This window comes from Danio rerio, chromosome 2, assembly GCF_052040795.2.
Source record: "Danio rerio strain M-AB ecotype USA chromosome 2, GRCz13ab, whole genome shotgun sequence".
Taxonomy (NCBI): domain Eukaryota; kingdom Metazoa; phylum Chordata; class Actinopteri; order Cypriniformes; family Danionidae; genus Danio; species Danio rerio.
The window spans coordinates 23,726,597-24,014,954 of NC_141022.1; the positions used below are offsets into that span (position 1 = coordinate 23,726,597).

Genomic DNA, 288,358 nt, shown 5'->3' on the forward strand with positions numbered 1-288,358 from the left:
AGAATTAATTGGGCATAGTGGACGTGAGTGGCTGGGATTAGGATAAGAGTTAGGTCAGATACTAGGGTTGTGGGGCTGATGAATATTAGGATTAGGAATACAGAGTAGATTTGGGATGATTTAAGATTGAAAGTTGGGGTTAGATTTAGAATTAGTTAACTGGGACAAAAAACTTCAGAATTAAGGTAAAAGTTCAGTTTAAATGGAGGAGGGGTCAAGAACAAAGGTCCACATGGAATGGTGGTTGGGATTGTATTTGAATTGAGTTTTGTTTAACCTATTATGCATTATTCACTTTTAAGAAATGTGTCCACAGTCCATAAATAACCAGTCCATAATGGTATAAAAGTATTGTAAAATTCGACTGAATTTGCCATAAGCATCAGACATTTAGTCAGACGTTCATGGGTGGCCCCAGGTGTGACATCTGAGGCTGAGACTTTATTTTTCCTAAATTTGTGAATTCACATTTATCTGCAATTCAAAAACACACATTTATTATGCACTGTATAGTCCGTGTCAGTCTTTTCGCTTTAACCAAAACATTTGAGAGAAGTAGCATGCTAGTTAGCCTAAATTAAATGTGCTCCACAACAATAACATAAAGTACATTCATCGAACTGACCTTTTGAAAAAGTATTATGTGAAGTTTATTTATAAACAAATTTCGAGAGGATCATGTGCATATGATTGTTCACAGCTGTTCCAACTTTAGCTAATGACTGATTATCCTATCAGACGATCCTTAACTCACTATAAATAACCAGACTTTTCTCATCTCAATATCTTTGTCTTGAAGAAACCCCCCCACCCAACCCTACTTTCGATCCTTTCAAACGGGCGTCACGGTGGCCAGCGATTAGGCCAGTGATTAGCGCTGTTGCCTCACAGCAAGAATGCCCCTGGTTTAATTACTTTCCAAACCAGACGGCATTTCTGTGCGGAGTTTGGTTGTTCTTCACGTGGTCGCTTGGGTTTTCCCCGGGTCCTCCGGTTTCCTCCCACAGTTCAAAAACAAGCACTCTAAACAATTAATCCAAATACTTTAGCTAAACTCTGAGTACACCTTTCAGCATCCATATCTGAAACTTAGCTTCAACAAGCAAGGGGGGGAGTCATCGAGATCTACCTGAGCTCAAACTCCCCTCTCGCCTTGCAACGGGAGGTAGCCCAGGGCTCGAGGATCTTATAAGCTCAGGGCTCTCTCCTGGGACAGCACGCCAAACTAGCTTTATTATCAATCATCAGCTAAGTGTGAACTCTTGAAACAGTCTAAAATGTGTAACCTCTTCCTGGGTCTGTAATGTTTTAATCTTTTAAAATAAGGCATAATACATCCTCTTTATAAACCAACTCTATGAATGCCATCTAAGCAGACAGGATGTTATGTAACGTCCACCTACCTTAATATATTGTCTCAAGGAATGGTATTTTTCCATAACAACATATGTACCTTCATCAACACATCATCCACCATCAGGTCTGTCCATCACACAGGACACAACACTGTTCTATTTAAGCACAACCAGCCAATGAATCTGCGAAGGCAAAAAACTGCAAGTTTGCCATCTCCGACAGGTTGCCATGGCAACTCAGCAGCAGACTCTGGATAGAGCGTGAGTGTTTCCAATCAAAGCTTTTTTTCCTCTCTAAGATGAGTGTGCACACATTGTGCAGCCAATGGCCTTGGCGGTGCCGCTTCTGAATCTGACAAACAACATGTATTTTAGATGCTATTCAGACCCTCTTGCTGGATAAGCAAGGTGCAAAAAAAAGCTCGTCAGACATCTTGAGGTTACCAGAAGGACAGCACGCCTACGCTGATTCTCAAATAAATGTTATGTTACACATTGCGACTCAAGCCACTGAACATTAGCATGTCTCTTCTGACAAGACCACATTGTGGTGCAAAGCAAATAAAACTGAAGTCTTAATGAAAGCTGGCCCATTTTGGTGAGCCTGGGGTTTAACTGCAAAATGAAAACTCTCTCACAGGCTAAATGAGGGAAATTGTGTTTCTGTTTCCTGCAGTTTTTCCTTAATTTAATGGCATCGCCCGGGGAGCCACGAAGAGCTGCTTGGGAATAGTGATGCGTAAATAAGTAGTAAAACTGTATTCATGCACAACCTGGCATGTAAATGAAGACATTCGGCTTTTATGATGCCATTCATAGCAAGGAGAGACTGTGCATGATGCTGTAGTGGTATTATCAGTCTGGATGATTCCATTGGGAGGCTACACTAATTTATTGCCACTATTTATTTTAATCTTTACGGATCCTCACAGCATGAGCAGAAGAAACAGTATGTTATTTTATAATGATGACAGTATGCTTTGTTTGCAGAATATGGCTTGAGCTGCTGGGCTCTTGCTTTTGAAAGAAGCCAGTTTCTTCCCCAGAATGGACTAAAATACATTATGTATCACAGTTACAACACGTTTTTCAACATTATTGCATTTTGTATCCTGTGTAATGACCTTAAATCTAAGATTTGCAAATATATTTCTCACATCTTCAATTATATTGTATTTATTTTCCTTAGGGTTTCAACATTGTGCCCCGGTTTCCCCCACATTCAAAAGACATGCAGTATAGGTGAATTGGGTTAACAAAATTGGCCATAGTGTGTGAATGTTTCCCAGTACTGGGTTCCGGCTGGAACAGCATGTGCTGCATAAAACATTCTGCTGTCGAAACCCCTGATAAATAAGGGTCTAAGCTGAAGGAAAATTTATGAATATTCCAAAATTGCACAAAAATACTTATCATTGAATAATATATTTTTTAAATTTTGACTTCACAATCTTTCATTAAATCTTTAAGGAGCACTCCTTGAAAAAAAAATGCTTTGGCCCATGTTTGCATTAACTAATTATCACGGTCACACGATGAAGACAAATTTGGTTCTCTTTTCATTAATTTATTCAAAACACAGTGGATTGTCCAACAGGACAAGCAGGTCAGTGATAATCTTAGATGGAGAGCAGAGGAGTATGTTGTTCACAACGTAAACAAGGATCTTCATTCAACCATCAGTATATAATGTCACTTCCCTAAATCACAGTGTGTGCATCTACAAGATAGGAGAAGGGGTTACATTGGCATTCAAATGAGAAGGAGAACATCCACAGAAGATGGCGAGCCAGGGAGAAGTTGAGGTGAACCATCTGACTTCGATTCCAGCTGTTGTACGACACGGGGAGACTTTATAGGTGGACTGTGATTACTGGTGCAGGTGAGTGAAATCAGTATTCAGGGGAGTGTGCACGGGTATGATGAGAGGTGACTGATGAAGGAGAGAAATGATTGGAGCTGCAGGAACAAGATGGTGAGAGAGACTTGTGATAGGAGCAGCAGGAACGAATCGGGGATGTTACAATAAAGCTGCGGTCACACTGGGCTTTTCCTCCCATAGACTTCCATTCATACGCACGCGAATCCGTCAGACCGGAAACGCGGGGTCATGCGTCAAGTTACGCAGGTTGCTGCAGTGCAGAGTTCAAGCTTAGTGAACTCTAACCAGCGAAATCGGATCACTTGACTGCGTGAGACCAATCGAGGATCAAAGCATGACATCTCTGGACAGAAATTTAAAACATGGAACAATCACTCGCTTAAATGTCTAATAAGCTTGTTTAATCCCGCCCCTTTTCGCAGAGCCGCACGACAGAATTTGCATGCTCAAACTCTAATGTGACCGCAGCTTAATATACTGACACAGCTCTGATAAATAGTAATAAGCAATTAAATAATAATGATATGCATAAAAGGTCGACCAGATAGTTACGATGTTTGTTAAAGGGTTAAAGCTTTTAACTTAATTTCAATTTAAATAAATATAGTTTAACTTCTCATAATCTTGACTTTGTCACAATGTGACTTTAAATAATTCAATACCTTTATTTCATGAAGACGCAAAGCTGTTGCTTGTGCCAAAAGTATTTAATTAAATAATTACATTTGACAAAAGCAACAGCTTTAAGTCTTTATAAAATAATATTACTGTAAGTTTTACTTTGCATGATTGCAGCTTCATATCTCAAAACTCAGATCAATTAGTTAAACAATTCATGATTGATTTAGGCGACGCAGTGGAGCAGTGGGTAGTGCTGTTGCCTCACAGCAAGAAGGTCGCTGGTTCGAGCCTCAGCTGGGTCAGTTGGCATTTCTGTGTGGAGTTTGCATGTTCTCCCGTGTTCGCGTGGGTTTACTCTGGGTGCTCTGGTTTCCCTCACAAGTCCAAAGACATGCGGTATAGGTTTTCTTTGGTGATTGTGTGTAAATGAGAGTGTATGAGTGTTTCCCGGAGATAGGCTGCAGCTGGAAGGGCATCTGCTGCGTAAAATGTGCTGGATAAGTTGACTGTACATTCCGCTGTGGTCACTCCATAAAGGGACTAAGCCGAAAAGAAAATGAATGAATGAATTAATGATTTTAAATATTAAAAAATGAAATTAAATGAAATTAATTTATGCTACGGCGGCATTTCCTGTTATAAAAGGAAATAAGTTGAAAGAAAGCGAGTAGATTTATTAAAAAAATCTACTAAAAAATATAACACTATTGCCACAATCAGCAGCAATCTAGGAGTTGCAGATTGCTAGAGAACTACAAATTCAATTCAATTCATCTTTATTTCTATAGCGCTTTTACAATGTAGATTGTGCCAAAGCAGCGTAACATTATAGTAAATTGAAAAAGTCAGTTCAGTTTTCAGTGTTGAAGTTCAGTTTAGTTCAGTTCAGTGTGGTTTAATATTCACTGCTGAGAGTTCAAACACTAAAGAGCAAATCCATCGATGCGCAGCTCCACAAGTCCTGATCCAAGCAAGCCAGTGGCGATAGCGGCAAGGAAAAAACTTTACCAATTGGCAAAAGTGAAGGATAAAAACCTTGAGAAAAACCAGGCTCAGTTGAGCACAACCAGAAAGATCTACCGCCTGCAATTGATTTTGATATTCTGGGAATAATCAATTGTCCAGAATTAATTGAGTGCAGAGAACATGATGGGCTATAATACACCAGGAGCTCTCTCAAATACTGGGGAGCTAAGCCGTTCAGGGCTTTGTAGGTAGTCAATAAAATTTAAAAATTGAGACTATATTTAATAGGGAGTCAATGCAATGATGAAAAAACTAAAGCAATATGATCATATTTCTTTGTTGTAGAAAGCCCTCTAGCAGCTGCATTTTGAACTGGCTGAAGTTTTTAATTAGGCCAACAGGACAACCGCCTAGTAATGCATTACAATAGTCTAACCAAGAGGTTAGACTATTGCAATCCCAAATCCAAATCCCATCATGCACCTCACACAGACACCAGTTCCAGTTCTCTCCCTGATTGCACACACACAGCTCGAAGCTCACCTTAGGCTGATTACCAAGACCATAAATACACCTTATATTCACACACACAGTGCGGAGCCTTGTTCCCCTGTAACATTTCTCAATGCTTTCCTTGCCTTTTCGTTCTGTGGTTTTTAATTTTTGATTTGTTCATTGTTTTGCCGCCTTTACTGACCATTCGCCTGCTTTGTTGCCTACGCTTTTGGATAACCCTCATGTTACTGTTTGCTCCTGTTTTATATATATATATATATATATATATATATATATATATATATATATATATATATATATATATATATAATTGAGTCTGTTGTGGAGTACCTGAAAAGTTAAATGTGTGAAAACAGAAGACACCCATCTACAATACAGCAGGAGGCCATCCAAACACCTCCCTCGACTCCAGCCTGCCTGCCGTCTGCCCATGATTTTCCTGAGCCCATGCAAAGCAAATGTGCTGGTAATGAAGTAGTAGACATCATCATTTAGCCTCATTCATTCTGTTGCAGGGATGTTTTCCTGCCTTTCCAGGTCAGTCCTGCAGCTTTATCTGCGTTTCACCTTAATGTTCTCAACACAGTCAAGAGATTCATATCACTGAGCATGTTTACATTAACATCAGTAATCAAATATTTCTAGGTTCAAAAGTGTGCCCTTAACATTTTCTTTAAATGATCAAAATGTTTTTTCAAGACGACTATTCAAAATGTTTTCAAAATGTTTGTCTCATGTTATATTATATTACAAAAAGTTCAAAAACATTGTATCTACATTATACTCTCCCTGTCTTGTCACCTATCCTAGTTATAGGAACAAATATGTTCAATAATGTTCATGTCTGGTGACTGGGCTGGCCAATTCTGGAACACCTTGATCTTTTTTGCTTTTAGGAGCGTTGATGTGGAGGCTAAAGTATGAAAAGGATTACTGTCTTGCTGAAGATGCAATTTAACAGATAATTCATCAGAAAAATCTACCTTCTGCCACTTTTCCAAATAATCAACTATAAGTCATAGTTATTATTTCGTGCTCTTACAGCTGCATCAACAAAAAGACTTTTGTCAAGTAGTGTATGTTCTAAGAATGTTTCCCAAACATCCTCAGTAAAGTTATAAAAACATTACTGTGGAAAGTTCTTACAATGTTCAAAAAAATCCAGAGACATTTAGGTATTAATGCTCTTTTTGGTTCTTACCTTATTCAAAACATTTTAGTTTCATGTTGTATTAAAGTTCTCAGACTGTTCTTTGCAACACTAATAAAACATTCAGTAACACTTTATTTTGATGGTCTGTTTGAGTATTAGTAGACTGTCTGCTTAATATCTGCTGATACTGCTCCTTCAACAGACATTTAACTGACTATAAGAAACTTTGCAAGTACATGTAAACTAGATCCACTGCAACTTAATTCAACAAATAGACCATCAAAATAAAGTGTGACAGATAGGTGTGAGTAACTATAAGTATATATCAGTGCAATAAACTTGACTTTAAAGGTTCAAATATCAGATTTACATTAGAAAACAACCTACAATTTTCAAAATTTGGTTAACAAATTGTTAGAGACAAGGGATGTCTTGTGAGAGAATAGTGATGGCCTATCATTGCAGATGTGTCGAAGTTTTTCAAAGCAAAAGGCCTGTTCATTTCAAACTCTTACTGACATCTGTAACAGTCAGACATTTGAGCAACGTTATGTAATTTTTTTTCTTTTTTTGTCAACAATGATTGATGATCTCTAATTTTTATCATGTGTTTTCCACAAAATAAAAGATTTTTGTTAAATTGCTTTGGTTAAGCCTATACAACCTGTCAAAAGTCGTGTCACCTATCCAAGTTTTAGAAACACCTAATAATAACTTGATTTCTAGTTGATCATTTGGTGTCAGAAGTGGCTTAGACCTCTAGATTATGCTTATTTAACCAAAATAAAATATGATCACACCTTGATTTTTTTATTATTTAATTAGGACATTAAGCTCTGACCACAGATATAATGTATAGAATATAAAGGCCCAAACCCAATTCTATTTTTGTACCCCTACCCTTTCCCTTGGCCCTTAAAACTAAGTGTTAAGGGAAAAAGCTTCAAAATTTACCCTGAAACTGGAACAGCACTACAGCACCTGCACACGTCGTCATATGTCATTGCGATCTCTTACTTTATATGAGATTAGACGATCGCGACTGCTCTAGTTATTCCAGTTGCTTTATTGTTTAGTATTTATCTTTGGGAAATCACTGAAGGCATGTATCATGTTATCATAACAATATAATGTGACAATATGATCGTAACTGTACTCCGCGTTTAACACAGTGGCCATATTCATCTATGTACATTACATAAACTACATTAACATCATAGCAGACACTGTAAAAAGCCCATTCCCAGCCACTAGACTTTTCTGACAGGGTATTCGAGAGTCATCGAGTGTCTGAATGTTGTGGGACTGCTGTACAGGAGTTCTGATTATGGATTCGTGAAATTTAGCAGTTTTTATTTTAGCTTTTTTTTTTTACCATGATGGTAAAACACAAGCATGGCAATGAATACATTAAAACCTACTTGTTTGTTGTAAAAATCTGTAATAATGACAAAAATACTAATTTGTGGATCTCCTTACTTTCTGAACTATCCTGCCGTTGTGACTGGGAAATTCTGGGAAATTTTCTTACCCCTTGATTTCGAGTGTGGTCCAAAAAATCTTCATCAAAGGGTTATTCACCCCTTCTCCTTATCACTACGCCTTCATCTAAAAAGAATTGGGACACCCCTACACCTTCACAGGAACATGCAAAACGAGGGGTAGGGGTAAGGGGAAGGGCTAAGGGGTAGATATGGGATTGGGCCAAAGTCATAATGCAGTGGAAAAATAATTAATATTGTGTATGACTTCCATGAGCTTGGACCACTGCATCCATACATCTCTGCAATGACTCAACTAACTTACTAATAAAGTCATCTCCAATGACAAAGAAAGCGTTCTAGCAGGACTGAGAGTTCTTTAAGAATCTTTAGTTTAATCTTCAATGCACAATTATCATGTTTGGTGACTGGGCTGTCCAATCTTGGACTTATCCTCTCCCGCGCCCCCCTTGTGAACTCTGGCGCCCCCCTTAGGGGCGCGGACCCCAGGTTGGGAACCACTGCCCTAGATGGCTAACTCTGGGCACTGAAGTGAACTCACGACAGGAGGCCACTAAGTTAACTGCTTTTGGGCCCTCCGTAGAGGGGGTGAGTCCACTAGCGCCACCACTTTTAAAACGCTGGTGGCCAACACCGGGGGTCTCCGCGCCCTGAGGCACCAACGGTGGGAGTGTTGGCGGATGGACCCCCTGTGGGGCACGAGGAGGAGGCTTTTGCTCCTCGCAGGTGCTGCCCGAAGAATTTCCTAATACTAGAACTTCTTCGGAGACTATAGTCGTTTCACGACAATGGTTCTTGGCCACAGTACATGACGGACTTTGTCTCCTGAAGGCACTGCCTCACTAGCGTCACCACTTTTGGGATAAAACACTGGTGGACAACACCAGCGGTCTCCGCACCCTGAGGCACCAGCGGTGGGAGGGTTGGCGGATGGACCCCTGTGGGGCATGATAAGGCAGCCCTTGCTCCTCGCAGGAGCAGGAGCATACATCTCTGCAATGACTCAACTAACTTACTAATAAAGTCATCTCCAATGACAAAGAAAGCGTTCTAGCAGGACTGAGAGTTCTTTAAGAATCTTTAGTTTCATCTTCAATGCACAATTATCATGTTTGGTGACTGGGCTGTCCAATCCTGGACTTATCCTCTCCCGCGCCCCCCTTGTGAACTCTGGCGCCCCCCTTAGGGGCGCGGACCCCAGGTTGGGAACCACTGCCCTAGATAGCTAACTCTGGGCACTGAAGTGAACTCACGACAGGAGGCCACTAAGTTAACTGCTTTTGGGCCCTCCGTAGAGGGGGTGAGTCCACTAGCGCCACCACTTTTAAAACGCTGGTGGCCAACACCGGGGGTCTCCGCGCCCTGAGGCACCAACGGTGGGAGTGTTGGCGGATGGACCCCCTGTGGGGCACGAGGAGGAGGCTTTTGCTCCTCGCAGGTGCTGCCCGAAGAATTTCCTAATACTAGAACTTCTTCGGAGACTATAGTCGTTTCACGACAATGGTTCTTGGCCACAGTACATGACGGACTTTGTCTCCTGAGGGCACTGCCTCACTAGCGTCACCACTTTTGGGATAAAACACTGGTGGACAACACCAGCGGTCTCCGCACCCTGAGGCACCAGCGGTGGGAGGGTTGGCGGATGGACCCCTGTGGGGCATGATAAGGCAGCCCTTGCTCCTCGCAGGAGCAGGAGCATACATCTCTGCAATGACTCAACTAACTTACTAATAAAGTCATCTACAATGACAAAGAAAGCGTTCTAGCAGGACTGAGAGTTCTTTAAGAATCTTTAGTTTCATCTTCAATGCACAATTATCATATCTGGTGACTGGGCTGTCCAATCCTGGAGCACCTTGACCTACTTTGCTTTCAGGAACTTTGATATGGAAGTTGAAGTATGAGAAGGAGCACTATCAAGCTGAAGAGTTTGCCCTCTCCTGTGGTTCGTAATGTAATGGGCAGCACAAATGTCTTGATACCTCAGGATGTTGATAGGTCCATCCACTCTACGGATCTCTCACACGACCTCATACTGAATGTATCCCCAAACCATGATTTTTTTTCTTCAAACTTGACTGATTTCTCTGAGAATATTGGGTCCATGCAGGTTCCAATACGTCTGCAGTATTTGTGATGATTGGTATGCAGCTCAACAGATGATTCATCTGAAAAATCTACCTTCTAACACTTTTCCAAATGATCAACTGGAAGTCAAGTTATTAATTGTTGCTCTTACAACTGAGATTGACGACAAAACTTTTGTCAGGTGGTGTGTTTTGTAAAACCCTAGCATGTTTTATAACCACAACAATAATTCATTCAAATGTGTTACTTTAAAGAATACAATATTTCTGGAATGATCTGAATTTTCTAATTTTGACTGTACATTTCATGGCTGACTGCATGCGCACCTGTTTTTAATCAATACTATGGCCACTGAGTGAGACATAAAGCAAATAACATTGTTATGTATGTCTTATCATCAAATGTTCCTTTAGAGATCACACATACTTCTGAATTTAATCAACCACACACTGATTTATCATGTCACCTATTTTCCATCTTAAAGATACAGATGTAATTATAGTACATGAGAAACATCTATACAATTACAGTAGGATATATGATCATATGATAGCTAAATAAATCAATAATGTTTCCTTCGCAATTACATCACTCTAACTCTGTTTGATTATAAACGATGGACATATAATCTGAGAAAAGAATACATCTTTACCAATTGAGATTTACAACCAAAGAGAACCAAAGGGCCGGGATCATGTTTACGTAGAAAGGCATAAAAGACCTTCCATTCTTTCTTTCTTCTTTTTTTTTCAAACCATTTTCATAGTTTGCTGCTTGACATACTGTGGAGGGCACTAGAGAAACATGCAATCCACTGTTGCCCATGTGAAAATTCACCATAGCAACCATGCCACTGAACCAACCGGCGCGTCATTCACTGCAATAGACGACTCAGCTTGACACAGCACAGCCCAAACACTGTCACATCCCTGCATTTTGCAGATTAATCTTTTAATATGTACAGTATTCGCCTATACATTATTAATGAAGCAATCAATTATGCATTCAAGTCATGTAGACAAATTTGAATGTACACTTGATATATTGCTTGTGTTTCTATAACGTGCCAATGTCAGCCATGTTATTAGCAGTGTGTAATTGTGTCACATGTGTCTACAGGCAAGCGTTATTATCACAACCCCATATCAAGACCACTGAAGTGTTATCTGGCACTGCCCCAAAACCTTTGTTAGACCAAATCTGAAGTGTGTGATTAAGGCTACATCAGGAGTGTTAGCATATTAAAATCGTTCTGGTGTGTGGAGCAAATCCATTGTTATTTTTAAGCTCAAATGAGTCTAGACAGAATGAATGACGAGGTGAGGACCTGTTTTTTTAAGGTGCCATAATGTAAAAATAGAGCAAAGCACATGATTGCATCATTGCCTGCTTTTCTCTGCACAGTATGGAAGTGTTTTAAAGACTAGCTCTTGATGCATCATTTGGAGTAAAGCTGCCATTCAAAACTACAAGCTCTCATTTCGCAAGATCAACACTCTCTGTTTCATGTGGTATGTTATTTGTTTCTGCACTGCTGTAGAAGATCTGAGTTATAATTGTGTTTTCAAGAGAAATACTGTTTGTCCTACTGATTTTTCTTCATCTTTGAAGAGATTTAGTTGATTTGTGCATCTGATGCCGAGCAGTGCCATCTACTGGAGCATTCAATAAAGCACAATTCAGAAATCTCCTGTAGCATCTGGATGCAGACTTGGATTTACAAGCTGAGACTGCATTTCTCAGGGATGCAATGTCAGACACAATGCACTCAGTGGAGCTAGTGATGCCAACAAGGGGTAGGGTTAGGGTTGGGGTGAGGTCTGGGCATTAAAAAGCTTTGCATGTAGCTCAAATTAAAACTGCACGAGGCCTGCGTGCATTTTATCATTGCTGAGATATGCACATTTTGTAACACCTTAGTAGAAGTAACAATTCAGACCATGCACTACTGGCTGATTACCTGCCTATTATTGAGATATCAACTGTTTATTAGCACTTATAAAGTGATCTTATTTTACATCCCTAAACTTTATTACAACCTTACTAAAAATTAAAAAGGAGCTAATTTATAGTTTACTATGCTAAAATCTTAGTTAAGGGTGTGCTATAATAGTTTGTTAATAGTGTGTAATAGTGTGTACATTTAAATAAAGTAAAGGATATGGATAAGGTTGGGTGGTATGGGTAGGTTGAAGAATGGGTCAGTAGTGTAATTATACATGTAATTGCAGAAGCTAATTACAAGTCGAATTACAATAATTATAAAATAATTATAAAATGTTGCTTCTTACCTATAAAGCCTTAAATAATCTAGCTCCTGTTTATCTAATCAACCTCTCGCTACAATCCAGCGCGTTCTTTAAGTGAAGTTTTTAAACTAATTTCGAGAGGAGCACGTGATGTAATTGACTGCAGCTGGCCACCTATCTACACTCATTAGTTAGCCAATCAGATCTATCCTAACTCACTATAAGTAGCCTAGCTAGATATTCCCTGATCTTCGTTTTCCGAAGAAACCCCCCATCCACCCCCTTTCTCCTCTTTTTCTCCTTTACAAAAAAGGGGAGCTCTCGAGAACCACCTGATCTCGTACTCCCCTCACATGCTCTATGGACCTGGTGGGAGCCCTGGGCTCAACTATCTCCGAGCTCAGGGTTCTCTCCCGGGACAACATGCCAAACCTGCTTACAGTTGTCAATCAATATCTAAGTGTAAACTCTTGAAGATCTCAGAATGCAGGGCTTCTGGTAGTACCTAAAAAAGTCTACTAAAAGTCTACTCATTTATGGCTCCTAAATGCTGGAATAGCCTTTTTTTTGACAATGTCTAAGGCTCAGACACACTTTCTCAGTTCAAAACTAGATTAAAGCATACACACAATGCACCACATAATACGCCCGCGGTGTTCTTGCGTAAAAAGCTGCTGGAGGCCGCTGTCGAGCAACCGCCTGTCCTACTGACTGACTGACTAAATGACTGAACGATTGACTGGGCAGCCGGCCGATTAGCCAACCCAGCCACCCTCCTCCTGCTCCTTATTTCCTAAACCCAAGCGACGATTTACAAAAGCAGTCCAGAAAAAGTAAAGCCCTCATCCAATTTTGACAGTGCTTTCACATTTCACTGCATTCTCGCCCCTTTACGAACTCGTTCACTTTTATTTTTTGAATTCAGTTGTTTGTCTTACCTGATTTCTGGAACTGTTTTTCCCCAGACTCAAACCTGGTCATCACCGTGGCTGGCTGCCTCCGCTCTGCCGACGAAACAAGACAAGCTAACCGGACAAACTGGTTGCGGCGGGAAAGCCCTCCACACGGAGGTAAGCCGTCATCCGGCGAATGCAAAGAAGAGCGGCATCACATTAGCCCGTAGCGTTCGCTTGAAAAAACAAAATGCAGCCATAAGCACCTCCAGCCACGTAAATCGCAGTCTCCAGAAACGTCCGCGGGGCTACGTTTTCAGAATGAGCTTGGGTTGGTTTTGGGGCCATGGAGAAGTTTTGACATGCACTGACATTTGTGTTGTTTTCAGTATCTTTAAAACGTGTTAATGGCTAAAGTGTGATAACACTGTAAACAGCACAAGCTGGGGTACAATAATACCTAAGCAGCATGTTTGTATGTGTTTGTGTTTTTGAGAAAGAAACATTTATGCGTGGTTAGTGAAAAACTAAATTTTGAGATCACTGAAACAAGGCAGTGAAACACACAGAGAACATTTGTTCACAATACTTTTGAGAACTGGATCTTGTAGCCTAGTGTTTTTGCTTCAAAATAATGTGAGAATCATCTGTTTTACTTGCTCACAAAACATAATATATTGAATTAAATGCTCTAAGTCACTTTTTGAGTGAAAATGGTCTATGCGAGGAGGCTTGAACTATCATTAACAATGCAGTGATTCACACCTAAGAAGACAAAGACCTGCATAATGAGCTGCATAATGAGCCATCAGACAAGTATGTGACTAAGAGGGAAGATTTTATATATTTATTTTGTTTGCAGTTTTTTTTAAATATATTTAACTGTCACACAAAATAACTCGAGATACACTTGTAAGAGTCAGTACAGAGTATCTCTGTAAAGGTACATATAGCAAATCTGCTAATAAAGTTCTTTATAAATACACTTTACATATAACTTAAGGCATGCACTTGAATTTACACATGAACCAGTGTGTACAGAAGACATATTCAGGGCAAAATCAACAATGTAAATATGAAGAGCGTAAGATAATAAGCGGTGTAAGGTTTGTAAACCCAGAGCGAGCATCACATGGTCTTTGCTGTGGTACAGGTTCATGAAGGAATCTCAGAGCCTGTGGAGCCATGTCAGCATCAGTCTCTCTTTACCACTGTTGGTATCACATCTGGAGAAAAATAAGCAAGCTGATTACATAAACTACATTATTAACATTTATGTGATGTTCACTGATAATAGTACTAATTTACCTTATAAACTCACATAGGAATTAAAAACTGAACAGCACCTGTTTTGTAAACATTATTTATCACTATAGCTTAGGATGTGCATACTTAATGAGAGGACAGATGGCAAATAACAAAGAAACAATTTTTTGAACACTATCAACCACAACTAAGTTTACCATACTTATAGTGAATAATTTAGTTGTTTTGAACCATACTGTAGTAAAGTACCTGACATAATTTGTTTTATTAATTCAATAGTTGCTGTGGTAATATAACCACTAGCATATGGTATTATACAAATAATAATACACATATAATTGTTTATTTCATATAACATTACATTTTATTATATAGGCCTATGTTTATCAGTATACGCTATACGTTATAGGATACACTTTGTATAGCAATGAAACTATAAGTGGTCTGTAAGGAAATATTTCAAATAAATCATAAAGGTAAGAATAAAAAACTTTCTCGACAGGAATTCTATCCTCCACTGGGTCTAGAAGTTCTTCAAAATGTATGCGCTCATCATCGGAGTTGTGCTCTTTCACTAAGGAGAAAGTAAATTCTTTATTGCTGTCCAGTAACGTTACCATCTGAAGTAGAATGCGTATCTATGATAAAGCTTGTCGTTTGATGCCATGTCTCGGGGAGCGTGTACATTATCACCTGGCTTACCTCAGTTAATTTCCATATGAACAGTGTGCTCACTGAGGGCGGGATTACGTTAGCTGTAATGAGGCCATCAAGGAGAATCCGTCCTTACTTTTATCTGGATTACATGAAAAGAGATTATTTGTTTTTGACTTGAATTGGTAAATGCAAATTAAGACATATCAAGCTTTCGATAGATATATCTCTCATGCCTGTTTGTTGAATATTTGCTGAGAATGTTTCATTTTAAAGACGTGTTTTTTCTGACACAATCTACATGTTGTGTGCGTGTCATGCAGGCGATTGTAATATCAAAGCCTCGTTGGCGTGGTTGCATTCACTCTGATGAGCTCAGACTGAGATACTAGACATAGCATTGGTTTCATATTGATTACTTTATCAAACAGTGTGTGTTTTCAACATCCACTGGCTGCATTTAAAAATAGACACTTCAAGCTTTCTAAAGATATATGTCTCGTATCTGTGTTTTGTTTTTGCGGAGTTTCAGTGCATTTTACTGACACATTTCTAAAAACAGTTCACGGAGAGTGAAAAGACAGAATGCCTACACTTGATATTATTTTTATTTTGCAAAAGCATACACATTTGTTGTCATTGTGAGTGCACACAATAAAAAACTAGACACTTAACAGATTCGATTGATGTATTGATCTTACCTGTACGATCAAAACTGAAAGTGTAATTCAAGTTCTTTTCAGAGGTTTGAGTAGAAAACGCTTCAAAGATATGTGTCCAGAATTTTCCAGCCTCCAGCACCTAAACTATGGCTCTGCACAAGAAGTTCAGCCAGAGGAGAAATGGTCGTGCCCAAATGAACCTGGTTTCTCTCTAGGTTTTTTTTTCTCTTCACTTTTGTCAATTAGTGAAGTTTGTACCTGGATTTGCTCTTTAGTGTTTGGACTTTCAGCAGTGAAAATTAAACCACACTGAATCAAACTGAACTTCAACTCTGGAAACTGGATTGACACAGCTTCAATTTATTAGAACTTCTATGTTAAGCTGCTTTGACACAATCTACATTGTAAAAGCGCTAGAGAAATAAAGATGAATTGAATTGAAATTATAAGAAGTTATTTTTAACAAGCATGTATACGATAAGTGCATTGTATTAACTTTATTATTTGAATACAAAGGCCTTTTAATAAAAAAGTGCTGTCTGAAAACTGCATGTCTTTGAAACTGTATGATTTTGACTAAAATGAAATTAACATTTTCATTCAAATTGTCTAACTGACTTTATTCAAAACAATGTATTTACTAGTTTCACAATAGTTAGGGAAACATTACATTGTTTTTTCACTAGCAAATAGCAAGCAGTAGCCCTATTAGAGAAAATTATAGTGATAACACTCTAAAACTGTTTTGTTTCTGCAAACATATAATAATCAGGACACATTTCTTAAAGGTCACACAGTCTTATGTAGAGATGTTTATAATTAAAACTGAACCCAATCTCCAAGGCTTTATTTATGTATTTTGCATGTTATTTCTGCTAAAGGTAAAGTCAAAGCTTATTCACTAAACTCAGTCTGTCAATGACCAGTCACTGAGCAACTAATGACAGGCTGTTAGAATGTTGAATTTGGTGTCCATGGCAATGAAAACAACACTGAACAACAGCATTCAACTTTGCCTCATTCATTGCTTTGAATGCAGAGTGTGCCTATTCAGAATAATCTGAATATTTTTCTTTATTAATACACATACACCATGTGTAAGATTCTCCCATAGGAACCCTCTAGAAACTATCCAGAACACGCTAGCAACTGTCTAGCAACAAGTCAAAATAGCAAACATCCTGCACATAGTAGAAGCTTCGTAGCAACTAACCAGTAAATACTATAGCAACTGTCTAGAAACCTGTCAAAACACCCTAGCAACTAGATTTAAGGCTCAAACATAAAGTAGGTTCTCCAAAATGTTGTTGTCTGTGGTTTTAAATTGGGGAAGAATAGATATACTGGATGTCAGTTTTAGCACTGACCAATGTTCTGAAAGTGATTTCAGTGTATTGTTTCTCTCAAGTCAGGGTCTTTGGAGATTTATGCCCAGGGCTACATTTTTGGGAACCGTAAAATACCCCACATAACAAAATTTCTCTGGCCCAGCTTTGGCCCACACAATCAGGTTTTGCTTGGCCCACATGCCGCAGGGAATTACAATACATTACTGGACCAAGTCTGGCCTCCAGACAAAGGCTAAACATGGATCATATCTGGGTCATGTCACAGCCAAGTTAATAACTCATAACTGGGCCTGAACTGGGCCAGATAGGTTGGTGTGTCATGATTGCAATGAAATTATTAATGCTTTTGGCACACTATGAGCATTCTCTTTCTCAAAGCGATTTGATTGGTGGAAATTCTTTCTTTATTAAAAAAAATATTTTAATGTATTTTAAATGTGGCCCACATTTCCGTTTTTAACATCTGGGCCAAATACTACATTTTACATCTGGCCCAAATCTTGTGTGCCGCCTTAAAGCTTGTGCCACCTTTGCCAAACCCGGGCCATGTTTGGTCTACATGCTGTATGTCAGTGCCAGATGAATGCCTGCTGTACCAGCTTTATACCAAATCTGGGCCAGAATTCTTTGCCACTTGGGATCTTCCTGGGTCTAAATCTGCTCACAGTTTTTGTTTTCACAAATCCACTAGAGGCCACTATGTACATTGTTCATAATCTCTAATACATTACCGAGGCACATTTTCTCATACGTGCCATTTGCATGTCCTTCAAGTAAATACACGAGAGGCGGCTGAGTACATTTCTGTGAATCTCAACAACCTCCTCGCATGCGTCCATGAGAGGCCAGTCAGCTGCTAATGATGCGTATGTCAGCTTGCTATTGACTGACCCACACACCCACTTCGCTAAACCAAACCAATGGTGTTTTCAAAAGCAAACTAGAAGGGAAAAGCCACTACAATTTACCACAATCTCACACTACTGTTTCTGATGCCTTACAAGGTGAGCTACCAAGCAAACTGATCATGCTGGAATAATCATCCACAGAGATGTAAGGATTAGAAATTGTGTGCAGCGTCATACGACCCCATAGTGTTTATTTTGCACACAAACTCCAAATGTAGCTCAGGGCACATATTTTGCAGTTTCCAGAAATGTAGTCCTGGGCACATATGCCTAATAAGTCAATGTTGGTTTTTCAACATCTTGAGCATTTTTTTCAGAAAGCTATCTTTATCAATATTTTTATTTTATCATGCTTGATGTGAACAGAGGCCTGTAAAGTCCACAAAAGTTATGGCAGATTTTTTAACAAGTATTTCTAAAAACAATCAAATTTAATAGGGCAGGGTTATTTTTTCCAATTCCCCTGTCATCTGGCACTGACAGTTGAAGGAGCATTGCTAAATATATTGGCATAATAGTGGCTAATAGTGAATCTGACATCATCAGAGAAGGACTGCCATTTCAGAGTGGAAGTAAATGGTTTGATTTTGACTGAAGATTACCAAAACTAAAAATTATCTTTTATCTAACAACTGTTCATTTAAAGAGTAACACTGCGCTCTAGCACATTAAATGTTGTAAATTTGGGTTTTGTGCTGACTTCTAAAAATACTTTGCCAACCTCTTAAAAATACTTTAATACTTTTTCAAAACTTTAAACCTTTCAAAACTTTTTATTCTTTAGTCCTTTTAGCTGTAGGTTAAATCTGTTCAGAATTCAGTTTATGACTCATCGCAAAAAGATGTTCAGGCACAGATAATCCACAAGCTTCCAAAAAAAGTACCTTCATACCTCTCTTACAATACATTTATATCACTGTTCTGTTCTGTTCTGTTCTTTGAACATTGCAGCACTGATTGTTCTTAAGAAGGAAGGTCTTGCTGAAGTTATTTTGCACGCCAACAGAGCTCGAAAATCAGATGTTCATTTTTATGGGGATCACCAGACCTCAGTTGTCTCACAAGAAGCCCACACAATTCTATCTGATGTGTAACATGTAACACTCACAGATTTATGAGTTTACGATGACAGGTTGGGGGAAAATATGACAATTATTATCAATACATGCAGTTGATCCACATACTGTATATTGATCGCTCAAGTAAAAACAAAATGTAAATGGCTGGTTCACTTTAATTTTATGTTTTCAGATATGGTTTAACACATACACACACTTAGATTTAGGGCACTTCACATAGACATAATGATTTTTATACTGTACAAACTGTATAATCTTACCCCAAACCTACCCCTAAACCTAAGCATCACAGGAAACAATCTGCATTTTTACCTAATTAATACTTAATTCTGTGTGATTTATGGGCCATTTTCAGCATGGGGACCAAAAATGCCCATATGAGGTTAAAATGTGGTATTGCTATAGTTTTGGTCCACACAAAGTTAGAAATACATACACATACATGACAAAATGGTTCCTAAAGGCCTAAATTTGGATTGTGTATAAGGACTGCATGACTTTAGGACATACACTAACACACTGCACCTCTTTAATCAATACTCTGTGGCAAGAGTGACAGCCTTATTGGATTAGGCCACAAAAGTGGGTTAAGCATCTTCTTGGATGCCAGAATTATACAAATGTAAAGGTGCATGCTGTCAGATACAGTGTACAGTTTAAAGTGTTTTTTAAGTAATTATACAGATTTCTAGTGTAAAAAAGGGCATTACAGCAATACTAAATAAGTGGGCTTTTATAAATGTTAGAAATAGATTTACTGACAATAAATTTATTTGATGTGGTATAATAAGATAAAAAATAATGATTTATCAAACTAAATTACTGTACACTCTGAACATTGTACATATATATTTTATTAAAGTTTTTTTATTATTTGTTGCACATTTTTTTTATTTAATAATCATGCTATATTTATATAAAACATTAAATAAAAATATATAAATAAAAGGGGCTACTATGTAATACAGTGGGGGAAATAAGTATTAAAAATGTGACCATTTCATCAGAAAACATTTCTAAAGGTGCTGTTGACTTGAAATTACACATGAACAAAATTTTGAACACATGAAGAAAATGGGTGTAGAAAGGTATAGTGAAAGCCCAGACAGCAGCTGAAATCTCTTATCATTTATTTAGCAACCCTCTACCCTTCGCCATGCGGCATGTGCCATTGTAAATTAATATTAGGTGCTTTAGTTTAACATTAACATTACCAGTTGGATGACCATAAAGCAAGATAATGATCTAATTATACAATGAACTCTCAAATGCTTTCAGAAAAAGAATAGAATGACCCAGACAATCACCTTGAATCCAATATAAAATACAAATTAAAAATCAGATTTTATATATATGTATATATAAAATATATATATTTTACATATATATACACACACACACACACACACACACACACACTGACTGGATGGTTGTGGTTTGCCCTTCAGACCTGTAAACACATCATAATATAGAATAAATGTTGTTTCAAGATGGTAAAATGGTAATAATTATAATTATGAATAAATATATTTGTGCACAGACAAATTATATATAATATAATATATAAATAATAAATAAATGCTGCAAGATTACATAAACAAAAATATATTAAATTATTTTATTTAAAGGTAAATTTAAGTGCAGAAGGAAAAAATCTCTTAACCTGCTCAGTAAAAATAATGCCACAGATGTTATCAATGTGCTATTTGAAGCAGGCTTGCTGTCTGATGACCACTTTTTATTTTCCGGATGTCTCTTTAAAAGCTCTGGGTGACCTCAGCTGTCAGAGGGCAGGAGTCTGTGCTGCCCCACCTCACACATACCCTAGATATCTACCAGTACCAGTCATTTGATCAGGAAGCAGGAAATATGACAGATGCTACTGCAGCTTTCTACTGCAGTTTGTTTTTACAATTGTAGTGTCTGCCTCTTTCATTCATGAATCTTATCTTTGAATAATGTATTTTTATTATGACTTTTTCAGCAAATTTAAAGAAGCTTGTTTCAGCTGTGGAAACATTTAAAGAGCGTATTGTAACTTTTTATCTCACAAGTTCGACTTTCTCATGTGTGAGTTTATATTTTGCAACTACAAGTTATAAACTTCGTAATTGTAAGAGTTAACATTTTGTAGGTCTGGAAATCTTATATATATTTTATATTTTATGTTTATATTTCACAATTCTGAAGGAAAAAGTCAAAATTGTGAAGGGTAAACACAGAATGGGCTATAGGGACAGCTAATGTTTTTCAGCCAATGATGATCTTTCAGTAAAAGCTTTATGTGACTATTTTCAATTTCATAAGGTTCCTTTTCTAGCATCGATGTTGTAACATAATTCAAATATAATTAGTTAAATAGACTTAATACATTTCATACATTTGGTTAAAGTGTAAAAAGAGACAAAAATCTGTCTTACATAGTGCCGTCAATAGCAGCAGGCTAACGCAGAAATTCTATTGAATACTGGGGTAAAATTAATTTCCATATTTTAAAGAATTGCCGAAAAAAATATTTAATGCAGAGCTTCTTGTTTAGTTTGATACCCACTTTATATTGTATCTTTGCCAGGCTGTGAAGATCACTGTGTTTTTAAAAAAAAAAATCTGATCTTAAATGCTGTGATTTTGTATGGGATGACAATTAACTGAAAGCCTGAGGCTGGCTGACTGAAAGTCTGTGTGCATATACCTTTATGGGAATACAGTTGAAGTCAGAATTAAAAGCCCTACTTACTGTAGATCTTTTTTTCTTTTTTAAATATTTCCTAAATTATGTTTAACAGAGCAAGGAAATTTTCATAGTATGTCTGATAATATTTTATCTTTTGGAGAAAGTCTTATTTGTTTTATTTCGGCTAGAATAAAAGCAGTTTTAAATTTTTTAAAAACATTTTAGGAACAAAATTAGTAGCCCTTTAGCTAATAATTAGCACATTTTTTTTCGATAGTCTACAGAACAAACCATCATTATACAATAACTTGCCTAATTACCCTAACCTGCCTAGTTAACCTAATTAATCTAGTTAGGCCATTAAATGGCACCTTAAGCTGTATAGAAGTGTCTTTAAAAAGATCTTGTAAAATATTATTTACTGTCATCATGGCAAAGATAAAAATAAATCAGTTATTAGAGATGAGTTATTAAAACTATTATGTTTAGAAATGTGTTGAGAAAATCTTCTCTCCGTTAAACAGAAATTCGGGAAAAAATGAAACAGTTCATTCAGAAAACGCAGTCTCATTGACGTTTCTGAAGACCGGAAATAATGACCCCGGGAGGTACGTATTTTTGCAGTTTATGTTTTTACGAATCAGCGAAAGGCCACTGTGTGTGCTTTTTTTTGCATCTCAATTGCCTCTCACGAGTGCCGTTCGCACACGAGCTGTTCTCGCGTGAACCCACCAGAGGCCACTGTCGACTGATGGAATGACTAAATTGACTGGACGACCGGCCAATCAATGGATCCACCCTCATCCTTCCCTAAACCCAACCAATTTTACCGATTGACCCGTCCGCTCGCTTATTTCCTTAAACCCAGACGACGGTTTACAATAGGCAGTCCAGAAAAAAAAATACATAGTCTGATTTTTACCACGTTTTCAGATTTTACCACATTCTCACCCTGTTGTTGACTCATTCATTTTATGTTTTGGATTCTGTTTTTGTCTCACCTGATTTCTGGAGCCACTCTTCCCTGGGCTCGAACCCAGTCATTGTTGTCATCGTGGTCGACTCCTCTCTGCATCTCAAGTCCGCCAAGGTACACGACAAGCTAACTGGACAAACTGGTTGCAGTGGGAAAGCCCTCCACACGGAGGTAAGCGGTCAGCCGGTAAGTGCCAAAAGGAACAGCGTAAAAATTAAATGCAGCTACAGGTACCTGCGGCTACATAATTCACGGTCTCCAGAAATGTCCGCGGGACTTCATTTTCAGAATGAGCCTGTGTTGAAAAAAGTTGTAGTACTCAAAAAAAAAAATATTTTTCTTTTCAATTATACTAGCTTCAAGAAATTAAAGTTTAAAATTAAAGTTTATCAACTTCAAGAAAACTCAAATCTGAATTTGTAAGAACAATTTAGAAGTGTGAGATGTAAACTCAACTGCAAAATGTAAAACTATAACAGTGAGATTTAAACTCATACGATGGCCAAAATTATTAAAGTACCCTGTAAAAAATAATCATAAAAAATAATCAAATATTTATAGCAGCTGGGGTCATTTTCCTGCCGTTAAATTATAGAAATTTACCTGAAGATATCAGCTGTTTTTGTTTTGTCTGCATGTTGTGGTATTAACAAAATGAATGAAATACAGGCGATGTGGAGGCGCAGTGGGTACCGATGTCGCCTGACAGAAAGAAGCTCGCTGGTTCAAGCCTCATTTGGGTCGGTTGGATATTTCTGTGTAGAGATTGCATGTACTCCCCATGTTTGCATGGGTTTGCTCCGGGTGCTCCAGTTTCCCCCAGTCCAAAGACATGCGGTACAGGTGAATTGCGTAAGCTAAATTTCCACAGTGTATGTGTGTGAATGAGTGTGTGTGAATGTTTCAGGGGGATGGGTTGCAGCTGGAAGGGCATCTGCTGCGTAAAACATATGCTGGATAAGTTGGCGGTTCATTCCGCTGTTGCAACCCCAGATTAATAAAGGGACTAAGCCGAAAAGTAAATGAATAAATGAATGATGAATAAAATATCTATAAATAAATAAAAATAAATAATCATACTAACCCATTTAGAAAGGATTTTTTATTGTTCTTGCAAAATGGTAACTCTATTTTACTGTCAATGTTGCAAAATCATGTTCCTTCACATGATTCAAAGGAAAGCCTTTGACAGTTGTAGAAGACATGGGATAGTTTTCAGTTTTCAGTAAATATATTGAGGCTATTCCAGAGAAATGTGCTGCTGAAGTTGCTGCAAAAGGTGGTCATATACCAAATATCAAACAATACTGTATAGAAACTATACAGTATGACTTGATTCATCTGATACTTGCCATGCTAAGAACTTTCTACCTGTCCTATGAACATCATAAAGGTAAATCATGTTTTGAAAACGAAAGATCAACATTTTTAGACCTGTAATAAACAACTAATAAAATCAGAATAACACTAAATGAACTGCCAATCCATTTACCATAGACCTTTCTGCCACGACCCAGCACTGAGAGTACAACTCATGAACCAACAGTGCTGGGAAACACACATACACTCTCCCATTATGGTCAGTGAATTTAGTATACCTAAACTGGAAAAAAAACACACAATTCCTTCATGCGGTCCCAACACAAATTGATTCAGATTAAGTTTTTTTTTTAAATCTACTGTAAGTGGACTAAACCTAAAACAGTTAAGTTGTCCCCCAAAAACTCAAGATATGTGTTGATTCAGCTCATTTTAAAGGGCACCTATGGTGAAAAATCTACTTTTCAAGCTGTTTGGACAGACATATGTGTAGATATAGTGTATAGACCATCATATTGGGGTGAAACAAACACACCCAGTCCTTTTTTTTTCATTTTAACAACATAAAAACGGTGGACCAATTGGTGTGGTTTTCAGACCGACCGCAACTTGATGTAGGAGTGGGGTCCCCCCGCACACCGAATAGATTGACAGTTTTGCATAGTAACATGTCCCAGCAGTCACTTATATAATCATACCAACAAGACCAGACGTGCGCAAAGCAACTGGGAATTAAAGGTCTGTTCAGTTTGCTAGGATCATCAATCATCATCAAATGTGATCAAGAGTAATTTTCACATGTTTAAAATGTTTTAAAACAGTGCACGTGTGTAATGAATTACAGCGATTTACTTCAGCTATACTTCATCAGCACAGTCGCGTGTCAGAACAATTATAAAGGAAGACTCTTCAATTCCGTATTTGTGGGCGTTAAATCAGGTTTATTTTGTACATTAACATAACAGATATCCATACAGCAGTGGAGTAGCTGTATCCTGTCACATTTGCGTACAAAAAAATGTCAAGCTAAATGAGCTCTGTCTGTCTGTTTGTGTGTGTGTGTGTGTGTTTGTGTGTGTGTGTGTGTGTGTGTGTGTGTGTGTGTGTGTGTGTGTGTGTGTGTGTGTGTGTGTGTGTGTGTGTGTGTGTGTGTTGGTCTGTATCTGTGTGTGTGTGTGTGTGTGTGTGTGTGTGTGTGTGTGTGTGTGTCTGTGTGTTTGTGCGCACGTGAACTTTGTACATTGACATTGTGTGTCGATGCATCTTCACAATAAATACTCATTGGTAAAGTTCTTACTGTAGTATTTCTCACAAACGCTATGTGAGATTTTGTCTGACGCAGCCGAGGGAGGAGATTAAAGCACGCAGAAAGGTACGTAGAGTAGGAGGGGAGTACTAGCCTTAAATGCGCAGTACGACAAAACAGCCCTCTGGTGGAAAAATGTATAAAGTGGAATCTTGTAAAAGGTATAATGAAAAATCTGATAAATGTTTTGAGCTTAAACTTTAAATACACATTCTGGAGACGCAAAACACTTATATTAAATCTGAGAAAGGGGTAACCTAGGTGCCCTTTAAAGAAGTAGTTTAAACATTCATTCATTCATTTTCTTTTCAGCTTAGTCCCTTTATTATTCCGGGGGTCGTCACAGCGGAATGAACCGACAGCTTGTCCAACATATGTTTGAAGCAGCAGATGCCCTATATGCAACCCATCATTTGGAAACATCCACACACACTCATTTACACACAAACACTACGGACAATTAAGCCTACTCCATTCACCTGTACTGCATGTCTTTGGATTTGTGGGGGAAACCGGAGCACCCAGAGAAAACCCAGGCCAACACGGGAAGAACATGCAAACTCCAAACAGAAACGCCAACTAAGCCAGCCAGGGCTAAAACCAGTGAACTTCTTGCTGTGAGGCAATTGTGCTGTCCACTGCGCCACTGTGCAGCCCCGTAGTTTGAACAAGCAGCAAAGAATTGTATTTTGTGTGAGTATTGCATGGACTGATATCGGGAAAACTGGAACACCCAGAGAAAACACAAACATGGGGAGAACAGGCAAACTCGACACAGCCAGGACCTTCTTGCTGTGAGGCGACAGTGCTAACCACTGAGCTCAGCACTCTTTATTCTCTTCATTAGCTGCAGCAGTAGGAATGTCCCGTCCAGCCGTGGGTCTCATTTTCTAAAGCTAGTGTGAATAAACAGCAGGGTCATGTAGGAATGTCTGACACTTGACTGCAGCTTGTGAGTCGCCCCACGTCAGAATGATTTGTGGCACTGTTTTTCTTGCTAGAATGCAGCATTGAAGAGCACTGAATAGACTCCTAGTAGAGTTACATTGGTATAAACCCTAAATGCTAGTAATTAAATTAAACACATTAAAATAACACATTGCATTTTTTGCCCAACAAAGACAAGCAATATAATAACTACAGCAACAACAACAATATAATAATAATAATAATAATAATAATTATTATTGTTATTATTATTATTATTATATTTTACTGATTATTATTATAAATTATTAATTAATTCATTGATATGAATATATGTATTAATAATATTGTTATTATTATTATTGTTATTCTTAAAATATATGTTATAAAAAAGATGTCTGTTAAGTATACATTAAATAGTGTTAAGTACTGTGCTAATTAAGTGGACGTATTTTTGTTAAGTTGGCATTTTAATTTCTCAAACATTCACTGATGATATGGTCAGAACAACTGAACAAACTCACTGACATTTCATTGGCTGAAGGAAGGGCTGTCAATCATGGCCACAGCACCTGCGCGCGCCCTGGCCGTTAAATGAGCGCTGCGTGACGACTGCGCGTGAACTCAGGAAACCCTGCTGGATTTACGTCCGACTTCATCGGCCCGGTAAGTGTGTGCGTGTGTGTTTAGGTGTCTTATTGGGGATACGCTGGTAGTAATGCGTGAAGGTCAAAAATCTGATAGCAGAATATGTCGAATTTGTCAAAAGTTTTGTTCATCTGTAAGTGATTGGAGCTTCTCAGTTCATCTTCAAATGTCATTTGAGCTGCAGAAATGAACATGCCGACTTTTTCCACGCATCCTGCGGATCGGGTGACATTTACTTTGGGAAAAGTGAGGATTTCAACTTTCACCTATTTCTTAAATTAGTCATAAAAATCCTCACGGTAACATTTTGAAACTAATTTAACTGCACCACGATTCTGATTTTCTCTATTTATTCCATGAAGGTGTTTGCGTGGTCACCAAAGCGAAAGTTGTGTATTTTTCATTTATTTGTTAATTGTGGGTTAATTTTTGTAGGTTATCTGCATTCTGATGTAGTGATAACTGGACAATTAGTAAATGTTTGTTGAGTCAGGATGTTGTTATGGGAGCAGATGTAACAAGAGATTTACATCTTAACTGACTGGTGATCAGATTAGAGGAGATTAGGAAATCTTCCTCTTGGCTAAAACTGACGGGGAAACTGACCATGTGCAGAAGTGACCTGTAAAGAAAAATAAAATCATATCTAAAAGCCAATCAGCTGCTCCATTTTGCTATATATCTGTGATGAAACCTGTCGCTGATGCTCAAACGTTTTGTAGCCTATTTATTTTTATTATAAATCTAAATTCAGTTTTCACATCCTGTTTGGGCCAAATGTGGCATGCGTGTGTGCAATTCTGTGAGGTTTCTTAGACCTCACTTTAAATAGGCTATAAGTTAAAGCACAAATGTATATTAATAGTCATAAGGGTATTTAATATCCACATCACCTTTATTTAGCAGTTTATCTGTTTGGTTCATTTCCGAAAGGTTGATATTTGAGGAAGATATGCGAGACTGTCAGAGAACAGGGACCACCATCTCGAACTCTTTAGGCAATGTACCTCTGGGTGGCCTTTGCTAATTTTAGGCTGTGCCTGAGTCTAGTGGAATTCTGGAGCATAAGGGTTTACCTAACTCACTTATAGGTCTGGAGATAGATCAGCTACAGATAGACACCATAACTCTTTCTGTAATGACACAGTAACAGTTTTATGATGGAAGCTTTGTCAGGTTTATGGTTCAAACAAAACCTGAGGTGAGTGGATACAACTTTAGTGTGATATCTGTTGAATTTATTCATCAAATTCTGTCTGACAACATTTTAGTATCATGAGCTAAAAGTTTCTATAGTTCTATATGCATAAAATTTTTAAAATGTCTTAAAATATTTTTTTATGAATAACATCTTACAATAATAAGCAGAATTAAAAGAAGGGGATAAAAATAACAGAGATAACCCCAATGACCCAAAATCTTTTTTTTTTTAAATAATTTTTTTGTGTGTGTATTGATATTAGTTGTGGGCTGCTCGGTGGCACAGTGGTAGCACGTTGGCCTCACAGCAAAAAGGTCGCTGGTTCGAGTCTCTGCTTGGTCAGTTGGCATTTCTTTGTGGAGTTTGAATGTTCTTTCAATGTTTGTGTTTGTTTCCCCTGAGTGTTCTGTGGGTGCTCCTGTTTCTCCCACAGTCCAAACACATGTGCTCTAGCTGAATTGAATAAACTAAATTGTGTGTATGTGTTTGAATGCGAGGGTGTTTCCCTGTACTGGGTTGCAGCTAGAAGGGCATCCGCTGTGTAAAAATAGGGACTCAGCCTTTCTTGGTTGCCTTTAAATAAAACAGTTTACTCCTTGACCTGTGAATGGCAGCTTTCAGAATATGCTAATGAGCTGAACTTTGCTGTGAGTTGAGGACAGTGATTGAGTATAGCTCTATGTGTAAAGCAGATGAGCAGGCTTGTGTTGAGTCAGCACTGGATACTGTCTATATGAAACATAGACAGAGACTGGAAGTCTGGAGTCCTTCTCACATTTCCTGGGAAAAGAAAGAGCAGCCTAGAAATCCAGACACAGACCATGCTGTCTCTACAATGTGACAGTTTCATATTTCAAAGTACCTGTGTTGGTCAGAAACCTGCATTTTTAAGCCAGAAAGGATAAACTTGCATGACAACATTGTACAAAAATAGAAAAGCTTTTCATTTTGTGATTTTGAAATGTTTTGCATGGAGACAGAAATGTTGTTCAGTTGATCCCTTTTACACAGATCTGCAAATCTGTCAAAAAAAAAAAAAAAAAAAAGAGTATTTTGCACACCAGACCAGTAAGTAGCGATCTCAGTTTGTAAACATACATACACAACTGCTCACATACAGTATACAGTCTCGTATGCAGTTTGTCAGTTTTGCTTTGGGACATGTATCCATACTGCAGTGCACATACTGTACCTCACTTTCAAAAAAAGTCTGGCTGACAAAACCCTAATGTCATATATAAAAACTGAATACAATTGGAAGAATTCTGATGCAAAAACCTCTTAATGCCATCTGAAATTACCTTCAAAAACCAACATTTTTCTCTACCTTCTTTGTTTATTTTAAATTTCACTTTACAGATGATGAAAATAACCTATTCGTTGACATAAAAGTGAATTTGCTGAACCTATCCACAAGAGCCTGAGAAAAATGCTCATTTTAGAAGAAAATATTAGATGACATTATAGAGGTTTTTGCATCTGAACTTTTCATTTGTTGTTAATATCTCAAATTCAGTAAAGTTATATTTGAAAATTCAGATCAATCAATATTGATGATAAAGGTGCTGTAAATTCTTTTTTGTTTGGATGGCGCATTGGTTCAGTGGTTAGCACTGTTGCCTCACTGCAAAAAAGTTACTGGTTTGAGTCTCAGCTGGGACAGTTGGCATTTCTGTGTGGAGTTTGCATGTTCTCCCCGTGTTGGCGTGGGTTTCCTCTGGGTGCTCCGGTTTCCCCACAGTCCAAAGTCCTGCAGGATAGGTGAATTGAATAAGCTAAATTGGCCGTAGTGTATGTGTGTGTGCAAGAGTGTAAAGAATTAGTATTTCCCAGTACTGGGTTGCGGCGCTCTGTAAAACATATGCTATTTAAGTTGCCATTTCTAAGGGACTAAGCTGAAGGAAATTAATGAATGAATACTTTTTCATTTTTTATGGTCTGTTTGTTTTTCATATTTCATATTTTATTTTTTTAAAGGAATAATTGTTTTCCTCAGTGAATGTTGTAAAAAGTAGATTAATTAGAATATTTTTATCACTAGAGCTTGACCAACATTGACCAACATTTTATAAGCGTATGTTTTATGTCTTAGAAATGCACATTTAACAGTAGGTTAAGATGAGATACAGATGTATATATAATACCAACAACCAAATTTTAAATTTAAAATTTTAGGTTAGAATTATAAGTTGCATTTAGATTATTCTGCGTGTGTATGTGTGTGTGTGTGTGTGTGTGTGTGTGTGTGTGTATATATATATATACACATGTTTTTGTTGTGAACCACAGAACACTCTAAAAATATATAAATTAAAAGTTTTCTGTATTTTGTGATTCATGTTTTTGTTTTTCCCAGTTTATTTATGCTTCTGAATTGCATTTGGATTTATGCTTGTATTTATGATTAATTTATGTAGCGCCGCTGTCCTGCGAAGCACAACATTTTGTTTCTCTGCATGTCTACACATGCAGCGGAATGACAATAAAGCTTGACTTGACCTGACTTGAATATTTATCTTTTCTTATACATTTATATTATTACAAACTGTTAAAATGTCAATAAAAGTCCCTTTGTTACACTGGAGAGATGAATTTTTAACATCAAAAGTCGACAGAGCAGAGATCAGCATCTCATAATGCAACTAACAACCAAACATAAACAGAAAACACTAGTGAATCACACAATACAGAAAATGTTAACAGATATTTTTACAGTGTAGCCTAACAGCAGTATTTTTGTACAGTATAACAGAAATTAGATAATGCATTTGCACAGAACACTATAACTTAACAAAAGTAATGTAAATAGATCGAATGAAGTGCATTTTATCTAAACAATTTTTATTGTAAAAACCATTGTTTTAACCATTTTATTTGCCAGACAAAGTATTTTGTGTATGACCCTGGACAAAACTATACAATAAAACCTTGACATTTACAAAAAAATCTATCAAAATATTTATAGCCTTTGCAATATTGTTTCATAATCCTAAATTAAACTGATGTGGCAATAACAGTAGGACACATCTGGCTTATTTCAAAAGATATTTAACCATAAACTGCATGGTTGAATAAAGCATGAAGATACTTTTAGGGATAAGCTAGCCTTAGGTCTTCGATGGCTATGAAACCCCGTTGTATCCACAAGGGTTCACACACTTGGACACGGGCAACCAAATGCTGTCAGGCAGATTATTTATGGTCCATCAAAGAGACGGTTTTACCACCACAGCTATTCATGGAAGCAGTGATCTTTAGAAAGCAGAAAGCAAGTGATGATGAATGGACTCCTGTCGCGAAATATCGCTGTCACCATATGGAGTTTGGCCTATATCTCCAAATACACTCTCAGATTTAAGACAGTGTGGACCATGATTTTATAGTGTCACATAAAGGTAACTGTTTGTATATTTTTTATTTTATTCTTTAGAGGCAGGATGGAGGAAGCTGAGCTCTTAAAGGAACGTCTTCAAGCGATTACGGTAACCTGCTTATTTCAAGACTCTCTGAAAACATTGATTCTGATTGTTTTTGTATAATGATATTTTAGGATATTTTTACATGACTACAATGTATTATAATGACAATTAAAAAAAATTATATCAAAAAAAGTCACACACAAGCTACAGTATTGTCTTTGTTCACACTGATCAGTGAACTCTACAAAAACATGCTGTATTATGGATACCAAGTCAGTAAAAAATACACAAGATGTGTAACAAATTCATCAGAGACTAAAATTTGATCATTTTCAAAAACGTATTCAAACCACTCTAACATTTTTGTTAGGGTACATAAATAATGAATATAAACTAACCGGCCACTTTATCAGGTACAGCTGTGCAACTTCTTGTTAATGCAAATTTCTAATCAGCCAATCACATGGCAGCAACTCAATGCATTTAGGGATGTACACATGGTCAAGACAATCTGCTGCAGTTCAAATGGAGCATCAGTATGGGAAGAAAAGGGGATTTAAGTGAACATGGCATGGTTGTTGCTGCCAGACAGTCTGGTCTGAGTATTTCAGAAACTGCTGATCAACTGGGATTTTAATGCACGGCCATCTCTAGGGTTTAAAGAGAATGGTCTGAAAAAGAGAAGATATTCGGTGAGCTGCAGTTCTGTGGGCACAAATGCCTTGTTGATAACAGAGGTCAGAGGAGATTGGCCAGACTGGGCTGAGCTGATAGACAGGCAACAGTAACTCAAATAATCACTTGTTACAACCAAAGTATGCAGAAGAGCATCTCTGAACCCACAATATGTTGAACCTTGAGGCAAATGGGCTACAGCAGCAGAAGACCACACTGGGTGCCACTCTTGTTAGCTAAGGACCGGAAACTGAGGCTACAATTCCCACAGGATCTCCAAAATTGGACAATACAAGATTTTGAAAACGTTGCCTGGTCTGATGAGTCAAAATTTCTGCTGCGACATTTAAATGGTAGGGTCAGTATTTGGCATCAACAACATGAAAGCATTGATCCTTCCTGCCTTGAATCAAAGGTTAAGGCTGGTGGTGGTGTAATGGTGTGGGGGGTATGTTCTTGGCACACCACAGGCATTATGGATGTGCAGCCGACAAATGTGCAGCAACTGCGTGATGCTATCATGTCAATATGTCCCAAATCTCTGAAGAATATTTCCAGTACCTTGTTGAATCTATGCCACAAAGGATTAAGGTAGTTCTTAAGCAAAATGGGGGTCCAACCCGGTACTAGTACGGTGTACATAATAAAGTGGCCCATTGAGTGTATACACTATGTATATTGTTAGTAGTTAATATTGACAGCATTCATTTGTATATTTGATCATTATAACAAATTTCTCTTTCATGTCTATTTGGGCTTGTGTTTATTCGCTTAAAGAATAAGAAGAAAATACAAGAAGAAATTGCCCTTAAGCGGCTTGAGATTGACAGAGAGAAACTGAAGCTTCAACATGTCAAGGTACCTTTTACATGATAAATGTGTAGTTTCCAATTCGTTAGCATTTTTTCAGAATGTTATAGTTTGTCTTGTATTTAATGCTTGTCTGTGTGTCTTTCATAGAAAAGGTCCATGCGAGATCTGTGGCTCATGGATGGGATGAACAGCAGTACTGCTCAGGAAACTCAAAAAGCTCTTGAAGATGCACAACAAGCTAAAAACCTTAAGAGCAACATACACCGGTAAGACGTCGCAACACAGGTGCACTGTGAAAACGTACCCCTGTATATTTCTGGAGTTTGTGAACCATTTAGCCAGAGCTACATATGGTGCATTTAATATATAAAACGAATGCTACCGCAGTCTGTTTGACCCACTAGGGGGTCCTCACAACCCACTAGTTGTCCGAGCCGTTTCCTTGCTGAAATATTTTTTTTTTTGCATTTTACAAATTATCTTCATTGACAGTGCTTTGGTATTTAAATATTTATAAATTATCACTGTCAAAAAAAACGTCATAACTTTATTAAAGTTGAAATTGTTTTTGTGTGAAGGTCATGTGATCAACAGGAACTCGCACCATCTCATTTCTCATATGTGTTCTGTTCTCACGGTTTGAGTTTGTTCTTCAAACAAGACCGAAAGACCTGCAAGACCAACCAGTCACCACAAGAATGTGAATCCATACACAGATGCAGACATTGCCTTTGCTTTATTGCCTGCCCATTATATTCCTGATTCATTCTGGAAATTGGACCGCAAAATGAAACAAATCTTACGTTATTCTTCAGGCTTAGAAAAACTGAGGAGAAAAATGATGACGAGAAGAGACAAGTACAAAATAATTTTTAGCATTGCTTTTAATGCTAATTAGGCTGCTTTAATCTAATAATACAGATATTGAAAATAGTCAATTACAGAGTAATAAACGTCATATACTTGTATGTAATATTTATTTTCTTTGAAATTATATTTAATAAGCAATAAAAGCATTGTGGGCCAGTTTACAATAGCAATATTCCACTATTTAGAGCAAGGGAGGGCTCGAAAGTTATACTGCTTAGGGCCCCCAAATGTACAGGACCAGCCTTGGGTTAGAGTCTATCAAAGAACAGTTCCAGAAAGCAGGTAAACCTAAACCAAAAGACAAAAAATAAAATAAACAAGTAAATAACAGGGTGAGAATGTGGTAACATCTAGAAACGTGGTGAAAATCAGGCAAGGGTTTTTCTTTTTCTGGATTGCTTTTGAAAACACTATCGGTTTGGTACAGGCAAAGGTTGAGCGGGTCAATTGGTGCTTTTGAAAAACAAGAAAAATCGGTTGGATTTAGGGAAAGGGGCAGGTGGGGTTATCAGTTGGTCTGTCAGTTAGTCAGTAAGTTAATTGACAACTGCCTTTGGTGAATTTACGCCAGAACAGCAGGCGCGCATGGCACTCACAAGAGAAATAATATTTGAATAATGAAAAATCGTACACAGCGACCTCTGGTGGATTTGCCAAAAACTGCAATATATAACTTACAGCCTGGCATGTAATTCAGGAACTCCAGAAATGTTTACAGGTGTACATATCAATAATGAGCCTGGGTTGGACATAGGATGTTAAAGTACTACTATTTAAACCATATAGTATCATTTATATGATCTATGGCTGTCTTAAAAACACAAATGAGTTTTTTTGGATAAATGTCAGTTAGATTAGAGTTATCATGGAAAATCATGTTTTCTGGCATCTTCTGAATACTATGAATACATATTCTGTCTGAGTTGCTGTTGAGAGTTCAGACTTTTAAAGGTCTTTTTTACTGAACTCAGTGAACTTCAGGGTTGGCTTGATGTTTCTCAGCAAGTGCCCTGTGGTGCCCTAATGAAATCTATTAGAGTGAAGCATGAGGCAATAGCTGTGCAATGCTTCGTAACCACATTTGCATTGTAGTAGCAGTGAAGTCAGAGGAAAATGCTAAAAAAAGCTGTTCCCATGTCCTTGAAAAGCTGCTACATGCAGGTCACACCCTGGCACAAATTCTGCTGCCGGGTTCATTCTTGGCCAGTGTGTTTAATGATTTAGGCTGAGCATCAGGAGTACATTTAAACTTCTACTCTTAATCCTTTCAGACTTTCAGGATTCTCTGTTCTTAAGGCTTTCATTTCAAAACAATATGCCAACATGAAATGAAAAATAAAATAATGCAAATTGTTGATCTTTAATTTACATTTCTTCTAAAGAATACAAACGTTCAGGTTTTTGTTTTATAGAGTGTGAATTATTAGAACCCACTTTACATTATAACAGAGATATTTAAATGATACAATAGTTCTCCTGAAAATTAAAGTTCTGACATAATTTTTTTTCTTACCTTTTACTTGTTTCAAACCTTTATGAGTTTCTTTCTTCTAATAAACACAAAATGGGCTATCTTAAAGAAAGCTGAAATTGACTTCCATAGTATGTTTGTTTTTCCTACTAAGGAAGTCAATGTTTACAGGTTTACAGCTTTCTTCAAAGTATCTTGCAATTTTTAGTATATATATATATATATATATATATATATATATATATATATATATATATATATATATATATTTTTTTTTTTTTTTTTTTCAATTTTAATTAATAAATGCTATCCTTCTTTTTTCTATATAATCTATGAAGTATTGGCAAATATGTCAAAAAATCTAAATAAAATAATTGAAAATGTTGTGCTGCCATGCTTAATTCAGAATATTTCACAAATTACAACACGTACAGCTTTATAGTCCTTTGATTGGATGACAAATGTTTAATATCAGGGACAGAAGGCTTTAAATTTGATGAAATGGCCCAGAAGCATGTTAAAAAACATGTCCAATAGTATCTGGATGCAGCCTTGGTTATGCAAGCTGAAACTGCAAGTTTTGAAGTTGCAATGTCAGACACAATGCGCTTAATAGCAATAGAGCTAGTGACTTCACTTTGAGGGGTAGGGCTAGGGGTGGGGTTAGGTGCGTGTATTAAAAAGCAATGCATGCCGATCAGATTGCAACTGCACCAGGTCTGCATCCAGACCCTCTGATGTCCACTAAGTGGCTACAGGGTCTAAAAGGGTTGTTTACATTTGCTTTGATAATGCCATAACAGCTTACTACAGTACACCTGTAGAATTTTGAGAAAATAAATGAATTTAATCCATTTTGGAATAAGCCTGTAAATTTAACAAAATGTGGGAAAAATGAAGCGCTATGGATACTTTCCGGATGCATTGTATGCTTTGTATTAAGTGTAAACAGTGAAAATGTAAAACTGTAGAATGTAGAATGGTTGGGTTTAGGGGTAGGATTGGGTAAAGAGGACAGAATATACAGTCTGTACAGTATAAAAATCATTACTTCTGGGAAGTCCCCATAAAGCATGAACATGAAATGTGTGGATGTGTGCTTGTTTGTGTGTGTTAGCCAGGTAAACTCTAGAGATCGTCAGATTTAGAAAGTGTTGTTTTAAATAATTGTGTCAAATTCTCTGTAGGATAGAGAAGGAGATTGAAGCATTGGAGAGGGAGGAAATGAACATCTCAACAAATGAAGGGCTGATTCTGAAGAGGCTTAAAGTTGTTGAAAAGTCTCCAGAGGACATCATTAAGGTATGGTGGTTTTGATGTGGCTAAATTTACATGCTCCATGTGAAAGTGAATATTTACTGGTACATTCTTTGTGTATCTTTACAGGCAGTAAATGCAGACTTTGCATCAGGTAAAAACTGTAAACCTGCATGACAGTCATAATGCTGACTATTAAAAATATAACAGCATTTATTTTCTGTGTTGAATTATGGTTTCTGATTATTTTTGCTTTTTTTTTGCAGAGCCAATCTATATCCATTCAACAATTCCAAATATGCTAAAGCCTAGCACACCTCTATTAAGTCAAAGGAAGAGACAAGACTTGGAAACTGAAGCAAAAAATGACAAAGGCAAACCCGGTAACCTGAAAGAACACTTCAGATTGTTTTCAATGTATATTTATACAGTATTATACCATAGGACTGCAAAAAATAAGTGTTTCCTAAACTGTGGTTCACATATTCCTGGAGTTGGTTAGTTGATTAATAAAACAAACTGAACAAATTTATCAAAAGATACAAACGTAAACACACATTAAAAAAATAATGTAAGAATGAAATGCTTGTTTAAAAATCAAAGAAAAGGATTGCGAGCTCTAAGTTGATCAGTTTAATTTTCTCTTGTATTGTTAATTGTTTCAATTTCTTTGCAGCAATGAATTTATAGCCAATTACACACGTATTTGCTGAGTGTATGAATACAAATCAGTCGGCTATCGGAAACATTTAGATTAGTCATCACTGAAAAAGCTATTGTTGGGTTCATGCTCACTGGCTGAATTCTGTATCTTAACTGAAATTATATACAGTGAGAGATTCATTCCACTGCTTCAGTTAATACAATGGGAGTTGCCTTCAGTTGATCATAGTGGCAAAAAATGCTAGTGCAAATTGGTTGAAAAAACGTCCTGATTAGAGCATCCCTATAACAAAAACAGACAACTAAGAAACAACTAAGAAATATGTGATGCTAAAGTATGTTAACACTTTTTATTATTATTATTAAAAGTTAAAGTGTATTACATTTGTGCCACCAAACTGAAAATAAAAAAATAACCAAACAGCATTCTTATATCAGTCTGGCTGAAATTGGGTGGTCAAACAGATTGCCCCTCCAAACTCACTCTATTGGTTGAAATTAATCTAGAAAGCAGAAATGAGCTGTAGGCCATATTAAATAGACATGTTATCTGTGTACATTAAAGGGATAGTTCACCCCAAAATGAAAAATTATCATGTTTGTCGCTGTCCAGGTAGATGACATTTTCTGAGCTCAAAAAAACACTCAAATTAAACAATTCTCCATATTAATAGGAGTTTTTTGTTCTAACCAACACCTGGAATATATATTTTAGAAACGGCTTCCATTTCTCACAGGTGAACAACAGGATAAATGATAATGATCACCTCAGGTAAACCTCATGTGCTTTATTTTGTGTTAAATGCTAATAATATGAGTTTGAATGCCATTTTACATGACATTTAATGCCAATCTACTGAAAGCAGCAGAAGATAGTTTAACTCAGATCTTGAAAAAAAATTAAATTTAGAACTGTGACTCATGCCAACACATATCAGGGATTCAACATGTACATTTAATAATGTTAAAAAGAGGTTTAATATATATTAATTAGATTATAAACCTACACATGTTGTTGGAGTGCAGTGAGTGCAAATGGCTGTTTAAATTCCTGTCATGTTTAATTTGGTGCAAACAGAGAAATTAATAAAAAACCTAATATTTACGTTCGTAATATTCATATTATTTGCTATAATAACAACCTCATGTGGAACTCTGAATCTGCGTCTCATTTTGGAGGCTGCTATTGTCAACCAGCTGTCGCATTTTGGTCTTGGACACATACTTTAAGAGCCTTCCTGACTGAATGAATGAAATGACAGTTTTCCACAAAGGTACCCAGGGGTGCTGAAATATAATTGGCTAAACTGGCATTGGGCAGGTTAAAGAGACCAAAACAAAGACAGGCATTCTGGCACGCAACACACATTTTCAAAGCAGAATATCTGACTTAAGCATTATTTTTCGAATAAACAAGAATGTTCACTTGACATGTTTCTTAAATATCTGCAAAAATATTATGGTATTTTTATGCTTTAGAAGAGTCAAAAACTTACATACAGAACCTTTAAGTAAACTAATTTAAAAGTGTGGAGATAGGGCAGTAGAGGGATGATGAAGATTGAGAGGGATAAAGGGGTGGGACATACTTAATTATTTATAAGGGTTTGTATTAATGCTGATTGGACATTTATATGTCAATGATCTGTGTATGCTCCTCCTGAAATTAGCTTATAAAACTTCACTAAATTTGTATTGTTGGGTGAACTATCCTTTTGAATGTGCTTATAGTACAATATTCAAAATAATATATTTGATATAAATTCCATTTATCTCTTACAGCTTTGTTTGCCATGGAAATTAATGTTCAGAAAGACTTGCGCACTGGTGAAAGCCAAGTTATTTCCTCCTCCACCATTTCTCCTCAAGAACTCCAGCAAAGGGGCATCAAAGTCTACGATGACGGCCGAAAGTCTGTCTACGCCTTGCGAACAGACGGCCACCAGCCTGGAGCCAACGGAGTGGATGAACTCAGTCCTGTGGAGGTCGAAGAGCTGCTCAGACAGGCCTCAGGAAAGAAGAAATTGGGCAATCAAGTAAACCCTTCATACCCCTACAGCATGCCCCATGAACTACAATCACCTCCTGACAACCGCAAATCCAATGGAGGTCAAGATCCTTACAGCGTGGACCTATCAGCATGGCCTGAGCTTGTGTATAATGATGGCGTTGGGTATCCAGAGGATGCAGGTCATAGACTTCCTCTTTTGCCAATGCCGAATTACAATGACAGACCAGACGAGTACTTTCACAACACCAACTACAGCCATGAGTTACACAGAGGAGAAAGACGTAAGCATGGACCATATCACAACCGGGGAACGAGGCATTTGGATCATGACATCAGAAACAACAGCTCCTGTTCTGCCTACTCTGAGGACTCCAAAATCAGTGTCCTGAACGCTATGCCATCGGACGAACCCGTCACTATGATCTTCATGGGCTACCAGAATGCAGATGATGACAGTCAGAGCTTCGAGGGATCTGTTCGGGCTGAGCTGGTGATCATTGGGGATGGAGAAGATGATTCCAGTAGGATCTGTCAAACCAATCTGAAGTCAAATTCAAACCGAGGCGACGTAGAGGACGGGGCAGTTACAGGTACCGAAAAGAGCAGAAAGGTCAAAAGAATGCACAAGCACTGCTGTGTGTTGATGTAGGTCCACTAACACTAACACTTTCAGATCTTCTATGATGCAGCTCACCAGAATGGCTTCCTTCCGCTTTGCATGCTGGGTTTCGGTTTTCAGTGTCTTAACAAGTTTGATTGTTCTTCTTGTTGGCTGATGATGATCAAAAAATATTGTTGTATATGTGTAGCTTTAAAGCATGGGTCTTCAACTGGGACGTATTATGTGATGTTTATTTATAAACAAATTTTGAGAGGATCACGTGCTTATGATTGTTCACAGCTGTTCCAGATTTAGCTAATGACTAATTATCCTATCAGACGATCCTTAACTCACTATAAATAACCAAAGTGTGAACTTGTGAATATTACTTTAAAGAAGGGGTCTTAAACTGGTGGCCCGCAGATCAATTTCACCCCCCACCCCCCCCCCCCCCTCCTCCATCCGGCCCGCAACTGACGTCAAAAATATTTATGAGATTGGCCCCCCGAAACATATATTTTTGAATCACTAGATTTTTGTTGTGCAGTCGCTAGTACACTTGTGGTTTTGACCCCCACCCACTGGACATTTAAAGTTCTGTACTATATATTAGGGTTACTTTCGATTTCTTTCAGTGTGCGGTCGAATGTAAAGCACATGAAGATTATTTCTGGGACTAATTTAAATGAAATATATGTCCGTAAGTGCTCTGTTTTTACTAAAGCTATATTTTTAGTAAATATTCAAGGATCATTTGATTATAATCTGTTTTATTCCAGCTGTATTGTGTTGTACAAACACTTCTTCATGGCTTACACATTATGCTGGTGGTTTAAATATAATAGTTTTGCTAATATTCAATTCAAATTGTCTCATTAATAGATGTTCCTAATATGCATATTAAGAATTGTATAAAAATAAAAACATACTTTCCCCCTCTATGTTGTAGTTTTACAAAAAAAAAAAAAATGATATTGAAAAGAACAACTGCCAGTAAAGTCAATAAAGTTACCCAAACTGCATTCTGCTGTCTTACGTTATCTGTTAAACTTTTGGTTATGCAACAATTGATTGGGACAGAATAATAATTATTATTATTATTATGCCTATTAATAATTTTTTAGTACTTTTATATAGTCTTAAACTACATGTTCAATATGTACAACAAGAAATAAAAATTAGCTTTGATACTCCGGGAGAGAATGTCTGAGTGCATCAATTACATCAAGTTTCCACTTTTTCTGTGTGCTTGAATGTTAAAACGGCCCTCCAATGAGTTGTCAGTCACTGATATGACCCCCTGTCAATTTGAGTTCGGGACCCCTGACTTAAAGGGATAGTTCATCCAATATTAAAAATGTATTTACCCTTAATTTCAAAGCTTTATTTGCACACAGAAGAAGATATTTTGATGAAAGCTGAAAACCTGTAACCATTGACTTCCAGTGTTAGGGAAGACAACTCTTATGAAAGTCAATGGTTACAGGTTTTCCACATTTTACAAAAGAACTTATTTTGTTTTATTAACTGAAACGAGACACTGAAACAAGTTTGTGACAAGTGAAGGCTGAATAAATGACAAAATTTTCCGTTTTGGGTGAACTATGCCTTTAATTTCAAGTGATTTTGGAGAAAGATCAGTAATATTAAACCTTAAAAGCTAAAGTTCTAAATAGAGTTATAGTGCTATCCATTTTTTACTTACCAAGTCTTCATTCATCTAATCATAAATAAATGTAAAAAAGTAAAACAGTAAAAAAAAAAATAGTAGTACTATTTTAAAAAGTGATAGTAAAATTTAATTACTTTTTAAAATATATTTTTATGTTAATGCAATATTATTTTAATATTATTATTATTTTAAAACCTATTTTAATCCTGTAATTGCACATTTTAATTCAGTATTCGAAATCATTCTAACATGATGATTTGCCACTCAAGAACATTTCTTCTTAATCATTATTGTCTTTGTAAGACTTACACATTTTGTATTTCATCTTCATCCTTTTCTTTTGATCAATTAATAAACAAATGTATTCATTTCTTTCTAAATTAAATCTTTCTGATCCCAGTCTATTGAACATTACAGTCCCTCCCAGTACACAAGAATTGTTGTTATTTCAGTGGATCTGCAATGCAAGCTTCTTAATTATGTAAACATTAATAACTCCCTGGCAGGTGTGTTAAAGCAAGTTGAAGCTAAACTCAGCAGGACACTGGCCCTCCCAAATCGAGTCTGAACACCCCTGCACTAAAGGGGCCATGAGAAAGCTTGAAGACCCTGATTTAGAGCTTTACCTCCCTCTAGTGGACATTCACGTTTCAAAATACATACAATATGAAATCATCGCTTTTCATTTTCACCTGCATGCCAAACTTGCTATACTGTCCTTCTTTTTCACACTTTGCATGTTGATGTCTTCTCTTCGGCTTTGACATTTACAGTAATTTGCATGTCATCTGCTGTGATATATGAATTCTGCATTTCTATCACTCATCCTCTTTTTTTTTGCTTTGATTTTGTGCATGTATTCTGTGATGAGAGATTAACCTTTTGTAATAAAACTGACAGAATGAGTCTTGTGCTTTGCCTGTTTAATTTTCATAATAATCAATTATGTCTGTACTCTCAGAATTATATTATAATTCTGTTATGTGTTGTTTTTGTGTTATTGATTTGGCAGTTTTAGCATTTCAGAATTATGTTATGTTTAGTTACCAAAGGCACATTCCTATTATTTTGTGAACTGTCTATGATTTTCATCTAATTATTCAATTATTTTATGCTAATTTATTAATTTGAATTTTACAATAACACTGGTCATGCAAACACTGTAGCTAAGTGTTTGTCAGTTCAGTTTTATTGTTAAATCCTGTTTCGTACACAAACACAGTCATTATACACACTGTCAAGTTTAAGGGATGACAACCAATCTGGCTATGAATTCCCTAAATTATCATTGTATGTGTGTACAAAACATAAAACACTCTCAGTGTGCATTCTGGAAGTTTCCCCATTACCCATATTCCCATAATAAAATTAATATTTATTTATTTACTTATGTATTACTTATATTACAATGTATACAGCAGACCACTATACATGTATACAGTATATATATATATATATATATATATATATATATATATATATATATATATATATATATATATATATATATATATATATATATATTTATATATGTGTATGTGTGTGTGTGTGTGTGTGTGTGTGTGTAAATATATATATATATATATATATATATATATATATATATATATATATATATATATATATATATATATATATATATTATTATTATTATTATTATTATTATTAATATTATTATTAAAGGCATAGTTCAAACTGAAAATTGTCATCATTTACTCATCCTCCACTTGTTCCAAACCTGTTTGAGATTCTTTTTATTTCTGTTAAAGATGGGAGAGGATGTTTTCAAGAATGTCCAGTAATTAGTAGCCATGTTTCCATTCACCTACTATAATGCACATTTTGGAATGTGGCATTTAAAAATACTTAAAGAAAATGCCAACAAGCAAATGATTTTGGAAAAATATATATACATAAAAAAAGTGCACAACGGAATAAGATAAACTTTATATCCAACTAAAATGTGCATAGACTATGATAGAAACACATTTTTCAAATGAATTCCAGCATGCACATCAAAAAAGGCATGTGACTTTGTTTTAACAGATCATATGATAAACTGTAAAACCCAACAGTCAACTTTATCAAATGAAATGAGTGTACTTAACTCAAAATTGACTGAAAGTTGATACCTCTCATTTGAAAAAAGTTTTGAACTCAGTGTTGAAGGTAATGAGTTAATTAAATACCTCATTACTTCAACTTAAAAAAGTTCACAGTTAGTGTTTTAACTCAAAGGGTTTGTAGCAATCGGTTTCCTCAAACGGTTTGAGTTCTCTTCATTTATTGGGTTTTACAGTACTCAGATTGAATACTCAATTGGATTATGTTCACAGTACTCATTAGGATTAGTTTTTGAACTTAAACAATTTGTTGTAATCTGTTTCCTCAAATGGTTGGAGTTACCTAAACTTTTTGGGTTTTACGGTGTAACAAAAGGAGCACAAGGGGATGGCATTAATGGACAAATCAGAGGAAGATCTGACATTAAACAACATCTGAAATATTGTTTTGGTCATTCTAAAAATCCTTCAGCTAAAGCCCATCATTAAAGTTGTTCAGTATTAATACCTCCAGAACTATCATGAGCATCAGTGCTCCCAAAGTGCAGTCTAATGTATCAAAAATCCATCACGCGTTCATTGTGTTTAATCTTTCAAGGTGCAAGTCATTTATTATATAAGCAAGTCCACAGTGGCTTCGTACCACAACAAATTTTACTCCAGTTGATCAATAAGCGACATGTTTTATTTCTTTGACTCATTGAATTGAAACTTTACTCAAAAATTATTTATTCGATCTTGCTGATTTATACATAAGTTTAACTATGTTGATGGAAACATATCTATTGACTTCCATAGTATTTGATTTATATGGCTACTAGTGCTCGGCATTCTTTAACAGAAGAAAGACATTCATAAAGGTTTGAAGCCACTTAAGAGTGAGTAAATGCACTATTCACTTAATTAGGGTTGTTCAATTCAAGTTTTGTGTATAGCGCTTTTCACAATAATTATTGTTTTAAAACAGCTTTACAAAAGGTGCATATTACAATTAAAATCTGGAAAGTTAAAGAGTATAGGGAGGACATTGCATATAAACATAGTTAACCTGCAGATATGTATGTAGTCCTTTCAAAAAAAAAAGCTGACGTATATGTGTACATGTTCAATGACATGTATTTGTGTTGTCCTTGAAGACCTTAGTGACTTGTTGTCACTCATAAACTTCAGTACGTGAGTTGTTAGGTGTTTTCCTCCACTGAATATAGATTGACAGTCATTGTCGCTACTAGCTAACTTTTCAAAGTGAAGTGAAAAATTTTCCTTTTAAACGTCACTAAAAATGTAATAGCAGAGTTGCGATAAGCAAATGACAGAATTTCAAAAATTGACTGATTACAATGTCGGCACCCACACACTGAAAAGATAAGTGACTCACAACTTCTGATGCCACACTAACGTAAAGCCATTATGACGATATGTTGCTGCTATAGTATCGATATGAATGATGTTGTGGTTTATGTGAAGAATAATGGGCCAAACTCCTACACGTGACCCCATTTCTGTCATCTGTTCATTGAAGAATGTGCAATCCAGCCCTGTCAATTTCCTTCAGAAACGCGCACACACGTTCACTCCAGTGGTGGGCAGATAATTTGCAACGCATGAGGCATTTAAAAGGCTTTTAAGGAGGCAGTGCTTGAAACACTCTTATATAATCAATCTTGGGGATTATATAAATGGAGATGCTTGTTTCTCAGGACGAATGTCTTTATGGCTTGAGTTATTAAGATGAATCTTTTCTTTAAACTGATCGTGCTCAAAGAGATTTGTTAGTGAGATGAGAGGTACAGGTACTATAACAGTGAAAGCTAAGTCCATGCTGCTAAATAACTTGTCATTGTTTTGGTAGAATTGAACATCTACAGTGAATCAATGTGTTTTTTCTCATGCTCTCTACAGAATTACAGATGCAAATGGAGAAACTGGGACAAACCGCGTAGTGGCCAACATCCATTTGGTGGATCTCTTGCTCTAAAGGTGGTTAAGAAATGCGAATCAACAATATTTGTGAAAATACATTTGAAATATGAACACTTGGGCGACCCGGTGGCTCAGTGGTTAGCACTGTCGCCTCACAGCAAGAAGGTGGCAGGTTTGAGCCCCGGCTAGGTGAGTTGGCATTTTTGTGTGGAGTTTGCATGTTCTCCCCATCATCTCGTGGGTTTCCTCCGGGTGCTCCGGTTTCCCCCACAATCCTAAAGACATGTGGTATTGGTGAACTGAATGAGCTAAAATGTCCGTATGTGTGTGAATGCAAGAGTGTGTGGATTTTTCCCAGTGCTGGGTTGTGAATGGAAGGGCATCCGCTGAGTAAAACATAGATAAGTTGGTGGTTCATTCTGCTGTGGCGACTCCTGATTAATGAAGGGACTAACCGAAGGAAATTAAATTAAATTAAATATTAACACTTTTCAAGAAAAAAAAAATACTTTGAGGTAAGGCTATGCGATTAATTGAAATCGAACTGCAATTGTGATATTAAATGAGCTCAATTTTATTCTGCCCAATCAGAATTGCGCAACCGAACTATGCGAACACCCACAATAAAACAAACAAACAGGAAAGCGAGGACAAGTGGGATGATGACATCTGCCACTTCAAAGCATTAATAGATGAATAAATAAATAAATATATATTAATAAACGGCACATTGGTGATATAGCAATATTTTAGTTTCAAAGTTACAGACACAAAACAGGTCATTTGTAAGAGCTGTCACAGAATTGTTGCCACAGCACAAGAAAATATAACAACCAGCACCTTAAAAAGCATGGTAACAGCAAAGTACACTTTCAGAGTTGTTTGCAGAGTTGTATGGTTACACCATATGAAAAAATATCACGAAGCCACCAGGAGACAACTAACGTCATAACTTACTACTGTTTGCTCTAGAGAAAAATTTAAGTTTAATTTCTGAATATTTATAAACAAATTTAAATAAAAGTTGGAATTAGTTCATATCTTTTCAGTTCCTTTTTTAACTAACACTCACTGCTTTTTAGCAGTAAAATGCTAAAATACACAATATTAAGCTGAAACTTGACAACAATCACAATTCAAATCGAAATTAAAAAATATCTGTTAAAAAAGCAGCCCTACTTTGACTTATGGGCATTTTTTTTTCTTTCATGGGATAAAAAAAAAGACTTTTTCTCTTGACTTTTCTTTTCAAATATGTTACTATAAATTTAGCCATATTGAATAGACTTAAAATTGCAGGTTAACAATTTGTAATCTTGGAATTAAGTAATGCAAATTTAATAAACATTGATTTGTGAGTTCAAATTTTAAACATAGAAATGTTAGAATTTTTTGTTCACATCTTGCAATGTTGATTTAATTTTTTCGCAGAACGGCAAAAGAAAAAGAGAATTGTGTGGAAAAACTTAAGATAATCGAAACTAATCAAAACATGAAATTCTGAAATAAAAAAAACTAAAACAAAGAAATGCTAGAAAAAAGAACATTTTATGTTGCTTTGTACATAATTACAAATAAAAATAAAAATAAATAAGAAAAAAATCTCTTGTCTTGGAGTTTGTGGCTTTTCTCAGAATTTGAAATTTGTCTTTCTCTTTTTTGTCACAATTATTAAAAGACTCAAAACTGTGAAGGAAAAGGCCTGATTTTTAAAGTAATTCTTGCAGTATGTTTTCACCCCAAGAATTGCATAAAAGTCAGGCTTATATGACATAAATTCAGAATTCTGCTGTTAGCATTACAAGATAAGCTTTTTAATACAATAACCAGGTGTAGTTCTGAATTACAGATTAATAAATTAAAACTAATTACAAAATAAGTCTATTTCTCTCCATGACATTTTCATCATTCATTTATTTTCCTTCAGCTTAGTCCCTTTATTCATCAGGGGTTGCCACAGTGGAATTACACCACCAACTTATACAGCATATGTTTTTCACAGTGGATCCCCTTCCAGCTGCAACCCATAACTGGGAAACATCCATCCACACTCATTTACATACACTAAGGCCAATTTAGCTTATTCAATTCACCTATAGCAAATGTCTTTTGACTGAGGGGAAAACTGAAGCACCTGGAGGAAACCCATACAAACATGCAAACTCAACACAGAAATCCCAACTGACCCAGTTGGGACTCGAACCAGCGACCTTCTTGCTGTAAGACGACTCTGCTAACCACTGAGCCACCATGTCAGTCAGTCATTTTCCTTTCGGATTAGTCCCTTTATTAAGCTGGGGTCGTCACAGCGGAATGAACCGCCAACTTATCCAGCATATGTTTTTATGCAGTGGATGCCCTTCCAGCTGCAACCCATTTATGGGAAACATCCATACACACTTATTCACACTTATACACTACGGACAATTTAGCTTATCTAATTCACCTATACCACGTCTTTGAACTGAGTGGGGAAATCGGAGCACCCAGAGAACATGACGTTTTGTTAACTAAAAAAAATTTTGATACCTGTGTTCTTTCTTTAGTTAACAATAGTAAACAGAATTTTGAATTTTAATGACAGTAAGACTTGAAAGAAATACAACATCAACAAATGTTAGAAATGATGGATAAAAACTCTTTTAAAAGAATTTTGAAAGCTATGATTAGACAGCTAAGCATAAATAATAAACCTTCAAAAAACGGAAGATGCTGCTGTGATTTTTCAGAATATTGAGTTTTCTTTTGATATCTTTGTGAAACAGACTGACAATAAAACCTCATGATGTTTCTGTGTTTTACTGACAGCTTCTTGATATGCCTATTATCTGGACTAATGAATGAATTTGTCTGTATTGTGTATTTTTATGTCTATATTAATTAGATGTTCTTGTCGGGATCATCACTGTTAGTCCTTATTTGCTGTCCAAATAAACTTTGTCTCTATTAAACACAAAATTAAAAACAAAGTTCCTACAAAAATAAAAAGTCAGCCTCATTTTGTTCAAGTCTTTGTTTAAATGACTTATTTGTCCTTTAAAATGTAACATTTTAAATGTTTTAGTTTAACATTTTAGTTGATGTTTTTCATTTTGTTTACACCAAGGAAGATAACAATTAGGATAATAAATATATTTTGTAAGAAAATTGTTTTAAATATAAAATAATATAAATAGTCAACACCACCAAAACTATAACAAAAACAGCTGAAAAGAACAACATACTGTATTGGGAACACAGAGTATTGCTTTACAGCTGATGAATGACAACAATATGAACAACCAAATGGAATACAAAACTCCAACAGATGCTAATAATGATAAATTAAATAAAAAACTATATTGCATTATACTGAGAATTGCTAAAAATTTAGATATAGATAGATAGATTTAGTTTAATTTTAATGTTCAGGTTTTGGAGTGTTTCTGTATTTTGTCATTTTATTAGCTTTTTAAATAAAAACATTTTCGTAGTTTATATTTTATGTACCTATTTTGGTTTTAAGTTTGCTAAAATAAAATAAGAAATATTCAGCTAAAGTCACAATTATGAGTAATAAGTTATTTATAAGTTCAAAGTCCAAAGATTGCTGTCATACCATGGCTGCAGCAGGCGCAATACATTACACACCAGCACCAAGCTGTTTCTTTAGTCTAAACATCAACATCTTGAGTTATCAAGACAATGTGCTGCCCATTACATTATAAACCACAGTAGAGGGCAAATTCTTCAGCAAGATAACACTCATCATACTTCAATCTCCACATCAAAGTTCCTGAAAGCAAAGAAGATCAAGGTGGTCCAGGATTGGCCAGCCCAGTCACCAGATGTGAACATTATTGGGCAAGTCTGGGTTAAAATGAAGGAGGAGGCATTGAAGATGAATCTAAAGATTCTTGAGGAACTCTTGCAAGAACTCTTTCTTTGCCATTCCAGATGACTTTATTTATAAGTTATTTAAGTCATTGCAGAGATTTATGGATGCAGTCCTCAGAGCTCATGAGAGTCATACACAATATTCATTCTTTTTCCACTGCACTATAACTTTATATTCTATACTGTACATTATTTCTGTTAAGTGACAAGACTTTGTCTAAACAAAGTCAGACCTTACTGCCTTAATTAAACAAGTAAAAATCAAGGCATGATCATTGGTAAAATAAGTGTAATCTAGAGGTCTTTCATATAAGCCACTTCTGATACTAAATGATCAACTAGAAGTCAAGTTTTTATTAATATTATTGTTTGTTGTTCTTAAAACCAGGATAGGCAACAAGACTTTTGTCAGGTAGTGTATGCTTAAAAATAGCTACCCACATAGTAAAATCTCTCTGGTCCAGATCTGGCCCACACAATCAGCTTTTGCTTGGCCTGTTTGCCGCATTGAATTATGGTGCACGATTGGACCAAGTCTGGCTTCCCTACAAGGGCCAAACATGGACCATATCTGGGCCAAGTCTCAGCCAAGGTAGCAACCCATAACTGGGTCTGAACTAAGTCAGATATGTTGGTGTGTCCAATAGTATCTGGATGCAGCCTTTATCAGCGACGCAATGTCAGACACAATGCACTCAATGAAGTGAGTGACGTCACTGTGACGGGTAGGGTTAGGGGTGGGGTTAGGTAAGCGGATTAAAAAGCATTAGATGCAGCTCTGATTGCACTGCACCAAGTCTGCATCCAGACCCCTCTCGGTGTGTCACGACTGCAATGAATTTGCTATGGGTGTGCTTTTTCTCTAAGAGACCCGAATGGCAGAATTTTTGCTTTATTAAAAAATAATTTAAAAGTGGGTCATGATAGGCCAAACTTACATGACCCACTTATAAAATTTTAATATCTGGTCCAAATTCTACATTTGATATCTGGCCCAAGTGTGCCGCCCTAAAGATGGTGCCACCTTTGCCAAACCCAGGCCATGTTTGGCCCACATGCAGTATGCCAGTGCCGGACGAGCACCTGCTTTGCCAGCTTTTTGCCAAATCTGGGCCAGAATTAGTTGCTACCTTGGTATTTTAGCCCTGTTAAGAGAAATTCAAACCGGACAAAGCAATGACCTTAAAATTTAGGATATTATAGGTTGTTCTCTTATTTTATTTTAAATCTCCATGGTGTAAAAGTGCAGTTTTGGACAATCTGCAAAAAAATTTGTATTTAGAAAAATCATTCTGAATTTCTTTCAACATGAGGGTGAGTATATACGATTTTTAATTAATTAATTTTATTATTTGGCTGTACTATGAGAAACTAACAGAAACTGGACAAAAAATTATGTTGTTTTCTTTTCCTTTATTATTTCATCACTGTAGTCTTGTGAAAGCGATAGTAGAGTTATGTAAAAAATCAGATTAAAGCTGATCCCTTAATACACTTAAGCCTCTGTATTTGATTCAGTGCACCGACGACTTACAGCAAACTGTCTGATAGCGGGCGTCTAGTGCAAGCTATAGCGAGCAGTTTTTTTTTTTTTTGTCAGAACCATGAGAATTCTGTGCAAATATATTTTTAGACATGTTCTCCTATATGCGCCTGTGTGTATGAGAGAGCTTGTCATGTCTGTCAGTGGAGTTACTGTGCTGCCATTGGTCGAATCCCACGCATTCAATCAGAGCTTCTGTCACACACACATTCACACACTAACACACACACACATACACACATACATGCACAGGAAGAAACGAGACCTCCAGTGTTAAAGCAGCTCCAGCACTCACGGTGAGTATTCACATTCTCAACTTTTCTATTGATGTCTATTGAATAACATACTGTACTGTCTGACGTCTGTCAGTTTGGAGATGGAGAGATGAATCATTGTGAACCGGCGTCTTTTGAGTTTGAAAAGGGGTCAGATTGACACTCTTTGCCACTTTTTTAGTGTATGGTAGTGGGATGTTCATGAAAGCAGATGATAATTATGAGAACGGGATAGATTATGCAATTTTTTGTGTTGCATTTTCAGTTTGTTGTAGTGTAGGATACTCGTGCTGCTTTTCCGTCAAGTGTGTGGGATGGAAGTGACAAACACAGAGGATGGGGGAAAAAGAGAGAGAGAGAAACACACACAGGCAGTAAACAGATAGAATATCCTTCACCAAACTTGCAGTTGGTGTTGTTTTTTAACCATGCTAGTCTGCAAGCAGATTTAAACTGGAAAGAGGGCGGTAAAAGAGCTTATGAACATCCAAAGATGTTTACCTTTGTCAGTTTTGCAATCAGATCATCCCAGATGGGATAAGTTTGCATTTTATGGATGGTAGTCAACAGAATGTTGAGTCACTGCCAGCTTTCACCCTTGCATATTTCATGATGAAGGCATGTGCGCTGTAAGTTTAGTTGTATGGGGAAATTATTCAATGATTAAAGGTTGAATCTGACATCATTGCGGCAGAACAGATGTGGCAGGTGAGTAATACTGAATTCTGGGTTATTCCTGGAAAAAGAAAACATGATGATGATGTGCAGTTGAAGTCAGAATTATTAGCCCCCCTTTGATATTTATTTATTTTTTCTTTTTTTTAAATATTTCCCAAATGTTGTTTAACAGAGAAAGGAAATTTTCACAGTATGTCTGATAATATTTTTTCTCCTGAAGAAAGTCTCATTTGTTTTATTTCAGCTAGAATGAAAGCAGTTTTAAATTTTTTAAACAACATTTTAAGGACAAAATTAATAGCCCCTTTAAGCTATACTTTTTCAATAGTCTACAGAGCAAACCATCGTTTAACAATAACTTGCCTAATTACACTAGTTAAGCCTTTAAATGTCACTTTAAGCTGTAAAGAAATGTCTTGAAAAATATCTAGTAAAATATTATTTACTGTCATAATGACAAAGATAAAATAAACCACTTATAGGAAATGAGTTATTAATACTATTATGTTTAGAAATGTGCTAAAGAAAAATTGAGCAAAATATAAACAGGGGGCTAATAATTCAGGGGGCTAATAATACTGACTCCAACTGTTCATGAAGACTGATCAGGCTTAGAGTCTAAGAAAAAAGTGACCACTACTCATTACTCATTACTAACTTTTCTGTTTAAAATCAGAGGTGGTTTTTCAATGCCAGCACAGATGATTCAGAGCAAGTAAACCCTCAGGATCTTTTCCCTTGAAAACACATACACGACACCAGCAATGAGATTCTTTATGGAAGCCTTACATTCAGTGAAACACTAAAATATTTAGACTCGAAATAATATTTTTCATTCGATTATATGGGATCAGTCACAAAATGCAAATCCAGCCAGTTGTTTTTGTTAAATAAACCATTAAATGTGATTAAAACCGATTTAATACATTGGAGTCCTAAACATCCGGTTATTATGCGATATCTGTTCAGATATGCATTATGCCTTAAATGTATATGACTAAGGTAATACTTTATTTTGATGGTCCATTTGAGTATTAGTGGACTGTCTGTTTAATACCTGTTGATACTGCTCCTTCGACATTTGTGTGATTATAAGAAACATTGCAAGTACATGTCAACTTACACTAACCCTAACCCCAACCTAACAGTCTACTTATAATCTAATGAGAATTAGCTGGCATGTAGATGCAATATAACTTAAATTTAACAAATGGACCATCAAAATAAAACGTGGCCATGACTAATTCTAGAATTGTGGATACATGTCAAGCATTTTACATATTTTTATTTTTTAAGTGAAAAGACATACAGGAAATGTGTACTTTAAAGTGAACTGAATCTATTACTATTGTAATTTATTGTATTTTTGTTAAAACCTTGACAGAATTGACATATTCAGTCATGTTATACTTCAGCTAACCTCAAACCAGCTAACCTTAAACCAGATACCCCATGGCATGTATAAAACTAAGTTGTTGTTTTAAAATTTAATTGGAAATTCACTGTAATTTCACAGTAACAGAGTTGACAAATATAATTAATCTGATCCCTATTTGGGGCAACGCATTGACGCAGTAGGTAGTGCTGTCACCTCACAGCAAGAAGGTCGCTGGTTCGAGCCTCAGCTGGGTCAGTTGGCAGTTCTGTGTGGAGTTTGCATGTTCTCCCTGCATTTGCGGGTTTCCTCTGGGTGCTCCGGTTTCCCCCACAGTCCAAAGACAAGCAGTACAGGTAAAATGGGTGGGCTAAATTGTCCGTAGTGAATGAGTGTGAATGAGTGTATGGATGTTTCTCAGAGATGAGTTGCAGCTGGAAGGGCATCCGCTGCGTAAAACATGTGCTGGATACGCTGGATAAGTTCATTTCAAGGTAGTGACCTTGGATTATTAAAGGGACTAATAAAAAGAAAAGCAAATGAATGAATCTTAAGTATTTTGTACCAATTAATGAGAAAAGAATAATGAGATGCATCAATGCCTTCCAGAGGAAATGAAACCACTTGGAGTAATCTATAAGTCCTATGTTTTAAGATTGGCATGCCATTTATTTACCAGTGTAACAGGATTTAATGTAATGTTTCTTTTGCATTGTTTGATAATGTATTTCTGTAACTGAAATATGTTTCTTGCAAATGTTTATAGAATTTAGTTTAGTAGACACACTAACACACAATATTGTGTGTAAATTACGTTAACAAAATAAAACAATTAATAAGTGAAAACAACTTTAAAGTGGTGCATTTTTTTTCCAGAGCTGTAATTATAAGATTAATGTCGCAAAATGACCTTGGTCAAAATATGGACTGCATGTTCAAAATTGCGTGGGCAAAATCAAGCGCTCGATATTTGGTAGAGAAGAGTGGGCGCCCAGAGGGACAGAGCTGCGCTGGAGCTCAGTGAAACCAATGCTGACAGGGCTCAGGCATTCAGTTGCATTGGTTTCTGTCAATATCTGTTCTATCCGCTCTATTTCACCTTTGACAATTGCTGGCGGATCGATAGGTCTGTTCAGGAATCTGTCTTGATTTACCCTCGTCGAGTTCAACCATATGAATTACTCGCGACGCGTCGCCATTTGGTTACTCTCGTTATTTGTGCATCTAATTCAGGCATGTGCGTATTGCGGTAGATTGGAGATGATATCCGTTTGGCTCCTCTTTTTAAAGCTGCTGGTATGTATCAAAAATAATTATGCATCTGTTGCATCCGCATCTGCTTTGGCGAGAATCTGCATGCGCAAGGCACGAATAAAGAGGGAATGATGAAGGAATTCGGTGTGCTGCGTTTGTGCTGTCGTGTTTTGCAGAGTGTCCGGTGTCTTTAAAAAGAGTTATGAAGCTGCATTGTCTTACTTCATAACTGATTGGTATGCATTCTTTATCTGCAGATATACAACATATACTAATTATCATAACTAATAATAATAATGATAGTAATAATAATAATGATAACAATAATAATAATAATAAAAATCATTTTACTTATCAAATTTACTAAATTTGCCATTTATTATATTTGAGAGAATTTGATTTAAAAGGACCACCTCACAAAGCAAATCCATGTTAGATTCTATTGAAAGATATTTGTCATTCAGTTATTATTCACTTTTGATGAATGGAAACATTGAAGTGAAAGGTGACTTAGGTTGTTAGTCCTTCAAACATCTTCATGTTTGGATGAACTATCACTTTAACGCAGCACTATTGGATAACTTCTGATGACATCATTTTTGGTATCTGCAGAATTCCACCTCTGGCAAAGTGGGCATGATGATGTTTAGACATCAGAAATGTATTTTCCAAAACGGGCAGGGTGGCTCCGGGGTTAATGGCGGTCACAGCACCAGCAGGCATGCATAAAAGAACATCCTATTCGCTCAATATTTGCAATAGATTTGTTTCTCTCTGTATGTTTCAGAATAAACTCAGGCTGATAGCCCCAATAAACCTGCATGGTGCTTAGATGAGGCTGTCTCTGACTGTGGAGCTGTGTTGGCTCATACTGTATAATAAACAGCACAGCCTCCTCGAATAGAACATGTTGCCAGGCAACGACTACTTTTCAGTGAAAAAAAAACAGCAAAACAGACCTTCTGAAATCAGATCTTGCCAATAAATCATGACTACCCCAGTATCATACGAAATGACAATATGATCAGAGAAGGGGAAGGACACATTTAGTGATAGGAAACAGGAATGTGACATTATCATTTTTGCTGTAGTTACACTGATAGTACTTTAAATAAAAAAAATATATGCAGTGGGTGACACTTTAAAAGAAGCATTACCACCGCGACTTGTACTAAAAGAGTAATAACGTGTTTTTTTTTGGGTTTTTTTTGGTTTGACTGCAGTTTTTGACTATGCTGCCAGGGGACTGGATGCAAGTAGACAGATATAGCCCACAGCTTTAAATACTCTGCTACATGTAAATGAAGATGAAACAGTGGAACAAAGCATCATAATTCCTTCATTAATCATTAAAACTTGTTAACAAGCTTTATTATCATTGTAAACTTGCAAAGTGAAATGAGGATTCATTTTGAAAATTAAGATTAAAGAAATAAAAGACAACTGAAATGAAAGTACAGACATACATACAAATAAGTAGGCATACATAAAGAGGTGATTTAGCCTAAATATATAGAGATGTACAGTGTTATTTTAAAGTGATAGGACTGAGACAGTCAATAAATAAGCTTTTTCATTTACAGTTTTTATTTACAGTTTTCATTTACATTTTCGTTGTTGATTATATTTTACTATCTCATTTTGCGTCTCAATTATTCAATTATTTGCATTACAACATTTTAGGGGCATGAAAATGCAAACCTTACAAAATGTCATTTTTAATCCAGTCTGCATTACAAAAACCTTATTTTGTTTTATTTAAAGAATACTATCACATGCTTGCATATTTAGTTTTAGTGTTCAGCCTGTAGGTATTTGTACTGTAAGTAAAACAATAATGTTGGACTGTAGATTTGTGATTGTGCAAGCATGTGGTGCAAGCATGTGGTGTTTCTTTTTCAAAAGTGACACTGACATCTGCTGACCCTGGAAGCATAATGAAGTGTTTTTGGTCACTTTTCAGATGAAAAGAGATCATTTTGGCTGCATTTACACATAATGGTTCAAGTGGCCCAATTCCATTTTTTTTTTTCTCCCATGTGGCACAGATCGAATATGGCCCACAAAAAAATCACATGGAATCCGATTTACTCAAACCAGATTCAGGCCTTGTTCATACAGTATGTGGAAATTTATCCAATATGAATCCGATCTGTGTCCTTGTGTTTGCAGTGTAAGATAGATTGCATATTCATCTGTCAGAGGAAGTCGCGTGTCGTTAAAAAACCCCAGTGAATGACATCAACCCTGACGCTTACATTTTGGAACAGACATCAGCAGTCCCAAATGCTAGGACAAAAAAGATTTTATATTGTCATGTAGCACACGTATTTAAGCATGTTAGCGAGAGAGAGAGAGAGAGAGAGAAGGAGAGAGAGTGCACAATGTCCGCCACGTAAAGTATATAGGCTAAATTAACACTGCTGCATATCTCACATGCGTAAATCATACCATAAAAAAGACATTACGATGACTACTGGTTTAAAAAAAGCGAAGATTTAAAGAAGATGACCAGATGAGAAGATGAGACCTTTTCTGTCATAACGTCATATTGATGTTGTACCTTAATCTACCCCAATGTCGTGGAGACGTTGGATTTTGTTTGGAAATTCAAATCAGGGAGTTGTGTGGATGTAACCACTATGACATCTATAAGACGTTGGATTTTGGTCACTTTCCATCACAACCTAAAATCAACCAAATATCAATGTAATTTGACAGCATTTTTGGACATCAAAATAACGTTGTCCTTAGACGCTGGCTAGACATTGAAATTTGGTCACCTGATGTCATGATCTAAATCTAACCTAATATTACCGTGTTATGATGTTGTGTGCCTTCTGGGTAGTAAAAAAAAAAAGAATTTTAAAAATTAAACACTGCGAACAGATTAAATACAGGAATGGAGAAAAAAGCATCCTTTCATTATCAGCTGTTAGTCAGCGCCCACTCTTTTTATTTTGAGTCATTGCGTCTTTGCCATGTGCAGTGTAAAAGCAGACAATTGTATACAAGTTATGTTTAAAAGATAACGTAAGCAGGTCAACAAAATAAGGGATACAATCACAAAATCAGAATTGACCATCAAGATCTGCAGTGTAAAAGCAGCCTTTGAAATTGTTGTTATTGATTTTTGTGGTGAAAACTTACTCGCATAATAGATAAGAGACCTTCAAACTCTTCCATTTCCTCAGCATGGGATGTTGATGTGTCTCTCTTATTTATCCAGCTTTTTTACCTCATCCCGTGATTATAACTGTCTTTGATTTGAGGTAGCCGAGAGGTAAATTTATAACAGAATTTGGAAATCCCAGATTTTGCAACTCAGGTTTTCTTTGAGGCAACTCTAAAACCTATTCAGCCCATTTTGAAATGACATAGAAACCACTTCCCATAGTTATTTCAGAAATCCACTCACTTATACCTTACAGCTTAAATCCCAGAACAACTTGATAAACTAAAATGACATTGCGCATTTCTGCTAAAAACAAAAAACAAAAAAACAAGGCTGGATCTTCTAGTGAAATGTCTATCCTAATGGCAACATACTTTTCAAAGAGGAAAAACAGTTGGCATTTGTCATTCGTATTTATAAGCTTAGTGCTTCTTTAATTCTAAACAAACTTTTCCCCCCATTGTGACTTCCTTAGAGAGCCACAGCTGGTGTGGGAAGGTCATATGGAATTGAATTAAATGAAGGCAAAGAGACTTCTGTAAATCAGCAACAGAAAGAGCAGGAATACCTCTCTGAAGCAGTCACCATGGAGACCAACCAGCTTTCAGAAATGGCTGATCTAACAGACTGTAAAATGGATCCTGGGTGTACAGAGGACCAGACATGTCAATTCACAGAGGACGCGAATGACTGTTTTGTTGCATATTTCTCAGAGTGCCTGGATACCAGACAGAGCAACCCCCACGAAGACTTGGATGGGCAAGAAAATGAAGATCTGCATAAGGAAAACAAAGCCATAAGCAATGAATGTGACAGCTCAGGTGAATCTGATGGGAGCAAAGACTCTCAAGAAGGCCTTATGCTTAAGGTCAACGAACCAGAAGCAAATGACACAGAATCATTGACCTTAGAGTCTCATGAAGACCCCCAGATGAATGACCAACCAGAAGAAGAAATGGAAATAAACAACACTTATGTACCAGAGGAGGAAGAACAGGAAGTACCAGAGGAGAAGGTGGAGCCGCAAGAAGAACCTGAGCTAGAGCAGCAAATGAATGGGCTGGTGATTTCTGAAGTCCCGAATGAATCTTGTCCAGATATGGATCAAGACAACTTAAGTGACTGTCTGGTTGTGGAGATGGCCATCATTTCATCAGATAGTGATGCTGAGGAGCCGTGGAGGTCTGTAGTTCCACCAGCAGTCGACAAGGAAGAGGCTGAAAATAATGAAGATCTCTTGGGCATGGATGAAGCAGAGATAAACCTGGAAGGGCAAGCAACACAAGAAGACGATGAAGTGAGTAACAGCAATGCTGAAGATGAAGCTTTGGCTTTGAGTATTAATGAAACCGAGATTCTAGAACAACCAGATTGTCCAACCGAATGTGAGCTGCAAGATATTTCTCTGGAGTCTACTGTTCATTACTGCAGCTTAACCAAAATTGCGGAAGATGAAGAAGAGCTTGCTAAAACTACCAAGCACAGCCTGCAGCGTTTGTCCTGCTCAACTTCAGAACTCGACAAGAAGTTGCCACAAGACTTCTGCGTGATTCAGGAAATGAAGAGTGAGAATGTCAGCACAGAGCATTTGGATTTCAGGGTGACTCGCAAGCAATGGCAGGAGATGGAAGAGCAAACCAGGGGACTGGTGCACCGGCCAATGGTGAAGCCGGGATCTTGCCAGGGTGGACACAGCTTCATGTACACTCCTGTCCGCAACATTGATCGTCCCAGAAGAGACCCTGACATAGAAAGCCTTAGCCTTGGGGATTACCAATACACTCAGTTCAGCCCCTGTTCAGAGGACTCCGGTCTAGATGACACAAGCTACAGGTCCCCTTATGATGAGCCGGAGACTCCAGTGGAGCGGGAGATCCGTGAAGCTCTTGAACGAGAGGAGAATTTCAGACGGGAGAGAGCAATGGCAAAGATGTCTTCTGGTGACTCTATGCAAAGTAAACCTCGGCCTGCCGTTCTTCAACACAGCAGATCAGAGCCTGGAGAGAGAGGACGGATGTTTGACACACCAGAGGACAGGTGCAGGTCTCAGAGGTCTCCTGGTGCAAGAACTCCAAGTTTGTCAATTACCGCATCCTCTGGAAAAAGTCCCACATACCATGAAATGACTGCCAACAATGTCATTATACTAGAACCGGATTCGTACCCCACCAGCCAACAGAAAAAAGGGAAGGGTGGGCTGCTCTCTCCAAAAACAAGTAGCTTCCAAGAATGGCCATCAGACATGAACAACGTCATCATCCTAGAGACGTCCAATCTCATCATTCGAAGTGCCTCTGAATTCTGCCTGAGCACTGCATGCCAGGAGACTCAAGAGAGCACGTTTCAAAACAATCCCTTCTTCAAACTGCGCTCCCACAGCACCCAGTCTCTGGTGGATCAGGAGATCAAGTTGGTCAAGCAAAGAGAAGAGGAGCTTAGGAGGCAGAGAGCACAGCTATATGTAAAGGAGAGATACGACACAGTGCTTGTGTCCCCCAGCCAACTGCAGAATTTCACTTACGAGCGATCAGGTAACATGGAAACAAGTAAAGCAAGGGTCTCCGACCCTGCTCCTGAGTTCCAATTATGTAGACTTCAGTTCCAGATCTGCTCAAACATACCTATTTATCAAGTTACTTCAACTGTAAACCAAATAGTTTACTTAAAGAGTTAGTTCACTCAAAAATGAAAGTTTACTCACCCTAAAGTGGTTCCAAACTTTGAGTGTGGGATAAGTAAATGATGATAGAACTTTTGCGTGTTAATTCAGTCATTGTTTACTTCCCCTTAACTTGAATTATATGTTAATTTAGCCCTAGTAGAATTAACATATAGCTTAAAGTTTTGTGTAGTTCTATTTTAATTTAACTAAGGCTCCTTAGTTTTAAGTTGTGTAAAATGTTAGTGCTATTTTCTAGTTAACACAGCTATTTTGGGTTGCGAGTGTATAAATTGTTTTAGGTGTGTTAGATTGTGGTTGGAGCAGAAATCTTCAGGATGGTATCTACTCAGGAGCAGGCCTGGAGACTTCTGCAGTACAATATTTACTGATGTTTGGTAATTCATAAGTGTCCTTTCTTTTGTTTGGACATTTTACAGGGGATGTAGCAGCAAAATCTAAGTCATCCCCCTCCTCTCCATCGAAGACACGCAAAATGGATCGATCTGCTATGTCCTGTGACCACAAGGTACATTATTTTGAAGTTTGCTGTGCCTCAAATATACAGATTTTTTTTTTTTTTTGTAAAAATTTACATACTTTTCATTTTGTCGTCTCATGTACCATCTTTAACTGTTCCATTGCAATGCACTTTAATATGGAGCTAATAATATGCCAAAACAATTTGAATTGTCAATATAAATTTTTGACAATTGCAATTTAATAAAGCTAAATATTATATGCTATTCAAAATGTTTTGAATTTGAATTCCTTATCTTTTTACTAAGATTTTTATAGACATATTTTCAAACTTCCATTCTCAATTCAAAGATTGCAGATATTGGGTTTGTAAAAATAGTTTCAAGTTTTCAAAATGTATGAAATTCTGAACATCAAATTCAATATTCTAAAATTCAAAACCAGATACTATACTATATGCTATGCTGTAGTATAAAATATTGTAACAAATAGCATCTTACATAATTTGATGAAGAAGTGTGTCCATGCAAATATGTAATTTACCACAGTTGTTAATTTCTGGAACAGTTTAAAAGTGCACCTGGAAAGAGCTGGAAAAGTCCTTAAATTTGACTTTGGAAAAGCCCTGTGTCTGTTGAAATAACCCCTCAGAGGTTACAATCAATGACTGTAAAAAATATGGACGACGCGACAGCCCCTTTTCCCATTGAACGCTTTGAGGGCAAAACGCCTGCTTGACGGGCACAAACTGTCGCAAAAGACCGCTGAAATTGGAGCCTTGACATGCGCAGAAGGACTGTCTGAAGGAGCCAGAGGAGGAGCCGCGAAAATGAGCGGAGTCGAGCTTCCAACCAAACGCTTTATGTAAAATCAACCACGCCCCCCGAACTTCTCAGCATGCGTTTGCTGTCTTATCAACACAAATGGATGTAATAACGGTAACAAATATGAGGGTTTATATATTCAATCGCGCCAGCTCCGGTCCGCAGCGCATAACCTACTCGCGGCGTCGCGGGCTGATTCCGGCTCGCATGCGGCAGCGCCAGCTCGCTCGGCCGCCGCATCTGGCTCGATTGACTCGGGCTGGATTCGGGCAGTGAGTCCAGGCATCCGGAGTAGGTCCAGCAGAGGTAGTCAGTCTGAGCTCTGAGGGGTAAGTCTTCGGCTGGAATCTAGCTGGAACTGGCCCCAGTGTATTTTGCTATCTGGGTGGCTAGGCGTACGTGTATCAGCAAACTAATAAAGCCCGAAAAAAGCCCTGACCTTAGCGAATAAACAGTGTTCCACCAGGATCATGTATGTCAGAAACTGTAGTTTACTGCTGAACTCATTTTGTCATGGTAAAATAACACAGAAATCGAATAATAACACTTCAGTCTCCTGCCGATGCTCAGACGCGCTGCTTTGAGAAACTGTCAATCACAGCTGTCAATCACGATGACACGCCCAGCATTAAATTACTGCTAAAAACAAACTGTTTACAAAAATGAACATCTGCACCTATTTCAGCACAATAACCAATGCCTTAATCGACCAGAACCATCTTTCGGGACAGTTTATTGCAAGTGTAATTAATTTTTTTATTTGGGCTCAAGTCTCCTTCATTAACACAGAGGAGGCGGGCTTTATGACTTGTACTGCAGCCAGCCCCCAGGAGGCGATCTTACGGCCGAGACCTTCACTCAAACGCAGGCTTGCGGCACACTTGGTTACAATATAGGTCAGAATCCGCTCTTTATCCCTCAAAACACAAAAAGCTTAAGTACGTTTGAATAACCAATGAGATGTAATTGAATTAAACATATTTGTTTAAATCACTGAAGCATGCATGTTTATTACACAAACAATTGAAAATAGCTGACCCCTGAATGGTCTCCTGATGAGCCAAACAAACGCCTGCAAACTCATGCAGCTCTTTGATTGACCTTTTGGTGATCATCTACTCTTCCCTGTTGATCATCCCTGACCAACTTTCTGCTGAATCTTAAATTCACCATCTGAATTTCTGGATTGGAATTTTAGAATATTGAATTTGATGTTTTGAATTTTTTTATCTTGAAAAATTGAAACTGTATTTTTATAAACCCAATATCTGCAATATGAATTCAGAGCAGAAGTTTGAAAATACGTCTATAAAAAATCTGACTTAAAATTCAGTTGGCTTAAATTTCAGATGTTTCATATTAAGTTAAGAAATTCAAATTCAAAACATTTTTAATGGCACATAATATTCAGTTTTATTTAATTGCATTTTTTATAATTCAAATTAACAAAATTCAAATTCAGATTGTTTTGCCATACTATCAGCTCCATACTTTTCTGTTTTTTATTCACGTCTTTGACATCTCATCAATCTGTACCCATTTCACCTTGAAACTGGAAACTGCATGCAGTTTTACAGGTGAAGCTTTTTCCTTTAGTTCCCTGAAGCACCCTACCATCGAGTCAGACGGAAAAGTGCCCTGGCCCAGAGGTGGGAGGCTGGAATCTTTGCCAATCATCAGGAACAAGACTGAGCAACTTGCCTAAATGAAGCATCAAAGCACAAATCCAATTTCCATTATATCCAGTATAAGCATGTACAAATAGTTTTAAGGTAAAAAGTTAATACAGATCTGGAACTATATAATAGGTGAGTACAAAAATATTCCCACATAAAGTAATACCTTTTTTTTAAATATTTGGGCTGCAAATAATATACTAATTTTGAATCCTGGGTACATTTTTATATTACTGCAGATGAAAAATGTATACAATAATATATTGCTAAATTGCACTGTGTACAAAAAAATCTTGGCAAACCTTGAGAAATGTATTTATTATTTTAATTTCGCACTGCATACATCATTAACAACAATATTTTGAGTTTTAGATTAACAAATCAGTTCCTTCTTTAAAAGATATTTTGTCACTTCAAAAATTACATTTAAATTTGTTTTAACTTGATCAAAAGTGCAATTCAAAGGGATATTTCACCCAAAAAAAAAAAAAAAAAAAAAATATATATATATATATATATATATATATATATATATATATATATATATATATAGTTGAAGTCAGAATTGTTAGCCCCCCTTTTGAATTTTTTTTCCGAATGATGTTTAACAGAACAACGAAATTTTCACAGTATGTCTGATAATATTTTTTCTTCTGGAGAAAGTCTTATTTGTTTTATTTTGGCGAGAATAAAAGCAGTTTTTAATTTTTAAACCATTGTAAGGTTAAAAGTTTTAGCCTTTTTAAGCTATATATCTTTTTGATAGTCTACAGAACAAACCATAGTTATACAATAACCTGCCTAGTTAACCTAATTAACCTAGCTAAGCCTTTAAATGTCACTTTAAGCTGTAGAAGTGTCTTAAAAAATATCTAGTAAAATATTATTTACTGTCATCATGGCAAAGACAAAATAAACCGGTTATTAGAAATGAGTTATTAAAACTATTATGTTTAGAAATGTGTAAAACAAAATAATAATAAAATCTTCTCTCTGTTAAACAGAAATTGGGGGGGGGGGGGGGATAAACGGGCTAATAATTCATAGGAGCTAATAATTCTGACTTTAACTGTATATAATTCTGACATCATTTACCCACACTTCACTTGTTCAAAACCTATTTGACTTTCTTTCTTCTGTTGAGCTCAAAATAAGATATTTTGAAACATGTTGGTAGCTGGCGCCTATTGGATTGGTGCCACAAACCAGCATTCTTCAAAATATCTTCTTTCATGTTCAACAGAAGAAAGAAACATAAAGGTTTAAAACCACATGAGGGAGAATAAATGATGAGGCTATTGTCATTTCTGGGTGAACTAACCCTTTAAGACCAGAGAAAGCCATTGCTATGAGTGTGTAAAAGAGTATGTTATGTAGCTTCCAGAGGTTTTACAAGTAGCTGTCTTCTGTACCATTATTACATCGTGAGCCTTTCAAATATGTTATGTTTTGATTGCCTACATACATTGTGAACATTTATTCTTGTGTGACAGTAATAATTTAAAATAGATGTGAATTTGCATATTGCATCTTAATAGAAATGTTTCTTCCTTGCAGGATGCTTTCAATGCAAAAAAAATTTTCAAACCTTAAAATTCAATAAAATGAAAAGATATTGACATTGAATCGTATGACTGTATGACTAAATCAAAGCTGATGTCCAGAAAAGCTGCCATATGATTCATTCCTTGGCTATATGTTCCCGATGGCAGCGAGCAGTGAGATACAGAATGCTGAGTTTCCAAGCACAAAAATGGCAAGGACAGACAATCTAAACTTAGTATCCTGTGGAAGCAGAAAGAATGGCATTTGGTTAGAAAAAACAGTAAGTTCTTTTAGAGTTTTATAATTGTGCTGGTGAGTGTTTTGTGTTGATATCTGATTAAACTAATTTGTTTTGCTGTTAATATTAAAGGGTTAGTTCACCCAAAAATGAAAATTGTGCTATTAATTACTCACTACTAACCCCCTGAAACCTTCTTTCATCTTTGAAACACAAAATTAAAAGTACATCTAGGCAACTGATATAAGACTGAAGGGTTTAATTCTTTAAAACAACTGCCTTGATGAAATTTATCCCACTTTTTACATGGCTACTTGCCACAGCATGTATTAAATTAGACACAAAACTTTGTTCTGAGCCTTAATAGTTCACTCACTCTCCTTCAGCTTAGTCTCTGCTTTATCAGGGGTCACTGCAGCAGAATGCACAGTCAATTCCTCTGGCCTGTGTTTTACTGGCAGATGTCCTTACTGCAGCAAACCCACACACGTTCTTATTACAGTTTTTTACAATCGTTTGCCACAAATTTTAGAACTCTGGAGTCAATTTTCAAAACTCTAGACACAAAATTCACAACCTTTGCCAAAATTGCACATTTTTGCAAAACTCTTAACTCTTTTTTTAAATGCTTGGATACAATATACATAAGTCAAAGATACTGTGTTCACTGAACTAAGATCACCTTTTCAATATAACACAAACATCAAGTTGATCCTGTTTCAAATTGCAACTCAAACATTACATTTTAAATAAATGCGTATTCATTTACTGAACATGATGTTATTATTAACTGATACAAGCACTCTGATAAATAACTGTTGCATTACTCTTGATGCATGGAAACTGATGTACAATATTACATGTTTAGATTATAAAAGTTTCAGGATAGATCAAATGACATCAGTTACCACAAAAGATGACTCAACTGGACTACATTATCTATCTGATTGCATCTTTATTCATCCTTATTCTATATTTATGGTTTCTTTGTTTCATGTACCACTTTTACAGACAATGTTTTCATATTTGGCATCACTGTACTGTATGAAATGTATGTAAGAAAGCCCAATTACAGCAGACCAATGTCAGGCCTGGATTCACATTGACAGAAGGTTCTTTCCAAGATTTTTAAGTAGTGAAAACACCACTGTGATGTAGAGGAAAACCTGTGACCAAATCCACAAGACCAGACTGATGGAAACACAGATCCCAAAATAGAAATCTGATATATAGAAATATATGCAAATGACATATGTGACATAATAGTTCATATGAATTTTACATATATAAAAGATGTTATACATGTCAAAATATTGCCATTTTTTCAACTATTAGAATTACAAATATGTACATATATGTTTCGTAAATATATTATCTATTATGTTACATATATTTACCTCTACAAATATATCACCTATATTTGTATAGGTGTCCATAAGGCTGTATACAGACACACACACACACACACACACACACACACACACACACACGTATGATATGGTTGAAAAAATATCATTTTATATACATTTTATATTTTATTTACAGTATGTTGAATCCAATTGTAATTTGCATTTGTTGTCATATATCATGCCATATATCAGCTTTCTATATGGGGACGTGAATTGAGAAAAACATTACAGTAAACCTACATTATGATGAAATGAATAAAACTAGTTCAGTGTATCCACTGTCTGCTCCGTCCCCTCTACATTTAAGTATAAACCATAATGAAAGCTGCATCATTTATTTTAAACAGCAATATTTAATGATTGTTAAAGATTGTTTATTGAAACGATGTGCATCTTGTGTGCTGGTGATCTAAAGTTGTGTTCTTGTAGTATTTGTATGATAACACGATTATGTGAACCAATGATCCTGCAAATGCAAGACTTCTTTAAAGAAATGAATGCAGCATGCAGAGTTCTGAACACTTGAGAGTCGGTGTTAAAACTAGTGAGTGTTTAGAGTTTTGTGTCTAGAGTTTTGAAAATTGACATCTGAAATCTGGTTCTGAAATCTGTGGCAAAACAATTGAAAAAAACTGTAATACACTATAGCTAATTCATTTAGCCCAATTCACCTATACCACGTGTCTTTGCAGGGGCGGACTGGCCATCTGGCAATTCTGGCAAATGCCAGAAGGGCCGGACCATTTTTTAAATGTGGGCCGGTCACCTATTTTATTTATTTATTTTTTCATATGTATTGTTTTTTAAATGTTGGCAGCTTTTATCTTGTGCGAGATGTGAATATTATGATGATGATGGTGATAATGGTAGGAATAATAGTAAATGTTAAGCATTGGCCCAACTGGCAACAACCGGCTGGTTTCGAGATGGGCCGACCCAATCTGAGGCTACTCAGATGTAATCAAAATCTGGCAAGAATGTCAAACAAACAGTAAGTGCAAAAAAAAGAAAAAAAGAATATGGTCTCGAAAGGGGTCAGTGTAATGGTAGGTAGTGCTGTCGCCTCAGAGCAAGTAAGTCACTGGTTTGAGCCTTATCTGGGTCAGTTGGTGTTTCTGTGTGGAGTTTGCATGTTTGCGTGGATTTCCTTCTGGTTTCCTTCACAAGCCCAAACACATGCTATGGGTGAATTTGGTAGGCCAATTGTGAATTGGGTAACCCAGTATAATGGGTTGCAGCTTTGAGGGCATCCGCTGTGTAAAACATATGCTGGATAAGTTGCTGATTCCCAGATTAATAAAGGGACTAAGCCGAAAAGAAAATGAATGACATGATTGCATATATAAATGGGTTGCTTTTGTTCCAGTCACATACATTAAATGTTTAAATATCTCTTAAATAGGTACTGCTTATATAATTTTACCATCTGTACACCAATATAAGTAGTAAATGTGCGTGTCCTTGGGTGGGGCTGTGTCAATGTGGTAATGTGGGCTGGTGTGGCTACAGTGCCAGGGCTGATTTTTAGTCCCAGTCCGCCCCTGTGTCTTTGGATTTAATTAATTTGTGTTCTGAAGATGAATCCAGGCCTCGGGGTTTGAAACAACTTGATAGTGGGTAATTATTAACATACTGTAATTTGGGGGTGAACTAACCCTTTAATATTGATGTTTGTTATAATCTCCGCCTTTATGTTGGAGTACAGTGTGACTTACCCAGTTTACATTTTTTGCAAAGTCAGAGAGAACTGGAAATCTATCTTCATCGCCACTACCTGCTAGAACAGGAACTATTACTAAACATGTACCGTTACATTATTTTCATAAATATATTTAGGCTCTTCTTTTGCTATTATTTTTCAACTACAGGCAAAGGGAAAGTTAATCAAGTTTCAAATTAATCAGATGTAAATGAATGAATAACTCTTAAGTGTTAAACAAATGACATTAATTTAAAAGACACAGACACATGCTTTTAAATGTATTAAACATTAGTTATACAAACCTTTTCTAATAACACCATGCTTATGAAGTTGCAAAACCAGCTTTAACACAATTGTCCAAACCACAAAAGCAGAGAGAATCCCTGTGGTCCACGGATATGGCAGTAAAAGAGACTGTTGCTTTATTCCCAAGAATATGGAACCCACTGAAATCACAATTTAATGAAGTGACATTTTAAAAAGATTTATTTTTTAAATGTTTTGACTGCTGTATTACTAATATAAATGGTTATAAGCTTTTTAAGTGAACTTCACCAGCAATAATTTCAGCAGCATTTCCAACACCCCAGTGCAGCCAGTTGAATATCCACCTCCTGAAAGAATGAAATGCTTATCCTGAGAGTTATTGTAAGATATGCGAGCAGAAGTTGTACATTTAAATTCATCACCTTGGGGAGTCTGGAGCTGGTCTGAATGCAGCCATTAAAGGCTGACAGAAAGCCAGGATCATAACAGTGCAGCCCAGGTACGGATGAGCACCCGCTCTCTAAACAGAACGAGTGAGCTTATTGTTATTTTTAATGACAAAAACCTGTCTTTAACTGAATGGAAGTTGAAATTATGTAAAATATAAATATTAGGTTTTAAAGAATGCAATGAAATGATCATAGGCACTTAAAGCATTTAAAGCAACACAACATAAGCAAAAAGAAAATTAATATAAACACTGAAATACAAAAATATATATATAATATATTAAAATGAAAATATTAGCTATTATATAAAAGTGAAAAATATAATTAGAAGTCAATTCCCAGAACCAGAACATAAGCACAAATTAGACTACACCACACTAACACACATTGGCTGCGTTTTACCCCACTGTTAGCATGCATCCTAACCACTTTTCCTTGAGGGAATCCCCGCCACCACTTTAAAGTGTGTTTTACTTTGTCAACTGTACAAAAGAAGTTTACATGGACACCCTCAACGCTTGGATTTTTGACCAACAGCTAAATGTCCCAGAATGCAATGCGATTGTGATGTTGCAACATTGTAATTTGCCAGTGCTCAAGGGTTTAGGGGATTCCACTAAAATCCATTCAGATGTTGTGCCAGTAGTGTACACTTGTGTAACGTAATCAATGATGTACATCTGAGTCAACCAGAAACAGGGAAGCTAGCGAGTGAAGGGCATAAAAATTGGACTGGTGTGCAGCCATTATCTCTGATCAGCCAATTGGTCTGGAAAAAAAGATCTGTGGCCCTTTACTGGCAATGCGTGAAATTGCCATGTAAAGAATTTATTTTTAGTTTTATAAAATTTATAAAAATAGTTTTATAAATTTTATAATTTAGTTTTAGGGAAGCATTATATTTAATTGCAAATTAAAATAAAGGTTTTACTCACTGTGCTCCATTTTCCTCTGTAGATAAAGGGGACAATGAAGCCCACAGATGTGAGTAAAACTGTAAGGGACATCAACATTCTGTGGACCTGTAAACAGAGAAATTATTTGTATTAATTTTAAATATACAGCTATGGAAAGTGGAATGTGCACATTAATGAAAAGTATATTATTATTATTATTATTATTATTATTATACTACTACTAATAATAATAATATATTATTATTATTATTATTATTATTATTATTATTACTATTATTGAAGCATTATCATATTGTATTTAAAAACATGCTGAAATTAAACGTACCTGAAACCATATTTTTTGTCCAAACAGTGTTTGTTCAGGCCAGTCAGGTTTAAAATAGCCCGCCATTAAAGTCCCAGTGCTTCCTGCTAGCATCCAGGCAATCAGCATCAAAGCTCCTGCATTTAAATTTGAAAATTAAAGGATTTGAAGTTCTTCTTTTATTCTAATTTGTAAGTTACTTTGAATACTAGTTAATATAATGTAAATGCATGTATAAATGTAAGTTGAAGTGGGCCTTGTCAAGTATGGGTTTTACTCAAACTTGAAAATTGGTCTTCTGCGTTTAACCCATCCACGCACACATAGACATTTTGAGTGAAAGCAGCTACTTATTAGATCGCCTTGAGAACAATTAAAGCTCAAATGCCTTGCTCAAGCGCATTGAAAAAAAAGATTTTTGCTAAATTGTTGCAAACTATTTATACCGGTTAAATTTAAACATACATAGACAAGGCAAGGCAAGGCAAGTTTATTTATATAACACATTTCATACACAGTGGCAATTCAAAGTGCTTTACATAAACAAGAATAAAAAAAACAAGTAAAATAAAAATAAAAACAAATAATAAAAATGAGTAAAAACAAAAAACATATTACAACTTAATTTGCTTGTTTAAATTCAACCCAAATAAACAGTTTATATATTTTTTTAAATAGTCATCTTTGAATAATTTTTTTCTAGTGCGACTGGGTATTGACAATGGAATTGAACCTGCAATTCACCTGTCCAACTCACTGGCACCACAACTGCCCCTCTTGATGATGGTCTCAAACATTTTGCACAAATTTCTTGTGCCCCAAGATAATTTGATTAAAGCGACAAATTTAGGTGGATTGAACATGAAACAATTATGTTGTCTCTAAAAAACTCAAGAATTGTGTTGTTTTAGCTCATTTTAAACTAAATATCTTGAACAAGCGGCAAACGTATTTTTGAGTGTGTGTTGTGGTTTATCTAAATGCCAATTTTAAGTAGCTGTTTCTGAATGTGTGTCTGAATGTAGCGCTCAGAAAAAAAAGAAAAAAAGAAATATTATATAATATAATATATATATATATATACACTCAAAGCACTTTACACATTGGGAGGAATCTCCTCATCCACCACCAGTGTGCAGCATCCATTTGGATGACACGACGGGAGCCATATTGCTCCAGACAGCACACCACAGACCAGCATTTTGGTGGAGAGGAGACAGAGTAATGAAGCTAATTATGATCTGGGGGTGGTTAGGAGGCCATGATGGACAGAGGCATCTTGCATTTGCATTGGGCAAATTTGGCCAGGATGCCAAGGTTAAACCTCTACTCTTTTTTGAAGGACATCTTTTTAATGACCACAGAGAGTCAGTTCCTCAGTTTAACATCTCGTCCAAAAGATGGCACTCACTGAGCAGTATAAAGTCCCCTTCACCATACTGGGGCGTTAGGACTGTTGTAAACTTCTAAGAGCCCCAAAAAAAAAAAAAAAAAAACAGGCAGAACTTTCGGTTGTCTTCAAAGCACAATCCTTTTAATAAGAAGAACTCAGCGTGGCTGTGGCATCATCGAAAGATGCACAGCAAACACTATACATTTATACATTTTACAGACAGTGATTCATTTAGGTGGGGTCAGATGCAAATGAAGTGTTGTGGTCGGCAGGGTGAACTGCTTTTTCAGGCCTGGTCTCATCATGTTCTGGAGACCGAAACCGACTAACTAGCTGACCGAAAAGAGAAAACTAGTTACACAGCCATGCTGTGAAACTGACACTTTGCATTACTTTGGGATATTATATATATTACCACAGGACCCACACAGACCGCAGATGAGCACCCCCTGCTGGCCCCACTAACACCACTTCCAGCAGCAACCTAGCTTTCCCATGTGGTCTCCCATCTAGGTACTGACTGGCCAAAGCCCTTAGCTTAGCTTCAGTGGATGAACATATGAAAGTTGCAGAGAGCTAGCTGCTGGCATTTTAATTGGCAATTTAAATTGATAGACTAGTCATCAATTAGACTGAATGAATGGTTACATATCTGAAGTCTTTCTAATATGTCTATTTGACTAATAAAATTAGTCTGCAGCTACACAGCAAATTATGGGGACCCAAAACAACTCTATGGGTGTTAATTTCAACATTTTGAAAGTGTCTCATGGGGTCCACTCAAAACAAAGTTAAATCAACACTTTCAAAAGGGTTGGCACATTGACACCGAAGTAAGGGTTAATTTTAACTCTGGGCAGAGTTAAAAAAATGTAACTATATTTAACACCGCCTGGTGTAATATATTGTTATTTTATTCAACTCTCTTGAGTGTAAATATGGTAAAAAGGTCAAATAGACTGTAAATTACAAAAGAAAAAACATTTTATTTGAAAACATTCACCACTTCAACAATTCATTCAGTTTTTAAAATGCAACAATGTCAAATATGCTTTAAATGTTTTATTAGTACAGACAGTATCAACAAAATATGTATGACCAGTGCTCAAAAAGGCTGTTTCAGTCCTTTGGTCCAAACTTGATGTTTCATCAGAGCAATTTGAAAGTTCAATATATCGTCACTCATAGTTTACTTCTGAACTCATAGTTTTCTTCTGAAATTACATTTTAAACAACTTGGCGTGCAAATCTTTCACTTCTGGTGTTTTCTTGGTCCTCCATATCAAACAGAGCAGTTTAAATGAAGGTATAAATGCTGTAAACTTGTGTGAAAACAAACTGGAGCTAGGAAATCTCATCAAGCATGTCCTGTGAATGAAGTGCTTCCCAGCCACAGGATGACCTTTTTATCCATGGCGATGTAGTACCTGCTGATCGCTCGTCTGCTGGTTCCTGATGCACGCATATAGGGTGATGCTCATCTAAGAACTCTTCAAGACTCCAGCATGACTAAGAAAAATGTTTGAAAACAAATTGCAATCAAATTCTATGAAATATTTAAAAGAACATTTAAAGTAAATAAAACATTCAAGAAATCTAAACTCACCTTTTGAAAATCTTCATGATGATCCACAACTTGACTCTCCCAGCTGGTTAAGGTGACAGGATATGGAAAAGTAGAAAAAACACATATCACTGTTGGATCTCCAAAAACAATTAGGTTAACCACTATGACTACAACTGTAAAAACAGGCAGCTGTCTGTCCAGAATCCTGAATTTAACACAACACTTGGAGCAAAATTTAGAGGAGCTTAAAATCTTTTATATCATTTAGTGATGCTGACTTCCCCAAAATATTGGCCACAGTGTAAAAAATATTCATAAACTTCATAAACAACAGTTTTCTGTAAGCGTGTGCGTGCGTGCGTGTGTGTGTGTGTGTGTGTGTGCGTGTGTGTGCGTGTGTGTGCGTGTTTCTTTACCAGATTCAACTTGTTAGGCCCTTTCAGGTCCAGTATTGACGCCACCTTTCCTGGAGTCCAGCAGATGTTTCAGGTCCAAATATAATCTAAAATATTAGGATAAGCAGAAGAGGAAAAGTGCAAAGTAAAGAGCAAAACATTATTTAAGTAACAGTTCACCCACAATACAAAACTTATCACCTTCATGTCATTTGTTATTCTCTAATGCTCTAATACCCTCTCAGCTTATTGTGAAACAAATACAGAACTTTATCAAACATACCTTCATTATTATCACCACATATGACCAAGAAGGTGTGCTTGGTCATTTCACCAACTCTGGAAATACACCATCCGTCTCTAATCAGCCACCGTCACAGGGTCTTGTGTTATTGTATAGAGAACTGTGGCTGTTAAAAAAACAACAAGAAATTAGTATCTAACACATATGCATAACCTTCAGATAAAAAAAGAAATGAACATCACAAAGTATGCCTCACACTTTTTCAGATATCTTTTGATTCAGATGTTGATTATTGATAATAAATCTACAAATCAAACCTGTATCATCATTAGGCTGCTCAAATATGAATCAGTTGATTAATTTTACAGACAGGTGGCTGTTTAAAACGCACTAAATTGTCTTTAATAAAAAGGAAATGTTGTGTACAGTGCATGCTAAGTTTAGCCTATAGTTTTAAGCACAATATCATGCGGGAGAAAAAGCTTGACTAAGATGTTCCTGAAAACAGAAATAGCCTAACTAACTAACGTCAGACATCCCGAGTTGGGAAAAGTCATTTTCGGGGGATACAGAGTTGATTTGCGGGAGGTAGCGGGAGAGATGAGAACCTGAAGAGCAATGGGATGAGTTGCGCGCGACGTACCTAAAGAGCGGTGGGGGTGACTTGCGCGCGATGTACCTGAAGAGCTGGGAGGGATGCGGTGGAGAGGGGTGTGCAAAGTGTTTAATGACCGGGCGGGAGACGCGCGATTTCCGGGAGATTATCATTCATTTCCGGGCATCTACTTGGGCATCTGGAAGTCTCTGTGCATTTTTGGGATAACGTTAATGTTAGTCCCACAACTTCCGGGAGACTTCTGTAACCTTAAAAGTCTGAGAAAGTACAAACGCGGTCATTTAAAGACATTAATGTTAACATTCCGACTTTAATGGTTGTCAACGCTTAATATAATTCAAGTGTACGTTATCACGCGAGTCTATCAACTAAACGGTATACGTTAAGTTATGGACGGCCACGAATGAACCAGTTTAAAAGGGCCGCGGTGTTTAAAACAACCAAATTAACGTACACGAATAACAAACAATCATATGTTTTAGTCAGGAAGCCTTTTACAAGTAAGCATATGTTCATTTACTCACCAGATATGTTTTAGAAACTCTCCAGAGCTTATGGAAACCGTCCTGTGTTGCCGTTAGCATCTGGGCAGAGTAGGCTAAGGTTAGGCTGCTCCCCAGATAGCAGGCAGTAATCGGCCCGAGCTCGGCTGCCCTCCGGCGCCTCCGGCTCCGACTCGGCATCGGCGAGTGTTATCCGGGCCGAGTGCGGCCCGCAGCTCGCTCGCGCACATGCGGCTGTGATGCGGCTGTAAAGCACTGGCCCGATTCCGGTTAACCATATCCGGTCCGAGTCTGTCTGTAGAGTCCTGGCCGCTTAAGTTCTTATTTTATCTAGTAATCTGTTAGCTCCACGTTTAATGATAATTTGAGAAAATATTCATGGTACGATAGCAAAAAAAAAAAAAAGAATATTTAGTGTGGATGGTCGCAATGTTTAGACGCAAACAAAACAATATTATTTATAAATAGATTATACATGTCATCTAGAGAAAAACTATGTAAAATTCGCTCATTTTTGAGATAGCACGCTCCTGTGCTAACTGTTTTTTTTTTTTAAAGCAGAAGTTGGTTTCATAATAAACACATGCGTGACTAAACTCATGATCCAAACTCCAATCCAGACGGTGGCGGTAATGCTCCAACAAGCTGGTTGTCAACCACCATGGCACGAAGATCACAAGAAGAAAAGTTTGATTTTTCAAAGATTCCATGTGGATTCCGGTCAGAAAGGTAAGCTTTTTACTGCTTGTGTACTGTATAATTAGCGAATTTAGAGCTTAAAACATTTCCACGGTGTTTGGTTGCAACAGCGTTTAGTAATTTAAAACAGTTTGATACGAAATGTAACTTGCTTTAAGAAACACGACTGGAGCTAATGTATGCTAACGCTAACAGTTACAAACACGTCTGAAAGTTCCTGTTCCTTTTACACAATGTTAGATTGTAACGTGTGTAGTAACTGAAAACTATTTTAATTATTTTAAAGAAACATGAAACGAATTTGTGTGTATGCTAACTTTGCGTTAAAGAAAGTTTCTGTAGACGAATCCATTAACGCTAACATGGCAAAACGTGTTTTTTTCCTGATTTAACATTATAAAGTACCGTGGATGTTGAAAAAATCATTGTACAGGCGTATACTTATCCAACAGTATTAATTCTGTGATTATGTGTAAATAAAAACTAATCGTTTTGGATTAATAAAATATTATTGTTTATCTTGTTTATGCAGTTAGTCACGAAAAATGATCGAAACTCGACTGTTTACTATTCTCTTTAAATTATCCAAGAGAAATATATTACCATGCACTTTAATTCATATGTGTTAGCCTATGTGAATCAATTATATCTTTTGTTCAAGCTGTAATGGTCAGTTAATGTAAAACTGAACGTCTTAAAGCAGATTTTGATGTTTTTTTATGTTATTGACAGTGATAAATTCTGATTTAAATGAATGGGTAACAATATTTGTTGGTTAAGTCTTATTGTTCTTGTTTATCAAAGGTTAGTGAGATCATTATGCAGCACATCACGACCATAGAAGTCAATGGCACACTCTTTTGAACGTGAATAGGCATGTTATAGTTGTGTGCTAAAAGTCCATTATAAGCTGTAAACTGCTGATATATTTTCAACATAGATTGAGCTTTTCAGACGTTACATTACTAATTGCTTCACAAACAGCTGAAATGGTTTATTGTTATTGCCTATCATCATCAAACATTTTTCACAATGGTAGGTTAATCTTCATGGGTACAGAATAATGCATGTGCTTGACCATCTTACAAATCTATGTCTCAGATTCATAAGGCTGTCACTCTGCATGAATCTCCGAATAAATCTTGTGCAACCTTCTGTGTACTGATTATTTACACTATAGGTATTATATGCATTAATTAACTTTGATAGTATTTTAGGATTTGAACTTTCCTTTACGGGAGGTTAACAACAATGTGATGTTTCATTATAGATGCATATGAGGAAGCTCGACTCAAACATCCAACATCCAACCCAACTGTGATTTCTGACTGGTAGACAGATGAGGATGATGATCGCCTGTCATACATCTAAAGACAGAACAGGTTTGTTTGCAATTATTTTAAACACATACTGTCAACATTATGTCATTGATCTATTACAACCTGCGAGTTTTGCCCTGGCACTATACTAAAGTGATGTTTTGTTTTGTAAATGTATCTGATTAAGGGACAGTATAGACACATCTATACCGTGATGAAGAAAAATTACTTGGAACAAAGAGGCTGGATAAATGGCAGGTATGAAGATTTCAGAAATCAATGCAGCACCACAAGTACCATCACCATCAATGACTATGGCAGAAATCTTAAGACCACCATCAAGATGCACAGATACTGTACATTCCAGTACACTAGGCGTGTCCAAACTATGGCCCGGCTTTTTATAAATATCAATAGAATCTGGCCCGCTATACAAAAATGAACGTAATTCAATAAATACCCACCGGGTGTCACTATTACATGCATTCAATTAAGCAGCAGTTCTTGTTATGATCTATATATCTATCTATCTCTCTGTCTGTCTGTCTATCTATCTACACACAGTTGAAGTTTGAATTATTAGCCCCTCATTGATTTATTTTTCTTTTTTAAATATTTCCCAAATAATGTTTAACAGAGCAAGAACATTTTTACAGTATGTCTGATAATATTTTTTCTTTTGGAGAAAGACTTATGTTTTATTTCGGCTAGAATAAAAAGCGGTTTAAATTTTTTTATGAACCATTTTAAGGTCAAAATTATTAGCCCCTTAAGTCTTCAGAACAAACCATTGTTATAAAATAACTTGCCTAATTACCTTAACTTGACTAGTTAACTTGATTAACCTAGTTAAGCCTTTAAATGTCACTTTAAGCTGTATAGAAGTGTCTTAAAAATATCTAGTCAAATATTATTTACTGTCATCATGGCAAAGATAAAATAAATCAGTTATTAGAAATGAGTTACTAAAACTAATATGTTTAGAAATTTGTGGAAAAAAATGTTTAACTCTCCGTTAAACAGAAATTGGGGAAAAAATAAATGGTGGCTAATAATTTAGGGGGGCTAACAATTCTGACTTCAACTGTATATATATATATATATACACACACGTGTCTGTGTGATGTATGTAAAATTTGGCCCGCGACAACGTTTGTTTTTTTGCATCTGGCCCTCGACCCAAAAAGTTTGGACACTCCTGCAGTACACCTATGAACATTTACAGTCTTTGTTCTAGTGCAGTTTGAGATCAAGACAGAACTTATTGCATCTCGTGATGTCTTTGTAAGAATTGAAGACATCACTAAATTTGTTAAGGTTTAATGCAGCTAGAAAGTAAAGATCAACTAGAGAATATCAGCAGTGTCTAACCCACTGTTGTATTTACAGAAGTTGTATGAGAATAAGCTACAGGTTGATTTATACTTATCTGTTATTTTTCTTTTTTAGCACGACTGACTGAAGTTTTAAAATCATGTGACGTCATAAAGCAGCAGCTGGGCCTGATTCTCACAAAACCAAAACAGACGTGATAAAATTCCAGATGTAAACACATTTGACCTTCCTTTGGCCAATTTGATTTGGAAAAGCTTGAAAATCAACTAAAGGAGCAGCCTGAACAAATGAAGAAACTGGTAAGTTCAAGCTCTTGCTAATTTCAAAGTGTTTAAGGTTAATTTGTTTTTTTTTAATTGTTTTTTTTTTTTGCTTCGTAGGTAGCCTACTTTTTTCCTAATTTTTTCTTTTTTTTTACATTAGTACTTGTTCACTACTAATTATCTGTTTATCTTTTAATCACAGATGGAGTGAGGACAAATGTCCATACCACGCCACTGATAAAGAAGTGGAAAAATGCATTACAAGGTAGCTACAACTTGCCCCTGACAGGGATGGAGGAAGAAAGAAGAGAAAGCTAATGTGTCAAATGTCTACATCACTATTTTGTTTTATTTTTTAAACAACATTTTAAGTGTATTAGGATGTTCCCTGATACTTGAACAATTTGTTTCTTTCATTTGCATTTATATATATATATATATATATATATATATATATATATATATATATATATATATATATATATATATATATATATATATGTATATGTATGTATGTATATATATATATGTGTGTGTGTGTGTATATATGTATGTATGTGTGTGCGCCAAATTCTGAAGAAACATCTTGATACATTTTTAATAAACGTAATACAAATACAATTGTAAATATAAAATTGCACAAGACGTGTTGAAAGAAAATTGCTGTTTGTGCAATTGATTTTGTTCAAGTTTATTTAAAAATAAGTTTGACTTTATACTTCTGCAATTATATATATATATATATATTTGTTTGTTTATTATTATTTTAATGTTTTATTAAAAAATGTTTCAAGATTTTTCTTCAGAATTCTGCAGTACTTTTTACAAGTTTGACTTGTATATTTTACAGATTGTCATTGGTATTTTTAAGATGTTTCTTGCTATATCTTAAATTGGTTTCTATATTTAGGTTTATATAAAATTTAGCTGTTTTTTACAAATTTTTAATTCAAGTCTATTGGGAAAACAGGGTTGTTTTAAAAACATCTGTGTTTGTGTGTAATTTTTAGATTTTTTGTTTAAATCTTTCTGTGTGTCTTTATTGTGTTGTTTTATTGTTGTTTTTATATTGATATTCTTGTGCACTACAAAATTATGTATAAAATTTTAGTACTATTTTTTTCTTGCAATCAATAAACGTTTAACATTTATTTATTTTGTCATTTGTCTGATTATTTTCGTTACAGAATATGTATGCAGTTTGCACTTTATTCAAAGGTTAAACGCAGTGCTTACACTTTGTGTTTACATTATAGTCTGTGTTTGCTGTTATATAAATTCAAATGGTTGTAATACCAAAAGGTTTTATAAGGTGTATAAATACGGAGTCGCGCCAGCTCCGGGCCACAGCGCACATTACCCTCGCGCCGATTTCGGCGCGGATGCGCAGCGTCGGCTCGCTTACGGCCGCCGCATCTGGCCCGCTTGATTCGGGCCGGAATCGGGCAGTGAGTCCACAGGCATCCGGCCCGAGTCCGGCAGCCGAAGTTGGGCCGAGGGGTAAGTCTTCGGCAGGCGACAATCTAGCCGGAACTGGCCCGAGTGTATTTTGCTATCTGGGTCCGGGGATTCCCTCGCTAGTTTGCTTCGAATTAAAGGAGAAGTGTCGATTTTATTTTACAGATGGGTAACAACGCACAAAATGGCATTAAGCGTGACAGAAATGTGTTGAACATGTACATTTGATGTTTTTATGCACTATGTATGCGTGAGCATATATAAAAACATTCTTGAAAAGAAGTGAATAGTAATGCAGTTAAGCTAGATACACAAACGACCATGAATGAACCGCAGAAGATTAAAATTGTCACTCCATTCTAAAGTTATTAACTTAACAACATGTTTACAACTGTATTTCCTTAGAGAAAGTCAGTAAAATACCAACATTTAGGTAGTTTGACTCACCAGTTGCTGTTCTAAACCTCAGAGGGAAAATGGCGTCTGGAAAATTCTTCAGTGACTGGGGCTGCATGAATTCCCGGATGTTGGAAATAACACCACCAAGTGTAGAAACGATAACTCCTTGATTTCGCACTGAATAAAATCAATTCTAACTCTTATTATATTCATTTATCAAAATCTAACTCTTTAACGTCAACACTTTACTCTGAAATGCTTCAACACCGAGAATTTAACTCAGATGAATTTGCTGTGTATGGGACTACATCGAGATTTCTTGTCACTGAATTGAAATTCAAATTTGTTGATATGCATTTGTTCAATCAATCAACAATTAATCATTGGCTTTGCTATTTCAGACATTTTAGACAAAAACTGATGCTGCAATGCACAGTTGAAATCAGAATTTTTTTTCCTTTTTAAAAATTTTCCAAATGATGTTTAACAGAGCAAGGACATTTTCACAGTATGTCTGATAGTATTTTTTCTTCTGCAGAAAGTCTTATTTCTTTTATTTCGGGTAGAGTAAAAGCAGTTTTTATATTTTTTTAAACCATTTTTAGGTAAAAATTATTAGCCGCTTTTAGCTTTATTTGTTTTCAATAGTCTACAGAACAAACTATCATTATACAATAACTTGCCTAATTACCCTAACCTGCCTAATTAACCAAGATACATCTTTAAATGTCACTTTAAGCTGTATAGAAGTGTCTTGAAAAATATCTAGTCAAATATTATTTACTGTCATCATGACAAAGATAAAATACATCAGTTATTATAAATGAGTTATTAAAACTATTATGTTTAGAAATGTGTTGAAAAAATGTTCTCTTTGTCTTTATCTTCTCTTTCGTTAAACAGAAATTGTGGAAAAATAAACAGGGGCTAATAATTCAGGGGGTTTAATAATCCTGACTTCAATTGTATATAATCCTAAAATTAAAGTGTTTTGACATTTAAATTAATATAAACCTACAGGAGGAGACCTCTGAAACCAAAATCTGCAATTTTTTTTAATAGTAGAATAGTGGCAGATTAACTGATTTAACAGACTTTTATCAACAACAACTTCAGTACACGGTTCAAGTACACTATAGGGTGATAATTCATGAATTATCTATTGCAGAGTTTGAGCAGGCAACTTTTGATTCTTATAGTAAACTAAACTAGAACAAAAAAAATTACCATGGTATTTCATGAGAAGAGGAGAACGAGAGCCTGTCAGTATCACAGGAGGGCCGATAATGACCTGATGATGGGACGATATCAGTGGCTGCCGCGTGTGTCTGTGGATCATACCTGCAGCACAACAAAACACCACAATAAAACTGATGACTGATTGCACGTCAGGTCTATCATACCATAAAGGTGGGACATAAACCAAATCCTCCAACTGCTCCAATTGTTGGTCAATGTGTTTTTTTAAAAGTACTTGTTTCCTTGTAAAGGTTTAATTAAGACTTTATCTCTATCCCTCATGCACCCAGTGATCCTGTCATAAAATAAATGACAGGAAACAAGAGACTTGGGACGTAGCAGACACATGCTAATCAGTAAGGTCTGAAATCCGGATCTATTGAGTAACAGGCAGCGTGGAGGCCATAAACAATGTTGCATGCATGCTGGATCTGAAGAGACACGTTAACCAATTCCAAGAAAGTACAGCCCGTTTGGAAATTGCAGAAGGTTGTGATGACCAGAAACACAATCAGAAATTATTCATGTTGTAAATGTACTGTAGCTTTGGAAATAAGGCAAATCAGGGCATTCACTCTACATCTACTCTGCTACACAATGGTGTTCTTTCTATCTATCTATCTATCTATCTATCTATCTATCTATCTATCTATCTATCTATCTATCTATCTATCTATCTATCTATCTATCTATCTATCTATCTATCTATCTATCTATCTATCTATCTATCCATTCATCCATCCATCCATCCATCGTTTGTCTGTCTGTATCTGTCTATCAAGATGTATATATATATATATATATATATATATATATATATATATATATATATATATATATATATATATATATATATATATATATATAAGATGTAAAGAAATATTATTGTTTTCAAAAAAACTAATACAAATTACACAAATAAAATTAAAATGTTTTACATATTAATATTTTAATGTAATTAATGTGCAGTCACCATATTCTGCACTGCCGTGTGCTATGAAGAGGTAGTAGCTGTTGTTCAGACTGAAGCGCTCCGGGTCCTGTGGGGTGTAGATGGATCGGGAGAACTTGCACTGAATGACCCCATCTGAAACTCTCCAGCCTACATCCATCAGCACTGACTGCAGAGGAAGTGAACATCATAATCATTACATTTACAACTGACACTGCATAACAGTAGGACACGCTGTCATCCTGTTGGACTATAATGATTTTATGGGTTTAAAATTATGTTATGACAACATATTGCAATACTGAAAGGTGAAAAAGAATCATCATCACAAATATTTGAAGTGCTATCTTACCTGGGATGACACCTTTGGATATGTTCTGCCTGTAGTGTAAGCTGCTTCCACACTCACACGACCCCCGTCATATACACACAAATATACATCATCATCACCCTGGTGAAAAATAAAAAAAAATCATAAGGGTCACATTATAGTTTTTCTCAGTGGCTTTGGTGCATTTTTCACAACACTATTTACATTTGCACAACAGTTAATGCATTTCTCTAAACAATTAGTACAAACTGCAAAACCTAGTTGATAATCTGTAAAAGTGCGTCACTTGCTTAAAATGGATAGCTCATTCCCCAAAAGCAAGTATTCATGTCAATGAAAGTGTCAGTATGATCAAGATGAAAAGTCCTGACCCTATTGTTTATGAACAAGATAGTCAAATGGCTTTGTCATGTTTTCATTACGACAGTTTACATTTTTTGCAATGCAATAAAGTCAGATTTTGGTGACACGTCCTGAAAATGCTCATGACAGCACTATATACTATTTGCACAGCCATTTGAAAACTACAGTAAAGTTAGACATCACAGCATTAAGTGAGGTATCTGAGTACAATACACTGAATATGTATGGTTCACATTTTTACTGCAGTTGATCTTTGCAATTCTAATTTATTCACAGCATTGTGCAAAAGAATAAATACAGCCTTATGTACAACAAACATAGACTTCCTTTGGGTAGAGCTGTGAAAAACTGGAAACAATATTACAGTACATATTGCAACTGAACCAACACACATAGGTCTGTAAATCATTCATAAAATTAACGTTTTCAGGAAAGAAAAAAAATGTAAACATTTTTATAAAATTTACATTTACAGTCGCTTTGTGCATTTTTCACAACACTAATTACATTTGCACAACAGTTAATGCATTTCTCAAAACATTTAGTCATTCCACACATCATAGTAGCAGTTTCTCATTCCTTCCAACAAATTGCAAATGCTTTTGGACATGCATCAATTGCTTTCACTCAATTTTCTGTTATACTGTATGACTCTCTCTGTGTATAGCATTATCATTTGCTTATGTCATGTCAGTCAAAATCAACTAAACTTGTGAATGCTGAATAGTCATCACATACAAAACTAATAGTCCTCATTTCATTACTTGAGTCACGGTAATGTAACACAAATATGCCTAAAGGTCTAGAAATATCTAAAATGTCACACAGCAGTTTTCTACATTATAGTTGATTTAGTTTAATTTAAGCAAAATTTCATTCAACAAAGGTCTATAAAAGACTGTAAAATAGTTGTCCTTTTAAATATTTCAACTTTGCTATATTTGAAACCAGTATGTACACCCAATTTTTAAAATAATTTTAAATCATTTAAATTTAAGTATGATCACATACTCTTGTATATATTGAAATAAGCACAGAATATAATACATGTTTTCTAATGGTTCAGTCAAAATGCAAGTTTTGAAGTTAAAAAACAGCTGATTATTTTAATAAAGAAGACCTATTGTATAAATTATTAACAGCACAACAATACAGAATATAGAACTTTTTAAGGGGGTGATTAATGTCTAATGACAGAAGTACTCTCACTGTCTCAGTAGTCATTTTCTGACATTTTCTTCCTGTATTAACATCATGTGTGTGTGTGTGTGTGTGTAACATTATAATCACATTTAATTTCACTCAAAACCTCACATTTGTGTTATTAATTATTTTAAATTGAATTATTTCAATTATATATATACATATATATTATATTATATATTTAAAATGAATTTTTCTTGATGTCATGTTTCTACAGTAAAGAAGCAATCTGAGAACAGTAAAACCCAATAAATAAAGAAAAATCAAACCAACTGAGTACTGTAAAACCCAATAAATTAAGGCAACTCAAACCATTTAAGTAAATTAGTTGCTGCAAACCAGTTTTTATGTATTTAATGAACCCATTATCATGAGTTCAAAACTCTTCACAAATGATTAGAATTAACTTTCAGTAAATTTTGAGTTCACTTCACTCATTTCATTTGATAAAGTTAACTTTTACAGTGCAGTTAAACTTTATTGTTGCATGTGGGGTTTATTCATGGCACCAACGATTCCTCAGATGTGTTTTATATACGTGTTATGTTGTTATTTTGGATTTGTCAAATCTATTACATTGCAAAAAAATAAAATAAATAATAATTAAAAAATAATAATAATAATATTGTTGGCGTAATCATATGCGATTTATTTAAAAATAGTAATTTGAAGCATGTGTGGCAGAAGAGAGTGCAATCAATGCTGAGATTGTTGAAGAAGGTCATGTTTACTCTTTTCTTAATTAGTTTTTTATTCATTCGAGTAATGAAGAGTAATACAGTATATCTCTTTTCCATCTATTACACTGCACAAAATGTTTTTACTTTGATTTTATGTCTTCTTTCTAGTCCGAAAATCAAAGAAAAAAAATATCTTAAACGAAGAAACATTTTCTAGACAAGCAAAAAATATTAATAAATATATTTATAAAAAATTAAATTTTCTTAAAACAAGCAAAATAATCTGCCAATGTGGTTAGCAAAGTAATATTACGTCAAAACAAAAAGCATGATTACTTTGCACACCTTATTGGCAGATTATTTTATATAATATATATCATGTACAAAACAGTAAATACAGTTGTAGATATTGTCATGACATTCAACTTTTTGTTATGCTTACCATCCATTTATCACTAGACAGAGCGAAGGAGACATATCCCTGTGCAGGTCCACTGAGCTCAAATGAAACCGTCTGCCCCGAAGTAGAATAAGCGAGGTAAAAGCAGTTTGTGTCTACAGAAGGGTTACAGCCGACAGGGTCAAGGAGACAAGTCTTCTGCCTGCCACATCCATCTGAGCTGAACTGTAAGAGAAGCACTTATAAATAAATGGCAGCTTGTGAAAGATAGGTAGTTTGTATTTTGGCACATACTGGCTGAGGTATTATAGAGGTGATGGAAGAGTGTGTAGACATGACAGTGGTGGACTGAGGTGGAGCAGGAGTCGCATCACCATGAGTTATCACAGGACCACGAAGTTTGAGCCAGAAAACTTTGTAGTGAGCAAGAACTGTGGCGCTTAAAGGGAAAATACAAACAGAAAGGCATATTATTAGTTTGAAAAAAGCCTATGTGCATCCAGTAAAACATTTTGATGGTTTCAGTATTGAAAGACTCACAGAAACTGAACAGCAAGAGGAGAATTGGATGGAGCTTTCCAGATCACCTCAATTTCTCTCTTTTTGACATCACTTGTGTGACTAACAGCAGAACCCTATGAAGATCAAGTTAATAGCACATGAAACATTTTTTATTATTTATATTTTATATATAAAAGCCAATTTCCTCTTTAGTATTTGCACTCAGTATCAGGTCCTTTCCATATACTATTATCAGATACATCTTTTGATTTGATGCAGTATGAGTAAATGTTGAAATTCATTTGAATTATTAAATCCTTTATAAATATTGCCCATTGTCAATTCATGCACTGTAAAATATAGTTGCTGCCCTAAATTTTCAGCTACTTTAAATTTAACTTTAATGGTCATTTCAACACACACTACATTACATTTATTTTAAACAAAAAGTTAAACTTCTTTAAACAAAAATGAAATCATGTTTTGCATTGCAAAAAACATTTTAATTAAGTTAAGTTCAATTAAAACAAAAACAAATGTTGTCACGACATATTAATCCCATAATTTGCACAGTGTTTTAGCTATTATGCTTTAATAGAACTGGAATGGAAAGTGTTACCAATATTTTTTTTGTGAAACATTTTTATATCTGATGTTTATTTTGATATTTTTCAAATTTGTACATATATAGTGCTTGGCATATATGAGTACATCTCTCACAAATGTCTCATTGAGATTTTATAGGAAGCTTTACAATATTATGTTGTGCATGATATGCAGTAGATTAGTCAGTACTAAAGCCAAACGTGGAGCAAAAATCCAAAAACTAGTAGCTCAAGTTTATATGTTTGGGAAAATATTAAATAAAAATATTAAAAACACCAAAAATCAAGAGTAATAAAAATATATTAAAAAATGTTTAGATTTTGTAGTTTGTAATTTTCATTGCAATATTTGACATTTGTCATCTTATTTGGTTACTAAATATTATTTAAATAAATATATCAATTAATAAGTCTGTTTTGTTCAAACGCACCAAAATACCACTGAGAAATGTATTTATGAAAATTAATTTTCAAAATGGGGTGCATTCATTTATGCTTAGCACTGTATATACAGTTGAAGTCAGAATTATTACCCCAAGTTATTGTATAACGATAGTTTGTTCTGTAGACTATCAAAAAATATATATAGCTTAAAGGAGATAATAATATTGAACTTAAAATGATTTTTTTTTTAATAAAACTGCTTTTATTCAAGCCAAAATTAAACAAATAAGACTTTCTTAAGAAGAAAGTAATAGTATCCGACATACTGTGAAAATTTCCTTAAACATCAAGTTAGAAATATTTAAATAGGAAAAAAATGTAAAGGGTGGCTAATAGTTCTGACTTTAACTGTATTTATTTATACAGTATAACAATTAATGCATATGAGTGTTTACAGCACCTCTATACCGTTGCATGTCAATCGCTGAGAAATCTTCAGATCGACCAATGTGAAAGATCCGATAGCTAATCCATCAAGGTTAGTGGCATCTCTGGCCTGAATTAGAAAGCCCTCAAAAGGCTCACTTCCAGAGAGAGTGACTATAGAAAATGATGTATCAATAAATAAAGACAATTGGCAAAGGGTAGCAAAACCATATTTCAGTAACAAATGACAAAATTACCTCTGATGTTGTCCCCTGGGCTGAATTTACTGGCATTCACAGTCAGTGTGTATGGACTGGCTGTTGTGTTGGGCTGGCTGTGATGTTCTGGCATCATGCTTTCACAAGCTTTCTGCACCTTTCCATTTTTGTACCCATTTATAACAGTAAAACATAAAGCCGCAAGAATCACCAGAGCTGTTTGTAGGGTACACATTTCCAGCAAAAGTAAGGCAATGTGGAGAGATCCTGAAAATGACATTGATTTGAGTCCTTGATCATCACTAAAAAATGTAATTGCATTTAGTAATACTTTTTACATTTAGCAACTGATTTATTTTAATATTTCTTTTAAATGCACCACCGTTGAACTATAGGTACTGGTATTGATTTTTCCATTAAGAGAAGTTAAAATTCATGAAAACATTTCCATTCTACAAAATTGAAAAAAGGGGATCTATACATTATTATAATATTTTCACTCTATGAATAAATAATGTTCTTTTAACAATTGTTCACTGAAAGAATATTTGATGATGCACAAAAATATATATTTTATGGCATTCTTTTTTTTCTTTTTTTTTTTGGAGGAGGAAAGATGGGGTTGGCTTATGTTTGTACATTTTTAATAGGCTAGACATATTTCTAACCAATTTACTATAGTCTACATTGCACCAGTGTTTCTTAACCATGTTCTTGTAGGACCAACGACACTACATGTTTTGGATGTCTCCTTTGTCTGTCACACCTATTACAGGTCTTTCAGTCTTTGTTAATGAGCTGATGAACAGAATCAGGTGTGTTTGGCTAAGGAAGGAGACATGGAAAATATGCAGAGCTGGTGGTCCTCCATGAACGTGGTTGAGAAACACTGTATTACATCATCTATTGTTTAACAAACAAAACAATGTGTAAGAGCAACTCCATGCAAATTTCAACCTTGACATGAAAAAAAAAATATGTTTTCGTCAAAATATCCATTTCTGCATTTGTTTGTCTAAGCAAGTATTTAACGGTGCTTTAAAAATACTCAAAAATGTCTCTATTAATGTTTTCAAACTATTATATTTGATTTACCAAAATCAAGCAAGTGCCAGTTTCACAAATGTAACATCCATATAAGAGATGTTGCATGCATAACGAAACTTTTTCCAGAAAATGTAAAATAAAATTACATCTATTGTTTTTGTTCTATATTGTGCCAACTCTTATCCTTTTGATTAGCATGGTGTTTTGGGGTTGTGCAGTTTAATTCATACAATTTCTACAAAATATATGGCTTATTTTTTTCGTTGGATCCATAAAGCATTTTATTTTCATTCATCTTCTTCTTCTTCGGCTTAGTCCCTTTATTAATCTGGGGTCGCCACAGCGGAATGAACCGCCAACTTATCCAGCACTTGTTTTACGCACCAGATACCCTACCAGCTGCAACACATCTCTGGGAAACATCCATACACACTCATACCCATTTCACCTGTACAGCATGTCTTTGGACTGTGGGGGAAACCGGAGCACCCGGAGGAAACCCACGAAAATGCCAACTGACCCAGCCGAGGCTCAAACCAGCCACCTTCTTGCTGTGAGGCAACAACACTACCTACTACGCCACTGCATCGCCCCGCATTTTATTTTCCTCATTTATTTTTATATAAAAAAATGTTTATAGATTGATATTTTTTCTGATCTCTGTGGTCAGTTGTTTTGGAAAATATAAACAGATGTCCCAGTACAATGTAATACCTTCTCTGTGAATTTATGTTTTGAGATTTTACTGCAAATGTCACATCCATAATGCTGGAATTGCTTGTATCGTCTCTTTTAATGTACATATTATAATAGCAAAGTCAATGAAGGTTTAAGAAATTCAAAATAAAGCCCTGCTCTTACCTTGTCAGCAACCTGTCTGCTCAGGTAATGCTGCAAGATAATAATTTATAGTGTATGTGAATGGGCGGATCATGACACGTTTGAAGACTGAAAGCCTTCCACCACACGATGGAGACAAATTCTGAAACAGTCTAGGAAGTTTGTTTTGTTTTCATACACACAGTGGGTTGTTCAAATAACATAGCACGAGAAGTGAAAATTTCAACGTTTAATCACCTAATTTTCATAATCATACACTGACTACCTAAAAATATTTCATGAAAATTGGTGCCTCGTATTAGTGTATTTACGGTAGGGGGAAGCGAATTACAGACGTGCACAAACACACACGCCTCCTTCATACTGGTCAGCGACAGGAACGTCCTTACAAAGCCGAAAACAGGAGAAATATACCGGTGTGTTTTAACCCTCGTACTTTTCAACACTGTAGTGTCGTGCAAAAATGATCGAATTGTTTATATCCGCTGAGATTCCGGACTGTCGTGCACCAGAAGAGGTCATTATGCATGCACTAATGTGTGTCGGCTTGCTGACCTATTCATTTAAAATAGCCTAGCTTGGCCTTTATGGGCTAGATTCTTAACCTCGAGTAGTCTGAGCTAGAGGATACTTTTTTGGCCGCGACTTTAAATACCAGTCATGTTTACTAGTGATGATGAGATGTCCGACTCATTTTCGACAGGCGGTTCTTTTGAACTGTTTGTTTTATAGGAATCGATTCAATTATTCATTTTAGCTCTTGGTGTAAGTACTGCATAAGTGCTGTAGTGTAGACAACTGTTACTATGGATGTTTAAATTAAGTGTGTCAGTGAAGTGATTCAGTTTGTTGCAGATATGATTTGCCTAAACAGTCTGTTTCAGCGAATACTCAAATTTACAAAATAAACTGCTTATCTTGCAACTGAATGTAGTTTATTTATGAATTTCGACTCTGAAAATAGCCTAACATAGGCGAATTGTTTATTAAGTGTCAGTGTTCTCTGCGCATAACGACTCATTTCACAAGGAACTGGTTGAAGCAAATGAAGTGATTCGACTCGTATGAACGATTTGTTCATGAATCGGACAGCGCAAAAACTAGCAGTGGTCATGGTGCATTGACCGTAGAAAGCATACATACGTACGGATACTAACCTTGATAATTTTGAGGTATATTTATTTAAATCTATCTGGTAGTTTGGCGTTGTTTTGCTCACTTGTTGTGCTATGGTTTGTGGCTGTTGCATTCACTGTATCATGTTGCAATCATTTATTTTTGTACAGGAAGCTGTTGCAACTCAAGATTCAGAAGCTGTAAGGCTTCTGTTCATTTAAATTAAATGCCATCTTTTGTAAAAGGTGTATTTTTTCACTTTGCTTAATTTTCAGTGGAGGGGGTCCTGATGATTTTTTGCTCTCCGTTGTATTAAGGACGTGCTAAAATAAGGAGGGCATCATGACAGCTAAACAAACAAGAGTGATGGTCCTCAATGACATGGAGAAACTCGACAGGACTCTCTTCCGTCTGGACCAAGGCAAGTATTTCATCATATTTTGACCCAGTACGTTGTCCTGACAGTGTGTTGTTGTGTGATATTTTATGACCAGTCGTTTACGTGCGGAACGTTTGTGGTTATTTATAGATGCTATGGGGCTCACAGGAGCCAACTTTGTTGAATATCTTTATATCCATTCATGCACTAATAAATAGCAGAAGAGATTGGCACTGAATAATGTGATGACATTGCCCCTGCTTGCTGATAATGAATGGAATTCATGGAATAAGCAAATTAATTTTGTTTGTATTTTGTTTTGTAGAAGTCTTTGTCTCATATTATAAAGTATTCATATCCTCAGATGCTTTTAATCAACCAAAAGAGGTGAATAAACTTTGTCTAATTACTCATTTGAAGAGAAAAAAGTTTAGTCTAGTGGAAAATGCTTTGCTTCTGTAATCTAGTCAATGTTATATATATATATATATATATATATATATATATATATATATATATATATATATATATATATATATATATATATATATATATATATATATATATATATATAATCATTATCATTTTTGGGTAGCATTTCCCCCCTTCTTTAAAATAATACTCTTCTAAAGTAAAAAGAACATTAATTTGAAGTAGCATGTCAATGCCATGGTGTAATTATTTCTAATTAATCATTACTGTGAAAGGACACAGAATACACTATTACAGTGTTGTTATCTGTTACCACCACTGTAATATGGCTGCACTGCCAATAGCAGAGCTTTAATTGGGATACATTTATTTTATTTTTTATTCCATTTCATGAGATTTGTGGAACTTTCTAATAAGAGATTAACTGATATGACATATAGTTTTATAATATCTAACATATTCATGAGACTTCTCTAGACTTTTTACATTCATCCTATACACTAGCCAACAGTTTTTATCATAAACATGGTAAAACCTTAATAACATCTAAAACTATTTTTTTTCCTTTTAAAACTAACTTCATGTTATAGGATAGGATTATGTCCAATATTAATCCTCTATAACAGGAATATTCAAACTGCAGGGAAATCCAAAGTTATTTGAGGAAATGTTAAAATAAATATAAAATATTGAATGGATCATTTAATAAATCAAATTAAAATAATCCAATGTTTTATTAAACGGTCATACATTTGTAATAACTGAAACAAATATATAAATCAGTCAATCAGATAATTACAAAATAAACAAAAAATGCAATGGGCTCTATGCACAGCTTGAGTTTTAAAGCCAACGATATGCTTCCGGTGAAAGCTTAATGTGACTTTTCAATTACACAAGGCTGTTTTTACAGCATCAATGTTGTAAAGTAATTACAATACATTCAGTTAAATAGACTTAAGCATTCATTTAGTTGTTAAAGCGTAAAACGAGATAAAAGACCGTCATAACCACTAGCCTCAGTAGCAAAAGGCTAGCGCAGAAATTCCATTGAAAATACTGGGGTAAAATAAACTGTCTTTTAATATAGACATGGCGGAGGGAAATAGAATTTAATTCAGTGCTTGATGTTTGGCCTGATACCCACTTTATATCGTATATCTAACAGGCTGTGAAGATGGCTGATTTTTAAAGAAATCAGATCTTAAACATGACAATTTTGTAATGGAAAAAGGCAGTTCATCGGAAGCCCAGGGCTGCCTGGCTGAAAATTAAAAGTTTGTGTGCATATAGCCCATTAAGTACGTTTTATTTTAAATAATAAATATCTAAATTAAATACTCTAAATTTTATATTATGAAAATAAAAATAAGTAGAAAACATTTTATGAACATTTTAGACCCATATTCTGTGTATAAATCGAGTCTTTCTGCAAGAAACTAAATGCTTTTTAAGGTAGGTATACCCAGTGGCAGATTTAACCAATAAGCAAAATAAGTGGCCACTTGGGGCCCCAGGAAATCTGAGGGCCCCCAAATAAATACCTACAAGTATAAATTATACCTATAAATTATACATAACATCATTTTCTATCATATTTTGTTTGATGAGTGAATCATAAAGTCCAGCAGTCAAATTAGGTAAAGATTTCATATTAAAAGCGAAATAGTATATATATATATATATATATATATATATATATATATATATATATATATATATATATATATATATATATATATATTTTTTTTTTTTTTTTTTTATGAATTCATGTTAAGAAAACAAATCATTTAAAAGGTTTTACAAGATGCTTTACATGTTGTTATTAATATTTTGCATTAAGACAAATTGTCGAAAAGGAGTGATTGAGTGATATAAGAAAAAAAAAACTAAAAAAAAAGTATAAAAGGTGCATTTTTGAATTTTTGGGCCCCATGGCTGGAATTGCTTAGGGTTCCCGAATCACTAAATCTGCCCCTGGGTGTACCTCATAGGAGAGTGATCATATTTGTTGGCTCTTTGTGTCCAAAAGAATAAAGAAAATTTTAGTTTGTTTTTGATTTAAGGGCATGCCATTAGACATTATTAAATGTCATTCACTTTTTGTGAAGAAAAAACCTATAAAAGCATTCAATGCATTATGAAACCTATTAAAATGCTGTCATAACGATTTTAGCTTGGAATATTATTTTGCACAAGTTGTTGAAACGCATATTTGTATGAATAAATATTTTTTAAGTGTTTGATTTGAAAAAATACTTTTGCCAGTGTCATGTTTGGGGTACAATTTCCATCATCACTTTTATAAATGAATAAATTATTTTAACCCCAAATGAACAAAGTCTTGTTTTGTGAAGTGTACCTTTTGTTGTGTTTGTCCTCAGGGTTTGAGCTCCAATTTCGTCTGGGTCCCACTCTTCAGGGGAAACATGTGCGTGTTTACACCAACTACCCCACAGAAGGCGAGCGCTTTGATCGCCAAAAATTTCATGCATTAGACTGGATTAACCCTACTGCAAGAGAAGATGATTCAGACAAGTTCTGCACACTTGACCTCAAGATTTCAGGCTCATACCAGTATTATTTTGGCCACGGGTGAGTCACCTTGATAAAATAAATAACATATATTCAAAATTTTTATTGGGTTAAAACTACATATGTGCTTGCTCATTTAATATTTTTTTTGCTATTCTATTTTTAAATTAAACATTTAAGATGTACAATATTAGAATATATGTATAAAAAAATTCTTCAATACTAATAAAGCGAAATTTCCACCATGATCTTAACTACATCTGAATTATTTAAATGGTTTTAAATAATTCAAATGAATTAAAACAACAAACAATATAAGTACTTAGCAACACAAATTAAAAACTTTATTATGAGGAAAAAATATTTCAGTGATTAAATTATCACAGATAATTGCTTAATTACTTTAATAAAATAACATAAATTCTGCTTTTTTGTTGTTAAAACTGCACAACATGTGCTTGCTCATTTATTATTATAACTTTTTGAACAATTTCTTTTTAAATTATATATCCTGGAATACTCTTAAGTCTGAACTTAAAATATCTGAGATCATCCCAATCAAATCTTTTTGCTCTATCTTTTTTTCACAAGCAACAACAGTATTGTAATGTGGTATAGATGAACAACTAAACTGTATTTTTTATATTATCTTAAATTTCTATTTATTATTATTTATTTATTTATTTTAATATTTTTTTATAAGTCATGTGTTGCGGGCCTCTTGGCTAGGTCACCCTTGTAAATGAGATTTCGATCTCAATGGGTTTTTATCTGTTTAAATAAAGAAACATATATACATTTAAAATATATTAGAATATTTTAAAAAAAATTCTTCAAAGCTAATAAAGCAAAAATTCCACCATGATCATATTTCTAAATTACTTAAATGTTTTTTTTTTGTTTGTTTTTTTTTTCAATTAAAAAGCAATATAAGTATTTAGCAACACAAATCAAAAAAAATTCAGTGAGGGAAAAAAGTAGGTGTGGAACTATCACAGGTGATTGGTTAATAAAAAAAACATATTCTACGTTATTTATTTGTTTGTTAAAGCTTCACAACATGTGCTTGCTCATTTATTCTGAATATTTTGTTATTCTTCAGTGGTGATGAGAAGTCTGGTGGTGGATATATTGTGGTGGACCCAGTGCTCAGGGTAGGAGCAGATAACCATGTCTTGCCCCTGGACTGCATCACTATTCAGACATACCTTTCCAAATGCCTCGGGCCCCTGGATGAGTGGTCAGACAGGCTAAGGGTCGCCAAAGAGGCAGGTAAGAGACGGTCTGCGCTAATGTATTAGTTAAACAGTACTGCTTCTCAATTATTTAATGTTCAACTTGAACTGTTTAGCTAGATTTGAACTTCTCTTATCTCTTTCTCTGCAGTTTATTTGTTTTCATGCACAAATCAATAACCATGCTGAAACTCAACAAATAATGTAAATAGGTTAAGTCAGTACAAGTTAGTCAAGCACTTAACTGAATGATTTCACTGTGTAATTTCAGAATTATGACAGCATATAATTATGCATTACTTGAAAATTTGGTCCCACTTTATATTAAGTGGCCTTAACTAATATGTACTTACACAGGAATTAATAGTTTGTTACAATGTACTTATTGTGTAAATACATGTATTTACTCTGTACTTATGCTTGATTAAATACATGGATGTAATTACATCTGTTATTAACTTTTGTAATTACATTTGTAAATACACTGTTGACCACCCCTTACACCTTAACCCACCCTTAAACCTCCCCATGCCACCAAACCTGTCCATAACCCAACCTTTATCACAACTTAAAAGCACTACAAGTGCTCTCAAATACATTATAAACACAGTAAATACATTGTATTTATTTTTTGATGTAAGTACTTAGTAGTTAAAGACACTTAATATACAGTGGGACCGAAAATTTTAACAGTAAAGCTTATCAATGTAGAGATACATTTTTAATAGCATTTCCAGCAATCAGCAATATGCCTTTTTAGATGAAGATTAAAATGAAAAATCACTAATATTAAATTACAAATCCCAAGAAACAGGATTATAATCTCATGTGAGAAATATCTTTTTCTACTTAATTAGATTTAGGGCACTTTCACATAAGCACAAATCAAGAGAACAAGCTGTATGACATCTAGTTTCCTGATCTGGTTAGTTTATTAGGTTTTCATACCTTTTTCTAGAACAATTCCAAAACAAATCATTTAATTTTTGGTACTGACTGATATGATTACTGATATCTTGAAGTATTGTCATTTCTTTTGTCATTTTTTTACACTCATACTTACACTCATACACACTTTCCATTCAAAGACACAAATCAAATTTATGAGCAAAACTGGATTATCGCATAAAAGACGTGCAAATTGAGCACTGCTTCCATCCAATGAATCAAAGCGAACAAAGTCGTCACTTCCTGATTAACTGGCGCCAAGTATCTTAAGTAAAAACAGAATTTATTGAGGTAGGAGAATCTGCCTGAATTTTTTTCCTTATCTAATAAATGATTTAAGAACAGACAAATGCCGTCATGCAATAAGTGTGTGATGGAGTTTGAAGGTATCATACGCGGAGCACAGACGCTCTTAACAGTTCTGGATGTAATAAATAATATAATAACATTAATACTGAAATGGTTAATGCTTAACAGAGCGGGGTCACGTGACTCCACACATAGTAGGAAAAGTAATTGAAAAAATAAAGGACCAGGAAAAATTTGACCGATTATAAATTCTGAATGTCGATTTTGATTACTTTTTGATTATATGCCCAGCCCAAGAATTGCATAAAAAAAAATTAACATCAATTGGATATATAACTGAAATACTTGATTATTTATTATTCAATGTAACTGATTTAATATTTTTTTAGGGTACAACATGATTCACTTTACACCACTGCAGACGCTGGGTGAGTCTCGCTCCTGTTACTCTCTGGCAGATCAGCTGGAGCTCAACCCAGACTTCTCTCCTTCGGGACAAACGTACACCTGGACAGATGCTGGCAACCTGGTGGAGAAGCTAAAGAATGAGTGGAATATGCTTTGCATCACGGATGTGGTTTATAATCATACAGGTGTGTGTTTATTTTTTTTTTTATATACAATCTTTTCTATTCATCTTTTTCAAAACATGAATACTGTGTGTTAAATGATGTGCTGTACTTCCTGTTTGGCAAAGTTCCATTCAAAAGAACTGAAACTAATCATTTTAAATAATAAGGTTGTGCTGCGTATAATCCATATACAGTTTAAGGCAGTTTAAGTGATTAGAAATAAAAAAAATTTCAAATATTTCCCAAGTGAACAGAGATTTTTTTTATTTTTATTTTAAAACATAATAGTTTAAATAACTACTTTATGATAACTATATTTTTTTGTCTTTGTTATGATGACAGTACATAAATTAACAAGTTATTTTACAAGAGATTAGTATTCAGCTAAAAGTGCTATTTAAAGGCTTAACTAAGTAAATTAGGTTAACTAAACAAGTCATTGGACAACAATGGTTTGTTTTGTTGCTAATTAAAAAAAAAATTCAGAGGACTAAAAATACTGAACTTAAAATATAATGGTAAATATATAAATTATAAGACATTGATATAATTATAAGTGCAGTAGGACTAATACATTTGCCTTCAACTGTTCATTGTGAAAACTAAATGAGAGTTTATGCGTTTGGCTTTGTGCTTTACACCTGCGGCTAAAGCGTTTCTGAGTGTGTTTTGTTCCTCCAGTCTATTTTCTCTTTGTATTCCCTACAGCAGTGTTTCTCAACCACGTTCCTGGAGGATCACTAGCTCTGCAGATTTTCCATGGCTGCGTTTGAAACCGCATACTTCCATAATATATAGTGTGCTAAAATCAGTATGCTAGCTGAGTAGTATTGCCGAATTCATAGAATTCAAAAATCAGTATGGGAAAAGTACCCACATGACCTACTACGCCCAGCGAGATTCTGAAGTGCGCATCTTATGCATTCTGCGCTATCCCATGATACCCCAAGAGAGAATTCATGAATGGGGGTGAAGTGACACAACTCACCAGGGTAGGTCACGTGATCATGACAAAATGGCGGATGTATTACATTTGAATTATATTTATTCTACTCTCATTCATACTGTATAGAACGTATTTTTAGAATGGCCGAGTAGTACGTTTCAATTCAAATGCAGTACCTACTGAGTAGTAGGCGGTTTCAGACGCAGCCCATGTCTTTTTAACCAAACACACCTGATTCAGCTCATTAGCAGAATCTGAAAGACCTGAAATGGATGTGACAAACAAAGGAGACACCCAACACATGCTGTGTTTGCGGTCATCCAGGAGCGTGGTTAAAAAACACTGCCCTACAGTACAGTATTATAATGTATAATACAGTATAGTAATATTTAGCACATCTGTAATATTGCTTCAGAAAGGATTGTTTGAGTTTTGGGGGTTATTGCCGAAAGTAATTTGTGAAATCAAATAAGATAAATAAATTGTGAGGAGAATAATGACACCTCACTGTACCCAGTTGTTAAAACATTTCACTTGTTTACAGTTTAATGTAAATGAGCTATATGCACAGCGCGTGTTTTTCAGTCACTGATAAACTTTTACTTAAAGGTTGAAGTGAAGTTTTAATTTCATAAGGCTCCTTTTACAGCTTTAATAATGTAATTTAATTATATTATAATCAGTTAAATAGACGTACGCATTTATTTAGCTGTTCATTAAGTAAATGAAGAGATGAAAATATGTGGTAAAATAAATTTCTGTATTTTAAAGACATGACGCTGAAAAATGGAATTTAATTCAGTGGTTCTTGTCTTGTCTGAGACACACTTTATATCATATCTCAGTCAGGCAGTCAAGATCATACATTTTTTTTAATGTCATTTTTTTTTAGTGTTTATTTCACCTATTTTTGGGACAGGACTGTGGATGTTACAGACAGGAAAGCATTGGGAGGAGAGATAGGGGAAGTATCAGCAAAGGACCTTGAGCCGGGAATTGAACTCAGGTCGCTGTGAGCACCACGGTGCTATATGTTGACCTATTACTTTTCTGGATTGCTCCAGGATTCATTTCATATATTTGTTTATGATAAGCATCTTTAACTTTTTTTCATTTTTAGCATTATAAACTCTAAATGATGTATAATAAAGCCCAAAGTGTCTTCTTTCCAAAGATACATGAACTGTAGTTGTAAACCAAATTATTCAGGAATGTTAGTGTTTTAGTTTGAGAAGGTCATTTTTGAGAAAGTGCCTCTGACGGTGAGGGACAGAAGGACACTGAAATAACCTCAGAAACCTTTTTTGCAGAAATCTCAATGTGCATGCTTTCTTCATCAAATTTGAAATATAATGAGACACTTGGCTTTCAAGGCAAAACAAATATTGAGTAAAACATTTTAGCACAATATATATTTTTCTCATTACTTTATGATGTATAACTTTTTATATTTTTTAAAATTCAAAGTGTCCTCTTCCAATCATACACATTTTTGTTTGTAGTTCACTGGGTTCAAGAACTGTTACTATTTAAAGTTAGGTAGGTAAGTCCCCAAAAGTGATTGCTGGCTAATAGGTTAACCACTAGGTTATTGGTGCCAACCAAGATCATGGATTTTTAAAGAAACCAGATCTTGAAAGCTGCAATTTTATAATGGCATTCCATAATTCACGAAGTGAAGTTTGTTTATAAACTAATTTCAAGAGGATCACGTGCTTATGATTTATCACGGCCGGTCTCGTATTAGCTAATCATTATCTTCCAATCATATGAGCCTTAAGCTACTATAAAGAACTGCAGTTTTCAGTCCACATTATCTTCGTTTGGAAGAAACCCCCCTTCCTCCCCTATTCTCCTCCTTGACATTTGATTGGGCGGCACGGTGGCCCAGTGGTTAGCACTGAGAGCCTCACAGCAAGAACACCACTGGCCTAGTTTCGCCTAGCCGGTGGGAGTTTCTGTGAGGAGTTCGTATGTTCTCCCCGTGTTCGCGTGGGTTTTCCCCGGGCTCTCCGGTTTCCTCCCACCATCTAAAGACATACATCACGCTCAAGAACCATGCACTCTCTAGCCCCTTCTCAGATGTTCCCTTAGCTATCGCAGTCGGGGAGTTCTGAGATCCACCAAGCTCAGGCTCCCCTCCAGCTCTGCGAACGGGGGGGAGCCCCGGGCTCGAGGATCCCTTGAGCTCGGGGCTCTCTCCCGGGACAGCATGCCAAACAAGCTTTGATAGATCATTGGCTAAGTGTGAACTCTTGAAAAGAATCATGGGGCGTAGGGAAAAGGTGGATTAGGTTTTGAGATATTTTATACTTTTTTTAAACTTTTTAAATTTATTTATGTATTAGCATCATGTTTATTTAAAGAAGAATTGGCGAATTTAATAAACAATTTAGTACCACACTCACAGTACTCGCCCAAAAAGTATTGCATGTCAGTTATGCGTTTGTAGTATCCAGTTGTAGTGGGTTCTTCTCTTCTCCTTTGGAAAAGGCCACAACTCCAAAGTGACTGGCTGTAATCTTCTGTAAGCCCCCAACTGAAAGCCTTTGCATTGACTTCTGTTCTAAAAATAGTTTATTTACAGAGCTATCGGTGCAACATTTGGCCTGTCTTGTGTACTGTAGCACTGTGCTGTGGTTCAGCTGTTGTTTGGTGCTGCTAGCAAGACTCTATATGTGAGCAGAATACTAAAGAGAAACTTTTAACATGTTCATTCAGACGCAGTGTCTATGGCTTGAGGTTTAGAGAAGACTATTGTTTACTGACTTCTGAGTGCAGGAGAATTAGACCTTTTCTTTGTTTTAGTTTTCTCACTGTGCACAGAGTAGGCAGGCTTCATAGAAAGCAAAGTTCATAGTTCAGTGTTTCTACCGGAGCTCAGCGCAGCTAAAGGTCAGGGAGTGTGTGTGTAATGCCTTATCTGGAGCTGTGTGTAGTCCAGTGTGGTATAAATGTATACACCACATTAAAAAGATTTGTTTTTATTTAATTTATTTATTTTAATCAGTTAATATATTGCTATATTTCTGCAAAACAGATCTCCAAAAGCCCATATCCAAAGTTTATATCCACATTAGGAATCTGATAATCAAAATTAAACCAAAATGCTAAACCAATATTAACAAAAATACTCAACAAAGCTCAATTTGTTTAATTTTATATACAGCAAAAACAACATAATTGCTGTTATATTTGCTGTTATGATATTCTAGTCTAATGTTTTCAAGTTTGTAATAGGGCTTGAATTTTGGATAAAGTGCTTGGAACTGCTTGTAAATGCAGTTGTGTTGTTTTTCTGATAATATATCTTACTAAATAGGTAATAATAATTAACTATGTAAATAAATTTGTAAAATCTTAATAAAGTGAGTAAATAACAGTTATTCAATGTTGGGCTTGGGTTAAACATGCCATCAGGGCTGGAGCCTTAGATATTTTCATGTATATATCTATGGGTCGGAGCAAGCTAAACTGGCGCTTAAGTCAAACGACGATCACGCCACCCTCAACCCGAAAGTAAAAGTCGCAGATGAAACTGAAAAAGGGGGTGGGAGCCAGGGATGTGTGGGGCAGTTGGGTCGGTTGTCGAGATGCCACCCTCACTACCGCCTAGGTCGCCTCTATGGACGCACTACTATATTGTATTATAAAATAATTGAACAAATACAGTACCATCTAATATAATGTGATGAAGTATTGTATGTATATGTATGTAAAATTGTAATTTTTTACTTGGGCAGTGCGATATTGGAAAAAAACAAAACCTGACGTTGCGATATTTTTTTCTGCCATAAACAGTTGAAGTCAGAATTATTAGCCTCTCTGAATTATTAGATGGCTTGTTTATTTTTTCCCCCAATTTCTGTTTAACGGAGAGAAGATTTCTTCAACACATTTCTAAACATAATAGTTTTAATAACTCATTTCTAATAACTGATTTATTTTAACTTTGTCATGATGACAGTAAATAATATTTGACTAGATATTTTTCAAGACACTTGAATACAGCTTAAAGTGACATTTAAAGGCTTAACTAGATTAATTAGGTTAACTAGGCAGGTTAGGGAAATAAGGCAAGTTATTGTATAACGATAGTTTGCTCTGTAGATTATTGAGAAAAAATTTGCTAATTATTAGCTAAAGGGCTACTAATTTTGTCCCTAAAATGTTTTGTAAAAATTTAAAACTGCTTTTATTCTAGCCGAAATAAAACAAAAAAGATTGTTTTCAGAAGAAAAAATATTATCAGACATACTGTGAAAATGTCCTTGCTCTGTTAAACATCATTTGGGAAATATAAAAAAAAAAAAAAAAATCAAAGTGGGCTATAATTCTGACTTCAACTGTATATTGAGATATGAATATAATTTAGTTTTAAACAACTCTATTTGGGAAGAATTCAATATTTTACATTGATAGCGAGTGCATCTCCATAAAATATGATAAATCCTAATCTAACAATACTGAGGTACATAAATTAAATAATCTAATGTAAAATACGACTGAATACCGTAGTCAACATTGGAAGTGGATCACAACCTTCATCAAAGTTGTCCTAAAACTAAAAACCTTTATTCTTATTTGAAGAAAAAAATCTACTTTAAATGTTGACTACTGTAGTTTTTGTTGTATAAATAATAAGACCTGTGAAGAGATGATGCCAACCATCAAGGACTTCTAGAGGTATCCATAATCCTGGACCAGGCTGTATCATGAGCAGATGCTGTGGCAGTCATGAGGATTGGAGATCATGAGACTAATTCTTGAAAGATCCCAGTGACAGACAAGTCGCTGCATTGATCCTATAGGCAGCCTAAACACATGCAGCTTCTTCACGTTGGACTTCAACCGTTCTCCAGCCTCCGTTGCTTAGACTGCAGCTCTGCACAAGAAGTTTGGCCAGAGGAGAAGTGGTCATGCCCAACTGAGCCTGGTTTCTCCTGTTTTTTTGTTTTTTTTTTCCTTTACTTTCGTCATTTGGTGAAGTTTGTTCCTCACCACTGTCGCCACTGGCTTGCTTGGTTTGGGACTTGTGGAGCTGCACATCGATGGATTTGCTCTTCAGTGTTTTGATTTTTAGCAGTTAAAATTAAACCGCACTGAACTGAAATAAACTGAACTACAACTCTGAAAACTGGACTGACAGTTTAAATTAGAACTTTTTTGTTAAGCTGCTTTGACACAATCTACATTGTTAAAGCGCTATAGAAAAGATGAAATAAAGAAAGTCTTTGCATGTTTTCTGAACTATGTTTTTGGTTAATTATAATACCAAAGTGATATTGCAAATCCTGCGATGTACTATTTACATTTATAAATAGCGATATCGATGCTGACACAACATATTGTGCAGTGGAAGTGTTTAAAATTGATTTTAGAAAAGGTGTAAGAACCATACATACAGTATTTGAAATTTTTTTTTATTTTTTTCCATTTTAATTTATTGCTCGAATTTGAAAGCTGAATTTTCAGCAGTCATTTTAAGAGTCTTCTGTATCATAAAATCTTACTGAAATCATTCTAATATGTTTGATGCAAAATTAGGCATGGCTCGGTATCACATTCTTAGGGTATGATAACCTTGGATAAAAATGTCATGCTTTCTCTGTATGTGATTACTGCTATAAAATATATTATTTTTAAATGTTTGGGTAAAAAACAAACTCTTTGAACACAATATATATATATATATATATATATATATATATATATATATATATATATATATATATATATATATATATATATATATATATTAAGAAACATTTAAATATTTTGTTACAGTAAACATGTCAGCCTTAATTATTAAAATGAATATAGACTTCTGCTGTCTTCATTTGTTTCAAAAACACAGATTTCTTTACATGTTAAAATGGTATCTTTGGATATAATAATAATAATTTTATATAGTGCTTTTTTCTGGACACTCAAAGCGCTTTACACATTGGGGGGAATCTCCTTATCAACCACTAGTGTGCAGTATCTACCTGGATGACGTGACAGCAGGCATATTTCACCAGACCACACCGCACACCACACACCAGTTGATTGGTGGAGAGGAGACAGAGTGATGAAGCCAATTATGATATGGGGATGTATGGACAGTGGCAAAATTTGGCCAGGTTGCTGGAATAAAATCCTAGGACATCCTGGGATTTTTAACAACCACAGAGAGTTAGGACCTCAGTTTATTGTCTCATCTCTCACTGAGCAGTATAGAGTCCCCATCACTATACTGGGCATCAGGACCCACACAGACCACAGGTTGACCACCCCCTGCTGGTCTCATTAACACCACTCCTGGCAGCAGCATAGCTTTCCTATGTGGTCTCCCATCCAGGAATTGACCAGGCGCAGGCCTGCTTAGTTTCAGTGGGCGACCATGTGAGAGTTGCAGAGAGCTAGCTGCCAGCTAATGGTCATCATAATCTTAAATCCTTGAAAGTTTATAATATTGGGATTTTTTTTAAAAAAGCTATAGCTATATAAAAGCAAGCTATATCTTTTCTGCTGGAGATACTGTTGTTCTAAAAACAAACGAAAACAAAAAACTAATAAAACAATCTTGAATATTTATCAGAAATATTTCCCAAATGATGTTTAACAGAGCAAGGAAATTTTCACAGTAAGTCTGATAATATTTATTCTTCTGGAGAAAGTCTTATTTGTTTTGTTTCGGCTAGAAAGAAAGCAGTTTTATTTAAAAAAAAAAACATTTTAAGGTCAAAATTGTCAGCCCCTTTAAGCTACATTTTTTCTATAGTTTACAGAACAAACCATCGATATACAATGACTTGCCTAATTACCCTAACCTGCCTAGTTAACCTAATTAACCTAGTTTAGCCTTTAAATATCACTTTAAGCTGTATAGAAGTGTCTTGAAAAATATCTAGTCAAATATTATTTACTGTCATCATGGCAAAAATTAAATAAATCCGTTATTAGAAATGAGTAATTAAAACTATTATGTTTAGAAATGTGTTCTAAAAATCTTCTCTAAGTTAAACAGAAATTGGGGGGAAAAATAAACAAGCGGTCTAATAATTCAGGGGGGCTAATAATTCTGACTTCAACTGTACATTCATGTTTGTTTATTTATTTATTCATGTCTGACAGTGTCCATTGTTTTTTTCCCCTCCTCTCTCAGCTTCTAACAGCAAATGGATTAAGAAGCATCCAGAGTGTGGTTATAACCTGGTAAACTCTCCTCATCTGAAACCGGCCTGGGTGCTGGACAGAGCCCTGTGGCACGTCACCTGTGCTATAGCTGATGGCAAATATGAAGATCGTGGTCTGCCAGCTCTCATCCAGGATCACCCACACCTCCATGTAAGCTATTCAGCAACTGATGAAGCCATAGAAAAGAAAAATATAATGCGCTGTTCATTTCTGTTTTCCCACCAGGCCATTCGAGGAGTTCTCTGGCAGGAGGTGTTTCCCAAGATCAAACTGTGGGAATTCTTCCAAGTTAAAATAGAGGCGCTGGTGGAGCAGTTCAGAGCTTTACTTCAGAGCGGTAAGTTCCTGGAAGGTCCTCAGACATGCATGTTAAAGGCATAGTTCACCCAAAAAGGGCAATTATGTCACTATTTACTCACTCTTCATCTCACTATTTATTCACCTTAAAGTGTTTCCAAATATTTAATGTTTATGAGTTTATTTCTTCTGTTAAACACAAAAGAAGATATTTTGAAGAATGCTTGTTAATGGAAGTCCTAGTTCCTAGTTTCTTCTTACTATGGAAGTTGATGGGTCTCAGCAACTAGCATTCTTCAAAATATCTTTTGTTTTCTTTAACAGAAGAACAAACTCATAAATGTTTAAAACAACACAAGGAAATGATTCAGTAATTAGAATTTTGGGGTGAACTTTCCATTCAGAGTCTCTGAAACTCTAAAAGTGAAGTTCTTAGGGGTTAAAAAGAGTTTGAAATACCTGGACAGCAATATTACTGTAGCAAACAATGTATCATTATTTGTTTTTATATTTGATTCTTTTTGGGATGTATGTAAGTTCGCGATTAAGCACATGCTTTTGGATAAAGATAATTTTGCAGTTGATGTCTGAGCATGTAATCCTACAACCCCTGAAATAAGTGTCTCACATAATCATTCAAATGCTCGCTCAGATGCTAGTATTTTTATGTGGCATCCTCATATGTGGCTTGTGAAATTTGCTGATTTAAAATCTCATTATAGATTCAGATGCGCCTTAGTGCTGGCAGAATCATCATAATGAATTAAATTGGACCGCAACACAACATAAAAAGACGGTCTTTGTCAGCAAGTCAATGATAAACGGCCTTTATACTGAAACAAACTTGTAATGTTATTTTCAATTAATGAGATCCCTCTGTAGCTCAGTTAGCTCAATTTATGCATATTAATGATCAATAATAACAAATTACTATTAATAATGAATATTCAGAATTACTTTTAGTTAATTTACCAATATAAATATAACAATGACTTGTAATTACTTATTTAATTAAAAATGGAATTATAGCTACTTTACGTGAAGTAGATGAATAGAAGTTTTAACTCTAACTCAGTCTTATGTACTGAGCAAACTTTTATCTAAGTTATAATTTGTCGGAAAATAAGAAACGTGGACTCAGGTGAGTCACGAGGTACAGAAACAGGCCGTCCTTTGTGTCAGCGACCTTCTGCGATGACGTGGGGTTGTAACAGGTATTAAAAGGTATTGCTCGGATAACTCCCAGTCTCTCCTGACTGACCAATGGCGTGAGAGGAAAAGTCATGTGGTAAACTTTCTTTGTTCCTCCTTGCTGGTCTGTACCATCCCAAGACAAGCAGACAAAACTATAACCCATGGTTTGACATTACACCAAGCATACAAGTTATCATCCTATGTCCCAGATCATGAGCTGTAGAATTATGTATGCAGAAGAATGACACCAAACTTGACACTTTTAGATACATAAAACATAATTCATGCATTCTTAGGGCTCTATTTTGACGGTCCATGCGCAGAGCCCAAAACGCAGGGAGCAAACACTTTCAGGGCGTGTCAGAACGCATTTTTGCTAATTTAAGGACGGGAAAATCTGCTTTGCGCCGTGGCGCATGGTCTAAAAGGGTTGAGTTTCTTTTCTTAATGAGTTATAGGTGTGTTTTGAGAATAAACAAATTAGAGTCTCATCTCCCATTCCCTTTAAGAGTCAGCTGCGTCGCGTCATGAGCACATTTGCTATTTACAGGACGTAAAGTAAGTCTAAGTGGAAAAACTGAGCATTTCACTAGCAAACAGTTAACAGTTTTTTAACAGAAAACTGTTAAACAGAGCATCTACTGCGTGAGAATGAGAGGTAAACGATCTACTTTCACTTTCGCTCTCGTGGATAGGGAAACCTTTACGCACAGACATCAATTAGTTCTATAAATAATTAATTGCGTTTGTTAAGCACAAATATTCGTTTCAAAACTATTTCTAAATTCAGTTCTAATTTCCAGCAAACGAATAAATGAACAATAATAACGAAGTGGGTTCAAAAACCTGAGTTATATCCTAAAACACATGCTGTGCCCCATATGGTCTAAAACCTGACAGGTGGGCAAATCTAAGCTTGTTTCTAATAAAACAAGTATAAATTTGGATATAATAAATAATACTACTAATAATAACATTATACAAAAGCAAATTGTTATGAATGAACTGAAAAAGCCTTTTTCATATGTAAATATATTTGCCTATTGCTCTCTTGTGCGTATTAAGCAGTGTGTAAGCGAGGCGCAACTCTGCGCTGGAGTTTAGACTGGGTTTGTTTTGGTCTAATAAAAAATCTATTTTAGTTTCTCAAAATAGCAACGCGCCAGCAGTGCGCCTCAGAACGCCTTCCTTTTTAGACCAGAACGCCTATGGGCGCACATCTGAGCGCAAATGCATTTGCTATTTAAACAGTATAGCGTAACACCTCAAATTGACTCTTGCGCCAAGCTGAAACTAGCATAAGACTGTTGCGCCGCGCCTTGCGCCACATTGCACCGGGTGTATAATAGGGCCCTTAGTTTGTCTAGTGTCTTGAAAAGGGCATATACAGGTGTAAGAATTTAGAGAGTATTAAGGAAGAGAATACAAAAGTTACAAACACATTACATGTACTTTTTGCTAAATTTTGAGATTTCTATGAGTCCATTGCAATAGTGCGTGTCTTTGTTTGTGTGGGGGTTCAAAGATGGTGTTTTTTTTTTTCTTTGGATTGTCTTAAAGTCACTTTCACCGGCAGACACGCTGGCACCATGTGTCATAAACTCACGTGGAACAAACCCAGACCCTTTTAGGGGTAACAATGGAATTTCACCTCCAGACTGTATGTTGCACCTCACATCTTTTCTCATGTAAATGGCTGCAAAGTGCATTTCAGTGACCAAAAAGGATTTACAAATCAACTTTATGATTGATCTGCTTAAGATTAAATCTTAGATATGTAGATTCTGATGGCAAAGAAATCACCACACCAACTTGGTGTTTGTCAAAAAAATGTAGTCAAGGCTTTTATGCAGGTTGTGTGAAAAAAAAAAAACACCAACATCCTGCACTTGTAATTAATTTCAGAACTCTGCCTAGACTCTGCAGAAGTCCATACTTTTACAATTACCATTCATTTTGCTTAAAGTATGAGGGCTTTTAGTGTCTTTAGTGGTTTATTTGATATTGTCCATGCAGGAGCCAAACCAGACAGCAGCAAGACTGATGGCAAAAAGCAGCTGAAGATCATTCAAGACCCTCAGTACAGACGCTTTGGTAACACAGTGGACATGAACACGGCTCTAGAACTCTTTGTGCCCAATGGGTTAGTATGAACTTACGATAACCATAGACTGTATATTATGCATTTTGTATTCAATTTGCGACTTATATATTGGATTTATGTTATAGAAACAGTCCTGGTGCCATTGAAGACTGCTGTAATTGGCTAAGGAGGAAACTGGAGGAACTCAATGGGGAGCAGTTTCATGAAGTAAAGCACCACCAGGAGCAGGTGAGTCTTTCTCTACACTTAAGGGTGCTTTTTGTACGTTTTGACTCTTTTAGATATCAGAAGTTCTATAAAAAGATATTTAAGGAACATGCTAAGTGAACATGTTTATCTGTAAAACAATGCTAAAAAGTCAGTTATACTACTTTGAAAATGAGCGTTCAGTGTGGTAATGTCTGTTTTTGTTTTGGCCTGAGTAACTCTGCCAACTGCCAGTTTACCCAATTATATTTTAATATCCCGGGTTGGCCTCATGGAAAACAAAGTATTTAATGTCAGTCTTGCCTCAATGTTTGTGGACATGAATGAAAACAGATAGTAGGACAGTAGCAGCCTCTGAAAACTTTTTTTTTTATTAGAAAATAATATAAATATTGCAAATGCAAACATTAGCTGAGCAGCTTGTATTATAAGGCTCTATTGTCAGGCATGCTTACCCCTTCTGGTTTATTGGTGTCAATCTGGCAATCTGGGTCCAGGTGAAAAAACAAAAACTCTCTCCTACATTTTGAATTCAGACTGCAATACCTGTCAATCTGCACCTTTAACTCTAATTACAGTGTAGTCTGTACCATCATGTCATTTCTATACTTTCAGGCTACTAATTGCATTGATGGAACAGTAAGCTATGAGAGGCTGGCTGACCATGGACCCAAACTGGGCCCCATCACCAGGAAACATCCACTGGTTACCAGGTTTCATGTTTTTTTTTTTTTTTTTCATGTATTAGAGACACAAACACACAGATATGCATGTATATAATTTTAATAAGTACATATAATTTTCATTTGTATGCAGATATTTCACTTTCCCATTCGAGGAGACAACTTTGGAGCAAGATCTGGAGCTGATTAATCAACCAGAGAAGTCCTGTCACTTCCTGGCCCACAACGGGTGGGTCATGGGGGACGATCCCTTGAGGAACTTCGCTGAGCCAGGTTTGCCAGTCTTTCTTTTTAACTTATGTCTAACAGAATTTTGTAACATGCTTCTTTTTAATACTGTAGTGAATGTAGTTGTTTACATATGGAACATACAGAATATATGAGCCTTTCTTTGCACTTATTTACCTAAGATCATTTTGAGGGATGTAAACAATAACAATGGTCCTTATGCATTTCCTGTTTAACATTTTTAATTTCTGCTGCTCCCGAGAATGTAAAAAGTTTCACATATTGATAAATAATGTTATGGTAGCTGAGCTGTTTTAAAAGGAATGTATGATTAAATTGCCTCTTGTTACAGTTATGAAATACTTTGCCAACAAGCAGGAAATTTTCATGGGCATCACCGCATTGAAATGGTCTATTTGTTTATCCTTATTAAAAATAACAATACCAATAAAATACATCATTTGCAATAATGTACTATTAAAAGAGCTGTTTTAGTGAAAAATATACTTTGGTAACACTTTATAATAACTACACACTATGAACCATTTATTAAGCATTAGCAAATAGTAAATTCATTATCTGTTAAGCACTAATTCTAAATTAATAGATGTTAGTATGCAGTTTATAACTGCAGCTACAAATGCTGTAATCTTGACTTATAACTACATTTATAATGTGCTTAACAACTGTACTTTCATAATTTGTTAATGATTTATTTTCCATTTCTAAATTAAGTATTGCATTACTTACAAACTAGGTATTTCAGTATAGTTGGTGTTTTTTTTAAGATCATTCAGAATAAGCTAGTAAATGATTAATAAACTATTAAAATTAACATTTTATAATTCTTATTATTCAGGCATTTACCAAGTTTTACTGAGCTATATTAACTGAGCTTTATTAACTCAACTTCATCCAGTTTTGCAACCTAATCTAAAGTGAGGACCATTTATGCTTCTTAAATCCCTTATAAATGACAATTAAATGCTCAGTTAAATTCTAAACAGGATAAAATAGCATGTAAATCTCCACACTCTTCCAGATTTAGTGCTGTGACTAAATGTTTTCAAATGACAAGTACTTGATAATATATCGATAATTGAAACAACTGGAGAAAAGAAAAACAAACGTTAATATTAAACGTTAACGTTTATAAATCATTAAATTTAGACCTTCCTTGGTACTTGTTATTTTTAGATTATTGCAATAATGCTTATAATAATTCCATAAGTGACCTTAAAAAATGCAGTATCTAATATTTAAGTTAATAGTTTTCTTTGGAAAGGACACATCAAAGTAATTAAATTGTCACAGTATTTCTTGAATTATTTTATACCGTAGTATTTTAAGTTTAATTCTCAAGATGACCAGTAACTATAGGTATTACTTTCTTCACAATCATCTTTTATTAATTATACCCCAGAAAAGAATTGGATTTAGGCAGTGATGTCATTCAGACTATAAACACAAGGTGGCGATATCAACACATTTTTCAAACCTTAATCATTACCAGCACTTGACAAGCCTTTTTGGCAGCAAGGTGAATCAAAAAGTCGCTTCTTCTTCTTCTTCTTCTTCTTCTCCTCCTCCTCCTCATTCTGGTCAGGCTCCAACGTCTACATCAGGAGGGAGCTGATCTGCTGGGGCGACAGCGTTAAACTGCGCTATGGCAGCGGGCCCGAGGACTGCCCCTACCTGTGGGCCCACATGCAAAAATACACCGAAATCACTGCCAAGCACTTTGTGGGAGTGCGTCTGGACAACTGCCATTCAACTCCACTGCATGTGGCTGAGGTACTGCTTTAGTGTCAAAAGATGCATTATTGCTTTTGGCTAGACTGCAGATGAATAACCTGTTTGAGATTAACTACGTGTAAAGATGAAAATTAGACAAGGGGGGGCAGGATTGATTTTTCTTTTTTTTTCTCTCTACACACATTTTTATACGACGAGCTCGTTAGTTACTGTCTTGGTTAGTGCATTTTGGCTGTTGACGATCCCCCTCCACCCATTGATCTGTCTTTTGCTGTACTTTACATTAAGAAATATTGAGTGTGGCTTATTTTCAATTGTATGTGCAATGATATATTGGTGATGGTATAAGGGTCATGCAATTCACTTGACGGCTTTTCCAGTTTCCAATTTTTTATTTTTTTATTTTTTACATTACAAAAGTTTTTAAGGATTTTACATTTTAGCTGACAAGTGTGGATGTTTGAATAGTAAAACTCTCTAACATCTTATCCCCATTAGGGAAAAAATACATTTCAACAAGACGAGAGATTGTACTATGTAATTTTTGTAATAATACAAGCTCAGCATGAAACTATAATAGGAAAATGTGATGCTGATGTTTCAGTTATCAGTTTACTACATTTTAAATGTCATAGTAACCCATTGTCTCTATTAAAAAGTGGTAAAAATATGTGGTTGTTAATGTATATTAGGGATGCAACGATTATAGATTTTGGTATAATAATAGTCTAAGGAATAATCACAGTTTCAAAGTTATCCGGATTATTATGCATTTGTTAATTTCAAAACACTACCAGTTTAGAAAATCACATGAAAGCTCCAAATATTTTAAATTGTTATTTATTGCTGCTCAGTAACTAAATAATACATCACAAAATAATATATATATATATATAAACAAAAGTCCAAGCCACGAGCCTCCTTTGGAAGTAACAAACTTGCACACGCAAAAGACGCGATATGTGAACGGCCCTTAGTTAATAGCCTCAGCCATAGTTAATCCAGTGTGCATGCATATCAGCCTCAATGTACAAGCTCAGAACTTTAAACTAGCACACTGTTGGCATAACTTTATTTAGTTGCAGCAGTTTTGATCCTTGCAGAAACGTTGTGTTGAGAAGCCTTTACGATTAATTAATTGTGACAAATTAAAGTTTGGTTAATAGTAAAATCGGATAACGTATATACACTCACACAGTTGAAGTCAAAATTATTAGGCCCCCTGAAATATTAAAACATTTCTAATAACTGATTTGTTTTATCTTTGCCATGATGACAGTAAATAATATTTGACTAGATATTTTTCAAGACACTTCAATACAGCCTAAAGTGATATTTAAAGGCTTAACTAGGTTAATCAGGTTAAGTAGGCAGGTTAGGGTAATTAGGCAAGTTATTGTTTAATTATGGTTTGTTCTGTAGACAATCGAAAAAATACAACTTAAAAGGGCTACTATTTTTGACCTTTTTAAAAAAATTAAAAACTGGTTTTATTCTAGCCTAAATAAAACAAATTTCTCCAGAAGAAAAAAAATATTATTTGTGCAAAATTTTCTTGCTCTGTTAACATCATTTGGGAAATATTTAAAAAAAGAAAACAAATTCAAACGGGGGCAAATAATGTATAATATAATTTAAAGAAATTATCTAAGAACCACTTGAATCCTATTTGAACCCAAATATTAAAATGTACTCACAATTTACTCACTCTCAATCGATTCCAAACCTTTATAAGTTTCTTTCTTCTGTTGAACCCAAAACAAGATATTTTGAAAAAAAGCTGAAAACCTGTTACCATTGACTTCCATAGTATTTGTTTTTTTTTCGTACTATGGCATTCAACGGTTACAGGTTTCCGGCTTTCTTCAAAATACTCTATTTTGTGTTCAACAGATGAAAGGAACATACAGGTTTGGAACCAGTAAAGGGGAGCAAATAATAACGGAATTAAAATTTTTGTGTGAACTATCCCTTTAAGTCTCAATTTTCACTCAAACAATAATAATTGTGTGGTACAATGCAGCATAAACATTAAATATTTATCAAACATGTGTTCATTATATCAGGGAGAATTATTATGTTTTAATTGTCATTACTCTATTACGGTATGTAGCAGGAATCAGATTTAATTAATTAAATGAAGCGAGTAAGGTTAGATTAATGACAACAGTGCGCAGCAGATGATCAGTACCATTGACAATATAGTAAAATGTAACATAAATAAACCAAAAAAGACAGTATTGTAAAATGTTCGGTCAGTACAACCATTTCGATATACAAAGTACAAAGAGCACATATTTAAAGAACTAAAAAAGGAAAGAGAAAAAAATTTGACTTGCGATCGCATTTATAACCGCAACTCTCTGATGATTTGCTTCTTTTATCCTCGCTTGTAAGTAATAATACACAACAAAAGAATTTGCCATCAGATGGCAGTTTTCCAGCCTCTCACTTTTACCACATGTTGTGCCCTGCAGGCCATGCTAGCGGCAGCCAGATCAGTCAGACCCAATCTGTATGTGATAGCGGAGCTCTTTACAGGCAGCGAACTGATTGACAATGTGTTTGTAAACCGGCTGGGAATAACCAGTCTCATCAGAGGTACCAGAGAATCTTATAAGCATGACACTAACAATGTCTTCTTATCTGTTTGTCTCTTTTTCTTTTTGCACTGCTTCACTTGTTCCTTCCCTCTATCTCTCCTGAATATTTACACCCCCCCCAAAACATTTTTTTTCTGCTTACTTTGACTTCATTTGGGGCATGACTCTCCCTCTTTCTAAACCCACCTCACCTGACACACTAACACCGGTGGTTTGGCTGTGTGTGTGTTTGTGTGTGGCCATTACTCTGCCTGCTGCAGTTCATGCTGGATGCCGCCCGCAGACTCAGGCCTGACCTGTATGTGGTGGCTGAGCTCTTCACTGGCAGCGAGGAGCTGGATAATGTCTTTGTGACTAGATTAGGAATCACTTCACTTATCAGAGGTACGGCCTTTCAGTAACCCTGGCTGTTTTGTTATATTTTGCTTTAACATGATGTGAAATCTAACTGCATTGTCGAACATACTGAATTGTTACATATCTGTTAAAAAGTTTGGGGTCAGAAGGACTTTACATTTATATTTTTTATGTCTCTTATGCTCACCAAGGTAGGGGTTTGTTTGTTAAAGGGATAGTTCACCCAAAAATAAAAATGTAATCTCACTATTTATGCACCCTTAAGTAGATCCAAACCTTTAAGAGTTTTGTTTTTGTTTTTTAAATAAAAATGACATTTAGAAGAAATCTGAAAACATGTAAACATTGACTTCCATAGTAGAAAAAAAACGAATGCTATGGAAGTCAGTGGTTACAGATTTTCAGCATTGTTCTTTCAGTAGGTTTTTTGAGGTCAACATAAGAATGAAACTCAAACATGTTTGAAACAAGTAAAGGGGGAGTAAATAATGACCAAATTGTCATTTTTGGGTGAAATCCCTTTACAAAAATACAGTAAAATTGTACAAAAATGTTGCAGGTTAAGATAACTTTGTGTTTTAATATGAATCATTTTTATAACTAAATCAAATTCAATATGTAATATAAAATGTAATGTAATGTAGGACCGGGCGCAAGATGTTTGTGGCACGATGTGTTGCTATTTTCAGACCCAACGCAGTCCTAATTTTAAATAGCAAATCCATTTGCGCCTCTTTGTGGTGTCATGGGTGTGCAGGTGTAGAAAAGAGGTGTGTTAAGGCGCATTGTTGACACTTTGCTATTTTGAAAAACTAAAATAGATTGCGCAATTGACAAGGTGAAAGCAAGTCTAAAGTCACAGAGGGCATTAGTTGTACGCTTTAGTTGTGCTCCCATTGCTTAATACACACAAGATGTACAACAATACTCAAAAATCTTTACAAATTAAAAAAGCTTAAAGGATTAACATATTACAAAAATTATTATTTTCTACATAAATATAAAAACCCCTGCCTTCATGCCTTCTTTATTTTGGTGGGCTTTTTTTCTGTTTATTCATGACAATTTGTGTTTGTATAATGTTATTATTATTACCAGTATTATTTAATATATGCATATATGTATTTGTTTTAATAAAAACTAGATTACATTTGTCCACCTGTCAGGTCTTGGACCATATGGGGCATAGGACTTGTGTGTTTGCGCTTAACAAACAAAATATGTAGGCTTATGAATGTCTTCAATGGAGTGCATACAACACTGTTTCCTTACTCTACGAAAGTGAAGGAGTAAGTGAAGAAAAGGAGAAAGTAAAGAGGTCAAATGGAAGAGGCTCATTCTTTATCCTCGCGCTGCAGATGGTCTGTTTAAGTGTTTTCTCGATAGTGAAGCATCTATTTTTTTCACTTACAGAGTCCGCCATGTATAGTAAGTCCATGTAAGTCCGCCATGGTGCAATACAACTGACTCTTTAAGGGAATGAGAGATGAGCCTCTGATTGGTTTAATGCGCGTTATGCTCAAAACACACCCATTACTCATTAAGAGAATAAGCACAACTCTGTTAGACCATGCGCCAGCATTATTAATAAAAGATTATTAATAATAAGATTAATGGTCAAATATGCTTAAATAAATAAAATCATATTTTTATTGTTGTTGGAATCAGTTGTGCTGCTTAATGATTTTGTGGACTGTGATACACTTTTAGGATGAATTGAAAGTATGTATAAAAATAGATTTTTTTGTGTAACATTTTAAATGTATTTACTGTAATTTTTTTTTATAAATTCAGTGCATTTAGTTTATTAAAAGTGTACATTAATTTCACTTAAATTTTGATAAAAGTTTGATTGTATTATGATAAAATGACTTTGATTTTTAGCTTTTCGTCAAATATTCACCTCAGGTAATGCCAGACCTGTATGACTTTTTTTATTCTACCGTAGACCATTAAAGTTTCAAAAAGGACACATTAATCTAGCTACAAGAATTCTAACAGTATTCCATTTGACTTGAAATAGATAATGCCAACCATCCAAGGACTTTGAGGACAGCACATACACTTAATACACAAATACACTTCCTTGAATATGTACACACCTATATAGGATATAACTACAGGTTAACTATGTTTATACATAATAACTTTAACTGTTAAAGTTATTAGTAATTAGTTAATAGTTAATTAGTTCAAGTTATTTGTAATTAATAAAGTTATGGTAACTAATATCCTTAATTTTTTCTGACCAAACCTTTTTTTGATTTTGATTGTAATGCATTAACTTTTTGTAAAGCTGCATTTAAACAATGACTTTTGTGAAAAACGCTGTACAGTTAAACTTGAATTTAATTGAATTTTACTCTATATTTCAAGTATTGTGATGTCACATAATAGTTATGGCTATAAAAGAGACTGATTTATAAGTCATTATGTACTGAAGATCTGGACATCATGCTCAGCAGAACAACTGTTTTTAAAATGTTTCCAGCTGCAAAACTCAGACTAGACAAATAATTTCTGAATAATTACACTACACTAAACACTAGAGTAATTGTTCTAAAAAATCAGCTTTGAAACATGGAATTAAGCAAAATTTCAATTCAAATGAACTCAAATTGAAATGTGTTTTTTGTCACTTTTTATGACAATGACTTCTTTTATTGTGCATTTGGTCAAATAACTGCAGCCTTGGTGAGCAGAGAGTACTTTAAAAGAAAAATAAAAGTTTCATCAGTACATAGTGCTCATTGTTGGCCTGCTGTTACTTGTCATTCTTTGTGCTGTTATAGAGGCGATGAGTGCAGGAGACAGTCATGAGGAGGGCAGGCTGGTCTATCGGTATGGAGGAGAACCAGTGGGAGCTTTTCTTCAGCCCAGTCTCAGGCCTCTGGTGCCCAGCATTGCCCACGCAATGTTTCTGGACGTCACACATGACAACGAGTGCCCCATTCAGGTACAGCAAATCAAAAACATACTGAAAATTGATGAAGCCTAGTGAATGAGTTCTTATTCTGATGTTTTGTTTTGTAGATCCGCTCTGTGTATGATTCGCTGCCCAGCTCTGCTATTGTTTCCATGGCCTGCTGTGCCACTGGCAGCACCAGAGGATATGATGAGTTGGTGCCACACCAGGTAAGAGACTGACTTCACTGACGGTGTTTACATTCACTCCATTAAGCTGATAACTTACAAAAATTAGCTCATTACGTGCTACCGATAACCTGGCATTGCAAGCAATCCACATTCATAAGATTTCATTATAAATCAGTTTGTTTTAGGTATGGACTGAATTTTCAGCTACCATAAACTAGGGTTGTTACAATACTGGAGTTTAGTACCAATTGATACTGAATTATTAAAAATGTTCATATCCCGCTAACCTTTGAGTGCTGCTGAGCATGTTCATAAACATCGCTGATTTGCTATTATGTTCACGTGCTCAACAGAAATGACTGTGATTGGTCATCGGTTCACTGAACTCACCTCTTTTTACTGAGTGTAAGCACAGAGACAGACACACTGAAGCGTTTCAAAGGCAAATCAGCTGTGTTTATGTTACAATTTTAGTTACAATTGGTACTGAATTCCAATATCTTGACAATCCTACCATAACCTATTGCCCGGAAATGGCACTTTTGGTTTTATTCTCTCCCCAGCTATCATCACTGTGCAGTGTAAAGCATATTTCACACAGGATATGGAAAGCCCAGGTCTATGAAACCCATTAGTTTTAATGGCAAGGGGGGTGCCACACTCAACGTTCAAAATACTGAATCTCAGTACATTAATTACATTAACTAATGGACAACTATTTCATAGATTTACCAATTTAAACCATTTAAATACCACCATTATTTTAAAGTGTGGTTTTGGCTCAAAACTTCATTTGAGTGCATCCCTGTATTGATGTCAAAACGCATTCGTTTTCACATCTCAATTCACTGATCTCATCTGTTAGTCAGTTGTCATGTTTGGTAGATCCTAAAAAAAGAGTATTGAGACATGTCATTGTCAAATGTATGACTCGAATATGATCCTTTCAGGATATACAGTTGAAATCAGAATTATTAGCCCCCCTGAATTATTAGCCCCCTGTTTATTTTTTCCCCAATTTCTGTTTAACAGAGAGAAGATTTTTTCAACACATTTCTAATCATAATAGTTTTAATAACTCATTTCTAATAACTGATTTATTTTATCTCTGCCATGATGACAGTAAATAATATTTTGACTAGATATTTTTAAGACACTTCTATACAGCTTAAAGTGACATTTGAAGGCTTAACTAGGTTAATTAGGTTAACTAGGCAGGTTAGGGTAATCAGTCAAGTTATTGTATAATGATGGTTTGTTCTGTAGACTACTGGAAAAATATATATAGCTTAAATGGGCTTATAATTTTGAACTTAAAATGCTTTTTTTTAAATTTAATAACTGCTTTTATTCTAGCCAAAATAAAACAAATAAGACTTTCTCCAGAAGAAAAAATATTATCAGACATACTGTGAAAAGTTACCTTGCTCTGTTAAACATCATTTGGGAAATTTCTAAAAAAAGAAAAAAAATTCAAAGTGGGGCTAATAATTCTGACTTCAACTGTAGCATTTTGGCTTCAGCACAAGATTTTCTCCCATACGAGATGAAAACACATTCTTTGAATTCTTCAGGTTAAGAAAGCATCTGAATGTTTACTGCAAAACATTTGTTCTGTCTGGATGCACTTACATCTGCAGCAAGGATATGTTCCTGTTACTTATCATCACACATGTGCACTTAACATATTAACTATACTTAACAATCAACTGACATAAAGTAGGATTTTAAATGTACATGCTCGGCTTAAAATGCAAAATCCAGTTGTGATGACTGAGCTTATTGTCAGAGTACATGATAAAAGGCTCTTTTTCTCATTTCTACCTTTAGATCTCAGTGGTATCCGAGGAGCGTTTCTATACCAAGTGGAGTTCTCAAGCCAAGCCCTCGTCTCCTAATGAGGTCAACCTGCAGACAGGAATCATTGCTGGAAAGCTGGCTCTCAATCGGCTACACCAGGAGCTGGCAGCTAAAGGCTTCAGCCAGGTGAGTGGCATTTCCGACTGGCATTTCATTTCAAATGAGACCTTTAATATGGCAGACTGTTGAATTGTATTCATTAATATGTGCCTTGTTTGGCAAAAAGGGAGGCACTTTCATGACAAAAATAAAAGCAAAATTTATTTTAAAAATTTATTTTGCAGTGTAATCTACATTTAGTGATTAGTCTGACCTGAAGGTCAACCATGGAAATTAAGGTTTAAAAATATCTGATATTTGTTGACAGAAGTAAATAGTACATAAAAAAAAAATTATTAACATTTGTAATTGTATTGTACATTTTTTACAGTACCAATGTTTTATGTAAATTGCAATCTTACTTGTCCACAAATACACAAAAATACTACAAAATAAACATCCATGAAAACAATTATTCTTGTTGGACATCCTGACGCTCTTGTTGGTCAGGCCAGAGATATCTCATCTTCCAATTGCTCAGAATTGTCCTACAGTAAGACAAAAAAGGGTATTTTGGACAATTTCCAAATGTTGACTGCTATACATGCACCCAGAATTGATTAGTTAAAAAGTTTATTCCAATTGTATTGCAATTAGAGATAATCTACCAATTTATCAAACATGACACACAATGTCAATATCAGATCTTTGTGGTATAAACATCTGCGTATAAAATTGTTTGATAATTGAATAGATGGTTCTGAGTGTGATGGCTTACAGGATGAAACTTGAAGACTTTGAACAGTTGTGAAGACTTTGACAGTTTAAATGACAGTCGACTCATCAGTTTTGATCAACAAGCCATATGCAATTAGTTTTTGTCCAAACTAATTGCACTTTTATGTGTGCAAAATTGTACTTACTGTTTGCACACATGTGCCAAAGCATTTGTAGTTTGCTTTAATGAATAAGAATGGCCGATCTGAAGTAAACAATAAGCTAATTGTTCAGAGATCTAAACTTAATTTATTTATTCTTTTTCTTTTCGGCTTAGTCCCTTTATTAATCTGGGGACGCCACAGCGGAATGAACCGCCAACTTATCCAGCATATGTTTTTACGCAGCGGATGCCCTTTCAGCTGCAACCCATCACTGGGAAACATTCATACATACTCATTCACACACATACACTATGGTCAATTTAGCTTACCCAATTCACCTGTACCGCATGTCTTTGGACTTGTGGGGGAAACCAGGCACCCGAAGGAAACCCACGCAAACATGGGGAGAACATGCAAACTCCACACAGAAACGACAACTAGCGACCTTCTTGCTGTGAGGCGATTGTGCTACCCACTACGCCATGGTGCTGCCCCGAGATCTAAACTTGTTGTTTTGAAAAATTACAAATTTGATTCAGGAATAGAGCCAAAGCAACTGAGAAGAACTGTATTAGAGAAAAAAAATCACACCTGCAGATGGCGACATGTCACATGGAACAAGATAGTTTGCCAATACTTGTTTAAAGGAAATCAATTCAAGTTTTTTTTTCCAACATACTCAATAAAAATTTACTTGTTTTAAATATTTATAATTTAAAAATAATTCTTCATTTATCAAATATTTTGACCACCCTTATTTTAAGGTACAATTCTCACTGTTAACTCTTAATTTGCTTCTTATAAGTAGTTATTAATATTGCAGTTAGACTTAGGTAATATGTAGGATTAGAAATGTACAATAAGATCATGCATAAAATGCAATTTATAAGAACAAATAAACAGCCAATATCTTTCTAATAGGGATTTGGTGTAAAGTAGACTAAAGTGTTACCTGTATTTAATACTATATATAAAGACACATAATATTTAATACAATGTGTACAATTATATACTAGAAATAACCCAAAAAAGTTAATTGAAACAGTAAAACAATAAAATATATTCTATTTTTGCCAATTTGAATAACCTTTGGCAAATGTCATCAATATGTTTTCTCAGGTGTTTGTGGACCAGGTGGATGAGGACATTGTTGCAGTGACTCGTCATTGTCCCAGCACACACCAGTCAGTTGTGGCTGTGTGTCGCACTGCGTTCAAGAACCCCAAACACCATCGCTATACAGATGAAGTTCCACCAATGTGCATTCCAGGTGTGTCATGCACATGTGTTTACATGCACATTCTTGTCCTGATTAATACGCTGACAACGCATGTAATCATGTAAAGTGTTAACCTGTTTTCCTTTATCAGAGTGAGGTCATAAATGCAAGCATAATCTTCTTTCTGTCAGTTTATTATTATTATTATTAAGTGTACATGTTTTATTTGTGACAGGAACATGTCCTTATTTAGAACGTAAACACATCCAGACAGAGCAAATCTGCCACTCACATCATTTACAGTAAAGTCATTTATAGCTTAGATGCGTAGGTGACAAGAGTCAGTGAGGACGTTGCTCAGAACACTACTCCGCAGAGCGCCGCTCACATGACTTTGACTTATTAACTTGCTTAGTAACATCCCCCTAGGCTGGAATGATGGATATTAATTTGTTTAATTTTTAATATACACTGCCGGTCAAAAGTTTGGGTTCAGTAAGATTTGTAAATGTTTTAAAATAAGCTTCTCCTTCTCACCAAGGCTGCATTTATTTAATCAAAAATACTGTACAAATTGTAAAGTTGTGAAATGTTATTTCTCGCTATAAAATAACTGTTTAAAAATAGTTTTTCATTTATTTAATAATTTATTCCTGTAATTTTAAAGATGAATTTTCAGCTTCATTACGCCAGTCTTCAGAAATCACTCTAAAATTTATTATTATTATTATTACTATTATTATTACACATTTTAATAAATATTTAACAATTTAACATTTAAATTTGTTTTACATTTAATAAATGCCACCTTGATGAACAGAATAATTTTCTTTAAAAAAATATGAAAACAAAAAACAAAAAAAACTGACCCCAAAATTTGACCGGTAGTGTAAATATATATACAGTTAAAGTCAGAATTATTAGCCCCCCTTTGAATTTTTCATTCTTTTAAAATTTTTCCCAAATGATGTTTAACAGACCAAGGAAGTCATTATGTTTAGAAATGTGTTGAAAAAAATCCTCTCTCCGTTAAACAGAAATTGTGGGAAAAAATAAACAGGGGCTAATAATTCAGGGGGGACTAATAATTCTGACTTCAACTCTATGTCTGCACGTTACTTTATGGACACGTTACTTTACTGACATTGAGATTTTTTTTTCTCTGACATATATTGCAATATAATTTCACAATGGCCTAAAATCCCTACTTGGTAAGAAACTGATTAATTGAATAATCAAATAGTACTGCATAGTCTTCATTATATAAATAATTTAATTAAAAACTATTTTTATTGATGTTACAAATGGTACAATTTCTAGTGTCTGAATATTTAAGCTCTTGATATGCTTGTACAGTCACAGGCCTTAAAAACACATACAATTAATAATATTTCCTCTATTTTTCATTTTTTTTTTATATTTTCCAAATGATGTTTAACAGAGCAAGGAAATTTTCACATTATGTCTGATAATATTTTTTCTTCTGGAGAAAGTCTTATTTGTTTTATTTTAGCTACAAAAAAAGCAGTTTTTAAAAGCCATTTTAAGGTCAAAATTATTAGCCCATTTAAGCTATATATTTTTTTGATAGTCTACAGAACAAACCATCTTTAAACAATGATTGCCTAATTACCCTAATCTGCCTAGTTAACCTAATTAATCTAGTTAAGCCTTTAAATGTCACTTTAAGCTGTATAAATGTGTCTTGAAAAATATCTAGTCAAATATTATTTACTATCATCATGGCAAAGTTAAAATAAACCAGTTATTAAAAATTAGTTTTTAAAACTATTATATTTAGAAATGTGTTGAAAAAAAATTTCTCTCCGTTAAACAGAAATTAGGGGAAAAGCGCCCTTCGAATGTATCCTTTGGAGGATGCAGCCTCTGATATGAGAAACAGTTATAGTGTTTTTGAATAATATGATTTTTTTTTTTGATGATTTATGTACAATAAAGTTTGTAGGGTACTATTTTATTAAAAATATTTTAGTAAAAACAAATTTCTTTTGATGATTTATGTATTAAGTATAAAGTTTGTAAAGTAATATATATATATATATATATATATATATATATATATATATATATATATATATATATATATATATATATATATATGTATATATATATATATATATATATATATGTATATATATGTATATATATATTTAAATAGAAATATTACTATATATGAGAGATTTCTTTTTTATACCAAACAAGTTATAATTAAATTTGCATTGTGCAGCTTAAATAAAAGTAAAAAATGTTTTTGTTTGTTTTTTTATGCATATATTAAGAATTTAATTTCTTTGCTCTCAAAATCATTTCGCACAAATCTGCAGATTTTTCACAAAAATTCTGCACAGAAATAGTAAAAAAAAAGTCTGCAGACTATGTTTATCCATTAGCTCATGCAGAAATACTCTGGTTTTCGATCTATAGAACATAACAAATGAAATATTTAGAGTTATAAGCTCCAAAATTTTTTTAACATGACAACAGGGAGAAAAACTGATTTAATATTAAGTCTATTTATTACTAAATTCTTATAAAGGTGGTTAACCTGGATTGTTGGGTTATTGGTTTGCAAATGAACTTGGACAATGAGTTATTTTAATAAACATATCAGAGTTATCAGCATATTTGTGTGCATGTAAATATGCTCTTTGCGATTCTCTTCTGGTATCTAGTTTTATATCGTCTCTATTTTGTGACTGAATTCCTAATCCTGCAATCTCTTGGATCAAATCCTCTCTCACAGGTAAGATAGAGGAGGTGGTGCTGGAGGCGCGGACCGTGGAGAGGCAGACGGGCACCTACAAAAAAGATGAGAGGAGCATTAATGGCATGCCTGAGTACACGGTGGAAATTAAAGAGCACATCCAGGTAACTCAAGTGCTTTGAGTGTACTCTAATTATAGCCGTCCCAACAGACACAATGGCCTTCGCTGAGAGCCACTCATTCACAAAACAGCAAAAGCACTACCCCTACCCCGCAGTTTAAACTCCAGCAGCCCTCAAAGGGCTCTGGTTTCATCTCAACATCTTTTTTTTGGTTAACCTCCCCTTTCCTGTCTGGTTGCAAAAGTCTGCCGCCTGGACTTGCATGGCCAATACTGTCAACACTGGACGAGTCAGTCTAATCTTTGGCTCTCAGTGGTTTCTTTTGTTTGTGTGTCTGTGTCTGCGCAGCTGGCAGACAGTAAGGTGGTCCGTCAGGCTGGAGTGACGTCTCGAGGCCGCAGCGAATACGTGCAGGAGATTGTGTTTGAGAAGCTGACACCTGGAAGCGTTATTGCCTTCAGGTTAGACTTCAAAAGCTGCACTGTCCTTAAAATGACCTGTGGTTTTGTAAGATCAGGATTTTACATATAAAAAAAAGGTGTGTGTGTGTGTGTGTGCGTGTGCGTGTGTTTGTGTGTGTTGTAATGTGTACCCGTTGTTGCTGGTGTGTGAGAGAGCATACAAAAGATGTGTTATATTTGTTTAGATGTTTTACATAAAATATGTTTACATATAGTTCATACACTGCTAAAATTATTCAAATAACCATTTGTTTTATATACTTTTGTGTGGTTACTTGGAGAACCTATGTTTTTTTTTCTGTCCGATAGTTGTTAATGCATCTTATTTCCTTCTGGAGCATCAGTGAGCATTTGAACCTTTATTATTGGTTTTGTTTCAGTCCCTCAGTTGTCCTCAGTTTGAAAAGATGGACCTCAAATGATTACAAAATGATTTGCCTGAATGAATTTTAGAATTTTGTTTAGTTTTAATCTGAACAGTATTCAAAGTAACAATGACAGCATTGTGATAAAAAAGTAAATAATTAATAAGCATCTTATTAAGATTGATACATTTTTTTTCTTTGTTTCTCAGGGTGAGTCTGGACCCCAAATCCCAGGAGCTGGTTGGTGTTTTGAGAAACCATCTCATTCAGTTTAATCCTCTGTATAAAGCAGGAAGCGTGCCTGATTCAAACACACCTGACATACTGAAGAGTCCGCTGACACAGTGGGTTCACATTTCAGCTTAGCAGTATTTGATAGTTTATTTATTCATGGGTATTTGTTTTGGTTATTTGTTTCTTTGTAATATACATATTTTAGGTGCTGGTATTAGGATGTTTTTGACAGTGAAAGTTTTTCAAAACAATTTGTCACCTTGGAATTACAAGGTTCTATCTGAATTCTGAATAACTTTGAGATATTGATCTTTAAAGTTTTTGCATTCCATAGCAAACGTATGTGTGTAACATTTGTTTTTAAATAAAAATTATTTAAATGTAAACAACTTAGACAAAAAAACATTGCATAATGTAAATAAGTTGTCATTTAATAAGAATATGTCAATAACTCAATTTAGACAAAAATGAGGGTCTAAAGCATTGCACAAAAACACACAAACACAAACACAAACCTGCTAACTGCCTACTGATTAAACATGATATTTTAAAGGGGTGTGTTGTGATGAAGCACATCAAAATAATCTATTCATACTTCTCATAGTGTACCAAAATTGGCATCAGATTGGCATCATAATTGCAGTTGGCATCCACATTCTTTTAATTCTCTTGCTTTCCTTCTAATTTTTAAGTCATAAATCAAGACATAAGTCGAGACACATTTGACCGCATGTTAAACCCTGGTGGAAATGGAGACTAGTCTCGTCAGACCACTAGTGATTGGAAAACTAGGCTGTAGAATTAAGAATTTTAATCGATATCATGTTTTAAACTTTAGTTGATGTGTAATGTAGCTGTGTGAGCATAAACAACATCTCTGAATGTGAAAAGCTCAAAGTTCCATGCAAAGGGAGACCTTGGTTTTTTTTACAGAGTTAGCTTAGCAAAGCCTACAATGAACAAATGTTGGGGACTACAAAAAATACTTCTGACCCTTGTGAGATCACAAAGGTTCGTTTACCGCGCGCACACACTGCGCAGCTAAGGGCCTTGGCCAGAGGCGCTGTAACGTTACAGCAGAGATAGAATTAAAATGCATCCAAACGCTGCTGTTTCCACAGAGCTTCGTCTGTTTCTGTATTTGGGCTTCCAAAGGACATGGCACAAAAACAGAAGTGCTTACTGTTCAATATTAATTATTTTCCAGAGAATTATAAAATGCATGGCAAAACAGCTTCCAGAATCTTTCCCAGTTCAGTGCTGGATTTGGTTAAAATTTCCTCAAAGCAGAAGCTGTGAACTACAACCAGTCAGTGTTTTTATTTGTTAAAATTGATCATGACATATACAGTGTCTAGCGTTAACGGTAAGCAGTAGCAACAATGTAAACAATGGCTAATGCTGTTTTGCACCGTAAACGATTTAGCTACAAATTCATATTCATCAGTCAAACTGCTATAAACACACACACACACACACACACACACTCTCTCTCTCTCTCTCTTAATGTGTGTGCGCGACTTTGCATTGTTTCTCTTTAGGCAGCTTTTCCATGCGTTTCACATGTCGGATAATTAAGTCGCAAAAGATATGTGGATGATTCATATTACTTACACCTGCATATTCCGGATATATGTGAAAGGCGTCGTGTAACGCGTTGATTTAAAAAAAAAATACAGGATAGCTCACCTAACTCGTGGTAGCTGCAGAAAAATAAATAAAGGTCACACAGGTCTCATCCCCCATATTGTGCTAAATTCTTCTGTCATATCTTACAGAGAATAACTTACTCCGAGCATCAGAGAAAAAGAAAGTCCCGTGCACATGCGCTTGTTACAGAAAGTTCACACATTCACGCACACACACAGTTACACGCAATAGTGATGTCTCTTAAAGAAGCCGCACCCCATTTTCTCTCGTTACAGACACTTGTCAGATTTTATTTTATAGAGCAGGCAGGAGGTTGACTGGCTGTTTACTCAGCAGAAAAGCACGTGCTTGTCAGAGCGTGACGTGGAGCCGATCCGCGAATCGCAGCACATTATGAAGATGACCAATCAGAGTGACTTAAGGGCGGGCCTTTCAGAGGAACTATGAAATATATCAGTTGTTTTCATGTTAGCTGAGTTTCTGTGTATAATCAAAGTGAGATAAATGGAAAAATAACATGATTTCCTTCAAGTGAAACATGAGCACACATTGCTTTACATCTTATATACACAACCAAGCCTTAAAAATACATTCTGGACCACCCCTTAAAAAAATCTTTTTTTTGTTTGTTTGTTTCTTCTCCACACCAGGATTATGTCTAAGTTGACTCTGGCCGATATGAATCTTCTGCTGTTTCGTTGTGATTCAGAGGAGAAAGAAGATGGAGGCGGCTGCTACAACATCCCCGGCTGGACTCCACTTAAATACGGTGGTTTACAAGGTACAAATTTACTAGATTTGGTTTACAAGGTACTAATTTACTAGAACCAGCTTTACAGACAAAATTTGCATGAAAATTGCCTTTGATAAATCTTCCAGCCCAAACTTGTGGTTATTAGGTTCTGTAAATAGTTTTAGTAGATTTTTACAGATAGCAATTTTCTTGGTGCTAGTACTGGGAAATTTTGCCCTGATTTTAGAATATTTAGGCTCCTTTTTATATGGTTTACTAACAACATCAAACATTTTGCTCTTTGCATATGGTTTCTCCGTGCCTTGTGTTCTTAACTACCTGCTGCACCTAGCATTGTTGATTGTTGCAGAGGCATGGTTTCCATTGAGGTGACAGCAGTGTTTGTGTTGTCAAGATTACTACAGAGACTTTTAAAGCTGGAAGAGAAACTAGTGGTCACAGTTTCAAGTTATTCAGAGTTGTATGACTTTACAAATCTTGAATATCACAATATTATTAAATATTACAATTATAACAATATCAACAGCTACACTCATGCACAATATGCAGCTGATTCAGTTGTTGCCTAGTAATGTAAAAAGCAAACCATGCTTTTTTTCCTGTCAACAAAAAAGGCATTGTGTGGTGTGCTTGCGTTTTTGGAACGTAAAAAGTAGGGATGGTCCCGACAGGGTTTTTTTTACCCTCGAGTCCCAGTCATTTGATTTTGAGTATCTACCAATACCGAAACCCGATCCGATCCGATACTTCTATAATGCACAACGAAATAATAAAGAAGAGCGAAGAAAAATATCCAGAATGTTCCTTATTTTTTATTTAATTCACCTTATTTTAACATTTAACAACTCTGTTAACAAACAGAGCATATCTGTGAGGTAGCTTGAACAATCAAGTAATAAATAACATCAATTCTTTTGGACTTTAGTGCAAAACCAACAGCAACTCAGCTTAAAATACCCAGCAGGCAGTCCCAAGTTCACATATCCCACAGTTTACTATAGCAATGTTTTCGTCATCAATATTAAATTACCAGACATACACACAGACATACTCGCACTTTCCGCTTCAAGCTGCTTCCATGTTCTACTTTGCCGGCATTTATCCAATAGCATCTCTGCAACAAAGTAATGTCATGCCAGATGCGTTGCTGTTTCTGTGTGTAGTTAAGAAAGAGGTCTAACTCTGAGCCACCGCAAAACTATAAATGTGTTCAAAAGTAATGAGAAGAAAATATAATATAAGAAAAAAAACATATTTGAGTCCTGATCAGGAGGTAACAACTGATACCAATTAAGTCTGAAACCTCTAGATCGGGCCCGATTTTCGATCATGTGACCGGATCTGGACTTCCCCAGTAAAAAGCATGTTCTATGTGATCGGCCATTTACAGTGTTTGAGTTTTAGGCATTAGAACGCTTTAACTGTTGTCATTTCACCCACACAGGTCTGTTGTCAGTGATGGCAGAGATTCGACCCAAAAATGATCTTGGCCACCCGTTCTGTGACAACCTAAGGCAAGGGGATTGGATGATAGATTATGTGAGCAATAGATTGGTGTCTCGCGGGGGCCCGCTGGCTGAGGTGAATTATTCAAGTGCTCAAAATACAGTATGTCTTGGATAATCTCTCTAAATTCTAAACCCTGGTTGTTTAATTTGTAACTTGTATTTAGGTGGGTCAGTGGTTTCAGGCTATGTTTGCTTACTTGAAGCACATTCCACGCTACCTCATCCCCTGTTACTTTGATGCCATCCTGGTTGGGGCCTTCACCACTGCTCTTGATGCCACTTTCAGACAGATGTCAAGGTCAGTTTCTAAAGAAGTCTGAGACACTGAGCATTCTGGTGCCTGCCAGTCTTGTCGACATATTTTATTTGGCTGTATTATTATTGGAATTAGGATGATTTAGCCAAAAAAAAAAAAAACTTTGTTTATTATATTTTATTTTCAATTATCAGCAAAAAAAATGTGGGTTTGTTTTTACATTTAAAGGCAATAGTGCTAGAAACTAGACAGTTAATTATATTTTTTTCATCACGCTGCTTTTAATTATTAGAACATAGCAAACACTAACTAAACCATAGGTGTCAAAGTCAATTCCTAGAGGGCCGCAGCTCTGCACAGTTTTGCTCCATCCCTAATCAAACACAGCTGATCTAAATAATCGAGGTGTTCAAAAGAATCTTGAAGACCTTAATTTGTTGCATCAGTTGTGTTTGATTAGGGTTGGAGCAAAACTGCCGAGCTGCGGCCCTCCAGGAATTGACGTTGACACCTATGAACTAAACTATTAGTGAAAATTTCACAAAATCAAAACATGCTTTATCTCTTGGAAATCCCCATTTTATTATGCAGATGTAAGTTTATGTTCATGAACTGTTGCTGTTGATTATGTATACAGTGTGTACTGTTTTTTTTTTGTGTACAGTATACAGTAATTGTAAAAAGCTAAAAATAAAATAAATTAGGAACAACATTTTTTATATTTTGACTGTTTGAGTTGGAATTCAAAGTAGCCACTACACTTACATAGTATTTACATCACATGACCCAAAGGTAAAACTGCACATATCTCACTATCATGGTAAAACGTTTTAATATGGTTTCTCTGGTATTATTCTATATGGGATTTGTTTTGGGGGAAAAAATTATCTAGTGAAGCAAAATTTATTATAATAAAATTTTTTATTAAATTTTTGCTTAATAACAAAAATACTGTAAATTTAGTGAAAAAAATTATAGAAGTGTTTGCATAGTACTTAACATTATCAAATTGTATTGAAGCTCGATTAACGTTTTATACGAATTTATATTGCATTAATTATATTTTATTCAGTATATTTTATCATACAGCTTTTTTTTTCTTTTTTCACCCATCCTCACACTAATTAAGCAATTAAATAATTCCTGCATTAAAGGGCTCCCTTAGCTGGCAGCTAGCTCTCTGCACCTCTCATATGGTCGCCCACTGAAGCTAAGCAGGGCTTTGCCCAGTCAGTACCTCCCTAAAGTGGTGGCGCTCAACCTGCAGGCTGTGTGGGTTCTAAGGCCCCAGTATAGTTAAGGGGACTCTATACTGATCAGTGAGCACTGTCTTTCAGATGACTGTCTGTGGTCGTTAAAAGTCCAAGAATGTCCTTCAAAAAAGATTTAACCCGGCACCCTGGCCAAATTTGCCCACTAGCCTCTATTCATCATGGCCTCCTAACCATCCCCATATCATAATTGGTTTCATCACTCTGTCTCCTCTCCACCAATCAGCTGCTGTGTGGTGTGCGGTTTAGCGCAATATCGCTGCCGTCGCGTCATCCAGGTGGATGCTGCACACTGGTGGTGGATAAGGAGATTCCCCCCAATATGTAAATCTCTTTGAGTGTCTAGAAAAGCGCTATATAAATGTAAATGTTAGATGTACAAGATGCAAGGTAAGTCTTTGGTGCCTCCAGAATCCAGTTTCAACTCAAAATACCCATCGGATTATTTATTAGAAAAGGTTTTTTTAATCCCAGTGTCTTTGCAAATCCTGTTCTATGGACATGTTTATACGCATCACTACAGAGACATGTTAATACGTGCCTGTCAATCAATTTGGTGACCGGAGAAAACAACACTCTTAAGTCACTTTGCAGTGGGCCTCAAAATTGCTGGGATTTAAATCCTATTTTAAATCACTCCAATATGACAGTGGACACACTATACCTACACAGAGTAGGCTCCCTATTTTACCCCGGTATACAGTATTACCGTGCATAATAAAACAATTATGATGTAAGGCTCAGACAGCGTCACCAAACTGTTGACTTGTGCCTAAACCTTTCAGAAACTGAATACCGTACTGTATATGCAACCTTAGGTTCGCGGTCACTTGTTTGTCTTGTTCGTATTAGAGATCTGCGCAGGACGCTCTCTCATTCACACACACACATGCACGCACACAAACATGCACGCACGCACACACACACACACACACACACACACACACACACAGAGAGAGAGAGAGAGATGCACAACACCACGCTCTCTCTCTCTCTCTCTCTCTCTCTCTCTCTCTTTCTCTCATTCACACACACACACACAGCATCCACGCGGATGCGCGCGTGCTTGCCCGCTCGGGAGCGATATTGTTAGATCAGCTGCCGCTCCCTTTCAAATTACACCAGAGTAACCGACCACTCCCACGATTTATTCAGAAATTTATTTACGCACCACAAGAAATCTGGTCTGCTCCCGCAGTACAGCAGCAGGAATGTAGACATCTAGTTCGTATTTACCACGTCTCCCTTCTCGGAAATACTGCCAAACTGCAGGTCACTTGTTGCGCGACTCGCCACCTCACCCTCTCCCTCTCTCTCTCTTTCTCTCTCCTCCACACTGTGACGCTTACGCCTTTGTAAAGGATAAGGGATATTTGATATTTAATACTTGTCTATTTAAGTGCATTGTTTTTTATGACGGTATAACGGTATTTAAACTGACACAGTTGCTATTTTTAGATCTCGCGATATACCATATTACTGTATTACCGGCCATGCCTAACACACAGTTCTGTCCAAACAGCATCAAAAGTTGATTATGCATCATAGGTGCCCTTTAAATTATTTTTAGCTGATTGGCTCTCCCCGTGTATCCAGTCAATCGATATTTAACTTGTTTAGCAATGTTATTTACACCTTTCACAATGAAGTGTAGCTTAGTACTGTGTGCTTTGTAAATGTTCATTACCCTTTCTCTACCCCAGCACTTCCTGTCTAGATTTCCTGTGGGCTTCTACATGTTTTTCTATTTGCGTAATACTAAGCATGTTTTAGCAGTTAGCATGTTTTGAGAGTGCCCATCATTATATTTAGTAAAAACAAAAGCTCAAAGTTCTGATTCAAGAGATTTCAGTAGACTGTTTTTAAGTTGCCCTTATTATGTTCTTGTTTTAGTTTTGTGCAGGATGGCTCATCTTTTGTCAAGTTGCTGGCTCTGGGATCAGTCCAGATGTGTGGTGTTGGACGTTTCCCAGCTCTTCCACCTCTCTCGCCAGCCCTAAGCGACGTGCCTTACCGGGTCAATGAAATCACTAAGGAAAAGGAGCAGTGCTGTGTCTCTATGGCGGCAGGTGATTTTATAATGACCCAAATGCTATAAAAAAATATGTCACGATTAAGTTGCACAGGTCACCAGGGTAAATGAATTATTGACTGCTGCTGGCTGAATAGCCAAAGTATGTAGGCTGCTGACTCAAGATTGTAGTTTTAAATCTAGGTACAGTATTTAATAACTATATTGTTGTTTTGTGGTCTTGATTATTTGTTCATTTCGTAGGCCTGCCGCATTTCTCCGCCGGAATTTTCCGTTGTTGGGGCAGGGATACCTTCATTGCCCTGCGAGGACTACTACTGGTCACCGGCCGTTACCTTGAGGCCAGGTACTCAATTACATTAATTACTGTAATAATAATAATAAGTAAAGACTGATGTTGAACAGGTGTAAAAATGTAGGCACCTTACAGTTTGCTTCTGAGTCAGGCTTCAGTTTCACATATGATTTTTAAAGTCTATCTTTTTTCAGCAGTGTACTGTAGACGAACACATTTTAACCAGGTGTAGGTGTAAATTCAGCATATTATAACTTGCAGACAGATATCCAAAGATGTGTTTTACTTGCAATTTTTCATACAATGGAGGTCCAAGGTTTAGAAACAAGCTCTTTATAGTGTTCTCTGTGTTTTTCATTGGTTAAATGTTTGTAAAAAAAAATGGATCAATGTGTTCATTTATAACAGAACTGAATTATGAAACAAATTATGATAACAAATCAAATGTAAAGGCATTACAGAAACAAGCATATTACAGGTTTACTACTGATACCCGCAGCATGATTGATTTATTACTTAAAATTTTCTGTCCAAAATCATTTGAGAAAGATTTGTAATGTTGGTTAAAGAGATAGTTGACCAAAAATGAATTTCCTGGTCAATGTACTTGCTTTGAAGTGGTTCTAAACTCTTGTGAATTTCTTCTGTTGAGCACAATGCAAGATATTCTGATGAATGTTTGGAAAAAAACAACAACTATTGACATCCATAGTAGGAACAAAAATACTATGAAAGTCAATGGCTGTTTTTTCCTTCACAACATTTCAAACAGGCTTGAAACAAGTGGAGAAGGGGAGAATTTTCTAACTCTCCCTTTAAATGTTTAAATGAGCTTTTCTTCTTGGTTCTTTCTGTTCCTCGTGGTCTTGATTTACAGGAACATCATCTTGGCCTTTGCTGGCACATTGAGACATGGCTTGATCCCCAACCTGCTGGGTGAGGGGGTAGGGGCCCGCTTTAATTGTCGTGATGCAGTGTGGTGGTGGCTACAGTGCATTCAGGACTACTGTACCATGGTGCCCAATGGTACTGACATCCTTCAGTGCCCTGTGTCCCGAATGTACCCCACTGATGACTCGAAGCCCCTGACAGCTGGCACTGTGGTGAGCACATGTTCTTAACCAGTAACTTTATCTCATTCTCCAATAAAAAATACACATTCTTTAATGTAGTAAACCGACTAAGATCTTAATACTGCTGATTTATTTCTGTTCTATAGAAAAATTATTTTGAAAACTTTTCTGTGGATATGAGGGAACGGTTTACTTTGAAACTGAATTGATTAACTGAATAATATTGACGTAAACAAATAATAAAATAATAAATAATAAAACATAAACAAATACAGAGGACAACAGATTTTTTAATTATTTTAAAAACTGAACTGCAGAAACACCTTCAAATAGCATTAATGAAAAATCTTTATTTTAATAAATTGTTTACAACTTGCTGTTCTGAAGGTTTTTTTTCTAAATCACACATCTGATGCATTTGACTACGTCATTTGAAGGCAACAGTCCAACTCCTTGTGGGTTCAATGGACTGTCTGTCTAAAGAAAATATAGTGGAAATCATTATATATTCATTATAAATTAAGACAAAATTACAAAATTATCATCTTTCTTTTTCTAATATTTCCCACTTACTGTTTAATGGTATATTTTTTCAACAAATTTTTAAACAGAAATTCTTGTCTTTGCTATGAAGACACTACATTTTTTAAAATTAGTTTTCCTTTAAATATAGCAATATACTAGTATTCAGCCTAAAGGACAATTTAAAGATTTAACTAGGTTAACTAGGTAGGTTAGATTAATCCGGCAAGTCATTGGATGACAGCAGTACAGTATGTTATGTAGTCAATCTGAAAAAAAAAAACATCTTAGGGGCTATTAATATTAACTTTAGCATTTTTTTTAAATGTATAATCCGGCTAAACTAAAATAAATAATAATAATAATAAAAACAATAGAAAATACTGTTCAGTAAAACAATCTCTTGCTCTGTTAAACATCGCATTGAAATGCATTCATTCATTCACTTTCTTTTCGGCTTAGTCCCTTTATTAATCTGGGGTCACCACAGCGGAATGAACCGCCAACTTATCCAGCTTATGTTTTATTCAGCAGATGCCCTTCAGCTGCAACTCATCATTGGGAAACATTCATACACACTCATTTACACACATACACTACGGTGAATTTAGCTTACCCAGTTCCCCTATAGCGCATGTCTTTGGACTTGTGGGGGAAACCGGAGCATGTGGAGGAAACCCATGCCGACACACTCCACACAGAAACGCCCAGCTGAGGCTCGAACCAGCAACCTTCTTCCTGTGAGACGAATGTGCTACCCACTGCACCACCGTGCAGCCCACATCCCATTATAATGTACTTGAAAAACAATGTAAAAAAATTTCACAGAAGGACTGTATATAGTGTCACTTTTGATGATTTAATGTTGCCCTGTTAAAAACAAGCGTTGATTTAATTCAATTATAGGTATAATAGACTATATAATGCATTCAGAACATACATATAAAATGTTGCTTTGACTTTTATTCATATGTTGTATTTAATGTTTTGTTTTGGTGATGCCACAGGATCAGCTACTGTATGAGGTTATTCATGAGGCCATGGAGCGCCACATGCAGGGTATAGAGTTCAGAGAGAGGAATGCCGGACCACAGATTGATCGCAACATGAGAGATGAAGGTACAGTAAAGCCTTTTTAATAGTACATTTAGGTTTTCAGTCCTGATTTGAGCACACATTTTGCTTTTGTTTTGGGGCTGTTAAAGCAGAAATTAAAGCTATTGTTGTCTACTTTTGCACTCATTCGTTTCAAAAGCTATTTTATCAAAAGAATCCCATGCATACACAGCTAGCCATGCACACTCCTCTCAGAGAAATTGGTCAGAAGAGGACAATAAGTATTCAATAAAGCACCAGTAGTTAATTGGAGTTCATGAGTGATTGTTACCAGCTGTAAATTTTGCCTTTCTTATGCTCTTTCTTAGGTTTCAATATAGAGGCCAAGGTGAACCCTGACACTGGCTTTGTGTATGGTGGAAATCGGTTCAACTGTGGGACCTGGATGGACAAAATGGGAGAGAGTGAGAGGGCCCGCAACAAAGGGATACCGGCTACACCCAGGCATGTGCTAAAACCAGATATATCCTATTTATAAATTATACAACTCCATCAATTAGAAAATCTTTCTGTTTTCATTTTCTATGTTTGTTCCTATGATTCTTTACGACTGTTTTGTACATCTGTGCAGAGATGGATCAGCGGTGGAAATTGTGGGTCTGTGCAAATCTACCTTACGCTGGCTGGTGGAGCTCCATAAAAAAGGGCTCTTTCCTTATAATACTGTGAAAATACAGAGAGACGGTGAGATGATCCGAATGCAAGTCTTCATAACATTAAATCTGTTCCAAAGCTGAGTGAGCTGCCTATTTTGCCAGCATGTTAAGGCATCATCAGTCACATTCTCAGTGTACAGGCTGTTTAAGAAGGTAGAAAGTAAAGTGATGCTGTCTTTTACCAACAAAAAAAGTCAATGATAGCAGGCAAGTTAAATGGATTGTATTCAGTGTAGAGAAGAATACATAATATTTATGTTCTGTTTATATTGGTGAGATTTAAAATCACTAACAGAGTAATCATTTGAAAGAATTCTGAAATATATAATTCTGCATTAAATGTAGACAACAAGGCTACTCGTTAAGCTTTGAATTTTAAATGTCCATCTAAAATCTTGACCTCTGATCTGCTTTTTAGCCGATTCCTTTTGGAACTGTTCCATTTATTATTATTGTTTCAAAGTATTTTTTTTCCAGAAATGGGTTTCAGAACTTGGTGTGATAAAATGGCTACCTATAGACTTTTCAAAATGTAAATGGCTTGTAACGCCCCACTACCTACAAAAAAATTATTTATAGTAATATAGTAAAAATAATTATTAGTAATTTTTCCTTTTTTTCCTTTTATTATTTTTAAGTTTTTGTAAATTTCAGTTGTGGATAGTTGATATTTATTTAGGGGCCATTCACATATTGCATTTTTTGCATAGTCAATTTGTTTTTTCAAATATATAATTGTGGCAAGATTGTGAAAATAACGAGCAAAGCGGTTGCAACATTCATGGGATGTGACACTCACTTTTTCCTGGTGCGCCTACAGTGCAGCGAATTGAAAACATCGAAACTTTTCTGAATGCCGCAAACGCATTTTATATCATATGACATTAACCAATGAATCAGTTTTATACTTTGCTGTGTTATACACATTTCAGTGATAAAGGCAAACTAATTACCTCAGACAAAAGGAGAGCACACAAACACTGAAGTGCTTTTAAATTTTCTCTCTAAAACTTGAATCAGAGCAACATCCGTTTGTCAGTGGTGGCTCTTCGGAGAGTGCACCTGATGATTTGCAACACCATTAAAATTATATATAGTCTTTAATCTGTAGCAAATGTGTTTGGGAAAAAAATTCCGAGCCTGAAGACTGCAACATAAAAATACTCAGAGTAATAGCGACATCCTACTTGCAGATATAAATGATTTTCACATATTCTGCCTTTATTGCTGAATTAATGCTTATTGACCTGTTCTCTGTCATACTAAGGCCATTCAGTAAGGCCTATTCAGTGCTGCTTGCAGCTATATATATATATTTTTTTGTACTTTGCTGTGGGACCACATCTAATTATATTAAAAAGTATATAAAATAATAATTTATAAGTAATATACTTTAGTCTAACCTATTTTGACCCTCCTTAATCTGAACACACTGTTTAAACTGTCCAATACAGGATTGTCAGCACAGCATAATTTTTTTGTGTCAGTCTTTCTGAAAATCCAGAGTTATAAATGAATCCTTGTTTGTAAATAAATCCTCAGTAAAATGCATTGAACAAGGGACTAAATTTGGTCCCAATGAATAACTCCATTAAATATAATGTTCATCCACTCTTTCCTAATGTTAGAATCGGTTTTAATAGATTGGCTTCTGAGGTTCACATCAAAATTTTGATATGTGAAACATACAGGATGTGTTTATAGTACAGTTACCTCTTAAAGCATCAATGTGATTATAATTTCTCAATTCATGACACTTTTAAATGTACAAATGTGTATGTCATTTTGCAGGGAAACAGCTCTCTGTGGCCTATGATGAATGGGAAATGAAAATCCAGAAGAACTTTGAGAAGATGTTCTATGTGTCCCATGACCCGAATGACCCCAACGAGAAGCATCCTGAGCTGGTCCATAAGCGTGGCATTTACAAAGACAGCTATGGAGCCTCCAGCCCCTGGTGTGATTACCAGCTCAGACCCAACTTTACCATAGCCATGGTGGTGGTGAGGAGTCGTTCTGAAAATGACACCTAATCTTGATCAAGTCCGAAGGAGGAAATAATCAGCAAATCCTTCACTGTATTCAGTACTAACAGGGTTGTCCTGAGAAGTACTAACATTACATTCATGCCAAAAAATTAGCCAGTATATTTCAATTTACAAAATGGAGTGTGTGCTTATTGTTTCTTAGTTTAGTTAGTTAGTTAGTTAGTTAGTTAGTTAGTTAGTTAGTTACTTAGTTAGTTGTTTTTGTTTTATTGTTTGTTCATGTGCTTATTTATACTCTTATTTTGTGCTTAATTTGATTTATATTTTTTATTTGCTTTACTATTTGCTTGTTTTCTGATTAACTTGCTTTAAAATTTTTAATGAATTATTTATTTTAATTGCTAATTTATTTTTACTTGTTTAGACATTCATCTTTAAAGGAAGTAATTATAATTAGCTTAATGCAAACTAAAGTGTGTCAGTTTGGTTTCTGACCACTAAAAATGTGTACAATTTTACAATTAATTTATGGAACCACAATGTTTAGAACCAGACTAGAAACAAAAATATATTGAGATTAAAAATAAGTAAAATATTAATGTTGCCATCAATCTAAATTCTTTTTTGCCCCCCTGTAATTTGGTTATACATCTCAGGTTGTCTCAACAGTTGTGTAACGCCATGGTGCATTTGTTTTTTACATGCCGGACTTCGTAAGTGGAAAAACTGAATGCTTTACTATGAGGAAAGAGTTACACAGGCAATCTGCAGCACGTGAATAAACATTTGGCCTCTTTACTTTCTCTTTACTTTTACTGTTTACTTCTTAATTTTCCAGGATAAGGAAACGATGTACACACTCCACTAAAGACATCCATTAGCCTATATATTTAATTTCATTTGTTAAGCTCAAAGATTTGTTTCAAAACTATTTCTGAATTCATTTCCAATTTCCAGTAATGGAATAAATGAACAGTATTAACGAAGTGTGGTCAAAGAACAGAGTTATATCCAAACACACGTCCTATGCCCCATATGGTCCAAGACCCGACAGGTGGACAAATCTAAGCTTGTTTTTATTAAAACAAATATAAATATGCATATAATAAATAATACTGCTAATAACAATTACATTATACAAAAGCAAATTGTCACGAATAAACTGAAAAAGTCCCACCAAGAAGAATAAGGTATAAAGGTAATGGTTTTTATATTTATGTAGAAAATAATAATTTTTGTAATATTTTAAACCTTTAATTACTTTCATTTGATATTTGCGTATTGTTGTACATCCTGTGTGTATTAAGCAATGTGTACACATTTAAGGCACATACTGTAAATAACGCGCTCTGTGCTGGACTTCAGACTTGCTTTTAGATGGTCAATGGCGCAATCTATTTTAGTTCCTCAAAATAGCAACTCGCCAACAATGCACCTTAACACACCTCCTTTCAAGACCAGAACACCCATGAATCCACAAAGTGGCACAAATGGATTTGCCATTTAATCAGCGTGGCGCAAAGCATGAAAATTACTGTTGCGCTGGTCTGAAAATAGCAACAAATCGTGCCAAACACGTCTTGCGCCTTATTGCGCCGGGTGTATGACAGGGCCCATCATGTATAAACATGTAAAATGTGAACCATATACATTTACTTATTTTAAAAATAAACAATAAAACAAAGATAGGGGTTTTAATTTAATTTATATTTGCTTGATTTGATCCCAATTTGGATAACTTAGTGGAATTTTTATCTTTACTTTTTGTTTTACATTATTTTAGATCTTTTATTTTTATGATTTTACAATTTTTTACTGTATGTTCTTAAATATATAACAAATATTAAGTGTTCATTTGAATTTGAATTTAGTTTTTAATTATTAATTCATAATTTAAACTTTTTCACTAAAACAAGTCCCACATTCCCCAATATGAAAACCATTTTACATCTTTGCAATGTTTGTATGTGGGAATTAAAAATGTATCCTTAAACTACTCATAAATTCCAGTGAAGGAGATAATTATTGTTTCTACTTTTTTGTCTGATGAATTTAATGACTAAAAAGCCTAATAGTGTATTTCTAATGGTTTTGTTTTCCCAGGCTCCAGAGCTGTTTACTGTGGAGCATGCCTGGAAAGCACTGATCGTGGCAGAAGAGAAGCTGCTCGGACCTCTTGGGATGAAGACTTTAGACCCAGAGTGAGACTGCTTGTTTTCCTACCAACATAAATTATCTGTAACAACACTTCCTGCCTAATGAGTGACTCATGTTTGTTTGATCGTTAGTGACATGGTTTACTGTGGCGTTTATGACAATTCACTGGACAATGACAACTACAACCTCGCCAAAGGCTTCAACTATCATCAGGGCCCTGTAAGATCCACATGAATGACTTTATTAGTGGAGTTTCTTACATTGTTTCTTACAAGTCCTACATTTCTATATACTGTATTTCTCTTTATCAGGAGTGGCTGTGGCCTATTGGATACTTTCTCCGCGCAAAGATCTACTTTGCGAAGAAGATGGGCAAAGACACTTATGACAAAACTGTGTATTTGGTGAAGAATGTTCTCTCTCGCCATAATGTCCACATGGAAAGGTAAGCTCTGCAACAATTATTGCAACAATTTATCATCTGAAACAAAAAATATTATTATGCCTTAAACATTTTTTATTGTTTTTTAATTTTCTTTAAAAAAAAAAAAAAAAACTCCTCACCAGCCTTTTTTTAAGAGTTCAGCTGCCGCCAGCAATTTTACTGATTTTCACCTAAATTTGATGGCCCACCAAAAAATTTTATGCTTGAAATATATGACTATATTATATATCAAAACAAAGACCGTCTGCTTTTAAACTAAAAATACAAATCTATTTTTATTCTATTTTATGTGTTCATCCCAATTTGAAATGCAACATTTTCTAAAAGTAGTGCATTTTCAAGGTATAGTATAAAATACACATACACACACACACACACACACACACGGATATGTACAATACATGCATACACACACACATGCACAAATGTATGTGCGCATATGTGTTTGTGTGCACATGTACACATTGACAGGGCTGATCATTTTTGTGCAGCTAGCTGTGATAATGAAAGAATTTAGGCCAAAGGAAGGTTAATTTTTACTCTTGATCTTACCTTCACTTTCTCTGATTGTCATATTTTTTCATTCCCTGGAGAAGTAGAAGTCATGTACCTCACTCAGGACATGCATTCCCCTACTGTAATATAGGGGATTCTATAAGATGAAAACTTGTCAGTGGCGCAGAAGTGTATTCTCTTAATTAACAAGTTATCTGGTACGTGACAAAGACTTAATTACTGATTAGAAAAACTTGAGTTGCTGATGTCATTCTTGATTCTTGGTATAATAATGTATTTATTATGGACACCTATTTTTAAAAAAATCATGGTGAATAAATTGGTGTCATTACCAATTTAAAGGTGATGTTTTCCATTTAAGTACATTTATGGGCAAGTTCAGAGCAGCTTAAAGAAATCGGGATCACATTTTTTAAGGTACAATTATTGCTATTAATAAACAATTACCTTTGTCTTGTAGCTCAATAAACTACTAATTTGCTTTTTAATAATAATTAGTCATGTAGGAGGGATGTAGAATAAGGTCATACTTTGTATGCACTAATAAACAGCCATCTAATATCTTAAAAATAAGCTGGTAATAAGCAAGTAGCCAATAGTGGGAATTGATACTTAAGCCAAACTATTAGTAAAATTAGAAGCTATGCTGAACATTTGAAATGAGTATGGGTGCAGAATGGGATACACAATTGATCACTTGACACATACAAGTGGTTTAGAAGTTGTTATACTGACATCTTTGAATTTATTCAACTTCAGAAATGTTACATTGGACATGAGATGGTCAAGTTTGTGTGGTGCTATAACTAGTTGTAAAGAGAAAGGAATAATGATGTTCCACCTTTGATTCTGTCATGCTGCATCGGCATCCAACATGACAGTTTGACCAGTTTTTATAATCAAATAGTTTTTCTAACTGAACATAAAACACAAAACTTTTTGAGTTTATAGGATGGGAGGTGCATTATATGTGTTCTTACCTAAAACTACGTCTCGTTCGAGCCCTTGCTCTCTGTGATTCATCAGTCTATAGCTGTATTTGATTGGCTCCTGTACCAAGGCAGGACTTCATTCGCCATTTTGACCGTTACACTTTTCCTTGTTCAAAACTAAACGAGTGACATGTCTAGTGTATTCTATAATGTGCGTCCCAAATTACATCGTTATGCACTATTATGCACCATTTTGTAGTATAAATAGTGTAATTAATGCTTTCACTCTGAAAACTCTAAGAATAATAAGTACACTTTAAATACCCGGATGATGCAATTATTCAACCAATTAAACAAAGTGTGGAATGTTGGACGCTTAACACACTTAATGGACGCTGCTTTGCTCACGTAGCGGAAGGGGCGGAGCTTCCGGGCACTGACGTTCTGGATTGTGAAAGCAAAAATCTTCTTCAAGAGTGATTATACTGCCCCCTATGGTGAATGCAGTTATACTCGTGACATATATTATTTAGTAGTTTGTACATAGTGGATAAGAGCAAAGTGTATAGTGTGCCATTTGGGACGCAGCTATAGTCCTTCAGCGAGGTGTACATTTTATACAAAATCTGAGCTCTCTTCATTTTTTAAATACCCTGAGAGTTGAAGTGCTCAGAGCTGAGCATTTTTGGAAGAGGGCTGACATTTTCGGCTGCACAAATACACTTTAGTGGAAAAATGTCAATGTTATGTCATGTTATGATAGACCATACAACCCAGGATCTCTGAGAGAATCTCTTAAATTCCATAATATGAGCATCAGAAACATGTGGTTTGGATCTGACGTGTGTGTTTTGTTTCCCAGATCATCCTGGAAGGGTCTTCCGGAGCTCACTAATGAGAACGGGCAGTACTGCTCCTTCAGCTGTGAAACTCAGGCCTGGTCTCTCGCCGCAGTGCTCGAGGTGCTTCATGATCTGTGAACACAAAAAATCTCTACCCCTCGTCTTCCACAAGTGTTCCCGTGCAGTTGTTTGTGTGTTCTTTACTTAAACAGGCCTGAGGAAACGTTAGCACTGAGACAGCGTAAAGTACTACACTTTCCAGCATTTATTAGGGACGTCCTCATCACCAGCTTCTGCTAGACCACTAGAAACTGTGAGTTTGTCCTCCACGTAGCTGTACTGAGGTACATGGTCACATGTTGTTGAGTTATTCAATATATGTCAAGTATAATCCATAATTAACCCCTTTGGGGTACGTCAATGTGTAGTGTTTGTCCTGCACACAAACATCTTCCGCACTGCTGTAAGGATAGAAAATCACAAACCATTTTGTTTGCATGTTAGAAATGACTGAATATGTAGAAGAATAGAAAACGTAATATATATGAAATAAAACGAATGTTTAAACACAGTATATCTGGACTTTTTTTTACAACTATTACATATTTTTTATTATTTATTATTATTATTATTATTATTATTATTATTTGTTCACTGAAAGTATTTACAATTTGTGCATTCTCAACAATTGCTGCATGGCTAAATTCTACAAATTAAAGAAAAAGTATTATAAAGTTTGTTTGTTTTTTCATTTATTTAAAGCATTAGTGTTTTCTGTAAAACTACTCATAATGATCAAAGGTGGAACAGAAATTAATAGTGCAAGAATAATTGCAATGAGCTGCACCCAATTTTTTGTTCTGTGGAATGAATTCTGTCAGAACAAAATACTAAATTTTAACACTTAATCAGGAGAACACAATGTTGGTGGATTTGAATACTCACTAGAAAAGAGCTAGGCTATTGTTCAGATTCAGCTGTTGGACCTGTTGTTGTGACTGTGGGGTTGTTAGATGATCTTCTTAAAGGTAACTAATTGTCAAATGATCAAACTCTAGAGCTATTCATTGTCCAGGAAGTTGTGTTGGACAGATGTCACACAGTAAAGACATTAAAATAATAGAGAAGTATGAATATGAAAATAATTCCATTAATCAAGAGATTTGAGACGAGCCTTATGAGGAGATATAATTACAGTATTTGATGATCAGATTTAATTAACAATTCACATCTAAACACTGGTCAGAGATCAATGTTAACAGCAGGGGTTGTCAAGATTTTTGATGCCACGGACCCCCAAATGTCTTAATATTAACTTAAGATAATCAAGTATCTTAGTATTATTTTCTTGTTTTCTGGAAAAAATAAATAAAAAAAGATTAATTTTTTTTAATAATTTTTAAAGAAAAATAATTTGAAAACAAGATTATTTTGCATACCTCATTGCCATATTTTTACTTGTTAAAAAATAGCTTTTGGATTTAAGAATTTTAGACAAAACAAGACAGAGATGCCCAAACTAGGGCCCATAGGCCAACGTTGACCCATGGTAACCTTTTATTTGGCCGACCATCCCATCTGATAAGAGAGGGAGAAAGATGGGGATGGTTAAGAGATTATCATTTCAAATTTAATGTAACCTTTAATTTGTTAGTTTTATTGTTAAGCTACAGAATTTATATATATATATATATATATATATATATATATATATATATATATATTTTTTTTTTTTTTTTTTTTTTTTTAAATGTCCGTACTGTCACCCGACGTGAATCAAGGCAAAGGCAGATTCTGCTTGACTAGTGTTGTCAGCGTTGATCTACACTGTTATACATTTGATTATGTTTTTTGTTGCAAGTTATAATTAAAAAATATATATTTTTATCTTTTAATAAATATTATTATTTAGGAAATTACCCATTGCACCTTAAATGTAAAATAGTTTGGTATATTTACATTCGATTTGCTGCTCTTAATTATATTTGGTTTTTGGCTCTTCATATGCAAAAATTTAAGCACCCCTGCTCTAAGAAATTTTTTTTTAATATTTTCATATTTTTTCAGTGTTATTATTAAGTTTTTTATTTTTATGTATCATCAGCATTTGCATTTATTAGTTAATTTAATCTTTTTTTGTTGTCCTTTTGTTCATTTTTGATAATTTACGTGAGTCCCAATTATTTACTTGCAAACTAAGAATAATCATTTTCTCATTAGAATATACAGGGTAGGCCATTTATATGGATACACCCTAATAAAATGGGTATGGTTGGTGATATTAACGTCCTGTTTGTGGTACATTAGTAAATGCGAGGGGGCTTGTAAATAACTCATGAAAGAATAAAGTTACATTTAAAACGAAGCACACCATTGTTTTTCTTGTGAAATTCCCAATAAGTTTTTTTTTTAAGTGTATCCATATTAATGGCCCACCCTGTGTGTGTGTATATATATATATATATATATATATATATATATATATATATATATATATATATATATATTATTACCCAAACCCAATCACACATGTCGAGATTCTAGAAAGCAGAAAAAAGGCAGATATTTATCCACAATCAAACTAGAAACTAAAGGCTTTGTTCTCATACATGAATCATGGTTTGATTATTTATTGTAATCTTAGTAATTAAATGTTTACATTATTTCACATTTATGTACTTCTTTGCGTGTTTTATTAATGAACAAAATACTTTTTGGCTTGGAAACAACAGTAAATGATGACAATTTTCATTGTGGGATTAACTGTTCCTCCACATTTAAATTAAAGAAGTTACAAACATGCGATTCGCATTTCTTAAGTATTAAACATGTACACAAGCTGAATATCACCCAAAGAAGAGAATTGCCAGTGCTTCCCATGCAGCTTCAAACTGGGATTCCTTTAGTGCAGATGCTTGGCTGAGAATTGAGCTCTCAGAGCCAAAATCAGAGCATTTCCATGACTCATGCCTCAATTTAGCATTAAAGCAAATATCGCAGCTAATATTTAAACATCTGCGATGAATACAAATGAGAGATGTAATGCGTTAGCTCCATCTTAAAATAACAATGAAGTGCCGCTATGCTGAAGCAGTTTAGGGTTCATTGGTTGGTGTTTACTGAAGTGAAGCGTCCCACTGCAGTTTGTCCCTCCACCTCTCCAGCCTGTAACATGAAGCCCTGGAATTCAGAGGCATTTCCAGCTGCCCGCAGGGTCATTGAGAGTTAAACACGTGTGTGTGTGTGTGTGTGTGTGTGTGTGTGTGTGTGTGTGTGTGTGTGTGTGTGTGTGTGTGTGTGTGTGTGTGTGCGTGCGTGCGTGAGTGCGTGTGTGTGTGTGTTGACCTTGCCAGGCTTGTCAGTAACTGTACATGACCCCCGCTGTCTACATAATCATCAGCTTTTTCTACAGTGCTCGTGATGTCAAATAACCGTGGACCAAGAAAAAACAAACCTGATCACATATAGTTAAACTTGTAGAGCATGTTTCACAAACAGAGCTTAGCTTAAGCCAGAATTATAAGGTTCTAACAGCGTTCTAAATGACTTTGAGATATTGAGCTTCAAAGTTTTTTGATTTCACATAGCAAACAATATATTTGTAATAGTTCTCTTTCATACATTAAAGGGCACCTATTTTTCTCGTTTTTCAAGATTTAAAAGAAGTCTTTTGTGTCTCCAGAATGTGTCTGTAAAGTTTCAGCTCAAAACACCCATCAGATTATTTATTATACCTTTCGGAATATTACAATTTTCTACTCTGAACACAATGTAGCGTTTTTTTGTGTTATTGCTAGTTCTCCCCACCCACCGTCACCACGTGCCTGTCAGAGTGTCAATCTCCACCTCAGCTGTGTCAGATAAACAGTAATGATGTGCGATACAACTGGTTTCCTATCCGATCCGATACCAAGTAAAATGAAGGCGAGTATCGGCGATAGCGATCCGATACCGATACTGCCTAAAAATGACTGTTTGGGAAATTAAAGTAACAAGCAGTGTACATAAAAGTGTCACTTCATACAGAATACACATTAAGGGTTATTCTTGTGTATTGTTTATTGATGAAGAATTATCATACAAAAAAGAGCCAACTTACTTATTTAATGACAGCATCTGTGCATGTATATCTAACTGAACATCTTAACAAAACATTCACACTTTTTGGTTTAGTGACATGTTAATCCGGTCCCCTTGAAGATTTTTAATTACTCATTTCTAATAACTGATTTATTTTATCTTTGCCATGATGACACGAAACAGTATTTGACTAGATGTTTTTTTACAGCTTAAAGTGATGTTTAAAGGCTTAACTAAGTTAATTCAACACAATCTCACGGCAATTCATAACTTTTTGCTTTGGTGGCTAATTCTTATGAATTCGTACGATCTAATTCGTACAATTTAGTACGATTTGCTCATCCCCCAATGACGGTTGGGGTTAGGGGTGGGGTTAGGAGCCACGCCTCCTTTTTAAAACAGTATGTTTTTGTACTACTGAACTCTAAAAACTAAACAACGTAAAATACTTACGTTTCCTTGTGGGATCAGGCTATTTAATTAGGTTAACTAGGCAGGTTAGGGTAATTAGGCAAGTTATTGTAATATGATGGTTTGTTCTGTAGACTATTGAAAAAAACACATGGCTTAAAGGCAAGGGCGTAGGTTTGCGCTTGACATTGGTGGGGACTGGGGATGGGTGAATACAAACCCCCCACATGTATTATATATATATATATATATATATATATATATATATATATATATATATATATATATATATATATATATATATATATATATACAGTTGATGTCAGAATTATTAGCCCCCTTTTAAATTTTTGTTTCTTTTTTAAATATTTCCCAACTGATGATTACCAAAGTGAAGAAATGTTCAAAGTATGTCTGATAATATTTTTTCTTCTGGAGAAAGTCTTATTTGTTTTATTTTGGCTAGAATAAAAGCCGTTTTTAATTTTTAAAACTTCATTTTAAGGACAAAATTATTAGCCCCTTGAAGCAATATTTTTTTCGATAGTCTACAGAACAAACCATTATTATACAATAACTTGCCTAATTGCCCAAACCCGCCTGGTTAACCTTATTAACATAGTTAAGCCTTTAATTGTCACTTTAAGCTGTATAGAAGTGTCTTGAAAAATATATAGTCAAATATTATTTACTGTCATCATGGCAAAGAAAAAATAAATCAGTTATTAGAGATGAATTATTAAAACTATTATGTTTAGAAATGAGGTGAAAAAATCTTCTCTCCATTAAACAGAAATTGGGAAAAAAATAAACGGGGGGGCTAATAATTCAAGGAGGCTAATAATTTTGACTTCAACTGAACATTTAGAGGTCATGGCATCTGAACTCTTCATTTCTTTATTCTAAGAATTTAAAGTTCTAATATCTAATTCAATGTATTTTTTATTAATTATAAAACTGTAATAAAACTTACCGTTTAAATGTGTAAATAAAGCAGTTTGACAAAAATGGTAGGAAATACTTTTGGTACATCAAAAAGTGTAGTTATAGTAACTATCCAACAAGATTATCCAGCAAAAATTAGTTCTTAATATGTCACTAAAATGTCATATTTATACCTCAGGGCAATAACAGCATAAAGGTTCAGTTTTTCAGAAAGCAACCTGTCCTTTCAATAAACTGGCTACAGGCCTGAAAGTAATATGTTTAAATAATGTTTATTAACTGATAAAGAGAGCGTTTAATAAAGACTTTCGTTCATTTTTCGTACAAATCAAACATGTCTCATAGTATTATTAAAAGATGGAGCACAGGCTGTAGTTTTTCTGACAAATTGTTTCAACCAAAATTGGAGATGTTACTCTTAGAGATTAGGAGAACAAGCAGGGTCATACGTTTACATGTAGGTGTTTATTTTGCAGTTAGTTTTCAAGGAATATTGTTCACAGACTATATCACTCTGCTTTAACGCAAGACTGACCGTAGAAGCGGTGAAAAATATTAGCAATAGCAGCATCATCATGATGGACTCATTCAGTAGTGAACTTGAGTTTATGTGATTTACACTTTTCGTTGAAAAAAGCTCTCTGTCTACCTTTTTTTGCTACCTCCATCCTCACTTATGCGTGTCACACACCTCACACACATCGGGAAATTCTGCCCCGCGCAGTTGTTTTGGCGGAGCTGTTTGTATCTAAAACTGAGATCTGAAAGCAGCCTCTCACATAACGGCAGAGAAAGGCACAGCCAATCACAATGTTCGTATGTGTGGGCGATGCGACTTGAGGATACAACGTGATTTAACCCTTTCGGCATGTCTAGGTTTATACTGACAGCGCAATGTTTTTAAGTGAATTAAATTATTGGTGGGTACATTGCAGTAGTTGGTGAATATTGGGTGGAGACACATCCCCACCGTCCACCCTAAATCTACGCCCCTGCTTAAAGGGACTAATAACTTTGACCTTAAAAAGTTTTTTAAAATTAAAAACTGCTTTTATTCTTGTCAGGCACGGGGTTTGAACCCAAGTCTCCAGTGTCAGAGACTGAAGGCTTATCCACTAAGCCACAGGAGAACAATAATCCTAAGAACAAGACAGTACTTGGTCTGTAAGAGGTTTATTTACAAAACATAAAAAATCCAGACTTGGAACAAAAAAAAATGCAGAGATAACAAAAAGACTGGTTAATGGAGGAACAAAAAGGCCAACACGCAAAATATCTCTGGAAAAAACTAGAGCAAGCAAAACACATCCAAAAAACTAGAAAAAAGGCAATGTAGCACAAGACTCTGAGTAAATTAGACTTTAGAGAAGCAAGAAGACTTACGATAATCAAGGGTTAGCATCAACAATAACTGAGCAAAGAAACAGGGGAACTAGTCAACTTAAATACACAAGACCTAACAGGACACAAGTGAAACCAATCACGTAATTACTGAACTTAAACAACACATGGGGAGAAATGGGGACATCTAGTGGAGAAACAAAATCATAACATGTAAAAAAATAAAGTCATGAAATGACAGATCCTGACAGGACCCCCTCCTCTAGGAACTGCTCCTGACGTTCTTGTTGGGAGACCTTAATTTACCAGAGTGAAAGTCTCGAATCAGATTGGGGTCCAAAATATCTCTGGCCCGAACCCAGGAGCGCTCCTCTGGACCATAGCCTTCCCAGTCCACGAGATACTGCAGGGATCTACGCACTTGACGGACATCCAGTATTCGGCAGACTGTGTAGGCTGGCTGGCCCCCAAAATAACGAGGAGGAGGAGGGGGTTTGTCTGTCACGGAAAAGGGAGAAGAAAAAACAGGTTTTAACAGAGACACATGAAAAGTGGGATTTATTTTTAAAGATTTGGGCAAGTATAGACGGTAAGTAACAGGGTTGACTTTCCTGGCAATCTTGAAAGGACCGATGTACTTCTGGGCGAGTTTCCTTGACTCCAACCGAAGGGGGATGTTTTTTGTGGAGAGCCAGACTCTTTGCCCAGGACGCAAAATGGTTGCTGGTCTGCGTCTGCGGTTGGACTGACGTTGGTACTGACGGGAGACTTTGAGAAGCTTGAGGCGGGCCTTCCTCCAGGTCTGACGGCAACCTTTAACAAACTGGGAAGCCGAGGGAACAGCCACTTCTACCTCTTGCTCAGGGAACAGTGGAGGAGAATATCCAAACTGGCATTCAAATGGGGACATGCCAGTTGCAGTTGAACACAGCGTGTTGTGAGCATATTCCGCCCAAATGATAAAGCGAGACCAAGAAGTAGGGTTGTTAGCTTCCATGCATCCTAAGGTAGTTTCCAGATCCTGATTGAGCCTTTCTGTTTGGCCATTAGATTCAGGGTGGAAACCTGAAGACAGACTCACAGTAGCACCCAGGGATTGACAGAAGGCTCGCCAGAATCGAGAAGAGAATTGGGGTCCTCGATCTGAGACAATGTCTTGTGGAACACCAAAGACCCGGAATACATAATTCATGACGATTTCAGCAGTCTCTTTAGCAGAGGGTAGTTTGGGAAGGGGAATGAATCGTGCTGCCTTGGAAAATCTGTCTACAATGACTAAGATGGTAGTGTTTCCCTGAGATAAGGGGAGTCCAGTGATGAAATCCATCGAGATGTGTGACCATGGTCTGTGAGGGATGTGAAGTAGGTGTAGGTGTCCCTGTGGAGAACTGTGAGGGACCTTACTCTGGTTGCAGGTAGGACAAGCTTTAATGAAAGTAGCAACATCAGTTTTGATAGTGGGCCACCATAATCGTCTCAGGAGGAACTCGAGAGTGCGGGAAGACCCAGGGTGACAGGTAAGTTGCGAGGAACGCCCCCACTGAAGGATCTTAGCTCTGACAGCTTTAGGGACAAACAGACGATTATTTGGTCCTCTTCCAGGATCAGGTTCTCGGTCTTGGGCCTTCCTTACCATGCTCTCCATGTCCCACTGGATTGGAGCAATTATCTTACACCTGGGTATGATAGTGGAAATGCCATCTTCTTGAGGAGATTTAACACAAACTCTGGACAGAACATCTGGTTTCAGGTTTTTGGAGCCTGGTCGGTAAGTAAGAGTGAAATGAAAGCGGTTGAAGAATAGGGACCAACGTGCCTGGCAGGGGTTGAGTCGCTTTGCCTGTTGGATGTACTCGAGATTCTTGTGGTCCGTGAGCACTTCAAAGGGTGTTTGGCACCCTCCAGCCAGTGTCTCCATTCCTCCAGGGCTAACTTAACGCCTAGTAAATCTCTGTCACCTATATGATAGTTTCTTTCAGTGGGAGTGAGGCGGTGGGAGAGGAATGCACACGGATGCAACTTGTTGTCATCTCCTCTCTGGTATAATACTGCCCCAACACCTACATCCGATGCATCCACTTCTACTGTGAAGGGTCTGTCTGGGTTGGGAAGGAAAAGAATAGGTGCAGAGGTGAAGCGACTCTTAAGGTTGTTGAAGGCCAGTTCAGCCTCTGGCCCCCATAGAAAACCTGCTGGGTTACCCTTGGTGAGAGCAGATAATGGGGCCGCCACGGTACTAAAGTTTAAGATAGATTTTCTGTAAAAATTGGCGAAACCAAGAAAACGCTGTACCTCCTTTATAGATGAAGGGGAAGGCCAATCTTTTACTGCCTGGACCTTTTGTGGATCCATCTGAATTTGTCCAGGTTTGACGACAAACCCCAGGAACTTAACTTGGGACACATGAAACTGACATTTTTCAGGTTTGACGTACAAGTGGTTATCAAGGAGGCACCTGAGAACCTTACTAAAATGTTATACATGCTCTTGGAGGGAACTTGAGAAAATGAGAATGTCGTCCAAGTAGACAAACACAAACTTGTTAAGCATATCTCGGAGGACCTCATTAATAAGGGCTTGGAAAACAGCAGGGGCATTGGTAAGACCGAAGGGCATGACCAGATATTCATAGTGCCCAGTGGGCGTGTTAAAGCGGTCTTCCACTCGTCTCCTTGTTTAATGCGCACAAGATGGTAGGCGATGCGCAAGTCGAGTTTTGTGAAAATGGAAGCTTCCTGATATATATACACACATGAAACTGACATTTTTCAGGTTTGACGTACAAGTGGTTATCAAGGAGGCACCTGAGAACCTTACTGACATGTTATACATGCTCTTGGAGGGAACTTGAGAAAATGAGAATGTCGTCCAAGTAGACAAACACAAACTTGTTAAGCATATCTCGGAGGACGTCATTAATAAGGGCTTGGAAAACAGCAGGGGCATTGGTGAGACCGAAGGGCATGACCAGATATTCATAGTGCCCAGTGGGCGTGTTAAAGCGGTCTTCCACTCGTCTCCTTGTTTAGTCGTCCAAGTAGACAAGTAGACATGTCGTCCAAGTAGACAAACACAAACTTGTTAAGCATATCTCGGAGGACGTCATTAATAAGGGCTTGGAAAACAGCAGGGGCATTGGTAAGACCGAAGGGCATGACCAGATATTCATAGTGCCCAGTGGGCGTGTTAAAGCGGTCTTCCACTCGTCTCCTTGTTTAATGCGCACAAGATGGTAGGCGATGCGCAAGTCGAGTTTTGTGAAAATGGAAGCTTCCTGATATATATACACACATGAAACTGACATTTTTCAGGTTTGACGTACAAGTGGTTATCAAGGAGGCACCTGAGAACCTTACTGACATGTTATACATGCTCTTGGAGGGAACTTGAGAAAATGAGAATGTCGTCCAAGTAGACAAACACAAACTTGTTAAGCATATCTCGGAGGACGTCATTAATAAGGGCTTGGAAAACAGCAGGGGCATTGGTGAGACCGAAGGGCATGACCAGATATTCATAGTGCCCAGTGGGCGTGTTAAAGCGGTCTTCCACTCGTCTCCTTGTTTAATGCGCACAATATGGTAGGCGATGCGCAAGTCAAGTTTTGTGAAAATGGAGCCTTCCTGAAGAATTTCAAATGCAGTAAACATGAGAGGCAAGGGATAGCGATTGCGGACAGTGATTTTATTGATCCCCCTGTAATCAATACAGGGACGAAGTCCACCATCTTTTTTCCCCACAAAGAAGAAACCAGCACCCGCGGGAGAAGTGGGTGGCCGGATAATCCCTGCTGCAAGAGATTCATCTATATAGTTGTCCATGGCAGTTCGTTCGGGAAGAGACAGTGAAAAAATACTGCCTCTAGGGGGGCAGGAATCTGGAAGCAACTCAATGGCGCAGTCATAGGGGCGGTGGGGAGGCAGGGAGGTAGCTCTCCTTTTGCTGAAGACGGCCTTTAGGTGATGGTATGGAGCTGGGACTAGAGACAGATCTAGGGGTTCTTGAGACTCGAGAATAGGGTTGAGGGGTTTCTGACTCAGACAGGTGGTTTGGCATGTGGGACTCCAACTTAAAACTGTGCCAGTGGGCCAATCAATATGAGGGTTATGCTGAAGCAGCCAGGGGTGCCCAAGGACTGGAAACTCTGGTGAGTGTATCAAGTGAAAGCAAATCTTCTCTTGGTGCTGACAAACAGAGAGACCAAGGTGGGAGGTGAGGTGGGTGATTTCTCCTGGACCTAACGGTCTACCATCCAGAGCAGTGACAGATAATGGACCAGGAAGGGGATCGTTGGGAATTTTGAAGTTTCTGGCTAAGGTCAGGTCCATGAATTTTCCAGCAGCCCCAGAATCTACAAAGGCCTGAAGTGGGCATTTCTGGTCTGCCCATGTGAGCGTGATGGGGAGGAATAACCCAGATTTGGAAGGTATGGTATTGACTGAAGCTCCCGTTACAGTCCCTCCTTGCCTGTACGGGGCTGAGCGTTTCCTGAGAGCTGAGGGCAGGTAGACCGAAAGTGACCAGACAGACCACAATACAGGCAACATCGCTCTCTCATGCGGCGCTCTCTTTCAGTAGGAGAGAGACGAGTTCTACCCAACTGCATGGGTTCTGAAACTTCTTGAGCAGTTTGTAAAATTTGAGGGGATGGAGTGAGAAATGGTGTGGGGGCTGAGGAACAGTTTGACTTCCTTTCTCTCAGACGATTATCGAGGCGAATAGCTTGGTCCATCAAAGTCTCAAGGTCCAGAGCAGGTTCTCTGGTTGCTAGGTCGTCTTTAATTACCTCAGACAGCCCATTTTGGAAGCAGACCATGAGTGCCTCATTATTCCAGCCGCTCCCTGCTGCAACGGTCCGGAAATGGATGGCATATTCGGCCACACTACCACTACCTTGTTGAAGGGTGAGGAGTTTCTTAGAGGCTTGCCGGCCACTGTGGGGGTGATCAAAAACCCGCTTAAACTCCTCTTCGAAATCTGTGAAACTGGAACAGACAGGGGCCTTAGCTTTCCAGACTGCAGTTGCCCATGAAAGAGCCTTACCAGACAGCAGGGTGATTACATAAGCAATCTTGGCCCGATCTGAGGGGAAGGTAGATGGCTGTAATTCAAAAGTTAAAGCACATTGGGTTAGGAATCCATCACATACACTAGGATCACCTGAGAAGCATTGGGGTGGTGGCAGGCGAGGTTCTGTGAGTGGAGAGGTCACTCGAGTCTCTGCATTGGGTACTAAGGCTACAGGGGAGGCAGGAGTAGGGCTGGAAGGTAACCTGTCGAAAAGCTGACGAATAGAGCTCATTATGTCAGAAAGTACCTGCGAATGCTTGGCCATGAGTGTTTCATGCTGCACTAGGGCTTGCTCATGTCGCTGGACTGTAGAAGCCTGCCGGGCTACTGTGGCAAGAAGATCCTGAGGGTTATGTGTCTCTGGATTCATGTTTGTTCTTGGCTCAGTTATTCTGTCAGGCACGGGGTTCGAACCCAGGTCTCCAGTGTCAGAGACTGAAGGCTTATCCACTAAGCCACAGGTGGACAATGATCCCCACAACAAGACAGTACTTGCTCTGTGAGAGGTGTATTTACAAAACAAAAACATAAACATAAATCCAGACTTGGAACAAAAAAAATGCAGAGATAACAAAAAGACTGGTTAACGGAGGAACAAAAAGGCCAACAAGCAAAATATCTCTGGAAAAAACTAGAGCAAGCAAAACACATCCAAAAAACTAGAAAAAAGGCAATGTAGCACAAGACTCTGAGTAAATTAGACTTTAGAGAAGCAAGAAGACTTACGATCATCAAGGGTTAGCATCAACAATAACTGAGCAAAGAAACAGGAGAACTAGTCAACTTAAATACACAAGACCTAACAGGACACAAGTGAAACCAATCATGTAATTACTGAACTTAAACAACACATGGGGAGAAATGGGGACATCTAGTGGAGAAACAAAATCATAACATGTAAAAAAATAAAGTCATGAAATGACAGATCCTGACAATTCTAGCCGAAATAAAACAAATAAGACTTTCTCCAGAAGAAAAAATATTATCAGACATACTGTAAAAATTTCCTTGTTCTGGTAAACATCAATTAGGAAATATTTGAAAAAGACTAAAAATTCAAAGCTGGGCTAATAATTCTGACTTCAACTGTACATTACCTAAGCTATATCTGATGAGGCTTCAGATTTATAAACTTTTGACTGTTCTGTCCACCCTAGAAGGTCACAGTTATTTCATGAAAAAATCAATCATTTATTTCTGACTTCTAAATGAATTCAGTGTACTGATTAAATAAATGGCTCACTTTTTAAATGTAAACTAAGATTTAAGAAGATTTTGAAGTATTGAATTGTTAACTCTATGTTATAAATAGATCAACTTTTACTTGAAGTCGAGTAGTTTCTTGTAAAAGGCAGCCACGCTATTTTTAAGTGTTGCCTGTTGGCTAAACACAGAATGTATCAACAAATTCACCTGATGTAGGCATTCACAACAAATGACTTTACATATTGATGCCCAGAAATTAGACTTACACTTACACTATCTCTCACAGCCTCTCAAAATGCATGTATTATTATTAATATTATTATTATTATTAGGATACGCTGACTGTTTTAGGGTTAAGATATTGGCTATTTACTTTTACACTCTAAACAAATTAATGACAATTTTTTTATGTTGATTTAGCTTAATTTAATAAATTAGTCAGCTTCAACTAAATATTTGAGGTTTTACAAAGTCTAACTTAATAGTTTGTCAGTTTGAGTGATGTAAGTTGAGGTGACTAGAAAAGTTCATTTGATTCAACTAAAAAATTTCAGTCAGCAAAATATTTTTAGAGTGTAAAGCAGAGTTGCCCAAACTAGGCCCTGCGGGACAAAGATGGCCCTTTGTATCCTTTAATTTGGCCCACCAGGGAAAATGATTGCGAAGGGTAAGGAAATTCCTTTAACAGAAATTATCATTTCTATTTAACCTTTTGTTTGGTTGTCTTATTGTTGAGCTACAAAAATAGGTAACACTTTAGAATAACTATCCGTTATAACTTGTTAATAGATTATTAATAAACAGTTAGTTAATGAGTTATAAATGACTTGTTAAATAAAAGTTAATAGTTTGTTAATTATTTATAACTGTGCCTTATAGATCTAGCCAAAAGGTAACTTACAAGCTGTTAACAAACTATATATGATTTGTAAACTGCATTTTAATTATTTATAGCTATACCTAATAAATTAGTCACATATTATGAACAAGCTGTTAGTAAATTACTTACTAAAGACTTTTTAAGTATAAGTTGATAGTTTATATACGTATTGGGATGTTATACTATTGCAATTATTCTTCATTTATTAACTGTTAGTAAATGAGGAATAGTTGCAACTTTAGAATAACATCCCAATAACATACATAAGCTAATAACTAACACATAATATATTAGTTTAGTGCTAGTTATTAGCTTATGTATGTTATTGGGATGTTATTCTAAAGTTGCACATATTCCTTATTTACTAACAGTTAATAAATGAAGAATAATTGCAACTTTAGAATAACGTCCCAATAACTTATATAAACCATTAACTGATACTTAACAAGTCTTTAGTAAGAAATTTACTAACAGCTTGTTCATGATCTATTACTAATTTATTAGTTATAGTTATAAATCATTAAAATAAAGTCATTTATAACTTGTTAACTAACAGCTTGTAAGTTATCTGTTGTATGTATAAGACACAGTTTTACATTATACATTACACAATAATTAAACTATTAACTTTTATCTAACAAGTCATTTATAACCCATTAACAAACAGTTTATTAATGGTCTATTATTTTGTTATAATGGATAGTTATTCTAAATTGTTACCGGAATAGTTTGTTACAATGTACTTATTGTGTAAATACATGTATTTACTGTGTACTTATGCTTGATTAAATACATGGATGTAACTACATCTGTAATTAACTTTTGTAATTACATTTGTAAATAGACTATTGATCATCCTTTACACCTTAACCTACCCTTAAACCTACCCATATCACCAAACCTGTCCTTAACCCAACCTCTATCCCAACTCAAGAGCACCACGTGTTCTCAAATACATTAAAAACACAGTAAGTACATTGTATTTATTTTTTTGATGAAAGTACATAGTAGTTAGGGACACTTAATGTAAAGTGGGACCTTATTTTCCTTTATTTAATCAAGAGATCATATTAAGACTGTACTGTCTAATCTTCCAGTGACACCTGGTCAAGACAGCAGGCAGCACATAAAGCTTTACACAAAAATCACAACAAAACCACAAAATTACATAATCACCATTCATAAAAGTATTCTTTAAGATGTTTTACAGAAGATTTTAATTTAAAGGTACTCAGAGTCGGAGATGTGTCAAGATTAAGCTGATTTTGCAGATCATGCCAAGCCCTAAGAGAATAAAAAGGAAAAAAAAAAAAAAAACATTTGCCAAGTTCTGACAATACCCTTGGGACTGTTAACTGAATACAGGACACAAATGTAGTGTTGATTGTTTATGTGAAATGTTAGCAAATTAGAAAGATAGGATGGTAAATCCTTTAAACTAAATAAGTACAAATGCAATTTTCTCTTTTCATATAAAGATAACCAATCTAAGGAATTGTAAAAAAAAATACAATGATGCGTCTGTGAACCTGCACCTGTGACAAAGTGTATTTCTGTGCGATTAACAGAATCTAGTTTTCTAAGAAGAGTAGCAGCTGCATGCATATATAGATGATCACCATCATCAATTACAGACAAGAATGTACTCTTTCTTGTGGCCTTACAGAAAACCTTTTTGAACGGGAGAAGAAAACTAAATTTCAGCCCAAGCTTTATCAATAACTTGTCAATGTGTATATCAATGGCTAATCTCTCGTCAATCCAAATACGTAGTTATTTTTTAGAGCTAACTCTTTCCATTGGTACGCCATTCAAGGATGTGATTGTAAAATGGAGTTTTATAAATGTATTTATTTTTTTTATAGTTTTATTGTAATGAGGTTGTTAAAATAATATACATTTTCAAACTAATTGAATGCATCAGGTTGAAGTATATATTTTTTCTTTTTTTTTCTTTTTTGTTTAAATAAATGAGGAGATTATCCATGGCAACTTTGATGTAATACAGTTTTCAATATTTACTTTTGGCCCTTTAAAAGAAAATGTTTGGGCACCCCTGGTGTAAAGTATGATTTTATTCTGCATGGCTTTAATCCTACACAATACTTTATCCCAGTTACTACCATAATAACTATTAATAAGTAGCAAAGGACTAATATATACTTAGAGTGCTTTACACCTACACTTTTGTTTCGGAACCTGTCTCATTTGCCCAGTTAGCACGGTTCGTTTGGCATATGTGAACAGGGCAATCGTACTTTGTTCCACGCCAAAGTAATCGCTCCGAGACCGCCTGAGTGAGGTGGTCTCAGCTCGATTGAAACGAACCCTGGAGCGGTTTGATTGCAGTGAGAAAGCGATCCGATCCGAGCGCGGTTATATCACAGTGTTTTATGGATATGTAATAGGTATACGGCTATATGAAGAGAGAATTATGAGTAGGGCGAGAAGTTTCGCGAGTCTCCGGATGCCCGCAAACGAGTGATGATCTCCCGGAAATCTTGCGTCTCCCTCCCGGTCCTCAAATAGGCATCGTTGCGCACCCTTCTCACCCCTCCCCTCCGCATCTCTCCTCAGACACGTTGTGCGCGCGCACCTTGTCAATCACCACCAAATCACCATCTCTCCTGACAGCTTAGCGGGACGCTGCAAAATAAACCCTGACACTCTGACCAATGTGAGGAGAGTTAACTCATACGTGACTTGTTTTAGCTCTTTTGGTCCGATTAGAAACTTTGCAGTGTGAAAGTGAACCGCTCCAAGAGCAAAGAGCAACAATGTAACATGTGTAATCTCTGTTTCAGAACAACTGAATCAATTCACAGGGTTGAAAGCACCCTTAGTTAATGATTTGTACACATTAAAATAAAATATGACTGAAATTTGATATTTGTCACAGCCATGGCAGGTCTTATCCTTCTGCAATTACCTGATTCAGCATCATTACAGTCATCTGACTGATTAGCCCCGCAACTGCACGTCATGTGTCCAACCTCTTTACAACTGAAGGACTACAAGCACTAGTTGTGATGTCTTTCTGAACACTGTAATAGGTAAAAAGAGTCTTTGAAGCTGTATCAGGCGTATTAATAAAGTTGTATCTCATTAACAATAGAGTGCGCTGATGGGTTTGAACCAAGTCTTTCTCATAAATTAATGTTGGAAACTCAATACTGTCACAGACAGTCAATCTCCATGCTGGAATTTACACAAAGATCACTGTGACATTGCTTCAAAATTTCTGTTCACATTGGAAGAATGAATTTGCTCAAAACAACGCAAATAGAACCAATTTTTACTTAGTGAAAAATGTGTCCTAATAGTGTTTTTAGCAACGTCGGACATATATATGTCTGTCAACATCTCAGAAAATTGTTTTTGGAGTTTCGTGACCCTTTTAAATTGATTTACCTCTCTTCTTGGGATCTCCAGTGTCTGCGTCCTTTCACCTGTTTGTCAGGGCCAGTAAACAGAAAAAAGCCCAAATGCATGTGAAGACAATGATTTATTGTAGAAGGCGAAAATACTAACAGATCAGTTCATAAGCCAGAATGCAAAATTGAAAAAAAAAAATCTTCTAAAGGCAATGTCTCAGTCTCAGGGGAAAAATACACAAAAACCTCAGTTCGACAAATGGAACAAAAATGCTCTTCAGCAAGCAGTCCTTTCAGCCTAATAGAAAGAACAAAAAACTATTATAGTCCAAAAAATGAACAACGAAAAATGGCAAAAAAAATACTTGTAGACTTTGCTGGAATAGTTGAGGGAAAGAGAATGACTGTAAATAACCAGGAACAAAAAATAGACTGGCCAGTAGAAACAGAGGCAGATGTAATTGTCAGAACCACGCCAGTGTCCAGGACATCATAAATTCAGGCAGCACAAGAGCAAAAACTTCGGGCAAGCCAGGGACTACACAGAAAGGCTGGGAAGGTAGGGAGAGAGTCCTGGAGTCAAACAGAAAAAGGTTGACTAAAAACATTCATTTTACCTATATTTGATGTTGCAGGGTCAGAAGCAAACAACAATCTGGCACTGAACAGCAGAAACCAAGAGAATAAATAGGGGAGCTAATGAGGAGAAAATAAGCAAAGACAGGTGAAGCAAATCAACTAAAATTATGAGAACGAGGGGGTGGAGAGAAACAATCAGGAGCAAAAACAAAGGAACATGTGGCTAATACAAACAGAACAGATAGAACCAGTGATCAGCCAGGAGTCCTGACAGTACCCCCCCTCCAGGATCGCCACTGGGCGATCCCAAGGGAGGAGACTGTCGGCTGTGAAATTCCCTAATCAACGACTGGTCCAGAATATTGCGAGCTGGGACCCAACATCTCTCCTCCGCACCATACCCCTCCCAATCTACAAGGTACTGGAATCCACGTCCTCTACGCCTGCATTCTAACAATCTCCTAACTGTGTATGCTGGAGAGCCCTCAATGAGACGGGGGTAGGGGGGATAGTAGGAACAGTAGGATTAAGAGAGCTACGAAAAACAGGTTTAATTCGGGATACATGAAATACCGGATAGACACGACGAAGGGAAGTTGAGAGCCTGAGACGTACCGCCACCAGACTGAGGACCTTGACAATAGGGTATGGCCCAATGAACCGCGGTGCCAGTTTACGGGCAGGCACCTTAAGTGGAAGCACCAATCTGCCGGCAGAACTCCCTCCAGAAATTGGAGACGAACTGGGGCCCCCTGTCAGAGACCACATCCACCGGAAGGCCATGTATCCGGAAGACGTGGTCTACCACCACCAGTGCCGTCTCCTTAGCAGAGGGAAGCTTAGGGAGGGGAATAAAGTGGACCGCCTTAGAAAAGCGATCCACCACTGTAAGAACAACCGAATTACAATTAGAAAGGGGAAGGCCGGTTATAAAATCCAGAGAAATGTGGGACTAAGGGTGGGTGGGGATGGGAAGGGGTTGAAGCAGACCAACAGGAGGTTTATTGGATGACTTATTCTGAGCACAGACCGAGCAGGCAGTGACAAACAGACTGACCTCTTTGGCCATGGAAGGCCACCAAACCACCGTTGACGGATAGATGCCAACGTCCTCCTCACTCCTGGGTGGCAAGTGAGTTTAGATGAGTGGCTCCACTGTAGGACAGAAGAACGAAGCAATTTGGGAACAAACAACAAATTCGCTGGGCATCCCTAAGGCACCTTAGCACCCTGAAGAGCCTCTTTGACCTGTGATTTAATGTCCCAGACAACAGCCACCACCACCCACCCAGGATGGATAATAGGCTTGGGTGTGAGGCTGTCCCCTGGGCCATCGAATTGCCGGGAAAGAGCATCTGGCTTTCCATTTTTGGAACCAGGACGGTAAGACAAAATAAAATTAAAGTGCCCAAAAAATAATGCTCAGCGAGCCTGCCGTGAGTTTAATCTCTTGGCTGAATGAACATATTCAAGATTCTTATGATCTGTCCAGACCAAAATTGGCTCTGAAGTCCCCTCCAGCCAGTGGCGCCACGCATCCAAAGCCAACTTAACCGCTAATAACTCCCTGTTACCTATATCATAGTTCCATTCAGCTGGGGATAGATGATGGGAGAAGTAGGCACAAGGGTGTACCATGCCATCTGCTAGGGACCACTGTAAAAGGACCGCCCTAACCCCAACCTCCGAGGCATCCACCTCCACAATAAATTGCCTCTCAGTTTTTGTGGAGGTGAGTGCAGTCAAGGATGCAGCAATTTGACTTTAGTTGCGGACAAAACGACGATAAAATTTTGAAAAGCCTAAGAAACGCTGCAGGGCCTTGCGAGAATCAGGAGTTGGCCAGTTGGAGACGGCACTTACCTTGGCTGGATCTACACGGATACCCTCTGCAGAGACAATGAACCCCAGGAACGGAACCAACCTAGTATGGAACAAGCACTTCTCAGCCTTGATGTACAGCTGATTCTCCAGGAGCTGTTGCAACACCTGTCTGACGAGCTGAATCCTCCTGGCTATTTATTTACAAAGTAAATGGAGTTTTATCTGATAAATAAATAGCTAGTAACTAGCTCTCTGTAACTCTCACATGGTCACTGAAGCTAAGCAGGGCTGTGCCTAGTCAGTACTTGGATGGGAGCCCACATGGCAAAGTTAGGTTGCTGCCGGAAGTGTTAGTTAGACCAGCAGGGGGCGCTCAACCTACTTTCTGTGTGGGTCCTAATGCCCCAGTATAAGGAAGGGAACTCTACTGCTCAGTGAGTGCTGTCTTTCGCATGAGACATTAAACAGAGGTCCTGACTCTCTGTGGTTGTTAAAAATCCCAGGATGTCCTTCGAAAAAGAGTATGGGTTTAATTTGCCCACTGGCCTCTGTGCATCATGGCCTCCTAAACATCCCCATATAATAATTGGCTTCATCAATTTGTCTCCTCTCTACTAATCAGCTGGAGTGTGGTGTGCCGTTTGGCGCAATATGGCTGCCATTGCGTCATCCAGGTGGATGCTGCACACTGGTGGTGGATGAGGAGATTCCTTTAAAAATGTGTAAATCACTTCCAAAAAGAGCTAAATAGTTGTAATTAATAATTATAATAAATGTTGTTTTTGTTGTTGTTGTTATTATTATTACTTACAGATTGAATGTCATGTAGGTGTAAAACCCCTTTTCTTTTCGTGATTGCATGAAAAGATTGCCTCAACTTTATATTGTGTTCTAGAATTCAGGTTTTTCCGTCTGTGATTGGGACATTTACACTCTATTCAGAGACTTTTAGGATTTCCATACTGAAATGTATTCATATACAAATGTTGATCTTTAAAAATCATCCTGAAAGCCTCAAAATGAAAAATCTGATAAAGAATGTTCTCACATAAAAAAGAAAAACGTTCTGCTGTAAATACAGTACAATTGTTTTCAGTTTCTATATCCTTCAATAATTAACTCTAAATAAAATATCAAAGCATCCCACCTGTTAAATATTTCAGTGTTTGGACTTTGGTATTTGCCATGGTAAACTTTCTAAGAAAAAGAGAGATCTTAAAACGGCTGGTTATAAGCTACTGTACACAGAAATATCAATATGTGTTACACAATACACAATCACAGTCTTTTTTATGTGAATGAGTCATTTTGAGTAGAAAATGAACTGTAATAAAGCAGAAAGTTACTAGACCTAAGATTAAAAGTAATAAAATAATAGAAATTAAATAGAAATAATGAAATTGAATTTGAACAGAGAAATAAGTTGAGTATGTTTTACTTAATTTCAATATTTTGATATTTTCATTTAAATATACTTTTATATAAAATTAAACACTCATACAGAATTGACTGGTTTTTTACTATTATTATTGTTAAATTCAATTAATCTTTGCTTCTATAGCACTTTTACAAGATAAATTGTGCCAACGTAGCTTAACATATAAACTCTAGTAAATTGAAACTGTGTCCGTTCAGTTTTTAGTGTTTAAATTCAGTTTAGTTCAGTTCGGTGTGGTTTTTCTTTCACTTCTGAAAGTCCAAACACTAAAGACTCTTTTCCACTTACTATTACAGTACGGTACGGTACGGGTCGGTAAGGGCCACCTTAATCAGGCTTGCGCTTCCACTGCTAAAAGGGCACCAAGGGTACTCTTTTGGTGGGCGTAGTGTACGACAGAAAGTTTCAGTCAACGTCATTTTGACTCGAGAAAGTGTCTACAGTAAAGCTGTATATCATATGAGAAGCACTTTTCACAAAACAGACGCTTTATACACATAAATACTTAAATGTTTATTACTAACTTTTCTATGAACATGAGTTGATCACAACTGCAGATCAATGAAACATCTATGCGAAATCAGATCAATGCGAAATAGCCTACTGTAACGTCTGCAATTATGTGAATTAAATAAATAAATAAAAAAATGCAACATATATGAAAACATACACATCCTTACAGTCTCTGAAATGTTACCACTTACAGAAAAACTACACACAGCATACATTTAGTCCTTATTTAGGTTCATAAACAACACAAAATATAGCCCACAGTCAGAGCAGACCTCTTTTATGTGACTTTAATCTTCAGCAGCACGTGTAACCTTTTATTGGAGAATAATTCCCTCATTCAGATTTCTTAATAGTCCAAAAGGTGATGATAATAGTTAAACATGGCAGTTTGTTCACGTTTGCTGAAAAAGATAATGTGCTCTTTTTCTTCCGGCTTCTCCTTTTTTTTGCGCATGTCGCTCTTGCGTTTGTCAGTGTGTGACAGTATAGCGTTTCAAAAGCACGTCAATAATACAGCGCACATTATTATCATCAGCTCAAGAAGTTTGTTATTTCGAATATAGACACGCAGCGAGCGCAAGCAAGAAATCGAAACCACTCACGCTTCAGTCTGGCTCGTAAAAAACTACGGGGCACAAGGTAAAATCTGCTCTTTTTCTTGCTTTGTGGCTGTTCATCAAGACATGACAAGGTTTGTTTGAGCCCGGGTCGACCATGGCTCGTTTTTATATTTATATATAATTACGCTGTAATCTCTCGGCTGTGTATTTAAAACATGACGGTTCTTTTGTTTCAATTCTGGCTTGTTGCGTGAGCAAATGACGTATCTCTGAACTCGTCTGTCAGTGGGTTCTTTTCCAGTTTTTCTCAGTAGCTTTGGTGCATTTCTTACTACACTATTTACATTTGCACAACAGTTAATGCATTTCTCAAAACAATCAGTGCAAACTGCAAAACCTAGCTGATAACCTGCAAAAGCGCGTCACATGCTCAAAATGGATAGTTCATTCCTCAAAAGCAAGTATTCATGTCAATCAAACTGTCAGTATCGTCAAAATGAAAAGTCCTGACATCATTGTTTATGAACAAGATAGTCAAATGGATTAGTCATGTTTTCATTATGACAGTTTACTCTGGACATTTTTTCAATGCAAAAAAGTCAGATTTTGGTGACACTTCCAGAAAATGATCAAGACAGTACTATAGACTATTTGCACAGCCATTTGAAAACTACAGTGAGACATCACTGCATTGAGTGAGTTATCTGAGTACAAGACACTAAATATGTATGTTTCACATTTTTACTGCATTTGCTCTTTGCAATCCAAATTTACTCACAGCATTGTGCAAAAGAATAAACACACCCTTATTTACAACAAACATAAACTCGCTTTAGGTAGAGCTGTGCACAACTGTACACAATATTGCAGAACATATTGGAACTGAGCCTACAACATACACAGGTCTGTATATCATTCATCAAATTGTTCAATTTTAAAGACATTTTCAGGAAAATAAAGATTTAAATTTGTTTTATAAAATTTGTTTGACAGATTTTGACAACTAGTTCACTATTTTTGTATGTAATGACTCAAGTAATGAAATGAAGACTGTTAGTTTTATATAGAATGACTATTCAGCATTCACAAGTTTAGTTCATTTTGATTGACATGACAGAAGCAAATGATAATGTTATAAATAGTAGAGAGTTGTATGAAAGCAATTGATGCATGTCCAAAAGCATTCACAATTTGTTGAAAGGAATGAGAAACTGCTACTAGGATGTGCACAAATGACTAATTGTTTTGAGAAATGCATTAACTGTTGTGCAAATGTAAATAGTGTTGTGAGAAATGCACCAAAGTGACTGAGAAAAACGGTAAGAATCAGCCTCATGCTTCCCACTCCTTCATGACCACCAAAGAATCTCCTCAGGATACGGCCTGGTCCAGGATTATGGATCCAGAATTACTTTTCCCTGAATTGAATTATGTAAAGTAGAACTTACATTTGTTTGTTTATTTTTCTTTCTGTAGTATTTACCTAATCACAAAGATATCTATTTTGGTACATTGTAATCCTAAACATTGATTTACAATTAAAACTCCACTGAGTAATTTGTAATATACAGGTTGATGATATACAGTAAACATGTCTGCTTTTTCCTCTTCTTTTTTACAAAACTGAAAGTCGGCTGAGAATCCTGCAACTGATTTACTCCTGAGCAATCGAACATCTTATCACTCTAAGAATTTTGTCTAATAAAAAGTGTATATAAACTGTAACACATTCCGGCAATCTCTGTTAGTTTTAGATAACTGAATTCTGTTGGTCCATAATAACATATCTAAGTTTACAAATCAAGGAGTAACAACCTTCATGCAAAACATACCTGAAGGTTTTATTTACTCATAACACATATATCCACTTCCTTTTACTTATCATTATACGCTAGCTATAAGGATGTTTTGGCTTTTTCTTTTCTCTTTTTTCTATAAGGGTCATTGTTTATACTCTTGGTAGAACATATATAAAATCCTGTTCTTCCTGATATTCGTCAGACTGTGTCACTTACTGGAAACGTTGCTGTTGGGTTTGGTTAAGGTCAGTGCCTTTTTTGATATATTATATTATATTATATTATATTATATTATAAAAAAATATATTTATTATATTTAGTATGTTTGATATATATTTTTTTTAGATATATTTAAATAGAAATGAATTAATAGCCCCCCTTTAATTTTTCTTTTTCTTTTTTAAACATTTCCCAAATGCAGATTAACAGAGCAAAGACATTTTCAAATATTTTGTACTGTCATCATGGCAAAGATAAAATAAATCAATTATTAGAAATGAGTTATTAAAATTATTATGTTTAAAAATGTGTTGAGAAAATCTTACCTCCAATAAACAGAAATTGGAAAAAAAATAAACGGGGTTAATAATTCGGGGGGTTTATTAATTCTGACTTCAAATATTTTTTATATTGATTTACATTGTTATAAATTAATTGATTTTAATTTGCCATTAAAATTGACTTTTCTTGTTTTAGATGTATATACAGTTTGTCCTCCTGGTTTTTGTCCTGAATCTTCAGGCTGTAACTGCATACCCTCATGGACGGGTTAGTGGTGTGTGTTCATCTATGGTTCCAGGACATGGGACTTACTCGTTGACTAACTTAGATTCTCCATATACTGTAACCTCAGATGTCTTATACTATACTGATGGGCAGGTGATCACAGGTTAGTAATGGTGTCTGTAAAAACATACATAAATGGTAACAACTATAATAATGTTTTCTTTTTTTAGAACAAACAGTGAACTGTACATGTATCAGTATTTATAAAACTTTGTTAACATTAGTTAATGAACACAGTTAATAGGACAAATTCATTCATTGTTAATTTCTGTTAATTTATTGTGCATTAACTAAGGATAAACACCATCAATTATCATTTTACATTTTGATCTATGATTGTATACAAGAATTGTTCATTCTAAGTTTATGTTAGTAAATACATTAACTATTCTGAGCATATAAATTAAGTTCGCTTCCTGAAAGTACAAAATTAAAGTGTGGAAATACATGATTTTAGAGCCTTTCTTGTAGAGTTGCTATACATTTTCACTCTGGAATTTAATCTGCTATTCTCCTTTTATTTAATTACTTGTTTATTAATTATACTTTTTTTTTGGTTAGTGACACTACAAGGGGATAACTCTGAGTTTAGGGGCTTTCTTCTTCAGGCCATTAATTGGATGGGACCAGTAGGAACTTTTACAATCATTGAAAACAGTTCTCAATTACTCAACTGTGGAACGGAGGTAAGATACTTAAAACAGTTTTCATTGTACTCGCTATTGTAATGTGCATCGCTATACAATCATATGCTCAAAACTCTTTAAACAAGGCTGCTTTCTAATATTCAGCAGTTCATTTCACATTCGTATTCAAATTTGACTGAAGTTGTTGGGTATTAGGAACCACTTTCAATTTGAAGCTTGTTCCGAATTTACAGGACGCTTCGATTCAATCAAATCTGCAATTGTTGATGTGCAGGACTGCTTAAAGTTGAATGAATAGTTTACCAAAAAAAAAAGATTTGCTTATTATTTACTCCAAACCTTTATCAGTTTCTCTCATCTGTTCAAAACAAAATAATATATTTTGAAGAATACTGGAAAACTGGATGTTTTGTGTGTGTTCATTTACAGTACATGACGTCAGCATTTTGAGAGCTAACTTGAGAGCTAAGCAAAGTGCAACTGTGAAAAAAAACTATAATTTTTCAAAAAAATATATAATATTACCATCTCAGTGTAAATGACAAAATGCTAATAAAAATTCCTTTAGAGGGCGCTGTTTACACTTTTGCGTATTTGAGATATAGGATACTTTTTTGTACATTTCAGATACATAACCTTATTGTACATGTCCATGAGAAGACGAGGGTAGTTGTACAGATCACCCAGCGAACCAATTCCCGACACACAACAATAGTGTTTTCACAAGCAAATTTTTTGAGAAAATGTAAACTGCGACCACATAGTTTTATCTTGATTTCAGATTGCCTTAATCTCTTTTTTGGAACTGTGCTTTATCGGACTATCAAAATAGAGCCCTCAGTGTCTGGAATTAAGAATCGGACACTTGTTAAAAAAATGATTTTAATTCTGCTTTTCAATTCCTGTGTACACACTTTTTATTTTTTCACAAGGCAATCTGGCAGATGATTAAGCGCTGGTGAGATACCAGGACTTTGAATAGTAAATGAAACATTAGTTTATAAGATGGACCATAGGAATTGATCAAATGTGTGGCTACATTTGGGATTGAATGATGGCAAAGCTATAATTATTGTAATTAATGAAAATGTTGCAAGCAAGGTGTCACGACCGAACATGACCAAGCATCTGCGGTTGGTTCAAAACATCAAATTAAAAGAATGCACCATGTGTTGTGTGTTTTAATTTGACTTTTTTAAAAGTGTAGCTGAGCAGCTGAGTGCTGGTTTTGGTTTGTGTCACTCCACTGCTGCTCATTCACAAACAGTGGGACGCACACTGGAGAGACAGATTTCAGTTTTGTCATTGATAATCATAGGTTTTGTATTGGAGTTGAACATTTTTTATACCAGTCCCGATACATTTAATATTGTTGTTTTGCAAAGCCAAATATGCATTAACAGCAACATTTATTTTTTGAAATATCCTTCACTCCCATCAAACAGAAGCTCTAGCAGCACTGAGAACTTTTTTTTATAAGAAACAACACTGTGAATGCTTTATTTCACATTTATCATGAATATATATATATATATATATATATATATATATATATATATATATATATATATATATATATATATATATATATATTAATCTATATCATATTATATCATATTCATATATATCATAAATTGTCATCTGCTTTTGCATTATTATATTAAAATATCAGAAAGGCCATATCAGACCTCATCAGAGAAGTGGTTGAAAGTTAAAAGAAATGCATTTAAATGCCTGGTGTGATCAGTAATGTGTTTCCTCTGTCCACATCATGTGATCATAAAGATGAAAACGCATCTTAATGCCAGTGTGAACAAGGCGTAAATGTTTGAGTTTTATTATTAATATTATTATTTTTTTACTACATTAGATTCGAAACTGGCTATCAAAATAGATAAGTGGAATTGATTAAATTTAATTCCCAGCCCTAAAAATATACCCCTGTAAATATCATGGTGCGAAAGGGAACAACAGTTGTTGGGTTCAGAAACGGTTTTCGTGGTTTCATAAAAATGTAGGCTGAAGCATGTATTTCCAATGCGCCTGTGTTGAGATACTATGTTTTAGTTATGGATTAATAATATGAATTCACCAAGTATTGATCGAGCATTAATATTACAACATTTTTCTCGTGATTTTTGGAGTTCCATTTGAACTGTCTACAAGTAAAGGAAATTGTAGTCAACACTGTTGTCACGTACTGTATATACATCTCTGTATATCAGATCCATAAATCAGGTCTTAAAGTGACAGTATTCAAATATACTGCTTTCTGTGTGTAAAGATTTTGTTGTTGTTTTCTGCTGTTGTTGCAAACACACAAGTTTAATATACAGTAACAGCACCTTTTTCAAGTTTTGACACTTAACTTAAGGGGATAGTTCACCTAAAAATGAAAATTCTGTCACTGTTTACTCACCATTTAGTTTGTTTGTTTGTTTGTTTGTGGTTCTGTTGACCATAATATACTGAAGAATGTTTGAAACCTGTAATCACTGATGCCTGTAGTTTTTGCTTTCCTACTTTGGAAGTCAATGGTTATAAGTTTTAAACATTCTTCATTATTTCTGTCTTGGAATAAACTGCTTTGGAACAAGTAAAGGGTGAGTAAACAGTGACAAAACTTTCATTGTTGGGTGAACTTTCCAATTAATTTCATGTTCAAAATTCACGATTTATTATTAACAAAATACACTATTAAACACTTCATTCTTTTTTCAAATAAACTCCATCAAAACATTATCACCCAACACAACACACAAAAAAACAACACTAACAAGACAATACACACTCTGCTGTCCATCATTCACCTTAACATAAAGCAGCATTTGGTAAACTATATTTTTATATTTCAGGGCTCAGCAGTCAGTCATAACTCAAGTATATTAAAATCAACAGTTGTGGCTCAGTGGAACGCTCCTAACAGTAACAACACTGATATTTGGTTCAGGTAAAATATATTTCACTTGTTCAGACTGTTATGCTTATATTCCCTTTTGAATTACATCAGTTTGAAGCATTAATTAAAACCTGTCATTAATGTTTCTTGCAGTTAAAAAGTATACTAATGAGACCAAATGTTATTTATTTGTATGTCGTGGTTGTATATTGTGTTAATGAACAGTATAGATGTTGGTGTAAATACAGTATGTGGTGATCAATTACATATTGAGTGTGCATTATTTTCTAGTAATTTACTTAAGTTTGGTGAAATGGAACTGTATTGCAGTCAAGATTTTAGCTGTGCTTTTTCTGCTGTCTGAGTGTAAATAAACTTGATGCTTTTGCAGGGCAACTTTTGTCCAGAATATCTCTGTCTATTGGGTTGATGTTGTAAGTCCACTTATTACATACCTGGCCACAGATCCTACAAATTCAACAGTCCTCCCGCCAAATTCAACAGGCCTCCCACCAAATTCAACAGTCCTCCCGCCAAATTCAACGGGCCTCCCACCAAATTCAACAGTCCTCCCGCCAAATTCAACGGGCCTCCCACCAAATTCAACAGTCCTCCCGCCAAATTCAACAGTCCTTCCACCACATTCAACAGTCCTTCCACCAAATTCAACAGTCCTTCCACCAAATTCAACAGTCCTTCCACCAAATTCAACAGTCCTTCCACCAAATTCAACAGTTCTTCCACCGAATTCAACAGTCCTTCCACCAAATTCAACAGTTTCTACAACCCATACGACAGTTCTGTCACCAGCCACCACAAAACGCAACAGCAGTCCATCAGTGTCTGTCACCGTGTGTCTTCTTCTTCTACCTCTGCTGGCAATAATTTAAAAACTGGAAAAATCTTTACAAAATCAGCTTTAAAAAAACACTTCACTATCAATGATATTACTTTAAAGGTGCCATTTAAAGAATGAAAGTCTTGACATACCTAGGCATGGCTGAATAATAAGACTTCAGTACATGCTGAAATTACTTGCCGTGAGCCTCAAACACCAATGTTTCCCTTTTCTCATGTATATCCTGTGAGTGTAAAATCTCCTATAAGGTTAAAAACAGGGCATTCTGAACAAAACACAAACTCTGACGTTCCACACAGGATCATTAATGTGCACGTCCCAGGTTGCACAATATTTCCTAGTGAGATTACAACAATGATATTTTCTCACTTAATTTTAAGTCTATCTAAGCTTATATTAAACATGCTATGTATGTGGCACAAGATACGTGTAACAGGAGTTGCACGTGCAAAGGGTCTAAAAAGGAGCAGTTTTGTGAAGCAGGCAGCAACCACAGAATGTTCCCAACTTGTCATAGCACAAAATGCAGGATATACAGATTGTCAATTTATTCAGTGCTAGTTTGAGGTCTGTTTTAATGTATATTTTTTATTTTTAACATGTATATTGTGAAATTTCTTGTGTATGTTTGTGATGAGGCAATGCACAAATGTAAACTTTTGAGTATGTGTTTAATGTACTGTACGTTTATGTCATATCACTCAGCTTTTGTGTGTGCTCTTTTGAGTGGAAGGACGCCAAAACTTTACAACTTTAGAAAATTCATCTGTTTAGGTAGAGGTTAATATTAACTTATTTAATATACAACTCTTAATACATCTCTGTCTGTCCCTTTTGTTAAGTTGTATTGTAATGAGCCGATAACTCAGGAGAAAGGCTACTATAGTTTCATAAAAGTGTCTCACTCATTTTTTCAGCTAGTCAGTTTGTTAAAATCTTTTTGACAAATTAAGTGTGATTATTTTGCATGTGTGTATTTCAGAGTACATAACAGTGTATTTGAGCAGGCGGTAGCTATGTTTCCATCCAAAGATGCAAATAAAAGACATGCCTAATAAAGCAGCGTTTCCAATCAGTCAAAGAGAAAAAAATGTCACTTCCTGATTAACTGGCATCAAATATCAACAGTATGACAAGCTGTGTGAATCTTTTCTTTATTTAATAAATGACTTTCACCTCAGAAGACAGTATGCCGACACGTAATGAACGTGTGGTGGCGTTTGAAGGTGTCAGACGCGGAGGACAGATGCGCTTGACAGTTCTGGAGGTAATTAATAATATCATAGCACTAATACTGAAGTGATCAGAATGACCAAAATAACATTTCAGATGTTTTTCAATGTGCTCAGCCTCCTGGTTTGTCCATTCATACACATTTTTGTCATCACATGATCTCTCTCTTATAATGCGCTTATTGGAATGTAAAATTGTTTCCATCATAGTTTATGCGCATCTTTTCATATCAAATTAAAACTTTGTCCAACTCAGTTATACACTCAGTTATGTTTTTTATGCGCAAATCCAAAATGTGCATAAAAAGAGGTTGATGGAAACATAGCTATTGACACAAGATGGAGCATCAGTGCAGAGCTCATTAATATTCACAACCATTCCAAATATGGTCAAAATTGAGCGTGTCGTTCTAGGGGTAATGTTACAAAGTTATAAATGAGCATATAAAACCAAAATTTCTAGAGAATGTTTGAACTTACCTAAGCCACATTCCTACTTTGCAGATATCAGAGAACAATTTAACTTGTTGATTCAATGCAGTATATGGCACCTTTAAATTGTATACTAGGCTTGGGTAAAATATGGACAAATTCAACAGTTGGGTTTGAGATAAGGTAAAAATATACTAAAAATAACTCAGGAGTTGTTGTTTTTAATATATATTTTACTCAAATTGGATGTCAAATTTGTGTTAAAACAAAGCTTAAACAACCATTTTCTATGGTCAGGGCCATTATAACACGTAATAATTCATTTTATAGCTGTTCTAACACAAAATGTCATTGTTCTGTTATATTTATATGTAGTGTATATAATAAAACTTGAATGAAATAAATGTATTTGTATCTCATATCTTGACTGTTTAATACCCAAAGCATGAAACTGAATGCAGCTTTAGTTTACAGTGTGTTTGTGTGTGAAAAAAACTGCAAAAACAGATGTCAAAACCACTTTAGTTTTATTTCTTCTTCTAAAGCAAAAGTGGACACAAATACAAACAAGAACAAACTTTGTACATATATCATACGCCATGTCTGTGAGTTTGTGTGTGTGTGTGTGAGCAGTACAGTACACAGGAGGAGTGTTTGTCTGTATGATCAGTAGACCCACGGCTCCTCTGCTGTCCAGTTACAGGAGCTGCCTTTATGGGGTCCCGCAGGACCACCAGAGGGCCAGTGCCCTTCTGATTTAGCACCGTTCTTTATTGAGAGGTGACTGCCAGCGTTGGGAGGGGGTTGGGGGGGGGGTTCTGGGTTCAGTGCGTCCAGTATGTAAAGGAGGGACAGTCATCATTGGCTTTTGTTCCTGCAGGACAGACAGCAGGCCTTCCTGTAGTACCAGTGAGTGCACAGCTTCACCCGCAGCACCAGGGCACAGTTAGCGGTCGGTTTATCTTGACACGCATCATCAGCTGTGGGAGATTGAGAAACCCTTTTAAAAGATATTCAAAAGTGTCCTTATAATTTAGTTTACTTCTATTCGTCAAAAATATGAGTTGTTCCAGTGTGAAAGCATAGCCATTCATTATGTAAAATTTTCTTTTAATAAGTGCTGATATTTTAAACATTCTAGTCACCAAAGAATGCTAAAAAGTAAACATGTTGAGAATAACACAAAAATGTCACAGTTCCCACAAAGCTATGAAGCAGAAAATATATATTTTTAACATTGATAATACTTACTAACTCCCAGGGCTATTTATATTGAAGTAGATTTTTAGCCACACCATGTTGGTGTTTCATAATCTTAATTTTTTACAACCTGGAGGACCAGGACAAACATACATACAATTCCTAATTCACCTATAGGGCATGGATTTGGACTGTGGGGGAAACCGGAGCACCCGGAGGAATCCCATGCAAACACGAGGGAGAACATGCAAACTCCACACAGAAATGCCAACTGACCAAACCAGCGAACTTCTTGCTGTGAGGTGACAGTGCTACACACTGCGCCACAGCGCTGCCCATAGCATAGTATGTTTCAGTATAAAATATTCAAATTACTTAGATGTTTATAACTGATATTCATTAATAGCAAAGACTTCCTCAGTTGTTTGTTATTTTAGAATCAGGTTTACCTTATCAGAGTCTAGTTTGCCACCCCCAACATTGATAATTATAAGAATTATTAAAGTCAATGTGAAATCAAAATGTGCAATGTTCATTTACTACCACATATTGTTATTCCTAATGTAAACTATTTGTGCATGTTGATCCACTGAAAAACTGTTTATTTTGGTAATCTTTAATCAAAGCTTCACATTTCGAGTCGAGTTTCTTCTTTGTTCAGGGTGTTTGCAGGGTTTTAAAAAGTATTAAAAGTTGCTAAACTATTTATGAGAAAATTAAGGCCCTTAAAAGACATTAAAAAGTCTTAATCACATTTTAATGAGGTCTTAAATTTAGTTCAAGCATTATCTAAAGTGTTTGACTTCAAAAAGCATAAATATATTTATTTTCCTCCTAATATTACCAACGGCTTGCTCGATTGGTTCGGGCCGGGATGTATCAGGCCAAGCTCCTCTGTCTGTGTGATGTCACGTAATTTGCGAAAAGGTGATGTGGCGCTCTCCACATGTAGCGAAACCATGAAGCGAAACAGATGGCAAAATGGGAAAATGTAAGTTTGTGTACTCCTGGTTGAGGAAAGATGAGTTTAAACTATGGCTGAAGCCTGTCGCTGAAAACAACTTACTGCGTAATTTATTCTTCCAAGCTTTGTTTCTGATGCTTTATTGATTTATTTAACTACAACTGTTTATTCAGTTAAAGGTTTGATACTGATTACAACTTGAAGAGGCGATGAGGAATGTTCTGAGATGATCTTTAAAAGTCTTAAAAAAGTATTGAAAATACCTTTAGGATTCCTGCATATACCCTGTTGTTGATGTCAGTTTGATGGCTTCAGCTATAACACACACAGTTTCAATTTACCAGAACTGCTAAGTTAAGCTGCTTTGACACAATCTACATAGTTAAAACACTATAGAAATAAACATGAATTGAACTGAATCGATAATATGCTTAACCATGCCCCTTTTACCATTAGTTTGTTATGAGAGAATGATCCAAAATCCCACTTCCTACTAAATATTCCATTTTAGTTGAAAGCACGTTAACACACTGAAAAACTCTTAGCAACTTCTAGTTTTAGTTTTTCGTGGTTGTGTGATCACTGAATCCAACGCAAAATCAACAAAAAGTCGCTAACTTTTGCTATCCAGCATAACTCCTAATTTAATCTCAAAATAATTAATTACAAACCATATGATCAAATAATATTTATTTCAGTAATCAATTAATTATTTAACATGACTTATAAGCGAAAAATGACAATCATTACTCTATATGGAAGTGGGGGTTGTTTTGCAGTGTGAGTGATTTACATGTGAAGTCAATGCAAAGATGCTTTAGACAGCCATACCCATGGTTAATCAGCTATAAATCACATATAAATTTCCCAATATTTGTATTTTATTAATGTCTACCCCAACCCTAAACCCAACCGTCACAGTAATGTAAAAACAGATCTGGAGTCTTCTCTATTAGTATAGCTGATTAACCATGTAGATGGTTGATAACAGCCTTCTGAACAGAATGATGCAACTGGCCTATATCTATCAGCTGATAACCACTGATAACACCCATTCAATCGAATGATAACATTTGAAGCGGGTGATAATAAGCAAACAGCAACACTCGTGATCTGTTGTAATGTTACCAACACAAATCCTGATCTTATGCTTTATTCAACAACGAAATCTGCCTGAATCTCACAGTACACCTGGAATTTTTAAAAGCCTAACTGATAATATTTTACTTGAAAGGTGTGTTCATAAGACAGTTATGACACATTTCTAAACATTACATGGTATATGTAATGAATATGAAGGAGATTTAAACAGGCATATGACTTAACTGTTAAGTGTGATTCGCTTAGTTAAGTCATTTTAAATGCAAAAGGTGACACTGTTTGAAATGTTGGTGACACAAATACATCACACAACCTGTCTCTGTTTTGACTTCTTGACATTACTAAGAAAACTAAACCTGTCAGTGTCTGTCATCACAACTTAAAAAAATATTATGAAATTGCAAATATTGACACTAAATATTATTATAATGGCATATTAAATTAGTTCCACTGTAGCTGAGGTCAAGGAAAAAAAAATAGTCAAGAATAGTCACATTTTTACTAAGATTTTTAAAATAAAATTTACATACGTTCCACTAAGTAAAGTGATCAAAATATGCATGACCATTATAATGGCTTCATGACAATCATGTTTATGAACGAATTATGACAAGTTATGTAGTCTTGATAATGTCAAGCTGTCATGACAAAAACAAAAACAGGTTGTGGTTTGTTTGTCAAGTTGTAATGACAAAGACATCTCAAACAATGTCATCTTTCCATTTAAATTAATAAAACTGAGTGAAAGACACTTAATGACAAAATAATCTGTCATGTCATGATTACAAAGAGGTCATGGTATATTATAAATGTCTTATGAGCAACCCCTTCAAGTAATGATGTTAATAATAAATCAATAAACATTAAAGTCAAATTATCATACTCGTCATAAATTCAAGTAATGTATAATAATTGCAGAAATATTAATTTTAATTAAATATTAAAACATTTTTACAAATGTATACCATGTTAAAATACCAGTTTAACCCCTTAGCATTAGTAGACTCCTGTAACTTCTAGCTCATGGGCAGAACGCTTGCAAGTTAATAGTAGCGAAAACTTTAAATAAATAAATAACATAGTTAAATATACAGTATATTTAAAGTATCTGTGATGCTGGAATCATTGTTTAAATGCAGAAATTAAATCAAATACCTGAAATATCCATATTTACATTTATTTTTTTAAATGTGTAAACCCCATTTTATAACAGAGAAACTTAGTAAGTAAATTAATTAATAATCTAAGCTAAATGTTACAAACAGGGTTCACACTCTTTCACAAACAGCAGATTTAAAGACTTTTTAAAGCATTAATTTTAAATCAGCATATGTAGCGTCATGAAAGTCCTTACTGTACTTAACATTTCTCTTACACTTAATATTTACCTTATTTAATATTTATATTTACATTGTGTAATGAGAATGCTTTGAAGATGTCATTTAAAAAAATAGACCATTTTAAACTGTTCAAAGAACTTTAATAAATTTGTTAATATTAAAAATCAAATATTAATAAAATGTGCATTTGTTTGTCATTTTTTGTTCTTGTACAAGATTTCAAGATTTTTTAATTAAGAATTTCTTTTTTTTGTGTTCTGTTTTTTACAGCAGCACACACTGTAAGCCAATTTTATTTTTATTTAAAGGGCATCTATTTTACCCCTTTTTCAAGATTTAAAATAAGTCTCTTGTGTCTCCAGTATGTGTTTGTAAAGTTTCAGCTCAAAACACCCATCGTATATTACAGAATATTAGAATTTTCAGCTCTGAACACCCACGCGCCTGTCAGAGTGTCCCCGTCACGGCTGTGTCAGATAAACAGCACAGTGACAGACATGAAGGAAACAGATCTCACGTAACGTTTGTGAGAAATAATACCATAAGAACTTTCCCAATGATTATTTGATGTATTTGTTGTGGAGTTAATTCAAGCCTTTCGATGAGTCACACACAATGTCATTACAAAGTTCACACACACACAAACAGACACACACATACAACGCACACGTTTAACTTTGCACTGTTTTTGCACACCATACGTGAGAGCAAACAGTAATCTCCGCTGCTGTATTGATATCCGTTATGTTGATGTACAAAATAAACCTGACTTAACATTCACAAATCAGAATTGAAGGGTCTTCTTTTATATTTGTACTGACATGCGGCTGTGGTGATAAAGTAAAGCTGAGGTAAATCGCTGTAATTCATTACAAACATGCACTATTTTAAACTTGTGAAACTAACTCTTGATCACATTTGATGATGATTGATGATCACAGAGAGCTCAACAGATCTTTTAATACCAGTTGCTTTGCGCACGTCCTGTCTTGTTGATAGGATTATACGTGTTACTACAGAGACATGTTAATAAGTGGCTGTCAATCAAATTGGTGGGCAGAAAAATTACACTCCTACATCACGTTACTGTGGGTCTCAAAATGGGAGGGATTTGGATCCTATTTTAACGCCAGGAAATTTGAAAAAAGAAACCTATTGTCTTTATATCACCTCAATATAACTGTGGACCCACTATACCAACACACAGTTCTGTCCGAACAGCTTACAAAAGATTATTTTCATCATAGGTGCCCTTTAATTCAAGCACATTCAAGGACCTTGTTTGTTTTTAAGTACTTTCTAGCCCTTGAATCTATATGTCTGAAATTTAAATGCTTTCAAGTACTTTCAAAAATTGTGGGAACCCTGTACAAATAATTTAATAGTTTTGAGCAGTAATACATTCACTCTATCAAGGGCAGAAATTTAAGAAAGCACTGTTTTGTTTTTAGTTTTGGTTCTCTTTGTTTTTTAATGTTTTTATTAGATAAGAATGTGTGGATGAGGAGAAACAATGGGAAGAAGAGAGGTAGAGTTGAACAATATAAGCAAAAGCCTGTTAACCAAATCACTGTGTTTTATGTCTGAATAATAAAAATACAAAAGACAATTGCTCATATAGGAATTGTCTGTTTGACAACAAATAAAACACTTTGGCCAGTTTGCTGAACCTGTTAAAAATTCTTGGAAACATTTTGAGTTTGTTTTTTTAACTACATTTGATAGCACTAGTGTCTCAGCCATTACACACTCCACTTTTATAAGGCAAATTTAGAGAAGTGCTTTAAGCAGATCTGGAACATCTGCGAGTGCAGGTCTGTACCACGTTCTCCACTACTAAATCTCTGGCCAAGTCCAAAAACACAAAGCCGCCTGCCAAACTGACGACATGCGTGATGCACTTGCCCTGCGAAGATTAAAAACAACAAAGCATTAATCTGGTCTAAATTTCACTGGAATTAGCTTGTGTAGTGCCAAGATAGATCCACATGTGCTTTTAATCGAACCAAGTGTTTTAACACACACTCGTTTCTGTGTTTCATTAGAAGGTACAGCGTAAACTGCTTACAACTGGCACGAACAAACAACAGCTATGCCAGGCTGCGTCCTGACAGCATCTTTCTAAATAAAGATAGAGGAGATTTCACTTGGGAAAAGTCTGCAATGCGTATGAAAGCTTCAGTCTGTTAGTATCAGGGTTGGGTGGTATGAGTACTTTCATTTTGAGGTAATAATATACTTCACGACATAATAATTAAACTTAAAAACATCAGAAATGAAGAAGACTTCACTAGAGCTGTGGTTAAATTAGTTTTGAGAAATTATTTATCAAGTTATTTGTCAAAATCCATCACTTCTTTCTCTTAAATCAACTCTTTGAATTTTCTCAAGCAAACTTTTTGGTCCCACTTTATATTAAGTGGCCTTAACTAACATGTACTTATACAGGAGTTAATAGTTTGTTACAATGTACTTAGTGTGTAAATACATGTATTTACTGTGTACTTAAATTAAATTGATTGCTTGATTAAATACATGTAATTACATCTGTAGTTAACTTTTGTAATTACATTTGTAAATACACTGTTGACCATCCCTTACACCTTAACCCACAGTTAAACCTACCAATGGCACCAAACCTGTCCATAACCCAACCTCTATCCCAACTCAAAAGCACCACAAGTGTTCTCAAATACATTATAAACACAGTAAGTACATTGTATTTATTTTTCATGCAAGTACATAGTAGTTAAGGACACTTAATATAAAGTGGGACCAATTTTTTAAATTTATTTTTATTTTATTTTTTTCCATCCATCACAGCCTGATATTTTGCAATTTGGACCTTGTTAAATATAGTAAGGATAAGCAAAGTTGGATATTAGCTAATAATTTCAAACTCCTTTTTTGCTGATGCCGATGTATCTTTTTTTAGTGTTTTTGAGAAGTGATCATTTACCGGCTAATTTTCAAAGTCAGTTTAAAGTTAAAGAGTTAGCTTTGAGTTTTTTTTCCATAAATGTTACCTTCCTCCAATAAATTATAATCTCTCAGATTTTATGACCCCAATTGATGCTTTGTTTCTATTTAGAACAAATATTCATTTCATTGCATTTCATCTGAATTAATTTGTCATGAGGCAGATACTGAATTGAGCTCTGTATGAATGTGTATTGTGTATTTTATTGTCATTTTCCAAGTCTAAGGTTTAATGTGAATCTATGTGAATCAGTCATGTCATGACCTGGGGGAGGCTGTTCGTTGGCAATCTGTAGCACTACACAAGTGAATGAACTTACTTAGAGATATAGCACAATTATTCTGTACTCACATTCGCAGTTTCAAGTTGGTAATCCAAAACAATCTTAGGCTACGTCTACACTAAGCCGGATGTATTTTCTTGTCTAAAAATGCTCCATGGCCACACTATTGTTTTTAATTCTTTTTCATCATCCATACTAAAATGACCGAGAATGGAATTCTGAGAATGCAGCCGTAAGACACTTTTACATGTATCATATCTGCCTGGTGTTTATTCATTTTACGTTTCTTTGAAAATTCGCGGCAAAATGTCACACCTATCATCTGTTTCCACCGCTGAACAATAACTCCCAGTAAACATTTCCTGTCCTTTGAAAAGAGGCAATATGGAGCATGTACAAACTGACATTACTCTTTAATAAGGCTGTCAAAACAGACATCATTCAAAACATCTGCTTTACAACGTTATCCTCTATGTTAGCTGAATTGGTCACATGACTGCGTCAATTGGCTAAAATGTAAAAACAAACCTCCTTTTTCACAGTCCACACGGCTACATGAAAATCGCGTTTTCAAATTCATCTATTAGTATGGACATGGCCAAAACACAGGTAATAACATGCACCTAACATGCACCTCTCAAAAAATTTAACAAGAAGTTGTGTACTTAGCCATGCCCACTTGTTTACATGTCACTTAAAACAATTGCGGTAACAATATATACCCAGGGCTATATTTGGTTTAATTGTACCTGGTGGTTCAGTGGTGCAGGGCTGAACCTCACAGCTCTGTCTGGCCTCTGGTCTCAGTGTTGTATCACAGCTGTGGCCGAGCTCTTCTCCTTGATAACACTTCACCTCTCGTACTCGCACTCCAATCCCACACGTCTTACTGCACTGCACGACAAACACACAAACACAAAGATTTTAATCAACTGTTATCAACAGTTTTATTTATTAATGTTGACTTTGAGTGAGATTTACTAATGTGAGAGTGAGGCCTGTTGTTAGAGTTCTGTTGTGTGTCTTCACATCTTTAACCTGCTAATGCTCCATTCAACACTTTCTGTGACTTGCAGACAAGGGATATCTGGAACAACATAGTAAGTGGCGTGATGTGCATACCTTACACGCAGGATTATTGATGTGTATATACACACACTAGTTAGCGATGTGCGCTAATTTGTATTTCTTTTTTTAGTTAGTGTAAGTTCAGGGCGGGGCGTGGCAGTGGCGCAGTAGGTAGTGCTGTCGCCTTACAGCAAAAAGGTCGCTGGGTCGCTGGTTCGAACCTCGGCTCAGTTGGCGTTTCTGTGTGAAGTTTGCATGTTCTCCCTGCCTTCACGCGGGTTTCCGCCGGTTGCTTCGGTTTCCCCCACAGTCCAAAGACATGCGGTACAGGTGAATTGGGTAGGCTAAATTGTCCGTAGTGTATGAGTGTGTGTGTGTGTGTGGATGATTCCCAGAGATGGGTTGCGGCTGGAAAGGCATCCGCTGCGTAAAAACTTGCTGGATAAGTTGGCGGTTCATTCCGCTGTGGCGACCCCGGATTAATAAAGGGACTAAGCCGACAAGAAAATGAATGAATGAAAGTTCAGAGCGCTTTTACGCTTAAGACTTTTTTCTTTTTCTTATTTAGAGGATTGGGGAGGAGATTAAGGGAATATTTTTGTTATATCTATTTATTTGATTTGCTAGCACAAACTTCAGTTTCCTCTCCTGTTAGTCTTGATTTTTTTCAACTTTATCCTTTTGTTTGTAAATGTTGTAAATACAGTGAAAGCAATAAATCTTTTGCGGTGCTAATTCATTATTTTGTTTTCTCTTGCCATCTTCATCATTAGTTTACTCTTTGGTCATCTCTATGTAACTCCTTTTCATTCTCTAGACATATTTCCATCAAAGATTGTAACGCATATAATGCCATATATCAAATGTTTATATGGGCTATGTTGTATTTTCACTTTACATATTATACTACAGTGTGACTGTACAGTACATCACTGTATTGTGTCAACATCCCAATGAACTGTTTACACATAGCACAAAGTGTATTTGTCCATGAATTTTGAAGAACATAAAACATTCAATATGAAGACCAGGAACACCATTTAAACTGTAGTAACCACTGCTAACCTGGGACCAGGATGTTGTGAACCACTTGGAGCAGGGTCTCTCAAAGCAGGCCGCAGTATCTGCAGGTCTGAGGGCTCTGTCACACATCCGCTCAGGAAACTCTTTAAACACACCAGCCTCCAGCCCTGCACACACCACCTGACGCGTCTTCACCCCACGGCCACACGTGGAGTTACACTGCTCAACACAAAATACTACGGTTATTAGCTATTACTCGTTACATACGTATTCACTCAAATTAAAATGATCAATACAAACTTCAGAAAGTTAAAAAAAGGAAGATCTCTGAACTTTATTAATCAACTAGGACTTTTCTATGGCCAACAATCTTTATTATAAACAAAATCTACTACCTGACAAATAAAAAAAACATAAAAAATGCAAGCAAGTCACTAAATGTTAGCCAAAATCAAAATACCAGTTTAACCAAAGGAAACTACAATTTATTGGCTTAAAGATATCAGCCTAAGTTTGTTATTGGACAGGTAACAGAAGCATTTTGAAAATATAATTTATCGTCCAATAACGCCGTCGATATACTGTGCATCCCAGATATTCATAAATGTTTTATTTGATATTCTATTTCTGATATTCTTATATTTATTAATTACATTTACAAAACAGCCAATTACATAACAAATACTAGTAAAGACATGACATGGAGGCAGTGCAATAAGAAAAAAAATATCAGGAATGTTTCAGTAAGTTTAGGTTAAGTAGTTCTGTTTATTTAGGTTATTTTTAAGTGTTATGTCATAGATGAAATGCTGAAAAATATTTTTAGCAGAATGGAAAACATGTTCTACCACTTGTTTCTTGTCCAAATATCTAAAAATTCTTAAATGAAGCATTTTCTAGACAAGCAAATGACCCTTCGCTAAGCCCTGCCCTGCTTAGTAACTGTTGCTATGCCTGTCAAGCTTTCCTGCCTGGCACGTCTATTACTATATGCATATATTTAGTCATTTTTGGCAAACAGGTGAGATATCCGAGAAAGCCAGACAAAAAAGGACTGCAGTATGCATTACAGGGGTATATTCACCACATAATAGGCAACCAAATAATTCAATCAAAATTGAAGCTAGGTTAGTCTAGCCGCCTCATATGCTGACCATTCAACAGCTTAGTTTATGCACAGCAGGAAAGGTGAAATTTCAAAATAATCTAATAATTACTAATTAAACCATGATTTCTCTTTTTTAGCCAAAAAGCCTGATAGACTAATTGTTGTGCAATGAAATATAGTGTTACTAACTGACGTGGAAATGCATGGACAGTGCTTATACATAATTCATTCATAGAAAGAGCAGCCAGAAAGAGGAAATTAATGGATTCGTACTGAATATTAACATCATTGACCCATAACAATGTACAGTAGCTATAACTGTTAGTATGTTTGTGTGCTCTTTATACAGTTTCTATTCTAATTAGCAGTTAAGTGGAAGAAGTAAATAAATAAATTGAAATGCAAATCAAAGTATAAATAGCAGAAGTGGACTAATAGATTTTCCCTAACAGCAAATATTAATCCGACACCAAATATAAAAGCAGACACTAACCTGCTATAACATCGTCACCAATTACTAAATCTTCGAAAAGACAGTCAAAAACATTGGTGAATTATAGCTCTGACATGGGCACGAGGGTTATAAATGACTAAAAAAACAGCTGCAGGTGAAGTATATTGATCGAAAGGGCTTAGATTGTGATCACATCTCGGTTTTGTTCGGTTGAAACGTAGTCCAAATCTTCGTAGCTTGAAACAGATGGAAATATGACTGCTATTAGTATGACTACTATGACGAAAGTTTAAACGAAGCAGTGCTCATAATATCGAGCGAAAAAAAAAGAAAACAACAGCTCTAAAACATAACCTGCTTTGTATTTTTGTAGGAAACACACTTTTTAGGGGAACGTGAGAGGCTTGTGAGTTGTTGCCATCGATCTATCACTCAATGTGTCAGTAATATTGAAAACAAAACCAACTTAGCTCTTTTAGCGCCCCTCACAGAGCCTGATCCATGCTGGCATTTCTTCCCTTGGGTTTTAGGTTTTGAAAAGGTAAAAAATTCCACCACTCTGTCCAAACTTTAAAGATACTGGCTATCAGTTTAGCACAATCCATATGAACAATGTTTTGGCTTGTTTCCCTCACTCGAAAGCTTGACAAAGCCCCTGCGCGTAGCTACGATTGTTAAGCTACGATTGGTGGGTGTCGGTTTGAGGGTGTGGCTTAGCGAAGGGTCAACTGTATAATTTAAAACATAATTTCTTGTTTTAAGAAATTATGTCAAAATTAAGTGAACTTTTCCATAAAACAAGCTAAATAATCTGTCAGTAGGTTAAGCAAAGTAAACTTGTTTTTCGTTTTGACATAATATTATTTTGCTTACCCCATTGGCAGATTAATTTGCTTATTTTAAGGAAAAACTTCTTAAAATTTCTAACTTCTTAAAACAAGACTATATTTTTTGCTTCTCTAGAAAAAGCTTCTAGTTCATGTTTTTTTTTAGATATTTGGACTAGAAACTAGACAAATAATCTAACTAAGAAAAGCCTTTTTTAGAGTGTTGTTCATAAATTGCAGCTTATAGTAAATGAGCATCTCACCTGTTCCCACTCCTGCTCCACCCAGTGAGCGGGGCAGTTTTTGTCGCCGCATGGATGTACTGCCAGTGGCTTCAGCTCTGGATCACATTGACCATCGGAAATCACCTTCCCATTGCTGTTCTTACACACCACGTACCGTTTCATCCTGCCCTCCCCACATGGCCCTGAGCACTTAGAGAAGGACAAAAAACACACACATGATGTCATGTTTAATGTACAAATGAAACTGACAAGCTTCTATGTGATATTTGGCAGGATGTTTTCTGAAACGCACCGGGCCCCAGTCAGAGACGGTCCACCTACGGTCACAGGGCGGCCCCTCACACTCTCTCTGGCTGACTGGTTTGGTGGACTCATTACAAAGTCTGGCCTCCATTGAACAGCGAACATCACGACTCCTCACCCCTCGGCCACCACACCGCGCTGAACACTGTAAGAAATAAAATATTACTCACTTTTAGCTTTGTAAGCTACATAACCTGTAAAACAATGTGCAATGACTGACTGTGCACTTTAAATAGGCTGGACAAAGATTTAGGAACATTTGTTATTAGTGACACCGGTGGTCATTAAGTGAACTACAGTACAAACATTATAAGAGAGAGTGAATGTACTGTAATTCAGTGCACAGATATTCTCAAGGCAAAGCTCCTTTTTATTCTTTGACTAGAAGTAAACTGAAGCTGGAAATTTGGGTGAAGTTACTTTTTTAAAATAATGTATTACTAACCCAAGCATATCTTAATCTAAAAAAAAAAAAAACTCAAAAATAACAACACACTATCACAAAAAGAATATAATAGTTACTTACCTTTACCTAATACTTGGAGTGAGGTATTGATAACAAACAAATTCTTAATAAATATTAACAAAACCCAAACAAAAATCACATACTTTAGTTTTTTTCTCTGACAAAAACATACTTTGTATTAAAAAAAAATCTGTTTACAGACCTATAAATCTGTTTACAGTTATGTAGACAACCAAAGAAGATGTTTTGCTTTTTTATTAATTATTTTTTAAACAATGAATGCTTAAAAATTATTACATATGCTCCCTTTAAAACTCAATTTAAAATAGAATTGTATTTGCCGATAACATTAACAAAATAACACACAACCTTATTGCTCAATTTCATTTAAACTTCATGTCTCTTTTTTGTAAAAAAAAAACTTTTGAGTGCACATTGTAATAATTTCAAATAAGGTTTTATGTTTAAGTACTTAAAAAAGATAGGTTATATACATAGAAAGATATATATGTTGTTGTTTTTTTTTAATCAAGTATCATACTTTGTAGAAACAAACGTGTAATAGCTAGTATTTAATTCACATAAACATTTTAAATGACGCCCTATGACTATGAAAGCTTCTCACACTGACCTCAGACCAGTCTGAGATCTCCCACTGTGGGCCGCAGCTCTTGCTCTTGCAGGCTTTCCTCGTCATGGGTTTCTGCAGCTCCACGGCCTGACAGAGCTCATCATACACAGAGCTGTCGAACCCTGGTGCCATCATCTTCCAGCAGCGCACCGTGCGGAACTGAAAGCCCTCTCCACATGTTCGAGAACACTCACTCCAGCGACTCGTCTCCCACCTGCCTCACAACACAACAATTCAAAGATGAAGCCACTTTTTTTCCAAAACAAATTAAAATGACACAGGAGTTGACAAAATTGTCATTCCAGAGACTAGTGTCCTGGTATAGACACAAATCTGCCTGCCTTGTCGGCCTGTTGATTGCAAGAGCGCAGTCTTCTCAGGCTTAGGTTTGTTGAAAAACGTCCATTGAGAACTTTCACATCTATGATGAAGGAAGCTGAAAGACCCCAGCTCTCAGCTGCCAATTGACATCACATTTACCCCATTTTCCTCACTGCATGATTTGGCTCCCTAGTTTTTCAGGACTGTTCAAGGAATGCCTCTAATGGAGGGCCGAAGACTTGCAAAATAGGTTCATTCTGAAAATGTAGCCCTATATACGTTTCTGGAGATGGTGAATTACGTAGCCAGAAGTACGTATGTGTGCATTTCGTGGTTAAACTGAACAATACGGGGCAGCATGACATCGTTCCTTTTCGTGCTTATCAGCTGACCACTTCCATGTAGACAGCTTTCCCGCTGTTACCAATTTTTCCAGTTAGATCCCCATGTACATCGGTGGACTTGAGACGCAGAGAGGAGCTGATGAAGAACAGGTCCAGAAAGCAAGTAAGACAAGAACAGAAGCCAAAACATAATATAAACAAGTAAATAACAGGGTAAAAATGCGGTAAAATCTGAAAATGTGGTAAGAACCAGACAAGGGCTTTTCTTTTTGTGGATTACTTTTTAAAACTGTCGAGTGGGTTTAGGGAAGTGCGTGTTTGGGTCAGTCGGTGCTTTTGAAAACACTATTAGTTGGATTTAGGGAAGGAGAAGGATGGGTCAGTCGAACGATCAGTCAGTCAGTCAGTCGACAGCAGCCTCTGGTGGATTTACGCAAGAAGAGCAGGTGCAAATGGCACTCACGAGAGGAATTTGAGATTTCAAAAACCGTGCACAATGGCCTCTGGTGGATTCGCGAAAAACAAAAACTTCAAAAAAACGTAGCTCCTGGGAATATTTGGCACTCTCCAGAAATGTACATAAAGGTACATTTTCAGAATGAGCCTGGGTTGAAGAATTCCCTGACACATCAGGAGCAGCAACTAATGCCACACAATCCTTGTTTAAAACATAAAATTTTCACAAACAAACTTGACATCTTGCTTTAAAAATTAAAAAAATGTTATATAAATATAAAAATCTCCCATCTGCAACCTGAGAGCAGATCCCCCCTCTGTGTACCGATGGCAAATGACTTAGCACCGCATGTCTGAGGTATTTCCCTTGTACAGTCAAACCGTTCTGCTTCTTCTTCATTTTAAATTTAACAGTTTAATTTGACTGTTTATTCCCTTTTTGATTGCATTCACCGATATTTTAATGAATGTTTTAGAACTTTTCTGAATTTAATACATCTGAAAGATTACTGTAAATTGGCGACGCAGTGGTGCAGTAGGTAGTGCTGTCGCCTCACAGCAAAAAGGTCGCTGAGTCGCTGGTTTGAGCCTCGGCTCAGATAGCGTTTCTGTGTGCAGTTTGCATGTTCTCCCTGCGTTCGCGTGGGTTTTCGCCCAGTCCTCCGGTTTCCCCCACAGTCCAAAGACATGCGGTACAGGTGAATTGGGTAGGCTAAATTGTCCGTAGAGTATGAGTGTGTGTGTGTGTGTGTGTGTGTGTGTGTGTGTGTGTGTGTGTGTGTGTATGTTTCCCAGAGATGGGTTGCAGCTGGAAGGGCATCCGCTGTGTAAAAACCGCTGTGGCGACCCCGGATTAATAAAGGGACTAAGCCGACAAGAAAATCAATGAATGAATGGACATCTATACTGATATACTGTAATCAAACAACAATAAATTTAGTTAAATTGACATCGATACCTAAAGTGTAGTGCAAATAAAAATACCTCTTTATTAACCGTACTCTGTTAAACAAACAGAAAAGGCTGGACGTAATGACGTCAGTAATATGCATGTTGATGTAATCTACCGACATTTAGCGACTTTTTGGGCAGAGCTTAGCGCCTTTTCGTTGAAAATAGTTGGCAACACTGAGCAGCCCAGGTATAAGAGACAAACATTTTGCTTTCCTGAACATTGGCAGATCCTAAAGTATTGCAAATGCTAAGGGCAAGGTCCCAACGACTGCACCGTTGTCTCCATGAATGTCTGGGTGATACTTTCAAGCCATTCAGGGTATGTGAAACCTCAGGATCTATTCAACACCATGAACAAGACTTTTAACTATACCTGTTTCCAGTTCTCCACCTCCATCTTAACTCATTCCCTCCTTAAACATATTTTATAAACGGCGGAACTCTGCTCAAATTAGACTCTAGAAGACTCTTGTAGACTTCTTAAAGATGAAAACCAACACGTTCTCAAAGAATTATACTAAAAACAAGGCTTCTGGTTTAGGTTCTGAAATGTCCTAACCAAGCAACCTGGCATGTCCACTGGCACCCGGATCAATGTGTCCACCACTCACAGCACCTCTGATAATTAATCACTGGGTCATTAGACCCCAGGTCCTTTAACAAACTGTTCAATTAAATCAACAAGAGGGAACTTGTTGAAAATCTTGCTGCCAAACCAGAAGTCTTGGATGTGCTGGATGTCCACACATGTAATGCTTGTTTGAATATGTTGCATCCTCCTTTTGCTGCTGCCCCAGCCAGTATAGCAAAAGTAGCTCCAACCTAAAGCACAATAGCAAGGCCACAGCTTTTCACTCATGGCACATTGGCAAGATTGGTAAACCTTTATATTTTCAGCGTTGAGACCCTCTTTTAAAGTATGACATAATTGATAACACTGGAATGGGTATTTTGACCCTTTGCTTGAGAAAGCACAGCTTTATGTAATGGCTCAAGAGGTAATGGATGTGAGGCCTGGGAAGCCTTCAGTTCGGAACTTGAAAGATTATCTAGGTTCATCCTTGAATGTTTTCTGCTCCATCCATGTTGTCTCTAATGCTACTATAGGCAGCCCATCAGTGTGTAATTGAACTTGCTTTGCCACCAACTCCACCAAATCCACTGTCCTCGCTGACAACTGCTGTACCTGTAAAATCCCCAGCAACATATCTTGCATTTTCTACATTTGACATTGTAGAATTTCCCTATGATCCTTCACATGCTTACATTTGTGGATATGTTTTCTTCTTTTTGGCTCTGGCCTCACATCCTCCCTTTCTCCCTCTTGACTGAAGGGATCATCTGGAGGTGAATTACTGTTGTGTTGCATCACTTTGCAAAATACTATTGTGAACACAGTACAACTATACTGCAGCTTCAGTGGCGTTCACAAGAGGCTTTCAGAGATCGTTCTTGATTTCATAAATGTAACACTACACATACAAACACACACAAATTATATGAACATATAATATAGTTTTATGAACATATAATATATTTTAAATATATAGATAGAAGGTCACTGGTTTGAGTCCTGGCTGGGCCAGAAGGCATTTCTTCTGTGTAGTTTACATGTTTTCCCTAATGTTCATGTGAGTTTCCTCCGTGGTCCAAAAACATGCAGTATAGGTGATATGTTTGTGTGTGTATCTAAGAGTGTTTGGGTGTTTGCCCATTGCAGCTGAAAGGGCATCTGCTGCATTAAACATATGCCAGACTAATTGGCGGTTAATTCTGCTCAGGTTACCTCTGATAAGTCAGGGAATAAGCTGAAGAATAGTAAGTGAAAACTAAATTTTCCACACGTCAAATTGTGTAAAAATGAAACACTTTCGCTTTCTAAACGGTAACGTTCTTTTAGTTGAGAGAACTGGTTCTGCTACTTACAGCTCTTCCAGGAGGCAATGGACAGCGGTATTGCACATGTACTGTATATATCGATGATTGGTGCACAGATGACACATTTAATTTCTAAGGGTTACCTATGTGGTGGCGTGTTGACTTAAATGAAATAAATCTTAAACGCTAGTAAAAATTATGAGCATCAGACCTGGGCAGGCACTCTTTCCCTGTGCAGAACTCATGTGTTGGCTCCGGCCTGGTCAAAGCATCACAGTAACTCTCGTCCACTTCTGACCCATCATACTTTACACATAACGCATATGATGTGCTTATACCTGCAGACACAAGAGCACAATGTCAATGTCATGTTTGTTCTGTGATTGAATGTATTGCTTTATGTGTGTGTTTGTAAATGCACCTGTTGTACATGTTGAGCTGCAAGGTGCATAAGCAGAAACCTTCCATCTGTACATGTCCGACATGCTGACGTCATGATCCAGAGATTCTACCTCAAACTCATTACTGCAACAGAAGGAGAAACCAGACAGAGAGAAGGCAAGAGACATATGATGAGCATTGCTTGATCAAATGAGTTTTCACACTTTTATCAGACAACTAAAATATTACAATTCAAAATGACCATTACCGCCATGTGTGGTGCTGCCACACTACTAAGAGATTAAGGACATGTTTTTTGATGTGTAACAGCAGTTTGTGATAGTGCCACCAGGGGGCACAAAGAGACGGGATGTGAACAGACAGAAATATACGGTAGCTGTAAATACCATGCTACTTCTAAATGAAGATAAAATAGCAAAACAAAGCATTACAATTCCTTCATCATTAATCATTAAACACGTTAACAAGCTATGTCAATGGCAAGATTTGTCCCATTTTGGTGTCTGCCTCAAATTAAATCTGCAAAAGATTTTATATACACCCCTGACCCGGCAGGGGAGGATATTCTATAAAAACAGAAAACATACTAGTAAAAATGTCTACTTTTTACTATTTTCAAATAAGGTGGAAAGCTCAATCTTCGTACATAATTTGAAACAATATACTTATATTGAGCTGTACTTAGTAAAATGTATTAAATATTGTAATCATACTAAATTGTATTGCATTATATTACATTTGTTACAGTTATAAAACAGCTATATGCACCTTGTTGTTATAAATTCAATTTTGTAAAACACATTATAGAAAAAAATACATTTAAAAAAAAATACATTGTATATTAAAAAATAATAAATATTTATAAAAATGTGGGGCTAAAGTGATTTCTGGATGAGCACATAGTGAAAAAAATTGTTAGTCCAAAAAAAAAAAGAAGAAGAATTTAATAGAAATCACTTTTCCCCATGCACTTAATATGTACTTTCACTACTTACCTAACAAAGTACTGTTTATATAAAGATAACATGCATTAAGATTAGAAAATATATACAGTGCTCAGCATATATAAATACACCCCTTACAAATCTATCTTTTAAATTGATATTTTTAATATGAAACTATACAATATTATATGTGTGCATAAACATTAGTCAGTACTGAAGACAAATCTTGAGCTTATCTAACAAAATATCTTACGATAATGGTCCAAAAACTAGTACACTCAAATTTGTATGTTACATAAAAATAATACATTTTAAAAAAGAGGAAAAATCAAGAGAAGTACAAAAATAAATAAATTGTAGGTTGTCATTTTTTTTAATATTTCTCATGAATTTAAATGCATTTTATTTTTATTTTGTAAATACGTTTGGTGACTAAAATATTATTTTAATAAATATATCTGTTTAATAAATCTGTTTGCAACTATTATGAGTATATATATATATATAGTCAAGTGATATCAAATTCATTTTTTTCAAATTGTTCAATAAGTAAATGAATTCAATTAAATTAAATCCTATATCTTTCTTCTCTCCATTCTTCTCTCTCAATTCTGTTTTTAACCTGAACTCTTCTAAATGCCAGAAAGTCCAGAAATATAACTATAAAAAAAACTACAGGGCTAAAAAGAGTGCACGTATAACTCATCGGAACTTGAATGCACCTTCATTGCTTTCACACTTTGTATGTTTGCTTAAGTCTGAACCAGAATGTGATTCATTGAGCTACATCACCATCAATACAGTTCCTACAGCAGAAAAGCGTAAATCCCCCGAGTTCCTGCATATCCAACAAGTCAAGAAAAGCTTCATTTATATTTCATAATTTCATGTTAACTTCCCCCCTGAGGATTGAACGGCTGAAGGCTGGGAACGGAAAAGCTTTCTGCTTTATTCTACCCTAACAAGCACATCTGCAGAAAGGTTGCAATGATGTTTTGAAAGATTGGTACACATTTCCATTCATAACAACTCAAGCCAGACCGTGGCTATAAATATGTCAGAGCATTCGTCTAAAGGCTCTGTCCCGCTCATGTGGCCTGCGTCTGACCTCTCGCTGTGGGGGGCCTGCACTGGCTCCATCTGGTGGAGCTGGAGGATGTTGGACTGGTGGTTGGTGGAGTCGTTGGTCCTGGGCTCTCCATCAGGACTGTGCAGGTCCAGACTGCCCGGGTAGATCTCCAGGGTCAAGCTGTTGTCCAGGGGTGCACTGGAGTTGAGCTTGAGTATGGAACAGCCAGAGAGTGCAGATGAGTCTTTACAGGGCTGTCTGGAGGACCATGATGCCCCGTCATAGAGGAGACTCTTCAGGAGAGGGATGGAGGTGTTTGAGTCACTGGAACTGGACGAATCACCATCAATCAGGTTGGAATCGGGGCCTGCACAATAGCAAAGCATGTTTAAATGGCACATCAGTCAAGTTAGTCAATGGTGTATTGGACAAGGTAAGCGTTTCTTTATCTATATATTGAATGTTTCAATGTGAGTACATTAAACAAAACTATTATTCAATAATCATTATTCAATAATTTTATACATGCTTAACATGGCAATACATTTTTCACAGTATTTATATTTTTTTTCTTCTGGAGAAAGTCTTATTTATTTATTTCAGCTAGAATGAAAGCAGTTTTGTTTTTTTTTGTAAATCATTTTAAGGTCAATATTTTTAGCCCCCTCAAGCAATATGTTTTTTCGATTGTCTACAGAACAAACCACCATTATATAATGACTTGCCTAATTACCCTAACTTGCCCAATTAACATAGGCCTATTAATTAAGCCTATTAATTGCGCTTTGGGATGAATGTTAATATCTTGAGAATTATATTTTATAATATTATATACTGTCATCATGGCAAGGATAGAAGATACCATTTATTACAAATTGGTTATTAAAAATACTATGTTTAGAAATGTGTACTGTTTAGAAGAATATACAGATACACTCACTAGCCACTTTATTAGGTACACCTTTCCAACTGCTCCTTAACGCAAATTTCTTATCAGCCAATCACATGGCAGCAACTCAATGCATTTAGGCATGTAAACAGAGAAAAGACGATCTGCTGCAGTTCAAACTGAGCATCAAATTGGGGAAGAAAGGTGATTTAAGTGACTTCGAATGTGGCATGGTTGTTGGTGCCAGGCGGGCTTGTCTGAGTATTTCAAGAACTGCTGATCTACTGGGATTTTCATGCACAACTATCTATAGGGTTTATAGAAAATAAAGAGCCGAAAAGAAAAGGGAAAATATCCAGTGAGGAGGAGTTCTATGGCTGCAAATGCCTTGTTGATGCCAGAGATCAAAGGAGAATGGCCAGACTGGCTCGAGCTGATAGAAAGGCAACAATAACTCAAAAAACATGTGAATCATGTCAGACTGGTTTCTTGAATATGACAATGAGTTCACTGTACTCAAATGGCCTCCACAGTCACCAGACCTAAATCCAATAAAGCACCTTTTGAATGAGATTCGAATCATGGATGTGCAGCTGACAAATCTGCAGCAACTGCGTGATGCTATCATGTCAGAATGGACCAAAATCTCTGAGGACTATTTCCAGTACCTTGCTGAATCTATGCCATAAAGGATTTAGGCAGTTCTGAAGACAAATAGAGATCCAACCCAGTACTAATATATATATATTAAAGTAATCCATTTTACATTTAGTCATTTGACAGATGCTTTTGACCAAACTGACTTTCAAATGAGAAGGCACTAAGCAATTCAACATGAAGAGGCAATAAACATAAGAACTCATACAAAGGAACTGCTACTGCTCAGAGAAATAAGGGCTAGAGTAGAGTGCCGGTCTTACAGTACATACTACGTAGAGTGCCGGTCTTACAGTACATACTAAGTCATAACTTGACTGTCTTGTAAAGCTGTGTAGTTGCTAGAAGCCAGAGAAAACCTTTTTATAAAGTTTTAAATGTGGATATTTTTCAAACAAAAACTGCACTCCACTCGCATTACTTCAGAAGGAATTCATTAACCTCAGGAATCATATGGATTGGCTAAAGAGAGAGTAAAATAGGGGATATTGTTATTTATTTTGAAGCATTCCCTTGTCTTAAAAAAATATGTAGTCAGTAAGGACTTGTTTACACCTGGTCACTTCATGCATTTTTTTCTAATCACTAACCTATACGATTTGTGAAAATGGCTCCATTTACATTTGCCCACATACATGTGCCTCCACGAAACGGAATTTAAATTCGATCTTCAATCCTGAACTATATGCAAATTGAACAAGGTAAATTAAACAAAATTTGTGTTAAAATTGTCAGATATACTTAATTTTATACATTTATAATTTCTTACAATTGTTTTTTTTTGTTTTTGTTTTTTTACAGAAACGTAAGCTACTTATCTTATTCAGCATACAAATCGTTTTATATGTAGCGAACAGGAGGTTTTATTCTTCACACATGTTGCAGTAAAACATCATTACAAGCGGGAGTGCTCTGTGGTTATGGTCAAGGTGTAGGCTAAATGAAGGGTATGTATGTTGTATGCTACTAATAGATATTAGTTTACCATAATAATTCATTTAATCATTTAAGGATTAACGACAGGTCAAAAAAAAAGGTCGCCGGTTCAAGTCGCGGTTGTGTGCTCCAGTTTCCTCCACAGTCTAAAGACATGCGATATACTGTAAGTGAATTGCTAAACTGATATAAGTGCGATATAAGTGAAGTAAAGTGGCCGTAGTGTATGAGTGCATGTGTGAATGTGAGTGTGTATGGATGTTTCCCAGTAATGAAAGTAGCCTAAAATGATGATGATGATGAATTCATGGTCCTAAAATATGATAGCCAAAAATCAGCTATACCATGCAGCAAAAACTAAATACATAAAAATACTTTTTTTTTCACCAATGATGGTTTTATTTATTCATTCACTTCTTTTTGGTTTGGTCCATGTTTTACACAGCGGATGCCCTTCCAGCTGTAACCCATCCCTGGGAAACATCCATACACACTCATTCACACTTTTACACTACGGACAATTTAGCTTACCCAATTCACCTGTAACGTATGTCTTTGGACTGTGGGGGAAACCAGAGCACCCAGAGGAAACCCATTCGAATGCAGGGAGAACATGCAAACTCCACACAGAAACGCCAACTGACCCAGCTGAGGCTCGAACCAGCGACTTTCTTGCTGTAAGGCGACAGCACTACCTACTGCGCCACCGTGTTGTCCAATGCTTGTTTCATAATGATAAAATATTCCTATTTGTATAGATAAATCATGAACCACATGTTGTTCACATGAAAAAAGCACAATTTTTCCAGAAAGAACCAAATGTACTTTTTAAGTTTGACACAAATCAATCAAAACTAAACTTTACAGCCAAATACCCTATTTTAAAGCAACAAATAAATGTTTCACCCTGAAATTTACTTACCAAAATTCTCTTGTGCCTCAAGATGGTGTATTTCATCATCCAATTCATTCTGAAGGACCTCACTGGCCGGTCTAAACAGCACCAGAGCAGGCAGTTCACTGAAGTTCACAGAGGCCTGAAGCCCCCACAGCAGCTCCTCGTGCACATCTACATTATCCTGAGGAACCAGTGAACTGCTCTGATTGCTTTTCTTTTCATGCTGCTTCCGGGCCCCAATTTCGTTATGCTCTGTTGAGGACGTGTTGCCCTTGGGCTCGGCCACTGAGGAGTCTCTAGACGTCTTTGACATCAGGTTGCTGATCTGAGGTTGTTCGGGCGTAGAAGTCATTGGAAAAGCCGGAGCTCGAGGAACTGTGTATTCATATGTGATGTGAGGCATCTTTCCATTGAGGTTGTAATACTGAATGTATAGAGGAAAAAAGATTTTACTAAAGATATAGAGTACTTGATGAAGATGAAAACTGTATTGATCGTGTCCTTTTTTAAAGAATTGTACACAGTTCAGATGCAGATTTCTTTAGAGGCATGGAGGCTTGTTTTTTGGTGTCAAGAAAAATGGTAAAAAGATCTTTGTCAATCAGTTTTTACTGCATCCCAATTCACATACTATCCATCCTAAATAATATTTGAAAATTCAAATTGTATGTCCCAATCGTAGTATGTTGAAAAGAGCATTCCAAAGGTTCCCGGATGGTTTACTATTTCCAGTAAAAAATACTCTTAATACTCTAACGGCTGATATTGCCCACAAAACATACCGCATGGGACATGAATTTGATTAGAACTACAAACACGGGGGAAAAGTTAAAATAAAGGGAGACCAACCATCAAGTAAAGAGGGTTCGGTAAAGATGTTTGTATGACTGTTTATTAATATTTAGCCCACCATCACGTTTTCTGTTATATTTAATTTGCAACAACAATGTGAACATACATCAAGATATGATTGGACATTGAATGAATATTTATCCAGAGACCTGAAGAGATTTCTCTGCATGAAAGACTTGTGAATGGCAGATTATCCTGCTGCTGCTTTTTTAGTAAGGTAGGAAATTAAATATGAAAGAAATGTGCATGATTAATAGACTCATAACCAAGCAATATACCGATCTGTTAACAAGGTAGTAGTATGTCCCAAGGCTTGCATACTCTTCTGCTACACACTCAAAAGTATATACTTTTTCTTTACAAAAAAGTACATATTTTTATGGCAAAGTATGAGTTTGCGAATTGGAAAGCAGCATTAATGTTTGTTCTGGTATAAAAATGTCAGAATTGAAAAATTCAGAGGTAAAAAGTCAGAATTTTAAGATATCAACTTAATATGTAAGAATTCTGATATTTTTCTTGTGTTTTTCCCCCTTTATTTATTTATTTTTTTATCTTACAATTCTGAGTTTACATTGACAATTACTTTTTTCTTTTTTCAGAATTTTGAGAAATGGAGTATGAAGTACAGTATGAAAAAGCATAAACAAGCAAAAAAGATTTTTTTTTTTTTGAGATTTTTACTCAGAAACTGGAAAAGTAGTGAGAGGTCTGAGATGCAAACTCAGAATTAGAACGAATTAACACATGTAATAACACAAACTCAGAATTGAAAAACAATCAGCATGAGATTTCTTTTTTAAAATGTGGTGGGTTTATATCTGGCAAATGTTTTCAGTGTTTCAAGAAAAAAAATAGGATTATGAGATTTTATTATCTCATTCAATCATTTATTCACTTTTGCCAAAATGCAGGCTTCAATGCAGTGCACTATAGCAGTAGTTCTCAAAGTGAAGGGACAATGACAGGGCGTCGCTTAGTGATTTCCAAAAGTCAAAAAATTTTTATTAAACTATTAGAATTACCATACTTGAACCATAACCCACAGAAGAGTAGTTTTAATAGTAAAAAAACAACATCATCAACATCATGCAAATGAAAAGCCATCAGCCTTTCAAATACTTTTTTTTTTATAGGATTGGTGTGTTTACGTTAGATTAACCACACAGCAATAGTGTCAGCTACAGCAGATTGATTTTATATCACCAGGTTAAACTTTCTGACACCTTTATGGCAATCAAATACATTAAAGATGAATACAGGCCAAAACTGAACATTGAGAACAATTTCTGATTGGCAGTCTCTAAAATTAAACCAAGAATAGACTTGTGCTGAAAACATCGTTTCCACCGGTCTCTTTAGTTGAGGTTAATATTAAATTAAACAAATTAATAAATGACTGTAAAATGATATGGTTGTTAGACTGTTTCACTTTTTTGTGTTGTCAATATGCTTGTGTTTATATAGGCCTATCATTGTGTGTGCAACATTTGTATATTTACAGTATAACTACCTCCAAGGAATTTGGAGGTCGCGAGTCAATGGCATTGTTATTTTAGACATCGCGGACTGAAAGGTTTGGGAACCCCTGCACTAGAGAAGGTACTAATGTCATAAATAAACTTGTTTCAACATGTTGTTTCAATTCAGTTCAATAACTATGTTTGTTACAAGGTTACTTACCATTATTCAATTATATCAATAGTGCCATCATTCAGCTCAAGTTAAATAAAGATTGAGTTCAGTAAAGTAAAAAGTTTTTTTATCACCTGATACAGTTTAGATTTTTTGATGTAGCCACCTTTGGTTAGCTATGATGGGGTCTCCAATGAAGATTAGGTAACACATCTAAATCCCACTAGTCCCAAAGTGTCACTTGAGACACTTTGGGACCATTATTTTAGCTTCATAGGACTTCAATGTTTCATGAGGAGTCATGGATATTCATTTTATTTTGCCTTTATGTTTGTTTTTGTTTAGTTTTTTACTTTCAAAGTGCTGCTTGCTGTTGACTTGCATTTTTTGAATCATTTAAATGATGACAATTAAAAAAATTCTGTAATGATCTACAAAAGTAAAAATAAATCTTATATCTAGATGTACTGCATCATTAATTTGACTGAACTGCAATGATCACAGTACTGTCTTCTGTAGGGCTGCTTAGATCAATAAACATCTTTTCCAATTTGACAGGATTTGCAAAAGTGATTGAACATTGTCTAGTTCAGAGATGCCCAAAATAGGCCCTGGGAGCTAAAATAGGCCCATTGTAACCTCTGATTTGGCCCACCAGCCTATCTGAGAAAAGAGTACAAAGAATTGAGGTTAATGAGATCGTCATTTCTAATTTGACGTAACCTTTTTTGTTTGTTTGTTTTATTGCTGATCTACAAAAAAAGCAAAGTGAAATTAAATGTTTTGATTAAATGTTGTAAATGAATCAGATTTTTAATACTTTTTAATAGTATGTTGATTTATGTTGGTTTCTAGTTATTTGTAAATATTATTAAATAGATTAGGAAATTACCCATGGGGACTTTATTTACCTTTGGCCCATTAGACTAAATCAAGTTGGGTTTTTAGCCCTTCATAAGAAAAAGTTTGCGCACCCCTAGTCTAGATTGTTCTCAATACTATACTAAATTTGCACATCTGATTTTTATTTACCTATTTATTCGTGTGAATTGTCTTTGAAAAAACTTGTATAGTATAAAACACTATTTAAAAAAAGGTGACTTGATTATCTTTAAAATTATATGCTGCTAGCTGACATATTGTCACATATGAGATCAAATAAAAATATGGTTGTGATCATTTTACATACCTATATACCTACCATGACATTCAGGGCCTGCTGGGTGGGACCCTGAGCCATGATGTACTCAAAGCCATCAGAGAAGAGGTTTGCAGGCCTCCTGTATTTAAAGACCGTCCCGGCAACATGAAAGTTTTGTGGATTGTCAATCACACTGTTGCCATTGAAGAAGAAGTGGCCAGCTTCATCAGAAAGAGCTAGACAACAGAGAAAGACATGTAACTTGCTCTTTATTTTTCTTTACATTATTTTGACTAATCTGTCAAATGAAACTCTTACCCAAGATATTTTCAGTTTTACGCCTCTCTATGATTTGGATGTCAGTAGCACCAACTGGTATATTGGTTATAAACACATAACCTAAAGACAAAGATATTTGTAAAAATGGTACTTGTGTTTAATGAGACTTTTTCAAAAGGTCATTACTGATTATATAAGAATATGTTTCGAAAAATGTTGATGTCTAAATACTTAAGTATTGGTTCCTACTAAATGCTAACAAAAAAATTAAGGTCAATATGTGACCCTTGACCATTAAACCAGTCATAAGTAAAAAAAAAATTTGAAAGCTTTTCATCAATGCATACCTTGTTAGGTTTTTAACAAAATTTGGGTAATACACAACTATTTGAAAATCCGGAATCTGAGAGTTCAACAAATCTAAATATTTATAAAATTGGCTTTAAAGTTGTCAAAATTAAGCTCTTAGCAGTGCAAATTAATCAAAAGTTAAGTTCAGATATATTTACAAAAGCAAATTTACAAAAAAATCTTCATAAAACATGATCTTTACTTAAAATAAAATGTAAAAAAATTGACAACTATTGCAAAAATATACTCATGCAACATACGATGTCCATGTTTCAGGGTTCACAGTCACATATGAATAAAAACTGTGTGGCTGTCAACATTCTTCAATAGTTTCAAAAACAAAAGGATACTTGGATGTTTTTGGCTATAGGTTTGAGAAAAATGCTAATTATTTAGTTTATTTTATAAAGGTTTGATAACATTTACTTTAACATGAAAAAAAGAAAATAGTCATTTAGTTCTTATTTTTTATTTTTTCATGACATTTTTTAAGAATAACAAATATTTTCATTGGTTGCAACTGAAAATCAGAGTTATATAACCAAATACTGCTTTGTTAACACTTCTAAAGTTAAAACATTAATATAAATGTCTAAAAGCTGTTATTTTATGCAGCCAATAATGCTATAAATTACAACCTTTGTATGTTCAATATTCATTATAATCTGTAGTTTATGTTCAATCTTCTTAAATTTGGAAAAACAATTAAGTTAGCTTAATTGATTTGGATTGGGACAAGATGAAGGAATTGTGTAGAACCCAGATTTTTAGATCATTTCTAAAAATGTTTTTTTTGACTAAAACCTTATTTTAATAAATGCATCTGTTTAATAAATCTGTTTTGTTCAAATGCATCAAAATATATTACCTATATCAACTGAGAAATGGATAAAAACATACAGTTTTAAAATGGGGTGTTCTCAATTATGCTAAAGACTGTAACTATAAAGCACAAATCAATATAGGGATATATCCATAAATTACTATTTAGGGTTTGGAAGAACATGGTGTCTATATAGTCAAAAAATATAGTCTATATAGTCAAAAAAAATAATATATATATATATATATATATATATATATATATATATATATATATATATATAAATATATATATATTGCCCTCACCCCACCCCACCCCTAAACCCAACCATCACGGGAGACTGTGTGCAGCTTTACTGTCTGATTAAACTCATCCTGTAGGATTTATAAGCATTTTCAGAAATGAGGACGTCACCAATGTCCTCATATTTCATCACCTTTTTGTAATACCTGTGTCATACCTATGTCATTATACAGATTTGTGTCCTGATACTGTATGTCACAAAAACATGTACACACACACACACACACACACACACACACACACACACAGTTGAAGTCAGAATTATTAGCCCCCCTTTTAATTTTTTTTTCTTTTTTAAATGTTTCCCCACTGATGTTTAACAGAGCAAGGAAATAATCACAGTATGTCTGATAATCTTTTTCTAATGGAGAAAGTCTAATTTGTTTTATTTCAGCTAGAATAAAAGCAGTTATTATTATTTATTATTAAACACCATTTTAAAGACAAAATTATAAACCCCTTTAAGCTACTTTTTTTCCCCGATAGTTTACAGAACAAACCTTCGGTGTACAATAACTTGCCTAATTACCCTAACCTGCCTAGTTAACCTAAATAACCTAGTTTTGCCTTCAAATGTCACTTTAAGCTGTATAGAAGTGTCTTGAAAAATATCTAGTCAAATATTATTTACTGTCATCATGGCAAAGATAAAATAAATCAGGTATTACAAATGAGTTATTAAAACTATTATGTTTAGAAATGTGTTGAAGACTATTCTTATATTAAACGGGGGACTAATAATTCAGGGGGGGGCTAATAATTCTGACTTCAACTTTATATATATACCTATATACATATATAGGTACATAGGTAGAATATTTATATGTATATGTGAAAAAACAAACAAAATTTGACAAGAGGTCTATTTAACCCTTAATGTTAACATAAAGGTATACCTAACTGTGTGATCCCCTTCCGGTAAGTTCCTGAGACACGATAACATGAAGCGCCGTTTCCACCACAGACTCCACATTTGTCTATGGTTTTACTGGAATACAGTTTCCCATCACACCCGACTACCTGCAATCAAAACAACACAACAGCTAGAGTTGAGCATAATATTAAAAGATTCTCTTTGCTGTCATCTAATGGTCATTTAAGGTTATATTGAAAACACTAACTGTTTCATAACAATTATTCCTTTTTACTTTTTGAGTTTTAATATATATGTAAAAATTAATAGTTTACTTATTTATTAATTTAAATATTAGGGATATTGTCTATTTATCAGTTATCAGCATTATGGTCAAGTCACAACAAGGATGAAATAAAAAAAAAAACAATACAATAATACAAACAAGTTTGATCTGTTGAATAAGTAATAGAATATAATAATAAGTATAGTGTATAGTTATTATCTAATGAATGAGTGCTCATTCTAATAAATAACTATGAGTATATTTTTTAAAACATATCATTCCATTAAGTAATATAACAAAAACAACTAAACAAAGAGAAATTCACCCTTTTAATAACAAAAGATAATAGATACTTTTGTTCAGTTTCAATGATTATTTCAGTAATACTGTTAATAATATGCAAATGTTTACAGAATTTATATACATATTTTTTTAAGTAATATTTTCTGTCTTTTAGTGGATGATTTATATAAGAGACATGCTGTAGCTTTGTTTACCAAACAAATGGTAAGCTTTTTTTATTGTAAACCCTTAAAGTCAGCTTGAACTGGATATACAGTAGCTGAGACTTTTATTTCAGTACGTTGATAAAACGGATCCAGCTGAATCAGAAGATTGGGTAGGGGACAGGGCTTTCTTTAGCTGAGACTTTTATTTCAGCATGTTGATAAAACGGATCCAGCTGAATCAGAACATTGGGTAGGGGGCGGGGCTTTCTTTTGCGCATCATTCCCTTACAGCAAACTTGATGTCAACCTAATGACGCCCACTTGAAATGATGAGCAAATTTTCATTGAAGATTACCACCACAAACAGTGGATTAACTTTAATGGATTAATTATTCACCTTAAGAACAACAATATGAGCTAGCAAAATAAACACTGTAACTTTTAAATTCACTTTAAAAGAAAGTTTATTTTATTTTATTTTATTTTCGGTTTTAGGGGCGACGCAGTGGCGCAGTAGGTAGTGCTGTCGCCTTACAGTAAGAAGGTCGCTGGTTCGAGCCTTGGCTGGGTCAGTTGGCGGTTCTGTGTGGAGTTTGCATGTTCTCCCTGCGTTCGTATGAGTTTCCTCCGGGTGCTCCGGTTTCCCTCACAAGTCCAAAGACATTCTGCAGGTGAATTGGGTAGGCTAAATTGTCTGTAGTGTATGAGTGTGAATAAGTGCGTATGGATGTTTCCTAGGAATGGGTTGCGGCTAGAAGGGCATCCGCTGCATAAAACATATGCTAGATAAGTTGGCGGTTCATTCTGCTGTGGCGACCCTAGATTAAAAAAGAAACTAAGCCGAAAAGAAAATGAATTTTGGGTTTTAGGATTTCACCTCTTTAGGCTGATTTATACTTCTGCATCAAGCGCACGCGTCTGCTCCAGTGCAGCCTGCACGTGGACACATAGCCCTCGCTGTGGCCGTCCCCAGCGCTGATGCGCACCTCTTATTAATGTAACTACACGTCGCAACGACGCGCATTGCAAGCTGTTTGATTGGTCGGCTTGGTATCGCTGACGAGTGTGGGCAGGACCGAGAGCCATGCGAACCCTGTTTAAGAGAGTGTTTACAAGTATCGAGTCCCATAAAGAAGCTCCAGATGGATACAGTTTTGTTTTGTGTTTACCTTATTAATAAAGCTGTTGCACGTCCGCTGGTCCCCCCCACACACCCCCCACCCTCACAAAGTGAGCGAGCATGAGCCACTTGTACATTTAGGTAGCGCTCAATAAAAAAACAAAACACAAGCAAAGAAACTCGACACAGAGGAACATAAACACCTGCTACCAGCTAGCGTTTCGGAAGTGTTATAGCGGTGCAACACAAACAGCATGGAGAAGTATAAATGCACAACAACAGAAAAGGCTTGGCCGTGGGTCACGTGGCACGCAGATCACTCGATGCAGAAGTATAAACCAGGCTCAAAATCATTCCACAAAAATCAGCAGATTTTTTTCACAAAATTTGAAAAAAAATTTGAAAAATTTGATTTTTCAAAAAATCAAACAAAACAAAATCTGCAGATTTCATCTTGGCCTAATTACAGTATAGGTAACTTTGATTAAATAACAACAAATGAAAAGTAATTCCTTTCATTACTTTTTAAGCAGATTAGTAATTTACTTAACAATGACTTTTGCTGCTTGTTCAATCTACTTATTTAAAATTATCTGAAACAATGCAATTTTCATTTTTTCAGGGAAAACTTAATTTTTTTATGTTTAATCCACCTAAACTTGTTAAAACAATTACGTTAAATTAATAGATTAGTGTTGGGACAACATGAAGGAATAGCATAGAACCAACATTTTTTTGACAGTGTACTTTGCAACGGTGACACACCTGACACTGGCCTTCAATGCAAACCCCCTGGTAAATGCCGTCCCTGCAGAACGTCCCATCATGAGCAGGAACCAGCAGTTGCCTCTCCCCTGTGGTTGTAGTGCACTGGAGGTCACATGGCTTATTGGAGATGTTGATGTAATCATCTGAACAGGAGGTGACATCAGCAAAACATCATTACCATCAAGGATTTAGAGAGTTCCTCTACAGATAATAGGTCTTTATGGCATTGAGAGGCCTCTTTTGTGCATGGGGACTCTAGGCTGAGGAAATAATCCTAAAGGGGCATCTGTGAGCTATAATAGAGCTGGCCAGAAGCCAAGACAAGAAATTCAGAAGAGTCGAAAACACTAAAGGAGGAAGGAGGGCAAGTGAACTCAGAAGACTGAAGACGGAGAGAGACAGAGAAGGCTGGAAAAAAAGAAAACACTGAAGGATGTTTTTTTTACCCGGATAAAGTGGAACCCACTCATAGTGCTTCCTGCTGAAGGCTTTGGCATTGAATTGAGAGCACTGGTGCTGTTTGAAGCTGATTCTGCTGTTTGGGCACGGCTAGGCAAACATCCAGACAACAATAAAGACACAGCTCGTGAGCCAGGCAGCAGGTCAAACAGCTTCGTGCTAACATGCGTAAAAATGCACAGTTATGCTAGATGGATGGGATGGTGTATTCCACCCAGAAATATAGTCAAAGTATTATGGGTTATCTTTTCATTATACAGAAAACGCCTTTAAGCATTAGGTTGTACCTGATTTGTGCACAGCTGATACTGTTTTGAAGGTCCAATGCAGAAAGAACTGTTGATGTTTTGGGTCGATGTCAGTCTGAAAACAAGCCATTGATGAATTAGAGCTTCTTGATGATCAGACGTTACATTTTTACTCATTTATTAAAGCTGCAGTACGTCACTGTTGATGCAATAGTGGTTAATAAAAAACACCATGCTTCTTGTGGAAGTACATTGTTAGTGTAGCGACATGTTTATGGACATGTTATACTACGCAGCAGGGATCAACCCAACAGATCAAAATGTATCACAATTTAAACACTTACTGTATGATAAAAATGCATATCAAAGATGTTCATGTTGTAGTGGATTATAAAAAGTTCTAAAGTATACTGTTTTTAAAAAATAGGTAAAAAGGTAAATAAATAAAGCTTAAATCTAAAAGTAAAGTAGGTTAGCAAAAGGTTTTTAAAATATAGATATTAATTTAGAAATGTTTCAAATAAATTAAATTTAAGAGTCATATTCAGACTGAGGGCTCTATTTTGACGGTCCATGCGCAAAGTGCAAAGCGCAGGGCGCAAACGCTTTCAGGGCATGTTAGAATCCACTTGTGCTAATATAAGGACGGAAAAATCTGCTTTGTGCCGTGGCGCATGGTCTAAAAGGGTTGAGTTTATTTTCCTAATGAGTTATAGGTGTGTTTTGAGAATAAACCAATCAGAGTCTCGTCTCCCATTCCCTTTAAGAGCCAGCTGCGTCGCGCCATAAGCGCATTTGCTATTAACATGACGTAATAAGTTCACTTTCGCTTTTGCTCTCATGATAGGGAAAATGATAGGATAGGGAAACCTTAACGCACAGACATCAATTAGCCTATAAATAATTAATTTAGTTTGTTTAGTGCAAATATTTGTTTCAAAACTATTTCTAAATTCAGTTCTAATTTCCAGCAAACAAATGAATGAACAATAATAACGAAGTGTGGTCAAAATACTGAGTTATTTCCAAATACACCTGCTATGCCCCATATGGTTTAAAACCTGACAGGTGGACAAATCTAAGCTTGTTTTTAATAAAACAAATATAAATATGGATATAATAAATAATACTGCTAATAATAATAACATTATACAAAAGCAAATTGAATGAACTGAAAAAGCCTCCCGAGATGAAGGATTCAAGGCAGTGGTTTTTAAAGGGGTGGTCCAGAATGTTATTTTTAAGGCTTGGTTGTGTTAATAAGATGCAAAGCAATGTGTGCTCATGTTTAACTTGAAGGAAATCGTGTTATTTTTTCATAAATCTCACTTTGATTATACACAGCTACTCAGCTAACATGAAAACGACTGTCATATTTCCTAGTTCCTCTAAAAGGCCCACCCTCAAGTGACTCTGATTGGTCATCATCATAATATGCTGTGATACGCCGATCGGCTTCACGTCACGCCCTGACAAGCACGCGCGTTTTGTGTAAACAGTCAGTCAGTCAGTCAACACGTGTCTGTAACGAGTGAAAATGGGATGCGGCTCCTTTAACTGTTTCTGTGCCTTTTAGTGTGTTTATGCGTGTATACGATGAAGTATTTGTAACACGAGAAGCGCATGTGCGCGGGAGAGATTTTTATTGTTCTTTTTCTCTCATGCTCGGATTAAGTTATTTTCTGTGGTGACAGAATAAAGCACAAGATGTGAGATGAGACCTTTGTGAGCCTGGATTGATTTGTTTTTGATGTTACACTCCAGTTGGGAAATCATTGCTGTATTTTTTTTAAATCAACGCGTTACAGGACGTCTTTCATGCATATGCGGAATATGCCTGTGTAAGTAACATGAATCGTTCACATATCTTTTGCGACTTTATTGTCCGAGTTGTAAAACGCATAGCATAGCTGCCTATAGAGAGAAACTCTGCCGTCTCACACAGAGAGACGCAGGTGCTGGCCAAGAGTGCGTGTATGTGTATGTGTGTGTGTGTGCGTTTACAGCCGTTTGATAAATATGGATTTGTAACGTTAGCTAAGTCGTTAGCGGTTACCATAATTTCCCGTTGTTTACATCTTTGCTACAACACACCGTTAAAGTTAGACACTGTACATGTCATGATCAATTTTAACAAATAAAAACACTTACAGGTCATGACTCAGAGTTCACAGCGTCTCCTTGCTCCATCTTTGAGGAGATTTTAACTGAATCCAGCACTGAACTGGGAGAGATTCTGGAAGCTGTGTTTTGTCAAATCATGCTTGCTATGTATTTTATAGTTCTCTGGAACATAATTAATATTGAACTGTAAGCACTTCTGTGTTTGGGTCGTGTCATTTGGAAGCCCAACAACAGAAACAGAACAGCTCTGTGGAAACAGCAGGATGGCATTTCTCTCTCTGCAGTAACGTTACAGCGCCTCTGGCCACGGCCTTTACCTGCGCAGTGTGGGATGCGCAATAACGAACTTTTGTGATCTCACAGGGGGCGGAAGTATTTTTTGTAGTCCCCAAAATTCGTTAATTGTAGGCGTTGCTAAGCTAACTCTGTACAAATCAAGGTCTCCCTTTGCATTAAACTTTGAATATTTTACATTCAGAGATGCTGTTTATGTTCACACAGCTACATTACAAATCAACTGAAGTTTAAAATATAATATCGTAGTGGACCACCCCTTTAAATTCATGTAAGCAAGAAAATAATATGTTTTGTAATATTTTAATCATTTATATTTATATCCTATATATATATATATATATATATATATATATATATATATATATATATATATATATATATATATATATATATATATCCTTAATATATTATATCTTTTTCATATGTAAAGATATTTGCGTATTGCTCTATATCTTGTGTGTAGTGTGTAAGCCAGGCGCACTCTGTGCCAGACAATAGACCGACTTTGTTCTGGTCTAAAGAACAGACTATTTACAGTTTCTCAAAATAGCAACGCACCACAACACGCCTGTTTTTTTAGACCAGAACGCCTATGGGTGCACTTATGAGCGCAAATGCATTTGCTATTTAAACAGCGTGGCGCAATGCCTCAAAATGACCCTTGCGCCAAGCTAAAAATAGCAAATAACAATAGCATTGTGCCTTGCGCCACATTGCGCCGGGTGTATGATAGGGCCCAAGATCTGTTTTTAGGACTTTTAAATCTTTAGGCAAAAGTTATATTGGACATTAGCTGTGCAGTGAAATATCCAATATCACCAAATCATTATTTATAAAAAAAAAAAAATATATATATATATATATATATATATATATATATATATATATATATATATATATATATATATATATATATATATTTATATATATATATATTTATATATATATATATATATATATATATGCAGTTTCAAAAAGTCAAGGTTATAAAACCGCCAAAATTTTGTATGTGTAAAGTATGTTTTTTATTTACTTTTTTTAGGACAACAGTATCTCCATCAGAAAAAAATATACAAAGACGACATTTTTAAATTGTGCAGAAATCTGTGCTTTGACACTAATGAAGACAGCAGAAGTCAATGATTCATTTGAATTGTTTAGCCTGACAAGTGTACTGCTCCAAAATATTTAAATGTTTCTCAAAATAAAATATATTGTGTTCAAAGGGGAAAAAAGTTGTAGTTTTTTCAGGGTGTCCACGGGGTCTTAAAAAGTCTTGAATTTCAAAAACTGAATTTAAGCCCTAAAAAAGTATTAAATTCACTGAGATATGATGTTGTGGGTCTTAAATACTTTTAAACAGGTCTTAATTTTCACCAATTGTCGATGTAAAGCTATGGTCAATTTGTACAACCAACAAATACATCTAAAAAAAACTTGTATTAACTGTTTAGCAATATGGTTTAATTTTCTTCCTTATATTCTTACAATAACATTATATATACATGATTATGTCATTGAACTGTTGTATAAATGCAATATCATACTCATAGCAGTGCGATAAGGCTGTATATCGTCACTGGTGGGACACTTGACTTGTGACCTCGTGTCAATGTACATATATATATATATATATATATATATATATATATATATATATATATATATATATATATATATATATATGAATGGATTATCAACTAACTTTTGTAGCATTCACATTTGTTACCGTAACTTGTATTAATTTATTTTTAAATCATTAGTATTAAAAAAAGGCTGTATAGGACAGAACTGGCCCTTGTTGCTCCATGCAAGTTAGCACTGGTCTAATCAAAGCTGCCAACATTCCTGTTTTTTCCGCGAGTTTCCAGTATTTAAGATTCATCTCCCGTTTTGTGTCCCCAAATAGCAAATTTTAACAGTTTTTTTTACATTTTAACTGTTTTTACTTTTAGATACTGATAATAGCACAGAAGATTTTAGCATCCCTAATTGGTACATAGCATATGCAGCCGGTACCCCTGTAAACTGCTCCATACAGGATTGTCCTCATCTTTGAGGCTCTCCGTCCCCTTCCCCCACACTCACACACCTTTCTCTGCTTCCACCACACTGGGACGTGCTAATGGGAGCCAGCTGGACTGGCTCAACTCAAGCTCTTATCTCCAGCCCAATCTCCCCAAAATGTTTGACCATTTGGTCTAAAAGCCATTTTATAAATTTGTTTGCCATTCGGAGCAAAACTGCCTGTGTCGTGTGGGTCACTGGATGGATGTTCATTCCACATGACATTCCTCTGGGTGCTCTTCAGGATATAAGTCATGGGGGAATTCGCTCCCACTTCCACATTTGTCATGTGAGGGTTTACATGGGATAGTCTGCCCCCTGATATACAAATGTTGATTTATAGATGGTTCATCTTAATGGAATAGAAAAGTTCAGCTGTCAATCTCTTTCTTTGAAGAAAATGAAACTAAAGTATATAATATGAATACGTCACATTAAATTAAAGTCACATCAAGTTAAGGTTATAAGAAATTCTGCCATGTTTATTGTTAGTTCATTCATTCATTCATTTTCTTTTCGTTAATACGTGTTAATACGCAATATATCATTATATAATTATAAGTATACTGTTATTATAAGTACGTTATTAAACAGTGGATGCTCTTCCAGCCACAACCCAGAACTGGGAAACACCCATACACTCTTGCATTTACACACATGCCAATTTAGCTTATTTAATTCACCTATACCACATGTCTGGACTGTTGGGGAAAACAGAGCACCCAGAGGAAACCCACACGAACACAGGGAGAACATGCAAACTCCACACAGAAATGCAAAATGACCCAGTCGGGACTCGAACCAGCAACCTTCAGGACTAAGCTGAAAAGAAAATTAATTAATGAATTTATTGATGCTTACATTTTTCCTAGATGAAACAATAATCCATTTTACCTACATATCAATAACAAAGAATCAAATGTGCTATGTCAAATAGGGAATTATAAAAATCAATCAGTCAATTTATGGTAATTAACTGAATATAGTGAGGAAACTCACAGTCCATCAGTTACAGGCATTTACCATAGCATTTTATCGATTTGTTAAAATCTGATATTTGTTACAGAGCATAATGTTCTTAGTATTGCTTACAGCATAGTTTCACAATATTTTCTGAGATGATACGATTGATATTGATATTGAGGCCATATTGATAATATTTGTTTGAATCATAAAATCAATTTCTTTACAAACCACTAGATGGTAGATTTGAACTACATTTTTTTTTCTGGTGAACCATATCACCTTCAGCATGTAAGTTAGTCAAATAAAGATAGCAGAATCTCAGAAAAATGCACAAAGAATTTATGACAGGTTTTTATTAATGTGTTGCTCAATCTGTCTGCTTGACAATCCCATTTTGCACTGCAGTAATAAAATAGTAGTAAAATTAACAAACTTTCCTTTTTTAGCTAAAACAGATGTTGCCAAAGTTTTCTTTTTTCAGACATACTGTAATTGGAAGTTGGAAAATGTAATAAAATGAAAAAATATTGCAGAACATAGCAAGAAATTTGAAATCACAACAATATTGTATCGTGGCGCAAGAATCGTGATAATCTAGTATTGTGGGAACCGTACCATTTGAGCCCTACAGTCCTATTTTTATACGGTTTTAGTTTTTCAAACTTACCAGCCTCTTTTCAATTAACAACATTTATTTTTTATCAGTTTTTAGTTTTAGTTAATGATAACATCACAGAAAATTCTAGCATCCCTAACTGATACACAGCATATGCCACTGGGATTCCTGTAAACTCCTTCATACAGGATTGTCCTCATCTTTGCGTATAGCAACTATTTAGCACCACTATGTAGTTCTTTGGTTCATAATCATACACTGTAAAAAATATATTGTGCCAATTAATATTTTGAGTTATGTTAACTTAACTGGATTGAATGTGTTGACAACTTATATATTAAAGTCTTACTTGGCTGAACTTACTGTATTATACTTAAATAAAGAATCAGCTGAAGGTAGTAGAGGCTGGAAACATTCAGGTGTTTCCGGCAACACTGACTCTCACTTTCTCATTGTAATGTTGTGGTGTGTGTTTGAGGTTCTTCTCAGATACCAGCTTCTGGGTGAAACTTTGCAGTCTTCAAAAACCTGTTTTTAGTATTAAATAAGCCATACTACTTAAAATGAACACGGTACATGGTGGCTCAGTGGTTAGCACTGTTGCCTCACTGCAAGAAAGTTTCTGAATTGTTTCCCGACTGGGCTAGTAGGCATTTCTGTGTGAAGTTTACATGTTGTCCATGTATTCATGTGGGTTTGCAATGGTTTCCCACAAAGAGATGTGGTAAATGAGTGTGGAATTGGTTATTGTGGACCAAAATTAGTTGTATGTGTGAATGAGAAAGTCAACTTCAATATTTAAGTTCACTAAACTTAAACCATATCCGTTACACTTGAATTATAAACAGGGCTTGACGCTAAATGTTTTGATCACAAGCCACTCGCCATTTTCACTAACTACAATTTTGTTGTAAGGAAATTATATAGTTATGCATACATTTGACTTTGGCATGCTAAAATTACTTAATTTAGATTTTGTGTTATCTCCACAAGAGCACTTGTTAAATAAGCATGATAAAATGGGTTTTGGTTTCATGGTGTTGTATTGCAATTAGTTATTGTTTCACATAACTCAACACTAAGGATTTACCTTTTTATTCTCTGGCCACACCAAAAATAAACAAATAAATAAAAAATGATTTATTTTGCCACAAATTTAATAGAAATACAAAATAATTTGAAATTTTTAAAATAAGCAAAATAAAGTTGTGTACATACAGTTTTTATTCAACAAAACTTTTCTTTTAAAAAAACTATGCACAGTAGTCTGTCCTAGTTAAAGGTGTCAGTTCCTAAGTTAACTACAAAATGGGACGTTATTCTCTTATTAAACCAATGCTATCGCTTTTTTGTCTATTCTATGTTAAAGAGAACCAATCACATCAGTTGTGTTTCCAGGTATGGTTGCTTCGCGCAAGTAAACAAAAGCGCGAAAGCATTTAAACACCCACGCACATCAGCTGTGCACGCGACACTAGAGTCCTCTGCACTGTCTGCGCAAACATGGTTGATTTTGTCAGTTGTGCTTCTTCTCGATGGGCATCCTTATTGTCCGGTAATGACTCTAGTCATTCTTTGGGCTGTTTAAGGTGCTATATACAGTAGCATCCTCTTAAAAAGATATGTTTGCTAGCACTTAAAGAGGTTGTCCTATTGCTACATGTCAAACAATAACTTTTAGTGCTATTTAGCACCATTTTATAGTGTAGTCCCCGCTACACAGTACAGAAAAGAATGAGACAAATGGGGACCAGAAACAATTGAGCACATTCTTCAAAATATCTTGTTTCTGTGTGTGTTCAGTAGAAAGAAAGAAAAAAGTACAAGAATAATGTTCAATTTGGTGAGACCTATCCTTTTAATTAAAAAGTCAAAGCAGAAACATGAAACAGAGCATGAGCATTCGGGGCCAAATAATCCCACATTAAATGAATTTTGTGACCTACAAGTTGATCGTGAGTGACATTACCCAGTGTGAAAAGTGGGTTCAGACCAAGGTCAAATTGACATCTCTTAACCCAAAGCGCAAAGTCTTGCACAAAGCATCAGACCTGTCACTTCTAATTAGGTCTTTTTTCCTAAGGGCGAGCTGGATGTGAACATTCCCATGTGCTAGTTTCACCTCTGTTGCAGACAGTGACGTTCCTGAGAGCGCACTCCTCCTCCACAGGTACGGGAACAGGTGGACCAGCTGCTCCATTCACCCCACCACTGCGCTACCTCGTCTGGATGCCTCTGCAAATCCTCCCTCCCCTCACTGCTGTCCTGGCAGAGACAGAGACACAGTGCTTCACTGCTGCATGATAACATGGAAAATGTGTAAACAATGGCAATTATTGTCAGGCACAAGCACTTCTCTGTGTAACTTGTGGATAAAAGCTGTCATGACTCTCAAGGCACTAATATTAGTCAAATGTCGTAGAGGTGCAATCTTGGTTTCAGCAGTGAACTGGTTTTTCAATGAAAGATTTTACTAGAAAACCTTTCATTTGCATACTGTAATTTTAAGAGAGAGTGCTTTTCGAGAGAATATACAGTGTAATAAATGTAGGTTAAAGACAAAATTATTAGCCCTCCAGTGTAAAATTTGTTCTTTTTCTAGTAATTCCTATGATATTTAACAGAGTAACAACATTTTTCACAGAATTGCCTATTATATTTATCTTTTAGAGAAAATCTAAAATATTTTACTTTGGCTGGAAAAATAAATAAATAAATAAATAAATGTAAAAACTTGAGGTCATTATTATTAGCCCCCTTAGGTTTTTTAATGATCAGCTATACAGAACAAACCACTGTTTTCCAATGACTTGTCTCATTAACAACATTTAAATAAATAATTACACATTTTTCTGTTATCAGGAATAAAACATTGAGAAAAAAGTTTAAGTAGAAAAAATGTTGAATGATGTAAAAGCAAGATACAGTTGAAGTCAGAATTATTGGCCTTCTGCTAATTTTTTTCTTCTTTTTTAAATATTTTCCAAATGATGTTTAACAGAGTAGGGAATTTTTCACAGTATGTCTGATAATATTTTTTCTTCTGGAGAAAGTCTTATTTGTTTTATTTCGGCTAGAATAAAAGCAGTTTTTAATTTTTTAAACACCATTTTAGGGACAAAATTATTAGCCCCTTTAAGCTATATTTTTTCTTGATAATCTACAGAACAAACCAATGTTATACAATAACTTGCCTAATTACCCTAACCTGCCTAGTTAAGCTGTATAGAAGTGTCTTGAAAAATATCTAGTAAAATATCATTTACAGTCATCATGGCAAAAATAAAATAAATCAGTTATTAGAAATTAGTTATTAAAACTATTTTGCTTAGCAATATGTTGAAAAAATTGTTTCTCCGTTAAACAGGAATTGGGGGGGGGGGGGGGCAAGCAGTCTAATAATTCAGAGGGGCTAATAATTCTGATATATATATATATATATATATATATATATATATATATATATATATATATATATATATATATATATATATATATATAGATATAGATATATATAGACACCATCTTCTGGGTGAAACTTTGCAGACTTCAAAAACCTGTTTTTAGTATTAAATAAGCCATACTACTTAAAATGAACACGGTCCATGGTGGCTCAGTGGTTAGCACTGTTGCCTCACTGCAAGAAAGTTTCTTAATTGATTCCCGACTGGGCTAGTAGGCATTTCTGTGTGAAGTTTACATGTTCTCATTGTATTCATGTGGGTTTGCAATGGTTTCCCACAAAGAGATGTGGTAAATGAGTGTGGAATTGGTTATTGTGGACCAAAATTAGTTGTATGTGTGAATGAGAAAGTCAACTTCAATATTTAAGTTCACTAAACTTAAACCATATCCGTTACACTTGAATTATAAACAGGGCTTGACGCTAAATGTTTTGATCACAAGCCACTCACCATTTTCACTAACTACAATTTTGTTGTACGGAAATTATATATGTATGCATACATTTGACTTTGGCATGCTAAAATTACTTAATATAGGTTTTGTGTTATCTCCACAAGAGCACTTGTTAAATAAGCATGAGCAAATGGGTTTTGGTTTTATGGTGTTGTATTGCAATTAGTTATTGTTTCACATAACTCAACAACACTAAGGATTTACCTTTTTTTTTCTCTGGCCACACCAAAAATAAACAAATAAATAAAAAATGATTATTCAACAAAACTTTTCTTTAAAAAAAACTATGCACAATAGTCTGTCCTAGCTAAAGGTGTCAGTTCCTAAGTTAACTACATAAATGGGACGTTATTTATGTAGTATGTTAAGTAGTATATTTATGTAGTATGTTAAGTAGTATGGGGGACAAGCAGTCTAATAATTCAGAGGGGTTAATAATTCTGATAAATATATATATATATATATACAATCTGACAAAAATTAAACCCAATCATCACATACTGAAGAAGACCTATTGTAATCTGCTTGGACCTGAGATTCTGACAGAAATCAGTCAAGTTTGGTGAAGGAAAATCATGGTTTGAAGTTACATTCAGTATGGGGGCATGCAAGAGATCTGCAGACCGGATGGCAACATCAACAGCCTGAGGTATCAAGACATTTGTGCTGCCCATTACATTACAAACCCCAGTAGAGGGCAAATTCTTCAGCAGGATAGCGCTCCTTCTCATATTTCAGCCTCCACATCAAAGTTCTTGAAAGCAAAGAAGGTCAAGGTGCTCCAGGATTGGCCAGCCCACTCACCAGATATGAACATTATTGAGCATGTCTGGGGTAAGATGAAGAAAATTCAATGAAGATAGTCCAATGAATTTTAATGAATGGGAGTCCTGCAAGAATGCTTTCTTTTTGTCATTCCAGATATGTTTATTAATAAGTTATTTGAGTCATTGCAGAGATGTATGGATGCAGTCTTCCAAGATCATGGGAGTCATACACAATATTCATTCTTTTTCCACTGCACCATTACTTTATATCCTATACTGTACATTATTTCTGTTAAGTGACAAGACTTTTGTCTAAGCAAAGTCAGACCTTACTGTCCAATTTAAATAATTAAAAATCAAGGCATGGTCATATTTTATTTTGATAAAATAAGTGTAATCTTCTACTGATGCCAAATGTTCAACTAGAAGTCAAGTTATATTATAAACAGTAAAGATAAACATAGATTAAAATTGAAAACAGGCTGGCTGTCTACACTATAAAGTTTCATAAAAAAAACAAATAGAAAAGCCAAGAAATTAAATGTGAGACAGGCCTTGTGACTTGAGAGAATCAGGGACAAGTGGAGGGCACTTTAAAGAAAAAGATGGAGCTGAAGGTGGATGGAGCCTCCCTAACGGCCCAGATAAAAGGGTCAGCGACTGTAGGCAAATTAAGCAGACTCCTGTTGTCTAGACAGCAGGTTAATCGCTCCTCTTCAAACCGTGCATCAGTGAACTTTAACACAACACAGGCACGGCTCCATGGAGAGTCTTGTGAAGCTCTTAAAGAGAAGAGCTGCCCAGCATGGATGATCTCAAACCAGCTTTAATGGTCAACATTTGTATTTTGGTATAAAGAGGCAGATTTACACAAAGACCATTTTCTTCCCAGAGCTCTGTGCACCCGTTGACCCATCCTGAATAGTGCTCTATTTAGTGCACTCACTGACATTTGGAAAGTTATGGTATATTTAAGCAGGAAATCCGCTTGTTTGAAAGTGACATTTGACATAGTTGTGTACTTACTTTCTTTTATGTAAAATGAGTCACTTTAAACCAGAACTACAGTAGAATATGGTTTAACAATAAGACTCCTAAAGCAAGAATACTGACTATTACTGCAGGCTTGAAGAAAAGCATAACGGGATGTTTGGTAGTAAGGGGGTTTGGCAGACCCCTACAAACCCAAACAACTTGGCCAGAGTTAGTTGAGTGTCCCCCACCCCAAACACAGGGGATCTTAAGGGGATCTTGTCCAAACAAGAGTCTGCATGCCCATATGTTTTTTATCTGAATGCCCTCTGGATGTTTGGATTCTAAATAGACAATAGTCTTTTCCCCCTTTCTAATGCAGTCCTAAACTGGAGGCCCCCCCAGGGAGACCACATGGGCCCAATGAGTTTTGAAATGTCACTTCAGCTAAGTTTAGTCTGCTAATGCTTGAACACGGCGCCGGTCAGGTCAAGCTGGTCATTAATGCTCCAAGTAACAAACAAATTTTATAGCAAAAGTGCAATATTGCTTTCAAATAAAACACCCATAAATGTTAGACTAAACAAGTGAGACAATGGGAATGCTCTATTTATGGACAACCATAGCAGGATGCAAAGCTTTACTTTGTAACAATGTCCAATTCATGAACTAAATTTTGTTTTGATACAGATCTTTTTCACTTTGAAAAAAAAAACTTAATCAGCATTTCTCAATTCAATGGCTGTATTCCTTTCTGAAGGGCTTGTTCCTATGCCCTAAAATGTTTGTTTTTTTAATACACTTCTGCATTATCTGGGTCAAAAATCAAAGTGTGCAAAAATTTATGAGGGGAAAAAATGTCCATCACTTGTACCCTTTGAAATCTTTAATTCCAAAGGGCTCTTTGAAGTGGCAGGTTTTGAGCATTTTGTTTTAAAACGACCCTTCAGATTGGCAGCCATGTTTGTTCTCACTCTAAAGTGCCCATGAGAGTTGAATTAATCCCAACTGGAATTCAGTGAATATAGAAACATGTACGGTGGCCGGGAATTGTGTCTGATCATTGGTAAAAATGTTTTTCAAAATATAAATTTGTCTCGAGCTTTGTAAAAGTGTTTCACACATTTTATTGTTGTTTTGCACTTCCCGGCCACCGTAGATAATGTAAGCATAATAGCAAAAATATTGACAAAAAATACAACTTAATTGAATAACAGTTTAATGAAAATGTAATGATTATAATATGTAAAACCAGCCAATCAACGCCAATTTAAACATCTCCAAAAACATTTCAGCCAGATATTTACTATAAAGTCAAATTATATTTATATTATATGAGCTGAATCTTTACTACATCAAGGTTTCTAGAAAACAAACCCTCTAATAAGCAAAATAAACATACTATTTTATAAACATGTTATGATTACAATATGTAATACCAGCCAATCAACACCAATTTAAACATCTCCACAAATGTTTCAGCCAGATTTTTACTATGAATTCAAATTATATTTATATTATATAAGTTAAATCTTGAAAAAAAGGATTCTAGAAAAAAACCCTCTAAAAAGCATAATAATCATACAAAATATGCCGCAAACATGCAGAACTGGTCTACGTACGTAATTTGCTTATTTGATGAATTTGTCTTTAAACAAGTTCCAATAAAAATGAAGGCAAAATCTAATACATCATTGAGTAATTACTTTGCAAGTTCTATAAAAGCATGTTCACAATAGTTTGACTTACTACAGTCATTACATGACCACAGACCACCAGCATCATTGCTTTGCTGCCATTCACAAATCATCTTCTATGGCCAGATGGGCTTGTAAAATTGTAAATATAAGCGCTACACCCTTCAAAAGTATTTTGTCAACTCTCTTACTTTAAAATTGGATGTACTTCTTATACACATAGCCTACTGTTTTTCACATGAAGTAGGGAAGCATGCAACTTCGTACACAGCCAAACTGTTCGAACGAACCGATTCGTGGAAATGATTCGCAATTCACATCGCTCAGTAGATTCACCTCGATTCAACTTACTCCTGACTCAAAACATGCAACAGAGAAAAGTTGTCATCGGTACAGAGTTTAGAAGCCACTTTGAAAAAAAGTACCAACAATTAATCCTCGTGATTTGTGAAATCTCGCTTTAACTCGCGAATTGTCAAAAACGTGCGTGCGGTTTAAATAATCTCAATAAAATAGCCTAAGTAACAATATTGTGCAGCGAAATTCCCAGACATAAAAACTACAATCGGGCTATGATATCCACAACATAAATCAACACAAAACATGGCATGAAACAGCAATGCCGTCAACGTAAGCGGTTTTTGGCGTGAAAGTTTGAGTCACAGAACCTCCTCTGTTTCCCGCATTGTAACCGGCGTTTGTAACTGAGCGCTTATTCAAAGATGAAGCTTACGACTTCAAGCCCAAACACTGTTTCACAGCGATATACACAAAAATGAACGCGATTTACCTTAACATTTACACCTGCTGCTGTATTAATAATCCATACGTGTATGAGAAAGTATGGTAGTAGAGTGTGTCCGACTCTTGCCGTCCAGAGACAGTACATGGTTCATTTGAGCACAAGCAGACCTCGCCCCCCTGATCTTCACCACAGACTGAAAAGAGAGAGAGGGGCTCGCACTTTGAACGAAACCCTTGATGCATTAATCGCTTTACAACCTGCTGGAAGAGAAGAAAAGCAAAGCAAAGCAGTAGAAAAGGGGGCTGGCCGGACCCACTGGAGATTGACCTTGTGGATTTCAAAGTACAGCATCCTTGAGGATCCAGAAACAGAAGTTTGCCTTCATTAGTCATGTGAATGCTTTGAGTAAACTAGTAGGCGACTAATAACAGGACCAAGACAAAGGCTACTCATTTAGAATTACCTGCTTTGTAACCTAGCCTGTTAGACTATTGTAGTTTCACATGACATGCAATTAATTTGGGCTAAACATTTGGGAAATAAGTGTGTTTTTAGGGTCACTGTAGCATTTGGAGTTTTTCGAAACCTTTATTATGTGCAATGGGTGTAACATGTTCTCTTTTAGATGTTAAATGTTATTATTTAAACACCATTATCCCAAAACTCCCAACATTTACTGTAATTTTACTAAGTTAGTTACTCATATTAAAAGTAATTTTTTTTAACTTAGGCTAGATAATAATCTTTTTAACATTTTATTATTTCAACACTATATTTTTTACCTGAGCTGACCTCAGCTTACATAAAAACAGCTATGTTCTATGTTTGTTATCTAATTTTGACTGCATCTAAAAATGTTAGCAAATGCATTAATTAACATTAATAACAATGATCAGCAGGCCAATATTCTTAACGCATTTATGTTGGTAATAGAAATGGCAGTATTCACCTTCTTTTATAACACATTAACTAATCTTTAGTAAATTTAATGTTAGCAAACATTTGTTGTAAATGTGGTAGCAATGTTAACTTGAACTAAAATACATGTACACAATGTAGAAGTACTGTATTGTTCAGTGTGATGGAAATGTTTAATATTGCTGATCATATATTGATGATTGATAATTATATATTAATATTATAAACTGATTAAGGTGTTGCTAAAGTAAAGTTAAAATGCATTATAAACATTGGGCTATTACAGCCTTGTGTAATCTACTGTTTGTTTAAGAGTTCATGAGATGTAGAGAAGTTCTTATCTAAAGCATCATAATATTGTCTTTAAAAACACACGTGAGCCCATGTTTGGGATCATTTTGCTCACAGAGGCTGTCTGTGTGTGAACTGATCTTTCTCATGCAATTAAAAGACAAACTTTATTTATGTCTGACTTTATTCAATTTCAGTCTTCACATTAAAATGTATTCCTTGTGAACAGGAAGAAAGTAGCCATAACAGCAGTTAACGTGCTAACTAATATTAATTAACATTGACAAATGAAACCTAATTGAAAAGTAACTACATATTTTCAATCATAAATTGTTAATACATTTATTAATTACAAAAAAGAAAGTAACACACTAAATAGGGAAAAAAGGTACTTATTTAAACCATTACATTTTAGTTGTATTTAAACCTTCAAAAACTCTTTAAGTACTTGTGAAACTGTCATATTTTGAAACAGATTTACATTTAATGTTTAACATCAAATATTTTGCACTAAAATACATTCAGAAATCTCCTTAATATGACACAAACTTAGGTAAATACTCAAATTAATTATTTCTACTTTATGTTATCATGAAAAGTATAATTCCACTCTAAAAATCTGACTGCAACTAACAGATACCAGGATGAAAAGGCTCATTATTGCAACTTGTATAATCACATAAATAACAGACGTGTTGGCTTACTTGAATTGTCTTTTAATTAATTTATTTTTGAGGTGTCTGAACATGTCTTTGTTATCAGAAAATATAGAATATTTATTGTGGCATTTTTTTATGATTTTTATATTAAAATGGTACAATAAATGTAGGTTTCTGACAAAAAAGATGTTCTGACACCTCAAAAAAGATAGTAGATTAACTAAACCCACAGATCTGTTGTTACCACTTTCAATTTAACATAAAATGCACTGTTGAAAAAATGCTGGGTTCCACACAATTCCTTCATGTTGTCACAACACAAATCAGTTATGTCAACTTAATGATTTTTACAAATTTAGGTAGATTAATCACAAAACAATTAAGTTGTCCTCTTTAAAAAATCGTAGGAATTACGTTGTTCCAACTCATTTTAAATAAGTAGTTTTAACAAGCATTAAAAGTTCAGAGGCAAAAAGCTTTAAGTGCCGTCTGACATTTTCATCTAAAATTAGCAGTTTTTTTCAGGCTTCTGTGTAGTTTCAGTAATTTAACTCTTATGGCAAATAATAGATTATTTACATTGTCTTTAACGTGAAAGAATATAAATATAAGAGGCTGAGAAAAACATACATTTAAGTGGAAAATTTCAGAGGTTTTTGCATCTAAACTTTTTATATTGTCTTAAAACACCAATACAACTTACATCATAATAAGCTACAGTATTTAAACAGTGTGTGTGTGTGTGTGTGTGTGTGTGTGTGTGTGTGTGTGTGTGTGTGTGTGTTTGTGTGTGTGTGTGTGTGTGTGTGTGTGTGTGTGTGTGTGTGTGTGTGTGTGTGTGTGTGTGTGTGTGTGTGTGTGTGTGTGTATTTTTAGCCTCTATCAAAGAGATACAGTACAGAAATGATGAAAACTCCTGATAACGTTACCAGATTTGAAAAATGAAACAATAGACACCTGTGAAGAAGAATGTGACTTTTGATTAAAGATCAGAGTTCTTGTACATGTGAGTCAATGTGAAGAAGAGCATCATACTGCTGAAGGGCATTTATATCTGTACAATAGACCTTTGTATGAAACTGCCAAACTGAAGGAATCTTGATCTTAAAGACACTGACATAAGGGCATTCCCACTAAAATAACAAGAAAAGTAACGATCAAACATTTCTCCACACAAAGAGCTGTCTGTCAGGCATTTTAGAGCATCCTACAGTCCATGACACTATTGTGCTGATTTACTGTGACAGTCATCGCAATATTGGATTAGTGTATTAACCCACTTTTGCTTGATGGAGTCATGAATAAAGGAATTGTTATCATATGAAGCAATAAAATACATAAAGGAGAACGGGGTCACTCATGCTTAAATAAATTGTACATTAAAGTGAAATACTTGGCTTTGCAGGTTTACACAATACATGAACCACAGCAAAAGCTATAGTAGAAGAAAGTTTGGCTTCAAATGCTGCTCATTGTCATTTATATGGAAGCAGAACTGCATTAGATATGTTTTTAAAGTGTAAATTTGGATAAAAGGGCTTTCAGTTTCTACATTTAATTTTTAATGCAATATGTCAGATTTTAAAAGTATTAAATAGAAATGTACTGCTAATTTGTAGGTGAAAATTGTTCCTGCATAAATCCTATACTTTTTTTTCTTTTTTTAAGAAAAGACTATTGTAAAAAGCATTTATGATTAATATAAAAATATATTTGTAACTAAAAATTTATTTGGATACTTTTAGCTGAAATCAGAATTAGATTTTTTTGGTATTTTTAAAATATTTCCCAAGTGATGTTTAGTAGAGCAAGGAAATTTTTACAGTATGTCTGATAATATTTTTTCTTCCGGGAAAAGTCTTATTGTTTTATTTCGGCTAGAATAAAAGCAGTTTTTAATTTATTTAAAAACATTTTAAGGTCAAAATTATTACCCCCCTATAGCTATTTATATTTTTTTACAGAATAAAATATCGTTATACAATAACTTGCCTAATTACCCTAACCTGGCTAGTTAACCTAATTAAGCCTTTAAATGTCATTTTAAGCTGTATAGAAGTGTCTTGAAAAATATCTAGTCAAATATTATTTACTGTCATCATGGTAAAGATAAATTAAAATCAGTTACTAGAAATGATTAAAGTTATTAAAACTATTAGGTTTAGAAATGTGTTGAAAACATCTGTTCTCCGTTAAACATAAATTGTAGGAAAAAATAAACAGGGGGCTAATAATTCAGAGGGTTTAATAATTTTGACTTCAACTGTAGATAGTCAGATAAATAGATAGACAGACAGACAGACAGATAGACGATAGATAGATAGACAGACAGACAGACAGACAGACAGACAGACAGATAGATAATTTGTTCATTTGTATATTGAATAAGTAAAATATTGTATAATAATGATTAAATGTTACATAAATAAATCTGCTATGCTGAATAAAGGTGAATCTATGAAGAGTTTAGATGCAAAAACCTCTAAATGCTGTCTGAAATTTTCGTCTAAAATGAGTATTTTATCGGGCTCCTGTGTGTATGTTTAGTAGGTTTTATAGCAAGGAATAAGTCCTTTTTTTAAGTGAAATATCTCAACATAAACAAAGGAGGCTGAGAAAAATGTTCATTTTCGTTCAAATGTTCATTGGAAATATATAAAAAAAAATTTCTTTGGAAATTTGAGATGGCACTTGGAGGTATATGCGTCTGAACTCTTTATATTTCACTATAAAAAAAACTTTAAAAAATAGACCTATTTGTAGACACTATTACATTTGTACATTTGTTAAACATATTTTTTTATTTATGTTATGACATATCATATCACTTGTAAATATATAGTATAGCTGTACTAGCCTACTTCATTGAGATAGTTTGGATAAAAAGTAAGTGCATAATGTTTGTCTTTGATTAATTTATTTTTTTGGTTGATTATTTGTAATTTAAATGTCTCTTATGAGGCAATAATCTTTAAATATTGTGTATTTGACCCTTTGTTTATCTGAAAGTTTTAACAACTGCCCCTTATCAATTACTGTAGGCCTATACAATCCTAAAATGAAATTGATGGCATGTCTATTAATTTCTGATGGTTAAAGAAATATGTCTCTCATTACACAGTATTTAATAACCAAGTAAAAAAAACAAGCAGTCTGTCTTCATAATAGTTTGTTAGTCTCAGGCATTTGCACGTTTACATTTCCCATTTGCACTGAATATAAACGGCAGCAGATGGCGCGAGAGCTCTATTTCACGTGCGATTCTGCGACACTAGCTGCATTCACAAATTCAGCATTTATGATACAGCCACGTGTATTTTAGCTTCAACAGACCAACTAAAACCATAAACGATCAATTACGTAATCGTCACGTTGTCATATTTAATTTCCACATAGAAAATGTGCATACTTTTACCAGGGTACATCCTTATATTTATACCAATATATTCTATATATTAACATATTTCTTTTATATATATATATATATATATATATATATATATATATATATATATATATATATATATATATATATATATATATATTAAATCTTTATAACAAAAACAACAAGTTTTTTTACAGCATTACAAAAAAAAAAAAAAAAACAGGAGGAGGAAATCTATCCATGTAGACACATATACACACAAAAACTAATCAATAAAATAAAATAGCTTCCTATAACAAAATATGTCCACCATTTTCACATCTTATCAAGTATATCCCCGTTATTTTTTTCTAAATAAATAAATAAATAAATAAATAAAAATAAAATGTTTCTTCAAAAACCTTAAATTTCTCCTCTGGTGACATATTTATTACCATTTACTTACGTCTCTACTCTTGGTTTGGTTGTGTGGCACATGTGCATTGAAAAGCGCGGGATTATGTGATTGATCAGATGACTGAACTCCTCCTTTTCTTCTCTGCCCACTGACTCCTGGTCAAACAGCAAACCTTCACATATCATCATCCATTCATCACCGGCTCTCCATCTCACTCAAGGTCTTCTCTCTATCTGAAAAAGCCAAGAGCACTGCTTTCCACTAATCTAGGACTGTTTTGACGTCATCAGGGACAATTTTTGCATATTCATTGATTAATAGAGTTGATTGGCATGTGAAAGTATTTACATTAGGTTAAATTACATAATAATTTTTTTTTCTGGGACGGTCGGACAGAGAAGAGTAACATCTAACTGAGATTGTTCTTGCAGCTCTTCTTGAGGAATCTTCATAATGGGATTACTGTTATATATTTTTTGCTGTGTTTTTTGTTTGACACGCGCCAATGTGGAGCAGCAGGCAACTGACAATACAGACAACCGCGCAACACTAGAAGATGAGATGGACAATCAAGAAAACATACTCACACAGGTAATTGCTCTTGATTATTGAAAGCTAATTATTGCATGAACATATGACTTATTATTATTAATGGAATTCGGCAAGATAACTATATTATAGACTAATATTATTTTATGTATCAAACATATTATTTAGAATTGATTATTATTGTTATCATTATTATTGTTGTTGTTGTGCTAGATTTTTATAGAAATGTATAATGTACTGTATATATAATTATTAATACAAAAATTCTGTTAATATCAACAATTAATAATAGTTAATATATCAACAAACTAATAATAATAAAAACAATAATAATAATAATAATAATAATGTTATTAATAATATAAATATAATAATGATGATGATGATGATGATTATTATGCTTGGTTCTTATAAAAATGATAATATAAATATATTTAAGCAATTTTCATAACTACATAAGCAAAGTTTTAGATGTTTAAGAAAAAAGAGCTAAAACAATCATAATTGATACCAATTTATATAATAATAACAATAATAAATAATATTAACAGTAAGAAAAATATTATTATTGTTATAGTTTGTTGTCGTTGTTATTGATCTTCTTATAATTAATTAATTAATTTATTTATTTATTTATTTATTGATGTTCTTCTTTTCCTTCTTTTATTATATTATTATTGTTATAATTATCTAAAAAAAACATTTTCTTAAAATGAAAATTATTTATTTTATTTAATTTATAAATAAAGATTTCATTGTTGACTGTCACAGCTGATCGGGGACTATGATAAAGTGAAGACTCTGTCTGAGGGTTCAGACTGTCAGTGTAAGTGTGTAGTCAGGCCCCTGAGCAGGAGTGCATGTAAGCGTATTGAAGAAGGCCAAGCCAAAACTGAGGACTTCTACACAGTAGAGACGGTCACTGCAGGACCAAACTGCAAAAAGTGTGCCTGCATTGCCCCTCCATCCGCCCTGAACCCCTGTGAGGGAGACTTCAGGTTTAAGAAGCTTCAAGAGGCAGGACAAGATGATATCAAGGTAAAATCAAGGCGTATCGTGGAATATCATGTAGATGTATGTAAATTAGGCAACATTATACTTTAAATAACTTTTATTAATCCTATCTCATGCTTATGATCTTTACTAAATACATAGTTCACCCAGAATTAAAAAAAAAAAAAATTAAAATAAATAAACCCTATTCAACTCTTCAATATGCTTCAAAGTATCTCCTTTTCAACAGGATTTAACTTTGTGGGTGAACTGTCTTTTTAAAATGTGATCACTGAGTCATTTTCAAAATGTAATATAAAATAATTTTCTTGGATTTATAGTTTATCTGTCTTGATTGATCTTTCAGCTCTCAAACATAATGGACCTGCTTGAGGGATCTTTCTATGGGATGGATTTGTTAAAACTTCACTCGGTCACAACAAAACTTCTGGAACGTGTCGATAATATCGAAAAAGTGAGTGCAAAATCAACAAAGGTGACATTGAATTAATTAATTAAATAAAATAAATTAAATGCAAAATATGGGTGAATATTGGGTGGCAAGAAGGTCGCTGGCTCGCGTCCCAGCTGGTCCAGTTAACATTTCTGTGTGGAGTTTGCATCTTCTCCCTATGTTCCTGTGGGTTTCCTCTGGGTGCTCCGGTTTCCCCCACAGACTAAGTTCATACGAGATAGGTGAATTGAATTAACTTAATTGGTCATAGTGTATGGGTGTGACTGAGAGTGTGTGGGTGTTTTCCAGTACTGGGTTGCAGCTGGAAGGGCATCCGTTGTGTAAAACATATGCTGGATAAGTTGGCAGTTCATTCAGCTGTGGCAACCCTTGATGAATAAAGGGACTAAGCCCAGGAAAATGAATGAATGAACGAATGCGTGAATATCGGATGAATATACGGCTATATTTATGTAAAAATTTAATAGCAGAATTAAATTTAATAAAATAATTTATGATTGTACTACATTTTTAGTTCATTTTTAGTTATTTACAAAAACGTCTTGACCTCAAATAAGCAAAACTCAAAAGTGTGGGTCAAAGTATTAAAGCAGGGGTCACCAATCTCTGTCCAGGAGGGCCGGTGTCCCTGCAGGATTTAGCTTCAACTTGCCTCAACACACCTGCCTGGGTGTTTCAAGTATACCTAGTAAGACCTTGATTAGCTTGTTCAGGTGTGTTTGACTAGGTTTGGAGTTAAAATCTGCAGGACACCGGCCCTCCAGAAACCCTCCAGGTGACCCCTGTATTAAAGAAACACTCCGCTTTTTTTTTTTTTTTTGGAAAAGACTCATTTTACAACTCCCCTAAAGTTAAACTGTTGAGTTTTAACATTTTTTGATCCATTCAGCTGATTTCTGGGTCTTACGGGAGCACTTTTAGCTTAGCTTAGCATAGCATAAATCATTGAATTGTATTAGAGATTAGACTATAAGCATCTTTCTTAAAAAATTCTAAAAGTTTGTTTTCAAAATCTTTATATTTAAAGCATGTTTTTCTGTAGTTGCAGTGTACTAAGACAGACAGAAAATTAAGCGTTTTTAATGTCCATATGACTAGGAACTATACTCTCATTTTTGTGTAATAATCAATGAATTTAGCTCCTGTACCCTTGGTGCAGCAGGCGCAAAGTGGAATGCTCTTTTAAGATTTCAAGTGACAATTATTATCAGTATTTTGGGGATGCACTGTGATCCTTAAATATTGTGTTTAAATAGTTATTGTACTAAATGTATTCAAATGAGAATAGAGTAATCACTAAATTAACAAGATTTACTCTAAATAGTTTTATTTGTATGCACAGGGAAGAAAAAAAAAAACTTTTCACTTCAGCACAATCACAGGAAAGCAAATCCAGTCATGGTACATCAGGGAAAAATAACAGGGGGTCTCATTATTTATTTTTGATTATACCATGGCCTAAAAACAACAATGTGCTTTTTATTCGCTTTTCAGTATTACTGTGGCAAAAGAAATCACTGTCTGCTTTCAAATGTCACAACTGGACAAAGGGGAATTGGGTTCAGGTGGTTGGGCGGAACTGCCACCCATGGTCCTCTATTGTGTTTACGTTCTCCTTACAGTCGTTTTCCGGAAACCTGACAAAGGAGAAAGTGAGCGTGAAAGGTGAAAAGGGGCAGGGGAAGGGGGCCCGCTCCAACCAAAGACAGGAGAAGAAGAAACGTCTCAGTGTGCTGGAGCCTTCACTGCAGAAGAACGCAGCAGCGGCTTTTGCTCACACTGAGGTACAGATGCAGTATATTCTAGCACAATCTTTTAGAAGAGCCTAAATGGAAGTATTCACCCAAAAATGACAATTTGTTGTTAATTAACTTACCTTCAGCTGTTCAATATGTAGGTGACATTTCTTTAGTAGAACATTAAAGGAAGAGTTCACCCAAAAAGAATATGACCACATAATTTATTTCACCCTCAAAAGCTTTAATACACCCTCAGTGTATATGACTTTTTTCATCTTTACGCCGATAGAATGATACAAACAGTTAGAATAGTTTTAAATGTTATTCTGGCTTTTCTATGCTGTATATTGGGTGTTGGTTAGTAGCAATTTTCATTGTTACATCATTGTTAATGTATGTCTTCTGAAGAAGTTCAATGTGTTTTTGTAATGATGGAAGTTAAAATATTTCAAATTTTTATTGAATAGACTTGAATGACTTTTGGCGGACAATTTCCAACGTTTTAGACGGCCAGTTTTCATATCTGACTAACTGATTTCATATTTGGTGAACATACAGTGGGGGAAATAAGTGTTGCATACAACACCAGTTTTTTCTCAGAAAACATATTTCTAAAGGTGCTGTTGACTTGACATTTTCACTGGATGTTGGTAACAATGGAAGAAATCCAAACATGCAAAGAAAACAAAACGAAGTTATGTGTAATAAAATGAAATGATGCAAAGAAAAAGTATTAAATACATGAATGAAGGGAGGTGAAGAAAGGCAGTGAAAACCCAGGCAGCAGATAAAATCTCTCAGTAGTTATTCAGCAACCCTCCGCCCTTCATCAGTGTAAATTAATATTAGCTGCTTCAGTCCAGCATCTGCATACCAGGATGATGACGATGAAACCAGAGTGGACATTTCAGCAAGACAATGATCCAAAACAAAACTTAATTTTTTTCAGGGAAAGAAAAGCATGCTGTATAATGGCCCAGCCAATTACCTGACTTAAATAAAATAGAAAATAAAAAAATAAAGATCAGATTTGATAGACGAAATCCACAGAAGCATCAAGATGTTCAACCCAGGCTCATTCTGAAAACATAGTCCCACTGACATTTCTGACCCACGACCCACGATTGACCTGCCCGCCCGCTTAATTCCCTAAACCCAGCCAATGGTTTACAAAAGCCGCCAAGAAAAAGAAAAGCCCTCGTCTGATTTTTACCACGTTTTCGGATTTTACCACATTCTCACCCTGTTGTTCACTCGTTCGTTTTTATTTTTTGGATTCTGTTTTTGTCTTACCTGATTTCTGGAACCGCTCCTCCCCAGACTTGAACCCGGTCCACATCGTTGTCGTGGTCAAATCCCTTCTGCGCCTCAAGTCCGCCGACATACACGACAAGCTAACCGGACAAACTGGTTGCGGCGGGAAAGCCCTCCACTCTGAGGTAAGCGCCAAAAGGAACGTCGTCATACCGCCCCGTAGCGTTCGCTTAAAAAAATGAAATGCAGCCATACATACCTCAGGCTACGTAATACGCGGTCTCCAGAAATGTCAGCAGGACTACGTTTTCAGAATGAGCCTATGTTGAAGGTGTTTGCACTCTGTTGAAACGTGTGAAAAAACTCACACCTGAGCAATTCATGAGACTTTATTCTCCATATAAGAGGCGCCTATAAGCTGCCATCACCAAAAAAGCCTTTCATATGAAGTATTAAATACATTTCACTAGTTTGAGTCCTTACATTGTTATTACACAAAAATAATTTTTCAGATAGTTTTTGTTTTGTTTAACTTTTATGTTTGTTTTGCTTAGGTTTTTACCAAAATTTTATTCAATTTGATTCCAATTCCAAACAGCTCCTTGAGAAATATTCTTGGGAGAAAACATAACACGTTAAATACTTATTTCCCCCCACTTTATCTCTTTAAACACACCATTCTGCAAGCATAATTCTCATGAAAGTTTTAATGCAAAGGGCAAAGCCACCACCAGTTCCTGCCTAGTGGAAACAGTGTTCAAATGCACTGTTCCAGCTAGTTTGGAAGAGACAGAGAAATATTTAATCACATCTATAGTATGCAACTGTTCCCACATCATGCTCAATAATACCCACAAATTGCCCCTCATCTCATGCAAGAGTTTTATTTAGACACAAAGTGGGTGGCTTGGAAAAAGACAATTAATGCTTCTTAGCTGATGCCAGAATGATCTGTCTAATCACATACATTTGAGAGGATGATAATTTAACAGACAATTTATTCCTGGCCAGAAGAAATATGAGGAGAAGTTTGTTGGGAATCAGGGCCCCAGCAAGCCTGTGCTGAAGAAAAGCAAATCTGAGGGTCAGGAGGAGCAACATAAACCTGCAAAGACCAAAGCAGATGCCAAGAACATGAGCCTCAAGAGCATGACCTTCTACAAGGCCAACAGAATGGAGGACAGTGAGGGGGAAGAGCGCAGTGAGTGTCTGACACCACATTTTCAGCATTAACAAGACTAGTCAGTTTTGACAAGCCAAGGTTGTACTTAAGGTCTGTTCACAGCTGGTCACTTCATGTGTTTTTTCTGATCGAGAAAAGCGCAGGTGTAAATGTCATCCATGTATAGAGAGTATAGAGAGGTCACGTTTTGATCTTCTATTGGTCAAACTCAATCACATGATGCGATTTTACTGGTCAGAGTTCACCAAGCTTGAACTTTCGAACACAGCGAGATGGGAAACTTAACGCACAAGCTTGCGTTTCCTGTCTGCCGCAGTCACATGCGTATAAATTGAAGTTTTTGGGGCGAAAAGTGCAGTGTGACCACAGCTTAAGTAGGATCCAAAGGAACACTTAAAAATTAAAGACAGGTGTGTTTGACCAAGGTTGCAGCTGAATTCTGCTGGAAGGTAGATCTCCAGGAACAGGGTTGGTCTACACTATGAGTACTTTGATTGACATGTTCAAATGAAATGCTGCAGTGGATTTATTTCAGAAAATGTTAATTAATGTTAATATTAATGAAGAAAATCAGAAAACTGTGGTAAAGTAAAACTGTTTTTTTTCAGTAGGTGCCACAGTTGCACATGAGGTTGTGAGTGGAGATGAATCAGTGGATTTAATAATTGAAGATCAGCTTCATAAGCAAGGGCCGAATACACCTGTTACAACACCTGAAGCTACTGTGACAGTGACTCAGTCCCCCACCATCAACCTCAACACACAGAACTTTACTACTGCACGCATGTCAAATGTGACAAAGCAAACTCAAGGACAGACTGTAAAAGCCATCATGTCAAGCACAATTACAACAGAAAGGCCAACTATGCCAACCTCGATGACTTCAACTAGCACAATGACACCAGGCACTAACACAACAACTATCGCAACTCCTCTTGTGGTGCCAAAACAGCTGGCCAGTGTTACAGTGCCCATAAAGAAGTTCAAGCTTAGCTGGGATGAAGTTACGACTCAAAAAAGCACAACAACTTCAAAGACTAAAGATCATGGTAAGCTTGATTTCAGATAATGATTTTGAAGAAAATTAATTTTAAAGGCATCAGAAAGGTTGCATGCCCTGCGGTTTATACATTTTGATTTTCACCAGTATGGACCACACCACACTTTGAGGCAGTCTTTGTTATAGGGATGAAAAGGGATGGAGGAGGAATGGAAGTCAGAGAATGATGAATGAATAGGTAGGTTGATTGGGCATCCTACGATGATTCCCAGAGACTCAAAGTGGGGGTACTGTCTCTAATATTTTGGTAAAGTGATTAGGATCCCCCAAATCAACCTAGAAGGGAAGAGAGGGTTATAGGGATTGTGGGAAACAAGAAAATAGAGGAAGGGTGGGTTCGAGAGAACGAGACGAACAGTGCTAGAGGGCTGATCTGCCTTAAATAAATTTAGGTGATTGGATAAGAAGGCAAAGTGAGGTATGGTCCTGCTCATGGTAACAAGTCAACTCCATTTGTTTTTTACAGGGATCTGCAAGGACACGTTAGCAAGCATTTCTGATCCTGTTACCCACAACAAATACGGCAAAAATGAAGGTGCTTGGATGAAAGACCCCAAAGGCAATGGAAAAGTTGTTTATGTGAGCGACTACTACTATGGGAACCAGCTTCTAGAATTCCGTGACATTGACACCTTTAAACAAGGTACTTCTGACTTTAAAATAGAAACTGCAGCAATTAGCTGGTCTATAGATTAAAGTACTGCATACTGTATGTAGGGAGGATCCACCATTGACTATACTTGTTGGTCCGGCACATGCCACATATGCTTATCTGGATTGAGGCATGAGACCTTTGGAGGCTAAAGCAACACCCAGAACTTTTCATCATGTCTTTCAACCATTTTGTAAACAATTCTAGTTGTGTGGCAGTGTGCATTATCCTGCTGAAGGAGAGAGCTTCTCATCCCAGTATATATCCATTTTCTAACATAGCATGAAGCCTATAAAAGTAAACATACAGCTGCCCTAATACTTTTGGAAGAGTGTCCCTTGAAACTAGTGGTGGGCAGAGCAAGGCTTCTTGAAACACTCAAACAGTCGAAACAAATGTTTTGAAGCTTCGAAACGTTTTGAAAACCTGTCTCTACATTGACATCTAGTGATCATTTATTTAATGCTTTGCTCTGGAACATCTTTAGCAAAGAAACAGTTAAGCAAATTAATGTATTAAACCACACGTTAAAGAGTTGAGGTTTCAAGTGATTTAACAGAGCGATGAGAGTTCCAGACTAGCATGCAGAGATAATGGGTTCAAATCCAGGGTGATGCAGTTATAAATATTAGATTGTAAATGCTCTGTTGTTGTAACATGCTTTGTTTTAACATTGTTCTGACATCCGAATGAACACATTGTGAATAAATATGTCTTGTGTTTTTAATATGTATTTTAATAATGTTACATAAAGTAACATTATTAAAATACATTAAATCATAATATCAGAGTATTTGTAAGTCAGGATTCAAACTTTTTTTGCAGCACAGTTACTCTGTGCACAAGCACAGCCCACTAGGCTACATAAGACTGACCCTGTCAGTTAAATGCAAATCCACCAGGTCTTGAAAAGCTTCTGAAATGATCAATGCTTTGAATCGCTTTAGTCACATGACCCGGTGTTTCGAAACACTTTAGTAACGTAACCTGGGTGTTTCAAATCACCTTAATCACGTGACCTGGGTGTTTCAGATCATTCTTCAGTGAAGTGTTTCGAAACACTTGGGCTTCGGGATGCTGACACTGTCTCGACACATCAGTTTTACATCAGCCATTCGTACTTAAAACTGGATCATCATTAAACTTAAACTTTCTATTATGTTAAAACATGACATTGATTTCTTTTCTTTTTCTCATAGGGCAGGTCAGCAACTCCTACAAACTCCCCTATAACTGGATTGGCACTGGCCATGTCGTCTACAGTGGCTCTTTCTTCTACAATAGAGCTTTTTCTCGTGATATAATCAGGTTTGATCTTCGTCTCCGGTATGTTGCAGCCTGGACCACCCTTCATGACGCAATATTAGAGGAGGAGGAGGCCCCTTGGACTTGGGGAGGACATTCAGATATTGACTTCAGTGTGGATGAGAGTGGGTTATGGTTGGTGTACCCAGCTCTGGATGACGAGGGGTTTCACCAGGAGGTGATCATTCTGAGCAAACTCCGTGCCTCTGACTTACAGAAAGAGAAGAGCTGGAGGACAGGTCTAAGGAGAAACTACTATGGAAACTGCTTTGTCATCTGCGGTGTACTATACGCCGTCGACAGTTTTGAGCGCACACATGCCAATATTTCTTATGCGTTCGACACACACACACATACCCAAATGATTCCTCGACTCCCTTTTATAAACAACTATACCTACACCACACAGATTGACTATAACCCTAAGGAACGTATGCTTTATGCTTGGGACAATGGTCATCAAGTGACCTATGATGTAATATTTGCTTATTAAGTGAAGTTTATTTATAGACTCATTTCGAGAGGATCACATGCTTTTGATTGATCACGGCTGGTCCCGCATTAGCCGATTCATGATTTACCAATCAGACAATTCCTAAGTCTCCATAAATAAAATAAGTTCCATACCACAGTCATCTTAGTTTTGAAGAATACCCCCTTCCACCCCTACTGCTTCTCCTTTCCTAGATGGGCAGCACGGCGGCCCAGTGTTTAGCACTGTTGCCTCACAGCAAGAATGTCACTGGTTCTAGTCCTTACCAAGCCAGTCAACGTTTCTTTGCAGAGTGTACATGTTTTCCCCGTGCTCGCGTAGGTTTTCCCCCACTATCCAATAACACATGACTTGAGTTAATTGTCTAATCCAAATCGGCACCATAGACATGCTCCTAGTAAGTAGTTATCTCTTCGTAGCAATCCCTAATTGTTCATTAGCTACAAACAGCAGGGAAGTTCTCGAGATCTACCAGAGCTCAAACTCCAATCTCGCCCTACAAATGAGAGGGGGCCCGGGCTCGAGGATCTTATAAGCTCAGGGCTCTCTCTCGGAACAGCATGCCAAACATGCTTTAAAACCAATCATCAGCAAAGTATGAACTCTTGAACTGTAATTTAATCTAACACTTTATTAAAGTACTGCTTGCAGCACTTCTTGTATAAAATAGTCAATGGATTATGTGTCTAAGTGGGTTGTAGATCAGTCTACATGACAAATATTTTATGGATATTTCACCATGCCTTATTTTTTTGTCTGCTGCATGTTTTTGCATTTGCTTTCATTTGATGTTTTTTTTTTCTCAAAGGAGTAAAATTATAATTTAGGTTTTAATGACAAGGTTCTCACTGCTTACATAAAGTGTACTGTACTGTATATAATGTAATTTAAAATGAATTTAATCTAAATCTAAAAATAAACGAACACCTGTTTAAACCTGTTTCATTTCATTGAAAATAACATCTGAAAAGTTATTTAAACCAAATGCAGCTACTTTTTTCTTTCTAAAATTATTCTATACTATAATTATTTGCTATTAAAGATTTACATTTAAAAAAATAATTAGATCACCCTAAGACCATGCTGACAAAAATATACCAATTAAGATTTTTAAAACATTTCTTAAAATTGTGCAAATACATTTGACAAAGATAAAATCAAAAATAAGAGTGAGGCTTTATCCTTTTTTTTTTTGGTGGGGGGTGGGGGGGGGGTATTTTAATATGGATGCATCTATCCAAAGCAATTTAAACCTGTGAACACGGAGGCCATGGGGCAGTAGGCTGCCCGGGGACCAGTTTGGGGTTCGATGCCTTGCGCAATATTTATTAGAGTCAAAGTATAAGAGCTCAGAGTCAAAGAGTACAACAACTACCATGGAAGTAAAATTGAGAACTGATTAAAGGTGCAGTATGTAAGTTTAACACCAAGTGGTTGAACTAGGTATTGCATTCCTAGATCAAAACAAACGCAAGTGCAGGTTGCCAGACTGAGGACCAAGGAGTGAGTCTGATAGTTAAGCCTAAAGGCTGATTTTAATCGCGTTCAAACTAAAAAAAAATAGCACGTGATAGAAGTGGAGTTTTTGTTCTAACCAACACCTCAAATTTTATTAGAAATCAATCAGCTTCTATTTTTTGCAGGTGGACAACAAAAAGCTGAAAATAATCACCTCAGGTAAACCTCATGTGCTTTATTCAGTGTTAAATGCTAACAATGTGAGCTTAAATGCCATTTTACATGACATTTATTGCCATACTACTGAAAGCAGCAGCAGATAGTTCACCTCAGATCTTGAAAATAAAATAAACCATTTGAAATTGAACTTTAGAACTGTGACTCAAAACCAACACATATCAGTGATTCAGCATGTACACTTAATAATGTTAGAGGTTTATTGTGTATTAAACTATAAATCTTACCATTTCGGGAGTTAGTGCATATTCTGTGGCTGTGAATAGCTGTATTTACATTTCTGTCAGGTTTTGTCTGGTGTAAACAGCCAAATTACTTATCACTGCAAATCTCATCACCTAGCGTGTTGTTAGGACAAGGGGTTACAATGTAACATGCTTACCTAATGTTTATATTTGTAATATTTATATTATTTGCAAATTAATAACTTCACATGGAACTCTGAATCTGCATCTCATTTCGGAGTCTGTTACTGTCCACTGGAGGTCACATTTCGGCGCATGCTTTGAGAGCCTTTCTGACTGAATGAATGAAATATGCAGTTTTCCAACAAGGGAACCCGGGGTGGTGAAATATAATTGGCTAAAGTGGCATTGGGCAGGTTAAAAGAAACCAAAACAAAGACATTGTTCCATCACAGGATGACCATTTCCAAAGCAGAATATCTGACTTTAGCATTGTTTTTCAGGTAAACAAGAATGTTTACTTGGCATAAATATCTGCAAACATATTATGGTATTTTTATGCTTTAGAAGAGTCAAAAACTTACATAAAGCACCTTTAACATATCTTCATTTTTGGGGTGCATTGTCTATTAAATATGTTTTAACAATATGTAGTTTTTTGTTTGTTTGTCATGTATTTATTGAAGTCTTCAGCTTGATTGAAATTCTCACATGCTCAGTCTATCTCTCTTAAATGTGCAACCAGCTTTCTCTTTGGAAACCTTATAGTGAAAGCTAACGTTACTCCAACAATGTCAGTCATGTTTAAGAAAATTACTTACTGAGTAAAAAAGATACAACTCACTTTAACTGTTAGACAAGCTGAAGTGACTGATATGCCAAATGACCGCCACTCCACATGTACAAAATGCCAACTTACGTGGTACAAGACTAAACACGCACGCCCCTAGTGGTTTAAATGGACTTGAAGCATTTATGAGAATGGCAGAGCAAAGCTGTGGGGAATCATTCATACTGTTATATATAAGCAGGGCCATGAATGGAGGCCACATCTGTAGAGCTGTGGAAAAGTAGAGTTTGAAACCCCAGAGGTCTCCATGGAGGCTTTACCTTGGCCAGGCCCACCGTCTGTCTGGGCGAGTTGATGGTGTCACACTATACTAAACAGAGTTCATATGTTTGCTCACTCTGATGTCAGCCAATGCGGTCATTCATTCATGTTGTTCCTGCGTTTATTCTGGTTTAGTCTTAATTCAAATTGGTTTTACGTCTGTAGACCATCATGCAGTTGGTACAGAATGCTGAGGGAATCTTCTAAAAATGTGAGTCTTTGGTTTAATAGCTATTAGTTTATTCTTCATGTTCATTCATTAATTTTCCTTTGACTTAGTCCCTTTATTCATCAGGGGTCACCACCACGGAATGAACCGTCAACTTATCCAGCATATGAACTAAGCAGTGGATGCCTTCCAGCTGCAACCCAATACTGGGACACATCCAGACACACTTGCTGTGAGGTGATAGTGCTAACCAATGAGACACCATGTTGCCTTCTTGTTCATGTTTATTTCATAAATAAACTGTTGCATTTAAAGCTTTTAAAGTCTTGTCTAAATTCTCCCCATCCTCTGTCATGAATCTTAAGAAAATGTGTAGAAAGAGCCAGATGAAAAAACAGGGAAGTTAACCTATTGAAAAGCTCCTTTGGGAGCCAACCCTTAACATGTGAGAGGATGGTGAGGGGATGTTGTTGTCATGCCGGAGTTAGAAATGCTCCCATCGGGTGTATCTAAGCCCATTATGCATGCTTCTTCTTAAAAAGACATGTCTTCACAGTATTGGGGGCCACTGAACTTGCCTGGGGAACCCTCTGGAGGTAACAAGACATACAATAACAGGTCAAAGACAATGACCTACAGGCCAGATTCAGCTATAATTCTCTTACACACTTCATTTGATCTGAAGTGTCAAGAGGAAAAACAAGGTAAGATGAGAATGAGGAGGTCATAAATCTTGTGATCTTATCCTAAACAAGACAAAACTCTTTTGGGATTTTCACTGCTTCTTACTATGGGCCTCTTCAAAACTCAAATTCACCTGGTGGTTTTCATGGACCACTAATAGGACACGGAAAAAAGAGGTTAAGACTTTCAGGAGTGTCTTTATAGACTCCCCACCAATTTGATTTTGAGACCCCTACTTTAGGCTAAGCCTTTTTTATAAAGCAGTAATCCACATTTTGCTAGTTGTGATAAGTAACATATTAGGATTTCTCTATAAAACAATAGAGTACCCTGCATGCTAAAACAGAAACTAAAGTGGTACCAGTCAGGGTTAGGGGCAGCAGTCTCAAGGAGTCCTAGATCTCCCTTAGCCAAGACCCCAGATAATTCCTATGGCTTGTCTGAGAGGATTCTAAGTTCCCAGGTAAACCAAAAGACATTGACCACTCCAGGGTACTTCGTCAGGACCTCCTCCCAGTGGAACAAGCATAGAACCCCAGGTAAGCATCCTAGAGGCATCCAAAAAAAATTTTCAAGCCACCTCAACTGCCTTTTCTTGGTTTTGCTTGGAGCTCGTCCCAGGTGACAGAGCTCCTCACTCTAAAGGGTGTGCCCTGAAACTCTGCGAAGGAAGCTCATTTTAGTGGTACCCTGCATGTTAAAAAAGTGCCACTAAGTGAAGTTTATTTATAAACTAATTTCGATATGATATTTCGAGATGATCACATGCTTATGATTGCCTGCGGCTGGTCCCGCATTATTACACCAATCAGACAATTCCTAAGCCACTATAAATAACCAAAGTTCCACATGCATAACAGCTATCTTCGTTTTGAAGAATCCCCCTTCCACCCCTTCTCCACCTCCTTTCCTAGATGGGTGGCAAGGTGGCTTAGTGGTTAACACTGTTGCCTCACAGCAAGAACGTCACTGGTTCTAGTCCTTACCAAGCCAGCCAACGTTTCTGTGTGGAGTTTACACGTTCTCCCCGTGCTCATGTGGGTTTTCACTGGGTTCCCCGGTTTCCTCTCACTATCCAAAAACATGCAACTAAAGTTAATTGACTAATCCAAATTGCCACCTTAGACATGCTCTTAGTAAGCAGTTATCTCTTCATAGCAATCTCTAATTGTTCATTAGCTACTACAGCAGGAGAGTTCTCGAGATCTACCGGAGCTCAAACTCCCCTTCTCGTCAGGCAAAAGATCTTATGAGCTTAGGGCTCTCTCCCAGGACAGCATGCCAAACAAGCTTTATAATCAGTCATCAGCTAAGTGTGAACTCTTTAAAGGGTCCTGTTCAATAATCACTATGTGATGAGTTGGGAGTGAGAACATGTTGAAAAAATCGACCAATGCAGGATTATCAATGAGTGTTGGTCAGGCTTAGTTTGAGCAGTGTTCCATTTGGTTGCTAGTAGTTGAACCTTATTGAGGCTTTTGGACCACACTAAGCATTTTGAATCAGCTCTATAAGAAAACAAACTCTAATTCTAAAAGCAAGAGCGATGAAACAAACAAAGATATGTAGGTGCTAAAGATAAGGCTCTGCCCAAGCATAATCAAAGCCCCCTGGCATTATAAAATGTATATTTTAGTATGTTTTGATACATCCATAACATTAGTCAATTTATCATTTTAGGAAAATTGATGACAAATTAAATAAGAATATTACTAGAAATATTGTGCTTGATTTAAAATTGCACAAAGATAATAACACAACAGAGAATAGCAGCACAATTTAATCATTGGGTAATCCTTCAGACTACAGGTCTGTTGCTGTCACCAAAGACTCATTCACTCAATGGGTCATTGAACTTGGATGAATCTCTGAGCCAATAACATTCAGCCATAATGGAAAATGGATGGCTGTATTTTCATAAACGCTCTCCAACAAACCCTTTAGGTCCAGATTTTCTTTCATACAGCTGGGTTATTACCAAACCAGTGCAGCCCCAGTCTGTGCTTTCTATCACTGCGGCAGTGGTGTATATGTAGTGCTCTGGCCATTTAATCAGCCAGTGATGGTTGTGGGAGCAGAGATTCTTTTCTTTAGCTTTGACCCAAAAGGAACTGTATCTTGTTTCCTAATACTGTGACTCAGATAAAACAACTGGATGGTTAAGCCTGAAAAAGTTTATTTGATTTAAAGATTTGTGCCATTCTGTTTACACTTTGTAGAAAGGTCAGTGCACAAGTGATTTACTTATAGTTGCCAGTGCATATTAAGGCAACTCTATGGAACATTTGCTCATAGTTCTTTTTAAATTACACTCATCCTCTAAATCGCTCTCCCGTCCTGGTTACGGCACCAACACCAGTAATTAAATTCTATTTTGACTGTTCCAAGTGAAATTCAAACAGACGTTTCAGTCATGGTAGGCAGGCACGTTAACAAAGATGCTACAGTAAGATTATTTTCACAGCAACTACAAGCTGGCCTCCGTTTTACTCTCATCCAGGTCACAAAACCAATCTAACTTCTTCAATTCTATTTACACTACTCTAAACAGGACTCAAACTAGTGTTGGAGGCAGATACAATCACATCTAACATCTAGCATATGTCATCAAATCTCATTCCCATCTAGGTCATGGCACCAGTCTAACCCCTTCCATTCTTCTTGCACTCCTTTAAGAGGGAATTGAACCTAGGTTTCCATAATGGAAGACACCAATGATTGCAGTAACTTGATTGCACAGCTCCTACTAGCTGGCCTTCATTAACACATATAAATAATTTATTAGAAGCAATGCCGTTTTCCATTAAAATATTTTAATTATCTATTTTAAATTGATGGACTATGTTTGTTTTACTCAAGAGCAAGAAAGTACACACACATTTTTCAGCACACACACATAGAGGAACTGCCACTACTGAAAACTTTAAAAGTCTAGAGATTGAAATCAGGCATCGGTAATTTTCTCTCTCGAGTTCCCATTAGCCCTGTTCTGGCACGTTTTCAGACAGAAACACATTCGTCTGCTCATCTAGTAGTCATCAGCTTGAAATAACGCTGAAAACGAGGTCTGAAACTTCAGAGGAGCTGTCTGAATAGGTCTAATTGTGGGAGTGTTATCCCTGCATGGCATTAGGACTCATTCACTGTGAGACTCAATAGTGATTTATCAGATTAGCATCAAGAGAATGCTTTTACCAAACCTCATTGGACTGTTTATGCAGCCATCAAACACATGGCATTCCTGGAGACCTTTCAGAGGGGAACTCAACACGCTGTATCTGTATTAGATCAGGCATTACAGATAATACTTTGAAGTAAATGCAATTACACTCATCAGGGCTGAAAGGAGGGCATGCTTTTACTAGCACTAAGCACTGCAGGATACAAAAGCCAAAAAGTTTTTTTTTTTTCTGTATAAAAACATTTTTGCTTCTGTATGGAAAACGAATTTCAGCAATGTATTACAGTTGAAAGTCATTTATAGCATTTTTATATGTATATTAAAAATAAAGTAATTGCATTTTCATACAGAATATGGCAGGAAACATAATATTGACATATCCATTGTACCTGAAATTCTATTTCATGTAACAGCAAATGCCCCAAACCTGCCTAAAATGCATTGACAGAAGTCATTCTGCAAAAGTATATGTACAAATTTTAAATATTAGCCTGATGCCACCAAATACAAAATAAAAACGTATAATTTTAAAATGTTTTGATCAAGTCATGCTGGCAACGGCTGGCTGATCAGCAGGCCAGTTGTTGCTGGAGGTCCCCAGATCAAGGTATAAACAATAAGGTTATTGTTCATTTGCAGTGGTAGGTCCAAAACTGTGGAATACCCTCTCTTTAAAACTTGGCATCATCACAAATGTGGCACTGTTTAAAGCAACCTTGAAACCTATTAATTTAGACTTGCTTCTATATACGGTGGTACAAAACTTTTATTGGCCATAGTGTTCTTACCATCTTGTGTGTTTGTGTGTTTAATTTTGCTTTTAATGCTGTAAAACACTTTGGGCAGCCTCCTGGTTGTAATAAATAAAGTTGATTGATTGACCGAGGGGGTGACGCAGTGGCACAGTAGGTAGTGCTGTCGCCTTACAGCAAGAAGGTTGCTGGTTCGAGCCTCGTCTGGGTTAGTTGCAGTTTCTGTGTGAAGTTTGCATGTTCTTCTTGCATTCGCGTGGGTTTTCTCCGGGTGCTCCGGTACAGGTGAATTGGGTAGGCTAAATTGTCCGTAGTGTATAAGTGTAAATGAGTGTGTGTGGGGGTGTTTCCCAGAGATGGATTGCAGCTGGAAGGGCATCAACTGCGTGAAAAAAACAAAAAACATGCTAAATAAGTTGGTGGTTCATTCCGCCGTGGCGACCCTAGATTAATAAAGGGACTAAGCCGAAAAGAAAATGGATGAGTGAATTAATGATTGACTGAGATCTTCTCGATCATCCACATTGTCTAGTCTCAAACTAAAACCAACACCGTGAGTGACTGTGTTAACAATTTAGAAGCTTGTTCGTTACATTTACAACATGCAGTTTCAAAATTTGGCTTGGGGGGCTTTGAAGATACTGGAACCTATTCAGGGGTGCGTTTCTCAAACATCGACGTAACTTGTGGCTAAACTGTAATAGTACAATGCATTGTTTGGGAAAAGAATGATGTAGTGGTTCCCAAAACCTGTAGTTTCTCCGACGCAGATCCATCATTTTAACCACATTAGTTATAATGTATAACGGCCATATTGATGCTCTAAATGGGGTGGAAACAACTTCTTTATAGAAGAACCCCATAATTTCTTTGTGCAAATTATATTGTTTTACACAAACACGCATTTAAAATAAAATCCAATTTTACTTTTGATAAAAACATGCACTCGCTTTCCATATTAGTTGAAATATATGTAAATGCCACATATAGGGCCTATGTTTCCTTTACAAATAGTATTGAGAATATTACATATTCTATTCTAAAACATAAAATCACTTACAAAAGCTAAAACATATTCTAATCCCATATATAAATAATATAATAAATAAATAATACGGCTGTTTATTAAGAAATAAAATGTAATATTTATTATTTATTAAAATAAAAAAATCCTATACTTTAATAATAATATTAATAATTATAATGATGATGATGATGATGATTACTATTATTATTAGTATTAAGTAGTTTATTTATTTTTTGAAAAGTCTACTTTTACAACTGGACACATGCAAACCACTACAGAAATGTCATATACAGTACAGATTACTAAAGAACCTACAATAAATTAAAAGCATTAATGTGTGCTATGATCTTTTGTTTTCACAAGCTTTAGAGATGGAACATAAACATAAAATTAGCCAGTTGCTAACCACAGCTCAAGAGGTGTAGTTTCAAGCAAACAAGTTTGCAAGGCTCTGGCAGTTTACGAAAGTTCGTTTGAATGATAGATTTGGGAAACGCCGAATCAACAAACTATGTTTGTAATGACAGAACTTGCAACCTTAGTTGGCTAATATTGGTTTTCAGAAACGCGCCCCAGAGCATTTCAGACAGACAACAGAACATAGAAGGGCTGCCAGAGTGTACGTGAAAAATAACCTACAATAGTACACCAAATAAACAAATAATGACCTCATAAAATTTGCATTATACTGTATGACATCTTTAATAAATGTTACTCAACTACATTATAAATCAGGTTTTATGTAAAAGAACATATTCACAAAAAAAAGAAAGTTGGAATCTGTGAAGCATTGCATCACTTATTAAACTAAAAATAATTTTGCAGTAATTTCAAAAAACTATTTAGTCAGCATTCGCAAGACTCTCCAGGTAAAATCAACAAACAAATATTACATCACACTAAGTGTGTATATGAGTACACCCCTCACAAATTTAACTTACGATAAAGGTCCAAAATTAGTACACCCAAATTTATGTTATGTAATGTTATGTTGATTTAAAAAAAAAATCTAATATTTCACATGCATTTAAATGTTTAATCTTTCTATTTCTAAAGATGTTTTATTCAAATGCTTCAAAATATATTATCTATATTCACTGAGAAATGGATAAAAGTATCTAAAATGGGTTTTACTCATTTATGATGAGCACTGTATTGAAAACTTTGCTATTGCTGTATTTCATTACTTTTTCCACCTTTTCTCCTAACGTTACAATCTGTTTTTAGCCAGGTGTTTTCTGTAGCTTGTAACTTTCATCCTTGAACAACATCTTCAAATACTGTCTCTGCAAACAATCAGTTACATTGTGAGAAGTTCCAGTGATCCATGTCTAAATATTCAGCAGTCAAAATCATATTTATTAAAGAATCTTTAGTATTTCCTTCAGTAGGATATGAGGCAGAAGCTTTCTCTACCATGCCTTCCCACACAATACACTCAACAATGACTCATTTCAGGCCTGTATCTGAAACCAGATGTGTAGAGACTGAACAGGAAAAGGTCTGGGACGGTCCCCTAAGAGGCCTCTGATGCTGATGACCATTCTATTAGACTGATGTACAACAGTTTCGTTTTGTTTTGTTTCGTTTCATTCATGCATTCATTCATTTTCTTGTCGGCTTAGTCCCTTTATTAATCCGGGGTCGCCACAGTGGAATGAACCGCCAACTTATCCAGCACGTTTTTACAGAGCGGATGCCCTTCTAGCCGCAACCCATTCCCTGGAAACATCCATATACACTCATTCACACTCATACACCACGGACAATTTAGCCTACTCAATTCACCTGTACCGCATGTCTTTGGACTGTGGGGGAAACCCACACGAAAGCAGGGAGAACATGCAAACTCCACACAGAAACGCAAACTGGCCCAGCCGAGGCTCAAACCAGCGACCTTCTAGCTGTGAGGCGACAGCACTACCTATTGTGCCACTGCGTCGCCTTACTTTAAGTAATGAAACATTGATAATGGGCTAATTTTTAGAAAGATTATGGAAACCCCGAGGCAGTGATGTGACAATGGTGTGTAGCGAGCTGACTGTTACACCTATGATAATGTGCATTATTTTATAATAATTAAATGGGCAGGAGTTGATTATTTCACATGTACTGTGGTTTTTTGTGGGGTTTTTTTTTCTTCAACATCATCAACTGCCAAAGTTCAGTTCCAAAACTCAAGACTGCAAGAACGGAGGATGCGTAAAAGCTGCCGGATGTGTTCTTGATATTGAGGACGCATCGACAGACTTGAACACCGAACTCGCTGTAGAACTCCCAGAAGTCATTGCGCCTGAATAAAGGAGGTGGGAAGCATTGCATTTAGATTAATTATTAAAGTTCAGAGATATAACTCATTAATCTCAGGAGTTTCCCTAAACGAGATGGTGAAAAACTAAACATTAGCTACCATGAATGAAGTTAGTTTTATTTGTATTTTGCAAAGTATATTTGTAAAGTCTTTATGCATAGTATATATTTTGAAAAGGGCTAAAAAAAAAAAAAAACAATAAATCTTTGTATAACTGCTGTAATGTTTAAATAATTTTTAGTTATAAATGCATGGTCATGTGTCCATCAGGAAGAACGCAGCAACTTATTTCTCATAGGACGCGCTCTGTGTTCTCGTGGTCTCCCGAGTTTTTTCTTCCAAGGTAACTTGGCAAGACCACTCTCCACGAGCACGCTCCACTTCTTTTTTGTTTCTTGATTTTCTCGATTTTTGACAGTTATACCTAATAACTTAAATCCTTTAGCATAGTGATATGTAACTGTAATGTGGTGAAGACCTGCCTGGAACTACTTTAGCTGTGTGGATGCCTGGAGATAATAGCTTAGAATAAATTAATAAATTCATGGTGTCACACACTTTGTTTATTTATTGTATATTAATTTGTATATTTATATGTTTGATAAATGTTGAACAAGGAAGCATTAAGTAGATTTTTTTTCTCCCAGTTGATCAATGATTTATAAAAAGTCGTCAAGTTTCCTCAAAATATGAAGCAACTCAACTGTTTTCAACATTGATAACAATAAGAACCAAATTACATTTTGAATAATCATTTGAAAGATCATGTGACACTGAAAAACTGCATAAGTGGTGCTGAAAATGCATCTTTGAATCACAGGATTAAATTACATTTATAAACATATTCAATTATTCATTCATTCATTCATTCATTCATTCATTTTCTTTTCGGCTTAGTCCCTTTATTAATCAGGGGTCCCCACAGCGGAGTGAACTATTAACTTATCCAGCACATGTTTTACACAGCGGATGCCCTTCTGGCCGCAACCCAACACTGGGAAACACCCACACACTCTTGCACAGACTCACATACACTACAGCCAGTTTAGGTTATTCAACTCACATGTACCGCATGTCTTTGGATTGTGGGGGAAACCAGAGTACCCAGAGGAAACCCACACCAACACGGTGAGAACATGCAAACTCCACAAAGAAATGCTAACTGACCCTGGGCTTGACCCAGCCGGGGCTTGAACCAGTGACCCCATATTAAATTAGAAATAATTTATTTTTAAGTACATTCATATTTCTAAAATATTATTGTTCAATTATATCCGAGAAAACAAACACAGGGAATTAGTACTTTCTACAACAACATTCTTAAACTCTTTAAATGTAGTATATAAAAAAATCAAACATTGTAAATATCACAGCATGGATCTATTTTATATTTGAACATAACACTATTACACTCTAAAAAAAAATTCCGTAAAAAAACGGTAAAATGTACTGGCAGCTCATTACACAAATATTTTACCGTAAATTAAAAACGGAAAACTTCTGTTAATTAACAGTGTGTCAACATTAAAAAAACAAAAAAATATCCGTTTTTTGACAGTTAAACTACTGTAAAATAACCAACCATTTTATAGTAATTTAAGGGTTTTCTATATAAAAAAACGGTTATTTTCTGTGTTTTTAAGGGTATACCAACAGTAAAAAAGCGGAAATATTCTGTGTTTTAATAGTATACCTACTGTAAAAAAACAGACAGATTCTGTGTTTTAATAGTATACCTACTGTAAAAAAACAGACAGATTCTGTGTTTTAATAGTATACCTACTGTAAAAAAACAGACAGATTCTGTGTTTTAATAGTATACCTACTGTAAAAAAACAGACAGATTCTGTGTTTTAATAGTATACCTACTGTAAAAAAACAGACAGATTCTGTGTTTTAATAGTATACCTACTGTAAAAAAACAGACAGATTCTGTGTTTTAATAGTATACCTACTGTAAAAAAACAGACAGATTCTGTGTTTTAATAGTATACCTACTGTAAAAAGAGCACTTTTTTGTGTTTTAATAGTATACCTACTGTAAAGAGAGTTTTTTGGGTTTTAATAGTATACCTACAGTGAAAAAATGAACAGATTCTTTGTTTTAATGGGATACCTACTGCAAAAAATAATTATTTTACTAATTTAATGCTCTTCAAGCAGCATAGAAATGGCAATTGGTAAGGACAAACATATACATATGGGAAATACACTATAAATGATTTACAATAGTAAAACAAAACATTTATTCTATACTGTATGTGTAGAGAAGCAGTACAAAAACAACTTTGCAATTAAAACAGATTCTTTAATGAATACAAATCATTTGAATTCCAAATAGCCAGTTATACACACAATAATACATATTGACATGTGAATCACACAGTGAGAGGTCTTGGCAAATAATCTCATAGCAAATTAGTTTTAAATGTTAGCTTCAAGATAATTAAGGACAAGTGGGCAAATTACAAGTACTTTACATTAAGAAACCAGGTTAACTGCAAGATGGCAGGAAACAGACGATACAACTGGGTCTTCTTCCTCTCCAATACTGATACTTCAATGGCTGTAAAACAAAACAAAAAAAAAACATTACTAATGACTTTTCACTCACAACTGGGGTGATTCCTTGCATATCAAAAGTTCTGTTAATCATTGACTCTACATTAATAGATGTTAGTAGTCAGTTATAAATACAGCTACAAATGCTGTAATCTTGACTTAAGCACATTTATAATGTGCTTAATAATTGTGCTAACAAACTTTAATGATTGATTTTACATGACTATTTTTATATTTTAAAAAAAATTAAAAAAATTTATATATATATTATATTATATTATATTATATTGCATTATTTACAAAACTTCTTCCAATTTGGTGGCCTAATCTAAAGTGAGGATTATTTATGATTTATAAATCCTTATAAACGACAGTTAAAGGCTCAGTATTAAATGAACAATAAATTATTACAGTGTTATCTAAAAAATGTAATTACTGTAAATATGAAACCTTGCTGAATAGCAGGAGTGCCAAAATATAACATAAAACTGGATAAAACAACAATAAAATAATTTAATGATATATTACGATGCAACATTTCAGTGTTATTTAGCTATGTTTAAACTGTACAGTAATTTTATTTTAGATAAGATTTATTTTTTATTTAATACAATAAAATGAATTTCATTTTTAGAATATAACTGAACCTTTAATTGTGATTTATAAGGGGATTTACAAAGCATAAACAATCCTCACTTTAGGCTACAAAACTGGATGAAGTTAACAAAAGCACTTATTAAAATATTGTATATACTTTATATACTTTTTTTTAATACTTTATATACAAGTATAACTATTACTATTCATTCATGTTTTTTTCTTCAGCTTAGTGTGTACTCGCACTATGTACAGTTGCCTTGAACCAGGCCGAAGCACGCTTGTCCTCCCTACCGTCTCCCCCGACGTCCCGCACTCGCATTGCATTCGAGCCTGAGCACTCTTACATCATCGATGATGCCCCGTTTAGTTTAAGAAGTGCTCTCTCTCAGCACAGTGGAGAATTCTTAAATTATTTTGTTTTAGTCGTTTGGGATGCAGTAACACGCAGTCAAATATTTCGCCGAACAGCACAGCCACTTTTGATGTTCACAAACAATCATAAATTCCTTGTGCTGCAGGAATAGGAGGTTTGCTAAAGGCGCAGCTGTGGTGCAGTAAGGGGTTTGCGTATTTAATAATCAACGACAGTTTGCGTTTATTGAACAGTAATAGTGGTTAATTTATCCAAATCAAACCGTCCCTTGCAAACTGTCACAAAAGACACAAACCCCTCACTGCACAACAGCTGCACCTTTAGCAAACCTCCTAGTACCTGCAGCACGATGACTTTGATTGTTTATGAGCGTCAAAAGTGGCTGATCTGTTCGGCGAAATATTTGACTGCGTGTCACTGCATATTAAACAACTAAAACGATATAACAATATAAAGAAATCTCCACTGTGCTGAGTGAGAGCACTTGTTAAACTGAACAGCACATTATCGATGACGTAAGCGTGCTCAGGCTCGAATGCAATGTGAGTGCGGGTCGTCGGGGAGACAAGCACGCTTCCAGTTTCAAGGTAACTCTGCATAGCATGAGTACGCCCTTGGAAACACCCATACACACTTATTTACAAACACACTCATACACTACAGCCAATTTAGTTAATCAATTTCCCTATAGCGCATGTCTTTGGACTGTGGGGAAAACCTGAGCACCCGGAGGAAACCCACGGCAACACGGGGAAAACATGCAATTTCCATACAAAATTGCCAACTGAGACTTGAACCAGAGACCTTCTTGCTGTGAGGCGACAGTGCTAGTCACTGAGCCACTGTGCTGCCCAACTATTACTATATGCCTGAATAATAAGATATATAAATGTTAGTTTGAATAGTTTGTTAACCATTTACTTAAACATTCTGAATGATTAGAAAAAAAACACACCAACTATTCTTAAATCACTGGTTTGTAAATAATGCGATACTAAATTTAGTTATGAAAAATTAATCATTAACAAAATATGAAAACAAAATAATTAAGCACATTATAGATGTGCTTATAAGTCAAGATTACAGCATTTGCAGCTGTAGTTATAACTTGTATACTAAGGTCTATTAATCTAGAGTCAATGCTTAACAGAACTTTTTTCTAATGCTTAATAAATTAATCAATAGTGTTTAGTTATTATAAAGTGTTACCGGTGTGCTTAATTACCTTTAAATCTTCCAAGGATTCTCAAAGTCTTTCTGGTCTGACAGGAATCGAAGGAGTTTAGATGGTATGTTTCTGCTTGGTGCCCTTTTTTCTGCTTTGGACCTACGTTCTGGATAGTTACTCAGCATGCTCCTGTTTTAAATACAACAAACATGCATCACCTTACTTGTCTTGTAAAAATGAAATAAACTTAAAAATGTAAAAACATACCTTCATATAAACTACAGAGTCAGGGCTGCTTCCTTAGGCTACATAATGTTTAGCACATAAGAGACTAAACAGGTAGCTGACCACAATTAGGGGACAGCTCAATGATCTTGTTATTGTGACTGTGGACTCTTCTTCTGAAAAAAAAAGAAAAGAAAAGTAAGTTGTGTGTTGGGTCTGGTACACGCCCACATGGAAAGAACCTATATAAACATATGGTTTAATATAGGTTTTTGATATATGTGACACATATAAAATTGGCTGTTTTCCTATATTATATGTACATATATGGGTACATATATGCACACCTATATGTTAAATTATTAATATTATTAATAATATTATAAATAATGTAATTATTATGTAAAATTATTCAAATACATGTCTGCTACATAATTTAAAAGACATTTTTAAAAAATATATTTACTTAATCAAATATTACAAGAAATAAATATAGTGCAGAAACAAAAATAAGGCAAAAAACAACAATAAAGGAAAGAAAACAAAATAAAAAGAACGACAAACCATTTTGTTATACTTTTTCTTCTTTTCCACTATCTTTATGCAAGAAAGAATTGTCCTTGCAAATGTTTCAGGAAAACGTGTAGACATCAAAGCTTTCCATCTCCTCTCACTTATTTGCCATAGTTAAATTCCATAACATGGAATGCCAATGCCAATTACATGTGATACCAAATTCAAGTGGCACATTCATAAGTTTTTTGCATTTTTAAAATGAGTTCTTTTCCAGATAGCAGACCTAAGTTAAATTAACATTGAAATGTTAAAACATCAATCAAACTATCATTGAAACAATGTTAAAAGTCATCGCTGATTTTTAGGCAGTTTTCCACCCTGAAATAATGCTAATTCTATGATGATAAATAGAAAAAACTGTCCCAAAATCAGCATTTATTCAACCAAAATTAAATCATTTTTTACAATGAACCCAACATTAAATAAAATGTTAAATCAACCACACTATCATACAATTAATGTTAAAATTTAAAGTTGATTTTTAGCCAGTTTTGCATCCTGAAAAAATGTTATTACAATCACGATAAATAGATTAAACAATCACAAAATCAGCATGAAGGCCTGGCTCACCATCAAGATGCCTACATTGAAAATGTCTTTCTCATCATCAGGTGGCTAAGAGAGAAAAGAAAAGAGATTCAGCAGTGGACCAGTTATTTCCTTATCATTTTAAACAGACATAACCAAAATAAAAAAACTTGTAACATTTTAAATGTTGTAAAAAATAAATAACAATAATAATAAATAACTGCTTTATTCATTTAACAGATTACAGTAGCAGCTTAAAAAACCCCAGATAAAACACCCACATCAACCCAGTACTTTTAGTTTGAATACATGTTAACAAAATTTCAAAATTACTGAAGCAAAATGTGTTCATGTAAACACTTAGTAAAAATATAGGTACAAGTAATTGGTTTTGCCAAATAATAAAAATAAAAGCATTAATATCAAACAAAAACGCTGAACATTTTACCTCTTAAACTTGTAAGTTTACTGTCATCCCCTGTATGAAGTACAGATGGTCCAGCACAACTGCCTGAGTACTGAAAGAGCAAAAACATATTTTTTTTGTATTATTTATAAAAATGCAGTACTGACCAGTCAGCATCAATTTCTACACCAACACACCTACAACAAAAATAGCACTCATTCAGTTTGAAACATGCAACATGTAGTCTACTGTTATACTTTACAAACTTTGTGAATAATAAAAAAATGAAAACATTTAAAACCCCAGGTGTATTTTATTTCATTTGTCTATATCAATTGAAATTTAGTTTGGATTGAACGTAAGATTTAAGATTTTTATTTAGATTGCTGTGAAAATGTACCTGTACCTTGTACTTATAACCAAAATGACAGAACCTGGAAGTCAACAAAGCAAAATATCAGTGAACCTTACATATAAAAAAACACTCAAAATCAAACAGAAAAAACGCTGAACATTTTACCTCTTAAACTTCAAAGTTTACTGTCATCTCCTGTATAAGGTACAGAAGGTCCAGCACAACTGCCTGAGTTCTGAAAGAGCAAACACATTCTTGGTAAAATGACAATAGATGCAATGCTAAATATAAATCATTATTTTTATGGTTAAAAATGCAGTACTAACCAGTCAGCATTAATTTTTACACCAACACACCTACAACAAAAATATCACTCATTCAGTTTGAGACAGTATACATTCAAACTTCAAAAACATTGTGAATAATAAAAAAATGAAAACATTTAAAATCCCGGGCGTATTTTATTTCATTTGTCCATATCAATTCAAATTCAGTTTGGATTGATTCTAAGAATTTACCTGTACCATGTACTTATAACCAAAATGAAAGAACCTGGAAGTCAACAAAACAAAATATCAGTGAACCTTATATGTGCAAAACACTCAGACTCAAAATCTACATAAAAAGATTTCACTTGTGATAACACCATGTGTAGTTGACTCTATTATCAAGGCTTCATTAAAATAAAACTCCTGATCTCCTAATAGTAATGAAAGTATTATTTGCTATAATGATACGAACTGACAGTTAGTCTGAAGAATTTTAAGACTGTGGAAGAACAACTCATCTTTATATCTTCATATTAGCAGCTGTTGAGGTTCTTAAAAGTGAACTTGGCTGAATCTGCAAGTTGACAAGACGTTCATAAGTATAATATCTATGACAGTTCAACGCGACTACAACAAACATTTAATTGTGTGCTTTAAGGTACACGTTGTATTTGAGGCCTAAAACGCATGACAGTGTAAACCCTATATACAATTTTAAATGTCACACACTTACTGTATCACTCTGTTGTCTCTGTACACACAAACACACGTCGCGAAATGCGGAAGTTTTTTTTTCGCTCCATTTGGCGAGCGTTATTAAATTCCATAACATTCTCATCAGTTCTTGCTTCTTATTTGCGTCTATTACCCCAGTTTGTCACGCGGGATGAATGAAATGTTTATGAGTTAAAGTGAAACTGCCGAACTGCAGTTAAAAGTCAGGCATCCTGCTGATTTGATTCATAAGGGCACTTGTTTGTCAGACGGCTCACCGGTCAGGTATACATCCGCGCTAAACTACCAAAGTATGAAAGTCACTCAGCTCCCAACCCAACGTTGAGAATAGATTAACGGCGATATATTTTTTTATCGTGCGATAAAAGTCTCGCGTTAACGCAGCACGTTAATGCTGATAAGGGCCCACCACTAATAATAACTTTATGAGTGTGTATTTCCCCTCATACCGATTTACACAATGCCTCAAATTCACGCGGGTCTAACTTATACTTAAAAACCAGCAAAGCTGTTCCACTGAAACTCGGTCACACAGCCTTAATACGTCGGTCAAACTAAAGCTAACATTTGATAACGTCAGTAAAAATATGAAATTAGTTATTAATATGCAAACAAACACAGACGGTCAGGTGTTACGAGCGTTTGAAACAGGTTAACGTTAGGGTTCATTAAAGGTAACGTTAACCAGTCATCGATATACACCTTCAGCACTATATATCAACCAAACTACACAGTGTCACAAACTTTGAATGCTATCCCTTGTTCAATGCACTGTACAAAGAAAAAATTTATATTTCTATTAAATAATTAACATACCTTTTACACTCTCACAGACAAGCTGACGTTTTACCGTTAATCCAGTCAGACTCACGCAGGTGCAGAGGGAGTGAGTGGGTGATTGGGACGTCACATCACTTCCCGCGCACGGCAGTTTAGAAAAATACGGACAAACAACTGTAAATGTACAGATATCATATTTACTGATGAGGAAAACGCATAAAAAGGTAAAAATTCATTAGATTAATGCTTGTTTAAATTACATTTAACCACTCATAGCTCAGTTTGATCTTAATGATATAAAGTCGATCTTATTAACAATATTAAACGTAATTCACTGCTGTACTTTCCATGGCCGCTTCAGACAAGACAAAAATCATTTTAAATAACGATACAAATGTAATAAAGCAGTATTTTAACTAAAATATTGTTACATGTTTTATTAATCGTACTTACCAGGGAAAAAACAGAGGAAGAAATATGTCCCGATGTCCATCAAACGCAGCCTGAGCTGCGATCCCCTTCCCATAATGCAATTCGAAAATGTATATAAACGGAAAAACACCCGTAATACGTGTATACGGAAAAAATCCGTTAAAATATACAGTCATTTAACTGTTATTTTACAGATTTTTTTTACAGTGTACATATGAATAGTTAGTTTGAGATGATTAGATACTAAAGTCTCTGAATATAATAATATTTCGATTATTATTCACAGCATCATATCTAAAACTCGCTGTTAAGCAGAGCTCATAGAGGAGCAGCTGAATCAACACATGGTTAATGATCTGCAGAAATCAGACCTCATCACGTCCAGGATTTCCACTGACATTCCAGGACCCTCTCAGGATTCTCCCATTACACAGAAGAGGGGGATTCCTACGTCTGCAGCCGCGGGAGAACCATGAAGACCGAGAACTTCAGGGTGATTAATGAAGTTACAGCAGGTGGAAGACATACAGCATGAGAGCTGAATACGGAGATCACAGCAACCATTGACATCCACAGTATTTTTTTTCGTACTATGGAAGTCGTTGGTTAGGTACCAGCATCCAACATTCTTCAAAATATCACTTTTGTGTTATTTTTTTCGGTGCGCAGTGAATCCCTTTAAATATGACTATAATTAAAAATTTAATGAATATATTATCTCCTCAGATTCCTTCACTGCAGATAAATGCTTTTCTTTCGTATAGTTTTTGTCTTGTTTCTAGTCTAAACATCCAGAAATGCATATAATAAGAAGCATTTTCGAGACAAGTCAATAAGTCAATCAAAAGTGAGTTTTTCCTTAAAACTAATGAATTAATGGACTGGCAGTGGGCTAAGCAAAATAATCTTGCTTTTGCTTGGAAATAAATTTATTTTGCTTACACCGTTGGCAGATTATTTACTTGTTTTAAAGAAAAGCTCACCTAATTTTAACTTGTTATTTCTGAAAACAAGACAATATTTTTTGCTTGTCAAGAAAAAATTCTTCTTCACTAAGTAAGAAAAAAACATTTTTTTTTTTTTTAAGTGTATCTTCTTGTTTTTGTTGCTTTGGACAAAAGCATCAGCTAAATGACTAAATGTGCATACAGTGCATCCGGAAATTATTCATATCGCTTCACTTTTTTTCACGTTTTTTTTTTTATGTTACAGCTTTATTCCAAAAGGGATTCAATTCATTTATTTCCTCAAAATTCTACACACAATAGCCAATAATGACAATGTGAAAAAAGTATTCACAGGCTTTGTTCAATACTTTGTTGATGCACCTTTGGCAGCAATTACAGCCTCAAGTCTTTTTGAATATGATGCCACAAGCTTGGCACACCTGTCTTTGTGAATTTTTGCCCATTCCTCTTTGCAGTATCTCTCAAAGCTCATTCAAGTTGGATGGGAAGCCACGATGTGGACATCTCTCCAGAGATTTTCAATAGAATTTAGGACATTCACCGAGTTGTTGTGAAGCCACTCCATTGATATTTTGGCAGTGTGCTTTAAGTCATTGTCCTGCTGGAAGATGAACCGTCGCCCCAGTCTAAAGTCAAGAGCACTCTGAAGCAGGTTTTTATTCAGGATGTCTCTGTACATTGCTGAATTCATCTTTCCCTCTATCATGACTAGTCTTTCAGTTCCTGCTGCTGAAAAACATCCCCACAGCATGATGCTGCCACCACCATGCTTCACTGCAGGTATGGTATTAGCCTGGTGATGAGCGGTGCCTGGTTTTCTCCAAATGTAACGCCTGGCATTCACTCCAATGGGTTCAATTTTAGTCTCATCAGACCAGAGAATTAAGTTTCTTCCGGTCTGGGAGTCCTTCAGATGCAAATTCCAGGCAGGGAGTGGCTTCCGTCTGGACACTCTATCATACAGGCCTGATTGGTGGATTGCTGCACAGATGGTTGTCCTTCTGTAAGGTTCTCCTCTCCCCACAGAAGAACGCTGGAGCTCAGACAGAGTGACCATTGGGTCATTGATCATCTCCCCGACTAAGACCTTTCTCACCCGATCACTCTGCTCAGATCAGTCCTGGAGGTTCCAAACATCTTCCACTTATGGATGATGGAGGCCACTGTGGTCATTGGAACTTTCAGAGCAGCAGAAATGATTTCGTAACTTTCCCCAGCCTTGTGCCTCGGGACAATCCTGTCTTGGAGGTGCTGTGACATGCACTATCAACCCTGGGACCTTAGGTAGACAGGTGTATGTCTTTTCAAATCATGTCCAATCTACTGAATTTACCATAGATGAATTCCAATTAAGCTGCTGAAACTTGTCAAGAATGATCACTGGAAACAGATTATAGCTGAGCTCAATTTATAGCTTCTCCGCAAAGGCTGTGAATACTTATGTACATGGGATTTCTGTGAAAATGGAAACGGGAAATTAATGTCAAATTCATGTGAAAATTTTTTGTTCACATTGTCACTATGGCGTATTGTGTATAGAAGTTTGAGAAAATAAATTAATTTTATCCATTTTGGAATAAGGCTGTAACATAAAAAACTGTGGGAAAAAATTTTTTAAAAGTGAAGCGCTATGAATACTTTGCAGATGAACTGTACTTTAGGAAACAAGTAATACAAAAAAAGTGTTTGCAATTATGTTGTAAATGTCATAAATCAACTGGAGAAGTTTGGTGATTACTTTTAATGTCAATTAAATGTTCTGACCCTTTTCACCTGGAGTGCCTTAAAATGAGGCTCAACATGGACGTGACAGTAGTGTAAAGGTTCTGCTAGCCAGCTGTGAGACACGTCATCGGCATCTACTGCCTGAATGCATGATTTTGCTATACAGTATATTACAGTACGTGCCTGCTAGGGCCCATGGGAATCTTTCACATGGATGGGAGTGTTTTCCAGGCCCTGTCTGTGATTTAAAGAACCACATGTGCAAGAGATTTTTCATTCTCTCAGCTCCTGTCTTCATCCAAGAAGTCTGAAAAAATTAGGTTTATGTTGCTTTACAAAGTTTAAATAAGTGAAATAAGTAAAACTTTCCAAGTCTGTGTTTTACAGAGAATTTCATTGAGCTCCAGTTGAGGACCAATAAACTTTAAATATTTGTTAAAGCCATTTAAAGCATAAACGTTACTTGTAAGCTGTGGATAAATTTAGGGTATTTAAACTGATTTATTTTTAAGTGGACACTAAAATGCGGTAAATGTCAGATTTGTAATCTGCACAACAAATTTAATTTATAAATACACACTTTATGAGTGATCAGAAGTGACTGACTGACTGCTGCTTGTATTTCTTATAAACAAGAATCGCTCAGTGCTTAGTTCACAACTAAATAAATATTTCATTTAAAACTCCCATGGCTGAATTATGTGTTTAATTTTAAATAAGGCTTCAGTTTTTGTTTCTGATGTACATTTTGTGTAATATTGTACATATGATGTAATGTTACATATGTATTTTTACACTGAAAAGCATTTGGTGTGTTTGCAGTTCAAATACATGCTAAGCAAAATGTTGATATTAGTGGATCGTACAGTGTTTGTGTGCATTGCATAACTATAATAAACTGCCTGCAGCTGAATAAACATCGTAGATGGATCTAGTTTAAATGGTAATTTATTTTTTTTTATATATTTAATAGTATACAGATATAGTACAGTATATAATGCTGGGTAGACAATGGGGAAATCATACTCCATAACTGGTAGCTGAGGTACAAATTGAAAATTGTAGTTGATAAATTAATACAGACTACACATTTTATGTAGTTTGATTAATGTTACTTAATGTAGTCTGATTACTTTCAGATTACCTTTGACCATGTTAATCTAAAATAAAATCACAAAGATAAAAAGAAAAAATACATTCCATTCTTTGTTATTAATGTTTATGCGTACTTAACATTTTCAAAAACTAGGGCTGAGATCATTTATTCAGTCATAACAATTTAAAATTTACATAAATAACTGTAATCAAAACCAAATACTTGAACACTAAATTAATTAAAAGTTTTATTTGTTTACCTGATTGTCATGTGAACATCAAAAAAATGTTGCAAATTTGTAATTAAATTGCCCCTATTGTGTTTACTAAGTTTTAGCCCAACAAATATGTTTGGGAAGTCTTGTATCACACGAACAATCACGACACAAAATGGCCAAAATCTTCCAAGTTTAATATATATTTTGTCAAGAATAAGACAGAATCAATAATAGTAAATGACACTATTTATGTATTCATCCTGTGTTCGGATTATTGTGGTGGAAATGTATGCAAATTAGTGCATAATATTCATTTAAATAATGCTTAATTTGCATATTTAGATATTAAAAACATTTTAGAAAACCTGTAATACAAAAAATGCTTACTATTCTTAATGTAATTATTTAACTAGAAATGTAAACAGAAATTGGGGAAAAATAAACTGGGGGGCTAATAATTCAGGGGCTTCAACAGTGTATATATATTGTAAGAGTTGAGATATTTCAAATTTTTTTTATGTCTTTGACAATTCAAACATGAGCTAAAAACAGAGACAATTGACTCCACAACCCAGCAGGTGGGAATGCGGGAAAAACCAGCTCCTGCTGCATTTGCATCTGAGTCTGCTGAAATTCGACTTCAACCACCCCAACTCACACATATGGTCATTTCAATGTTTGAATGTTCTAGATTAACCAAAGTGACTTTATCTGTCAATAAATATATAACTTCAGGCATCTTTTGAACCACTGTAAAGGGTGTGACTTTTCCACAGGCAGCACTAAATGTGAATGCCTTTTGTTATGCACACACCCCTTTCCTTGAGGTAATTCTTGGATTACTTAAGGTAAGGTTTGAGAAAGGCTCAGGGCGATTCTGCTTACCCAGATCAGCCCGTAACATGGAGCTTACTCTTCACGTTTATTTATAATTTGAAGTCAGGTATGCATCTTTTCATCTTGGATTTATCTTTGATAATGTGATGTTTTGTATTGATTGTTTATGAATTGACTGATTGAATTGGCATAATACATTTTCCTGACTAATAAATTGTTATGTTTTGAATTATTCAAACAGAGTTCGTGTTATTATCTCTAGTAGATTGTGGTAATTTCATAACACCACAAGCCCCTGTACAGGTTAGTAGCGGACTAAAACACGGTAGACGGAGAATTGCGGCACACTATACGATGTCTTTAGAGCTCAGATTAACACATTGGCATTAATTCATGTATACTTAGACTGTAAAAGGATATCTCAGGGGATAGTCCTTCGCCTGTTAAACTTAATATACTATTTAGATAGTATAGTGATTATTCAAAGTTACTAATAGTTTAAATACGAATGGTCTGCTTAATTCTATAGTAATGATCATTATATGACTAAATAGCTCTGTTTGATTTAGGAGGTAGCAGATCTATGGAGATCGCATAAAAAATATCCTAATCTGAGTAAGTAGGGTTCTGCCGTTTTAGGATAGCGGTCAATCGCCACTGTTTAGTGACCAAGACTGACATGCTTGTGCTTAAGACATTGTATACTCGGCCGGTACAAGATTCAGGATGTTATAGGAATCCCAATGAACGAGAATAACATAAAATGATGAACCGAAGAGAATATTCAATCATAATCTAAAATAATGTGAAAGGAAACAAAATAATCTTATCAATATTGTATAATTGGAGTCAGATAAAAAGAGGATAAATATATTAATATTCTAATTCTAAACCACCTCATACTAAAATTGGAGTCAGATATGAGTTAAGTTTAATATAGATCAACATTGTGCACTGGAAAGACCGAACATGCAGTGAACCTTCATCCACCATTGGATACCGTCATTGGACCAACTGGCTGGACCCTACAATATATATATATATATATATATATATATATATATATATATATATATATATATATATATATATATATATATATATATATATATATGAGCAATATCACACGAGTAGCAGTATATTAGCACTGGTGGGAGGCATGCATTGCCTAAGCGGCCAACCAGTGCTGATATACAGCCATAGCACACTGCTACGAGTGTAATATTGCGTTTATACAACAGTTCGACGCCACAGTCTTGTAAATAAAAGAGAAAATTAAACACAGAGAGTCTAAAAACCCTTTTGTACTAGGAACTACTTTCCTCCGCTATTCATTCACATCTGCAGCTGACGTCAGAACAGCAGAAGCCGCTACTAATTCACAAACGTCACTTCAGAGCTAGTGTTTGAATGATTCTCTATAGCGTAATGTGAAGCAGCACTTCCGGTGTGTGACCCCGCTTAAGGTGATGACAAAACAGCAAATTTTGCTCAAATTTTAAGATTATAAGGCTGAACGTGACATGAAATGGCATCCGTCTACAGAGATTTCTCCCTACAGTCAATTACAGTCTAAAGTATTTCTCTGTTGCCGTCGGTATTGTTACGGGTGCCAGGTGTCCCGCGTTTACCCGGAGACTTTATGGAATAAAAAAAAGAGACAAAGTATTTCGCTCTTCTTTACGCATTTCTCCCAATTGCTGTCAACTACATACATGCCAGTAAACGACAATGAAAGGCAAAAGGTAAAGAAAAGGACACTCAAACATCCGTGGCAAAATCAAATGTTACATTATTGAAATAAAAGAATAATACTGCGGTAGCACAACCATCACAAACTTCTCATCAAAGCTGGCTGAACTAAACTGAGCTCCCATACATGCATGCTTACATCTAAAAGGTAAAACAACCAGAAACTGTCGTCTTAAAGGGGACATTTATACACAATGCATATCAAACATTAAGCGACTGTTACAATATCACAATAATTTACCTAAAAAAAAAACAGAGGAATCACTAACTTACCAGACTGCTGTTGTGTTTGCGATAAGGAGGGACGAGGCTGAATCCAGCTTCTTATTCGCAGCTACTTATTGACTCTATCCGGTCCACCTTAAAAACCATGAGTCTTCAGTTTTTTCAGCTTTTTATTCGCGCTCAAGAGAACACACTGAGCAAGGGCTTATTATACGGTTCTGGCACCATCTTGTGGATAGACAACGTCAACTGTCTTTGGCCGCCGACGAGCTGTCTCTCAGAAATTGTAAATATTTTAAAATAGGCACTATTCTTACAAATAAACTGCATAGTTGCAATCTAAACAACTACATTCTCAACTAAAGAGGCCTCAAAAGTACATTTTGTTGTCTAACAACAGTAATATTTGTCAAACTGTAGCGTCTCTGCTTGTTGCTTGCTGTATGTGGGCAGAGTAATTGACAGTGCAGGGTGAAGAGGCCTTTGTGTAATGTTAATGGCAAAATATCGCACGGCTATCAGCCAATCGGATTCAAGAACCAGAAAGAAGTATATATTCATACAAATTTAGACTAATAATGTGCATTGCTAACTTAATTTGAACTACTAAATGCATGATTTTCTAAGTATTTGGATTTTCTTGAACTCTTCTAGATTTTCAAATAGTTGTATCTCGAACAAAAATGGTCCAATGCTAATAAATATACAGAAAAAGAAACTTTATTTTCTAATTCAATATAATCATTTGATTTATCGTTAATGTTTGATTTGATTAATTGTACATTTGTGTAGAGTTACTCCCAAAACAGGTTCAAAGTGTAATGCGTCACATAAAATAAATATCCACTACACTTTTTAGTTCATATGTAAATCAAAAGAAGAAGCATAAAACAGGCCAAAACATCTGGTCTTGTTCTTAGAACATTACGTGCTGAGAGAGGAGACTGACATGTGATGTCATTGTCCTGCAGAGGGATCTGTTTACTGTTGTCTGCAGTACGCTTATACAGTATACACTCCAGTGTCCTTACATGCTCTGAACAGACCTAAAAACAGTAATAGAACACATGGTAATGAAAGACTTCCTAAGAAAAATGGCTTTAAAAGTATGTAGAGCAGTATAACCACACTCCAGTGTGAGGCATCTTGAACAATACAATCAACAGGCAAGAATTACACAGCATTTACATGGTCAAATTTAGTTACACTGTTGACAAATCAAACAATAGTGGCTTTGAGCAGCAGCTCTCATTGTTATATTGAATAAACTGTGTACCAAAAAATCAATATTAGATTTAAACTGAGGAGTTTGAGGACAAAGTAGACAAAGAAGCAAAAAGCCAAAGTGACCCTGTGAATTAAAAAATTGCTGTCGCTGACATTCCTGTACAGTATGAAGGTCTGCGGTTGCTGCGGCGTCGTTTGGTGCTGTCAGGAGCAACTCTACAGTAAAGACTGCCAAAACTAGAAAGCTGGGCCATAACTCAGAGAGAGAGAGAGACTCATGTTGGTTACATAAGCACGTCCTGCTTTTAATGTGTTCTGCACACTCCTGTTCTCCATCACCCACGTTCACGCAGACCAACTGCATTACAGACTTCATATGTCAACCAGATGCACAGCAAACCCATCCGACAATTAACACAATGAGATTGACCAAATATCTCAAAGTTAGGGAACAGGAATGACCTGCATGAAGAAAGGTTACAGAAGTCAGATATAAGGAGTAAGTGTAGAGGCCCTTGCTTTGGATGACTCAAGTAGTCTCTTACAGGACATCACTAGTTTCTCACAGACATCACTAGTCTCACAAAGGACATAATTTGTCTCTCAAAATATGTCTCTAGTCTCCCACAAGACAACATTGATCTCCTGCAGACATCACTAGACTCGCAAAGGTTGCCAACAGTCTCTCACAGGACAACAGTCTCAAGCAGGACATCACTAGTCTTTTACTGGACATCACTAATCTCTCACAGGAAATAACTAGTCTCTCACGGGACAACATTAGTGTCTCACAGGACATCACTAGTCTTTAACAAGTTCCACTAGTCTATCACAAACATCACCAGTCTCTCACAGATACCACTAGTCTCTCACAGACATCACCTGTCTCTCATAGAACATCATTAGTCTCTCACGGGACATCACTAGTCTCTCACGGGACATCACTAGTCTCACAGAACATCACCAGTCTTTCACTGGATATCACTAGTCTCTCACAGGACATAACTAGTTTCTCACAGGACATAACTAGTCTCTCAAAAGACATCACTAGTCCCTCGCAGAACATCACTAATCTCCCACAGACATCACCCATCTCTCACAGGACATCACTAGTCTCTAACAGGACATCAGTCTTTCACTGGACATCACTAATCTCCCACAGGACATCACTAGTCCCTCACAGGACATCAGTGGTCTCTAGCAGGACATCACTAGTCCCTCACTGGACATTACAGTCTCTAGGAGGACATCAATAGTCTCTGACAGGAAATCACTAGTCTCTCACAGGACATCACTAATCTCTCACAGGACATCAGTAGTCTGTCAAAGAACATCACTAATCTCTCACAGGACATCCCTAGTCTCTAGCACGACATCACTAGTTTTTCGCTGAACATCACTAATCTCTCACAGGACATCACTAGTCCCCCGCAGGACTTCACTTTTCTCTAGCAGGACATCACTAGTCTCTCACAGGACTTCACTATTCTCTAGCAGGACATCTCTAGTCTCTCACAGGACGTCAGTAGTCTCCCACAGGACATCACTAGTCCCTCACAGGACTTCACTATTCTCTAACAGGACATAACTAGTCTCTCACAGGACTTCACTATTCTCTAGCAGGACATCACTAGTCTCTCACAGGACTTCACTATTCTCTAGCAGGACATCACCAGTCTCTCAGAGGACATCACTAGTCTCCCACAGGACACCTCTAGTCTCTCACAGGACTTCACTATTCTCTAGCAGGACATCACTAGTCTCTCACAGGACATCACTAGTCTCCCACAGGACATCACTAGTCCCTCACAGGACTTCACTATTCTCTAGCAGGACATCACTAGTCTCTCACAGGACATCACTAGTCCCTCACCGGACTTCACTATTCTCTAGCAGGACATCACTATTCTCTAGCAGGACATCACTAGTCTCTCACAGGACATCACTAGTCCCTCACAGGACTTCACTAGTCTGTCAAAGGACATCACTAATCTCTCACAGGACATCACTAGTCTCCAGCAGGACATCACTAGTTTTTCGCTGGACATCACTAGTCTCTCACAGGACATCACTAGTCCCTCACAGGACTTCACTATTCTCTAGCAGGACATCATCAGTCTCTCACAGGACATCACTAGTCTCTCACAGGACATCACTAGTCTCCCACAGGACATCACTAGTCCCTCACAGGACTTCACTATTCTCTAGCAGGACATCACTAGTCCCTCACAGGACTTCACTATTCTCTAGCAGGACATCACTAGTCCCTCACAGGACTTCACTAGTCTGTCAAAGGACATCACTAATCTCTCACAGGACATCACTAGTCTCCAGCAGGACATCACTAGTTTTTCGCTGGACATCACTAGTCTCTCACAGGACATCACTAGTCCCTCACAGGACTTCACTATTCTCTAGCAGGACATCATCAGTCTCTCACAGGACTTCACTATTCTCTAGCAGGACATCACTAGTCTCTCACAGGACATCACTAGTCTCCCACAGGACATCACTAGTCTCTCACAGGACTTCACTATTCTCTAGCAGGTCATCACTAGTCTCTCACAGGACATCACTAGTCCCTCACATGACTTCACTATTCTCTAGCAGGACATCCCTAGTCTCTCACAGGACATCACTAGTCTCCCACAGGACATCACTAGTCCCTCACATGACTTCACTATTCTCTAGCAGGACATCACTAGTCCCTCACAGGACTTCACTATTCTCTAGCAGGACATCACTAGTCTCTCACAGGACATCACTAGTCCCTCACATGACTTCACTATTCTCTAGCAGGACATCACTAATCTCTCACAGGACATCACTAGTCTCCCACAAGACATTGCTGGTCTCTCGCAGGACAACAGTCTCTCACTGGACATCACTAGTCTCCCACAGGACATTGCTAGTCTCTCGCAGGACATCACTAGTATCTCGCAGGACAACAGTCTCTCACAGGACATCACTAGTCTCTTACTGGACATCACTAGTCTCTCACAGGACATCACTAGTCTCTTACTGGACATCACTAGTCTCTCACAGGACATCACTAGTCCCTCACATGACATCACTAGTCCCTCACATGACTTCACTATTCTCTAGCAGGACATCACTAGTCTCTCACAGGACATCACTAGTCTCCCACAAGACATTGCTAGTCTCTCACAGGACATCACTAGTCTATGACTGGACATCACTAGTTTCCTCACTGGACATCGCTAGTCTCTCAAAGGACATAACTAGTCTCTCACAGGACATCACTAGTCCTTCAAACTTCTCTGCTGTGATCTTAATCTGCTCTTCTTCAGTCTCTTTCACAGATCACTGACTGTACTGTATTTCATAAACATGGCGTTACCATAAATTTGTTTTCCAGTGATTTTCAATCAGGTTTAAGTAAGGACTCTAGACTACCATTTCATTATTTCAGTATTCTTAGGTTTGAGGGACTGATTTACTCATTTTAGTATCAGGGGTCGCCACAGTGGAATGAACCGCCAACTTATCCAGCATATGTTTTACACAGTGGATGCCCCACAACCCAGCACTAGTAAACAGCCATACACTCTTGCATTCACAAACATAAACTACACCCATTTATATATAGAGCAGCCGGAGGAAACCCACACAAACACAGGGAAAACATGCAAACTCCAATGTCGCCATTGTACAACACGTATAAGTTTAATCACATTAATTCAAGCAAATTAGTAATTTGTCAAAATATTTTTATAAATTAGAGACTGCCTTGACACTGCTTTGGTATATTCAAGTAAAAGTGCTCCTTGAACGAGAGAAAATGTAGGACAGTACTTGATTTTGTGCATCTGGAGTTGATTGGATTGTAATGATTTGCTTTTCTTTAATCTCGTGTGATTGACAGGTTATTGTGCTGCTCTCCTTAGTAAACACATCAACGAAGAAGAAAAGGTCGTTTAGCAAGAAGGATAGTTGTTATAAGTAGGATGAAGCTAAACAAAAAAAGAATTGAAGAAATACTGCAATATTTCTTAAAAAATAGAATCTTCAGTTTTCATTTTGTCTTTAAAGACATCTGTAAAACTATTGCCACTTTTGACTGGTCCTTCTAAAACATCTAAAGGTAAACTCTGCAGGTTTTGTCATTAAGCACTAGGCAGTCGGTTCTGAGAGCAAACAACAGCACTTGGCATTTAGCAGCACAGTCAGGAAAAGCTTACAGTACATTAATTTTCTCACTGCAGTTTATTTAACAAACATTAGAGATGGATTTGAACAAAAGTATCAGTTTGGGCTCTACTGAGATCTTTAGCTCTAAATATAAGCAGGTTTGTTTCACCAAGCCAGCCCTTCAGCTGGCATTTAGCTTTCCGGTTTCCAAGAAGCTTGAGCGCATGGAAAGTCCAGAGCACCAGAGGGGCCAACTTTCCAGAGCATCCATCAAAAACTGCTGTTTCAGAGATGGGTTTCCACACATTTGTGAGAAGAAAGAAATGAACATACAAACTTAACTATCTCATGGAACAACAGACGACATGCAGCATTGAGCATCTCTCATTCGGTCACATTACGACTGAAGCAGATGATCATGAACCCAAAGCCAGACTTGCTTTTCTCAGGGTTTCTTTCCACTGCCTTCAAGATATTTTTTCAGGACATTTTATGTAACCATTTAAAATTAGCATTACATTAGCACTGCAGGGAATGTGAACTCTGCCTTTTTTTACTCCTGGAAATTATTTAAAAAATTTAAGCAAATCATCAGAGCAACCATTAGACCAATCATTCTGCAAAAGCATGAACATGACAGTGTTAAAAAGCCGGTGGCTCTCGATGCATTCCAAATGGTGTCATGGTTAACAATCATGGTTGCCACATTTTAGTGTCGTTTCAAACCTTAGACATAGACTGTATAGCCAAAGTCATCACTGGAAACTTTCCTAAAGATTATTTTTCAATATACATTTCATCTATTTAACCCTGTACCGGTGGCAAATGCACAAACCACAGGTAATTAGGATTTTAATTGTTTTAAGGCACCAGATGGAATAAAACCATCAATCATTCAAGATTAGCTTTAGAGAAACCCTGACAAGCCACAGATTACAACTTTAACTAAATATTTAGTTTTCTTCTTTTCTTATAAAAGATTTTTTTGTGTATAAATCCGCAAAATCACTTAAGTGTCAGTTCTATGCGAAACATTTATATTTTTCCACAGGAATTTAACAAACAGTACAGAAAAACACAAAAGGAAAACGTATTTATGATCTTGATTTTCCCACAATATTAACGTAAATCAAACATTCAATAATTGATTTAAATAAATAAAGTTCACTTTCACAACAGTTCAGTTTTTCAAACTTTCACTTCAGACTTCACATTTTCTTTTATTGTTAAAGGTAGTGCTGTCGCCTCACAGCAAGAAGGTTGCTGGGTCGCTGGTTCGAACCTCGGCTCAGTTGGCGTTTCTCTGTGTGGAGGTTGCATGTTCTCCCTGCCTTCGCCCAGGTTTCCTCCGGGTGCTCCGGTTTTCCCCACATTCCAAAGACATCTGGTACAGGTGAATTGGGTAAGCTAAATTGTCCATAGTGTTTGAATGTGTGTGTGGATGTTTCCAAGAGATGGGTTGCGGCTGGAAGGGCATCCATTGCGTAAAACTTGCTGGATATGTTGGCCGTTTATTGTTGACCCCAGATTAATGAAGGGACTAAGCCAACAAGAAAATGAATGAATGAATGAACAAAATCAAACAAACAAAACCCAAAACAAAAATAATGAGTGAAGTTTACTAATTTCGAGAGAATCACATGCTTATGACTGATCACAGCTGGTCCCGCATCAGCTCACGATTGATTCACTAATCAGATGATTTCTAACAATAAATAACCAGAGTTTTCTTATACCTGTATCTTCGTCTTGAAGAATCCCCCCCCCCCCTCCTCATTTTTAGTAGGGCAACACGGTGGCCCAGTGATTAGCTTTGATGCCTCACAGCAAAAATTTCGAGATTTCTGGAGTTTGCTCGTTCTCCCCGTGCTCGCATGGGTTTTCCCCGGGTTCTCCTGTTTCCTCATACAGTCCAAAAACAGGCAACCTAAGTAAATTGAACATACCAAATTGATACCATAGCCAAGCTCCTTAGCCATCCTATTTCTGTCATTAGCCAGAAATAAGGCAGGGGAGTTCATCGAGATCTACTTGGACTTAAACTCCCCTCTCGCCCTGCAAATGGGAGGGAGAAATATTTTTGGCAAATTTTTTAGAGTTCAAATAAATGTCATAGCTGATATATCAAAATAATTGCATGAAAAATCAAGTAAACATAAGTTGCTCTAAAGGTTTTTCACCTTTATTACTAACAAAATAAACACTTTTACAAGTATTTTACAAGTATACTAAAAACACAATGAAATTGTATTTTACATTTAGTTGAAAAAAAATTGCAAGTCAAATATGATATTCAGACCTCTGAAACACAATAGAACACAATGGTAAAATGTCTACATCAATATGATTATACATTGACAACGTACAGTAGTATGCAAAAAAAAAAAAAAAAAAAAACATTAAGGCACAAAACACAGCTCAGAGAATAAGTTTTGAAATTTTAAAGAATGACAACATATATTTAGCATTTTCCATAACTGTTAGCCTCTTTAACTGCATGCTGCTCTCAGAGGTTGGTGATCAAGGGCTTGTGAAAGGAGAAATAGCAATACCATGCAAATGTTTATCATCTGGTTGTCAAGCCTCTTTACAAAATCAAGTTCTGAATTCTGACTATGTATGCTGTACTGGTGACAGAAACTCAAAGGCTCTTTTAAGCAGTCAGTGCTTTCATTCAGTGGTCCGTGATTAATGCAAATGGGTGATTACAACAGACGTAAAGAATAAAACCACACAAATCAAAATCAGAGCCTGAAATATGTGACTAACACGCGGTTTCAACATTTTCACTGAATACAGAATCGGAGCCTCTCTCTGTCTAAAAGTAATTCAAAAGTCATTTGCATGTCCCAAAACAGTCAATGTGGGTTTGATGTCTGCGGAAGTTGGAAATCTGAGTCCTGGTAATATAGAATATTTCATGTTGTCATTTTCCATTCAGCACTCTTTAAGGCAGTGGAAACTCTCCAAATTGACTTTGAAAACTATAGCCAGAAGGCAGCTAAATCTCATTCAACTATTTTGCAACATAACTTGAAATGCCATTACTTTGCACAAGTACCAGAATGAAATGAAATTGGACATTTTGTAAATGGAAAATCTACTTAAATTGTCCCAACCATGTGGTATGATGAGTGTATAATGTCACAGGTTGCAGCATATTGCCATATGTTTAAATGTAAATGCATTGAAGCTGGTAATACATGTGGCAGTTCAATGGCCCAGCTGTTGGTGCTTACTGAACCACTGAGCTGAGAAAAACAACACCTAACACACAGGTGCAGCTGCTGCAATGGAAAGAATGTCATGTAGTCATTAAATGTAACTTTAATACTAAAGCCTGCTAAAATACAGGACCCAGAGATGCTAAGGGGCTTCATAGCAGTCGTATAAATAGTGTGACATGGCTGTTGCATAACACAACTGGTTCTCAAATTCAGTCAGGTAAGGTAAAGACAGCTGTGAATGGGAAGCGAAGTATGTGAGGAAGTGGAAAAATGGCAAGGAAAGTATTGAAATGAGTGCATGGAAATACAGCTCCTGAAAAAAGACAATATTTATTATTGGTTCACTGGATTTGCCAATAGGTATGTGTTTTAAGGGAAATGCTAATGTGTGCTTTATTTTAGGAAAGTAATAATATTTTCCAGAATGAAAAGTTGTAACATTACCAGCAAAATGTCAGAATTCTTGTGTGTGTGAACAGCACATCTTTAAATTTACTAGTAAATGTTTTACCGGTAATGATTCAGTAATTGTTGTTGTTTTTTGGTAGGAAATGACAGGAGGTCAATAACAAATATTTAAAACTTTCAGATCTTAAATATTGCCAGGTTTATTCATATTTTACAAACACACATCTACATAATTAATAAGCATTTTCAGAAAATAAATAAGCTGTGTCCGTAAACATTAATCAGGATTCCCTACAATACCACTTTTTACCCTGATTAATACAATCACTAGTATCAATCCTGGTCAAAATGGAACCATCTCTAAAATGTACAACTCCTTGCTCATGTCCCATCCCTCTACCTCTGAAAGTTTGCGTTTTATTTGAGCTAGGGATCTTGATATAGACATAGAAAAAGATATTTGGTTGACAATTTTACGAAAGGTCCATCATCTGTATGTGAGATTCTGCAGTGCAAAGTAGTCCACAGAGTCCACTGGTCTAAGCTCTGTCCTGCTTTGTTTCCTTATTTAGGAGTCTGTTTTTCATTCATTTTCAGCAATTGCATCTATTAAAATTGATCCTTCTCTGTTTATTTCCCTGGTTCTACCCCTGACTGTGAAAAAAAAATTCTGAATTAATAGCTTTTCTGTTATTATTAGCTAGGCGGTGTATTTTGTTGCAGTGGGAGTCTCCTCATCCCCCATCCCATACTTGATGGATCAAAGGCGCCTTATTTTTTGTTAAATTAGAAAAAATTTAAAATAGTTTTCGAGGTTCAGTAATCACAGCTATATCACCCTGCAGCCCAAGACCAGTTAGTTACTCCCTGAAGCTATGCAGGGCTAAGCCTAGACAGATCCAACACCATCATCAAATTTGCAGGTGACACCACAGTGATTGGTCTAATCAGCAATAATGATGAGACGGCCTCCAGGGAGGAGATACAGCATCTGGCCACTTGGTGCACAGACAATAATCTGCTTCTTAACACCAACAAGACCAAAGAGCTCATTGTGGACTTCAGAAAGGGACGAACAGACTCACATGATCTCATCCACATCAATAGGATGGCCGTTGAGCCTGTCTCATCTTTTAAGTTCCCGGGGACCCACATCTCAAAGGACCTTTCCTGGACCACCAATACCTCCAGCCTCGTCAAGAAGGCTCACCAGCGCCTATTTTTTCTGAGGCAACTTAAGAAGAACCAGCTTTCATCAGTCATCAGCTGTCTTGGTGAACTTTTACTGCTGCACAATAGAAAGCATCCTGACCCACTGCGTCACAGTCTGGTATGGAAGCTGCTCTGTTGCTGAGCATAAGGCACTGCAGCGGGTGGTGAAAACTGCCCAACGCATCACAGGGACCACACTGCCAGTCACTGAGGACATCCAGAATAAATGCTGTCTGCGCCGAGCATGCAGTATTCTGAAGCACACCTCTCATCCCGCTCACAGACTGTTTTTACTCCTGCCTTCTGGCAGGCGCTTCAGACTACCCCGGACAAAAACCAGCAGACTGAGGAACAGCTTTTTCCCCAGAGCTGTCACCCTTTTGAACTCTGCCCCTCACTGACTCTTTTGCACCCCTCCCCAATACACCCCCACTCTCCTCTAACTTATACTCCTCATAATCACTGCACTGTTTAATATTTGCACATTCAAAACATATTCATTGCGCTACATTGCACTGATTCATTTATTTGAACTTTACATACCTACTGCACACGGACATCTGTAATTATGTACTCACCCACTGTACATATACATTTGTAATTATGTTTATCTGCACACTTCTGATTATAAATAGCAACCTGTACATATATTCATTCATTGTAAATCTGTACATAGCTAATATAACCTGTACTGTATATAATGTTCATAGTACACCTATCTGTAAATATCAGCATAGTTTTTCTATAACTGCACTTTATAACTTATTCCTGTATCCTGCACTTGCTGCTATTGCACTGCTGGTTAGACCTAAACTGCATTTTGTTGCCTTGTACTTTTACATGTGTAATGACAATAAAGTTGAATCTAATCTAATCTAAAACCTGGATGAGAGATTACATGGAAAAACTAGGTTGCTGTTGGAAGTGGTGTTAGTGAGGTTAGTATTTTATTTAAATGTATTTATATGTATTTTTATATTTTGGGTAAGCCATAAAACTAAAAAATGTTCATACAATTAAATAGAGTCGGACTGACATCTCTCATAATTCAGATAAGAAGCCCAATCTGTCTGTCAGCAAATGCAGATATGAACAACTGCGTTTGTACGCAGCTCCGCCGACCGCCACGCGTTCACGAGAGAGAGAGCACGCGCTAGATCGGTAAAAAACTGCTGAATCAAAAAACCTGAATCAATATTGGAGGTACCTTTGCACACTGAAGAAAGGATGACAATGGCTGAAGGATTTCTCTGTGACAGGTAATGTTCTGTTTTAAAACAGTTTTAGCTTCACGCAAAGCTGATGTAACGTTAGATGTTGTTGTTACAAACGGGTTATATCTTCACAGAAGTGTTGTTCAGCGACTAAAATCTTCCGATGAAAGATTAATAAGACTATTTTCAGTTTCATAAGGGACCTTTTGCAGCATCGATAATGTAGATTTTAATTAGTTTAACAACAAAACACAAGTAAATACCGCTATTACGCCTAGTCTCTCCCTATATTGTTTACCATGCAACTCTAAATATTCACTCTGAAATAGCATGTCAGTTTGGCTTGCTCGCCACCGGACAAGCACTAGTCGCTTTTAACACATGAGAGAGGGTTCTTTTGCTGTGCTCCTATTTAAGGAGGCGTGGCTCTAGACGGCAGGGGAGGGACTATGATTCAAGGATTTATGCTAAGCTGTTAGCAATATGGAAGATCACCAACAGCACCTTTAAACAACACTGAACTGAACTTCAACTCTGAAATCTGCACTTTACTAGTACTATGTTAAGCTGCTTTGACACAATCTACATTGTGAAAAGCACTATATAAATAAACATGAATTGATTGATGCGCATTTGTCATAGTACTATTTTAACAATCAATCTCAAATTTCCAACAATTGTTGCATTCATTTTTGGCAGATGTATTGTACTGGGATCTTATAAAGGGATCATATCTGACCTGAGGTGTCCACTCTCTTCTCCAGGACGTCAAAAAACATGACCAAGGGGACAATTCTTTTGTGAATATTTTTTATAGTTTTACCCCGACAAGTCTTTTCATTGTCAACCTGGAATATGAACATGGGACATGACATTCACTGTGGTTGTTTAAGAACTAAAAAGCTGCACAATGCATAAGTTATGGTAATAATCACCACAACAAAGATCTAATCATAGACTCTTAAATATTTGTCTACTTAAATTCGAACTGTTGTTGATTGATTGGTTGGTTGGCAGGTAGATAGGTAGGTGGGTACGTTGATTGATTGATTGATTGATTGATTGATTGATTGATTGATTGAGTAACTGTGGAGTTCCTCAAGGATCCATCTTGGGCCCTATCCTGTTTAGTCTGTATATAAATGACCTCCCACAAGTCTGTCCTACTATTAATATCCAGATGTATGCTGATGACACAGTTCTATATGTACACTCAAAAAACAAGCATCTGGCAGCAAATTATTTAACTGAGGCATTAGTTCATGTATCTGATTGGTTGTGTGAATCACATCTTAATTTGAATACAAGTAAAACGGTATGTATGTTTTTCTCACAATCATTGACAGTTACCCATCATCCTGAAGCTCAGGGTTGTCTCTGATTTTAAATATTTAGGTCTAATTTTAGATTCTCAACTAACATTCCAAAAGCATGCCAAGAAGGTTATTAAAATTGTTAAATATAATCTGGCCAACTTCAGACATATACGACCTTACTTGACTAATGAAGCAGCAAAACGTTTTATGCACTCCATGATTTTTTTCTCATATTATATATTGTCTTACTAGTTGGTCACATGCTAGTAAAACAGTTTTAACATTGTAATATAATACAAAAACATTATTTATTGAGCTTTGATGGTATGAAATATTTGGCTGATGCTTGTATGATTTTTTAAATTTTAAATGGATATGCTCCACCTCCATTATGTGAGTTTGTGACACACAAGAACAATAACCGTCAAGCAACACAATCTGTTACCAGGGGAGACTGTGCTGTGCAGTTTAGACGTACAACTTTTGCACGATCTGTCTTCTCAGTTAGAGCCAGTCATTATTGGAACACACTTCCGATTGACTGAAGGGGTGTTACAAATAATTCTACTTTTAAATGCAAGTTAAAGAAATGGCTAAAAGCAAATCAAGTTTGTAATCATGTGTAATTCTTTTGTCTAACATTTTAGGAAATTCTTACTTGCATGTTTTTATCTCTTTTTGTCATATGTAACTTTATGATTTTTTGTATGTGTAATGACGTGTTTTTTTTATTTTAGGTTGCCTTTTAAAATCTGGCAGGGGGCAACAGATGAAAATTAGCCCTTGTGGCTAAGGCTTATTTACAGTTTTACTGTTGATTAATGAGCATTGTCCCTGTTAATTGATTGATTGATTGATTGATTGATTGATTGATTGATTCATTCATTCATTCATTCATTCATTCATTCATTCATTCATTCATTCATTCATTGGTTAAACTTCAACTCTGAAAACTGGACTGAAAGTTTCAATTTACCAGAACTTCTATATTAAGCTACTCTGACACAATCTACATTGTAAAAGTGCTATAGAAATAAAGAATAATTGAATTTGACTGGTTGGTTGATGGATTGATTATTTACATATAAATCTTTTTTTGAGTCATAACTCACAAATATTATAGAGTAAGTTTGGAGGGATACTCCATACTCCTCATAAAGGAATTTCTGCAGTGATTGGGGAGCAATGGGACGGGAAATGGAAAACCCAGCTTGAATAGATTACACAACACTTTTGGAGGGGAGGGCGAACATCTGGCACAATTTCTTCTCACATGATTTTGTTTGAAGGGAAAGATCATCTTAAAAGCTTTATCCGAGCATCATTCTGTAAACTACAGTAATGAAGCAAAACCCCAAAAGAAAGCATGCTTTACTGTAAATTTAGAACTTTTGGGAATTTTGAAGATTAGGAGACATTGTTAGGCACATAATTATCTGTTCTGAACTCAAAACATTGCTTAATGGGGCTTACTGCTTTTGTAAAAAGAGTTTACACAAGGCAGAATGTACTAATAATATGATAAATTATTAAATGCCATCAAATATTGCTTCTTGCAGCAACTGTAAACAACAATTGAATACTAGAGGTTATCCTATGAGTAACCTTCCCTGATGGAGCTCATATAAAAACACTACAAATATAAATATAAAAGATGTTTCAATTAAAGTAACAGTTGCCTTTAACTTGTGATTCATTTACATATTCTTTATATTTATTGTACTTTCAAGTTGAACTATGGCACTTTTAACTCCTCTGTCAATACTTTGGATATTTAACGCACAGTCATTTTGCAAAAGACTTTTATTGACATTTTTAGTCATTTGAAACACTGTATATGCAAAATTTTGTATATGTAGAAACAAAGCTGTAAAGTGGCTCAAAGTTTAGTCAGCTAACTATCTGCATTTTGTACTGTGGACTAATCTGCATGATCAGTCCAGACAATATATTGTTTTACAACACTAAACTGTCATTTAAAGTCATTTTGTTCAACTTTTCAATATTAAAAGTTCTCAGAACAGAGCTATGTGTCCCAAAATGCAGTGAGATACCATAAATAAATAAGCAAACAAATAAAGAAATAATAAAGAAAAGATTTGCTAAATAGTGTAAAGTACAATATTAATTTTTAAAAAAAATTGTAGTGCAGATGCAGAAGTGCAATAATTCTGATATTAGTTCATGGATGTATGTTTGTAAAACAATTTACATTATATACTGGCAGTCCACCCAAAAATGAAAATTTCTTAGTAGAAAAACTTAGTAGAAAAACAGTAGAAAAATAGTAGCAAAACAAATAATATGGAAGTCAACGTTTACAAGTTTCAGACATTCTTCGGTATATCTTCTTTCATGTTTAACAGAACAAAAATACGCAAAGCAATTTGAAACAATTATAGTTCGAATAAATAAAGACAGAATTTTCATTTTTGTGCAAACTATCCCTTAGGTTATCTCTGCCCAGCGTCAGACCAATGTTGTACTCGAACACCGTGGGGACGTTGCATTTTGGGTGGAAAAGAAAATTGGATCGACTTCAGTGTCCAATGCCGGAGAGACATTGGATTTTGGTCACTTTACAACGCAACGAACAAACAACCAAATATCAACATCTAATGATGATACAGCTTGATGTTGGGTGGACGTTACCATTATGACATCTATCAGACGTTGGATTTTGGTTGCCATACCTGACGAATAAATATCAGTAGTTACCATCAATATGACATTGGTTTAAGACGTTGACACGACGTTGGATTTTGGTACCTTTTCATTCATTAATTTTCTTTTTGGCTTAGTCCCTTTAATAATCTGTGGACGCCACAGCGGAATGAACCACCAATTTATCCAGCATATGTTTTACGCAGCGGATGCCCTTCCAGCTGCAACCCATCTCTGGGAAACATCCACACACACTCATTCACACTCATACACTACGGACAATTTAGCCTACCCAATTCACCTGTTCCACATGTCATGGGGAAATCGGAGCACCCGGAGGAAACCTGCGCAAACACAGGGAGAACATGCAAACTCCACACAAAAACACAAACTGACCTAGCCAAGGCTCGAGCTAGTGACCTTCTTGCTGTGAGGCGACAGCACTACCTACTGCTCCACTGCGTCGACCGGTAACTTTCCAACACGACCAAAAAAATCAATCAAATATCAACGTCATTTGACGTCGTTATTTTGGACATCAAAATAACGATGTGCTGAATCCAACCTAACATCTTATGATGTTGTGTGCCTTCTAGAAAATGTCAAGTTCATCTAACAACAAAAAGATGCCTAAAATGACACAAGAAAATATCCTCAGTGTTGCCCCAAAGCAGAAAAGCCTCAGTCAGCTCATCTTCAGACCTGCTCTGGGGTCAGTTTATGTGGGCCATCTAATAACTCTGGCTTTAAAGCAGTTTAGCTTCCAACCACAATGTTGTATTTGGTTTCCAAAGAAACCTTTTTAAATCTGGGAGACCAGCCATCTGTGAGGTCCAAAAAAAAAAAAAAGGTTTCTGGAACTGGAATAAAGGACTGATATGTATGAGGAAAAAGCCTGAAGGATCGTGCTCAGCAAAAAAAAAAAGAAAAAAAAAACCTACTGTTAATATGGCTATGATGGAGACAGGAGGCTTATTCTTCTGATGATGCTTCTGTAAAGATGAAGATCCAGTTGTAATGAAAATCTGTCATTCATAGAACACAGTGATTATTGCTTTTTGACACTATGATTGGTGCTCTCTGAAGCAAAACTCGTACGTGGAAACACACATTTCTTTAATATTAAGAGTCTGAGGCTCTCCAGTGACCTAAAATGATTAAGATAATTTGTACAGGATGTCCCTTTTAGTCATTTAACCAAATGCCAAACCTTTAGACATTCATTAACAGTGGTGTAAAAAGGGAGAAACCACTTATAAGTTTACCAGGAGATCCATTTTCCATTTACAATTAAAATGATTTGATAAATGAATCTGTTATTAATACTCTGCAGCCAGTAACATGCACAAAGACTGAATAAACCAATAGAAATGTCACAGCCACAGAGCCAAATTGAATTCATGATCCTTCCTTTGGAAGAGAGATTTACTTCAGGGCTACCTCACTATTAACCACAGCAACAAATCTGGGTTTCAAAGAGTAAGATGCTGTAAATTTATTGAGCATAGACAGGGGGATCTGATGGTTTTTCCACTGACCACATCCGCCATTAAAGATCAAACAGTTCTTTTTAAAACTATGAAGCAGCGTAAGGCTATACTATAATAAACTATGTAAATAAACCTAACACCAAGGGCACAGATATGCAAACTCTGCAGGTTACATATTGCTGTTTACTTAAATAAACCACAAACAGCATTGTCACATATAGTCTCAGGTTGGTCACACATTTTAAGGTTTTAAAAGAATAGTTCAATGAAAAATAATCACCATTTTCTCACACTCAAGTGGTTCTAAACTTCTATGAATCTGTATCTTCACTAAACAAGATATTCTGAAGAAGGTTAGAAAAGGGCAGCCCTTGCCATCCATAGTGGGAACAAAAATAACATTTATTACATATATAAAATTTATGTTTATACATCTATTTATATATCTTTATATATTTGCATATCTTCATTTGTACTTAACAGAAGATTAAAAACAATGAACTGTCCATAATTTAGCCAGACATTGTCATTATACATTTGCTGCCATTCAAGATGGATTCTCTCTGATCCCAGATTGTAAATACAAAACATTTAATATGTTTGACTATTGATTTCTCCAACAGTATATCTTTAATAGCCCATGAAAGCCAGAAAACTTCACCAACCAGATTTTGAGAGCTTTTAGCTGATAAATGGCAGCCGTTTTTCTCCAAAACAAAGAACACACTGGAAGCCACACATTGATATTGCATCATGATATTTCCTGGTTGACAATTTATTATCCAAATTTTACATTAATGTGATTTAGGAGACACAAAAAAACACTTCCATGACTATCATCATCAGCGCTTAATCAGAGCTGGTTTTCTTGGATTGACTATAACACAGTTTTTTTAAAGAGACCATGGGAATGTGATAAAGCGGGACCTGACCTGAACCCAACTGACCATTCAAAATTGACGTATGGATATAGATTTCCTTTACTCGCTCATTTTGGGTTACACTTGTGACTTCAGTGAACCCTTTAAAAAAGTCATCTTATTTTTAAGACATAAGAGTATTTAATATCAAAATTTAAATTTTTGGATGAATTAATCCTTTATTGAACCTAAATCATGAGCAGGACATACAGTAAGAACATTATAAAAAGGAATTCAATATATATCAATTTCCCAGTTCATATATATATTTTTTGTATAATGCAATGGGTTCAGAGCTTGTGCTCCCGCATCCATGTGCTCAACATCTGATCCAAAAAATGTGTGTTTTACTACTGCTGTGATGCATATGCAGTCACTTACATCTATCTGCAGGAAATTGCAGGGAAACTGTCTACTACTTTTTTTTTAAACTATCTAAAAATAGTAAATACTTGATTGTTCATCATTTTAAAATGACTAAGAAAAAAAATAATAAAAAGCTTAAGTCTCTTACAGCGCTGTGGAGAAATTTGGTCCCACTCATGTTTGAAGAATTGTTGTAATTCAGCCACACTGAAAGAGTTTTCATTCATGAACTTCATTTTTAAGGTCATGCCAAAGCATCTCAATTGAATTTAGGTCAGGACTTTGACTAAGCCACTCCAAAGTCTTAATTTCAGGGGGGGAAATTCTTTTTACACAGAGCAATGTAGTCCTTTAATAATAAAAAACCTTCATTAAAAAAACTGCATGACGCGTTTACTTGTGTTTTTATGACTAATATTTACATTTGTTTGATGATCTGAAACAATACAGTGTGACAAACTTGCAAAAAATAATCAGTAAGGGGGCAAACACTTTCTCACACTGTATATAATAATTTTTACAAAGAAACTGCATGACAATCAGTGTTCACAAACCGGAATTAGTTTGAACCACTTCTTAAACACTCTTTAAAATATGTTTAAATATGTTTGCTTTTTATTTTAATGAGAATGCTGTTCCAAAGCAGTGTATCTTGAATTGCATATGTACAGTGCTCAACATATATGAGTACACCCCTCACAAATATCTCAATTAAATATGTATTTTCTGTAGGAAGCTTTACAATGTTATATTGGTGTATATACATTAGTCAGTATCGAAGTTGAAACTGAAGCTAATATAACTAAATAACATATGAACTGTCCAAAATTAGTAGCCCAAATTTATATTAGGGCAAAATAATAAATAATAATTTTTAAAAGAGCAACAAAAATAAAAATGTGTAAAATTGTGTTGAAATTTTGTAGTTTGTAATTTTTCTTTCCAATATTAAATGTATTCTTTCTATTTTTATAGATGTTTGGTGACTAAAATATTATTTTAATAAATATATTCATTTAATAAATCTGTTTTGTTCAAATGCAAAAAAAGACATTTTCTATATTCACTGAGCAATGAATAAAAATGGGGTGTACTCACCTATACTGAGCACTGTATATTGTTCAAATGTAGTTTTGTATTGGTACTGTGCAGTTCTGATTGGTTATGATACATGAAAAAAAAGTATTCATCTCAATCAAATGGGTTGCCAAATGGTCTAAAATAGTATCTAAAAAAGTTTAAAATTTAATGCTTAAACTGCTTGCAATGTATTTGCATTGCGTGCACATTAAATAATAATGTAGTTTTTAGTTTTGACAGGATTTGCCAATATGAAATAGACTGAGCTCTCAACAAGAAAGTGCACTTAGTCAACCCACTCCATTTAGATGGAGGAGTTATGGTCTTGGTTAGAGCTGGGATAGAGGTATGAAGAAGCTAGACATCTGATTGGTTTGGAGACTTGCTTAAGGCTGTAATCAACCAATTTATTGTGACGGTCTTAACCTTTCCAGTAGTAGCAATTTGGTCTAAAATACACAATAGTTTGTTTATTCTTTCCTTTCAAGAGTAGTTAGTGCAAATAAAAGTTTTGCAGACAAACCATGCATCTGGAAATGAGAAAACATGCTGTTTGAAAAAAAAAAAAAAACAGTTTAACCTAAACTATTACTGCCACTGATTATTTGTGAATGAAGAGAAAGAAAATGTGCCTCTATTTGTCAGAGTTTCCTTTATTTTATGTGTATGGAACAGTTGTTTAGTTTTGTTGCTAGCTTTTTTTAAAGTCATTCGAAAGAGATACTGCACCAACTAGCTGTGAGAGCCATTCATAAGAATCACTGCTACATTGTTGCAAATAATAAAACATTTGTAATAATAATTTTTGTTTTCAATGTAGCTATGCCTTCCAAATGTGTTTTTCTTTTTACAAAATACTAGTTCTTATAACTTACTCCATTTCATTCATTTTCTTTTGAGGTTAGTCCCTTTATTTATCTGGGGTCACCAAAGCGGAATGAACCTCCGAACGTATTACTTATACCTCTAAAATATACAGTTGAAGTCAGAATTATTAGCCCCCCTAAATTATTAACCTTATGTTTATTTCTTCCCCAATTTTTGTTTTATGGAGCGACGATTTTTTTCTACACATTTCTAAACATAATGGTTTTAATAACTCATTTCTAATAACTGGTTTATTTTATCTTTGCCATGATGACAGTAAATAATATTTTACTTGATTTTTTAAGACACTTCCATACAGCTTAAAGTGACACTTAAAGCCCTATCTAGGTTAATAAGGTTAACTAGGCAGGTTAGGGTAATTAGGCAAGTTATTGTATAACGATGGTTTGTTCTGTAGACTATCGAAAAATATATACAGCTTAAAGGGACTGATAATTTTGACCTTAAAATTGATTTTCAAATGGTTTGGGCTTTGATTCTAGCCAGAATAAAACAAAAAAGACTTTCTCTAATAGAAAACATATTATCAGACATACTGTGAAAAGTTCCTTGCTCTGTTAAACATAAGTTAGGAAATATTTTTAAAAAATAATAATAAAATCAAAGGGTGGCTAATAATTCTGACTTCAACTGTATGTATGGGAATAATAATTAATATTTAATCAAAAAGTACCTCTTACAAAAAACAGGGGTCCGATTTATTAAATACCTTCCTAAAAGTGAAATGTTTACTTACAGCTGAGCGCATTCTCCTGTCAAGTTTGTTTTTTATAGATCAGACGTTTCTCAACTTTTGATTATATAACTTATGAAATGAGACCCCAGTTGCATGAAAACAGACACCAGTATGTTTTAAAGATTCCATGTTAAAATGGCTTGCCATTATTGTACTATAAAACTTCATTTTAAGGACTTTCATATCACCCTAAATCTAGCCCATACTCTTAAATGATGGTTTCACTTCGGAGTACATGAACAGCAGGCAGCTCTTCATTTCTTCACACTTCACAGAGAGAGTTCAGGCTATTACATGAAGGAGATGACCCTCATAAACACAACAGGATCTCACAACTCAATGCCATAACCACACAGCGTCTCTCTCAGGCCCGTGCAATAAATAGACCATAGAAACATCTCTGAGCTGGAGGCCAAGAGGAAACTGCATCATTACCAGTGTACATCATGTCCAACTTATGAACAAATGTTGTGTGGCACCACTATAAGTAAATGTAGTATCTTAAGAATTCTACCCATTTTGAATAGTTATCGACAACTAGTACTGTTTTTCTTTTCCATATGGTCTCACTTTTTGTTACTTGTCATCTATAATGGTAGTGTAAACATGAACGGATGCTACTTTATCCTTATTCTTCACCATTTTGACTATGACTAACATTTTAGTCTAATCAATTGACAGTGATAGTTATTTGTCGCCTCCTATTGGATGGAAAGAAATGTACATGTAAGCTCTTTGATGAGACTGGTAATATTTATTTGAAAAATGCAGAGGTTAATTTAAATAAACCATACTCATTTATGGAAGAGACAAAACAAGGTAAATAAAACCAGAATATATAAACCCATTACAAAAGTTTGGGACATTAAGAGGTTTTTTTTTGTTTTGTCTGTCTATATATATTTAATATTTATTTTTATGTTTAAACGTTAAAATCATCAAAGAATTATAATGTTTCAAATTTAGCAGAAAATTAATAACTTTCGAAATAAATAATAACATAGGTTTTTATTTTATTTTATTTTTGCTGCACAAAATCAGCATATTATGAATGACTTCTGGAGGATCATGTGACAGACTGGAGTAAACAAACAGCTTTGCCATCACAGGAATAATTTACACATTAAAAGGATTATATTTATATAATTATTTATATAATTATATTATACATAATCTTCTATTATTTTTCTAAATAAAAATAAATAAAATAAAAGTTAATTAGTTTTGAATAATAACAACTTATTTCATGTTATTTCTAACAATTTACACTTGTATGTAAACTTAGGGCCATTTTGTCTTTTATTTATAATATTTAAAATTATTTAAATACTATTTTTTTATGTTAAAAATATTAAAGACTACTTTATCTATTTTTTTACTTTTTCTGCCTCCTGAATTACACATTCAGCTTCAATTATCAGGAAATGATTAAGCCTAATTTTCATCTTGTATGTGCAATAACTATGTTTATTAAACTGTTGCATATGAAACATCTATTCTCTGTATTATTTTAATTTCAGCGATAAAAGGCAGAACAATCTGTAAAGCACTAGTAGAAAAACCAAGTGACTTACTCCAAGTGAAGGCACTGAGGCATGTCATTTATACTTTAATCAATTTATACAAACTTGAGGATACACTAATAGTAGATTCATTATTTGTCAACTCTGTTACTGTGATATTTCAGTGAATTTCTCATTCCACAAAACAATAACATGACGAAAAAAATCAGTTTTTGTCTTGCCATGTGGGATCTGGTTAAAGTTAGCATCTTGAGCAAAAACTGGGGGAAATGTCGAATGTCTACATTTTACTAACAACAACTAGTAACCAAATCAAATGTTCCTTATCATATAGTTATATATGTATATAGCTTATAATTTATGCCATACAAAAAGTTGTGTATTATTTAACTCAAAACACTAAAAATAAAAACAATTTTTGTGCATATGATACAGAAGTTTATTGGAGGTCATTTGAGTGCAGATATACTGATGTGTTTGATTTCGTCCACTCTGTTCTTGTGCATCTGGAAGGCCGGTGTGACCCAGCGGCCACACGAACACTGTTCACCATACCAGTTAAAGGAGCCCAGCTTTGAGCTGCACTTGGGACACAGAAGCTACAAGAGAGATTTTACAAAAAGGTTTTACTACGAAATATCAAAAACACACTAAATGCATTGACCTTTATTAAACCGTCATTACAATCTCTAGACTTATACAAAATCCTGTAATCTTTTTTATTCATAAGGTGAGACATTACAAAAAGTAAAAACTGCTTTTTAGCTTTTTAATATTTTTTTTAGTACAAGGGTTAGATAATAGGTCCAAAATACACTTTTAAACATTTCATTTATAATATTTTAGCAATTTATGTCTGTAGATTTCCATCACAATAGACATTTTTTCAAGGCTATAATCTAAGCGAGTTTTTCTGTTTTGTTTTTCAAAATGAGACACAAATCTCTTATTCATACATATTTTGACTGTTTTTATTTGCATATGCTTATATATAACTTATAACCTGTACTAGAAACTAAATTATTTTTAAGCGGTTGTCAGTTTCTTCTGAGTTATGGATTGATAAAAAAATATATATGTATTATTGTGAAACTGTAATATTTAAAAAAAAATCTGATTTCTGTATTATAAAGGTATGCAAATTTGCACATATTTATCTAAATAATGCCTTATAATTATATGTAAACATAACATTTTTGAAAACTTGTAACAGTTTTTTTGCAAATCTTAATGTACTCATTCAGCTGAAGAATGGTGATAGTATTTTTAAACATTTCATCTGCAGTAGCTTTAAATGATAAAATAAAACAAAAAAATCTGGTATTAAAAATGATAAAAATTTTAATCTTAAAGCATTTAATACACTATAATCAAATAATATATTTTGGAGTTTTAAATAAATGTTTAGAAAGGAAGAGTGTTTAAATCTTTCTTATTAATTGTGTTTTAATTTCTGTAATTGTGATCTTCTTCTTACCTGTCCATCCATGACCCCTAGTAAAGCCTGCTCCATCCACTGCACCGGCTCTA

General features: G+C 35.7%; 8 protein-coding genes and 7 long non-coding RNA genes across 61 annotated transcripts in view; 9 read left to right on the top strand and 6 right to left on the bottom strand.

The window, feature by feature from the left end:
* Positions 1 to 26,964: 26,964 nt before the first annotated feature.
* Positions 26,965 to 48,630, top strand: palmda (palmdelphin a). Of its 8 annotated transcripts, none has more exons than XR_015478420.1 (10): positions 26,965 to 27,012; positions 31,626 to 31,677; positions 33,067 to 33,147; positions 33,250 to 33,368; positions 36,631 to 36,745; positions 36,830 to 36,854; positions 36,967 to 37,083; positions 39,146 to 39,964; positions 45,613 to 45,751; positions 47,879 to 48,630. XR_015478420.1 is itself a non-coding variant. In XM_087240696.1 (9 exons), the coding sequence occupies exons 2-9, from the start codon at positions 31,633 to 31,635 to the stop codon at positions 45,651 to 45,653; spliced, it is 1,362 nt and encodes a 453-aa protein (XP_087096822.1). In that variant the 5' UTR covers positions 26,965 to 27,240; positions 31,626 to 31,632; the 3' UTR covers positions 45,654 to 47,220. The 8 variants fall into 8 exon arrangements, 4 of the variants coding, with proteins under 4 accessions (XP_087096822.1, XP_087096821.1, XP_087096820.1 ...); XR_015478422.1 differs by having other exon boundaries at positions 26,965 to 27,240; positions 47,879 to 48,610; XR_015478421.1 differs by lacking the exon at positions 47,879 to 48,630 and adding an exon at positions 46,035 to 47,220 and having other exon boundaries at positions 45,613 to 45,779.
* Positions 48,631 to 51,271: 2,641 nt separating this feature from the next.
* Positions 51,272 to 63,950, top strand: si:ch211-153l6.6. 5 transcript variants are annotated; one of them, XR_015478418.1, is made up of 4 exons: positions 51,272 to 51,348; positions 58,285 to 60,340; positions 60,909 to 61,617; positions 62,669 to 63,950. XR_015478418.1 is itself a non-coding variant. In XM_087240687.1 (4 exons), exons 2-4 carry the CDS (start codon positions 58,396 to 58,398, stop codon positions 63,351 to 63,353), a joined length of 2,046 nt encoding a protein of 681 aa, XP_087096813.1. In that variant the 5' UTR covers positions 51,272 to 51,348; positions 58,285 to 58,395; the 3' UTR covers positions 63,354 to 63,950. The 5 variants fall into 5 exon arrangements, 4 of the variants coding, with proteins under 4 accessions (XP_087096813.1, XP_087096812.1, XP_087096811.1 ...); XM_087240687.1 differs by having other exon boundaries at positions 60,909 to 60,997; positions 63,342 to 63,950; XM_087240686.1 differs by having other exon boundaries at positions 60,909 to 60,997; positions 63,369 to 63,950.
* Positions 63,951 to 64,389: 439 nt separating this feature from the next.
* On the bottom strand, positions 64,390 to 90,098 carry frrs1a (ferric-chelate reductase 1a). Of its 4 annotated transcripts, none has more exons than XM_087240688.1 (16): positions 89,681 to 90,098; positions 87,812 to 88,039; positions 87,589 to 87,728; positions 86,179 to 86,273; positions 85,933 to 86,077; positions 85,681 to 85,863; positions 83,014 to 83,112; positions 82,683 to 82,830; positions 81,698 to 81,811; positions 70,301 to 70,416; positions 69,994 to 70,080; positions 69,032 to 69,129; positions 68,898 to 68,956; positions 68,645 to 68,788; positions 68,356 to 68,414; positions 64,390 to 65,233 (listed from the first exon to the last, which is right to left on the bottom strand). In XM_087240688.1, exons 2-16 carry the CDS (start codon positions 88,005 to 88,007, stop codon positions 65,141 to 65,143), a joined length of 1,776 nt encoding a protein of 591 aa, XP_087096814.1. In that variant the 5' UTR covers positions 88,008 to 88,039; positions 89,681 to 90,098; the 3' UTR covers positions 64,390 to 65,140. The 4 variants fall into 4 exon arrangements, with proteins under 4 accessions (XP_087096814.1, XP_087096815.1, XP_087096817.1 ...); XM_087240689.1 differs by having other exon boundaries at positions 68,356 to 68,417; XM_087240691.1 differs by lacking the exons at positions 64,390 to 65,233; positions 68,356 to 68,414; positions 68,645 to 68,788; ... (2 more) ...; positions 69,994 to 70,080; positions 70,301 to 70,416 and adding an exon at positions 76,932 to 77,063.
* Positions 72,639 to 75,246, bottom strand: LOC147846318 (uncharacterized). Its single transcript, XR_015478424.2, has 5 exons — positions 75,019 to 75,246; positions 73,918 to 74,044; positions 73,656 to 73,741; positions 73,279 to 73,321; positions 72,639 to 73,181 (listed from the first exon to the last, which is right to left on the bottom strand). It is a non-coding gene; the product is annotated as an uncharacterized LOC147846318 (long non-coding RNA).
* Positions 75,697 to 79,764, top strand: LOC147846319 (uncharacterized). Its single transcript, XR_015478423.1, has 6 exons — positions 75,697 to 75,726; positions 76,967 to 77,078; positions 77,203 to 77,273; positions 78,465 to 78,649; positions 78,816 to 79,019; positions 79,408 to 79,764. It is a non-coding gene; the product is annotated as an uncharacterized LOC147846319 (long non-coding RNA).
* agla (amylo-alpha-1,6-glucosidase and 4-alpha-glucanotransferase a) lies at positions 90,016 to 144,328 on the top strand. Of its 14 annotated transcripts, none has more exons than XM_087239859.1 (34): positions 90,016 to 90,831; positions 91,051 to 91,196; positions 93,971 to 94,181; positions 95,224 to 95,393; positions 97,003 to 97,206; positions 105,282 to 105,463; positions 105,539 to 105,650; positions 108,821 to 108,947; positions 109,034 to 109,136; positions 109,731 to 109,828; positions 109,932 to 110,071; positions 111,633 to 111,820; positions 114,259 to 114,382; positions 117,534 to 117,697; positions 117,775 to 117,876; positions 119,668 to 119,823; positions 121,737 to 121,887; positions 124,601 to 124,725; positions 125,032 to 125,144; positions 125,719 to 125,853; positions 128,044 to 128,174; positions 129,592 to 129,728; positions 129,820 to 129,953; positions 133,076 to 133,251; positions 133,458 to 133,560; positions 134,387 to 134,612; positions 136,112 to 136,223; positions 136,529 to 136,664; positions 136,792 to 136,904; positions 138,668 to 138,879; positions 140,968 to 141,065; positions 141,153 to 141,240; positions 141,333 to 141,466; positions 143,777 to 144,327. In XM_087239859.1, exons 2-34 carry the CDS (start codon positions 91,118 to 91,120, stop codon positions 143,892 to 143,894), a joined length of 4,602 nt encoding a protein of 1,533 aa, XP_087095985.1. In that variant the 5' UTR covers positions 90,016 to 90,831; positions 91,051 to 91,117; the 3' UTR covers positions 143,895 to 144,327.
* Positions 144,329 to 147,958: 3,630 nt separating this feature from the next.
* LOC147846320 (uncharacterized) lies at positions 147,959 to 157,110 on the top strand. Its single transcript, XR_015479264.1, has 3 exons — positions 147,959 to 148,409; positions 150,195 to 150,251; positions 156,545 to 157,110. It is a non-coding gene; the product is annotated as an uncharacterized LOC147846320 (long non-coding RNA).
* A 2,518-nt stretch (positions 157,111 to 159,628) lies between these two features.
* LOC147846321 (uncharacterized) lies at positions 159,629 to 164,825 on the top strand. The gene is made up of 4 exons (XR_015478431.1): positions 159,629 to 159,857; positions 160,533 to 161,144; positions 163,644 to 164,068; positions 164,409 to 164,825. It is a non-coding gene; the product is annotated as an uncharacterized LOC147846321 (long non-coding RNA).
* A 3,151-nt stretch (positions 164,826 to 167,976) lies between these two features.
* si:ch73-14h1.2 lies at positions 167,977 to 175,035 on the top strand. 3 transcript variants are annotated; one of them, XM_087240711.1, is made up of 6 exons: positions 167,977 to 168,021; positions 168,473 to 168,665; positions 169,124 to 169,248; positions 172,065 to 172,159; positions 172,500 to 172,696; positions 172,823 to 175,035. In XM_087240711.1, exons 2-6 carry the CDS (start codon positions 168,473 to 168,475, stop codon positions 172,996 to 172,998), a joined length of 786 nt encoding a protein of 261 aa, XP_087096837.1. In that variant the 5' UTR covers positions 167,977 to 168,021; the 3' UTR covers positions 172,999 to 175,035. The 3 variants fall into 3 exon arrangements, with proteins under 3 accessions (XP_087096837.1, XP_087096838.1, XP_087096836.1); XM_087240712.1 differs by having other exon boundaries at positions 172,500 to 172,674; XM_087240710.1 differs by having other exon boundaries at positions 172,500 to 175,035.
* A 106-nt stretch (positions 175,036 to 175,141) lies between these two features.
* Positions 175,142 to 222,303, bottom strand: si:ch211-267e7.3. Of its 7 annotated transcripts, none has more exons than XM_087240698.1 (18): positions 222,154 to 222,303; positions 216,132 to 216,269; positions 207,979 to 208,054; positions 207,679 to 207,781; positions 207,230 to 207,375; positions 204,653 to 204,776; positions 202,319 to 202,399; positions 202,061 to 202,236; positions 198,397 to 198,796; positions 195,032 to 195,359; positions 192,999 to 193,102; positions 192,789 to 192,915; positions 188,625 to 188,838; positions 187,517 to 187,672; positions 187,243 to 187,413; positions 184,633 to 184,809; positions 183,249 to 183,393; positions 175,142 to 175,611 (listed from the first exon to the last, which is right to left on the bottom strand). In XM_087240698.1, exons 1-18 carry the CDS (start codon positions 222,159 to 222,161, stop codon positions 175,490 to 175,492), a joined length of 2,796 nt encoding a protein of 931 aa, XP_087096824.1. In that variant the 5' UTR covers positions 222,162 to 222,303; the 3' UTR covers positions 175,142 to 175,489. The 7 variants fall into 7 exon arrangements, with proteins under 7 accessions (XP_087096824.1, XP_087096823.1, XP_087096827.1 ...); XM_087240697.1 differs by having other exon boundaries at positions 216,132 to 216,274; XM_087240701.1 differs by lacking the exon at positions 207,679 to 207,781.
* On the top strand, positions 183,696 to 187,687 carry LOC147846322 (uncharacterized). The gene is made up of 2 exons (XR_015478432.1): positions 183,696 to 186,384; positions 186,471 to 187,687. It is a non-coding gene; the product is annotated as an uncharacterized LOC147846322 (long non-coding RNA).
* A 5,645-nt stretch (positions 222,304 to 227,948) lies between the features above and the next one.
* Positions 227,949 to 238,401, top strand: olfml2bb (olfactomedin-like 2Bb). 6 transcript variants are annotated; one of them, XR_015478425.1, is made up of 9 exons: positions 227,949 to 228,349; positions 229,079 to 229,345; positions 229,668 to 229,775; positions 231,398 to 231,559; positions 233,780 to 233,969; positions 234,560 to 235,000; positions 235,478 to 235,654; positions 236,863 to 237,954; positions 238,003 to 238,401. XR_015478425.1 is itself a non-coding variant. In XM_087240705.1 (8 exons), exons 1-8 carry the CDS (start codon positions 228,212 to 228,214, stop codon positions 237,459 to 237,461), a joined length of 2,082 nt encoding a protein of 693 aa, XP_087096831.1. In that variant the 5' UTR covers positions 227,949 to 228,211; the 3' UTR covers positions 237,462 to 238,401. The 6 variants fall into 6 exon arrangements, 4 of the variants coding, with proteins under 4 accessions (XP_087096831.1, XP_087096832.1, XP_087096833.1 ...); XR_015478426.1 differs by having other exon boundaries at positions 234,563 to 235,000; XM_087240705.1 differs by having other exon boundaries at positions 236,863 to 238,401.
* A 10,578-nt stretch (positions 238,402 to 248,979) lies between these two features.
* On the bottom strand, positions 248,980 to 262,671 carry LOC147846323 (uncharacterized). Its single transcript, XR_015478433.1, has 3 exons — positions 261,368 to 262,671; positions 257,798 to 261,176; positions 248,980 to 249,987 (listed from the first exon to the last, which is right to left on the bottom strand). It is a non-coding gene; the product is annotated as an uncharacterized LOC147846323 (long non-coding RNA).
* LOC147846324 (uncharacterized) lies at positions 250,864 to 257,789 on the bottom strand. Of its 4 annotated transcripts, none has more exons than XR_015478428.1 (11): positions 257,607 to 257,789; positions 257,190 to 257,327; positions 255,888 to 255,921; positions 255,696 to 255,725; positions 255,535 to 255,604; positions 255,421 to 255,448; positions 255,057 to 255,126; positions 254,651 to 254,695; positions 253,547 to 253,677; positions 253,337 to 253,468; positions 250,864 to 251,142 (listed from the first exon to the last, which is right to left on the bottom strand). It is a non-coding gene; the product is annotated as an uncharacterized LOC147846324 (long non-coding RNA). The 4 variants fall into 4 exon arrangements; XR_015478427.1 differs by having other exon boundaries at positions 253,547 to 253,680; XR_015478430.1 differs by lacking the exons at positions 257,190 to 257,327; positions 257,607 to 257,789 and adding an exon at positions 256,372 to 257,049 and having other exon boundaries at positions 255,888 to 256,212.
* Positions 262,672 to 286,885: 24,214 nt separating the features above from the next.
* Positions 286,886 to 288,358, bottom strand: part of dusp12 (dual specificity phosphatase 12) — a 6,059-nt gene continuing 4,586 nt past the window's right edge. For all 4 annotated transcript variants that reach the window (XM_087239965.1, XM_087239966.1, XM_087239967.1 and 1 more), the window contains 2 exon segments: positions 288,306 to 288,358; positions 286,886 to 287,427 (listed from right to left, as the gene is read on the bottom strand). The exon segment at positions 288,306 to 288,358 is cut by the window's right edge and continues 131 nt beyond it. In XM_087239965.1, coding sequence (XP_087096091.1) covers positions 287,278 to 287,427; positions 288,306 to 288,358 — 203 coding nt within the window. In that variant the 3' untranslated portion in view covers positions 286,886 to 287,277.

Excerpts from the sequence above, each read along its gene's own strand:
- palmda (XM_087240694.1), top strand. The coding sequence starts at position 31,633 with ATGGAGGAAGCTGAGCTCTTAAAGGAACGTCTTCAAGCGATTACG. Across the intron at positions 33,369-36,630 it reads CTTAAGAGCAACATACACCG|GATAGAGAAGGAGATTGAAG; the intron begins GTAAGACGTCGC and ends AATTCTCTGTAG. Across the intron at positions 37,084-39,145 it reads AAATGACAAAGGCAAACCCG|CTTTGTTTGCCATGGAAATT; the intron begins GTAACCTGAAAG and ends TATCTCTTACAG.
- si:ch211-153l6.6 (XM_087240683.1), top strand. The coding sequence starts at position 54,554 with ATGAATTACTCGCGACGCGTCGCCATTTGGTTACTCTCGTTATTTGTG. Across the intron at positions 60,341-60,908 it reads TTTCACTTACGAGCGATCAG|GGGATGTAGCAGCAAAATCT; the intron begins GTAACATGGAAA and ends GACATTTTACAG. Across the intron at positions 60,998-63,368 it reads CTATGTCCTGTGACCACAAG|TTCCCTGAAGCACCCTACCA; the intron begins GTACATTATTTT and ends TTTTTCCTTTAG.
- frrs1a (XM_087240689.1), bottom strand. The coding sequence starts at position 88,007 with ATGTGTACCCTACAAACAGCTCTGGTGATTCTTGCGGCTTTATGTTTT. Across the intron at positions 82,831-83,013 it reads ATCCAAAGGTGTCATCCCAG|TCAGTGCTGATGGATGTAGG; the intron begins GTAAGATAGCAC and ends CTTCCTCTGCAG. Across the intron at positions 68,789-68,897 it reads TGCTGCTGAAATTATTGCTG|TGGGTTCCATATTCTTGGGA; the intron begins GTGAAGTTCACT and ends TTGTGATTTCAG.
- agla (XM_087239859.1), top strand. The coding sequence starts at position 91,118 with ATGACAGCTAAACAAACAAGAGTGATGGTCCTCAATGACATGGAGAAA. Across the intron at positions 97,207-105,281 it reads TGTGGTTTATAATCATACAG|CTTCTAACAGCAAATGGATT; the intron begins GTGTGTGTTTAT and ends CTCCTCTCTCAG. Across the intron at positions 141,066-141,152 it reads ATGAAGACTTTAGACCCAGA|TGACATGGTTTACTGTGGCG; the intron begins GTGAGACTGCTT and ends TTTGATCGTTAG.
- si:ch73-14h1.2 (XM_087240710.1), top strand. The coding sequence starts at position 168,473 with ATGTATATACAGTTTGTCCTCCTGGTTTTTGTCCTGAATCTTCAGGCT. Across the intron at positions 168,666-169,123 it reads TGATGGGCAGGTGATCACAG|TGACACTACAAGGGGATAAC; the intron begins GTTAGTAATGGT and ends TTTTTTGGTTAG. Across the intron at positions 172,160-172,499 it reads AACACTGATATTTGGTTCAG|GGCAACTTTTGTCCAGAATA; the intron begins GTAAAATATATT and ends ATGCTTTTGCAG.
- si:ch211-267e7.3 (XM_087240697.1), bottom strand. The coding sequence starts at position 222,252 with ATGTACTGTCTCTGGACGGCAAGAGTCGGACACACTCTACTACCATAC. Across the intron at positions 193,103-195,031 it reads CAGGCCCCCCACAGCGAGAG|TAATGAGTTTGAGGTAGAAT; the intron begins GTCAGACGCAGG and ends CTTCTGTTGCAG. Across the intron at positions 175,612-183,248 it reads CTGCACCACTGAACCACCAG|CTGATGATGCGTGTCAAGAT; the intron begins GTACAATTAAAC and ends AATCTCCCACAG.
- olfml2bb (XM_087240705.1), top strand. The coding sequence starts at position 228,212 with ATGGGATTACTGTTATATATTTTTTGCTGTGTTTTTTGTTTGACACGC. Across the intron at positions 229,346-229,667 it reads CAGGACAAGATGATATCAAG|CTCTCAAACATAATGGACCT; the intron begins GTAAAATCAAGG and ends TTGATCTTTCAG. Across the intron at positions 233,970-234,559 it reads CAGTGAGGGGGAAGAGCGCA|TAGGTGCCACAGTTGCACAT; the intron begins GTGAGTGTCTGA and ends GTTTTTTTTCAG.